Genomic DNA, 212911 nt, shown 5'->3' with positions numbered 1-212911 from the left:
CAGAGCTGCCCTAGTTTTGCCTGCAGGGAGGAGCCCTTTACAAAGACCTCTGTGGGTGCTGATAAAAGTGGCAGCCATTTAAAACAGTTTTGGGTTCTGAGTGGTGGTAGAGTTGTTACCACGGAGATGGAAGTGGAAATAACTCCAGCTCTGTTCTTCAGTCAGTCACTCAATGCCTGTTGCTCGGAGGCGTAGGCTTTGCTGAGCAGCCAGAGGGAAGGTTGTCCTGCAGGTTCCTGCCGTAGGACACTTGATCCTAAGGCCCCTGTGGGAGAAGCCTTAGCCGTCCCTGTAGCGGCTGGGGCTGAGCCAGTGGGCCTTGAGGGGATGGGCTTGCGAGGGTCTCACTGCAGCATCCACTGCCCCAAGGAAGCCTTTGTTTCTGTGGTCGGCATCTATGTCATCAACAGGATGCCTGAAGGAAAGAACGGCCCAGAATGCTGTAGCTGGGAGGGGGGGGGGCCTGCCTAAACATGAAGCCCAGTTTTCTGTGAACCCTGAAACCTTTTCATGGCGGGGCCCATAGGTTGGAAATCTGCGGGGAGGGAGGGGGTCCCGTGATGGAGGCTGCTGTCCACCACTGACCCCTCTCTTTCAGTCCCAGGCTACCCAGGAAGAGGCCAATTCTTGTGGCTGCACTGAGACCTTGGGGCCCTTTAAAATAAATGTTCTTGTGCTCCTTGTTGAAATCTCAGGGGTCTTCCCCAAATGTGATGGAGTTTAATAAAGCCTGAAAACTATTGAGCTTCTTTTGTTTTTCTCTTTGGTCTGGGTCTGAAAAACCCAGTCTCTTCCCTCCCCCTCCCTCAGTAAAATGGGCAGCCACCTATGGAAGTTGGCGAGGGGCTGGTGGGTTCCACCTTAAAGTAATCACCTCTGGGAGTGGGGATGTTCAGGCAGAATTTTACAAGATCTCAGGCAACATCTTAGCCCTTTTGGCTATTATGGGATACTGAGCATGTAGTTTGTGTCCAGCCCTTCCCATGGCTCATGTCCAAAGATGCATTTTCAGATGAGGCCAGCTGTGAAAAGCTATTTTTTTTAAAACCCTCAGAATCCCAAATCTTCCCAAAAATGGGTGTGGTGGAAAGGTGGGGGGTGCCCCCCTTCAGCATAACCTATTCCTTGGGCATTTAGGGCTGCAGCACCAACAGCGCTGCGTAGAGCTGGCCAGTCATGGAGATGCAGCACCCTGAAACCCCCCTGGACGCGTCTGCCTGTCAAGGAGGGCTCTGATGCGGCTTCAAATAATAGATATGACCAGGTACTCCTGAATTCAGCTGGGGGTGGCCCCTAGAAAAGATTTCTCTTAGGATTGGGGCCTTAATATCCAGTGCTGCTATTAGATGGTTCAATTAACTTGATGCTCCATGAAAATGAAAAAAAAAATGAGATGCATTAATGGTATATTAGTTCCTGGTTTTTCTCTAGGACCACTTCACACCAGCAGAGACGGACATAGTAACAGAACTTTATTTTTGATGGTTACAAATGGCATTAACTGCATTTTTAAAATGTAGAAATATATTGCGATCATAAAATAGATGTATGTATATAAAGCAATATTCCTGATACAAAATTCAAAAGAGCTGAAAGATATAATTTCCTTTGAGGCAGCTAAAGAAAAGCAGCCATCAAGAAGAGAGACGTAGACCACACGTGTTCTGAACAATGAGTTATTTCGCCCTAAATAAAAATTTAAGTCAAACACGTGCCTACTAGCTTTTGCTAGAAAGCTACTACTAGCTTTTGGCAGAATATTAACTCTGCAAAGAGATCCGCTAGCAAATTTGCACTAAAGATTCCACATTATTGAGAGGTTCTAGGATCCACTTTTTGTATCTTGCTGCCTCTGGAATTCCTAAACAATGTATACTAAAATTGTGCACGCACATGAATAATGGTATACTTGTTCAAATATGGCGCTTTTAAAACAACCATCAAAATTCACTCTTTATTCTACTATTTCCCTCCTCATTTGGTGACAAAGCAATATGTTTTAGCACTTTAAATCCCAATAATTAAGTGAAGTTAAGTTAAGGCTCCAACTTGCAAAGCAAATGGAATATCAATTTTTGTAGAGCTGCCATGAAAAGAGCACATGGACAGGTGCAAAAACAAATATTCCCCGGGGCCACGACTCCTCTAACATTTCTGAACATCTTTTAAAACTATTCCCTTGTTCAGTGGCCAAATACAAGAATTCGTTCTGCAAAAAACATTGTATTTATTTTAAACTTAATATTCATTTCAGTTGTTCTGCAAAATTCCTTTGTTGCAGTTTTATGTCAACCCACACATATACACACACCGAAAACCAAACTAGAAACGCTTCTAGTCCACTCCTTGGGAAGCTTCTCTGTTCTTCCATGTCAAGCAAGATAAGGCACACAAGGCAGCATCCAAAAATCATTTCAAGTAGGGTCATTATGAGGAAAGGATGTCTTACATTTTTTTTTTAAAAATGTAAAAGCTTCTGTTGAAGGACTTGCTTTAAAGTCCTTCAGCGGCCTCTGTGAAAACAGTTGTCAGCCACATTCTCCAAAGGGAAAGAGAAGTGAATGGCAAAGAGATGGGGAGGGGCTTGTGTGCCCAGAGAGAGCTCCTGCCACCTCTTCTTGATGGTCCAGCTCCTTGGGTCCCCCAGCTGCCAGAACTGCCGCTGATGAAGGCTTGCTGGCTACACGGCAGCATTTCTAATATGTCTGCTGGAAGCACTGCCTGGCAAAAGGACGACCCCCCCCCCCCCCCAAGGCACAGACCATGTAATCAACAGGAGGGAGTGGGGAAGGCCACGGAGAATCTGCAGTCCTTCCTTGGGAGCCCTGCAGCACCCCTGTGGGATGTTCCGGAAGGAAGGTCTTGCTTCCTTGCTTCTTGAGCAGCTTACAAACCCTCTTCTTCTCCGAGCAGAGTGACAGAAACCCCTCCCCCCGCTCTGTCTGGTGCCGAAAAGTCCCAGCTGTCCCTTCTGGGCTACGGAACTTCGCCGTCCCTCTCTGTGACATCTCCGGGCTTCAGAGTTCCCTAAAATGGGCATTTCACAATTAGTCTTCAAACACCTTAATCCCTTTCCCTGCCTTATTGGGCTGATGGAATCTTTCCCCACCCCGTCCCTTCGCAGGCTCCGCTCAAAGCCGGCAGTTTCCCCACAGTGTCCAATTATATGAGCAGGAAATCCCAGATTTCCCAGGTGGACTAGGATGGTAGGCAAAGTACGGCAGAAATCAGCCCAAAGGATTCTTTAAGCAACAGCTCAAGAACAGTCCTAATAAACAGGCTCCGTCAGATGCTGCCTACAGCTGAGAAATGCTCAACTTTGAGAATCAGGTGAGGAAAAGCTGCAGTCAACTGAAGTGGGTGAGATGGGGGGGGGGATGATATTGTTATAGTTTATTTATTAGATTTATTCACAATCATTTAATTGACTGTGTATAAATAAATAAATAAAGATAAAGCATCTGATATCTAATTCCATTTTTCAGACTGCTCTAAACGCATGATGATAGCAACTGAGTTAAAGAAGAGAAGAGAGGAAGGGGCTGAGCGGGGAGGCCAGGTGGAACAGCTCTGCTTTCTAGGCCCTGCGGAACTGAAAAAAACTTTCTGTCTCAACTGAAAGCATGTTTCCCCACCAGGCCAGAGCCAGGGCAATAGAGACCCTCATCCTGATTGACAACAAGCACACCTGCAGCAGTGACTGGTTTCACCTCCCCCCCCCCCCCGTCCCTCCCTCACAATAGCATTTCTGCTGCCCCCCCCCCTGCCCCCAGACCTGCAGCTCCCGGCTACTTACCCCAGCAGAGGTGGGTTGGTTCAGATGTGCATGCAGCATGAGGGCGATGTTGTTCTGCCCCGCTTCCAGAGCAATAGAAAGAGCTGTGCTGCCATCCTGCCAGATACAAGGATAAAAGGTCACAGCGGCAGCCGCAACACCAAGGTGGGGGGCAGGGGGGGAGCCTGCCTGTGCCGGCAGCGCTGGTTCCAGAACCAATGTTCTTGCATCGTGGGCAATGCAGGGGTGTTTGAGCTGCAGCTTTGGGGCAAAAGCTGTTGACATCTGTCTATCTAGCAGGCCAAGAAGCCCCCATTAGTAGGCCCAGCCTAACAAGCCAAGAGGCCCTCGTTAGCAGGCCCAGCTTTGCAGGCCAAGAAGCCCTCTTTAGCAGGCCCAGCCTAGCAGGCCAAGAGGCCCTCGTTAGCAGGCCCTCCACCAGGACCCTTTGCCCTGGGCCATCTCCCCTTACCTACTGCTGGCTCCAGGCACTGAGGTGCGTCTGAGAGCAAAGAGGCTAGAGTCCAGGGATGGAGGGCAGGAGCTGCAGGGGTAGGGCCTGATTGGCCCTATTCCAGCTTGAACCGCCGGACACGTTCCTGATTGGCCCTATTCCAGCTTGAACAGCCGGACACGTTGCTGATTGGCCCTATTCCAGCTTGAACAGCCGGACACGTTCCACCATATACCTTTAAGTCCTGTTTGACTTACATGCTCTTCTTAAGTCCCCAGTACAAGTGCCTAAAGACAGCTAAGGTAATTGGTTCACATTTCTCATTCCCCAGGTCAGCCCAAGAGCAACTCCAGGCAGAACTCACCTGGTCAGCGAGGGTGACATCGCAGCCTGCAGTGGCCAGCAACAGGCGGACAATCTCGGCGTGACCATGCTCACAAGCGCACATGAGTGCTGTGGAGCCATCATCATCTTGCATATTGACATCTGCTCCACTGGCCAGAAGTGAGCGCACCATGTCCTGGCGCCCATGACTGACGGCGAGCATCAAGGCAGTCTGGCCTGCCTGCAAAGGGGAAAATTGGAGCTGAACACGGGGCAGGGAGGGGGGAAGAAGCCTGCTCCAGCCTTGGCCCCCTAGAAACCTTTCATGCCTACAAAGCACAAGATCTTGAAGCGGTCCAGCCTAAGCCTCTGCGGGGGGGGTCTCTATAAATGTAATAAATCAAATAAATAAATCACACTTGACTGACAGGCGCCACAGTCTTGGCACTGCTTTGCTTTGGCTTGGGAAAGTGCAATGGAACCAAAAGTGCTGAGGAAAACAGCCAAGGGGGTCACAGGTGCTGCTGCCACTGGGTGCGTGGGAGATGCACATGTGCATACACAAACACACTCTGTCTCACAGGGGAGGAACGAGAACTAGAGATGGGGAGGGGGGGAGCTTGGCTCAGATTCAGTTGCAACCCCTGATTGTCCTGCCATGCCAACAGGTTTTGGGGTTCACCTGCGTCCCCTTCCGTCTTCCTCATTCAACCATGTGTGTCCAGACAGCAGTTTCTGGGTCTGTGGCAACTGATGGTTGAAGGGGTAGGAAATAATAAACTAAACTCCAGGGAAATGCAGGCAACACGGGGCTGTTCTGGGCGTAGCTCACTTCAGTATCCCATGAATGCTGACTGCCAGAGAGGGGGGCTGAGCCTGTGGATTCCTGAGATGTGGCCACACAGTGACAGACATCCTGAGCCAAGCCCAGAAGAGCACTTGTGTTAAGCACCTGTGTAGGTGACTGTGAGCCTGTCGCCCAAGTGGGAAAGCTGGCAAGTCCAAGCAACAGAACGCCTCCCTCCATGGACTTGTTTGGCCACCCCCCCCCCTCATGAGTGGCCCTGGAGACTGGGTACCTGGCTGGCTTTGGCGTTCACGTCACCCCTTTCCAGTAGCTGCAGGATAGTCTCCATATCGCTCTCCGAGCGAGTGGCAGCCAGCGCCGTGAGCATGATGGCTGTGTAACCGGCTTTGTTCTGTTGGTCCACATGACACACACCTAGGGGAGGGAGGGAGGGGGGTCAGTGGAAGCCGGCTCCTTCCCTCTCCCCAGCCCTCTTGTGGAATGGGAGGCATGGAGCCAGAGGGTCAGGGCAATCCAAGGCCGGGCGGGGAGATTCCTGGCAGGTACTTGTCGGACCCAATCTGAAACAACCTCCCCGATGACCGCCTGCATTTCCTCTCTAGAAGTTCTTGAATGGCTTGTGTCACTCTGAACTCCCCAGAGCTTAACCCAGATCTTTTTCCCGTGACCCTCTGCACAGAGCGACGGCACCTGTCCCCCATGGGTGGGGGTTCTCAAGATCCAGCCCATGTAACTTTTAAAAGCTCGCAGAAGGGGCTACCACAGGTGGGGGCAGACTGCAATGAGCTGCAATGAGCTGATGGAGCAGCAGGTCCATCTAGACAGGAGGGAGGTCCAGAGAGGGCTTCTGAGATTGCCTTCTCGTGGTGATCTGGCCACATGGATTGAGACTTCTGTAGCCTTGAGGCTACTTAACTGCTATAATGCACTTTAAATGGGACTGGCCCTTGTGTGTCCTCCTGGGTCAGACCAGTGAGGGTCCATCCAACCCAGCCTCTTGCCTTAAACAGAGGACAACTATTTCCTCTTGAGGGCCAGCAGCAGGGCAGGGAGGCCAAGGCCTTCATAAGGATGTTAGAAGCGCCCTGCTGGATCAGACCAGCAAGGGTCCACCTAGTCCAGCCTCCCGTCTCACCCAGGGGCCAGTCAGTTCCTCTGCAGGGCCAACAACCGGGCAGAGAGGGCGAGGCCTTCATACGAACATAAGCAAAGCCCTGCAGGACCAGACCAGTGAAGGTTCACTCCCTTCTCACCCTGTGGCCAGCAACAGGGCAGAGACATGCCAAGGCCTTCCCCTGATAAGGACCTCAGAAGAGGCCTGCTGGGCCTGCCCAGGGAGCGTCCGTCCAGAGGCCAGCCAGTTCCTCTGAAGGTCCCACAACAGGGCAGAGAGGCCGAGGCCTCCCCTCCTGCTGTTGCCTCCCGGCACTGAGGGCAAAGGAGCAAGGGCCTGGCTGCTTGAGTCTGGTGGAGAGGAGGCATGCAATAAAGGGAGGGAGGGAGGGAAGGAGGGAAGGGCCTGCCCAGCGCGAAGGAATGCCAGGCAGGTCTACGCACCTGTCCTGAGCAGCTCTGCAACCACAGGGAAGTTGGAATGCGAGACGGTGTAGTGGAGGGCTGTGTTGCCGTTGGCGTCCGCCATGTTGATGATGAACTCCAGCAGCTGAGGGGAGACGGCCTGGAAAGCCTCCAGGTGCAGAGAGACCCACTGCGGACTGGCATCTTTGTGGCAGGAAAGCCTCAGCCAAGAGTGAAGCACGGTCGCATATGCCACTTTCTGCAGCCAGGTGGGGAAGGAAAAGCAATGGTCAAGCAGACAGGCAGGGCATGGGGGAGGCTGTGGGGGGAACAAGTCAGCCAGAGGCAGCAGGAGCAGAAATCGGACATTCACAGTTACTTCATTGGTGGATTTAACTCAGAGTGGACTTTTTTGCCTGGGAGACAGGTCCAGGCCCACGTTCCAGGGTGAGAGTGATATTATCTTGGTGCCGCCCCACTGCAGAGAAGATGTTGCTTCTGAAAAATGGGGCAGGGGCAGGGAAAGGAGGTCTCCTCTCCATGAGAGCCAGTGACAAATTATCTCAAGACTGTCTGCTGGAAGGAGCTCTATATGGATCTCCCCTCAAAGCCTGGAGGCTTCTTCCCAGATGGGAGTCTCCCTGCCAATTAAGTTCTTTCCCACCTCGAAGGATTTCAGAACAAATACCGTGGCCTCCTCCGTGGGAGCATCAGGGCTCTCGAGGTACTTCTGCAGGACTTGACAGGCGGAGAGCAGCTCCTTGCTGACCCCCTTCCTGGAGAGAGAGGAAGAGAACGGATGCAGGAGGGTCACTGCTACAGTGATCCTGCTTGCAGGCTTCCTGGAGGCCACGGTGTGAGGCAGGATGCTGGGCCTTTGGTCTGACCCAGAATATCTCTGATGTCCTTATTCAAACCAGGTATTTCTCCCACACCCTTCCCTTCCTCCCACCAGCCTGCCCTTTTCTGCTCCCTTTCCCCGTTTTCAGCTTTCCCTCTTGACCTTTGCTCCTCACCCTGCAGATTTCTCTGTCCTTTTCCCAGTCTCCCTCCCTCCCCCATGCTGACACTCACTGAGGCTTGCCTAGCAACCTTCCAAATGGCCACCGAGATCCCACATCACAATCTTGGGAGTGATATTCTTTCCGCAAAGAAGCAGATAGTGCTTCTAAGATTTACGGATTTTCAAACTTAGAATGCACCCTGAGTTGAAAAATATGCCCTAACTGTACATGGCACCACTGCACAGATTTTTTGATCTACAGTGCTAAGCCAGTGGTTCTCAACGACTCTGAGTTGGCGGCCCCAACTGCAGTGGTGGGGTTGGCATGTGCACAGGCAGCGGGCGCTTGTGCGCATGAACGTGCAGGCACACAATGGGTGGGTGGCATGGAGGTGGCCATTGCCATGGCTCCTCTGCTGCCAGCCGCTGCCACCTGCTGCCTGATGCTGCCCGCTCGCTCCACTTGCAGCTGCTTGTGACCACTGCCTGCTGCCGTGGCAACCAACCTGGGAACCCCCTAGAAGGGGGCAGGGGACCCCAAATGGGGGCCCGACCCACAGATTGAGAACCACTAATCTAAGCTATTGCTCAGCTGAGGGGGCTGCAAGGAATTGGCAGGGAGAGTTGCCGCCCTCTCCTCCTTTTCAGCTCCACCTTTCACTTGCTGGCTTTCTCTTGCTGGCATGAGGTGTCCCAGCAGGTGGGGAGAAGGAGATATCCCTGCCACCTCCACCTGGCAAGCACTGCTTGCTTACTTCTTTACCTCCTGCATGGGGCCAGGTGCCTGGAGAGATGGAAGAAAGAGAAGCAGCAGGAGGGCTGCCTCCTCCTCTGCCCTCCACCATGTCCACTGCTGCCTGGCTGCCTTCCCTGCTGTCCCTCGCTGGATGGAGGCTGTGGACTGGAGACGGCTGCTACTCTGCCTCCTTGTCCTGGCCACTGCCATGTGTCCATCAGCCACCTTTCTGCCTGGGGGCAGTGATGACAATACCAGCAGCAGCAGCCAGCAGCCAGCAGCAGCAGCAGCCCCGATCCTCCTTGTTTAGTTCCTTCTTTCCCCCCAGGCCAGTGGCCTGTGCTCACTGCCTGGATTGTTCCTCTCTACAATCGGCGTCTGGCATCCGGCATCCCAGCCACTGCAGCATCCTGAGACATTTTATGCCCCAAGTGCATCAAATGCTTCTGTGCTTTTTTATTATTAGTTCTTTCTGTAAATGTGGGCATTTCCCCCATTTTGTGAAAGAAAATGTGGCCCCAATCTTTAGATGCAATAATATGCTAGCTATAACAAGTGGGGGACGCCTAAGGGGCCGTAGGGTGTGCAGTCTGAGAGTCGCACAGTCCTGAACGTGACAGCTGATGGTCAGACCACACTGCAGTGCAGGCCCCTGCAGGGATCCACGGACCAGTTCCAGGAGAAGTTCTTACCCAGCGTTGCCCTCCTGCTCCTCGCTTGCTGTTGTGGGTCTTCCTTCCCCTTCAGCGGAGGCTCCCCCAGGGTGAGTCGTCTCTGGGGGCGGCGTTGGGGGCTCAGCCGCAGAGGCATGCCCCGTGAGGAGGAGAGCTTCGCTTGCCTCATGGTATTCGCTCTCCGTGCTCTCGTTGTCCGAGATATTCTCTGCTGTGCTGGAGTCTTCAGAGGAGGAGGAGGAGGAGGAGGAGCAAGAGGACTCATACCTGCCGGGGAGGAGGAGGGGGAAGCAAGTGAGAAGGCCCAAAAAAGCCCAAGGAGCCAGTCCTAATCCTTCTCCCGGAGCAGAGGAGAGAATCCAATATTAGCCAACAAATCACTTCTCTGGGGAAGGTTGCGTGCCTATTCCAGTTTGGAGCCCCCACAAGGGGAACGGAGAGCGAGGGGTCGGAAAGGCAGCTTCCTGCAGAGCCTAGGAGGGGTAAACCGGATAGTGCTCCAGGGGTAGCCTGGGCCACAACTGCCCTCCAGAAGGCCCGATAGCCTCCCATGGGCTTGGGCTGTGGGAAGGGAGATGTTGCCCTACCTGTTGTTGACTCCCGGCAACTGGAGGTGCTTTGGGCTGCCCCTAAGACCTGTGGGGTCCTCCTCCTCCTCCTCCTTCATGATTGATTGGAGCCCTACTGTGATTGCGGCTATGGGGACGTGGAAGAAAGGGCACTGTGGTCAGAGGAGGCCTCTGTTGAAGATCCTGCAGCCAAATGCCCACTTCCGTCTCCTTACCTGGGTCCTCTGGCGCGCTGGGTGCATCTGGACTAGCCTCCTGGGCGCGGCAGATAGCGGCTGGCTCCATGCAGTGAGGAGCAGGAAGTGAAGGGCCAGGGATCTCTGGAAGAGGACAGTCAGTGGCATCAGCCTGAGCCCCTTCCCCCCTGCAAAGCGGTCCTCACCCTCTATGCACAGACTCCTCAACTAGGGCTTCGTGAAATTCTGGGGTTTCTTGATGGCCCTGGATGCGTATCCTGAATGGGTGGGCGTTAATTTTTAATATATTTTTTGAATTTGCAAAACATGTATTGGGTGATATGACCATATACGGTCATGTGAACTCTTCCTGCCCTCCCAAAATGGCCAATGACGGGCCTGGAGGGTTTGGAAGGGGAGGGGTCTCGGGTGGGCATGCCCACAGCTCTGCTTCGTATTCTTCATGTCATTTCTGGGGTTTCTCAGAGCTTGAAGAACGCCTCAGGGTTTCGCAACAGCAGAAAAGTCAAGAAAGGCTGCTCTATGGGATGCTGCCGTGTCCTGCCCTCGGGTGCGTCCTCCTCAGTAGGGCGGGGTGTGTGTGTGTGTGTGTGCTTGCCACACCCTGACTACAGCCCCCTGTGAACCAAAGGGAGGACTGTGCTGTCCTCTCAGTCAAGGGTCGCTCATCGGGGTGAAAAGCTGCTAGCAGAAGAACAATCCAGAGCTTTTTATGCCCCGCCTTCCACACTGGTCAGAGCATGCTGCAAAAAATCTGGGAAAGAAAGACTGCTTCCAGTTTACCCAGCTCCTGGACACCACCATGCAGAGGATGCTCATCCAGGAGAAGAAACCATTGTCTTTCATGGCTGTAAGGAAAGCCATTTTTAAATTTATTTTATTTATTGACTGCAGCTCCCAGGCTAAGCCAGCTCGTGGTGGATTACATTTTTTTAAAAAACCCATAAAACAATAATAAAAATATAATTAATTTTTTGAAGTGATGCAAGATGTAGAATTTCATTGGTCAACTGAGCGATCAGTTAGTAGCTGATCAGCTCTGTTCAGGAGACCATGCTCCCCGTTCTTAGGGACTCCTACCTAAGGCTCCCTCGGGCTGCTGGAGCCCCAGACACATCAGCAACAGAGAAACGAACAAGATGGCCAGATGGGCTGGACAGTCCCCATGGCCATCTCTTTGTTTCCTGTCTTGTACATGGCTTGCTCAGGCTGCTCCCTTTCCAAAAGGAGGACTTTAAAGGGGGGGGGAACATCTATTGAGGGCCAAGATATTTCACAACTGAAGTTTACATTCTTTGATCTCATCCTGGGAACGAGAGTATTTTAAGAGCCTCTTGTTGTACAGGGCAGGCTATAAGCAGCTGGAAATAATCTGCATCTTAAATACACAAAACCCTTTAAATAGAAGTGTTGCAGGGGATGCAGAGGGAACTTGGGAGAAGAGGCGCCAGTGTTTGTCTCTCGTGGCCCTTCCTAGCCGACCCAGGGAATTGCTAATTGCCACTGTGGGATGGGGGGTGAATTTCCTCCAGGCCAGGCTGGATTCTGGACAGTTTTGGTGGTGGTGGGGGATCACTTGGGCATGAAATTGGGGTCACCGTGGTGGGCAGGGAGTTGTGAGTTGCTGCATTGTGCAAGGGGTAGGACTAGATGACCCTGGAGGTCCCTTCCAACTCTATGATTCTATGATTTTGCTGTATATTTGCAGCTGGCAGAGAGGCACTAAGAACTGTACATGTATGACTGGTGAGCCCAGACAAGGGGAAGACAACAGTGATGACACTGGAGACACTTCAGAGTCAGAACTTTTCCAGACCTTCTGGCCTTGTGGGCCGCTGAGATTAAGACCTTCTTACGGTCTTACTATGTTCAGTCCAGCCCCAGCAGGACAACTCTTCCGCACACAATGAATGCGGGGAGGGGGGGTTGGCGTTGGACGTCCTCCTTCTCTCTCCAGCAGTGCCTTGAAGACCAACTAAAGCTGTGGGAGGGGAGGAGCTCCCTGCTCACCTCTTCAGGTACCCCTAACTTACAAAAACACATCCCTGCCACAAATTGTGTTTGTCTTGAAGGTTACTGGACTCTTGCTCTTTGCTGGTGCTCTGGACAACCCACGAGGTCCGCTACCCATCTTGACCTACCAGTAGTTTGGATGTGTTAGAATAATTATTGGGCTGGACTGGGGGGAAGGGAAACAAGGCTGCTATTTTCTGTAATTTCGCCCTACCTGGCTTTCCCGTCCTGTCCTCCTCTGTGCCGACAATGCTGATCTTTTTCACCGAATGGAACGTGGTTGTGGGGGTCACAGGGCCGGCCTGGATGGGGAACGTGGTCTCCATCACCTCTCTGCTGTGGTACGTGGGACCAGGTGGCAGTGTGGCTTGCGGTGTTCCCAGCTCTTTGCCTGCCAAGGACCTGTGGCTAGTGCCAGGCTCTCTGGGCTCCGTACTTTCGGCCTGCTGTGGCTCATGGCCTAGTCCTCTCGAAGGGGCAGTGACCACCTTGGGCTTGCTTTCCCCCTGGGCAACTTCAGCCATGCTCTTATCGCTGGGGGTGACCTCACGGGAGGACCCTTTGTCCCACGGTTCCGGACCCGCTGGCCCCGCTCCCCCTCCCACCAGGCCATTTCCGTTTCCTGTGGACGTCCACTTGTCCTTCTTCCCCTTGCCCGGATGTTCCATCCTCTGGTGCGCAGTCTGGAGCTCTTGGAGTGCCCTCTTCAGCTGCCCTTCGAGGACGGCAATCTTGGCTGACAAAGCGTGCGCTGATGGGCTCTGCTGCTCCTCCTCCCTGACTCCCAGCTCCTCCTCCCGGACTGCCACCGCCACATCACACTTCCCCCCCTCTGCCTCTTCAGCCGACACCCCCACAGCCACCGACCTCACCACCTTCTTCTCTGGACTGCATCTGGGTTTGGGTCCCACCGTGCCCTCTTCTGGGTTCCCTCCAATCCCTTCCTCTGGGATGTCTATGTAGAGTTCCCCTCGGGACCTGCTCTTGCTGAGCCCCCCCAGGTGGCCCAAGAACTTCTGGCTTTTGAGCTGGACGCTGAGCTGCCGTTTTTCCTCCTGCAGCACAGAAATTTTCACCTGGAGCACTGGCACCATCTTCACCTGCTCTTCCAACAGACGCAGCTTCTTCAAGGCTACTGCCATCTGCTCCCGAACATGCTGCAGGTGTCCTGGAGTCAGACAGACTGGGGTGGACAACCCAGAGCCAACAGGTGTGAATTGTCCAGGAGCACCCAGCTGTGAACCATTGTGGGAAGTCTGGCGGGACAAGCTTTGGCTTCCCACCAAGGAGCTGGTGGATCCAGACATGCTGTTGCTAAGGCTTCTGAGGCCACCAGGCCTAGTCCTCTCCTCCTCGCCTGCACCTGCTTGGTCTTCTAGCTTCTTCCTGGCATCCAGCAAGGTCTTCTCTACGCGGGCATTGAAGCTGCTCGATGTGGCATGGCTATACTGAGGGTAGAAGCTCCGCCCACAATAAGAATAGGCTGAGTGCTGGCTGTCCATGCTGGCGTTGGAGCAGAGCGACTCCGTGGAAGTCCACCAAGAGCCCGTGTACCCATAACCCCGTGGCAATGAGCTGTAACGTGGTCGGCGGTGGACTGGAATGCGCTTGATGGTGTGGCCTTTCTCAATGTCATCCACATATTTGAGAAAGTCCAGGTCCAACCGGTAGCCATATGGGGTCTCCACTGAATAATGCACATCTGGATCCTTCCCATGGAAGGATGTAGCAGAGGTGGGGTTGGTTCTTCCTGCACAATGCAACAGGGAAACAGATCAGCTTAACTATTTTCATTGTTTAAAATCTAGCTCTGCACCCCATGGATGGGTGGATGGGTGGATGGGTGGATGGGTGGATGGGTGGATGGGTGGATGGGTGGATGGGTGGATGGATGGATGGATGGATGGATGGATGGATGGATGGATGGATGGATGGATGGATGGATAGATGGATAGATGGATAGATGGATAGATGGATAGATGGATAGATGGATAGATGGATAGATGGATAGATAGATAGATAGATAGATAGATAGATAGATAGATAGATAGATAGATAGATAGATAGATAGATAGATAGATAGATAGATAGATGCTGCTTTTTGGCAACATATGATAGGACCGGGGGAAATAATGTTGAACTATGAGGAAAGGAGGAATGTAAACTAGTTCTGCATGTAGTGCTTTAAGTCAGGAGCAACTGGAGTGTTTACAGACATTCTTTGGCATTACTGCATTTCCCCCCAACAAACAGAGGACATTTTTGTTCAAGTGAAGCAGACCTCTTTCAGTAACAAGTGGGGGAAGTCCTCAAATTTATCCTTTTAGAAAACAAATACACCACTTTCCAAAAACATGCTTAGAGCAGGTCACTAAGTAAAAGCAGGCTAATAATAAACGCAACAAGCTATAAAATTCCAAATTTCTGCTTTTCTATCAAATCAATATAATCTGAAAATGTACAGAGTTGGAAGAAGAGTTGGTTCTTATATGCTGCTTTTCTCTACCCAAAGGAGTCTCAAAGGGGCTTACAGTCACCTTCCCATTCCTCTCCCCACATCAGACACCCTGTGATGTGGGTGAGGCTGAGAGAGCCCTGAGATTCCTGCTCGGTCAGAACGGCCTTATCAGTGCTGTGTTGAGCCCAAGGTCACCCAGCTGGCTGCATGTGGGGGAGCGCAGAATCGAACCTGGCAAGCCAGATGAGAAGTCCGCACTCCTAAGCAACACATAGATGGGCATTAACTCTCTGGTGACCAATTTCCAGTGATGCCCTTGCCTCAATCAGATGCTAAACCAAACTCCAGGAATCTCCCAGAAGCAGCATGAACTCTTTCTGGTTAGCCTGTTTTGGCTAATCAGCTGCTCATTTTATTATCAATATATTGTTGCCTGATTGGCTATGAGTGCAAGGCAAACGTTGCTTGAGTGCCCCCAGAGTGCTGTTCCTCTTCTGATTTGGTATGGCTCTGAGTTCTGGGTGCCCAGGAAGAGCAGAGTGCGGCTGCTGCCCTTGCGTGCTCAGCGGTTGGACTTCCAAGATGGGACTCGGCTATTGGGCCTTCAGAAACACCAAGACAACGCCAAGCTTAACATTGGACAAGGCAGTCGGGCATTGCACTAACTCAGCGGGACTTTATGAGCCTTGGATGACACTATCCATAAAGAAACTAGGACCCTGCCTCCAGCCCATTTCCCCTACCCACTCCTGCCCCTGCTCCACCTCAGCCCCATGGAGCTTCCCTGCGGTGGAACTCAAAGCCAGGGCAGAGATCTCAAAGCAAGCCCCCACTCTGCTGGTGTATTTGAACACCCACCTGGGAAGCCCGTCTCCATATGCAGAACTTGTGCCATTCTTCAACCCGGGCTCGGATTCAGGGAGAGCATTCAAAACAGCTGGACAATCTTCTTGGTGCAAGGAGGGAGATCACACAGCCTGCAAAAAGGGGCACAGGTTTAGATGTACAGGTACCCAAAGGTGGCCAGGGAGGCCCTTCAATGCACAAGGAGGAAAATTGGCTGCTAGCCTCCATCGTTATTTCCGGTTCACAGGTCAAACCAACACAGGTCAAGCCAGGCATGCGGCTACCCATAAAGCTTTGCATGGCAGAAATAGGCCAAATGGCAAATGCTATATGATGTCAGGATCCTCAGCCAAAGGTCTCCTGACTGTCACAGGAGTAATGCAATCCTTTGCACAGAAGGGCAGGGCAGGGCAGGGCAGGGCATTCATCCTGCCTGAGCACAGCTGGAACGAAGAATGGAATCACATCTGGACCAGTGGCAGGTCTAATTAGCTATTTTGCATTGTTTCACCTTAGTCTCTTCGTGGTGCTTCTAGCAGGTTCCTTCTGTCTTTGGTAACTGGCACATCAATCTCCCATTAACAGAGAGTCCTCCACACATCGACTCCCTATCCCAACGAGAATGCAAAAGAAGTCCCTCGCCTAAATCCCGTCACTGGCCCTGGAAGTACCCCTAAATGGCCCATTACAATTTCTTTATCAGACTAGCTGGCCCATTAACAAATCTCTGGTTCTTTGACATTGCCTTCCTGATTACACCAAGGCTTTGTTTAGGGCTCCCTGCCCGTAGCCCCAAGGTACAAATTTGCTATAGAAAGAGAACAGAGACTCTAATTTGTACAAGACCCAGCTTGCTGAATGGGGTCCTTCTTCTGGAATGGTAAAGCATTGTTTAAACTGATCCAATTCTTCCTCTTTTATACCCAATCATCTCTTTCTTTTCTCTGGTATGTCTGATCAAGATTAAATTGCATGTAGGGTCCCTTTTTATTGGTTTTCAATAAAGCTCCTTTTTATTACAATTGAAAGGGTACAGAGGAGATCGACGAGAATGATCTGGGGCCAAGGGACCAAGCCCTATGAAGATAGGTTGAGGGACTTGGGAATGTTCAGCCTGGAGAAAAGGAGGTTGAAAGGGGACATGATAGCCCTCTTTAAGTATTTGAAAGGTTGCCATTTGGAGGAGGGCAGGATGCTGTTCCCGTTGGGAGAGGACGTGCAGTAATGGGTTTAAACTACAAGTACAACGATATAGGATAGATATCAGAAAAAACATTTTTCACAGTCAGAGTAGTTCAGCAGTGAAATAGGCTGCCTAAGGAGGTGATGAGCTCCCCCTCACTGGCAGGAGGTTGGACTAGATGGCCTGTATGGCCCCTTCCAACTCTATGATTCTATTAATTTCTAGACTTGCCTCTGTCTAAGATCTCTTGCCAGATACTCTCTTCACATACACCGGTGGACTATCATAGAATCATAGAATCTTGTTTGTAAGATCTAGTGTCTAGCTTGTTATTGCCTCTTCCATTGCTTATTAGTCTCCTAGAAAAGCTACTTCCCCTGCCAGTTCGGGAGACGTCAGCTGGGACCGTAGATCTTCCTTTGCGTTGGTTGCAAGGCAAGCAGGGTCCACCAGTCATCATGTGTCACTCTGCCCAGGGGGAGGAAAAAGATAAGGAGACCTTCTGATCAGTGAGCTAAAATCATGCTTGTTATGCTTGCTGTGCATATGTGTGGCGCTGAAATTCTTTGACACTTCAGTAGTCAAACACAGGGTGCAAAGCTATGAAGGCCTCTTTGTGGCAGCATGTTAATCTCCCCCACCCCAACTTCAAGCCCTTCATAAATTAAGCAAGAAATTCCAATTTGTTACATTTTAGGTACATCGGAAGATAGTTTGGTTGCCAATCATATTTAATATTCTCTCTACTGCATGTTTTAGTTGTCTATTTGTCCATGTAGTCATGTATTCAAGCACTTTTCTAGTTGCCAAAACAACTGTAAATATTTCAGCATCTTGACTTAAGAGGGCAGCAGTAGGCCTATCTAATTCCATGGATCTAGCATCTTTTCCTGGTTCTGCAATGACATCAGCTGAGTTTTATGCCATGTGTCTGGATTAACATGGCCTTCTTATATATTATTAAACAACAAAGTGAAATGAGGCATTAAAATATCTGAAAATCATTTCTAAAAATCATTTGAAACCCCGTCAAAACCAAATTCTAAACAATTCATTTTATTACTCTTTCTGTTACTTAATGATCATAGAATCAAGTGACAACCTTTCAAATACTTAAAGAGGGCTATCATGTCCCCTCTCCACCTCCTTTTCTCCAGGCTGAACATTCCCGTCCCTCAACCTATCTTCATAGGGCTTGGTCCTTTGGCCCCAGATCATCCTCTGTACCCTTTCAATTTTAGTGATGCTCTCCTACCAACTGGATTTCAGACCTAGCTGGACAGGAATGTATCTTGTTTATTGAGGAAGGACTCGATCTTTGTAACTGCTCGAAAAAGTCATCAAATTGCTGATTGATACCTTAGTATCATTTTAGACTCCTACTTATTCAAAGTTTCTTTCTTTCTTTCTTTCTTTCTTTCTTTCTTTCTTTCTTTCGCACCTTGCCCATAGTTGAGATTTTTATTACTAAAACTCATAGTAAGTTTGATTAAGATATGCTAATGTTATCAGTCCAGCCTGGACCTTTTACAAGCACCCTATGTGTGTCAACCAGTTCTCGATCCACCTAACAGTAACAGGACCCAGACCGCATTTTACCAACTTGCCAATAAAAATATCATGCTGAACCTTATAAAAAAACCTTACTGAAATCAAGATCAACAACATCCACAGCACCCCCCTGACAAAGCGACTGAGCTGTGCTGAGCTGAGCTGAGCTGTGGGGGGATAGTGCTTATAGGGCTGGTTTACAGGGGAGGGGTCTCTAAGCAGGGAGGCCAGCGGCTGCACGCTCTTACATACAGCTCTCCAGATCATACCCAAAGGTGGGAATGGCTTAGAACAGGCAAGCAGCACATTCCTGCTGACGTACACATAAACCTGCCTAAAATGCTCGCTCTGTATGGACAACAGCTGATTCCCTTCATTTGTGCAACAACGAAAATTGCCTGTAGCTGAAATACGACACTCAGACTGGTCTGGGCTCTCTTTAGAGTAGCTGCATGCTTGCCAGGCTAAGCACAGCACTTTGTTTAGATCTTTCTTTCCCCATTTGCCTCCATTTCAGCCACTGAACAGCCACCCACCACTGTGAGAAGAGAAGAAGACCCAAGCTCATCCCCCAGCAAGCATCCAGGGCAGGGAGAGGATGAGAATCTCCCCAGTCCCCTTTACTGCACACTGCAGCAGAGGAAGGCTGCTCTGGTGGAGAGTAGCAGTGGTTAAGAGCAGCAGCTTCTAATCTGGTGAACGGGATTTGATTCTCCATTGGTTATTTATTTATTTATTTGCTTACAAATGTTTAGGCTGCTGCTCCCAGAACAACCAGCTTGTGGTGGTTTACATAACTCTAAAAACCCCATAAAACAATAAAACATCCAAATCTCTGAACCTCTGTCCATTATTTTTGACACTTCTTGGAGAACAGGTGAGAGACCAGATGATTGGAGGTGGGTGAATGTTGTCCCCATCTTCAAGAAAGGGAAAAAGGAGGTTCCGGGTAACTACCGACCCGTCAGCTTGACCGCTGCAGCTGGCAAAATTTTGGAACAAAACATCAGTCAGTCCTTGAGCAGCTGGAACAAAGAGCTGTTATTTCTAAGAGCATACTAAACTGGGAGGGGCAGCAAACACGACAGAAGACAGAAGCAGGATACAGGATGATCTTTCAGCATTCCACAGGGCCTGCAAAATGGAGCTCTTCCGCCAGGTTTATCGTTGAGGCTGGGGGGCAAGGAAGATCATGCCCCCCCCATTGGAGTGGCAGTAGCGACTGTTATCGGCACCCTCTGTGCACCTTTCCCCACCGGAATTAGTATTCGGAGGTTTTGGAGGCCGGGAGTTTGGTTTTTTTACGCCGCAGTATTTTTGTTTTTATGGGGCTGTTTATTCTATTGTGGATTTTAAATTGGTTTTAAGAGTTTGTATGGGGTTTTTATGAATGTTGTAACCCACCTCGAGCTTTTGGGAGGAGGCGGGTAAGAAATTAAATAATAATAATAATAAATAATAATCTTGATATGCTTGAGAACTGGTCTCAACTGACTCCTGGGGGCCAACATGGCTGCTCTTTGAAAGCCTTCTGAGTTGGCCCTCGTAGACTTCATGGTTCTACAGGAGAAGAGGCAAAGAAAACTCTCAGTCAGAATCGTGAAGTGACTGGCTCACAGTTGCACGGACTCCCAGGCAGGCTTGGTGGACCACTCTCTTCAGAATTTAACAGCTGTTTGTTTGTGGGGGGGAGGCAGCCTCCCCATAGCCTGGATTTCCTCCATCTCTCTGTAACTGCTGGCATGCGGCAGTTCTTCTAGCCCCAGCTCTCAGTTTTGCCAAGTTTCAGGCACAACCATTCACACACACACAGCCTCCTGGCTCTTCTTCGTTGTATTCCCAGAACAGCTGAGTACAAATCATGTCTTCAGTTGCCGGTCCCGGGAAGCCTCTGAGCCAGGGGCACATGCAGGCCAGGGCATGGCTGGCAACGCAGCTGCTGGGAACAAGGCCTGCTGCTGCGCAGGCGGCAGCCTCCATGTTGCTCGCACACTGCTGTGAATGCAGAGGCACCCCCCCCGCCCGCCCGCCCGGAGAGCATCCCCCCTGGAGCCTCCTAGGCATTCTGCTGCCATCCGCTACTTGGGGGCTGCAATCTCCCCCACCCTACTACCAGAGAATATTATTGGAGGCTTTATAAATGACATAGCAAAGGTTGGATACACACTTTTCTTGGCTGCTTTAGGATGCTTAGGGCTGATCCTGCGTTGAGCAGGGGGTTGGACTAGATGGCCTGTATGGCCCCTTCCAATTCTATGATTCTGTGATTCTGTGATTCTGTGAATGCCTACGTTACCAATTTTCTAAAAGCCCTCAAAAATCCCAGCCAGTGGCATTGTAGGGACTGTGGTAACCGTGATGGCATCCTAACTGCACCCATGTGGGCACCGGAGAAAACACGCTCCAACCACCCCTTCTTCCCTCAGGGCTCAGAGTAAAGCGGGTAAAGAGAAGAGCCTCAGGAAGATGGGGGGGAGGGGGACTGGAAAGAGGGAAATTAGATTGGGACATCATGTGGATCCTTCTCCCCCCTCCCCCTCCAAAGGCAGAGGAAAACCTCCACATGGAAGCAGCCCAAATCAGCCATGGGATGGATTTTTCCAGCAGTCCAGCCAGGCGGCTCCTAGCAAAATTCCATGTGGTCCCGTCACGCTCTCTCTCTCCTGGAGAGTCTGAGGCCGGCAGGGGAGTGAGGCTGAGTCACGATTACAGAGTTCATGCTTCCAAACCGTGTTACACATGATCCGCAAGCATCTGATTCCATGCCGGGTGCTTCAGCGCAAGATGTCATTTCCTTCGGACATGAAAGAGAAGATGCGGGATGGGCACAAACCTAACAATTCGGTTTCGGTTTTGGATTCAGGGTGGTTCTCGAATTGAATCTTAAACTGAACCAAGCTGGAATTTCCCTGAACCAAATGAGCCAGTTTGGATCCCACCAACCCTTCCGCGGGAGGAGGGGGCACCCAGGAAGGGGTGGTCTGCTTGGCCTCCAGTGCTGTGCCATGCTGTGCCTCCCCCTGGACCCAGAGGGCCGCCTGCCTAGGAGGAGACCCCTGCCCAGACTCCTGGGCACAGCTGGTGAACTCCCAGTTGAGACTGGGGCAGCTGTGTGCTTAATGGTCCCCTTCAGCAAGAAGTAATGCAGAGTTCTACATCTGGGTCACACAAATGAGAAGCAGGCCTACTGGAGGGGAGAGGCCCTTCTGGGCAGCAGGGGGGGTGTGAACAGGATCTTGGGGGGCTTGTGGACTGTAAGGGCTTGGGCTGTATCAACAGAAGCATCACATCAAAACCACAAGAGGTCATAGTCCCACAACACACCACACTGGTCAGATCCCACCAGGAGTACCGTGTGCAGTTCTGGGGGCTTCACCTCAAAAAGGACGTGGATAAATTGAGAGGGGGCAGAGGAGAGGGACAAGGAGGATCTGGGGGTACCTGAGGACCAAGCCTTAAGAGGAAAGGCTGAGGAGCTGGGCAATGTTCAGCCTGGAGAAAAGGAGGCTGAGAGGGGACAGGAGGGCTCTCTTGAAATATTTGAAAAGTTGTCGCTTCAAAAAGGGCAGGACATGAAGTAATGGGTTTAAACTATGTCTATAATGATATCGACTAGATATCAGGGAAAAAATTCACAGTGAGAGTAGTTCAGCAGTGGAATAGGCTGCCTAAGGAGGTGGTGAGCTCCCCCTCACTGGCAGTCTTCAAGCAGCAGCTGGACAGGTCCTTCACCTGGATGCTTGAGGCCGATCCTACACTGAGCAGGGGGTGGACTAGATGGCCTTCATGGCCCCTTACGACTCTAGGATTCTAAAAGTCTAGTTCAGCAGAGGGATGGACTGCCTAAGGAGGTGGGGAGCTCCCCTCACTGGCAATCTTCAAGCAGCAGCTGGGCAGATCCTTCTCCTGGATGCTGGAGGCTGATCCTGCACTGAGCAGGGGGTGGGACTGGATAGCCTTCATGGCCCCTTCCCACTCTAGAATTCTAAAAGTCTAGTCCAGCAGTGGGATGGGCTGCTTAAGGAGGTGGGGAGCTCCCCCTCACTGGCTGTCTTCAAGCAGCGGCTGGACAGATCCTTCTCCTGGATGCTTGAGGCTGATCCTGCACTGAGCAGGGGGCTGGACTAGATGGCCTTCATGGGCCCTTCCCACTCTAGGATTCTAAAAGTCTAGTTCAGCAGTGGGATGGACTGCCTAAGGAGGTGGGGAGCTCCCCCTCACCTCCTCCCCCTCAGGGGGTGGGACTGGATGACCTGGATGGCCACTTCCCACTCTAGGATCCTATGAGTCTAGTTCAGCAGTGAAACGGGCTGCCTCAGGAGGTGGGGAGCTCCCCCTCACTGGCTGTCTTCAAGCAGTGGCTGGACAGATTTATATCTTTGCAGAAAGGCTTAGTGCCTATTTTACATCTGTTTTTTCCCACAGGTCAAAGTGTTTAGGCACATCTAGAGATGACCGTAGCCAAAGGATAGTGTCTGGGTGGCAGGTTAACATGGATAGAGAGGTTGTTGAGAGGCATTTAGCTGCACTGGATGAGTTCAAATCCCCTGGGCCAGATGAAATGCACCCGAGAGTGCTCAAAGAACTTTCCGGAGAACTTGCACAGCCCTTGTCCATCATCTTCGGGACCTCTTTAAGGACTGGAGATGTCCCGGAGGACTGGAAGAGAACAAACGTTATTCCGATCTTCAAAAAAGGGAGGAAGGATGACCCGGGAAACTACAGACCAGTGAGTCTGACCTCTGTTGTGGGGAAGATAATGGAGCAGATATTAAAGGGAACGATCTGCAAACATCTGGCGCACAATTTGGTGATCCAAGGAAGTCAGCATGGATTTGTCTCCAACAGGTCCTGCCAGACCAACCTGGTTTCCTTTTTTGACCAAGTAACAGGTTTGCTGGATTAGGGAAATTCGGTTGATGTCATTTACTTGGATTTTAGTAAAGCTTTTGACAAGGTTCCCCATGATGTTCTGATGGATACGTTGAAGGACTGCAATCTGGATTTTCAGATAGTTAAGTGGCTAGGGAATTGGTTAGAGAACCACACTCAAAGAGTTGTTGTCAATGGTGTTTCATCAGACTGGAGAGGTGGGTAGCGGGGTACCTCAGGGCTCGGTGCTCGGCCCGGTACTTTTTAACATATTTATTAATGATCTAGATGAGGGGGTGGAGGGACTACTCATCAAGTTTGCAGATGACACCAAATTGGGAGGACTGGCAAATACTCCCGAAGATAGAGACAGAGTTCAACGAGATCTGAACACAATGGAAAAATGGGCAAATGAGAACAAGATGCAATTTAATAAAGATAAGTGTAAAGTTCTGCATCTGGGTCAGAAAAATGAAAAGCATGCCTACTGGATGGGGGATACGCTTCTAGGTAACACTGTGTGTGAACGAGACCTTGGGGTACTTGTGGATCGTAAACTAAACATGAGCAGGCAGTGTGATGTAGCGGTAAAAAAGGCAAATACCATTTTGGGCTGTATCAACAGGGGCATCACATCAAAATCACAAGATGTCATAGTCCCATTGTATACAGCACTGGTCAGACCACACCTGGAGTACTGTGTGCAGTTCTGGAGGCCTCACTTCAAGAAGGACGTAGATAAAATTGAAAGGGTACAGAGGAGAGCAACGAAGATGATCTGGGGCCAAGAGACCAAGCCCTATGAAGATAGGTTGAGGGACTTGGGAATGTTCAGCCTGGAGAAAAGGAGGTTGAGAGGGGACATGATAGCCCTCTTTAAGTATTTGAGAGCCTCTTGTGGCGCAGAGTGGTAAGGCAGTGACATGCAGTCTGAAGCTCTGCCCATGAGGCTGGGAGTTCGATCCCAGCAGCCGGCTCAAGGTTGACTCAGCCTTCCATCCTCCCGAGGTCGGTAAAATGAGTACCCAGCTTGCTGGGGGGTAAACGGTAATGACTGGGGAAGGCACTGGCAAAGCACCCCGTATTGAGTCTGCCATGAAAACGCTAGAGGGCATCACCCCAAGGGTCAGACATGACTCGGTGCTTGCACAGGGGATACCTTTACCTTTAAATATTTGAAAGGTTGTCACTTGGAGGAGGGCAGGATGCTGTTTCTGTTGGCTGCAGAGGAGAGGACACGCAGTAATGGGTTTAAACTTCAAGTACAACGATATAGGCTAGATATCAGGAAAAAAAGTTCAGCAGTGGAATAGGCTGCCTAAGGAGGTGGTGAGCTCCCCCTCCCTGGCAGTCTTCAAGCAAAGGCTGGATACACACTTTTCTTGGATGCTTTAGGATGCTTTGGGCTGATCCTGCGTTGAGCAGGGGGTTGGACTAGGTGGCCTGTATGGCCCCTTCCAACTCTATGATTCTATGATTCTATGATTCTTGAGGCTGATCCTGCCTTGAGTAGGGACCTGCATGGCCCCTTCCCACTCTTAGGATTCTATGAATCCCTTGGGGGCTGGGCAGGAGGGGGCTGGGGTGCAGCTATGAGGAGGGCAAAAATTACATTTGGCTGAGACCAGACGTAATCAACAGCGACCGAAGGGCCCCTGCTCGCCCCCCGCCCCCCCTCAGAATTCCACCAATAAGCCCTGGACCTATTTGTACTGTTACATTGTTGTATTGTTATATGTTACACTGTTATCTGGTTACAACTATTATTATAAGGTTATTCACATGTTTTTACAGACCGTTTTATGTATTGTTCCTTGTTCTTATGTAAACCGCCTTGAGCCTCCGGAGAGGGCGGTATATAAGTATGATAAGTATGATATATAAATAAAAGAAGGCCCCCCCAGTCATTTTCTTTTGGCAACAGGGGTGCTCCCAGGGTCAAATAGGAATGGAGTGGACAGGAGTCAGAGCTCTGAGCGAGTGATTGGTGTGGGCTCGGTCTGGGGGGTACCTCAGAAATGGGGGGTTTCTCAGAAATGTCAACCAATCATGGGACATTGTGAGGCTGGCAACAGAATCGCGACCACATGTTTTCTCTTGAGGCCTCTCTTTGTTGATGGGTAACCTGGTAGCTTCCATTCTCTAGCATTCTTTGCCCATTCAAGTGGGTTGCCGTCTTGGTCGGAATTAGCGCAACAAAAATAGAGTCCAATCAGGCACCTTTAAGACCAACAGATCTATTTGAGGCGTGAGCTTTCGAGAGCATGCACTCTTCCTCAGACTAAATGAACAACCATCAAAACTGTGGAGATAGAAGGCAAAAGCAAATTGTGGCAAATTAGAAAACTGTGTCATAATATCCAAATTAAGCCATATGATGCGATGTGATAATTCTTTGCTAAAACAGCTAATCAGTCCTTTTGAGTTCAGTTGTAGTTCAAAAAAACTTTGGAAAAATAAAACTGTCCACATTAATGGCAGACACTTCCCCAATTGTTAAAAGAGACCCTCTGTCTGCACCCAAGCATGGAAGCAACCCTGCATGTTACAAGCTGTGCTGGCAGGTATCTGGTCCTGAGACCAGAGAGAGCCAGTTTGGTGTAGTGGTTAAGAGTGCAGACTTCTAATCGATTCTGCACTCCCCCACATGCAGCCAGCTGGGTGACCTTGGGCTCGCCATGGCACTGATAAAACTGTTCTGACCAGGCAGGAATATCAGGGCTCTCTCAGCCTCACCCACCTCACAGGGTGTCTGTTGTGGGGAGAGGAAAGGGAAGGAGACTGTAAGCTGCTTTGAGACTCCTTCAGGAAGAGAAAAGCGGCATATAAGAATCACAGAATCATAGAGTTGGAAGGGGAACATACAGGAAGTCGAACCCGGCATGCCAGATTAGAAGTCCGCACTCCTAACCACTACACCAAACTGGAAGCAACCAGAGCTATTCAGAAAGCGACTTTGGCAAGAAAAAAAAAAGCTAGAAAAACTGGCCCCTCCTAGGCCACCACTGAGCAGGCAGCTTTGGCTCCCCACCCCCACACAGGGCCATTAGCAGAGATGGACAGAAGCCACTGCCAGAAAGGGTGGGGGGATATCCTGGCCCCAGGGGCAGGGGGCTTCCTGTGCAGCTCCAAAGCAGAACACACACACAACAAGCGTCCAGTGCAAAAGGAAAACAAATGCTTTCAAAAATAGCAGCAAAGACTGGATGGGCAGAAGCCCTGCGCTTTTGAGACAAAAAACAAAAACAAAACTCAATTAAGTGCCAGCCCCCTGACAATCAGCTGGGAGGCAGCCCTAAGCCACAGAGAGGGGGCAAAGGGACAAGTCACAGTTGGGTAGTGGGGACAGGGGCTCAGATCTGCTGTGACAGTCATGGAAAGCGAGCAGCCAACTCTATTGGAAAGCGAGCAGCCAGTTCCAAGACTTTCCTTGCAAACCCCCCATATTTTCGGACAAGCTTGGTGCACACTATGTTGGGGAAGGCTGGGAGGTTTGAGCCACTTTGATTCTATGAGTCACAGAATCATAGAGCTGGAAGAGAACTCCAGCGTAATCTAGTCCAACCCTTTGCACAATGCAACTACCTGCCTACCCACAGTTACCCCAATTTCACACCCAGGTGATACCCCCAATCAAAAATCTCCAGAATCCAGCCTGTCCTGGAGGAAATTCATCTACCATCCCACAGTGGCAATCAGCAATTCCCTGGGTGTGCAAGGAAGGGCCACAAGAGACAAACACTGGCACATCCCTTCCTGTCCACCCACTCCCCATCTGCCTAAGTTCATAAAACCTTATCAAACACCTTATTGAAATTAAGGTATATAATGTCCACAGCATTCCCCTGATCCAGCAAGATAGTAACTTTCTCGAAAAAAGAGATGTTTCATCTGAGATGGCTTGTTCTTGAGAAAGCCATGCTGACTTTTAGTAATTACAGCCATCTGCTGTAGCTGCTCCATGACCAACTGTTTGATGATTTGTTCTAAAATTCTGCCAGCTATAGACGTCAAACTGAAATGTCGGTAGTTACCTGGATCCTCCTTTTTCTCTCTATGGGCATTGGTTATTTGTTTATATTCTTCCTTGTTTATATTCTTCCTTGGAGACTTGTCTTTGCAGTAGCATGTGCAAAAAGGTTCTAGGAGTCTTAGTAGACCATACATTGAACATGAGTCAGCAGTGTGACTCAGTGGCTAAGAAGGCAAATGGGATACAATGGGACTATGATATCTTGTGATTTTGTTGTGATGCTCCTGTTGATATAGCCCAAAATGGTATTTGTCTTTTTAACCGCTGCATCACACTGCCTGCTCATGTTTAGTTTACAATCCACAAGTACCCCAAGGTCTCGTTCACACACAGTGTTACCTAGAAGCGTATCCCCCATCCAGTAGGCATGCTTTTCATTTTTCTGACCCAGATGCAGAACTTTACACTTTTCTTTATTAAATTGCATCTTGTTCTCATTTGGCCATTTTTCCATTGTGTTCAGATCTCGTTGAACTCTGTCTCTATCTTCTGGAGTATTTGCCAGTCCATGGCTTGTATGGCCCCTTCCAACTCTATGATTCTATGACTTCTATAATGCCTATCAGATTATAGGCTCCTTCCTTTATTGGGACTTCTAGCTCTTCCTGCTTGTTTCCCACAAATTTATTTATAATTACATATATTGACTGCCACTTCCAGTCCCTGCTGGCTCATGGCAGTTTACAAAATTTATAAAACCATATAAAATACAATTACAAGAGAAAAAAAATATACAACCCTATAATTGGCAGTAAAACCCCATCTAAAAACTCCCCACCCTTCCTGCCCACACTAGACTGCAGCACACACAGCCCCACACCATCAATTCAGGGAGGGGGATGTAACTCCTGCCCAATATCCAGAACATAAGGGCCTATGCAGGGCCTATAAGGGAGGGAACCAATCTTCCTAGCCTGGCCTCAACAAAGAGCCCGGTGGAAGAGCTCCATTTTACAGGCCCCGTGGAACTGTGCAGTATCGTTGGTTCCCACGTGAACGAGCAGGAAGGGACATCTGTCTGTGGGCTTTGCTAGTCTTTCCACCCTTTCCGTGACATCCTCGATTCTCGTGCCAGGCAGACAGCGTCCCTCCCGAGAGAACAAGTCTTTGGCTTCTACTCCGCTCAGTAGGGAATGGTGCACGTCGCCCAGTCCTAATGTGCTGAGGAGCAGGAGAGCTCACCCCCTCATCCGCAGGGGCCTGTGGAACATCTTCTGAGCTTCGGGGGAGCTGGGGGAACAGCCCTTGTCCCTGAGGTCCAGAGTCACTATGTATGGGCCGATCCTGGAAACGATTTCTGAGTGCCAGAGGGGCAGACACCTCTAGGTGACGTTCTTCCACCCGCTGCCCTCGGGTATTGGGTTCTCCTCTAACTGATGAGACACCTTTCCCTCCTCTCCCAATTGCCCTCCAAAAATGCTCCTTTGTGAGAATTTCTCGCCCTCCTGTCTAGAGCCTAGCGTGCACAGGGGTTCTTCTAGCTTCTGTGCCTTCTCCTCCAGGAGCTCCACTAACTTGCCCTTGGTGCAAGTGTATTTAAAGTTACCCTGAGGTAAAACTGCAAACATGGCACAGACAGTGCATGTCATGGCCTCAGGTCCATCGCCCGCTATGCTGCCCCGATCCATTGCGGGAAGAACCAGACCGGAACACGGACAGAGTCCCCTGGCTTGATCCACAAACCAAGAGCCTTTAGCTCTTGGCTCCCCTTTCAGGGCTGGGCCCAGAGGAAAGCCCACACCTCTGCTGACTTCGCCTTCCCCACCACCCATCTGGACCAAGCTCCAAGCTGGCTCAATTGGCCCAAGCTCCAAGCTGGCTCACTTGGAGAGGTCTTTGGGAAATCTTGGTCCAAAAGAGGAAGAACCCTTTTAAGAAAATAGAGAAAGCTGCCCTAGAGCTGCACAGATGGACTTGGGGTCAGAGGGAATGCTGGGCAATGCAAGACATCCTCCGCAGCCCTGGGATGCTCCCGCCTTCACCCTCCCGGCACCGCTGGCTCACTGGGGCACTTGGCCCCGGGTGGGTCCCCAGGCAGGTTCCCCCGACCCACACCTGAAACAACCTCTGGGGAGGAGGATGGGGGCTGGAAGAAGAGGGCAGCGGGGGAGGCAAGAAGCACAGCGGAAGGGGAGGGACAGGACTCTGCTGCCGCAGGCGAAAGTCCTCCAAGAGGGGCAGAGGAGGTTGCCTCCCATGGGGCAGAGCGGGCGCACACAACACAGGAGCCAGTGGCAGTCCCTCAAAAGACGACGGGAAGGCCGACTCTGGCCCTCCCCCCCCCCACTCCACCCTGATATGGAAGCAATTATTTCCAAAAATAAACAAGCTTGCAAAGCGCTGCATGAGAATTTCCTCCTGCTGACAGAGAAATGTTTGCAGTGAAGGGGGAGGAAAGCAGAACGGAGTACCAAGTCCGGTGGGACAGCAGGGAATCAGACAGCCAACCCTTTCCCAGCGTAGGAAGTGGGGGGCGGGGCCGGGGGGGGGGGCGGACTGGCGCAGCAGCCACAGGCACCACTGCCCTATCAGGGGTCCTTTCAGCTGTGGGAGGGGACCATCGTGGGAGGGGGGTCAGCATCTGGCTGGAGGGCCAGACAACGGTCACTCCATCTGCCCGAACCTCAGAGGCAGGAATCCACCCCCTCGGCCTCTCTGCTCTGCGTGGGGCTTGAGGAATAAGTGCCACCTTCTCTGTGGGTGGGGGGGGGGGGTGAGCCTCCACTTCACAAAACCTGGTTCCAACTGGCAGGATGCGGAGTGGGGGGGTCTCAGCCCCCCCCTCACAGGGCTTCAGCCACTTCCTGCCATATCTACAGAGAAGGCATTTGCCCTAGGGCAGTGGTCCCCAACCTTTTTATCACCGGGGACCGGTCAATGCTTGACAATTTTACTGAGGCCCAGAGAAGGTAGACTTTTGCCGAGGAACATTGCCGCCACCGCCGCCTGAGCCCCTGCTCCACTTGCTTTCCCGCCGGTGCCCCTGACTTCCCGCCGCCCGCTGGAGGGTGCTACCAGCAGTAGCTGCGCAGTGCCATGCCGAGGGGGAGCCCCAGCCATGGCAGCCGCTGGAGAGCACCAAAGATGAGCTAGTGGCACAGTAGCAGAGGAGCCCCCGAGGCAGCAGCTGGGGAGGAGGACAAGAAGGAGCCGCGGCCTGGTACTGACTGATCTACAGACCAGTACCGGTCCCCGGACCGGGGGTTGGGGACCACTGCCCTAGGGCATCACAATGTTGACTCCCCTCTGCAAACACAGAAGAAACAGAGGCGAGAGGTAGAAGGGGCAGTCGGGGGCTGCAATGCAAAGTCCAACCAAATATTATTGATCAGACTTCATGGAAAAGCTACCAACATAGCCCTCAGTCGAAGCTTGCACCCCAAGCACAACCAAGGAGGAAACAGAAATTAAACCCTTTAGTGCCCCTGTCCCAGATGGAACCGACCAGATGCCCACACAACAAAGCAGAATCCAATTCTGGAGGCAAAAGTGGGCGAGGAGCACAAAATGAAGCAGGAGAACTCTGTGGCGACCCCAATTTGTTCATTGTAAGCACATGTTTCCAGCAACCCAACAGGCAACTGTATATATGGACCTCACCAGATGGCTAACGCAGACATGGCCTATTCGGAAGCAGAAGATGAAGACGCTCTGTTCACTCTGTCGAAACAAGCCCAGGACGGGCCACGAAGAGCGACTAGATTCTAATGCGGGTCAACTGGCCCACTCCATTGATCCTTCATCCTTCGTTCTGCAGTGGAATAGGCTGCCTAAGGAGGTGGTGAGTGCCCGCTCACTGGAAGTCTTCAAGCAAAGGTTGGATACACACTTTTCTTGGATGCTTTAGGATGCTTAGGGCTAATCCTGCGTTGAGCAGGGGGTTGGACTAGATGGCCTGTATGGCCCCTTCCAACTCTATGATTCTATGATTCTATGATTCTATGATTCTAACTATCATGCTCTTTGACATTTGGCACCATTCACATATTTATCCCTAAGTTATGAAATAAACCTAATTTCCCATTTAAATTTAACGGGATCACACCTTACAGAGCTATATTCCAAGTAAATCACTGGTAGGCAAAATCCCCAAACTCCGTCTCACTTCCTTTGTCCATGTCATGTGATCCCACTCAATGGAGAAAACCATTCTGCTAGGGCTGGTCAGAGGAAAAAGGAAACCAGGTTTACAGAAGGCGCGGTGGCTGGACGCGGTCAAGGTGGACAGACACTGGCCAGAACACTGCATGTGCGGGATCAGGGATCAGGGATCATGGTAGTGGCTGAGCCATAGGATCGCCAAGAGTTGGACATGACTGAATGCCTGACAATATTCCAAGTAAGTTATACATATGTGTGCTTGTTTGTGTGTTTGTCTGTCTGCATGTTCATAGAATCACAGAATCATAGAGTTGGAAGGGGCCATACAGGCCATCTAGTCCAACCCCCTGCTCAGTGCAGGGTCAGCCTCCAGCATCCAGGAGAAGGATCTGTCCAGCCACTGCTTGGAGATGGCCAGTGAGGGGGAGCTCCCCACCTCCTTAGGCAGCCCATTCCCCTGCTGAACTAGACTTCTAGAATCCTAGAGTGGGAAGGGGCCATGCAGGCCATCTAGTCCAACCCCCTGCTCAACGGAGGAGCAGCCTGAAGCATCCTAAAGCACGTTCTTCCTCTCCTGTGCAGATATACCCAGGCAGAATCCTGTGTATCATCTCTGAGGCCCCACCCTCTGAGGCGGCTGTGTGAGGGAAGCAGCGAGGTGAAGGAAGACGCCTTGGGGGCATATAAGTGCCAGCTGTGGAGGAAAGGCAGATCCCGCACACAGTGGTCCACTGAACTGAATGGCCTTGTGCACTAAGGAAATAGCTAGCCCTCATCCATTGCCTCTGAGGTGTGGCATCTCAGTTTCCTGATCAATGCAGAATATATTTAGAGCAGTGGTCCCCACCCCCGGTTTGGAGACCGGTACCGGGCCGTGGATCAGTCGGTACTGGGCCGCAGCTCCTCCTCGTCCTCCACCCTTGCTGCTGCCTTGGGGGCTGCCCTGCCACTCTGCTGCCAGCTCACCTTTGGTGCTCTCCAGCGGCTACCATGACTGGGGCTCCTCCTTGACGTGGCACTGTGCAGCTGCTGCTGGCAGCGGGCAGCTGGAAGTCGGGGACCAGTGGGAAAGCAAGTGGAGCAGGGGCTCAGGCAGTGGCAGCAACATCCCTCAGCAAAAGACTACCTCCCCCCCCCCCCGGGCGTCAGTAAAATTTTCAAGTGTTGACTGGTCCCCGGTGATAAAAAGGTTGGGGACCACTGATCCAGAGAACCAATACCATCCTCTAAAGAGGCAGCCCTGGGCACTTAGGGGGGAGCGAGGCTGCAGGGAGAACTCTGAGGCAACCAGCAGATCATCCTGTTAGCGTCTCACACGAGGAAAGGGATGCTCCGAATCTCTTCACAAGGCCTGTTACCATATATGGAGTGAGAAATGCCAGATGTTCAAGCTGCATTCAGAAAAGGAAGGGGCCCTGGAGATCAGATTGCAAACTGGCGTTGGCCACTGGAGCAAACGGGAATTTCAGAAGAACATCAGCTTATGTCTCCTGGAGACCAGCAGGGTGAAGTAGGGAAGGCTGTGGTGGGCTTCAGAGGCAATGGGCATGCCACAACACCGGATGGTTTTGAGGCACCACTGCATGCTGGGCAAGAGGACGGCACAAGCACAGCCAGAATGACTCCCAATTGGCAAAAGGGTCAGGCGGGGATGTATGGGATATCTCTGTCTCTTCAGTTCGTACGCAGAACCTATAATAAGGAAAGCTGGATTAAGAGCCAGCTTGGTGTAGTGGTTCAGAGCAGTGGCTTCTAATCTGGCGAGCCGGGTTTGATTCCTGCTCCTCCCCCACATGCAGCCAGCTGGGTGACCTTGGGCTCACCATAGCAGTGAGGGAGCTGTTCTGACCAAGCAGTAATTTATGGCTCTTTCAGCCTCACCCACCTCAGAAGGTGTCTGTTGTGGGGAGAGAAAAGGGAAGGTGACTGTAAACCACTTTGAGACTACTTCGGGTAGAGAGAACTGGCATATAAAAAACAACTCCCCTTCTTCAGTAATCTCAGGGCTCTCTCAGCCTCCCCTCCCTCACAGGGTGTCTGTTGTGGGGAGAAGAAAGGGAAGGTGATTGGAAGCCTCTTTGGCCCATTATGCACGGAGTGGAAGGTCTGCATTCGGGGTGGAATGGCGGCGGCTAAAATCACCAATTATGCATGCTGCAGGCGGCAACCAGGCGCAGAGTCAACCTATGCTGCCGAAAAAGCCGCGTTAATGAGATGCGGAAGAAAGTGGAGCTTCCTGGGAACAGGGCGCAACCAGAAGCGGCTCCGGAGTATCTGATACTCTGGGTTTTGCTGGTGTTGCGTTCCGTCCCGTACATAAGCGGTTTGCTTCGCTTCCTCCTCCTCCGCATTCTCCATGCATAATCGGCCTCTGAGACTCCTTCAGATAGAGAAAAGCGGCATATAAGAACCAGCTCATATAACAACCAACTCTTCTTGATTTGGATTTTCAGATAGTCAGGTGGATAGGGAATTGGTTAGAGAACCGCACTCAAAGAGTTGTTGTCAATGGTGTTTCATCAGACTGGAGAGAGGTGAGTAGCGGGGTACCTCAGGGCTCGGTGCTCGGCCCGGTACTTTTTAACATATTTATTAATGATCTAGATGAGGGGGTGGAGGGACTACTCATCAGGTTTGCAGATGACACCAAATTGGGAGGACTGGCCAATACTCCGGAAGATAGAGACAGAGTTCAACGAGATCTGAACACAATGCAAAAATGGGCAAATGAGAACAAGATGCAATTTAATAAAGATAAGTGTAAAGTTCTGCATCTGGGTCAGAAAAATGAAAAGCATGCCTACTGGATGGGGGATACACTTCTAGAAATGGTACAGAGGAGAGCGACAAAGATGATCTGGGGTCAAGGGACCAAGCCCTATGAAGATAGGTTGAGGGACTTGGGAAGCGGCAGGGGCCGTCCAGGCCCGTCGAGGCTGGTCAAGGCTGGTTGCGGTGGAGGTGGGAAGGCGGCTCTGGAGGGGTGGTCGGAGTGCGGTCCTTGCAGTGGCAGGGGTGGGTCAGCATCTCGTCCTGGGGGCGCATGGAGTGGTGGGTGCGGGGCTTGGCAACGGCGCAGGCGGAGGCGCAACGGAGGCAGCATCGACAGCGCCGCAAGGCTGGGCGCATGCGTGGATGCATGTGGCTTTGGAGCGCCGGCTGGGCGAGGCTGTTGGTGTGTCCGTGGCCCTGTCCGCGGACATAGGGAAAGGGCGGCAAGGTGCGCGAAGGGTGAAAGGGTAAGTTGGGGCGAGGAGAAGGGTTGGTGGGCGCCGAATGGACGGCTGGGGTGGCGTTCGGTGTGGGAAGGGCGCGGAGAGGTGGGGTGTGAGAGTCGTCTGGGCAGAGTGGGGGGGAAGCGGCAGGTCCCTGGGGCGGGAAGGGCTGTCGTTGTTGGCCGAAAAAGCTGCTTTCCCAGGCTGCAGTGATGTGGGGCGACGGTCATCCCCGTCCTCGGGCAACTCACCGTGTGGCGGGTGCAGCGGCGAGGATGGCCGCTCAGGAGGACTGGAGAGTCGGCGTCGTGCTGTTGGGAAGACAGGCCAAGTAGTCAATGGCCCTGGAGTGCCACTTGGAGGAGCGAATCAGGAGCCACTTCGCGGCTCCTGATTCGCTCCTCCGAGTTTTTATCCCGGACAGCGTCCGCCCACTTTCCTCCCACTTAGCCCTTTGTTGTTGTTAGGTGCGAAGTTGTGTTTGACCCATCATGACCCCATGGACAATGATCCTCCAGGCCTTCCTGTCCTCTACCATTCCCCGGAGTCCATTTAAGTTTGCACCTACTGCTTCAGTGACTCCATCCAGCCACCTCATTTTCTGTCGTCTCCTTCTTCTTTTGCCCTCAATCGCTCCAAGCATTAGGCTCTTCTCCAGGGAGTCCTTCCTTCTCATGAGGTGGCCAAAGTATTTGAGTTTCATCTTCAGGATCTGGCCTTCTAAGGAGCAGTCAGGGCTGATCTCTAGGACTGACCGGTTTGTTCGCCTTGCAGTCCAGGGGACTCGCAAGAGTCTTCTCCAGCACCAGAGTTCAAAAGCCTCAATTCTTTGACGCTCGGCCTTCCTTATGGTCCAACTTTCGCAGCCATACATTGCAACTGGGAAGACCATAGCCTTGACTAAACGCACTTTTGTTGGCAGGGTGATGTCTCTGCTTTTTAGGATGCTGTCTAGATTTGCCATAGCTTTCCTCCCCAGGAGCAGGCATCTTTCAATTTCTTCGCTGCAGTTCCCATCTGCAGTGATCTTGGAGCCCAGGAAAATAAAATCTGTCACTATCTCAATTTCTTCCCCATCTATTTGCCAGGAATTGAGAGGGCCGGATGCCATGATCTTCGTTTTCCTGATGTTGAGTTTCAAGCCAACTTTTGCACTCTCCTCCTTCACCCGCATCAACAGGCTCTTTAATTCCTCTTCACTTTCTGCCATTAGAATGGTATTATCTGCATATCTGAGGTTGTTGATATTTCTCCCTGCAATCTTGATCCCAATTTGTGACTCCTCTAATCCCGCCTTTCTCAGTACGTGCTCCGCATACAAGTTAAATAGGCAAGGCGACAATATACAGCCTTGCCGAACTCCTTTCTCAATTTTGAACCAATCAGTGATTCCATGTTCAGTTCTCACTGTTGCTTCTTGACCTGCATATAAGTTTCTCAAGAGACAAATAAGATGCTCTGGTATTCCCATCTCTTTAAGAACTTGCCACAATTTGTTGTGCTCCACACAATCAAAGGCTTTAGCATAGTCAATGAAGCAGAAGTAGATGTTCTTCTGGAATTCCCTAGCTTTCTCCATGATCCAGCGTATGTTGGCAATTTGATCTCTAGTTCCTCTGCCTCTTCGAAATCCTGCCTGTAGTTCTGGAAGTTCTCGGTCCACATATTGCTGGAGCCTAGCTTGTAGGATTTTGAGCATCACTTTGCTAGCATGAGAAATGAGTGCAATGATGCGGTAGTTTGAACATTCTTTGGCATTGCCTTTCTTTGGGATTGGAATGTAAACTGACCTTTTCCAATCCTGTGGCCATTGTTGAGTTTTCCAAATCTGCTGGCATATTGAGTGTAGCACTTTTACTGCATCGTCCTTTAAGATTTTGAATAGTTCCAACTGGAATGCTGTCACTACCACTAGCTTTATTGTTGCTCAGACTTCCTAAGGCCCATTTGACTTCACATTCCAGGATGTCTGGCTCCAGGTCAGTAACTACCCCATTGTGGTTATCAGGGATGTTAAGCTCACTCTTGTATAGTTCTTCTGTATAATTTTGCCACCTTTTTAAATCTCTTCTGCTTCTGTGAGGTCCCTACCCATCTTTGCATGAAACGTTCTCTTCATATCTCCAATTTTCTTGAAAAGATCTCTGGTCCTCCCCATACTATTGTTTTCTTCTATTTGTTTGCACTGTTCATTTAAGAAGGCATTCTTATCTCTTCTAGCTTTTCTCTGGAATTCTGCATTCAGTTGGGTGTATCTTTCTCTTTCTCCCTTGCCTTTCACTTAGCCCTTACCCTTTAATTTAATACCGCGGAGCGGTTTACAGATTATTCATTCATTCATTCATTCATTCATTCATTCATTCATTCATTCATTCATTCATTCATTCATTCATTCATTCAATTTCTAGCCCGCCACTCCCAAAATGGCTTGTGGCAGGTTACAACATATATAAAAACCCCAATAAAACTACCCCTAAAACACCAAAGCTACTCAATAAAATACACAAAATGAGTACACAAGGTGGAAACTGCATATAAATAAACCTGCCCCACTGTCAACTGTGGGGGCAGACAAAAGGGGTGGGTTGGTGACCGTTAACCCACCATAAGAGTAACCCGGGCAGGGGTCCAGCTCTTCCTTATCGCGCTGGCCTGTAGAAGCCATGCCGGCTTCCATTCGGATATAATTCATCTGGCCCAGAGGACTTAGTTTCGTTTAAAGAAACTAGTTGTTTATGGACGTCCCCTACAGTGATCCAAGGCCACAACTCCCATCCCTGATCACACGAAATGATGTTAGCACATTGAGCACGATTCCCCTCGCAAGAGAAGACTGAGGAGCAGTCGGACTGGAGCACTTCAGTTCTCTCGTCAGCACCGGCTATAACGACACTTTCTTGGACCTGTTCCTCCCTATGGGTGAGAATCTATTTTCAATTAAATTCCGGGTAAGAGAATCCCCTTTCCCAAGCAGGACAGTGCTGGCCTTGTCACACATCTGCAAATGCAGCTTCCCAACCACGGGGCTGATCCGCCCCCAGGCTGAAAGAAGCGTGGCCTCGTCTCACCACGAGGTACAAGGGGTCAGCCACTCATCCTCTGACAGCCCTGGCCCTGGCCCTGGCCTCTCAGCCCAGCCCAGCAGGGAGGAGCCCTCTCCGTACGGCTCCCGGGCAAGGAGACCAGGCACTTCCTTGGCAAACCTGCTAGAGACGAGAACCCAAGCGGACGGTGTGGGCTCAGCCACCCACTTTGTAGCCACAGCATGGATTTGTCCCCCCCCCCCCCGAGGCAGTGAAACAACCTTCAACTTCGGCTGTCCCGGGAGACTCCTCCTCAGTGCCCGCTGCTCACCCGTCAGTCCGTCAGTCCGTGCCAGGCCTCGCTCGCTTGCTCTGCTGCTGCCGGGGAAGGTGAAGGCCCAGGCTGGTGCTGCTGCTGGTGCTGCTGCTGCTGCAGGTCTCTCTCTTGCGCCATCTCTGCTTTTGCTAGCAGCAGTTTCAGTGATCGGTCAATCTGCCAAAGAAAAGAGACAGGTCATTTTGGCTTTCCACGGGTGGTGCAGAGAGGCCGCACGGATGTTCACGCACTCTCAACTGCCCTCCTGCCACGCTGCCCCCGTCTGTCTGCGCCATTCATCATTGGGCAGGTGAGCCACAAGCCCACTGCCCTCCATGCAGGCCCCGGAGAGAGAGGAGAGAGGCAGCGACCCCTCCTCCACAGGCCTGGGGAAACCAAGGGCTGGCGGGGGCAGGGGGCAGGGGGCAGGGGGCGGGGGAAAGAGTCATGGCGCATGGGGAGCCTGTGGAGTTTGCCCTCGCTTGCCTCTGCACAGGCCCAGGCTCCTTCCAAATGTAGCCATGGGCAACCCTGCTTAGCTTCCAAGATCACAGAATCACAGAGTTGGAAGGGGCCATACAGGCCATCTAGTCCAACCCCCTGCTCTACGCAGGATCAGCCCTAAGCATCCTAAAGCATTCAAGAAAAGTGTGTATCCAACCTTTGCTTGAAGACTTCCAGTGAGGGGGAGCTCACCACCTCCTTAGGCAGCTTATTCCACTGCTGAACTACTCTGACTGTGAAAAGTTTTTTCCTGATATCTAGCCTATATCGTTGTACTTGAAGTTTAAACCCATTACTGCATGTCCTCTCCTCTGCAGCCAAGATCTCATGAGACCTCTCCGGCCAGGGCGGCAACTTTCAAGTGGCTCAGAGGAAACAGTCTGCAAGCGAGAGACACTCCCTGCTCTCCGGACAGCATCGCTTACTGGTCCCCCTGCTGGTCTAAAGCCTGCCCCACCTCTGTTATTGTTATTGTTATTGTTATTGTTATTGTTATTGTTATTGTTATTGCTATTGCTATTGCTATTGCTATTGCTATTGCTATTGCTATTATACTGCCGCTCCCATAGCTGGCTTGGGGCAGTTAACAAAATCCATACAGTGAAAAATCCCCGTAACAGTAAAAACAATAAAAACTATTTACAACGTATAACTATGACAATTAGCAAATAGCGAGTAACAAATGGCGGTGACCCAAAATAACCATCTCCCCTATTCTGAGCATCAGTCAGTATAGATGAAAGCATGAGACAGGATGGAAGGTGAATTTGGGCCTCACCGCAGTCTGGCACTGCCGTTCAACAGGGCCTTGAGGGCATCGGAAGAGCCCTGCAGGGTGTGACCCAGGAGGGGCCATCTAGCCCGCCAGCCTGTTTCATGCAGGGCCAACCGGCTGCCCCAGAGGTGCAGAGGCCAAGGCCCCCCCCTGCTGTTGGCCCTCCTGAGGGTTGCTGCCTCTGAATGGGGCCACCTGGCTAATGCCTCTGACACTCCTGCTCGCCACACATCCCTTCTGAAGCCCTTTCTGAAGTGTTTGTGGCAGGCACTGCATTCCCTGGCAGGGAACTCCTGTCCAAAGGGAGAAGCTCCCACTTTAATCCTCCCTGACGCCGCCATTGTCTAGGCATTTCACCGCCTGCCCCGAGCACCAGGAGGAGGGGAAGGTCTCTCTTATCTGGCTTCTCCACCCCATGCCGAGTGCCACAAACCCCCCACCCCCACCCCGGGTCACGTTTTTCTAAGCTTCCACACGCCTGCTCTTTCGCTGGTCCTCACAGGGCAGGTGTGCCAACCCCTTGGCCACCACAGCTACCGTCTCCCGCCCCCAGCCCCAGCTCTCCTGCCGTTTATGTGTGCCGATTCAGACCCACATCCCTCACTCAGAGACATAAGCCTCTGGTGACTCTCAGGCCACATCCGGGCTTTTGCCTTCGGAGCAGGGAGTGAGACAGTGACCAAATGCAGCGACACTCCCCCCCTCCCCCCCCCCGGCACCAAAGCATGACTTAGATCCCCAGCTGTCTATTCAGAACCCCCCGGGATTCAGACCTGCCCCCTCCCCTTCTCGAATGAACTTGCCACAGGATTTCCTCTGCCCCCACTTCCTTCATTCACTGGATTTATTGGCCGCTCCACCTGACCGCCGTCTTGGGGTGGCTTACAACATCAAGAAGCCATACACAAATTTAAAAGCAATGCCAATTAAGTTCCCATTTTGAAAGAAGGCTCCAGCGTAATCCTAGTTTAGTCTTAATGTCCCAAGTTCAGTTGGGAGGGGAGGTCATTCTGATGTCCGAGGAGCTAGGCTGGCGGAGGGAAGAGCACCGTTCTGAAGGCCCTCTGGATCTTCAGTAGCTCTGGTGAGGCTCAGAGGGCTGCTGGCAGCTCCTCCTCTCAGGCTGGAGCCAGAGCCAAGAAGGCTGAGGCCAAGAGCACTTATTGGCCACCCGCAAGAGAGCAGTCCCTCAGAAATGCAGGGCCCGGATGGCGGAAGGCCCTGAAGGATAAAACCAACACCTTTAGATTATTATTATTCATTATTATTATTATTTTTCTATTTATTCCCTGCCACTCCTTGACCGGCTCGTGGCGGGTTACAACGTCTTATCAAATCCCCATTAAAACACCCACTAAAAGACATTAAAAAAACCCAACATGGCAGCAAACCCACTCCCAACCCCCAGTACTAGAGGGGTGGAGAAGGAGGTCTAACGATGTACTACTTAAGCCCCCCCCCGGGGGGGGCGTTGATCTACATCGCCGACCCCAGCCTCAACCATAGACCTGGCGGAAGAGCTCCGTTTTACAGGTCCTGCGAAATGCTGAAAGATCCCACTGGGCCCCTTAGCTCACCCGGGAGCTCATTCCACCATGTAGGGGCAAGGACCTTAAATTGGATCGGGTAACCAGTGCAGCTGCAAGAAGGAAAGTGGAATGTGAGCTCTCCACACTGTCCTCATGAGGCTGCATTGTGGACCAGCTTTAGGTTCTGGATCATGGTCACAGAAGTCTAGCCTGGAAGTGACCGTCACATGGGTCCTTGTGGCCTGGGGCTCTGGGTCCAGATAGGGCACTGGCACTAGCAGCTTTGCCTGGCCATGGAAAAATGCCTGCTGAGCTGGTGATCTGGGCCTCCCTAGGATGGGAGGCATTGGAGATCATCCCCAGATTCCGGACCGTGTGTGCCACTCCCAGCCCAGGCAGGGGAGGCGTACTTTCTCTTCTGGACCCTTCCCTCCCTGTCAAAGGACCTCTCCTCTTCTGGGGGTTGATCTCCAGGAGTCTTTGCTGGAGCAAGTCCAGCACAGTTCCCAAGCACCTGGTTACAATTTGGAGGGAATATTTGGCCAGCCGCTCATAAACAGGTAGAGATGGGTGTCATCTGCATACTGGGGTGACATCTTAGCCCACGTCTCTGGGCAAGCGGGACAGGAGGGCACATAAAGATGTTGAAGCATATTGGGGAGAGAATTGCACCTCCAAGACCCTACATTGGAGACGGCAGCAGCGTCTCACTCTCCCCTCACAGCCCCCCTCAAGGGAGATCCAGAGCTGCACCCACAGCGGCCAAGGAGGGAGGCTGCTGGGGGAGCAGGAAGCCACAGACCGGGGCCTCGGCAACTCCCCTCTCTCTGGCTGCACCCGCCTTCCTTCCCTGCATGGAAGGCCGCCTGGGCCGGGTCTACCCCTCTCGGGCTGGGAAGGCTCAGCGGCTGCCACCGACCCTGATCGAGGCTATTCTGGGGAGCGGAAAGGAGCAGGGATCCGTGGCACAAAGGGCTGCTTGTGCAAGGAGGAAATGAAAAACAGCCTCTGTCCAAGAAGAGCTTGGCGTCCGGGAGGAGGAGATGGGAGAGGTTGGGGCAGGGGTGCGGTGGGGTGAGAGAAAAACAGAAGAAAGTCACCAGGGGAAGGAGAGAGGCAGCAAATGGAGGAGGAGGAGGAGGAAAACAAATCTGGGCCAGGGATGAGGGATGTGGAGCGGCAGCCACACCCTAAAGGGAGCCAGGATCCCAGCAAGGGATCTCTGCCTGTGAGTCACTCCTAGACCACCCCCCACCCCCATAGGTGGGGCTTTCCCACAGGCTGGATGGGAAAGACTGCCAGGGAAGGGGAGGCACTAGGGGGTGGGGCAGGCTGAGCTGGACTCCTGCCTGAAGAAAACACAGGCTTCCCGGGAGATTCAGGCCCATCCCGCCAAGAGAACTCGCAGACGCCCAGAGAACGGCTGACTTCCTCGGACACGCACGTCGCCCCACCAAAATCCTGCTACAAATTCTGCTAATTGTTAAGCAGCTGGTGGTTTCCATTTTTGCTTGGATTCAGATTTTATTTACCCAGATCAAAGATCAGATTTCTTCCCTTCATCCCTCTCCCCCGCCAGCTACATCACAGGTTTGCCCACGCTGGCCGTAATGCAGGACACAAAAGCGCATTCCGGTGCAACAGGGCCTCTTCAGCTCAGTTCTGGTCCATAAAGCCATGTAGTGGACCCCACATTTATGGTTCACGAGCAACGAAGTGAAAGGATGATTTCCCTTTAAGAGGGCGGAGGGGTGCTGCTGGACCCAGCCGAGGCAAGAGTCAAAAAAGTCAAAAAAGTCCGTGGTGTCTCTAGCTCTTAACATATGGCCCCTTCCTTAGAGGCCTAGGCACACCAATCCGTGCTCCTGTAGCTGCCAGACAGGTCAATTGTCACGCTCTCTCCATGGGGCTGCCTTGGAAGATGCCTTGGAAACTGCCATTGGTCCAGAACGCAGCAGCCAGACTCCTGTTTGGGACAGCCGTGCAGAACACAGGACTCCAGAGTTAGGTCCACTGCACGGGTCACTCATTGGCCCATCTTAGGGCTGGTTGTTACCTGGAAAGTCCTAATACTTCACAAACTCCATCTCCTGATGCACAAGTTGTACTCCCATGCACACGTTACGCCCTCCAGGAAAAGAAATAAATCGCCTTAAAGTCCACTGAGTTGGACTCTTCAACCATGTGTCTGGTACGGCAAGAAATCAGAAGGCCCATTGTGGCTGGCACCCTTGCTCAGCCAAAAAAGCTTTAAAACAGGCAGATCACTGGGCATGAAAACGCCGCCTCCAGTGTACTTTTGAATTCCATTATCCAGCTCCTTAGAAAACCCTCCACAGAAAATGCATAACTTAAGCATGACCTTTTATAGTTAAAAAAACTAACCATATCCCACATTCTTTGGCCTACAAAAAGACATTAAATTGAATTCTATAAGAAATGTTGAAACTTTCACAATACCCACATTTGGCCCAAATAATTGCTTCAGTCTTCATTTTAAGCACTAGTTGCATAATTCTTTCCCTGCCTTGCTGGTACTTTGCTGCCTGCCTGGGCCACAAAGCAGTTAAAAACACGGCCAAGCCAGGGAGAGCTCTTACTGTCCCTCAAACCTCCCCCCCCCGCCCAGGGGCATTGCACAGCCAAGGGGGGGGGGGGGAAGGAGCGCTGAGCACCCACTATCTCTGACCAGACCAGACAGCCGGATTGGGGAACCACAGGTCCAGCATCTGAAAAATACCTCCTCTTGGTCACATGCAGCTTTCGATGAAGGAACGGGCGGGTGGGAGTGCGGGGGGAGGTGACACGACCTCCAGGCAAAGCCAGGCTTTGAAGCGGAAGCAGAACCTTCCACACAACACAGGCAGGAGAATCACTCCCACCCGCCCTGGGTCAGTTTGGAAGGAAGGGGCAGGGGGCTAAAAGCTACGAAGGAGGCATGTCATCGGCACGACAGGACGGGCCAGGGAGTGTCCCCCACACCTGGTATTGTGCATGCTCTCCAGCCTCCGGCCATCCATAGTCCAAGTCACCTCGGGCAGGACATCAAGAGTCGCCACATGAGAGCCAAACCCGTGGGTGGGTGCAGCGGCCTGGAAGGCGCCACCCGGACCGTAAGCAGAGGCAGCCTGCAGAGAGGTAGATGCCCACAGAGGGGAAACTCTCCCCTTTCTGGGGTTCTCAGGTTCTGGCTTGACCACAGGTGTTCATCTGCCACTGGGCATGGAAAAGTCCTACCAAATTTGAGCGCAGTCAGAAGGCTACAAAGTTCTCCTGCCACAACAGGCATGGTTGTCTTCCGGGTGTCTTCCCGGCAGGCAGTTTTCAGAAACACAAAACCGTCAAGCCACAGAGGAACAACCAAATATGCACAGACCTCCTTGTCTCCCTTTCCACTTCCTAAAAGAGGCCTGTCCATCTTCAGCCGCCAAAGGCTCCAGTGAGCCTGTCTGAAGTCCTAGTTCCAATTTCCCAAGGCAGAGCTTGCTCAGAGTGTGGCCAGGGTCCACTTCCGCTTGGGTTAGCCCTCCCACAGCCGAGCCAACTCCCGGACAATGTGACGCCCCTTGTGGTCACTCCAGCATCCGGGATTCAGCCTTCTCCTCTCTGGTCATAGGGATAGATTGCAATGAGTAGCCGTGTTGAAGGAGAAGAATAAAATCAGAGTCCAGTCAGGCACCTTTAAGACCAACAAAGATCTATTCAGGGCTTGCTTGCACTCGAAAGCTCACATCTTGAATAAATCTTTGTTGGTCTTAAAGGCGCCCGACTGGACTCTGATTTTATTGGGTCATAGGGGTCAGGGTCCGAGGAACCTGGCCAGAAGCAGCCCACAGTTTTCCAGGTGTTCCACAAACAATCTGCCTTCCATCCTCTGGTAGCAGATCTCTGGGGTCAGCTCCACATGCCAAGGGAGACACGGAGAAGAGGGAAGAGGCGGTACCCGAGGAACAAGCCAGGTCCGAGCCTAGCCCTGGCTTGATGCTGACCCCTGAACGCAGCCATGGCCCTAGTCCATCTGCCTTGGCTCACAGCAGATTCGGAACGGAGGGACCAGAGAGCAGCTACAAGGCAGGCTCTTCAAATGGGTGTGTGTGTGTGTGTGTGTGTGTGTGTACCTGATTCAATCTAAGGCACCAGGTGCCTCTAACAGACGTCTCTGCACTGGTGTCTTAGGTGAAACACACTCCGTGCAGGCATCACACCACTCCGGGCAGGAGGCACAAGCAGGAGGCAGCTCACCCAGCCCCCTCGGACAGCTCCGAATGTGCCTTCGGCGCAGAGCCTCGGAGGTGCCACTGAGGGGCTTTGTTTGCACACATCCCACAAAATGAGGATCAAGAAGCCACCTCTGAGTGACCCTACTGAAGCCCCACTCCTACCAGGCCCTCAGCAAGTTCTTTCCACCCAGCAAGGCAGCCCCCTTTCCCAGCACTCTGGCCCCTTCCACGCCCCGCCCCGCCCCGCCCCGTTGCTACAGCTTCCACCAGCTGCCAGCCACACATGGACCCAATTAGGCCTTGCCGGCAAGACCGAGGTGCTCCGCCATGGGCTGGGTGGGTCTGCTTGGCAGGCGGCCCTCCGGCTAGGCTCTCTCGCCTCCTCCACGGCTGGCCGGCCTCCGCACAGGCAGAGGGGGAGCTGGGCCTAGGCACGGCGCGGGTGGCGGGAGGCAAGGCTCCCCGAGGAAGAGTTCCAGCCACTTCAGAGGCTGACCCACCTGCGGGGTCCTCGGGGGTCTGGGAGCCCCCTCGCCTGGTGAAGGGCCGCTGCATTCCACAGGCATCACACTGCAGGCCCAGGGAAGAAAGGGAGATGCACCCCACTCGGCAGCTGCACAAGAGGGGCCGGGGAGCAAGCAATGCCTTTCCAACTGCAGAGGCAGACAGAGGGCCTGGCCAGGGGCCTCCAGCCCCACCCTGCGAGCAGAGAGGGAAGGGAGTCTGACATTGTCCTCCTCGGATGGCATGAAAGGGCCAATTGTGGGTTCCTGCCAAACCACCCCCAGGACCACGGGAGACAATGAAGCCCTTCAGCAGAGAATGCAGGGCTGGGCAGGCAAAGCCCACTGCCCACCCCACCCTGCAGCATCAGCTGAGGCACGGCCCAGGAAGCGGGTTGCCAGCGGGTGCCTGGAGAGTTAGAATGGCCCCCCCCCGGTTTTCTAGAGAGAAGGGATTCTTTGGTGGGTGGCCTCTGTGGCATTAGGCCCTGCCAAGGTCCACCCCCCCCCTCCAAATCTCCAACTATCTACTTTGTCAGGGTCCCTCCTAGGAGCCATGCGCAGTCCCCCCTCCTTGTTGGTGTCCCAGGAACTCTCCTCCTCTCCACTTCTGGCATCGACAGCCCAATGCTTAAAGAGCACAGACAGCTGAAGAGCACGAAATGGCCTCTTGCACAAAATATCTGGCAGACGGAGTCACTGGGAGGCTGACAACTCCCCCCCCCCTCGACACCCTATAGCAAGGGAGCATCTTGCCTGGGCACAGATGTCCTTTTGGGCTACCCGTCTGTGAGGTCTCCCTCCCTGCCGAGGGCTCACTCTGAGCACAGTCGAAATCTGGCCACTGCCAGCCCAAAACCAAAGCCAGCCTGTCTGCACACAGCACACCAACCTGCGTCCCTCCCAACCACGTTGCTGGCATTTATTTCCCTCCTGTTGAATGTGCAGTTCATGAGCAAAGAGATCTCCATGTTATCAGCCTTGGAGACACGCTTCCACGCTGCAAACAAATTCCCACCAGATGTCCCTCCGGGGCCCAATGGACAACCCACATTTGACCTGTGCTGCTCACCCAACTGCACTGGCTCCAGACTGAAGGCCAAAGCAGGTTCTGAGACAGCCAGACTGAGGGGGTCAACATATAAAGTAAATAAATAAACCCTCAAAGCCCGAACCACCCTTCCCCATGTCGTCCCCCAAAATCTGCTTGAGATCACCTGCCCCATGGAAATTAACTGGCCTCAACCTTTTTTGCCCCAACGCTCTGTCTGGTGAAATCAGGGCCTGCAGAACACTGAACATTTCCACGGTGCTGGTAAGATGGAGCGGTTCCCCCAGGCCTACAGTTGAGACCATGGGGGTGTCCAGAGGCCAGATGACCTCTCTGTCCAGACCCCGGCCCATCAGCCAGCCCTACATGTCCCAACACTGTCCTCACCTCCTGTCCAGTTAAACTGCTGCACTAAGGGGGGGCAAACAACTTTAGATTGGCAATCTGGTATCGGATTTTTAAGACTGTAGTTTAATCATAGAATCATAGAGTTGGAAGGGCCATACAGGCCATCTAGTCCAACCCCCTGCTCTACACAGGATCAGCCCAAAGCATCCTAAAGCATCCAAGAAAAGTGTGTATCCAGCCTTTGCTTGAAGACTGCCAGTGAGGGGGAGTTCACCACCTCCTTAGTCAGCCTATTCCACTGTTGAACTACTCTGACTGTGAAAAATGTTTTCCTGATACCTAGCCTATATCGTTGTACTTGTAGTTTAAACCCATTACTGCGTGTCCTCTCCTCTGCAGCCAGCAGAAACAGCATCCTGCCCTCCTCCAAGTGACAGCCTTTCAAATACTTAAAGAGGGCTATCATGTCCCCTCTCAACCTCCTTTTCTCCAGGCTGAACATTCCCAAGTCCCTCAACCTATCTTCATAGGGCTTGGTCCCTTGGCCCCAGATCATCTTCGTCGCTCTCCTCTGTACCCTTTCAATTTTATCTACGTCCTTCTTGAAGTGAGGCCTCCAGAACTGCACACAGTACTCCAGGTGTGGTCTGACCAGTGCCGTATACAATCCAATCCACAAGTACCCCAAGGTCTCGTTCACACACAGTGTTACCTAGAAGTGTATCCCCCATCCAGTAGGCATGCTTTTCATTTTTCTGACCCAGATGCAGAACTTTACACTTATCTTTATTAAATTGCATCTTGTTCTCATTTGCCCATTTTTCCATTGTGTTCAGATCTCGTTGAACTCTGTCTCTATCTTCTGGAGTATTTGCCAGTCCTCCCAATTTGGTGTCGTCTGCAAACTTGATGAGTAGTCCCTCCACCCCCACATCTAGATCATTAATAAATATGTTAAAAATATGTTAATGGTGGACTATAAGTAGGATTTTATTGTAACGTTATAAACTTGGATTATAACCTGTTCTGTGGTAAACCTGCCTTGAAACTTAGATAAGGGTGGGCTTAAAAGACAAAAACATGCTATGCTCCAACTCAGGGGGAGCAGAAAACTTCTGTGCTGAATAAGAGCCTTTCCTTCATTTGCGTTGCTCCACTGCAACTCCACTGCACCACCCAGTCTGCTTGCCCTGCATTCCAAAAACTGATTTCCCGGACACTGGGACAGGAGCAAAGGCACTGAGACCCTCCAGAGCTTCAGGAAGGGGCTGCTGTCTAGTCGAATGCCCCGAGAATCATAGAATAATGGAGTTGGAAGGGACCTCCTGGGTCATCTAGTCCAACCCACCATGCACTATGCAGGACGTGTTGGTCCCCAAACCCCTCACCATCTTTGTTGCCCTCCTCTGGACACGCTCCAGTTTGTCAACATTCCTCTTCAACTGGGGTGCCCAAAACTGAACCCAGGACTCCAAGTGAGGCCGAACCAGAGCAGAGTAAAGCGGTACCATCACCTCCCGTGACCTGGACACGATACTCCGTTTGATACAGCCCAAAAATCCCATTTGCCTTTTTAGCCACTGAATCACCCTGCTCCTGGGGGGCTCAGCTCAGCACTGTGGCCCATTTTCTGATACCACAAATCTCAGAGCCAGCCCCCCCCCCCCCCCGGCCGACAGTTCTTATACTTTGTCCACAGGCAATCCCACCACCTTGGCCCCCCACATCCTGGAGAAAGAGCTAATTGCCAATCTCTTAACCGGCTCTCCCACACTCCACCACTGGCTATTGTCCCAAAAGACCCCCACGACATTGAGAAATTGGGGCACCAGCCTGAGGATTTCAGAGCCACTGCACCCCCCCCCCCCTGGCATCAGCCCACAACCTCCATAGTCATCCTGACATGTGGCCTTCCTTGCAGGAACGCTCCCTGAAATTCCCTGGGCCCCTTCTGCCCTGAGACCAGCCCAGAGTGCCGAAGCAAAGGCTCTTCCCAGCCAGCAGGCACAAGACCTGAAGCCGGCCTCTGCTTCTGGCTCGGGAGGGACCAGCTTCCACTCCTCGGAGAGCCTGCGTTGGCCGGGCCACACTGGCCAGACTCCCTCTCAGCCCAAGAAAGGCCCGACTCCTGGAAACTCCCAAGAAAGGCATGGGGGCCCAAGACAGACTTGGGGACACAAGGTTTTGTCCAAGCCTCAACCTATTTTGCTGATTTAGCATAAGATACCAGCATTTATAGCTTAGTGCTCAACATGGCACTAATTAGTGGAATTTAGATGTATAAATGGAATTTGGAGGAATTTACAAGTATAAATGCCTTTGTTTCTACTGGCAAAAGTTCAAATATAGGCAATGCTTGAGAGAGCTGCAGACGCTTTATGCCATGTCCCCTAACTGGTCTGAAGACAAAAACGATTATTTAAAAATCATTTTAATAAAGAAAAGGAGTCTATTATCTGAACAGAAACACTCCCATTTAGTTACAATCAGCAGGATTACAAGCACACCGGGGTTCAAAGTAAAAAAGGCTGCAGCGCTAGCCTTGGAGTAGTTACCAAAGACCTTCCGGCCAAAATTATGTGCAGATAAACAATAAATGCTGTCAGCATCACAGCACACACAGGAATTTCCAGTCTAAATAATGCTCTATACAATTTTTAAAAATTCTGTACAATTAATCTGAGGAAAAGGAAACATTTCACAAGTTACAGCACTTTCCCAAACTTCCAGCACAAAAACTTGTGGGAGGAGGAGGCTGTCAAAAAATCCTTGGAAAACCGCCCGAGGCTTTCCCATTTCTAACCAGCTCTGCAACTCCCTGGGATTTAGGGATGGCCATTCTCTGTGCCTCCAGCCTACCCTGCCCGGTTGTTGTGAGGATAAAATAAAGGGGAGCAAAGCCGCGCAAGCGTCCCACAACTGCAGAGGCAACGGAGGGGAGGGCAAGGCAAGGCACCCGCAGCCTAGGCTGGGGGCGGGGGGCGCGCGGGCTGGGCCGCCCCTGCAGGCACCGTCCAGGCCGCACCGGGAGCCACCGAACGCCCCCCCCCCCGCCTGAGGCGGTCCTTTCCGCGGGCTCTGCCCGGCGCCCCTGTCCCCCGACGCCAGCGCCCCGGAGGCGGCCAAGGGCCGGGAAGGAGGAGGAGGAGGAGCGCCGCTGGAGCCGGGGCGGCCGGGCAAGGAGGCGACGGCAGCCCCTGGGGCGGGAAGGGGCTTGGCCGGGCGCCCACGACCCCCGCCCCGTCCAAGCAGCCCGGGCAGCCGGCCAGGCCCCGCCCGGAGAGCCCCCTCCACAGTCGGCCCTTGCGGGGCCCGCACAACACGGGAGCGCCCCCACCCCGGAGCCGCAGCCGCCAGCCCGCCCCGGCTGCTCCTGGCCGCACAACGCACGGGCCGGGCGATGGGGCGAGGGCAGCCCGCGGGACTCTCGGCCACCAGGCAGGCAGGCGCGCCTCCCGCCCGCCCAACGAATCCCCCCACCTGGAACCGCTCGCCCGATCGCTCCCTCCTGGCCGCGCTGCTGCCGCCGCTGCTGGCGACGCCCAGCTGGTCCCTATTAAGGCCGCCCCGCCCGGGAGCTCAGAGGAGCGGGGCCAGCGCAGAGAGCTGCGTCGACGTGGCCGCCCCGCCGCCCGACTCACCGGCTAGCCGCTGAAGAAGCCCGCCCGGCCCCGCCGTCTCGGCCTGGGCCTGCGCCTCTGGACGCGCTGGCTCGCTCGCAGGACTGGGCTGGGGGGGACAAGCCCTTGGACGGCGCGGGCCAAGGGCCGCCCTCCTCCTCCTCCTCCTCCTCCTCCTCCTCTTCTTGGACTGGAGCTCCCTTCGGGGGCGGGCTGGCCGGCAAGCAGGCAGGCAGGCAGGCTTCCCTCCCTCCCTCCCTGGTCCTCCAGCCGCGCGGGGGACACTGGGACCCAGTGGGAGGATGGCACCCTGCAGAACAAGCATCCCCTCCATCAGGAGGGCCACCTCGTCCTTAGCAAGACTGACTTGCTGGATGGACCTGTACCTTGCAGTTCTCCCTCCCTCCCTCCCTCCCTCCCTCCCTGATCCGAACCCGGTGCCCAAGGACAGGGCTGCTCCACGAGGGATCCCCTCCGGGCTGCCCTCCCGCTCCTTGGACTGGGAGGTGCCAGGGCTTGGTGTAGTGGTTAGGAGTGCGGACCTCTAATCTGGTGAGTCAGGTTTAATTCCCTGCTCCTCCCCCACGTGCAACCAGCTGGGTGACCTTGGGCTTCCCACAGCACTGATGGAGCTGTTCTGATCAAGCAGTAATGTCAGGGCTCTCTCAGCCTCACCCACCTCACAGGGTGTCTGTTGTGGGGAGAGGAAAGGGAAGGCAATGGGAAGCCCCTTTGAGACTCCTTCGGGGAGAGAAAAGCGGCACATAAGAACCAACTCTTCTTCTTCAATAATCTCAGGGCTCTCTCAGCCTCCCCTCCCTCACAGGGTGTCTGTTGTGGGGAGAGGAAAGGGAAGGCGACTGGAAGCCCCTTTGAGACTCCTTCGAGTAGAGAAAAGCGGCATATAAGAACCATTTCTTCTTCTTCAGTAATCTCAGGCATCTCCCCGGTCACTCCTAACCACACGGTGGCTCACCTGCTCTAAGAAGGCAGGACTTTCCACTGCAGAACCCAGACCAGGTTCCCTTTATTCTTTGCTATCCTTAATCATTCTCATTTAATGTGTGTTTCTACTACTTTACCTGCAGCAGATGTTAGGCTACCTGGCTGCCCTTCCTGGAAGCCTACCTGCACTTCCAAACTGCCGTGGTTGAATCATAGAATCATAGAATCGGAAGGGGCCATACAGGCCATCTAGTCCAACCCCCTGCTCAACACAAGATCAGCCCAGAGCATCCTAAAGCATCCAAGAAAAGTGTGTATCCAGCCTTTGCTTGAAGACTGCCAGTGAGGGGGAGTTCACCACCTCCTTAGGCAGCCTATTCCACTGCTGAACTACTCTGACTGTGAAATTTTTTTTCCTGATATCTAGCCTTTATCGTTGTAGCTTAAACCCATTACTGCGTGTCCTCTCCTCTGCAGCCAGCAGAAACAGCATCCTGCCCTCCTCCAAGTGACCACCTTTCAAATACTTAAAGAGGGCTATCATGTCCTGGGAAGAGGAGGACATCACACAGAGACACTCACAGTGGGGTGGGGAAGTGTGCAGGTCACCCACAGAGACCACCAGTCTTCATAGGAGGACAAGTAACTTTTTAGCTACAGGATTCTGATGAGGACCCCTTCTTGCCTGTAGCACCCTTAAGCATGAAGATAGGTTGAAGGACTTGGGAATGTTCAGCCTGGAGAAAAGGAGGTTGAGAGGGGACATGATAGCCCTCTTTAAGTATTTGAAAGGTTGTCACTTGGAGGAGGGCAGGATGCTGTTTCCGTTGGCTGCAGAGGAAAGGACACGCAGTAGTGGGTTTAAACTACAAGTACAACGATATAGGCTAGATATCAGGAAAAAGTTTTTCACAGTCAGAGTAGTTCAGCAGTGGAATAGGCTGCCTAAGGAGGTGGTGAGCTCCCCCTCACTGGAAGTCTTCAAGCAAAGGTTGGATACACACTTCTCTTGGATGCTTTAGGATGCTTTGGGCTGATCCTGCATAGAGCAGGGGGTTGGACTAGATGGCCTGTATGGCCCCTTCCAACTCTATGATTCTCACCACTCAGTCCAACACACCTCCTCCTCCTGCATGGCCAGCATGCTTGTCTCCCCTCCCTCCAGGGCTGGGCTCATCCACAGAACCAGGTCTTCCCCCCCCCCCCCCCCCCGCAGACCTCTTGGCTCTGTGGAGCTTCCATGCTCCTGAGACCCTCCGGAAATGGTGACAGCCTGCGACTGCTGCTGGATTCCGCCGCCCCCCCCTCCCCGCTCTGGAATGGAAGGCAAAGAGGCTCAGGCCTGGGGCGTTGGGGCAGAAATTCTGGGACCCTGGCTAGGATTAATGGATTGTGTTTCAGCCCCGTCTGGGTTTCTGGCCCTTCTCCTCCTCTCCCCCAGGGCTGACTGGCTTCTGAAAGGCCAAGCTGGGCCATCCTCCTCTGCACTGAGCCCTGAGGCTGTGAGCTCTGCGAGGCCACACTGGACAGGGCTGCTCGAGAGAAGCCGTAAGTGTCCCACAACCACTGGCCAAAAATGGCTCAGGGCCTCTCACGTGACTCAAAGTTTCAACAAGCCAAAGCTCAGAACCTTTACTTATTGATTTATTCAAAACATTCTTATGCCGCCTTTCCATCCCATTAGCGTTCACCTGGCAGGGAATGTAAAAAGCATCAGAACATTTCAGCCATTAAAATACAGTTAAAATTATAATTCCATCAAAAACACATAAGCAACACTAGGAAGGCCAGGAACCATTTCAGGGGCATCTGCTGGACAAAACAAGAAGTCTTCCTCTGCTGGCAGAAGACACGGAGGGAGATGGATGAATTGGAGGGAGGGCCAAGTTTTGTGCCACGACCAAGAAGGCCCTGTGTCAGGTCTAGCTTCAGAGAGGAGGGGCAGCAAAGCCTGTGCCTGGAGTGCACATGCTAGTTCATTTGCTTACTCATGGCACTGCGGGCTTGGTCCCCCGCCCACACGCACTCTCTTGTTCCTTTTGTTTTAGCAGGAAACTATGTCCGTCCTTGGCAGGTCAAGGTGGCTGGTCAACCCCAGACCTTTGGATGAAATGTTCCACTGGCACAGCCAAGGCTACTCCGAGAGAGAGGCTCCTGCAGCTTCTGCCGCCCCCGTCCCCCCTCGTGTTTGGAAGCAGGGCCCTGACTAGGATCCCCTTCTCACTGCTCCAGAAGGCACTGCTGGGTTGGCAGGTCTGCATGAACACTGGCTCCCCCTTGGGAGGCCTGAACAAGAGGCATGTAAGGCAGAAAAGGGTCTTTGGGTCAGCGCTGCCGTTGGAGAAGCAGTGGGGCTCAGGGTGCAATTAGCAGAAAGCCACTGGCATAGGGCCGGTTGCAAGCTCCATGAAACCAGCACAGGAGACAGGAGTAAGACGAACCGAACTCTCGACTTTTGGCCCAAGGTGAGGGCAGCCAGATCAAGCTCTTTCCTCAAGGGGCCACCCACCCCACGAGGCCAGGAAGAGGACTCGGGTCACATCCTGCATTTTTCAGAAGTCTCAAGGCAGAAATAGGGACCAGAGGATCACCCAGCACCTGCAAGTCCCAGCCAGCCAGCAGCCAATGGGAGAGTCCCCCACAGGAGAGGGGAAAGGACCTGGCCGGTCAGCAGGAGCACCACTCCAGAGCAGGTAGCCCTTCAGTGTCACGGGGAACAGGCCTCCTTGGGAGATTGGGGCAGGGGGGGGCTGTCCTTCCAGGAAGGTTTTGAAGCACAGCCTTGAGGGCCATCAGACAGCAGGGCCGAGTCTATGACCCTGAGGGGGGAGGCCAGAAGGGACTTGGCTCCCGTAGCCCTTTCTTATGCGCCTGGGATAAAGCGGATCACCGCTCTGGGGTCAGTTGAGAAATTTCCTCCAGGCCAGATTGGCCCAGGGAATAGAGCAGGAGGCCTGAGGGAAGCAGTGAACTTCCTGAACTGTGCAGGGGGTTGGACTAGATGACCCTTGGGGATGCCTTCTAGCTCTGTGTTTCTTTGTTTCCAGATTTGGCTGCTCAGGCTTGGGAGTGAAGAAGTCGAAGACCCTTGCATATAAAACAGATCTTTAGTCCAGAAGGCAAGAGGACTAACGGAAGTTATGATGGACTGGGGGGGGGGTTGTGGGCCTGAGGCAGTGTGTAAATGAGCTTTCCGCAGTAGACTCCTGTTCTCAGCCGGCTGATGGTCTTCCACAGATATTTTCCTTCCCCTCCTCTCCTGGAGAAAACCTGGCAGTCCACTCACTGTTGCTCCTGGCTCAGAGCCAGAAGGGGCTCAGCGCAGGAGGGGTCAGTGTCTCCCGCCGGCAAGGGACTCCGGGGGGGGGGGTCGGTCCCTTGGGAGTCCCACTCTAGGCTTCCGTCTTCCGCATACTCAATCTGCTGAAAGAGTTCCTGGAGGAGAAATAAGTAAGACAGAAGGACTTTGAAGCAGGGTAAAGGACATGAACTGAGGACAGAAACAAATGTGACATCTCCCACCCCCGCTTCAAGTCAAATTGACAGAATACCACTCACCCAAACCTGAGACATTGGAGGGACAGGGAGAGACATCAAACAGTTCCAGACATTTAAACCTGCACACAACTTCTCCAAAGGGGCCCAGAGAAACTTTCAGTTAATCCTGTCAAAGACCTTTTCTACATCAACAAAACAGAAGGCTACAGGCTTACTCTGACAGGATTATAACCAGACACCTACTCCTCCCTATCACTTGCTGGCCCTTTATAAATCCCCACTTGATCACATTTTATATAATGACATAGAATCCACCCTGATCACTCAGCCATAATCGCTGCCAACATTTTATGACCTGAACTGAATAATGAGAAAGGGAGATAAGAAGCAGTCTTCTGCCAATCTTTGTTGGGCTTGGCAACTTCCCAACTGCCTGGCTAGACCCTTTAGCTGTCCAAATAATTTCAGCAAGGAACGAGTCTCTCCTTCACAAGCTAAAATTCTGAACAGAACGCGCCAGGCTCACTGGCTTTGCCTATTTTCCTCCTATTGATTCTAATTTTAGCTTCGTCCAAATTAATTTAGGCATTTAACATTTTTTAGTTGCAGCATCATTGTCTTTGTTAGTATGCAGATATTTCTGTCTCTCTTCAATGCAGAAATCCAAATAGATTTAAATTGCTCTGAAATCGCCTTATAAGAATAAATTCCTTTGACTTTGTGATTTCTAATAAGAATGGGCATTTTTGTTTTTGTCTTAAAGCAAGCATTGTCACCAATGATCTCTCGCTCTTACCTCAAACAATACCCACCCAGTGCTCATCTTTAACTTTTCATGGGCTGATGCATATGTCCATTCATCCTCCTAGCTACCTGATGTTTTATGTTGTGGTATATTTCCCAATGCTTAATATTCTCTCACTTTTTGTTTTAAAAATGCTGCCCCTAATATATGCCTTAAATATTCTATTTCTGGAGTTTCATTAATCTCAAATAAATTCCAATTTAATTAGATAAGTATTCAATATCCAGCTCTGTTTGTTCTAAATTTGTTCACAAATTCTTCTTGAGCCGTTCCTGATGCCTGATCAGCATAAACAGTCAGTCCTTCGTCACCCCTGACTAGCTCATTTCCAAGGGTAGCAAACATTAGTTTACAAAATGTCTGCAAAAAGATACCATGTGAATGAGAGGAGGAAGTGAAGTTTTCCACGGAAGAGCAGTTGTATCTGTAAATATCAAACAGGTTTTATGACGTCCAACAAGCGGACTCTTGTGACTCTTGAAAGCTCTTATGCTGAAGTCTTGTTGGTGCTACTTGACGGTAGTGAAGGACGCAAATGCAGCTGTTCTGCTGCAGACCCAAGACAGTTCCCCCTGAAGCAATCTGAGTTAATTGTGGGAAGTGCCAGGCCAGCTATGGGGAGGGGCTCTGGCTCAGTGGCAGAGCCTCTGCTTGGCACGCAGAAGGCCCCAGGTTCAACCCCTGGCATCTCCGCTTAAGTGCAGTAGGCGGAGGGGATGCTGGAGAGCTGCTGCCGGTCTGAGTAGGCCACGTGGCCCTTGATGGCCAAGGGTCCCCTCCAGCAGAAGGCAGCTGTGTGTGTTCTCGTGGTGCAGATGAATGGAAACCTTGCCTAGTTGGCCTGCATGAGTTGGAGGCCTGAGTCTGTCTTCAGCCCACGGGCCACATGACTGCAAGCTCACCTGTGCGCAGAATAGGGGGCGATCAGGTTGTACAGTTGAGGGATTTTGCGGTTCAGAAGCGGGCGCAGCGCTTCCTTCAGGCGCTGGTAATTCCTCTCCAGCTCCCGATGATAGTCCCGTTGGTCTGGCCCAATCAGGGTCTTGTTCTTCCGAAGGGCGTCTTCACATCTAAAAGGAGCAGGAGAAAAGAGGTGGCTTGAAGTGGCACCTGCCCAGGGCAGGCCTCACCTCTTTTCACACCTGGAATTGGGTGGAACTGCTAAAGCCCCCAAAGAAGGCCCAGCCAGGATGCCGTCCCCAAAGAAGGCCCTTTGGATGAAGGGGGCTAGGCCTGCTTACTAGAGTCTCTGGGCCTCCATTTACGTGTGCTGCTATCTTGCCTGGGGGCCGTCCCAGAAGCACGAAGGAGGAGGCCCAGGCAGCGGGTCAGGCAGAAGGAGGAGGCTGCTCTCAGCCAGGAAAGGCCCCACCAGCCCAAGGGTGGGAAGGGGGGAGTCTGGCCCAAAGGCAAAGCCCAGAGGAAAACGGTCAAGCCAGGCACAGACCGATCCGTGACAACCATTCTGGAACCTACCACGTGACAAGAGAGGGGAGGGGAACAGCTGTGGCCCCTGGCAGACAAACAAAGGAGTTCCAGATCAAATCAAGCCTGAACTCTCCCCGGAAGCTGGAATGGCTGAACTGAGGCTACCCGACTTGGGTCACATTCTGACCCAAGACAAGACAGCCATGAAAAAGGAAGACCCAACGGGAATGGACAGACTCCATCAAGGAAGCCACGAGAGCCCTCGGCCGGAGCAGGGCTGTGAATGGGAGGGCCTTTTGGAGGACATAAATTCAGCGGGTGGCCCTGGTTCAGAAGTGATTTGACTGCATTTCACACTTACACGTGGACCTCAAGCTTTAAGGAAAACTGTCCATTTTATTAGGCATTTAAACTTATGAGTCACATTCTCTGCCAAAACTTGGCACCTGAAGCCATGTGCACACGGCTGCCTGAGAGCATCATGCTTGCGCAGGGGAGCTCACTGATAACTTCCCAGCACATGTGTGTGCCAGTACCTCTTGGTGAAGTCCTTGAAGCAGAGCCTCAGCTTGTTGTGGTGCCGATACAGCTTGGGGTCTTCAGGGATCTCAACCAAAAATACTTGCGCCACTTCCAGAGGTCCCTGCAACAAACATTGCGTTAGGATGCTTAGGGCTGATCCTGCGTTGAGCAGGGGGTTGGACTAGATGGCCTGTATGGCCTCTATGATTCTGTGAAACAGGCACTGCAGTCAAGAGAGGGCCCCAACCTGGCTCCGTCATCTAGGCACGCAGAGTCTAGGGAGGTGGGGAGGGGGCTATTACAGAACCCCCCTCCCCATGTGGCTCTGGAGCCATGGGGCAAGAGCATGCCCCCTGCCTCTTGGGCCCCAGAAGCACCAAACAGCCACCTCTGCCCCTGCCCACCCAGATACCGCTTTGGGCTGCTCAACTATTTACCCTCCAGGCTCTGCAAAGGAAAAAAACACGCCCAGTATTTTTCAGAGCAGGCAGATTGAACTTGACAAATACTAGCATTTCCAAATACTCCCAAATCTCAATACTAGTATTGTACTCAGATTTAGTAAGTGCTTGGAAGTGCCAATCCAATGGGACAGACTTCCTTTGGATAGAATGGAGAGATGGGGGCACCCTCTTTCGGGGCCCCTAGACATGGACCCTATGGTCCAATCGTTCTGAAATATGGAGCAAGGTCAGGGAAGAGCCTCCTGGAGCTACCCGGAAATTTTGGAGGCTGTAACTGGAGCAGCCACCCGCCCACCCACCCACCCAAGGCTCCGGGAAAGGCAGGAATGCCAGAGTTCCCATTAAAGTCAATGGCACCATTGACTTTAATGGGCACCGAAGCTGAAATGGTCTGGATCGGGCCCCTGGTGCACAAACCTACCAGTTCCCTTTAATGCCTTTCTCAAGTTGACTATTTACCTGGAAGGCATTTGAAGGGACTGCAATCCCTTCAAATTAATTTTAACTCTGGCTATCCAGCAGTCCCAAAAAATCTTGAATATTTTCTGGCTCAGCCATTTCAGAAGCCGGAAAAAGAGCAAAGTGAATAATTTTTAAAAAAATTCTGGCTGAATTAATACCTGAAAAGTACTTCAGGCTGGCAGCCCTATTTATACCCCACCTTTCTCCTCAGTGTGGACCCAAATGGGCTTACACTGTTCTCCTGTCCTCTGTTTTATCCTCGGGACACACCTGCGAGGGAGGTGCGGATGAGAATATGTGATTGGCCCAAGGCCACCCAGTAGAAAAGAGCCAGAGCCGCTGTTCCCTTCCTCAGGCACCCGGAGAGGCAAGCTGTGACGGGTGACCCCCCCCCTCCCCAGCCACATGCTGCAGGCATTACGGGACTCTGGCTCTTTTTCTGCTGCTATGGACAGACTAGCCCAGCTTTCCACCAAGCCATCACCCCGTGAGCTTCCATGGCAGACCGCAGGCTGACATGTTAGCCAGGACTGGTGGTTTTGCTGGGCGAGGCTCCGGGCTTTGTTGGCCACCACACTCACCAGCACATTTCTCAGGTCTCTCTGAAGTCCTGAGCCTCATGGTCTGGCCAGCCCCACGTCCTCTGCTGTGGGAGTTACAATGCTGTGGCCCCTCTCCTCTTTTATCTGAGCCAGGAGGAGGCCCTGTCCTCCCCCCACCCTGGCTATGCTGACTTAGCCATTCCCACCCGCTGCCCTTGAGCCCCTTCTGTGCCCAGACACGAGCCTTCCATCACTGAAGCACTATGAATGGCTCCCAAATCTTTGATGACTTAGCAGACTAGACCTTTGGGCCCTCCAGTGGACTGGTCTAGTAAGTGGCAACCTGCAGTCTCTGGAGCATCACTGTCCAATTTGAAGCTGGCCATTATCTTGACAGACACTGAATTTCTCAGCTTCTTTCACTTAACTCCTCAGAGAAGCGGTATTTGCACATTAGGAAAGCCACCTGGAAATCAGAGTGGGAGACCTGAATGGACCAAGAAGGCTGAGGAAAATTGGCAGCTGTGCAGCCATATCCTGAACAGATGAATAAAATTTTGGTAGCTTCATGAACAACCTAATGGAATATGGCAGTTTGAAGAGTTGCTACCAGTTCTTCAACGTGGCATTTTTGAAATTAATTTAATGTGTGTCCTAGCACAAAGTTCCTTGCTGGAAAGCAAGGCTTCGGGTGTTCGGGTCCAAGTACATGGAATGCGTCCAATATTCTGCCACCATTACATTTCCCACTTATGAAAGGGTATAGTTTCTTTCCACCCCACAAGTACCTGATTGACGGTGGTGCCCACACACCCCTGCAGCACCATCTGCAACATCTTAGCATCAGCTGGGTCCTGGTGGGTGGCAAAGGCCAGTTCCTGGGTCTTCTTCTGCATGTCCTCAATGGCCACCTCAATGGGGATGAGAATAACCTACGGAAACGACAAGGCCAAAGGTCAGTGGAGCACCCTAATGGCTCCCAGGGCCGGACACTTAGAAAGCAGGCAAACCCACTCCAGGCACAACTCAAATCCTGTATCAGAAACAGCTGGCCGATACACACAGGACACAAAATATGGGAAAACATGGGAAAAGACAGGATTATTACTGTGACCCAAATTAAGAAAGGGGAGGAGTTCATAGACCGGAGCTGTGCAACTCAGAATAAAGAGGATACAACCAGTTACAACAAGTTACAATGGAATCCCGGACACCCATCCCATTATCTGCAGTGAGTGTGACATGATTGCCTTCCTCCCTGAAGACAAGATGGACTACATCTGCCCCAAGTGTAAGCTGGTAAGACTTTTGGAGGAAAGGATTAGGGGCTTAGAAGAGAGGATTATTACCCTGACCCAAATTAAGAAAGGGGAGGAGTTCATAGACCGGAGCTGTGCAACTTGGAATAAAGAGGATGCAACCAGTCTTGAAGAGGATAAGGGGATTGACCTCATTACGGAACGGATAATGGAGGTGAATCAGTGGCTGCGTAGTTGGTGCGGGCAGGAGATATTTGGTTTCTGGGACCATGGGATAGGCTTTCTTGAGGAAGGCCTACTAGCACCTGATGGACTGCACTTATCGAAGTTGGGGAAGAATGTGTTTGGCAGGAACCTGGGGAGATTCATCAGGAGAGCTTTAAACTGAAGCCACAAGGGGAAGGAGACGTTCAGCATAGGGAGTGTAAGGAAGGAGACCGATTGGAGGCAGCCCAACCAGGAAGGCCAGCTCATAGGGAACCAAAAGTAAAAGGATTCAGATGCCTTTATACTAACGGTCGAAGCATGGGCAATAAGAAGGAAGAGCTGGAACTTCTCATGCTGATGGAAAGGTATGATCTAGTAGGCATCACAGAAACTTGGTGGAATGATTCTCATGACTGGAATATAATGGTGGATGGATATGAACTGTTCAGAAAAAACAGAATAGATCGAAGAGGTGGAGGAGTGGCACTGTATGTGAGGAAAGGGCTTACCTGTCAGGAAATTCTAGTGAAGGAGAGTATATCTACAGTGGGAAGCATCTGATGAAAACACTGCAGGAGCTCTAAGAAGCCTATTTGGATTAACAGAGAACTTCAAGAGGAACTAAGAAAGAAAAGGAAAATGTTCAGGAAATGGAGGGAAGGACCGAGCTCTAAAGAAGAGTACCTACAGGTTACTAGGCATTGTAGATCAATCATCAGAAAGGCCAAAGCTGAGAGTGAGCTAAGATTGGCCAGGGAAGCCCACCAGGGAAGCAGGGGGTTGGACTAGATGGCCTGTATGGCCCCTTCCAACTCTATGATTCTAAGATGCAGAGAAAGCAGAAAGGCTTACTGCCTATTTTACATCTGTTTTTTCCCACAGGTCAAAGGGTTTAGGCCTAGAGATGGCAGTAGCCAAAGGATAGTGTCTGGGTGGCAGGTTAACATGGATGGAGAGGTTGTCGAGAGGCATTTAGCTGCCCTGGATGAGTTCAAATCCCCTGGTCCGTATGAAAAATTTTCAGTCAGAGTAGTTCAGCAGTGGAATAGGCTGCCTAAGGAGGTGGTGAGCTCCCCCTCACTGGCAGTCTTCAAGCAAGGGTTGGATACACACTTTTCTTGGATGCTTTGGGCTGATCCTGCGTTGAGCAGGGGGTTGGACTAGATGGCCTGTATGGCCCCTTCCAACTCTATGATTCTATGATTCTATAATGTCATAAATGGAAAAGCTCCCAATAGCTCTCAATAACACTGATGCTTATTTTATAAATTATCCAACTGAATATGTCTGAATGATAACTTATTTTTCAAAATGCGTTCTGAAAAATTAACTGTGCTGCATGGACAATTCTGGTTTGGTCAGTCATGGTGGACACTGTTGCTCCACCCCCAATAACCAAATAGCCAAATTAGGGTTATTTTGCCCACCCCCAATGAGAGAAAAATGTTTTCATATTTTTACTGCAGAAGAAATATAGACACAGGGGAGTTCCCAGATTGTGTTAACTACCCTTCCCTTGGAGGTTGGGTTTGCAGGATGAGCCAATAGCCTGGGGTCTCCAGTTCCCACTCCTCTTCCCTGGAACACCCTACAGCCCCCTGGGTCAGCCTTTCAGGAACTGCTGGCAGTGATCGGGGTCTTTGCCTGGCATCAATCCCAGCCCCCAAGTTTTATGGAGTGTAATTAATTTATTAAATAAATAATATTTATTACTCCTGCCTTCTGGTCTTGGTGCCCAAGATAAGACTGGCTTGACCCTGCTCTAAACATTCCCTCCTCCAGCTCACGAGAAGCTACATTTTGGAGAGGATCCCATATTGCTCTCCTGATAAGAACCAAGGGTCAAAAACTCACATGCCAATATGCAGAACTGGAGTCAATTTCTAATAACTGCATGATCAACCAGAAGGTTGCAATCATTTTCTTTTTACCACTAGGCCATCACTCCCCCCCCCCAATACACACACAGCTTCCCGCTCCACTTCCTGCCCAGAGGGACTTTTATTCAGCCCCCCCCCCCACGGCTTCTGAGTAGCCCCTCTTTCCCACACGGCAGCAGGGTCAGGCACCGCCCTCCCCCCACAGTACCTCCTCCTTGCGGATGACATTGATGCGGGTCCTGATGTAGGGGAAGGCATGAGAGGTGGTGAGCAGCGTCTTGCGCTTGAATTGCTCGTGGAGGTCCCCGTGCGCTCGCCCATCCAGTGTGAAGGGCGTGCAGAACATGAAGGTGCGCAGGTTGTAGTTCTTGTCAAAGTATGTGATGCGGTCCTTCAACTCATAGGTGTCAAAGAAGGGCTCCACGTAAGTTAGCTGGATATACGCCTGGGGGAGGGGTGGTCGGACAATAGGGGGTCAGGCAGGGTCCCCCTCCAGGGGTCTGCCAGTCCAGATGGTCAGGCCAAGAGAGGAGCCAGGTCTGAGCCAGAGCGTGAAGCGGCAGAATACCAGGCAATACGCAGCTGTGGGAAAGGGGACCTCTTGCCCATCCTGTCCTTGGACCCGTCCTGTGGCACAAGGGGAGGCCAGGAAGCAGCGGGAAAGGAGGCCACTTGGTTCTTACAACCCTCCTCAATGCTCGTGGGTGGCACAGGCCTACAGCTTCCTCTCTCATGCCAGCTGCTGAGAGGCGAGAGGGGAGGGGGCCAGATAAGAAACTGCTCCCTTCGGGGGGGGGGGGGGGTCATGGCTCAGGGAGAAAGCCGTGTGGCGATTCAGCTGCCACTCAGAATGCTGTGGGAGGCAAACAGCTCAGCCTCCTCTCCAGCTCCACCCGGCTTCACCTGGTGCCTTGGCAGGGCCTGGCTGGCCAAGGCAATACCCTGTAGAGAGCGAGGGCAAGGTTACCTTGTTGGGGTCTAGTTTGTTCTTGTGCACAGGGTTGGAGTCTTTGATGATCTCTACGACTTCATCCCCAAAACGCTCGGCATAGAACTCCTGCCAGGAAATGACAGACGCAGCTCCTCAGGGCAAGGCAAACAGGCAGGTGGTCTCCCTCCTACTGGAGGCCAAAGGAAATCCTCAGCCCACAAAACGTCAGAGTCAATGGTGGGGACAGTCTGGAGGGCCCAGGGGGCAGAGGGCGGGATTTCTGAAGAGACCACCAAGGCCCATCCAGTCCAGCCTCCCCCCCCACCTTCTCAGGGACTCAAAAATCACACCCTCCTGGCAAATTTGCCAATAAAAATGATGCCAGGGCCTCCTCCTATGCACAAGCGGTTCCCTAACTTTGGGTCAGAACCCAAACTCTCAGAGGACAACTGACATTGCATTCTGGTCCATCCGACTCTGATGCTTGGTCTGTCCTTTGTTGGCCACCGCCTGGCCCCTTTCTTTCCCGCCCAGTAGGCCTCCTACGTACAGTAGGACGTGTCCCCTCTGACCTCAAGCCGGTGAGAGATCTCCGCCAATTTGGTGATGGATGGTTCCTTGTAAACAAACTCCTGTTCATCCAGGTCCCCAAACCTGGAACCGTAGAAGCCAACCCGAAAATATGTTCCAAACATCCTCTAAACCATCTAAGGGGGTGGAAAGAAAACAGCCACGAGAAGATTCAAGCTTGCATTCTGCATTACCTACAGTTAGTGAGGCTGCTGTCTTTATGACACTTCCCTCCTGGGGCTTTCCAAAGGCAGCCATGGCCCTACAATAAGCAGCATTCCTTGAATCCCTAAGGACACAGAACGAGTCATGCTGGGTCAGACCCAGTCCAGTCCAGCATCCTGTTCACACCATGGCCAACCAGGGAGCCTGCCTCTGCCCCCCTCCATGCCCCCCAGCAACTGTCACAAAGAAGCATGCTTCCTCTGCTCCTGGACAAAGGGGATCAGCAGCCTCATGATCAGCAGCCCCCAGCAGTCCCATTCCCCATGAGTGAGTCTGCTTCCAAGTGGGCAGCTGTGACCGGAACCTGTAGCAGCAAGTTCTGCCCCTTAACTATGCACAGTGGGAAGAAGCCCTTGCTTTAGCCCCTCCTGAACCCCCCACCCTTCCGTTTCAGAGGATGGGAATGTACCAGAGCCCTTGTGAGGCCAGAGTGCGAATTTGGACATCCTCCAACTTACCAGACCAGGTCAGGGCCGAGAGGAAGACGAAGAGTTAGGAAAGGTCCAGGGGGAAACAGAACCAGAAAGAGAAGTTAGCAAGAGTCCAACAGCTATCAAGACCCTAAGACTGCTCAGGCTGCCAGGACTGAGGCTCTTGTTTCACAAATCCCTTCATGGTACCCTGCAATCTACAAAATCTATCTAGGGCCAATGCAGTCCTGGAGGCTGGCTGGCTGGCTGGCTGTGGGGAACCATGGGGGTTACTCTGGAGGGACACATGCTGGGGCTTTCCCCCCTCTCCTGCGAGGCTCTGCAGTCAAACTAGTTTTATAAATTTCTATAGGCATCCACCTAGCAGGGCAGAACAGGCCATCCTCCAAATCCCCTATCATAGAATCATAGAGTTGGAAGGGATCTCCAGGGTCATCTAGTCCAACCCCCTGCACAATGCAGTAACTCACAACTACCTGCCTACCCACAAACTAATGAAAGGACTAAAGGATGCTGAACAAAATCTGGTCAGAAGATCACAAATTCTGGAAAGGAATTTAAACCTAGATTTGCATATGTTTATCAGAGCTGTCCAATGGACACCTCTGGCATTTTCCATTGTTATGTTATAGAGATGTGGGTCAAATGCTAATGTCACGACATTATACAATCACCTTTACTTCGAAAACAGAGTGTACATTACAAAACAATGTACACAGAGCGCTGTGATTTTATTTCAAATGACTACATGGATAGTAAAATGAAATAAGAACGCTTTTGCATTGTATAGTCACAGCTTCAGCACATGGAAGGTGAGGGACAATTCTATTATGGCCCTGTAGTTTTGCTACAGCCATACATTTCACTGCAGCGCTCTTCCTTGTTCTTCAGTGCCTGGGAAGTTGTCCAGTCCTGCCTCTGCTCACACAGGCCTGGTGCTCCTCTTGAGCAGGCATCCGGCCCACCTGTACTCCTGGGGAAAGTCCACCCACAGTGCCTCTGGCATTCCTAGCATGCCCTCTTCAAGATGTCCAGCCCAGTAGCCAACCCCCCCCCCCCCAGCTCATGCAGTTCCCTCGACCCCCTCCCTGGAATTACGACTGCCAGAAACACGAGTCAGTTGTCTGGTGCCAGGAACCTTTACGTTGTGAATGGTTGTAAACTACCCTCTTCTAACTCACACCACTCCCTTAATCCAGAATGATTATTGGGTTAGGAGAAAGGCAACTTTTACATGGTGTTTCCGAAGTTCATCATCATTCCGGACCACAGAAACAACATGCATTTGGGAAGAACACATCTGGATCCGCCTCCACAAGCTCACCCCTCGCACCCGTTTGGCAGCACCTGTGAGAGCTCATTCCCCTTTCCAAGTGGGGGCCATCGGAGGCCTGCTTTCAATGGACTATCCTACAGCACGGGGGTCACAAGGTCTGCTGCCTTCAGCCACAGGCTACCTAGCAGGGACACAAGCAGGGGTGATGCAGCCAGAACAGAGCAGCGTGTTGATGACGCCAGGATTGCCACAGAATTCTAAGACCTCCCCGATGGGGGTGAACTCATGGCTGAGTAGTAGAGGGCCCGCTTTGTATCCAGAAGGGCCCAGGTTCAATCCCTGGCACCTCCAGCTAAAAGCTAAGAGGAGGGGGAAGAAAGGGGTAGAGAGCAGTCCTGATTGCTCAAAAGCAGCAGTCATTCTCAAAGCAGCAGTTCTGGGTCTGGAGAGGAGGCGCAGGTTGGAGGACAGCAGCAATTCCAACTGTTTGCAGTGCCTCTGCTTGATCCTCCAAAAGCCCCACTCCCCTGAGGCTGATTTTTGAGCCCCCCCCCCCCACAACAGCTGCCTTCCAAGAAGCAAACGGGGCACTAAAATTCACAGATTGTAGGCAGCGTTTTTCAAAGGTGTAGAAGACGCAAGTGTGCATGCCCTTATGCCCTGTGGACTCTGTGTACACGGGAAAGAGCCGGGAGACACATGAGACACACTGAGCCGTCTACAAGGAAGGCAGGCAACATGCACACAACCATTCAGGAAGAAAAAGCAAGGCATGCTGTGCCTACCTCCCAGCCAGAGGCCTGATTGGCAGCACCGGGGTGGGGCGAGTGGGGACAGAGAAAAGAGAGATTAATTTTTTAACAACTCCTACTCCTTATCTTAAGCTGACCACAGGTCCGAAGCACGATTGGTACATGACATAAACAGTATTCTTTTTCCTCAGCAGGCAGTAACCCCTTCTCCTTCTCCGAGGCTCCTGAGATGCAGGCTGGCAATTCCAGCCACCCCAAAAGAGCACTGAGGGAAGACTCCCTGGGTCAGCTAGGTTTTCTGAGCAGGGGCAACCCGTTGGAGACACGGCAAACTGCCTCCCCATGGGCATGGGCATGGCCAGCCTTGCAGGCTGGACAATGAGGTCTGCCACCCTCCTCCTGAGCCTTCTGCCGTGAGATGCCGCCCCATGGAGACCCCAAGGGAGCCCATTGCGCAAGCAGAGACAGGACCCAGGAGCTCCATCTAGCCCAGTCTGTGTCCCCAGCCTCCTTGTATCTTGTATGGGTGGGAGAGGCAGGGGCCCTTCTCCAGCTGTCGCAGTGGTTGACTTAACGAGTTGCTAACCCGGCCTGTGTGGCAACCCAGGGTCAGCTGCCCACGGAATTAGACTTTCCTGACCATTGCGGTGAAGCTCTGATGACCGCCTGCTGGAGCCATGAACAGGCCTGAGACAGGAGGCCCATGCCAGGGAACACAGGCCCCATTCAGACCTGCTGCTGTGGGAGTTCGAGGGACATGGTCTGGCCACACCTTCCACAGGCTGGAGCACCCCTGTGGAGTTCTCCCTGGGAGTTTCCTAGCACCTGAACTGAAGCATAAGGCCACTTCCTCTGGCTCCCTGCCTAATTTTAGCCACCTCACATTTGCTTCTTCTTCGGGGGCGGGTGATGTTGGGACAAGATTTCCATTGGGACCCTGGTGTGCTTCGGGGCCTGTCACCCTCCCCCTCCTCTGAGCGAGGCCACTGGGGGACGTCCTCCTCACCTGGCTGGTGACCTGGCTGAAGGCCTCTTGCAGCTGGCCATGCAGGGCCGCCAGCTTCTTGAAGTCTCGACTGGCTTCGTGGATGGGGATCAGGATTTTGCAGACCTCATTGACGGCCTCGTACAGCCCACCCTGAGGAATTAGTCGGTCTGTCAGCAACTCAGTTTGTGCCCAAACGCCAAATCCTCAGCCTTGCTCTCAACCTTGAGTCAGCCGCTTGGGAGTGGCAGGACAGAACCCACCACAGAAATGGCAAGGGGGGCGGGATGGGAAGACGGGGCAGAAAAAGCATCCATGCTGCCTTCCCACACCAAAGAGATCCCACCGTCGGCGTGAGGTGGGCAGGCTGGTCCTTCTTTGCTTGGGGACTTTGGCCTCACTGGGTGCAGACAGCAGGATCTGCCCGCCCCCCACCCACCCACACTGCTACCCCATCTGTCATGCCCCCACCACTCAACCCTCGGCAGTTCTGTCCTCAAGCGACTGTGGGGCAGTCCGACCATCTTGCCCTGCCTACTGGGTTTCCTAATTTTACAACCGTCAGCACAAGAATATTGTTATATCAACAATTTTGCCAACAGATGTAAAATATTCTCAAGAGTTCCAAGCTTTCATTTTTTTGCAAGGGAGATGCAAGGGAAAGGACGTCTACGTGAGGGGAAACGCCACGGACAGACTCTCTCTCCCTGTGAGGCACCCATCAGTGTGGGAGGGACGGCACCGCAAGACCAGCCCTTCCCTAAGGACAGAGCGTTAACAGGGCTCAGTCCTGAGCAAGGGATAAACTCTTGCTTGGGAGCAGCTGGTCTGGGGAAGAACAGCTTGACAGCCGTCCCCCAAGACCAACCAGAGGAAGGGAGTGCTGGCTCCCAAAAGCTTCCATTGCCCAAGCCCTCACCAGCCCCTTGGCACGGCTTCCCTGTGGGGGCTCCAGTCTTAACATCTTCTCTCTGGGGGCCTGGGGGGCCCCACCCATGCCTGCGGCTGGAAATGTATTACGCAGCTTTGCCTCAGCCTCCCCAAGTGTTGTGCACAGTGACACCCATCTAGAACGCCGACCAAGGAGGGCAGGGAACCTGCACCCAGGAACAGACGTTTCAGCACCTGTGAAATCGGTGTGGCCAAAATGCCTCTAAGGAAACGGCAGGCAAGGCAACCAGGCAAGCATCCCCATGGGCTCAAAGTGGCCAAAGGCAGAACCCCCAGCCCAAAGACCCTCCTCCCCAGAAGAAAGGTCTGGGGGAGCAAGAGTGCAGCCTGGCTGCAACTGGACAACCGAAGCAACAGATTTCGGCAAGGGCGACAGAGGTCCAGGGTGAGGAAGGAAGGCGACACCAAAGGATGCCGGGGGTGGGGTGTGGTAAGGAGCAGTGTTTCCCCCCAGCCGCGAAGGGCAGCCCCATCCCAATTCGAAGCCATGCCCCGGATTCTATCCCTTGGCGGAAAGGGCCCCCCTGCTGGGGTGTCGCTCTGCCCTCTGCAGGCAAGATGACGGTCTGACCACACAGGCTTCCCTCTCGCCAAGAGCCCACTTAAGCCTCGGGGAATTCCTCACCAGCGTGAAGGAGGCGGCTGCCTGCTCCAGCAGCCCCACCAGTCCCTGCTCTGTGAAGGACTTCCCAGAGCAGATGCCCTCTTCATCGGGGGACAGGAGGTCGTCGGAAACAGCAGACTCTTCCAGCACATTGGAAGAGATGTTCTGAGGGAGGGACAGAAGCACTTCCAGAGGCCGAAATGCTCTTCCGCCGCACCCCCCCCTCCCCTCCCCTCCCCAAGCACACTGGAAGGGCCTCTTTGGCTTTCCCACTGGAGAAGTGGGGGGGGGGTCTAGGACCCAGGGGCTCTACTCACTGCTAACCCCCTCCCCCAGCTCTCTTGCCAGAACACAGGGAGATATTTCAAAGCACATTAAGCACGGGAGGAAGGAGAGCGGCAGAGTTCTTGGGCTCAGCCCTGCCCCTTGGGGAGCGGCTTTCTGGCCTGGTCCCCACTTCTTCTTACCTGGAAGGTGACACAGCCCACAGGCAGGTAGAGGCAGTCCTCCAGCATGCTCAGGTACTCGGCCACCAGCGCAGCAGAGTGCACCAGGCACTGGGCCGCCTCTGCATGGTTCCCGCGCTCAGAATGCTTTGCTGCCATGTTCTTCAGCCACGTCAGCCTCAGGTCTGGGGAGGGCTGGTAGCCCTTGGCTATCCTGAGAGACAAGCCAGGGTCAGGATCAGGGCCGGGCCTCCCAGCTGCTCCAGCCAGCTCTAGCACCAGGGGCAGGGAAGACTTCCCAGGGAAGGGAACCTCCTCCTCCTCCTCCTCCTCCTCCACACGTGGTGGCAGAACAGCTCCCGAGACCAGGGCTAGGAGGGCTACCGTCGGCCCCTGTGCGAGACAGGAGGCTGGAGTACACTGATCCTCATTGGTCCCATCCCGCTGGCCTCTTCTGAGGTTCTGCTGGCCAAGGCCAGTGCTGGAAGGGCTGAAAGGCAGTGGCCTAACCGAACGTCCGTCAAGGGTCTGCCTAGCCACCCTCACTGCCCTCCATTCAGCCTCCCTGCCAAGAACTGAGGCAGGCAGGAAGGCCAGCTCTCTCGGGTTTGGGCCGTTCCTTCACCAGCACTCTTCATACCTCTGCCCCCCCCCACTCCCCCCCCCATGTTCTTTCTGTCTCAGAAGAAGACAGGCTGCTTGTGGCAGACGGAGAGAGCCCTGGCCCTTGAGAGCTGCTCCCCTGGCCCTCTTGCGGCCCTCTTGTTGTCTTGAAGCTGCTACCAGAATCGACTTTAACTGCGTCTCAGTCTTGGTGCCTCCCTGCCCCCCGCCTTCCTCCTGCCCCACCTGTACATGAGGTCAATCAACATATCGGGGTCTTCCTGATGTTCCTTCATCTTCACGGTGTCGCTCAGGATCATGTGCAGGTTGAAGACGAGGTCCTGAACCTGGGCACAGAACGGAGGGAACGGCCTCTGTCGGCCCCTCGGCTCACTGCCCTCAACCCCCACCCAAACCACCAAGGACACCAACCCGCCCAGAAGCAGACCCAGCACTCAGTGCCAGAGATCCCCTTCCACACAAGGACGCCCAGCAGGGGCCTCTAGGCCTGCTCTTCACACAGCCCTTCTGTCCTTTGCCCAGCCTCCTGCTTTCCCAGCAGCACAGACACGGCTTTCTTCTGTGGCCTGGACCACCAAGGACCTCTGCCTGGAGTCTGGCCTCCCCCTTTGCTCCTTGGGAGAATGGTAAGGAGATCCCCTTCCAGTCAGGGGGCAGGAAGCCAGCTCAGGGGCTCCTACCCTCCCCAGGCACAGCATGCCCATGCTAGGGGTCTCCAACCCTGGCTACCGGCAGCATGCAAACACGGGCATGAACCCCCCCCCCTAACTCCTTGAGTTGGGCTGGGAAAGGGAAATCAAGTCTGGTCAAGTCAGATGCTTGCATTTGCACATCACAGGGAACTGGAGTGATGTTCCAACCATTTGCTCCACTGGAGAAGGGAGGGAGGAGCAACGTGCATGCGTGAGCCAAGCCATGTTCAAGCACATTCAGCCTTCCTGCCTACTCCGTGGGGCGACACTGGAAGACAGGCAGACCCTGCAACAGGCCATCCCCTCCAGGCTTCTGAATGTTGTGAACTGACCCCAAGAAGTTCCCTCTGTTCTGAACGCGTTAGGGTGGCTGATAAAATGCCCCTCTTCCCACAAATCTAACAGCGCTTCCTCCAACCACTCTAAGACATTCCATAATCCACGGGGGAGGAGAGGAGAGGAGAGGAGAGGAGAGGAGAGGAGAGGAGAGGAGAGGAGAGGAGAGGAGAGGAGAGGAGAGGAGAGGAGAGGAGAGGAGAGGAGAGGAGAGGAGAGGAGAGGAGAGGAGAGGAGAGGAGAAGAGTCCTACAAGGATCTCATAGAATCATAGAATCATAGAGTTGGAAGGGGCCATGCAGAATCATAGAGTTGGAAGTCTAGTCTAGTCCAACCCCCTGCTCAACGCAGGATTAGCCCTAAGCATCCTAAAGCATCCAAGAAAAGTGTGTATCCAACCTTTGCTTGAAGACTGCCAGTGAGGGGGAGCTCACCACCTCCTTAGGCAGCCTCATGCCCATCCGCATCCTCGTACACCAGAACCAAGGTACATGCACGTGTTCCCACTCAGGGATCTGCCCTCCAGGGCATCAGCTCATGGGGCAGTTGTGAAGAAGCAGAAGGGAAGGGGGGCTGGGGAACATCTCCGCCCTCCTTTGTTCCACTCTGCGCATGGTCAGAGGTCTTTGGGATGAGCCAAAGGCCTCTAGTTCAGGCTGTGTCCCCTTTGGTGGAACAGTGGGTTCCTTTGGACCCAAGTCTGGCCCAAAAGCATTTAAATCGTACAGCAGACTCCATACATCAGCCCGACCAGCGCAAACAGCTGCTCCTCTAACACCAGGGAGCTCCTTCGGGGCTCAGCCACTCAGACGGCTGGCAGAGGCAACTGGAAAACTGGTCTGGTTCCGGCCACCTGTGGACATGCTCTACGGGCCACATCTGTGTGTTCTGACAGCCAGGCGAGGCTCTGCACCCGTTCTGCGGGAGCCCCCAGCTGTGGCCCCAAGCTCCAGCCCCCAGAGGTAGGTGCTGCTGGGACCCCCCCCCTGGTCTAGGCCCTGGGCAGCGGCATACCTGCTCGGCGAAGGTGGTCTGTCGCAGTTCCAGGTCCTCCTCTGTGTAGCTCAGGATCGTCTTCAGTGAGCGGCGCAAGTGGTCCTCACTGAACTGAGGTGCTGTCCCCACGAGCGAGGAGAGAGACATGGTGACCTGCATCTTCACGCGGGCAAAGTTCTGAGCGAGGGCCGGGGGGGGGGGGGGGGAGAAGAACAGTCACCAGGACCGGCCGGGCCAGACGCAGAGCCCACGAGACGGCCCATAGGCGGCCAAGCCCGGCCTGCAAGCGCCCGCTGGGTCCCTGGGCGGGGCGAGGGGCAGGACTCCCACTTGCACTTACATTGCCAATCTCAAAGTTCTGCCGCATGAGCAAGTAGAGGGAGGCGCTGGCGTGGGTGCGAACGGTGCCCACCCTGCTGCTGCAGTGCCGCAGAAGCCGCAGACAGAGGTCGGCACACAGTTCCGTGTCCTCCTCGAAAAGCATTTCGGGGAACTGCAGGTCAGAGACTCAGGTCACTCCTTGGGAAGATGACCCAGCTGCTCCCAGGCAGGTGATTTCACGGGGCACCCCCACTCTCCCAGGAAGAGTCCCACGTGGCAGGTGTGGCCCCCATGCACGAAGAAAGGCAACAAACGCCTCCTTCGATCTGTCTCACTGGGCCTCCACGTGGGACGCTCCCCTCTCAGCCAGTCCTTGGTCCCAACGTCAAAAAGGGCAAAGCCAAGCTCACCACGTGAGCCCCCCCTCCCCCCGGGATCCCGGGCCTCCTTTGCTTTGCTTCATTTATACTCCCGATGGGGACTCAAAGTGGCCTGTCACATTCCCCACTCCTCTGTTTTACCCTCCCCACAACAACCCCCAGGCCGGTTTCGCTCTTTTCCGCTGCTCCAGGCAGACAAAAGCTCTGTCTCCCCCGCAAGGCTGTTGTGTGGATGGTGCCCTCCCCACCCACCCCGGCCAAGCTGCTTGCCCTGCTGCGACCCCTGTGAAAGGGTCATTGGACCCCCAAAGGTTGAGAACCACTGCTCTACATAAAGCCCCCATGAACCCCCTCTTAGCCAGGAGATGCCGTCCCAGTGGGGGTGGAGGTGGGGGGGGGAGGTGGTGTCCCTTTCCGGCAGGCATTAAAGAGGCACAGCTCGTGCCCCCCCCCTTGCCAGCAGCTCCCTCCCAACTGCAAGCCCTCGGCCCATCCCGCTCGCTCCCTTCCTCCCCTGTTCTCAAGCGGGGGTGGGGGGTGGGGGGAGGAGCCCCGTGCCCCTTGGCTCAAGGAGCTGCAGCCTGCTCTGGATCACAATTTCCGGGGACTCACCTTGCTGACCAAGGCTCTCTGAGTGGCAAAGCAGTGCTGCAGAAAGGCGGCACTCGGGGTACACGCCATGCTGTGCAGGAGCACCCTCAGGACCCCGCTCAGCACGCTCTCCTTGGCTTCCGATAAGATCACTGTCTGCGGAAAGAGAGGGAAAGGCATTGAGGGGGGATGTCTATCAGCTGCCATGGGGTGAAGAGCTGCCTCTGAACTGCTCTCTGCTCAGACCTCAAGACCCCCCCACCCCCCCACCCATGCCCAGCTGCACAGAGACTGGCCAGACTGCTGACGCCCCTGAGAGAGTCCTCTGTGGAGGGGGTTGGGTTCCGGCCTCCTGGTTGACTGAGAGAGCCCTGCCCTGCCCTGCCCTGCAATGGGTGGTGAGGCCCGTGTCCGAAAGGACCGCTCTGTGCACCAGTCCCGGCCCGGTTCTTCACCCAGCTGCTGTCCGGCACAGGTTCCAACAAGAGCACTCCCCCACCCTTCAGCTCAGCCAGCTCTCCTCTCCTGGGGCTTCAGTTCTGCTCTGCCTTCTCCTCTGCCCGCCTTCTTTGTGTCCCCCACTTCACACTCAGACCACTTCCCTGACCTTTGACTTTCTTGGCCTGAGAAGGTTTTGCAGAAGAACCACCAAAAAGCAGTCCCCAGAGAAGAGAGAGAGAGAAGCCCAAGGGCTACACTTCTTGCATTCCACGTGCCTCTGGGGTAGACAGAAGTACCTCAGAGCCGCAGGTGACGATGGAACATGCAGCACCTGTGGCAACCCCCTCCGGGCCCTACCTGCACAATGATCTCCAGGGTGTCTAGCACCACCATGTTGGCCTCTGTCGCCAAATTCCCCTCCACCAGAGCCTCATGCTCCATCTCATCTTTGGACCTGAGTACAGACAGAGAAGGGGGTGGGAGATCCAGTGTCAGCGTTGCTGGGCAGCTTCCTGCACAACGTGTCCTTCATCTCTACAAGCAGAAGGGTGCTGCTGTCTTCCTCCTCCTCCTCCTCTCCCCATGAGAGGTCGCAGCCATTCTGGCCTCCCCCTCCCCCTGAGAGCACTTTCCCATGGCCGGCCCCCACCTGCCAGAAGCAGCAAGGGAGACAGCAGCCTCCCTTCCTCCAAGGAAACATTTGATTAATTTTTTAAAAAGGCCGAGGGGAGAAGAGCGAGGACCACAGTAATTATTAACGGAGCAATGTTTGGAGGAGGTGCATCTGAGCTCAGTCTGTGGTGGCTGAGTGTGTCTTCTATGCTGGGATTGTTTTGGAGGGGGATTGTGCCTTGATTCCACGGAGAATCCACATGGGATGAGATAATATGTGTTTTCCCTTTCATACCAGGCGCAGATCTTAATTGTTTCATGGGAAAATTGGCTGGGCATGATTTGTGGAAGAATGGAGGATGGTATTATTTGGAAACACCAACAAGAAAGATGCCAGACAAGAGTTGCTCAAATGGAGAAATGGCCTCTGCCATTTCCTCTATGGGAGGAACCAGGCTAGGCCCTTGCAGCTGTCTTTGATCCAGGTCTCAAGGAACCAAGGGGCATTGAGAGAAGAAGATGGGAGAGGAGAGTTCAGAGCTCTCTCCTTGCCTCGTCCCCCTCTCCCCAAATGCCTTCTGGAGTATTCCCACTGCCATGGATGAGCCAAGCCAGAGGCCGAATGCAATCCCTGGCCTCCCCAGACACTGGGGGCTCCTGCAGGAGAGGCTGGGAAAGACCCTTCTCTGCTGGGGCCCTTGACAGCCATGGCCAGTTTGGCCAGCTGGGCCAGGGTTCTGCCCCTGCATCGAGCAGCATCGTGTGGACACATACGCTCAAGCAAAGGGCCGTGGTGTGGAAAGGAAGTCATGCTGCTCACCTACAGGCACTATTTCCTGTTACAAAGAGGCCCAGCCACGCATCCCCTCTGCCTCCTTCCCATCTCGTTTGACCTTCATCTGACCTTGGAGCTCAGCGGTGCTCAAGGAGGCCAACTCGCCCCCCAGAAGCATTTGGGGAATTCAGTTCCCTTAAGAGGTGTTCCCTTAAGAGCTAAAGGTATTCCCAGAGAACTGGGCCATGAGCTTAAGGAAACTTCCGGGAGCAGAGCAAGCACACTTCAGCAAACCAGCTCTGAAGGAGTGCTGATGGGAGGGGCCCCAGTGGGCTCCCTCCCGGGTCATTATGTAAATGGGAAGACAGGTTCACTTCTCTTTCAGGGCAATTTCCAGATGTCTAGTTAATCCTTCTCTTCTTTTCCCTGTCAAGGAGCAGCTTCTGGTCTGGAGGTTACAGGATTGCTTTCTTCTTAGGGGAATAAACAAAAGGTACCCCCAATTACACAAAACCGCTTTATGCACTGCTGGTCCAGGAGAGCAAAGAAAGGAAGAAGCCACCTGCCCCCCCCCCCCAACCCAATGAATGTCTCTGAAGGCACTCAGAAATAGCCGGTGGGTCTTACTTCTGTGTCCCACCCGCCTGCCCGGCCGCCCCCCCCCCCCCCAGAGCTGCCCTCTGACTCACTTCTCCGCTTTGTCGGAGTTCTGCCTCCAGTGGGCGACATTCTTCCTCCAGCGAACGTTCTCGTGGCGTCCAAAGGGGCTGCACTCTGCGGAAGAAGGAGGCCGGGGGAAACTGGACAAGTGAACCAGTTAACAAATCAAGGGGAGGAGGCCAGAGGCGCCCGGAGCTTTCCCCCAGGGCCAGACGCTCAGCCGCCCGCAAGAATAGAGGACGGGGACGTGGGGATCCTTCCCACAACTCATGGTTCCTGCAAGCAGGCCCGGGCATGCCTTGGGAGGGTCTCAAGGAGAATGCTCCTGACGTCAGTTTAGTTCCTTAATTCTATATCAACTAGAAATAAAGCCCATTTTATATGTAAATAAAATGGGCGCTAGGCCCCCGTCCCCGGGAGGGGGGGGGAACGGGCGGAGATCAGCCCCCCCACCCCGGAGCATGTCCGGGGCTTCTCCAGGCTGCAGGAGCGGCCTCACTCCAGTGGCCGGGAGAAGCCGGAGATCCGCCCCCCCGCCCCCCCGCCCCCCCACCCTGGAGCATAGCCGGGGCTTCTCCCGGCCGCAGGAGCGGGCTCACCACGTCAACGACGCGGCGAGGCTGCTCCTGCGGTCGGGAGAAGCCGGAGAGGCCCCCACCTAAACATCACATGACTCCAGAACAATTTCTTTGGGTCGGGTACAGGACAAAGTTTGTGCAGATGTGTGTGTGTGTGTGTGTGTGGGGGGGGAAGCATATACATTTAAGTGGAAGCAGAAATGCGCACCCAGCATGCCAAAGGATAAGCTGACAGGCCATACAGGAAGGTAGCAAAGAAGAGAGTCCTCCTGCAACGTATTCATCCAAAACTGGCAGCCATTTGTAGAGTACAGGAATCAGGTTAAACCAGAGGAAAATGGAGGGCTACAAGGCCTGGAGCGTTCTGCCGGTCCTGCTGCTGAGGCCACCCACAGCATCCCGCCAGCCACTCCTTTGCGGCTCTCACCTCGACTGCGCCGAACCATCTCCTGGCGAGCACCTATGATGCCCAGAATGGCTTCCTCCAGCCGGGCTTTCATGTCCAGAGACTTCTTGAAAGTCAGGCTGTTGATGCGCTCCAAGGTCTTCTTGCCCTGCAGAGAACAGCCAGAAGCAGAGGTTCAGAGGGAAGGGCAAGGATGGGCTGACGAATGCCCCAGAGGCAGCCGTTCGGGGCAGGATGGGAAGGCCTGTCTGGCTGAAGGTCTCCCACAGGGGCACTCAGCGCCAGGACTCTTGGGACGGCTCAACTCGGCTCATTCTGAACTCTGAGCCGGGGAGAGACTAGGGCTGAAGAAGCCACCTGGATGGTCCCCAACATCATCCTAGAGTGGGAAGGGGCCATGAAGGCCATCTAGTCCACCCCCTGCTCAGGGCAGGATCAGCCTCCAGCATCCAGGAGAAGGATCTGTCCAGCCGCTGCTTGAAGACCGCCAGTGAGGGGGAGCTCCCCACCTCTTTAGGGAGTTGATTCCACTGCTGAACTACTCTGTGAAAAATGTTCTCCTGATATCTAGTTTAAACCAATTACCGTGGGTCCTCTCCTCTGCTGCCAACAGAAGCTGCTCCCTGCCCTTCTCCAAGGGACCACCTTGTGGATACTTAAAGAGAGGCATCCTGTTCCACAGGCCCTCAGGTTCTTCTCCTACCGTGCGCTAATTTAGCTTTCCCCAGGTGTTGTTCTCCCACCCTGATGCCAGCAGGTGAAGGGCAGGAGGGGAACTCAAGGGTCAGGACCTTGTACTCAAAGCAGGAGACGCAGAGGTAGAGGAGGTCCAGGAGGCGAGTCACTTGCAAGGGAGAGAGGTCAGCCAGCCAGTGATGCAGCAGAGCCCCATCAGCATTCTTCAGCACCCAGAGGAGACAGGCCAGCAGGGTGCGGCTCACCTCGGCGGAGAGCATGCTGTGCTGGCGGGGAGGCTGCAAAGGGAAGCAGGGCTCCAGGCTCAGAGCGGGATCAGGAGAGAGACAGCCCCCCCGCCCCCGCCTTGCACTGGCTCTGTCTGCAGGGTTCATGGCAAACGCCTGGCAGGAGCATCCTGCAGCTCCCTATGCCTTTGGGGGAGGACCAGGAAGAAGCATCCTGATCTGGGCTGTGAGAAGAGGTGGGTCTCTCTGTCTTTCCCTCTCTGCATTGGCTTTTAAAATGGTTGACGTGCCTTCACCATAATGCTGCTCTAGGGATTGAGTGTAGCCACCATCACCACCCTGAAGACGAAGTTTTCTAAAATGCGTGGCCATCCTGGGTTGGAGTCCTGCCACTGGGTGGGGTTTGCAAAAGAGCCATTTCCTACTGGATGTACAGACTTCCTTACAGGCAGGATCCCAGTTTATGGAGTGTCCTAATCCTCTGAAAACCCACCTTTGCTAGGGGCAGGTGGCTCTGCTCTCCACACACTCCACCCCCCAGATCCGCAAACACTTACCACCGACGGCATCTGGAACTGGCTGGGCCGGTGAGAGTGAGGCAGCGGAGAGCCAGCAATGGCCATGGCAACAGAGTGGCTGATGGTGCCGCCTTCCCCATCTCCGTCCTCCGCCAGGACAGAGGCCAGCCGCCCCCGCTGGCTGTGGGTCTCTGCAAAGGAGAACTGGTGGCGAGTGCAGGCAAACCCAGCCCCCTCCCCAGCTTCCAGACGCAGGCATGGCCGGGAATACCATAATAAATATCTTACAACAAAACGGTTCCTAAAATGATGCGGAGGCCATTTTCCAGTTGACATTTGGGCCAGGGCTTTTCATGGGCAAGAGACGGATTCCACAGCAGTGGCCTCTGGTGCTGTGAGGCTGCTGTCCAAGGACGCTGGGAGGGTCTATCCCTGTCTATCCCACTGCTCCCCCCCACCCCGCCAAAGGTGCTCCCCTGTGTCCTTACCAGTGCAGTCAGAGAGCCGGGGCAGGGCATCCATCATGATGCCAATCAGCGGCAAGTACAGCTGGGCCACCTGCGCTCGCACAGCGCTGTCTGCATAGCGGGGGTCCAAGTCATGGCTGTTCAAGAGGTTGTGCAGGGCCCCGACAGCCTTTTTGTGCAGGAAGAAAGCCCTGAGATGGAGAAGAGGGCTGCAACGTCAGAAACGGCGGGCTGGCAACATCCCCTTGGGGGCTGAGCCCTCACAGACATGGGCTGCCACATCCAGCCTCACTCCAGCCTCACTCTGCCCTGTTCACTGGCCCTTTCTCTCCACATCCAAGGCCTGGGGGCTGGCAGAAATGCTGGGCGTGGGAATGCCTTTTTTCGTTGCTGTTTCAGACCCTGGCATCAAGGGCAGATTCCCGTCTCCACCTGGGTGCACAGTGACTCCGGAGCCAAACTTACCCCTCAGCATCTGGCTCCAGGATGAGCGCCAACTCCCTCAGCAACAGCCCGGCCAGGAAGTGCTGCTGCCGGAAGGCCACCGAGAGCTCAAACATGTTGGCCACACGTTGGTCCTGAGTGTGGCTGGAGAAGGCTGACCCCTGGGAAATGAGAGGCCACTGAGCAGACACTCGTCTCTAAGGCTGGCCAGGCCTGCCCTCCCCGCCAGACCACAAACAGAAGGCCCTATGCTCTCGACGGATCCAACTGTACCCACTGCTGTTCTGGAAAGGTGGAGAGAGGGTGTGTGAAAAGACACGCAAGATCCCCCCCCTCCAAAAAGCATGAAGGATTGGTCTCGCAAGCCCTTTTCTTTGAAACGTCCTGTGTCTGACCTCTCCCTCTCTTTCTCTCTCTGGCAGGGAAAACTTTCCCCAGATTCCTGGGGACGGCAGCTTCTCTGTAGGGACTAACGGCGACATAGTTACCCACTTGCTCAGTCTGTGGCTACCCTCCTGTTACTCTTCGCAGCCAGCCTTGGCTCCCACCCCTCTGAAGGACTTTGTGTCCTCTGTCAACTTCGCCACTGCCCTCCTCACCCTGAGCCCCCGGTGGCCCATTAATGGACAGGGTATCCTGCCCCATGTCAACTCCCCCAGGTCTGGGCTCCAGGCCTGAATGTTTATTGGGGGACTCCCGGCCTGGAGGTGCATTGCTCCTGGCCACCCCTCCCTTTGGGGGCTCTTTGTACCTTCGCCTGGCCTCCCAGCAGTGGCTTGGCTTTTGGTACGCGAAATGCTTAGCTTAGCCGTTTTCGCACCTGCTACTGAGCCACACCAGCCGGCTCTGCTTCTCACACCCTCTTGGATCAAACAGTCCTTCCTTGGGAACAGGTTCCCCGCACAGCTTTGGGGGCGGGGCCCCGAGTCGACATCTACTCTGGCTCATGTCAATGCAGCCTAACCCGTTTTGCCCCAATGCCTGGGACTCCTGTTTGTTGCTGACAAGGGGAGCTTTTGGAGCCAAGTGTCTTGTTGCTTTTCAAAGGGCTGCACAGGGCTCAGTTGGATGGGGACTGAGGAGACATGCCGCCTTCTTGAGCCAGAATGGCCCTTGGGGTTGGGGGGTGGGTGGAGTTGTTTGCCTCAGCTTGGCAAAAGGGCCTGCAAATGTCCACTGGTGTGGCATGCTGATGGTGGCTTCCTAAGCACCCTTGCAAAGGACCCAGCACCCTTGCTGGAGGCCCAGAACTGCTCCCCTCGTTCTGGCCACTTACCTGAGAAGTTGCTGAGGAGACCGATGGGGAGGGGGAGGCAGGTGGCGAGAGGCCGCTGCAAGGCAGGTTCAGCGTGACGTAATGCTCATGGCTGCAAACAATGCGGATGAAGTCCATCCTCAGGGCCACGAGAGTGTTGGGGTTCTGGCTGGCCAGGAGACGGTTGCTGACCTAGAGCAGAGGGAGGTGGCTGCAGAGCCCCACCAGGGCCACACCACCCCCCTGCAAAGGAGGAGGCATTTTCCCTCCCTTTGGCTGCCTCAACCCACGGTGGTTGCAGCAGAACCCACAAGCTCAGAAGTGGCCGGAGGAGTGTGCTTTGCAGGCTCAGAGCCCTCAAGTCACTAGCAGAGGGTGTCTGTCTCCCCTCCTCTGGCCTTCCCCTTTCTCACAGGTGACAAATGAGGTCCCCAACAGTGGGACCGGAATTGGGGTCCCAGAAGCCCAGCCCAGCCCGCCCAGCACCCAGGCCAGAGACTGCCCAGGCAATTCCTAGTTCTCACTGGTAGTTGTGCAAGCCCACGAGTGTGGCATCCACTGCTGGGAACAATGGCCAGCCTGGGAGAGACAGACAGACAGACAGACAGACAGACCCCCCCTCCTCCATTACCTGCTTGTAATAGGAGCGTAGGAGGAGAAAAACAAAGCCCCGGTCCATGAGTGAGAGCAGGTCATTGAGGAAGAAGGCCAGGTGGCTGTTGAGCTGTTCCATCAGCTCCACGTCCTGGGGCGGGGGAGGGAGGGGGGGGGGAGAATCAGGTGGCTGCCTAAGGAGGTGGTGAGCTCCCCCTCACTGGCAGTCTTCAAGCAAAGGTTGGATGCACACTCTTCTTGGATGCTTTAGGATGCTTAGGGCTGAGCCTGCATTGAGCAGGGGGTTGGACTAGATGGCCTGCATGGCCCCTTCCCACTCTATGATTCTGTGATTCTGACTGCCCCCCCTCCAGCCAGCGAGTGCTGGCTGGGCACGACAGAGGCACCCTCAGCCAACTCAACCAGCAGGGAGTCTGCTGCACAAGGCCACACCCCTCGGGAGGTCTCTTGGCTGGCAGGGCAGTTGGAATCATAGAGTTGGAAGGGACCTCCAGGGTCATCTAGCCCAACCCTCTGCAGGAACTCCCAACTAACTACCCACCCACAGAGACCCCAGTTTCATACCCCCCCCCCCAAATCTCCAGAATCCAGCCCGGTCTGAAGGAAATTCACCACAGGGGCAAGCTTGGAGGGGGTGAGGGGGCAGCAAACAGAGCAGGGGGGCGGAATGGGCCAGGTTCTGATTGACATGGCTCACGCAGTAGAATTGTGCCCACAGGGTGTTTTCCTGTTGGGCTTTCGTGTAGTGATTCTCTTTCCTTTCCTATATCCTTTTATTATATACATTTTTACAGCTAATGGCAATGTGGGCTTTGCTTCCTCTTTCAGATACAAGGGTTTTGCTTCATTGCCTTTAAAGAGGGTTCCAGAGGGAAGTTCTGGAGAAACCAATACCTGGGTTGTCCCCAAAAGGTGACCTCCCTCCCCAGCATTTGGGGGGGGGGGGGGCGGGAGAGAGAAAGCCTGCCCCTCAGAGGAGTGCTCCTGCTTGCTCTGACCCAGCGACTCCTCCCTGGGCCACCAGATGTCTAACAAGCCCTTGTGCCAGGAGGGGGGGGGTGGAGGGGAGGGCAAGCAGCCAAGAGGAGAGTCGCACCCACCTTCTGGCAACGGCTGGCGATCTCTCCACTGAGGGCACACACCAGGGCTGAGATGTCATCCACAAAACGGCTGGAGAAGCGCACCTTGCGAGGAGCTTCTAGCTTGTCACAAAGGGACAGATGGTGAGCCATGCTCTTCACCTGCAAGAAGAGGAAACTAAGGCCAACTGGCTACGGCTTCTGCAAAGGGCTTGGCAGGAGAAGACAGCCGGGGAAGCTTTATGTGTCCTGCAGAAATCGGGGGGGGGGGGGGTTTGACCTGCCCAACCTCACAAAACCTTCTCAAGCCACAAGCGTGAAGATAAAGGAACTTTCTTTCCTTCTGAGCACACCGCCAGAGAATCCACAGCACAGATCAGAAACAGACCGTTTAAAAGCCACTTGCTCACTGGCCTTGGTATTTTAAGACAATTCAGTTTCATAGAGACCTTATCAATGCTACTGACTCACTGGCTGATGGGGAAGACACACTTTTCTGTGTTTGTACCCTGAGAGCTCTCTGCTAACTTCTTTCATTTATGAGACTGACTTTAAAATCGCAGCTTCCTCTTCTGTCGGGCACAACATTTGAAAATGTAAGTGGTACATTTGTAAGTCTGCCTTTCCTTTCCTCCAAGGAGCCCTGGGAGGACTAGATTGGCCTCCCCCCACCTCCCCCAACAATGCAGTTAGGCAGGGATTCGAACCCGGGGCGTCCCTCAGGCCCCAGGCTGGGTTCAAGCTGAGGACCACCAGGCACGGTGTCTTCTGGGTCGGTGTTTCCCCATGCAGAAGGAGAATTGTGGGTGGGGGTGCAGAGGCAGGAGCTGCTCTGGGGTGGAGGGGGGCACATGCCAAGAGGTCAGTGGCTGCACGGCCGCCCCAGAAGGAAGAGTGGGCGCTCCGCCGGCAGGGGCAGTCTGCCCCCCACCAAGCAGCTGCTGTTGCTGAGCCCGGCAGGAGGCTTCCCAGCCAGGGCACCTGCTGGAGGCACAGTGGACCATGGGGATCCCTGGTTAGCCCCACGGAAGCTCAGCAGGCAAGGAAGCGTCCTACCGGCCCCACACCTTTTCTGAAACAGGCAGGAAAGACGGTGGGGAGAGTCACAGGGGACAGCGGGAGAGGAGCATGGCCCGCAGGAGAAGAGCGGAGCATGGCCGGGGGCGGACTAGGAGATGCCTAGGAGGCAGAGGCGGCGGGGATGGGGCAGATGAAGACCAGCTGGCCAGGAAAGGCCCTGAGAAGAGAGGAAGGGGGCCATGGAGGAAGTGGGCCATGGGGGCCTTGCCTAAGGCGAGGCAAGCAGGCCTGCTGGGGCAAACCTGGTGAGCCTGCTCTGCGGCAGAGGCACCCCTCAGCCCCCCGGTGCCCTACAGGAGCAAAGGCGGGCGGTGTGAACAGGTGTGTGTCTTGGCAACCACGTGAACTTGGAGGAGCACCACAAAGTCCCAGTGAGTCCCCACTGCTGGCCACGGAAGGCACTCACGGTGTCCTGCTGCCCCCTAGTGGGGCCACGAGGATCTATTTCTTGTCTGGTTACGTTTGTCATGTTCTGCCTGCTGTAACCGCAGTTATAACAGGATAAACACAGGACGGTCTCAGATAGCTCAGAACAAGAAAGAAAGACCTATCCTTATGGCATCAAACACTAATAAAGAACGTTTTCAAAAAAATGTCCTTTCTTGAGTGCCAAGTCGGATTTCCTGCCTCCCCCTTCCCATCCACGGGGGACGTGACCCAACCAGAAGACGTGCCCTTGTGCAGTCAGGGGACCTCTTCAGAGGCAGCCATGATGGATGCGGGGCTTGGCCAAGGACTAGCACTCTGCCCAGGCAGAGAGCAGCAGCAGCAGCAGCAGCAGCAGCAAGGGACATACCATTAGCTGGAAGAAGAACCACGCTTGCTGGATGGCTGCTTCTCGCACAGCACTGGTGCTCACCACCCACTGCAGGGCCAGCTCTTCGTGAAGCAGCTGGAAGAGAGACAGCACCGGGGGGGGGTTGAATAGGAAGCACATAAAGCCCCTGCTCTCTGGTCAGCCACAGCTGGGCCCCGCTGGAGCTGCCAACCTGTTCATGTCAAGAGAAGGAAGAGGCTCCAGGAGGCAACCCTCCACCCCATGTCATCCCCTCCCGCCCCCCCAGGATCCCTAGAGAAGGCACCCCCACTCTGGGCTGGCCCAGGCAGACACTGCAAGCCCACAGACTGCCCCAAACCGCTGAAGCAGGGCAGGAAACGGGGCCGGATCTCTGGTTTGCAGCACCTGCCATGCTCCCAGAGATTTCTGTGAAGTCACCCGTTCCCTTCTGCAGAGGCGGATCCCTCCTGGGGGCCACTGCGGCCCACCCTTCCCACTCAGCTCAAGCCTGATCCACACCAGGCCCCAAAGAGCCAGAGAGTGCAGAGTGAGTCACACTGTCAGTGTGGGAAGGAGTCCCCCCCTCCCCGGCTTTCTGTACACAGACAGATGGAAGGGGAAAACACAGACAGAGACAGACAGACAGACAGACAGACAGACAGACAGACAGACAGACAGACAGACAGACATTAACTCTGACCACCTGCCACCCTTCTTTCGACTTCTCTAAACATTACAAGAAAGTGTTCTCAGAACAGAACAGTCCATGTTCGCTTACTTTTCTGTAAGAGTTTGGTAAGAGATTTTACCCATGCCCAAATCACTGAAGGAAGGACCAGAGAAATGCCAACTAAAGACCATTTTGGCCTGAGCACAGTTACTAAAAAGTCACCATGGGTCCTAGGCTGCCCTCCCTACAGGGAGTCTGGGGCAGCCACCACCTCTGCTTGGGAAGCCCCCCCACGCCAACTCCCTGCCAATGCTTCTCCAACTGCAGCTCGGGGGGTTGGATGGAGAGGAACAGCCAGCTACGGCAGGCGTTATGACTAGATGCACCAGGCCACCCAAGAAGCAGGGCAGCCTACCTCAGAAGGGGGGCATCGAGTGGGCTTTCAGGAGGCCTGAGGCTCAGCCAGAGCTGCCCCCAGCCAGGACAGCCACGTGGCACATCCTCAGGCAACCAAGTCTTGGCTGCCCCCTGCAGCTTCCAGCTCAGGTGCATTTGGGAAGAGTTCCACAGCATTCAACGGAAGCCCCTTCCTAGCCAGAGTACCACTTAGGCCTGCCTTCTGGGGCAACAATTCTGACCCACCGGCCAGGCCCTCTCTACCTTTTTGGATGATGGCCTCATCGGGGTGACAGGTGCAAGAGTGGAGCTCTCAAGATAGGAGGAGAGACGGTGAGGCATCCGGCCCGCAGCCTGCAAGAGGAGGAGGAGGAGGAGGAGGAGGAGGAGGAGGAGGAGGAGGAAAAGCAAGAGACAGTCGAGAAGATAAGAGGGCAGCGCGGGAGAGAGGGTGAGTTGCTCAGAACGGGAGGGAGGGGGGCACTGGCCGAGACACCCGGCCTGATGTACACACCCCTCCCAGGAGAGAGCTCTGCACCAGAAAGGGAGCAGCCAGGAGGGGAGAAGGCAGAAGAGACGGATGGGGGAGCTCAACAGACAGACAGGCCAGGCTGGTTTCTACACCCCCCCCCTCTCCCCCTTCAGTGGGAGCCACTTGTTCAGTCGATCCCTGCCCACGCTCTTCCAAAGCACCCAAAGGCATTCCCGGAGGAGATCAGGAATTTTAAAAAATCCCCTCCTACCCCATCCTGCTGCCTATCTGCCACATTGCCCAGACATTTGGAAGAAAAGGAACTTGTACCCTGTTTTTTCTCATCCCAGAGCGGCTTCCAATCACCTTCCCTTCCCACAGCAGGCACCCTGTGGGGCTGAGATAGCTCTGAGACAGACCCAGGGTCACCCAGCTGGAAGCATGAGGAGGAGGAGGAGGAGTGGGGGATCAAGCCTGCCTCTCTAGGCAGAGGCTGTAGCTCTTAACCCCCCTGCCCACCCCCCTGCAGCAAACTGGTGTCCAGGGGAAGGAACTGGGGCTGCTTTAAATCATCCCTTGCAAATCAGGCCAAGAAGGGAAGCTGCTATTTCCCAGTGAGTGGCCTTGGATTTTGCAAGACTGAACTCCATCTCCCACCAAAGACAGTCCGAGGCACAAGGAGTTGGGGGGGGGGGGCGACATCCATGAAGTCTTTTGCCCAAACCCTCTAGCACCCCCCCCCACACACACACACAGTATGGAGTCAAATCCACTGCTCAGTCCGTCCCCCCACCTGGCCAGGGAGATCTGTTTCCTTCCCTTCCTCCCAATGGGGGAGCAGCCCCCCACAGTGGGGCCTCATTCTGAAGCTCTGCCCCTCGCCCGGGAATCTCTGAGACCAGCATCCCCTCCTGCCTGTCCCAGACCTTTTGGAAAACCTCCTTTCGAATGGCCACCAGCCAGGAGGAGCAAGTCCATGAGCAAAGCCCAGACCAAGGCCCACGGAGCAGAGAGACCCCCCCTGCCCAACAGAGAGTGGTGTGCAGGGGAGGGAGAGCACCTGTTTTGGGTCTGAACTGGAGTCCGGGAGGTGTCTGCGGAGCACATTCTTTGGACCTCCAGGGGCATAAGCCGAGTTGACCCAGGAGTGCGAGCGGTCAATCCCCTGCACAGAGAGGAAAAGGGGGATGCATTCGTGGGAGGAAAGCCCAGAGGACCAATTCCCCCCACCCACGAAAACCCCAACTCTAGCAGTGGAGGGAGCAGGCATTTCCTCTGGGAGCCGAAGCTACCCTGCGAGCCAGCAGCCCCCAAGCTGAGCCGGTGGCACTGAAGATTTCCCCCTCCAAACGGTCATTCCGGAAGCAGGACACAGAAGCCCGTCCTTTCCATCCCTGGGCCCCTAAGGAGGTGGACCCTGCCGCCTCTGGGAACAGTAGGGGGCTGGAAATGAGGATGTCAGTGGGTCATTTCAGAGGGTCGGCAGAACAGACTCTGTCCCATTCCTGGCTGAAGAACCCTGCGCGTCCCCGCAATGCCCACTGTCCTTTGACCAGACGTCCTGGAGACTTCTCTTCATCCAGCACTGGGTGGTCTCAGTTGGCCAAAGGATGGGGAGAAAGGGAGGCCAGGCCCTCTGCACCAGTTGGCCGGTCACCACCAGCACGGAGGAGGAGAAATCCTTCTCTGTCCAAGACACGTCCTATGCACTGGAGGAGGCCTCTGGGTGCCACTCTTCAGCAAGCAGCTCCACCACACCATTTGGCCTAACCCAGTGCTCAGAGAGCCATTTCTGTGCCGGGCCCTGGAGGGATGCCCAGACCTGCTAGTGCTGCGTACCTTGCTGCTGCCATCTTTAGGGGGTTCCTCAGGGGAGCCGGGGGAGGTGGCCAGGTCTGGGTTGCTGCTGCTGATGCTTTTGGAGCGGGAGAGGTTGAGGCTGGCGGGACGCCCACTTGTGTGGGACAAAGTGGCACATGGAACGGAGACGGTGTGTGGTGGCGGCCCAGTCTCTGCAGGAGGCACACAGGAACAGAGAGAGACTACCACACAGTGTTCCAGGTGTGGTCTGACCAGTGTCGTATACAATGGGACTATGACATCTTGTGATTTTGATGTGATGCCCCTGTTGATACAGCCCAAAACGGCATTCGCCCTTTTTACCGCTGTATCACACTGCCTGCTCATGTTTAGTTTACAATCCACAAGTACTCCAAGGTCTCGTTCACACACAATGTTACCTAGAAGCATATCCCCCATCCAATAGGCATGCTTTTCATTTTTCTGACCCAGATGCAGAACTTTACACTTTATTAAATTGCATCTTGTTCTCATTTGGGGGAGCTTGATCTGTTTAGCCTAGAGAGGAGACGACTGAGAGGGGATCTGAGAACCATCTTCAAATATTTAAAAGGCTGCCATATAGAGGATGGAGCAGAGTTGTTTTCTCTTGCCCTGGAGGGGCGGACCAGAATCAATGGGATGAAATTAGGATGCTTTAGGATGCTTCGGGCTGATTTATTTATCGGGCTGATTTATTTATTTATTGATCCTGCGTTGAGCAGGGGGTTGGGCTAGATGGCCTGTATGGCCCCTTCCAACTCTAAGATTCTATGATTCTATGAAATTAATTCAAAAGAAATTCAGTCTAAACATGAGGAAGAAGTTCCTGACAGTTAGAGCGGTTTCTTAGTGGAACAGGCTTCCTCGGGAGGTGGTGGGTTCTCCATCTTGGGAGATTTTTAAACAGAGGCTGGAGAGCCATCTGACGGAGAGGCTGATTCTTTGAAGGCTCATGGGGGCAGCAGGTTACAGTGGATGAGCGATAGGGCTGTGAGTGTCCTGCACAGTGCAGGGGGTTGGACTAGATGACCCAGGAGGTACCTTCCAACCCCATGATTCTATGATTCTAGGTTTATAAGCTGTGGAAGATACCCCAACTAAGAAAACCAACAGCCAAACAAGACAAACTAGTGGAACCCTGAGCAAAATGGAAGTTAGGTGGGAGGAAAATTTCCAAAGGTCTACTATTAAACATGAAAGACATACTGAAGGTCCTTTTCTGAGGAACCAAGATAGGGATGGAAGTCCTCATCCCCTGGCAAGAAATCACTGGGTGTCATTGACCTGAAACTGCAGTCCATGTTGTGGGCTTTCTGGGCAGGCACAGTTTGGGGACTGTGGCGGGGGGCAGGCAAGCCTCAGAGGAATTTCAAGAACTTTCCAGGAGACAAGGAATGCCCCCCTCCCTCCCTCCCTCCCTCCCTCCCTCCCTCCCTCCCTTTGGTGCCTTCCTGGCAAAATGGACACAACACACAGAGGGCGAGCGCTCACTTCCTAGGTCCTCTCTATGCTGCAGTCAGAGGCCCCGAGAGCTAACAAGAGGGAGGGAATGTACACCTGCACACAAGACCACTCAGGGCACCACAGCTACACTGCCAGCAGCCGTTTTCACTGCTGTGGCTTCTGTGCAGTTCCACACTAGGGGACGGGCAATCTGATTTCCGGGAGGGGACTGTGCAGCACTCAGGAGAAGAGGCTCCGTAGGACTGCCTGGCCAACAGCAGTTCCAGGACTCACGTTGGCATTCCTGGGGGGGGGGGGTAGAAACGATGGGCCAAGGAGCCACCCTGCAGAGGCCTTCCTGTGGCACACCCTGGAGGGAAGTGGCAGAAGATGCCTGTGCTCCAAGGGCATGAGCCAAGGGGGGCACAGCAGCCAGCTCTGAACACAGAGAGGCAGCATGGACCAGGTGACAGAGAGCTGAGGCCCTCTCTTGGAACTCAACGACAAATAAAGATATGTTGACATTTACAACAACCTTGTGTTCTTTGCACACAGACTAGAACAAACTGTGCCTTCCATCTGAAGAACAGAAGTTGTGTTCAGTAGAATGGGCAGAAAACAAACCCATTGTCAGGCTCATGCCCTGGATCACAGGGAACTGGGAGGCTATCCTGGAAGAAATGCCAGACGAGGGTGAAGGGCCAGCCTATCTGACTGGATTTTAAGGAGAGCTGGCTTACAACGCAGCCCTTTGAAATGAACAATTCCGGCCATGACACAAAGTGTGCTGTACGGTCAGCCCCTAGAGCCATTCTTGAGCCACAATCCGCTAACCAACAGGCTGGACGGAGGAACTAAGAGATGCAGAAATGCCTGTCCTGTAAGCCCAAGACAGCCCTGCTCCATCCGAGAGGAGGATGCTGCTGCTTTCACCAACTTTGTATTTCACAGTCTTAGTACAATCCTAATTATACATCTCCTGCTGTTCCTATTGCACTGATACATTTTGTACGGCTGTGCCAAGAGGGGCACTTTTAGAAATCCAGTCAATCGATCAAGTCTCAGTCAGAAAGGTGAAGTACAAATAAAGTAAGTCACCACTAAAGTAATAAAATAAGTGGCTCAAAGGTAGCTCAAAAGCACCAGGACTGGGAGGGTCTTTGGATCTTCCCCCACAGCATCTGTCTCAGTTTTAAGCAGCTAATCCTTAATGAAGGAGAAGGGGAGAATTAACTCCAGCATTCCCAAAATCCCAGCCCGCCAGACAAAGTAGTGCAGCCACCTTCCCACTGGCACAGGTCCCTGGGATACCGACAGACTCAGCCGCAACCCTGGGGGAACGTAACTGAGGGGGACTCAGGCCCCTGGGGGAAAGGCACATCTGCTCTCTCTCTCTCTCTCTCTCTCTCACACACACACACAGCAGGTTACCTGGCAAGCCTGGATCCATCACAGGCAGGTGGAAGACGTAAAAGATGTAGGAGGACAAGAGATGGTTCCGGCCCTGCTGGTCATGGCTGCCCTCCAGGCTCTTGTGGATCTGGTTCACCATCACGGCCATGGCTTCAAAGGCAGCACGGCCCATGTTCACTGCCAGGAGGGGGAGAGAGAGAGGAGCAAACCTCCACGGCTGCACCCAAGGGAAGGCCAGGGTCGGGGGGGGGGTGGAGGGGAAGGGTGGGCTTCTTACCCACCCTGCTTCTTCTCCATGGAAGGAGGGCCTTTTGAATGCGTTGCCCCGCCCACGAAGCAAAATCTTTCAATGGGTGACTCACAGGTACTTGAGTAATGTAAAGAACAAATCTAGCCATTGTCTGAGAACCAATTTCAGGTGCAGAACACAGCAGTCCTGACCCTCCCTGGTTCCCTCCGCTCCCCCCGCTGCAAGGGGGCCAGGGAGCCAAACCCAACAGAAGGGCCGGCTAAGTGGAGCTCCAAGTGGGCAGACGCACTCATGTTGCCCACGGGCAGGAGCTGGGGCAGCAAGAGGGTGAGGGTGGCGGCAGGAGGGTGTGTGTGTGTGTGTGTGTGTGTGTGTGGGTGTGTGTGTAGACTGACCTGTCTGCCCTCCAATGACAGGCGGATGCACCATCAGCTGGATGAGCTTGTTGAGGGTCTGGTGGCTGAAGGCGACGAGGGGCTGAAGGCCGGCCACGCGGAGGTTGCCCACGCTCGCCTTCAGCTCAGACTCCAAGTTGTTCTCTGTCAGGGTCACGTCTTTCAGTCGGAAGGGAAAGGAGTACTCCTCCAGGACGTGGGTCAGGGTGAAGAACCTGTCCAGAAATGGGTCCTGCCCAGACAAAGGACAAACCCATCTGCCTTGGGCCCCGAAATCCCCTCAGCGGTCGGAACCAGCCCTCTGAACTCCCCCGTGAGACGGCAAGAGGCCGCTGAGAAACTGGGGCTGCCACACGCCCTCCGGCCAATGGAGGCCCATGGCCAGCTTGGTGTCACGATTAAAGAGCGGCAGAATCTAATCTGGAGAGCCTGATCCCCCCCCCCCGCGCCTCCCCATGCAAGCCAGTCCCAGTTCTCTCAGAGCTTTCTCAGCCCTGTTGTGGGGGGACGAAGGGAAGGTGGTTGGAAGCAGCTCTGGGGCTCCTCCGGGTCGTGAAAAGCAGGATACAAAAAGCAACTCTTCTTCAGCTCCAGAGGAAGAAAAGGGTCCACAGAAGGTTCCGGACCCCCATTGTTTCAACACAGCAGTTCCCCACCCAGTGCCGACCAACTGTGTTTTACGGAGGTGGGCAGGGAGAGGATTGGCTCTTCAGCAGCAGCAGACACTGCAGCACGGCCAGACTGAATGCCCCAGCTGGGACGCGATTTTAAACAATTTGCTGGTCTTAAAAGGCAGCCTGTTAAGTGGAGCTTCTGCTTGGATTGTTGAAGAGTCCCTATGACTGTTCTGTATGGCCTCTGTGGCCGGCCCCTCCTCCTGTGGCAGCCCTTGGGAACTCGTGCCCTCTGCCCCGGGTTCCAGTTCCACAGACGGCTGGGGACCCCCGAAACAGCAGAACAGAGTGATCAAGAACCCGTTTTTTGTCTTCTTCAGACAGAAGCTCCAATAGAAAAGAACTGGCATTCAATTGGCCAAAGTGTTCAAGGGTACTGCATAAGAAAACGTCAAATGGGTTTTGCACCCTCTTCAGGCCTCAGTGGAGAGGAGAGTAGCCAGTAAAGGAGTAAGACAACCTGCAGGCAACGTGCAAGCACCCTCCACCAGGTGCTCAGGCTCCCCCCTCCCCCGTGCTTAGTGGGACCTCCACAGCCATCGCCCCTCCCCTCTCACCTGGGTGTGGACGGAGGAGACAGCTACCAGCTCCACGCTAAAGACCCCTTTGTGGTTGTCCACCCACTTCATGCCTGGAAGCTGGACCTGCAGAGGAAGAGGGGAGAGCCGGGGGGTCACTGGGACCATCCCCTCCCCCGCCAATGCCAACGTCAAGGGACTCTGTCCTCCGAGGCCAACCCCACAGAGCTGTGCTGCGTCCACATGGTGCAAAATCGGGGCTTCTGCACAGAAAATTGGAGCATGGGTCCGACAGCAGGAATGGAGGGTGACAGCAAAGGCCTGACCAGACCTCAGAATCCGGAGGCCACAAATATCACGCCCAAAGCAGAGGGCTGGGCACTGACCCCTTTTTGTTCCATGGGCGTAGCAGCAAGAGGGCTTCAGGCGGGCAGAGGCAGCCTCCGCAGGCCACCCTCCCTGCGACAACACGCCTTGCGGCTAGCCTTGCCACGCCCTGGCGCTGGACCATCCTGCAGCCTGGCAATCCTCCCCTCCCCCCACAGCTGAGAGGGGACCCAAAGCTCAACGGCCCTCACAGGGGGGAAGCTGGGGGGGGGGGTGGAACGACCATAGTGCCTCCGTTCTGAGGCTCTGCCCTGCCCCCAGGGGCTGTGTCTGCAGCAGGACCCCCATGCCTCTTCCACGGGGGCTGCCCCTCGTAAAGTCCAAGGGAAGGGGGGCCACTTACATCAGGGGTGAGCACGGAGTAGCTGGCTGGGGGCTTGTCCACTGAAACTGGGAGGCAGAAGCGGCCCGTCCGCAGGCGCCCGTGCAGCATGAGGGGGATCCACTGTGCAGACAGGAGAAAGGCTGAGCCGGAGGGCACCTCCTGCCCACCCCCTTCATTCCGTGCCACACCTCACTCTGCCCACTTGCCAGCCTTGCAGGCTCAACTGCACCAAGCAGAAGGTCCAGAGGGTCCAGAGTCCCCCCTGCAGCCCTGGAAGTGAATTCAGGCCGTTGCCCCGCAAGACAGAGGTCTGTTGGGCTCGCTGGAAAGGCTGCCTTCTCTGACCGGCTGCTGCCCTCCCAAGAGAGAGCCTTGTGTGTCCATCCAGGAGACCCAGGATGGAGTCGGGAACATTTGGCTGAACCGGGGGCCCCCAGAGCCCTGCGGTCACTCACCGTGTAGCCGACCGGCGTCTCCAGAGGGGTGTTCTGCTTATGCTGACAGCTCACGTGGTAAAAGGTGAACAGGAGGTGGTGGTTGTCCGTCAGGTTGGCTGGGATCTTCAGTTTGAACTCCTCATAGAACTCTGGGGACCTATTTGGAGGTGGGCAGGTGAGCTCTGATGGAAGCTGCGTTGGACAGCCCCAGGTCTCCTGGCCTGTTAGCAAGAGCTTGGGGGGGGGGGGAGACCACCAGCCACTTCCCTGAGCAACTCAGCCTGGTGGAAGGCCTTGTTGGTCACCAGGGCAGCCACCCTAGATCCCAGCCTACCCACTGACTGCCCCAACACCACAAGAGCTTAAACTCACTTGTTATGGTACACCACTGCAGTGTAGGCTTCTTTTACAAACTCACTGCAACTTGATTTTCCAAAGATTACCTGAAGTGTTGGGAAAGAGAGAGGAAGTATCGGGCAGGGAGAGGGAAAGGGACGAGGGGTCCAGCTGGCTGTAGGGAGGGGGGATGGAGGCTGAGGGAGGACATGGCCATCCAAGGACAGGGGTTTCACAGTGTTTGTATTGCCTGCCATAAATGCCAGGGGGTCTCCTTAACACACCCACTGCCCATTCTTTCCCCACCAACCACACTGAAGTTCTGCAGGCCAGCAGACAGAACTAGACAGCAAGTTTCCTTTCTGCCCCAGGGAGGAGAGGCAGGTCTCACTCTTGGTCCCGCCAGGAGGAGAGGAGGGAGGGGGCGCTGTGAAGCCCCCGAGAGCAAATCAGAGACTGAGCCCTCTGGCCCCCTCCCAGATTTCCACAGGATGCCTGTTAGGAGGCCCCCTGGGCACTTGGCTAGGCCCACTTCTGTCCTAAAGCCCACCCCCACGCCCCAATTTCTGACTTCCTCCAGTTCTGTTCCTTGGTGATGCAGGCCAGGCCAAGAGGCAGCAACTGACCCAAAGACCCCCCTGGGCCTCTTGGCAGACCAAGGCTCTCAAGCCGCCCAGCCCCGAGAGCTCAAGGGCCGGATATCCCGCCTGGGCTTCAGCCTGGGCTTGTCTGCCTCTATTCTCTCCACGGCACAGTGGGGCTCCTGCCTAGTTCTCCTGTGCGGCTGGCTGAGCCGGAAGAGGTGGCTGTCTGAAGCCTGCCCAGCGGGGCCTCCTCAAAACAGTGGCATGGAGACTTCGCCCTGGAACACCGACTCCCTTGGCCCGATGGAGCCCTGAAATGTATCCTCACCGGGAGCTGCCTGGTGCCCAATCAGGGTCCCCCAGGAAGGCCTGCTTAGGCTGGCACCAGGGCCCAGGCGGGGTCTCAGGCGGGGAGAGGGCTTTCCCACCCCCTCCGGCCTGATCTTTCCAGCTGAGGATGGAGCCTGGTCAGGACATTCTGCAGGCTGAGTAGAGACTCTGCCACGCCACGGCCCCTCCCCCAAGGGCTCCGCTGGAAAAGGGGGACGGGGTCACAGGAAGCCAAAAACGGGGGAGGAGAGGATGGCCCCAAACGTGTCTTTTCACAAACAGAGCAGGAAACCACAGTGACAGGAGGGACAGTCCAGCCTCGTCCACGTTCCCCCCAGGGCCCTCGGGGAAGCACCAGAAGCCCACCTGGAGGGGCGGCCCGGAGGGGCCTGCCCCACTCACCGGCAAGGCCTGCCTGGGGTCCTCGCTGGCCATCAACTGCAGCTTCACCGCAATGTTCCTCACGGAGCCCTGGCGGCTGCTGAAGTTCAGGCTTTGGGGATAAACGTAGAGCAGATTCCTGGAAGGGAAGGAAGACCTTGGGCACAGCCACAGCAAGAACACCTGCTCAGGCTCTGGGGCGGATGGTCGTCCCCCCCCCCCAGCAGGGGCAGGGAAACACTCCCTACTCCCTACGCTGCCACGCCAGGGTGCTCCGCTGAGCACACCCGAGGGCGGAGTGGTCCTCAGCCCCAACTAGCTCCTGGAGTCCTGGGCCATGCCACCCTCTTCTGTGCTTCTACGAGCGCTCGCACCCAGCCCCAGGAACGGAACACAGGGACACCCACAGGGGCCCTATTCTGAAGGAGATGAGGGATCATCAAGGTCCGTGCTGCCGATTGGGACTGGCAGCCGCTCCCCTGGGTCTCTCTTTCCCTCCCATCACCCCCTGCCCAGTCCTTTTCGACCAGTGGAGCAACAGAGCCGCTCCCCTGGGTCTGTCTTTCCCTCCCATCACCCCCTGCCCAGTCCTTTTTGACCAGTGGAGCAACAGAGCCGCTCCCCTGGGTCTGTCTTTCCCTCCCATCACCCCCTGCCCAGTCCTTTTCCACCAGGTTGAGCAACAGAGACCCCACCCTCCCTGAGCATGTCAGAATCCAGAGGGAAGCTGCGTCCTCTTGAAGTCTGGTCGTGACACACGTAGGTCTAATTCAAACCGACCCAGAGTCACTTGGCAGCACCACGCCAGGAGGGGCGGGGCGGGGCGGGGCGGGGCTAAGGCCGGCCATGCCGCAAAGCACAGCGCTGGGCTGCAATGCCCTTGCCGGCCCCCAAGGCAGGGACGGGAGGTGCACCCACCGATAGGTCGTGTGCGGCACGTAGACCTCCCTGATGGGGAACTCCAGGATCTCCTTGGTGGGCCGGACCCGGAGGTCAGGGTAGGGCTGGACATGGAGCAGCTCCGGAGAGAGGCAGTAATGTGGGTTCTCGGGCACCGGCGAAATGTCGATCTTGAGCAGGGCTGTAAGGACACAAATCAGAGGTGCCTCTGGCCGACAGCAGGGAACACAGCAGCATCCTCGTGCAAGGGTGAAAGATGAGGCTGAACAGGCAGCGGGGGAGGAGAACGGAGCACTTTCGGCTTCTGCGCCCTCCACCCCTCCTTCCCGACCAACCCCATGGGATGACGTCTTGTCCTAGGCAGCGGAGCGCCAGGGAAACAGCACAGGGTGCTGGGGCCACAAAGGGGCCCCTTCCAGACAGGGCTGTGGCTCTCACTGAGGGCACCCTCCTCCTCTTGGCCCCCCACCCACCCACCCACCCACACTCTGGCTTACTGGGCACATGAAGCCCCCTGATAGGGAATCAGATGCCCCAACCCCACCCCAGACCACCAGAGTCAGAAGGGTCTCTGGCCGACAGCAGCCTTTTCCGTCACGTCTGCCAGAGATGAGGCTGTCTGGGGCCGTAGGTGAGGGTCAGCAGCCTCAGGCCAGAAGGAATCACAGAATCATAGAATCTCCACCTGAAGCAACCGGGTGACAGCGGGCTTCCCGGCCGCGGAAGGAGCGGGAGGTGGGGGTGAAGGGAATAGTGAGCCAGGAGGGACTCGGGGGGGGGGGGGGAGAAACACACACACACACACGCGCGCACACACATACCCCAGTGCCAAGAGGGGGGAGGACAACTTGCTGCCAGGCACTGGGTAGTGGCAGCAGCTGGCCAATGGCTGCCTCAGGCCTCCTAGAGCTCCCCCCCGCCCACCCCCACCCAAAATGCTAGAGAGCAAGGACAAAACACGGTGCCATTTCCAAAAGGCACCTCTCCTTCCTAACGTGACAGTTCAGATTAAGAGCCTCCTATAAGTCAGGGCTGCTGGAGAAGACCCCTTGGGACTCCAGCCCCATGGAGGGAGGGAGGGAGGGAGGGAGGGAGGGAGGGAGGGAGGGGGAGGCATCTGCACAGCCACCTGCCACTCTCCCCCTAAAGCTTCCTGAACAGCTGCTCAGGAAGTGGTCACACCCACCTCTGCCGGTTTGGGCTTGGATCTGGTCACCATGGAGATGTCCCTCTCTAGGCACCGCTGCACCCCGGGAAGCTCCAGCTCTGTGGCCAGAGAACCGGCTACAGAACAGGCTGAAGGGGGTCAGCACTCCCCCCCCTTACCCGTGATTGGCCGGAGCCTCCGCAGGACAGACGAGGGCCGCCTCATATCTGCCAGGAACTTGTACAAGTCCTCGTCGCTGAGACGGTCGGCCTCCTGAAAGGAGGGGAGGAGGAAGAGGGAAACGGGATTTGGAACTACAGTGAGGGGCCGGGAGTCACAGAGGAAGCCGGCTGCGGCTGGAGGAGACCCAGCACGGCCTCTCCACAAGTCCTGACAAGTCTTCCCCTGATGACTTGGCCTGACCGCATTCGAGAGGGGCTACTAAGAACCCCTTGACCTAGCCCAAAGAAGAACCAGCAGATGGGGCAGGAAAGCCGCGACTCTCACCCAAACCAGGAAGGACGAGTGCTTCAGGGAGCAAAGTGCATGAAGATGCACCTTCCCAGTCCCTCTGGTGTGACCAAAGATGCTCACAGCCACCATGCTCTTTTTCTTCTGGGACAGTTGGGCCCAGAGGTGGCACGTTGGCTTCTCCCGCCCCCCCCCCCCATCAGATCCTGGAGGCTTCTCATCTCTGGCCTGGCTGTGTTCACTTCCCCTGTTGCCCCCCACCCCAAAAATGCCTTATGCAAGGAGCCCTCACAGGCTACCCTGCAGCCTGGACTGTCTACAGCACGGTCAGCAGAACAGGTGGCTGTTTGGGCCCCCCCAGCCTCCCACGCCTCCTCCCGTGCGGAGCAGGAAGAGGCCAGCACTCGGCTTCAGACCCCCTCGCCCGCCGGGGAGGGAAAAGCACCCCCTCTTCACGCCAGGAGGCCAGACGGCAGCTCTCCCAGGAGCGCTCCAAAGGTACAGAAGTCCCCAACAATGAGGCTGCCCTTTAGCCCAGGTGGCATGCCCAGAGCCCCCCACCTGCTTGAAGAAATTGGTGACAGTGAGCGTTGCTGGGCGGAAGTTGCTGAAGCTGCGCGTCTCCTCCCCGCTTGTGCTCATGCGCTCATGTGCTTTCCTCTTGCGCTCATTCCAGGTGCCTCTGCGCTCTAGGATGAAGATGTGCCCACCATGAGACATTGGGAGGTGTTCTCACAGCATGCAAACCCGCCAGCCCCACTGGTCCCCCCCGGCACAAACCCCACAGAAGGGGCAAGGCTCGGGGCTCTCCTCAAACCAGGGGCCATGTCAGCCCAGAAAATATTATAGTTTCCTACGGATTTACAGAGGATGTTAACCAAGGTGCTGCCTCCCTCCCTCCCTCCCTGTTTCACACCTGTGGCACAGAGATTTGCTAAGGCACATGGTGGGGAGGTCCAGAGAGGCAACCGAAGCATCATGAACACAAAACCCAGCAGCGGCGCCAGAGAGCTCCCAGCAGGGCAGCAGGGGTGCTCCTCGTGGTGTCCCACTTACCACCCTCTGATTCCGGAGCCTCCCTCTCCAGCAGGCCGGCACTGCTGATGATGTTCAGGAGGTGGATGGCGGTCCAGGCAAAGGGCATGCGGTACTGCCCCAGGCGCAAGCAGAACTGCTCCGCAGCCCCACGCAGCTTCTCCACCTTCTCCTTGTTCTGGCAGCACACAGGAGAGGCACCCCTGTCACTGAGGCAGATCTTGGCCACACAGCACAGACCACATCCACCCCCACCCCAGCAGTAATCCAGGGACAACCAGTGAGATTTCTAAGGGGGAAGAAGGGAGGAAACCACTCAGTGAGGCAGGAGGCTGGACTGGAGGAACCCTCTCTGGTCTGATCTTGGCATGGCTCTTTTGAAACCCTTATCAAGGACAGGCTCAGCCTCTATGCCCTTTTGTTGGCCTTCCAGAGGATCCAAGTGGCTACTGTGTGAGAAGACGGGAGGCTGGAGTAGATAAACCCTCCCTGGCCTGACCCAGCAGGGCTCTTCTGAGGGTCTTCTCAGGGGAAGGCCTCGGCCTCCCTGCCCTGTGGCTGGCCCTGCAGAGGAACTGGCTGGCCCCTGGGTGAGACGGGAGGCTGGACTGGAGGGATCCTCCCTGGCCTACCCAGCAGGGCTCTTCTGAGGGTCTTCTCAGGGGAAGGCCTCAGCCTCTCTGCCCTGTGGCTGGCCCTGCAGAGGAACTGGCTGGCCCCTGGGGGAGAAGGGAGGCTGGACTGGAGGGACCCTCCCTGGCCTGACCCAGCAGGGCTCTCTGAGGGTCTTCTCAGGGGAAGGCCTCGGCCTTTCTGCCCTGTGGCTGGCCCTGCAGAGGAACTGGCTGGCCCCTGGGGGAGAAGGGAGGCTGGACTGGAGGGACCCTCCCTGGCCTGACCCAGCAGGGCTCTTCTGAGGGTCTTCTCAGGGGAAGGCCTCGGCCTCCCTGCCCTGTGGCTGGCCCTGCAGAGGAACTGGCTGGCCCCTGGGGGAGAAGGGAGGCTGGACTGGAGGGACCCTCCCTGGCCTGACCCAGCAGGGCTCTCTGAGGGTCTTCTCAGGGGAAGGCCTCGGCCTCTCTGCCCTGTGGCTGGCCCTGCAGAGGAACTGGCTGGCCCCTGGGTGAGATGGGAGGCTGGACTGGAGGGACCCTCCCTGGCCCGTTCCAGCAGGGCTCTTCTGAGGGTCTTCTCAGGGGAAGGCCTCGGCCTCTCTGCCCTGTGGGTGGCCCTGCAGAGGAACTGGCTGGCCCCTGGGTGAGATGGGAGGCTGGACTGGAGGGACCCTCCCTGGCCTGACCCAGCAGGGCTCTCTGAGGGTCTTCTCAGGGGAAGGCCTCGGCCTCTCTGCCCTGTGGCTGGCCCTGCAGAGGAACTGGCTGGCCCCTGGGTGAGATGGGAGGCTGGACTGGAGGGACCCTCCCTGGCCCGTTCCAGCAGGGCTCTTCTGAGGGTCTTCTCAGGGGAAGGCCTCAGCCTCTCTGCCCTGTGGCTGGCCCTGCAGAGGAACCGGCTGGCCCCTGGGTGAGATGGGAGGCTGGACTGGAGGGACCCTCCCTGGCCCGTTCCAGCAGGGCTCTTCTGAGGGTCTTCTCAGGGGAAGGCCTTGGCATCTCTCTGCCCTGCTGTTGGACCTCCAGAGGAACTGGTTGGCCTCTGTATGAGACGGGAGGCTGGACCAGACAGACCCTCACTGCTTTGATCCAGCAGGGCAGTTTTCATGTTACTGACCTGTTTGCCGGCCGCCCAGAGGAGCTAACTGACTACCATGAGAGACAGGATGCTGGACTAGATGGACCCTCCCTGGTCTGACCCAGCAGGGCTCTTCTGAGGTTCTGATGTAGCCGTGCCCCAGACCTCCCTCAGACAGAACCTCGTGTGATCCGCCCCCTCTGCCCACACTCTGCATGACTCTCCCCCCGTTACCTTTGCGGCCTCCGCCTCCTTCAGGACCATGTATGGCTCACAGCATTCGCTGATGTCGCCCTGTTGCAGAACCTTCTCCAGCTGCACAAGGAGAGGGAAAGCCAGTTACTGGCAAGGAGACGCACCCCCCCCCCACACACACACATCTTTCTTCCCCCACAAGGTTGGCTCCGCGGGTTCAAGGCTGCTCTCCCCCAAGCTCCCTCCCACAGTGAGGAATGATGAGCCCTTAAGGGGATGCTCATCTTCCGCACTCAAGCCAGCCTTCTTTCTTTGGCAGCCCACCCCAAGCCCATCTCCAGGGCCCAAATGAACACCTGTCCAAGCCAACACTCCTCCCCCGTCAGAGGGGAAGAAGTCTTTTCAAGGTGGAGGCAACCTCAGCCCCACCCCATAATTTAACAAGGGCAGCAGCATGGGGGGAGGAGGCGATGTGGGGGGGGGGGCTGGACCTGTGGCTGACCCTCCAGACCTCTCCTGGCCCTGCCCAGCAGAGCTTGAGAACCACCCTGAGCCTCATCTTGCTCCTGGCCACCCCGGGATCTGCACCCCTCAGCCCCTTCTCCTGACACCCCTGCTCTCATTGTTGCCCACGATGCATGCCAACAGGGAACAGCTGCAGATGGCCAGGGTGGAGGACTGCAGAAGAAGTGGGGGACTGCATGGGGCAGAGGACCACCCATGCCCTATCTGGGGTGGCAAATACAGGAGCAAAAAACTGGTCATTTTCTGCACTTGCATGGACACAGAAGCCACAGACAGCGCCTCCTACTCCCCCCCCCCCCACAGAGCCAGGCTGGACCGAGCGGCCTCACGGGCAAGGCAGGTAGACGCCCAAGGGACAGAGTTGGATCGAGCATCTCACCTTGATGACCAAGAATATGTCTGGAGACGGGTGCGAGAGTGAAAAGACAGCGGAACGAGCGAGCGTGGAGATGGCTGAGTGGGCGCCGGGGACTCGCAGAAGGCTCTTCACGTGCTCCGAATTGAGATCGAAATAAAAATTCTCAGAAATCTACAGAAAGGGGTGGAGAGGAGGCGGGTGGGTGGGGAAGGCATGTTTCCACACGGCCTTGTGACCCATGAGCCACCGCAGCAGCCCCCTCCTTGGGTTGGGAGAGAGACCTGAGCCCACCGGACGTGGCCTTCTGGGTGTGTGCCACGTGAGCAGCTCTTGAGCCAGGGCTCCCCACCCCGGCCAAGCCAAGCGGGATCTGGACACCGCACCCGTTTTTCCTGCTTTCCACCGCAAGCACCCTGGCTGCCCACTGCCCCACCTGATTCCAGCGGAAAGGCCCAGCGGCTCTGATCCACGCCAGGGAAGCCCCAAAGTACCTTCTTCTTCTCTTTCACATCATACAGCGCCAGAGACCCAAATATGGGCTCGATCTCGATCTCAAACCTGCTCCAGGAAAGGGGGTGAGAGAGGGGGCGTCTTTCACAGGAGAGCTCGGAGAGGGAAAAGGCCGTTTCTGCTGCAGCAGCTCTGCCACAGCCCCCCCCCCCCCCCGAGTGCAACCCAGCAAAACAGAGCGCTGGACCCTGGGGGCTCCCTTTCCAGCGGTGACTTACTTCAGAGACAAGCATTTCACCAGGACCCGCTGGCCAAAGTGCTCCTTGGGAACCTCTGGGATGCTGCAGCGTTCCACCGCCTCCTCCTAAGGGGCAAAAGGCGAGGGGACCCCCACATCGTCAGAAACTCACTCTAAGCTGCTGGGCAACCACCGGCCCTGGGGGGCGCCCAGTGTGTGTGCCCAAGGCCAAACCCATCAGAAGAAGAGTTTGGTTTTACATATAGCCTGCCTGCTTTTCACTTCCAAAAGGAGTCTCAAAGCGGCTCACAATCACCTTCCCTTCCTCTCCCCGCAACAGATACCCTGTGAGGCAGGTGGAGCTGAGAGAGCTCTGAGAGAACTACACCTTGCCCAAGGTCACCCAACAGTCCTCATGTGAGGTGTGAGGAGTCAAACCCAGCTCTCCAGATTAGAGGCGGCCGCTCTTAACCACAACACCAAGCCACCACACACACCCCTCGCTGCCCAGGCTCAGTTGTGTATCAGCTCTTGGCTGACCCAGGCCGCAGTGCATCGTGGGACTGGGCTTCCGATCAGCGTCCTGCTCTTTGTGTGCACTGCCTGTACCCTCTCACCCTGCGTGCAGGGGCATTGCCAGAGCGCCCCAGAAAGAAAATGGCCCGAACTGGTGTTCAAGGACGAAGAAGACTGGTCAGCCCTACAAAGACTCATGGGTCGAGGGCCCAGGAAAGCTGGTGGCCCCGGCTGCTGCCCAGAGAGGCCCCCTCTTTGCTGGCCCCACTCCCCACCCCAGCTCCCACTTTCCTTCCCTGGTAGAAAGAGTCATGCCTCTGGCAGGACCCTTCCCATCTCCTCATTTCTGACCCCCCTGCAGCCCCAGAGGCACGTCTCCCCACACAGGGCCTCGGAGTCCCGGGGCTTCTGTCACAGCCCCCCTGGCCCCGGACCCCCACGCACCTCATCAGGGGCAGGGTAGAGGGCTAGGATCTCACACTGCCGGCCCTCCTTACGCTGCTCCTCATTCCTGCGGTCCGTTTCCTCGAGGTCCGTGCGCACCAGCAGGGTGGGCAGCAGGGAGTCGGCCGCACAGTTCTTCAGGTCGAAGATGCTGGAAGCCCAGCTGCCTCGTGGGGTGTCGTCCAGGGAGGCTGAGCAGCGCTGCTGGTCATCCTGGAGGAGGGAGGGAGGGAGGGAGGGAGGGAGGGAGGGCCTGCTGCTCACAGCCCTTTGGCAGGCCTCTCCCCAGAGTAGTGAATCCACATCCCCACCCACTGCCTCCCTGGCACCGCACACCTGCTGCAAACGTCCCAGCCCAGGGGCCACTGTGTCCTGGCCTCCACTGACCGGCCCTCTCCGCCCTTGTGGTGGCAAACCCCAACCCAGGGAGGCAAAAGGCAGCGGGGCCCAGGGTCAGGTACGGCTGGGGGGATGGACGGTCTCTATGCTAGGGGACCCCAGCTTTGGGGCTTGAGGCACTTGTGTTCCCCTGCTGCTCCAACAAGCTTTCTTTAACAAGCCCAGCCGGACTTACGGGATCCCCCTGGCTGCCGTGCTCCTTGTCTGCCTCATCGAGTTCAAATTCTTGCCTGGGCAGCTTCTTCTGCCTCTCCCGCTGCCTCTCTGCCACACTGGCGCTGTACATGGTGCTCAGCCTGCGGAACCTGAGACAGGGCAGAAGACAGCGGAGGATCATGGCCCGCTGGGAGGCAGAGGAGACAGAGTGGCAGGCAGGCCCTGCAAGCAGTTTCAGGGACAGCTCCCTTTCAGGGCTTCTGGCCAGCTCCTGCCCCCTCCTTCTCATGGCATATCCTAGAAGCTGTATGGCTTTTGGGATGAACTCACCACCCACACTGCAGCTCCTTAGCAAGGGTTTTGCTGATACGCCTCCAGAGAACAGCCCCCGTCAGAAGACTGACAAAGGGTCAGACACGGGGGCAAGGCCTGTCTGTCTACCGTTGGCCAACCACTGCTTATGCTCAACACTCACGAGTTTTTCTACGCCTGACCAAGACACTTGTTGGCCTACAGACGATACGGACCTCAAGTCCTTTGTGAGAAAGGCAGCAGGACAGGCAAACAAAGGCCGTTCTCAGAGTGGTGGCCTGGCGTGAAGCACACTGATCAAACGGGAGTCACACAATTGGGAAAGTAAATCATCAGCGAAAGGAGACGCCAAGCCTTTGTCCGTGGCCTGGGACACCGCCTCCCAGGAAGAGGCACCTGGAACAGGGTGGGCCTGTGTCCAGCACAAGCGGCAACTCGGCTGTGGGGTGGCCAAGGGGAGCACAGCGGCTACTGCTCTGGGCATCAAGTGGTCAAGGGATTATATGAGCCAACAACGGGGCACTACAAGGACAGCCGGCCAAGGCCAGGGAGCTTTCAAAGAAAGTCCACAAAGAGTTTGCAGCTCTTCCTTCCTCCCACCCTCCCTCCTCCTCCTCCCATTAAAGTCTGGAGCAAGCGTTCTGTTCTGGGGGAAGTGCAAGTGATTGTCAAACCGATTCCACACGGAGGAGCAAACGCACAGTTGCAAGCCCCCTCATGAGAGACCCCTCCCAGGGTTTCTCTCTGCCTCATTGCGGTTTTTGGAAAGCAAGTCTAACTCTCCCCCCCCCCACGCTCCTCGGCTTGTCAATCACAGCAAACCACCAATCATAGCACAGAGGTTCTCTCGGAGGGGGGTGGGGGACTCAAACTTCCATCCCCTCCAGCCCTGAAATTAATAATAATAATAAAGAAATTCTGTGTTGCCATGCGGTAACACCATAACACAAAAGCATTTTTAATAAAATTCAACCCATCCACTTTGCTATGGAGAAACGCCAGAACAATCAAGCATTCCCCCCCCTTTTTTGGGGGGGGGGATTTGTGGTGTTTTGGACTCTATGTTTGGGTAGATTTGTGAAAGGCTAGAAAAGATAACTGGACCCTGAAGAGTGATTGTGTGTAAACAGTATGCTTAAAAACAAAGAACGCGGACGCCTCTGAGCCCCTTTCCTCAGCTGGTGACCAGAAAGGCAAAGGAACATCAGACCTACTTCCTCTGGACGATGACCCAGTTCTCCTTGTAGATCTGCATGGCGTCCCGCTCTCGGGCATTGCTGGAGAAGACAGAAGGCACATCCTGAAGCCAACCGGCTGCCCACTGAAACCCCCCACCAGCTAGCCAGGCTCCTCCCCACACATCTAACAAACCCCCAACACGGATCTAGAGGAAGTCGCTCTCCAGCCTTCTTGGCCTCCCTCAGCCTTGCCGGAAGAGAGTCCTGCTCACTTCCCAAGAGAGGAGCCAAATGCGACACAGAACCCCCCCACACACACACAAACTGGATCTGTGGGGCACTCCCAGGCGGGGACCCCCTTGAGCCACTCGGCCACAGGAAGACCCGAGTCCGGCTTACAAATCTCTGCTCTTACGGGCTGCCCGGTCTCAACATTCAACCCAAAGCCTCTGCTATGAGCCAGGTTCACATGCCATTCTCCCTTCATGGGTTTCGAACTCATGGCATACACTAAAGATGCCTGCAACTGGGAACCTTTGAGAATCTAAGGCCGCTTGCTGAATTATGGGCTCATCAGTACCACAAAAGCCCCCTCCCCCACCTCCCTCACAAAACCTGCAAGTCTTGTGACAAAACGCCCCATTTCTATTTCAAAGGGGCAATTTTTCCTGGGCTAGGGCAAGGGGAGGGGCTGCTGAGCCTCTGTTCACCTTCCCTTTCACATTTTAATTGGCCTGGCCAGGAAGCAGGTACCTGGAATGGGGGGGGGGGGACTTCTTCTTCCCAGAACTCCTAGGTGAGGAACTTCCTGAGAGGGACAGGAAAAATATATAGGATTGAGCCCCCAGAGAGGTCGTTTTGGGCTTTCGGCCTGCTGATCATCAGGGAAGGATGAGGGGATGTGAGCAAGGCAAGGAGACTTTGGCACCTCTCTAGGCAAAGGGGCCTGCCCTGTACGTCACATCGGATGGGGGGTGTTTAGCAGAGGGACAGAAGGGTTGTGTTTTATCCAGTTTCTTTTGTCTCTTTTGTTTAACTCTGTGCTTTTTAAACCTGTTCTCCTAATAAATCTTTTAGAAATGGGGGCCATGGTTCTCTGATCCACGTAGAGCTCCCCCGCTTTGGAAGCACTAAGGAAGTGCAAAGGGAAGACCCGGGGGGGGGGGTGAACCCCGGCAATATTGCATCCCCCACAGTGCTTAGGAGCTGGGGCTGTGGGAGTCCACAAAGGCGAGGCCTCAGAGGTGGACGGGGCAGCTAGGGGTCCTGGCTCTCTCGGCTGCAGCCCTGAAGTACACGGGGCGGTGGCCGTTCCCCAGGGCCACCCACCTGGAACTGGCAACCAGACCGGACAGGACGGACCTGGGCCTGCAAGGAAGAAGCAGGCTGGTTCCAGCAAGTAAGGCCAGCGTAAGGCCAGCGAATGGCCAACTCGTGAGTCCTGGGATCCCTGGCAGAGCTGAAAGGGACAGCAGGCAGCCAAGAGAGCAGCTCCCTCAAGGGACTGCAGCAGGTCCCTGTCACTTCCTGCCTTACCCATCCTCGGGGATCCCCGGCTCCAGGGTCCGACAGTCCCGGGGTTGATGGAGCACCTCCAGATCATTCGCAGGAAACTCCACGAGATCATGGAGGGGGCCGGGCTCCACTTCGGACAGGTGGCGGCTGACGCACTCCTCAAAGTCCACCGGCGGCACCACTTCTGTGAGAGGCACCTGAGGAAAGCCAGGGGGGAGCAGCCAACAGGTCAAGAGGGGCGAAGTGCAACTCCTTCCCTCCATGTATACAGCACCTCTCTGTCCCTGCTGATACAGACCTGTTGTGGCATATGGAGGAGCACTTCCCCAAATATTTAGCCGTGTCCACCGTCTGTTCTTCCCAACAAATCCTCCCAACACAATTGTTCAATTAGAGAGCTGCAAAGAGCAGCAATCTGTTCCACAGCAATCTCTGAAAAGGCTCCAACTCTCTCCCTCACACACCCCAAGCAGGAGGAAGGAACTCCAGGAAGCAGCCAGGAGCACAGGGTGGGTGTGTGTGTGGGGAGGGGCACAAGACGCTGCAAGGGGGGGCTGGATGACTTCTAAGGGCTCTCCACTGCAAGCATTACACCCGAGAGAACAGGGAGATCTTACATATATATTTAAAATAACATCCTCTTCCAGGGCTGTGAATATTGAAGGCTCCCTGTTCCTCCTCCTACCTTGGGAAGATGCTCTGCAGCTCTGGAATGAGGGGCAGCTGACCCATCTCCTGGGTCGCTGCACAGCAGAAATCCATTAGGTCCGCTGGATCCTTCCAACTGTCAGTCGCTCTGGATTACTTGAGTCACAACCGTATTTTATTTGCACTTTTCCATGCAATTTGGAGTTCTGCTACCTTGCTCCTATACAAAATCGGTGTGACCTCCTTTAAAAATCGGTGACCTTGTGACCTTTCTGCTCTCCTCACCCCAAGGAATCCGAGGAGCGCGACAGCCCTGCTGTGTGGGAGCCTCACGCAGAAACAGAAGAGTCAGAAAGCTCACGTTTTCTTTCATCTTTGCTCAGACTGTAGTGTTTTCAGGTGTGGAATGGACTCTGACTCTCTTAGCTTCTTTTCCTGTTTTTAATGCCGTCAGCCTGATTTCCGTGGCCCTCTGTTCAGGCACACAAGCCAGTAGGAGCGACGGGCCCAAGAGCTCTGCCTGGCTGGACGCTTGGGGAACCGGAGCTGGGCCAGGCATCCTGGTGCTCCCAGATGCGCCCTCTCTGCAGGAACTGGGCCAAAAGCTCTGCTTAGCTCGTTTGGAAGGGAGGACAGAGCCCGCTGGGGCAGGCTCCAGGGGCACTGCTGGCATCGGCCTGGCTGGGCCTCGGGGCTTGGTCCCCGGGCAGGCTCTCCCGAAGCCTTTTCATAGAATCATAGAGTCATAGAATCATAGAGTTGGAAGGGGCCATACAGGCCATCTAGTCCGACCCCCTGCTCAACGCAGGATCAGCCCAGAGCATCCTAAAGCATCCAAAGCATTTGGGGCACTCCTTGGCCTGCTCACCTCTGACAGGGCACACGGTGCCTTTGGGCTTCCTCTTTCGATGCCGGTGGTTGTCTTCTCTGCTTCCCTAGAGGACTGCTCTAACTAAGTGTTCGTCCCTGTCTTGTATGAACTTCAACGGGGCGAAAAGAGGATTAACTAAAGCTGAGGGCCGCGGCATGTAAGCAGCAGGGAGGGGGGGGGATAATATTTTTACAGCAGAATCATCTTATAACGCAATTGTGGCTGATTTTCACAACAAAAAAAGGCAACACGATTTCAGACATGGAGGAAGCAGGTGACTGGCTGCTTTCATCAGGATGCACAAGGGGAGGCGGGGGGGGGTAACAAAGGCTTCCAGTCACTCCGGCATGAGGAGAAATACTGGGGTGGGGGCTCAGACTGGGGGCAAGCAGATGGCAAAGGGGATCAAGGGCTCACAATGTGGACTTTGGAAACAGTCGGGGGTCCAAGGCCAAACTTTAAAAACAGAAATGGCTGGGTGGGTCCTCAGGGCGGACATGGTCCAAGAGTGCTCGGATAAGCGTGTGAGCCCCTTCAGTCGCAAGTGCAAAGGAAAACACTAAGCTAAGCCTTTAAGTGGCAGAGGACTGACGTGCAAACCCTCCTGTGGAATTAGCCCCTAAAAATGGTTTACTGGAAGAGCTGGAAGGGGAACCGAAGAAGGGAAGCCACACTCGGCTGGACAGTTTTCCCACCCCCACACCAAGCAAAACCCAGAGCCCCCTTTCCCCACAAGCACCAGGCTCAACCAGGCTTCAATTCTCATGTTTGTTCAGAACTTTTAAGACAAAAAGTTCACATCCAGTATTGTCTGACTACTGAGTACTTGGCCCAACACAAGGGCTCTGGACACGCGGGGCTCAGTGGCAAGGCCTCTGCTTGGCACACGGAAGGTCCCAGGTTTGATTCCTGGCAGCACCTCCAGTTGCAGGACTGAGGAGTAGGAGACACCCTCTGCCTGAGGCCCTGGGGAGATGCTGCCAGTCTGAGCAGACAATGCTGAGAGAGGGGTAAGGCGGCTTCTTGCGCGTTCTCCAACAGGAATCCCATCTTCCAGCCCGCCCCCGGAAGACTGGTCATGTGACTCACCTAAGCAGCGAGCCACTGTTGGGAGGGAGGCTATAGCTGCCTGCTCCAGATGCAGCACATCCTGCTAGGAGCCAAATTTAAACGGAGGGAAGGGTCTCTGTGAGGAAGCGCAATTGCCTACCCTGGATGGTGTGCAGCTCTCAATGGCTCACTCCGCTAGGAACCTGGACATGATCCTGGATGCTTCCCTCACACTGGAAGCCCAGGTCATAAAGGTAGCGCAGATGGCATTTTACCATCTCTGCCAAGCCAAGCTACTAGCACCCTTAGCCTTGATCCAGAATCTACAGCTGGTCCAAAAGACAGCGGCCAGGGTTCTCACAGCAACACCACGGGGGTCCCACACTTGGCCCGTTCTCCAACAACTACAGTGGTTGCCAGTTGAATTAGAATCATAGAATCATAGAGTTGGAAGGGGCCATACTTGTAGTTTAAACCCATTACTGCGTGTCCTCTCCTCTGCAGCCAACAGAAACAGCATCCTGCCCTCCTCCAAGTGACAACCTTTCAAATACTTAAAGAGGACTATCATGTCCCCTCTCAACCTCCTTTTCTCCAGGCTGAACATTCCCAAGTCCCTCAACCTATCTTCATAGGACTTGGTCCCTTGGCCCCAGATCATCTTCGTCGCTCTCCTCTGTACCCTTTCAATTTTATCTACGTCCTTCTTGAAGTGAGGCCTCCAGAACTGCACACAGTACTCCAGGTGTGGTCTGACCAGCGCCGTATACAATGGGACTAGGACATCTTGTGATTTTGATGTGATGCCCCTGTTGATACAGCCCTGTTGATACAGCCCAAAATGTCAGTAGTTAGTTTTTGCACTAAAGGGCTCTAATATGTAAAGGTATCAGCAGACTGACATTAATTAGCAAGGTGGTTTTCAAATTTACTTATTATTCCTGAAAGCTGTACCATTAATAAATAGCATGTTTTTTAGTGCAGTTTTATTCGGTGTCTCTCAAAGACACAGTGTTAATATTTCAGAGACATTGTGCATGTTGAGAAGTAATTAAAATATTCCAAGAATGTTTAAAATACTAAGATTTATCTTAAAAATTAAAAATATAGTAATAAGTTAAACAAAAGACTGTTAATGTTAATTGAAGGGTGCATGTCATCCCTTTTGCAATAGCCTTAACATTAATATCCTTTTTGGACAAAGAAGTATTTGACCAAATGACAGGTTTGCTGGATCGTGGAAATTCGGTTGATGTTGTTTACTTGGATTTTAGTAAAGCTTTTGATAAGGTTCCCCATGATGTTCTGATGGATAAATTGAAGGACTGCAATCTGGATTTTCAAAGAGTTGTTGTCAATGGTGTTTCATCAGACTGGAGGGAGGTGAGTAGCCGAGTACCTCAGGGCTCAGTCCGGTACTTTTTAACATATTTATTAATGATCTAGATGAGGGGGTGGAGGGACTACTCATCAAGTTTGCAGATGATACCAAATTGGGAGGACTGGCAAATACTCCGGAAGATAGAGACAGAGTTCAACGAGATCTGAACACAATGGAAAAATGGGCAAATGAGAACAAGATGCAATTTAATAGATAAGTGTAAAGTTCTGGATCTGGGTCAGAAAAATGAAAAGCATGCCTACTGGATGGGGGATACGTTTCTAGGTAACACTGTGTGTGAACGAGACCTTGGGGTACTTGTGGATTGTAAACAAAACATGAGCAGGCAGTGTGATGGAGCGGTAAAAAAGGCAAATGCCATTTTGGGCTATATCAACAGGGGCATCACATCAAAATCACAAGATGTCATAGTCCCATTGTATACGCCACTGGTCAGACCACACCTGGAGTACTGTGTGCAGTTCTGGAGGCCTCATTTCAAGAAGGATGTAGATAAAATTGAAAGGGTACAGAGGAGAGCGACGAGGATGATCTGGGGCCAAGGGACCAAGCCCTATGAAGATAGGTTGAGGGACTTGGGAATGTTCAGCCTGGAGAAAAGGAGGTTGAGAGGGGACATGATAGCCCTCTTTAAGTATTTGAAAGGTTGTCACTTGGAGGAGGGCATGATGCTGTTCCCATTGTCTGCAGAGGAGAGGACACGCAGTAATGGGTTTAAACTGCATGTACAACAATATAGGCTAGATATCAGGAAAAAAATTTTCACAGTCAGATTAGTTCAGCAGTGGACTAGGCTGCCTAAGGAGGTGGTGAGCTCCCCCTCACTGGCAGTCTTCAAGCAAAGGTTGGATACACACTTTTCTTGGATGCTTTAGGATGCTTTGGGCTGATCCTGCGTTGAGCAGGGGGTTGGACTAGATGGCCTCTATGGCCCCTTCCAACTCTATGATTCTATGAATGAACTCCCGAAGGAGATCAGGGCCCTGACGGAGCTAAAACAGTTCCGCAGGGCCTGCAAAAGGGAGCTCTTCCGCCAGGCATTTGGCTGAGGCTGATCGGAATCAGTAACATCTGCAGGGCCCCTGAACCTCCCTCCCAGGAATCCATACACCCGTTCTGAACCTTGGTCCTGTTGAAATGCTATAGGGTGTTATCCTGTGCTATAGCTACTAATGGTGATGTCACTATTGTTGTAGTTCATTCATATGTTGTAAAAAACTAAGTTCGATGTATTGTTTTTACTTTCCATGTAAACCACCCTGAACCTCAGGGAAGGGCGGTATATAAATGAATAAATGAATAAATGAATGAATGAATGAATCAATCAATCAATAAAAATATAGAGATCAGTCCATGAGATGAGAATCCAGAGTGAAGCAACTATGTGAAGAGCTCGGGTTTCTTGCATAAATGTGAGGGAGACCATGGCATGAGGCAGCCCTTTCCCATGATGGGCAGGCCCCTCTCAGCAGCCCCTCATGACCCTCCTTGCGGGAACCTGAACTGGCATTCCCTCCTGAAACAGCACCCAGAAAAATTTGTATCCTCAGATACCGGCTATTTTTGCAAGTGACTCTTATTCTTGCCCTTGGGAGGCTGTTTCTGGGAAGAGACGCCCCCTCCCCACACACACACACACAAGCCCTGGATAACTCACCGCCTGCGGGGCGCCACCATGCTTCTTGGGGAGCTGGGGGGAGCTGCTGTATTCTCGGGACATCTGCTTCCGCACTTCAGCCGCCACCGTCCTGGAAGAGACAAGTAGCCACGGTCCCTTTTCTGGCTGCACAACTGTCCAGAGGGGCACTTCTCGAAGTGTTCCTCAAGGGCATCGGGCAGAAGCACAGGCAGAGAAAGGGAGCGAAGCCCCCTCAGGGAGCCATCCGGCCACTGTGCTCAACTCTTGCGCCTGCCCACTAAACTGACCGCACGTATCAGGGATGGTATGGCTGAAATTATTCATCTAAAGCATTCATACCCTGCCTTTCTTCCTACTGGGGACCCGCAGCAGTCTCCTTGCCGCCACTTTAATCTCACAACGACCCTGTGAGGTAGGTTAGGCTCAGAAACTGTGAGTGACCCAAGGTCACCCAGCGGATTTCAGGGGCAGAAGTGAAGATTTGAATCTGGGCTTTCCAGAGACTAGGCTGACACTCTTCACCATTCAGCGACCCTGGCTTTCAGTGACTGCTCTTTGAGAGGGCAGGCTCCAACAAAACGTCTGGAAGGCCTGGGGGGCAGGGAAAACTTCCCACACTCCCCCCTTTCAAGGCCTTTTGGGGATCACTAGCGGGGGGGGACCTCCCATGAAATGTTTTCCCTTTTGGAATTCCTCACAGAGCCTGCCCTCCAGCCCTTCCCTTCCCTCTTCCTCCTCCTCAGTCCAAGGAGAGTGTCCATCCCCCCCCCTCAAGACAGAGCTGCCCTTTCCTCACAGAGCTTGGAAGATGCCCACATGGAGCTGAGCAACAGCTCCACCCCCCCCAGCCCCCCCCCCCAGGGAGAGAGAGCTCCCTCTGTGCCACACTGACTTCTTCAATATATTTATTAGCCTCCATCTGTCCTGAGGAATCCGGGCCATGGCAGGCAATGATAGCACAATAATGAATAAATCACATAATTAAAATTAAAGCACCGATCCCCAATGTGATGGTCACTGAGACCTCTCCTGGCACCTCCCAAGTGTTCCTGGAGAGGGAAGAAGAAGAAGAGGTGGTTCTTAGATGCTGCTTTTCTTTCCCCGAAGGAGTCTCAAAGCGGCTTCCAATCGCCTTCCCTTTCCTTTCCCCACAACAGACACCCTGTGAGGGAGGGGAGGCTGAGAGAGCCCTGAGATTACTGAAGAAGAAGAAGAGTTGGTTCTTATATGCCGCTTTTCTTTCCCTGAAGGAGTCTCAAAGCGGCTTCCAATCGCCTTCCCTTTCCTCTTCCCACAACAGACACCCTGTGAGGGAGGGGAGGCTGAGAGAGCCCTGAGATTACTGAAGAAGAAGAATAGTTGGTTCTTATAGGCCGCTTTTCTTTCCCTGAAGGAGTCTCAAAGCGGCTTCCAATCGCCTTCCCTTTCCTCTTCCCACAACAGACTCCCTGTGAGGGAGGGGAGGCTGAGGGAGCCCTGATATTACTGAAGAAGAAGAATAGTTGGTTCTTATAGGCCGCTTTTCTTTCCCTGAAGGAGTCTCAAAGCGGCTTCCAATCGCCTTCCCTTTCCTCTTCCCACAACAGACTCCCTGTGGGGTGGGTGAGGCTGAGAGAGCCCTGATATTCCTGCTCGGTCAGAACAGCTTCATCAGTGCCGTGGGGAACCCAAGGTCACCGAGCTGGCTGCATGTGGGGGAGCGCAGAATCGAACCCGGCATGCCAGATTAGAAGTCCGCACTCCTAACCACTACACCAAACTGGCTCTCAGGGGGAGGGGGGGGGCTTCTGCCCAACCAGGCTTCTGGCTGACCACTGGAGATTTAGTGGGCTGGGCAGGTTTGTAAAAAAAAGGCAACCAAAAAACCTATGGCAGTTCCGATGATCACCACCCAGGAAACGTCCCTGGCCTGAAGGGAGGCCCCCAAAGTGGTTCAGCAGCTGGCCCCGCCTCCTGCAGCAGCCATTTTGGGTGTACAAATTCCCAAGGTGCCTGACAAAGGAGGCAGATCTCCAGATTAAAGGACATCTATCTTCTATAAAATAAATAAAATGCAACCCAACCCCCATGGAGGACTCCTTGTCCATCTCTCTTCTGACCCAGGTCCAGACAGCTTGTACAGCACTGCAGAATTGTTCTGTCTGGCAGCATCACCAGACAGGCGGAGGCCTTCTGGGCTGCTTCAGGCAGGCTGTTCCACAGCAACGGGCCAACCGGGTCTCCTGCAGAGAGTGCCCCAGACAGAGCGGGTGCATCAGGGAAGACTCGCTGGGAAGAGCTAAGCCACTGCACAGAAAGACAACAGCGGATATGGTTCTTCCAGAACGTGGGCCCCAAGGAGGTCCCTCAAGGCAGGCACCAGCACCACAGTTTGGGTCCAGAGGGCGGGCAGGCAGGCAGGCAGACCAGGAAGGGGCTTGTAAACAGGCACCGTGGGGGCCAGAACAGACTGGTCCCCTTGTCTTCTGTACCCCTCTCCTGTACTAGCATTTCTTGCACTAATCTCCCCTCAGTCCTCAGCCTCTCCACCGTCTCCTCCTTCCCTCCGTGCTTATTCCAATCTTCCCTCTCATGCCCCAGGACACTCTGGGAGGCGCAAACAAGGATGGAGAACCACTCTTGATCTGGGACACACAGGGCCCGAGCATCCTGCCACTGCAGTCGGACTCCTAGGCCTGGCATCCACCCCTCTCTCTTCCGAGCATGTCCTCCCCTGCTGGATGGAAAGGCTCTGGAGCTGGCCATGGCCCTTGGCACACTGCTGCTGTCTCGGAGCAAGACCAGTGCTTGCGCCTGCCCACTTGCGCCAGCAGGCACCAAAAGGGTGTGCTCCCGCAGGGGTGCTCCATGGCCCTGCCCACGAAACAAAGGCTCTGCTCAGGCAGCTGGGAGGCATCGGGCTGTACCAGGCACCCACGTGCCTGGAAAGCAAGGAGGCTCCGCTTCACCCTCGGTCCCAGGGGGGCAGGGGGGGGGCCTGTCCACCCTCTCAGAACGCCAGTTGCAGGGCTGAGGTGGCGGCACAGACAGGACATGGAGCTTCTGCAACAAGCTGCAGAGGACAAAGCTGCTCAGAAGGCGGTTTTAGAACAGATGCTCCCCAAGACCTGAGCCGTGGGGGAGGGCAGAAGGTCAAGTGTTTGGTTTTTGAAATTCTGGCACAAGAGGGATGGACCCTGCAGCAATCCAGGGATGCAGTGACGGGGAGCCCTGGAGTCCTGTCCGGCTCCCTTGATGCTGCCAGCCTGCGGAGCAGCGACAGGAGGAGAAGGCTCGAAAGTCACCTCCGAGAGCATTACATGGACAGCGGGCCAGCAGCACACCGTGACTGCCCGGGGTTGACCAGGAGGGCCCCCCACCTTCCACCCCCATGGGAAATACCCAGAAAATCAGTCCCAGCAAGGCTGTGAAGAAACATGGCTGTTAGTGGCTGCTTCTTCCTGGATCAACAGCAGTAACCCCCACCCACCCACCCACCCCCAGTCCAGATCCCCAGCAGGTGGCTCAACAGAAGAGACAACAGATGCCCCCCCCCAAGAGGATGACCAGGCGCTCCCGGGAGGGGGAGGCCAGGAGGCCGGAAGCAAGCGAGGGCTCAGGAGGACCCTCCAGGAAACAGGCCAAGCCTTCGTCTCCATGGGACTGGGTCCAGGAAACTGCCTGGCCCTTTCTGTGAGCTCAGGAAGCTGCTCTCTCCCGGAAGCCAAGGGCAGCAAGGGCAACATCCTCTGCCAGAAGGCGAAGGCGGTGGCAGCGGGGAGGAGCAAAAGAGCTGCAAGACATTCACTAGGCTACGGCAGCTGGAAAAATACTGGAATAGGTTTATTTAAAAAACACCCCCTTCTGCTCATTTAAGAATAATAATGCGGTTTAAAACAATATCTGAGCCAAATGTAAACATATTGTCAATTTACGAGGCTCTCCAGGGTTTATCAAAAGCTTTCTTTGTAAAGAGGGAAGTGTGAGGAGAATATTTCTGTTGGTTGTCACAGAAATTATCTAACATCTGCAATAAAACCATACTATAAATCTATAGATCCAGGTGGGTGTTCTTGTCAGTCTGAAGCAACAGGCCTTTGTTCTCTAAGATGTAATGAGTCACCAAAGTGCTCGCTTTCCCTGCAGGTGCAACACTGACCTGCCCGTGACCAGCCCCCTCCCCCCCAATCTTGCGTCCTCCTCCCTTATTATCCCATGCAAACCCAAATATTGGAGATCCCTCAACAGTGCCCCCTGAAGACCGCTCTGCCCCATACCTCGCTTTCCCTGCAGGTGCAACACTGACCTGCCCGTGACCAGCCCCCTCCCCCCCAATCTTGCGTCCTCCTCCCTTATTATCCCATGCAAACCCAAATATTGGAGATCCCTCAACAGTGCCCCCTGAAGACCGCTCTGCCCCATACCTCGCTTTCCCTGCAGGTGCAACACTGACCTGCCTGTGACCAGCCCCCTCCCCCCCAATCTTGCGTCCTCCTCCCTTATTATCCCATGCAAACCCAAATATTGGAGATCCCTCAACAGTGCCCCCTGAAGACCGCTCTGCCCCATACCATGCATGTCTCATACATCTGTGTGCCTTCCACAAAAAGATGACCTCCCTTGACAGCTCCGCTCACGTCCTGCAAACTGACGCGTGTGCAAAAGTCCATGAAGTCCCCTTCGCCTGGGGGCCCCGAGCACTATCCTCAGGGGGAAGCTTGCACCCCTGTGTCCACACCTGGGCAACTTCTGAATTGGCTCTCTACACTAATCCAATAGCTAACACAACCACCCTTACAAAGGAAATCCTGGCGGGCAGAGAGCAATCCATCTCCTTTCCATTACCAACTGTGGTTTCCTTTTGACATCTCATGTGGGCTGATGCTCTCCCGTGACCTTCATATTTTGACTGCTTTATATTGATGAAGGAGGAAGAGGAGTTGGTTCTTTCATGCCACTTTTCTCTACCCGAAGGAGTCTCAAAGCAGCTTACATTCGCCTTCCCTTCCTCTCCCCACAACAGACACCCTGTGAGGGAGGTGAGGCTGAGAGAGCCCTGAGATTACTGAAGAAGAAGAAGAGTTGGTTCTTAGATGCCGCTTTTCTCTACCCGAAGGAGTCTCAAAGTGGCTTCCAATCGCCTTCCCTTTCCTCTCCCCGCAACAGAGACCTTCTGAGGTGGGTGAGGCGGAGAGAGCCCTGACATTACTGCTCCGTCAGAACAGCTTCATCAGTGCTGTGGTGAGCCCAAGGTCACCCAGCTGGCTGCATGTGGAGGAGCAGTGAGGAATGAAACCTGGCTCTCCAAATTAGGAGTTGCCACTCTTAGCCAGTTCTCATGTTCGAATCATAGAATCAGATTTGGAAGGGGCCGTACAGGCCATCTAGTCCAACCCCCTGCTCAACGCAGGATCCTCCCAAAGCATCTTAAAGCGTTTACCTATGAAAGATAAAACATCTCCCAAAGATGCCTAATCTCCATGAGTTGAAATTTCAAAATTAAAACCAAGAGTGTGTTCTGCAAGCATGAATGACTCACACATGCACACACATCCTGCTGGCCTTTGGGGGATGGGTCACACTGGAGACAGGATTTCCACAAATTCTTTTGCCAGACAGGACTTGAGGGAAATGGTCATTTGAAAACAGTGAAATCAGAGTCCAGGATCACCTTTCAGACCATCAAAGATTTATTCAAGCTTTCGAGTGGAGGAAGGCAAAGGGGCAAGCCCACACTCCCCATGCTTTACAGAGCTTTTGTGGGGCATAGAATTCCGCACAGAAGAATATACAGTGCTTTATTTTTCCCTGTGGAAAATATTCCACTTGTAATGAGTAAATGGGCTAGTCCCCACCTAAGATTTGCAGCTGGATAAGGAGAGATGATTCTTGCTGACCCCCTTAAGCTATTCTGGGGCTGGGGGTTCCCCCATGCAAAGAATTTCAGAGGGCTTCAGAGGCCACATCAGGAGGTAGCAACATTTCTCTTCTATGGATGTGGAAGAGAGACACCTCCCTCTATTGTAGAGCGGATTCAAGCCATTATTTCACAGAATTAACCAAAATGGATGGACTCTGCTGCCAGTTCTACTACTAAACACCGTTTTCCCAATTAGTATCCATAAGAATTGTACTGGAGTCATATAAATGTTGTATTGTTTTATATGTGGGGGGAAAATAAAATTAAGCACACATTCTGCCCAGGAATCCTAGCTTGTCCTATTCAAACTTTGTTGGGGGGGGGGAGTACTGAGTACCAGAAGCAAAACTGACTTGCCTGAGTCGGTGGGGACTGCTGGGACGAGAACTGGCCTGCCACACCACAGAGGGCTTTGGGGGATCCACCCTGCCCAGTCCCTTTCCCAGGCGACACCCCCAAATCTCCAGAAACTGTTAACTGCAGCTTCAAACTAGAATCAAACTGCCTAAGGAGGTGGTGAGCTCCCCCTCACTGGCCGTCTTCAAGCAAAGGTTGGATACACACTTTTCTTGGATGCTTTAGGATGCTCTGGGCTGATCCTGCGCAGAGCAGGGGGTTGGACTAGATGGCCTGTGTGGCCCCTTCCAACTCTATCATTCTATGAGTCTAGTTCAGTAGTGGAATAGGCTGCCTAAGGAGGTGGGGAGCTCCCCCTCACTGGCAGTCTTCAAGCAAAGGCTGGATACACACTTTTCTTGGATGCTTTAGGATGCTTAGGGCTAATCCTGCGTTGGGCAGGGGGTTGGACTAGATGGCCTCTATGGCCCCTTCCAACTCTGTGATTCTATGAGTCTATGATTGAGGCTGATCCTGCGTTGGGCAGGGGGTTGGACTAGATGGCCTGTATGGCCCCTTCCAACTCTGCGATTCTGTGAATCCTTTGGCGCTTCCATCCTATGGCTGAAGAATTCCAACAGGGGAAGGCGGCGGGTTTTTGGGTTGTACATTTGAAGAGCTGCTTTTCCTTCTGCCCGCCCCGTTTGCCTCCTGGACCCCCCAGCTGCAGCCGCTGACTCATGCTGCCGCCTCGCAGGTGCTCCGGGAAAGCCACGTCCAGGGATGGGGGCCCCCAGCGCTCTGCCTGCCGCCCTTGCCCGCCCTTCCTCCCTGGGCGGCCGGGAGACGGATCGCGGGTTTGCCGCCCTCCGGGTGGGGGGGGGGGATCCCTGGCGCGGGGCCGAGGCGCCGCTCGGGGCTCCAGAGGCCAGCCAGGCAGGGAGCCGGGGGGGGGGGCGGTCAGCGCCCCCCCCTCCCTCCCGCCCGCCACCGCCGCTTCCCTTCTTTCTTTCCTTCCTTCTTCCTTCCCGAGCGAGACCTCCGCGACCGGCCCCAGCTGCGGGAAGCCCGGGCAGCTGGAAAGGAGCGGCTGGGAAAGAGGCCGCCCATCTCCCTCGCGGCGCGGAGCTCCATCCCGCCCTGCATCTGCTGCTGCTGCTGCTGCTCCTCCCCGGGCATCCGGCCGGCGAGGGAAGCTGTCCGTCTCCTGCGGCGTCGCGCGGCTGAGCCCTCCGCGGGCCCGGCAGAGGAGCACGTGGAGACCCCCCCCGGCCACAGGGGCGCTCCGGAGGGAGGGAGGGGGGGAGGGAGGGGGCGTGCCCGCCCGCTGTGCTCCCCGGCGGGCCCCGATCCGCCCCGCACGCGGCTGCCTGGCTGGCTCACCGGTTGATGCGGTGCGCAAATGCCCGCCGCTCCGGAGCCGTCACCGCCGCCATCCTTCTGCTCCGCCGCCGCCGCCGCCGCCCTGCAGCCCAGCTGGCCGGAGCCGAGCGAGGCCGGGCGGGGGCGGGGGCGGGGCCTGCCGGGCCCGCCTCTCCGCCGGACTCGCCCTGACGTCAGGGCCCCTCTGAGCATAGGCAGAACGCCGGCGGAGCAGAGGACGGCCAGAGTTGTGCCTGGTCCCTGCCACCGGCACCCCCCCCCCCCGCAGGCCAGAGGAGCCCCCGCGGGAAGGCGCGCTGCAGCCTTTGGGGCCGGATGCCCATCTCCTGCCCCGGCTGCTGCATGCCTCCAGCCGGGACCTTTGCCCCCCTTCTCTGGGGCAATAGTATTCAAGGGCAACCCCCCCCCCCCATCAGGTGAGACGCTTCCTGGGGTGCCGCGAAGCAGCAGAACCCAGTCGGAGCCTGGACAGGCACCGACCACGTTTGATTCTCCGCAGACGCTTCCGTGGGCACAAGAATCCCCTCTTAATGACACCCGAATTAAACTTGGTTGGGTTCCTGCCGCGGGACTCAAACTGTAACTTTCTACCCGAAGGGAAAGTCGCAGAGGAAATGTTGCCGTTTATTTAAACAAGTGACAAAGAGGCAATCTGGCATCATCATCATCATCCTTATGAATGAATTTAGATTTATTGTCCCTCCCTTCCTTGAACTGGCTCAGGGCAGTTATCATCAATAAAACCAGATATACAAACATTCAAAAATAGTTATTAAAAATTCTTAACCTAAAAACCCACTTGAGTGCCCCAGGACTGACCTCTGGGGCAGAATAATTCTGGCACAGATTTAATGTGGTTCTGGCTTCCCATTGGGCTTCTGTTGGCCTTGACCATCAGCCTGGCGGAACAGCGCCACCTTGCAGGCCCTCCTGAACATGGTCAGCTCCCAGAGGCCTGGATCGGATGGCGATGTTCTCTTTCCCTCAGGCGAGGATCTGCAGAGCGTGATGCTCCTCAGAGGATACACTTGGAGAGGCGGTCCCTCGGGCACACTGGTCCCAGACTGGATAAAGCCAGTATCTTAAACCTGATCTGGAATCCCTTCAGTAGCCAGTGCCGCTGCTGGAGAGCAGGTCAAATATGCACTCTCTGGGTGGTCTTCGTAAGGCCGCCTCTAACCTATGGCCACATCGGAACCTGGACTGGAATGAAAAGCTTCATCCAGCTATGCTTTTAATTGGATATTCTACGTTATTTTTGTAGGTTTACAATGTTTTGGATTACTAGTTTATGAGTTTTGTGAGATTAGTTGTCACTCCTTTTTTGTCTCCTTTGTGGACAATAAGCAAACTGCAAATAACTGAAAGATCTGGACATGTTACAGGGAAAATTAGAGTTTAAAAAAGATCCAATTCATAGAATCCTAGAAGGGACCATCTAGTGAGGGGGAGCACCCCACCTCCTTAGGTAGCCCATTTCACTACAGAACTAAACTCATATAATCCTAGAATGGGAAGGGGCCACACAGGCTATCTAGTCCCACCCCCTGTTCAAGGCAGGATCTGTCCAGCTGCTGCTTGAAGACTGCCAGTGTGGTTGCTGACAGAAAGTGGGTCATTTAACATAGGATCCCATTCTGGTTGACTCTTTATTTTGACTTTAATTAAATAGAGAGGATTACTACACATCATTGCCTTGTGTTTTTTCCTTCTGCAGACTCCATCAGGCATCTGGCAACCATGCCTAGGAACCTGATCGTCTTCTTCTCCATGGGCTCTGCCTCCCCCCCCCTAAAGATCAGAGGCATCAAGGTCTGAGAGAGGAAGGCCCCTTGAGAGTGGAGGGGCATTGTTAGCAGTCCTGATCCAGAGGGAAAGGGTGGGATATACACATTTTAATAATCACGTTACTGAAAACCTGTGATCAGGTCCAAGGTCATGGCACAACCCTTGGCTCCTGTGCCTCTTGGGACATGCCTGTAGAATCACAGAGTTGGAAGGGATCTCCAGAGTAATCTAGTCCAACCCCCTGCACAATGCAGGAACTCACAACTACCTACCCACCCACAGTGACCCCAATTTCAAGCCCATAAATCTCCAGGTTTCAGTATGGCCTGGGGGAAATACACATCCCAGAAGTAACCAGCAATCCACTGGGGATACAAGGAAGGGCCACAAAAGACAAACACTGGCACATCCCTTCCTGCCCACCCACGCACAATCGGCCTAAGTTCATAGAATCAGCATTTCTGTCAGATAGCTAGCTATCCTCTGCTTTAAAACTTCCAAAGGAGTACCCACCACCTCCCGAGGAAGCCTGTTCCACTGAGGAACCGCTCTCACTGTCAGGAACTTCTTCCGGAAGTTTAGCTGAAAATTCTTTTGAATTAATTTCAATCCATTGGTTCTGGCCTGACTCTCTGGGGCTACAGAAAACAACTCTGCTCCATCTTCTCTATGACAGCCCTTCACAGACTGGCTGCTCATGGCTGGCATTGGAAACAAGGAGGTTGGACTAGATGACCCTGGAGGTCCCGTCCAACTCTATAATTCTATGAAGACTAGAGGTGGGAGGGGCTGGGCAGGTTGACAATGATAATGCCAGAGACAGGAAGGGGTGGGCAGGCACAGGCAGAGCCCGCAGGAGGAGAAGCTCTGCTGCAGCCCCTTTGATGTCCCGACAGAGAGACACTGAGACATTCCTTCCCAAGGACCCCCCCCCCATGATAATGTAAACCGGGGTTCTCCCTGGAGCTGCAACAAGCACCCTCCACCTCTGCCTCCTCAGGAGGGCTGGGGAGGCCTCGTCCCTTCACCCAAGTCACGAGGAGCAAATCAGAATCCTGGTTGGGAAAGACACCCTCTCAGAAGGACCCACAGCTGGCCAAGGGCCCAACTGATCCCCCCCCCTCCGCAGCACTCTCAGCACCCCAGCAGCCGATGACCGGGTGGGTGTCGTGAGACCAGAGCTCTGCGGCCCTTGGGGAAAGTCCCTCCCCAACCCCCAGCGTGGAGATCCCCGGCAGAGGAGGGCTTGCTTCATTCGGGCCAGGGGAGAAGCAGCCCTAAACAGACCAGGGAGCCATTCTCCAGGTAAGCTGAGGGCGCTGGACAGCATGGCTTCCAGTTCCTTTGATTTCCTTTTCCATCCAGCCCAGGCCTCAGAGAAGTCAGGCTGATAGACAAGCTATTGCATCATGGTCCAAATGCAACAGCCCCCATCTGAGCACAAGGGGGGCGGGGGTCAGGTCAGGGTTAGGCATCATGATGACCAACACGTTCCCTGCAGCTAGACTGCAGCCCAAGGGCAGCAGGGCCTGATTTGGATCGGGACCACCACCTGCCCAAAATGGCCCTGTAGTCTTTGGGGTACTTATCTCCCCGTGTTGGGACTGGACAGGAGAACAGTGGCAGGAGGTACCAGCCCCTTTGGCCCCTGCCTGAACCGGGCCCTACGGCACTTAAGGAAACCAGCTCCCCACAGCCACCCTCTGGCTGCATGAGGGGTGGGGGAAGCCCCCAGCCCACTTGTGGACAGACATTTCATGTTGTTTGGGCCTTTGGCTTGGTCAACTCTCAGACTGGAAGTCCTCCTTGGAAACGAACAGAATGAATTCCCTGCCCCCCAAAGGACCCACTTCAGAAAAGCAGCTCTGGAAGTGGGGTGAGAACAGCCCAGGCCCAGCAGTCTCTCCTCCCCCACCCCTAATCTCCTGTGTGCCTCCCCAGCGGCACTTCGCAGCCCCACCTGTGCCCGGCTGCCTCTCAAGAGCCTGGAGAAGGAAGACACCCGCCCGTCACCAAACAGCCACTGGATTTATTGGTTCAGTCATGGAGAAGCGGGTGCAGGAACATCCCGGCAGGCACTTAGCAGAGCTGCCTGGCCGCACAGCCAGCAGGGTCAACCCACTGCGATTCCACGGGCTCTCGGAGGAGGTCAGGAGGTTTCCCTGACGCTGCATCCACACCTCCTGAGCGGCAGAGTGTGTGCGTGGGTGCAGAAATCATGCTTCCCTGCCCGAATGGGCCCATCATGCTATGCAGGAGAAGACGGGGCCCTGGGCACATGCTGGCAGAGGCCAAGAGGCATTTCCAGGGGCAAAGGAGGCAGAGCTGCCAACTGGTGTCAAACCAGTCGCCCTGCTGTGGCTGGAGGGCGGGAGAGGACACAGTGTCCCGAGGGCAGCCCAGTCCTCTCTAGCAAGAGCAGCTGCTGGACGGGGCCGGAGGGGCCTCGTGGAGGGCCGAGGCCTTGTGGTTGCTGCCCGTTGAGCCGGGGCTGCCGTCGAGGCTCTCGTTCATCTTCTCGCAGATGATGTCCACCAGCCGCTCAAAGACCTGCTTGACATTGATGTTGTCCTTGGCACTGGCCTCAAAGAATTCAAAACCTGGAAGAGACCCAAAAATAAACTCACAAGGAGTTGGAAAGCAAAAGATGCATTGGTGGTGGTGGAGGGGGGGGGGGCTGCTCTGGAGCCATGTGGGGCGGCAGGACCAACCTAGTTCATCGGCCAGCCGTTTGCCCTCCTCTGTGGGCATCACTCGGTCGTCCTCCAGGTCACACTTGTTCCCCACCAAGATCACCTGAGCGTTGTCCCAGGAGTAAGTCTTGATCTGGGTCGCCCTAGGGAGGAACCGGGAAGGAAGCAGGACAGGTGGGCCATGCAGCTCCAGCACAGCACCCAGCCAGAGGGATGTCGCCCCCCCCGCCCCCCCCAAAAAAGATGCTGCCCTTTGCCTCAGCGTCTGCACAGCACACATTGCCCTGTTTTCTGCCCCGGCCCCAGGTCCCCCTCCCCATTGCCCTGGTCTGCCCCAAGCCTGGTCTGCAAGGAAGCTCTGTGGACCAGTAGGGGTGCAGCCCCCCCCCCAAGCTACTCATGCTCCGCTTTCAAGTGCTAAAGAAGGGGAAGCCTGCAACAGCATCAAAAGGCTAGGAACTGAGAAGAAGGAGGAGGAGGAGGGTGGGTTCTTAGATACCACTTTTCTCTACCCGAAGAGACTCAAAGCGGTTTCCAATCCCCTTCCCTTTCCTCTCCCCACAACAGACCCCCTGGGAGGGAGGGGAGGCTGAGAGAGCCCTGAGATTACTGAGAAAGAAGAAGAGCTGGTTCTTATATCCCGCTTTTCTCTCCCCAAAGGAGTCTCAAAGGGGCTTCTAGTCGCCTTCCCTTCCCACAACAGACACCGTGTAAGGGTGGGGAAGCTGAGAGAGCCCTGAGATTACTGAAGAAGAAGAAGAGTTGGTTCTTACATGCCGCTTTTCTCTCCCTGAAGGAGGCTCAAAGCAGCTTACAGTCGCCTTCCCTTTCCTCTCCCCACAACAGACCCCCTGGGAGGGAGGGGAGGCTGAGAGAGCCCTGAGATTACTGAGAAAGAAGAAGAGCTGGTTCTTATATCCCGCTTTTCTCTCCCCAAAGGAGTCTCAAAGGGGCTTCTAGTCGCCTTCCCTTCCCACAACAGACACCGTGTAAGGGTGGGGAAGCTGAGAGAGCCCTGAGATTACTGAAGAAGAAGAAGAGTTGGTTCTTATATGCCACTTTTCTTTCCCTGAAGGAGTCTCAAAGCGGCTTACAGTCGCCTTCCCTTTCCTCTCCCCACAACAGACACCCTGTGAGGGAGGGGAGGCTGAGCGAGCCCTGAGATTACTGAAGAAGAAGAAGAGTTGGTTCTTATGTGCCGCTTTTCTCTCCCCGAAGGAGTCTCAAAGCGGCTTACAGTCGCCTTCCCTTTCCTCTCCCCACAACAGACACCCTGTGAGGGAGGGGAGGCTGAGCGAGCCCTGAGATTACTGAAGAAGAAGAAGAGTTGGTTCTTATATGCCGCTTTTCTCTACTCGAAGGAGTCTCATAGCAGCTTATAGTCACCTTCCCATTCCTCTCCCCACAACAGACCCCCTGTGAGGGAGGGGAGGCTGAGAGAGCCCTGAGGTTACTGAAGAAGAAGAGTTGGTTCTTATATGCCGCTTTTCTCTCCCTGAAGGAGTCTCAAAGCGGCTTCCCGTCGCCTTGCCATTCCTCTCCCCACAACAGGCACCCTGTGAGGTGGGTGAGGCTGAGAGAGCCCTGAGACTACTGCTCGGTCAGAACAGCTTTATCGGTGCTGTGAGTGGCCCAAAGTCTCCCAGCTGGATGCATGCAGGGGAGGAGCAGGAATCAAACCCGTCTCACCAGATTAGAAGTCCTTGCTTACATCTAGCTGGCTCTTAAAAACAAATTAATGCTGGGATTTATTAGTTCGCAACAATTGATTTAACAGTATTTAACAATTACGAACTTAAGGGAAACAGGCCTGGTGGAGAGAGGGAAATGGTGGAGGTGAAGTGCTGACTTGACAGAGGTGCAGGTAGTCCTTCTGTGGATACGGCCCCCATGGCCACGCTGAATGACCCTGGGAGTTGCACGACACTGAGGCCCTTCAGCCAGCCAGGAAAAGGTCAGCGGCATTATTAGGCCCAAACAAATTGTCAGAAAGCAGCCAACAGGCTTTCTTCTTCGAGGTCTGTGGACCAGGCTGAAGGTTTGGCACAAGACAAGGAAGGAAGGAAGGAAGGAAGGAACGGAGGGAGGGAGGGAGGAGGGGAAGGGGAAGGGGAAGGGGAAGGGGAAGGGGAAGGGGAAGGGGAAGGGGAAGGGGAAGGGGAAGGGAAGGGAAGGAGGTTGCTTGGAAGAGAACTCGGCAGACCCAGAGGAGGCCTCTGCACCTGGGGCAGGCACCTGAGCCCACCCACCTTGGCCGTTCTGGGGGGGTGCAAGCGGTCTGCTAGCGGCCTGGTGCCAGAGAGTCTCCATCCCAGCCCCCCCCCCCCCATCCCTCACCAGTCTTGTACAGCGCTGAAGGACTCCTGGTTGGAGATGTCGTACATCAGGAGGAAGCCCATGGCCCCCCGGTAGTAGGCCGTGGTGATCGTCCGGTATCGCTCCTGCCCTGCCGTGTCCTTGAGGGAGGAAGAGAGGGACGTGAGGAGGGGGTCAGAAGAGCCATGCCAATCTCTCCCAGGGCCCAGCTCTATGGGGAGGCAAAACCCCTGGAAAGGAAGGCGGAGAAGACGGCCGCCCACCAGGCCCCTTGCTCAGCTCCATCACAGACCACCCCACGTGCTCGTCACCTCTGGCTTCCAAAGGGGAGGGGGCTCGTGAAGTCACATCCTTGGCCATGTTCGAGGACCCCCCCCCATGGCCGCTTCCACGGGCAGCTTTACTTCCCAGACTGCTCCCCAGCTGGCCACCCACCCACCCACAGTCCACCCACTCAGGATCCAGTCAAGGCCGCCGGCCTGTGCACTTTCCAGACCGGCCTGGGATGGAGAGAGACCCTCCCCTCCCCCCCTTGGCCTGGGGGATTCATACCGCACAGGACACTGGGCATTCAGGACAGGAAACACAACCCACAAAGCATCACAATCCTCCTTGCGGGGCACAGGAAAAACGCATAGCCCCAGCCCACGGAGGCCCTGGGAACCAGAGGCCTCCCCCCCAACCTCCCCTCCCAGCCCAGGAGCTCCCCATTGCCACAGAGCAGACTTGGGGGTTGGGGGGGGGTTCTCTGACCTGCTGTTAGGTTGTGTGTGTGCGTGTGCTTCAGGGAGGGCTGGCAGCCATTTGACAGCCATGCAGAGTGGAGCTTGGTCATGGGGCCACCAAGGGGGGTGGGGGGCTGGCTCTGCTGCATAGCTAATGGCTGATTGTCGGGGCTTTGTCCTGCAAGCATCAGAACACCCGAGGGAGAGGCCACGAGCCCCACATTAGGAGCCCCACACTGGGGCCCGAGGGGAGGCTGCTGTTCCCGCTTCCGCCAACACCCCACAGCAGCAGCAGCAGCAGAGCAGGAAGGAGCCAACCCACCCCTTCAGGGGCGGGCAGAAAACTCAACAGTGGTGTTGCCGGGGGGGGGGGGGGAGCTGGGGTACACTGAACCCTCTAAAGCTCAACGTTTCCCAACATTCTAGACTCCAAGTACTGGTGCGGCATTTGGATGCAGTGAACATTTGGGAAACCCAAATCTTTTCAGCACCATTGTAGCCTATAAAGGTACAAGGGACAATTGGGGGTTGTTTTCTGAGCACAGCTGCTGGTGCCTCTCCTAAAAAAAAAGAAACCCCAAGGTTAAAAAAGATTGGACCAGGGGGTAGAATTCTATGGGCTCCCAAAGAAGGTGCCCCCATCCACCCTTGCTTTCAAAGGCGGGGGGAGCCCAAAGGTATTTCAAAGGACTGCAATCCCTTTAATTGCCTTTGAACTCTGGCTATCCTGTGGTCCCCAAAAAAACCCAAACATTAGCCACTTTGGTACCCCCACCCCCACCCCCCAAAAAATTCAAAAATTGATACCTGGCTGATTTAATACTCTCAAAATTGTGACAAGGGCCTTTTGTGACACAGCCAGGACAGGCACCTTGTGTCCCACCATAGTCTCCCAGCAAGCACTAAGGCAGGGAGGTGTCCTGCAAGCCCACCGCCCCAAACTGGCCCCAGCAAGCACCAAAGGAGAGCACCATCTGTGCGCCACCATCTCCAAAAGCTCATGGCGGCAGACGCCCAGTCCTCAGGCAGCATGGAGAGCATGCCAATGCTGAGAATCATGGTCCCCACCTGAAACATATCTAACATTTATCTCTGGGGCAGGAGTCTCCGCTCTGTCCCACACTGCCCACATGGCCCTCAGGTGTGCACCCACACAGGCCTTGGCTTCTCTTCTCAGTGACTCCCCGCTCTCCTGCCCCTGGGGAAGACGACACACCTGGAGCCCGCTCCTCTCTCCAGCTCCTTTGGTGACCTCTGTGGCCCACGTCAGCACCTACCCCCTGCCAAGCTGCCTTTCCACCTGGTGTTTACACAGGACTGTCACACAGGTTGACAGATAGCTTCCCTCTCCACCTGGCAGGTGCTGCTGGGGAGGGACACATGGTCTTTCAAAGGGCTCCAGTCCTCAGCTGGCTCTCCAGACATTTTGATTTTAAATTAACCACGGATCTGCCTCATGCCTATTTCAGTGTGCACCAAAAACAAAAAAGGCATTCAGGAAAAAACTTTTCACAGAGTAGTTCAGCAGTGGGGAGGTGGTGAGCTCCCCCTCACTGGCAGTCTTCAAGCAAAGGTTGGATGCACACTCTTCTTGGATGCTTTAGGATGCTTAGGGCTGATCCTGTGTAGAGCAGGGGGTTGGACTAGATGGCCTGTATGGCCCCTTCCAACTCTATGATTCTAGGAGTCTAGTTCAGCAGTGGAATAGGCTGCCTAAGGAGGTGGTGAGCTCCCCCTCACTGGCAGTCTTCAAGCAAAGGTTGGATACACACTTTTCTTGGATGTTTTAGGATGCTTTGGGCTGATCCTGCGTTGAGCAGGGGGTTGGACTAGATGGCCTATGTGGCCCCTTCCAACTCTATGATTCTATGATTCTATGATTTCAAAAATAATCCTGCCTGAGACGTTTCTTCTCAATGTGGGGACAGCCCATTCCAGGGACCCGATGAATGCTTGGGGCTTGAAAGGCCCCCTCCTCCTGCCCTGCCCACCCCCTGCAAAGATCTCCCTCACCAGCCTCAGAGGCGAGGCAGGAAGCGGCAGAGATCACACTCTTCCTTTATTTCTGAAAAGGTACTTTCTTGTTACTGCCCAGATATGCTTGGAAGTGTCTTGGCCATACCTGATGAAACCTCAGAGGCCAGGAAGATGGGCTACCATTTCCCCCCCGGGAGGTGGGGTGGGGAGGGGAAGCGACTTCACAATCAATCTCCCACCATCCACCGGGCTGCTGGGGCACAGGTCATTAGCCGGCCGTGCTGCAGACTCCTCACAGCCCCACGGAGGGGGGGGGAAGGGGGTCTGGCCTCAGCCTCGGCCCCTCCCTTGCCAAGACCCCTGCCTCTTACCCAGATCTGCAGCTTGACCCTCTTTTCATTCCGGTACACAGTCTTGACCTTGAAGTCGATGCCCACGGTGCTGACGAAGGCCGAGGTGAACGAGTCGTCCGCGTACCGGAAGAGGAAGGAGGTCTTCCCCACGCTGCTGTTGCCGATGATCAACAGCTTGAACATGTAGTCAAAATTCTGGTCAGCAGCATCTTTCGGCGCCTGCCGAGTATCATTTGCGGAAGCCATCTGTGGGGCAAGAAAGGGGCTTCTCTGTGAGTGGGCCCCAGGTTTCAAAGTCACACCCAGCACTGGCCACCTTGAGGGAGCCCCACCCCTGAGAAAAGAGCTTGCCTGCTGCGTGCAGGGCTCTGGAGAAGATCAGCATCGCGAGACTAATCTGGGTTTTGCACACACACCCCTCTCCCTGGTTGCCGGGCCTTCAAAGCACGGGGGCTGCCCACGCTGCCAAACTCCCACACTGGTGAGTCTTCTAAGTTTTAATCGGAAGGACACTCTTTGTAGACGCAGAAAGAGGGAATCTGGGGTTGCAAAGGGCCAGACATGGACACCGCTAACTCCCAAGCAGCCTGTGGAATAAACCCAGAGAGGTGGTCTCCAGGAGTTCTAGCAGCTCAGGGCTTGGGCCAGCTGAGAAGATTCTGCATCCTCAGTTGCCAAACAAGATGCCTGCAGGGGCCATTTGGCCACAGACGCCATTTCCCGCACGAAACGAGGGGAAAAGCTGACCCACAGGCAAACTTCCCTTGCTCCGGTCTAGATTCTATGGTGCTCCGAGCCATGCAGACGAATATCGCATTAGCCTTCCTAGCTGCCATGTCACTCTACTGGCTCCTGTTCAGCTTATTGTCCACCAGAACTCCCGAGTGTCTTTCCCACGGACCACTCTCAAGCCAGGTAGCCCCATCCTCATATACTGGTGCAGCACATTATTATTCCTCAAATTTAATACTTTACACTTCTCCCTATTAAAATACATTTTGTTCGCTATGGCCGAATTTTCCAATCTACCCAGATCTTCTTGAATAGTAGTGATTTCCTCATTGAACCCACTGCAGAGATCTCTTGGGTGGTCCAAAATCTAAAATTTCTCCTAGGAATTCCTTATCCCCCCCCCCCATGGAAGGCACCAGGAAAAGCACCGGGTTTTTCCTCCAGTGAAGAATGACACATCCAGACACATCCTAGTTAGCAAACACTTGTGTTTGATTTTGAAAATCCACCTCCTGGGAGCTCCACCCAACATGACACTGCCCACGTCTCTGCCCAAGATCTTTGGGAGATACACTGAGCTGGGCTCAGGCATCATCTCAGAGACAGGCCAGTTGCCCTCCCGTTCGCGTCCGCTCTCCTTCCTTCCATGGCCGCTGGCTGACAAACCACTCTGTGGCCTTCTGGACATAAAGTGGTTTCTTTGGGGGAGGGGGCTCCCTTCCGCCCAGGGTCCACTTGCCACTTGGCTGGCCAAACTGTGTGAATTCAGAGGGCCTTTGGGGAGGATCGCAAAATGTCAGGGGTGGGGCTGGCTGCTCAACCTGCTGGAGTCCAGCCAGGCACCCCTAAGGTCAACAAACTTTCATTCTGGGCAGAAGCTTCCCTGGACATGCACATTTCCTCAGGTAAGTGTCCATGCACTGGCAAGCTTCTACCCAGAATGAAACTCTGCTGGCCTTGGAGGTGTCTGACTGGACTCACATCCCATCTTGCAAGGGTTCCTCTGCAGGGCTAGCCACAGGGCAGGGAGGCCAAGGACTTCCCCTGAGAAGACCCTCAGAAGAGCCCTGCTGGGTCAGGCCAGGGAGGGCCCTCCATTCCAGCCTCCCGTCTCACCCAGGGGCCAGCCAGTTCCTCTGCAGGGCCAGCCACAGGGCAGAGAGGCCGAGGCCTTCCCCTGAGAAGACCCTCAGAAGAGCCCTGCTGGGTCAGGCCAGGGAGGGTCCCTCCAGTCCAGCCTCCCGTCTCACCCAGGGGCCAGCCAGTTCCTCTGCAGGGCCAGCCACAGGGCAGAGAGGCCGAGGCCTTCCCCTGAGAAGACCCTCAGAAAAGCCCTGCTGGGTCAGGCCAGGGAGGGTCCCTCCAGTCCAGCCTCCCGTCTCACCCAGGGGCCAGCCAGTTCCTCTGCAGGGCCAGCCACAGGGCAGAGAGGCCGAGGCCTTCCCCTGAGAAGACCCTCAGAAGAGCCCTGCTGGGTCAGGCCAGGGAGGGTCCCTCTAGTCCAGCCTCCTGTCTCACCCAGGGGCCAGCCAGTTCCTCTGCAGGGCCAGCCTCAGGGCAGAGAGGCCGAGGTCTTCCTAAGAACATCAGGAGAGCCCTGCTGGGTCAGACCAGGGAGGGTCCTTCAGTCTCCTGTGTCAGACAGTTTTTTGTTGATGTTTCAATTTATATCCTACCACTTTCCCAAAGTGACTCGTAGGGGGTCACAATCTAAAATCCTCATGCAAAACCCCATAAAAGTCTGAACCCCCCCCCCCATTAAAGCTCAATAATGCCCCACCAGGCAGCAACCAAGCTCCCCCCCCCCCATCCCCTGCTCACAGGCTCATTCACACACCGAACCCTGGAAACTACCTAAGCAGACTGATGACCCAGCTGACTCAGGGAGGGACCGTGATCTTACATGCCCTGACCTCACCCAAAGACCTGGAGGAACAGCTCCGATTTGTAGGTCCTGCGGAACTGAGACCGTTCTGACAGGGCCCACAGCTCACCCGGTAGCTCGTTCCACCCAGTCAGGGCCTGCCGACCACAAAACCAACCTGGGGGCATAAGGAGACAGGTGGTCCCCAAGAAATGTGGGGCCCAGACCACGGACGGCCTTAAGGATTAATACTCCCCCGGCCTTTCCGGCCCCAGGCTGGCAGGAATGCTGTATTTTCTCTGTTTGTAAGTTGGGCTGGTTTTTAATTGCTTTATTTTTAGTCTTTTATTTTGCATGTTGCCTCGGCCTGGCCGGCTCCTGGAGAGGAAGCCGAGGGGGAAACTCTGAAGAGCCCAGCGCTGCTGGCAGTTGCAAGCACTCTTTTCCTGGGGAATTTCAGGCCTCCAGCTCACCGGACCGGTTTGGCTCCCTGCGGCAAGCAGCCAGCCAGCCAGCCAGCCAGCCAACCGAAGTGGGCTTTCCGGTTCTCCAGCCCTGGCCCAGCCTTGGAGAGGCAAGTGGCTTCCAATCCTGGTCTCTCCCCCAACTCTCCTGGGTATTGTTTCCTTGCAAGTCAAACGGATCGGATCGTTTGAGACCCACATTCTGGGTTTCTCCTTGTAAGGCTGATTTGCTTCGAAGTCTCTTCTGGGACTAAAATGACATTTCTGCCAGCCGCTGTGCTCGGGTTGAGCCAAACAGCCCACCCAGGGATCCACTGGGTCTTGGGCCTAAAGGACCACTGATCTCACCCCCTGTTGCACCCCCGCTCTCTCACCCCCTGACTCAGCAGGGGCCCTCAGGAGGCACGTTAAGTAGGGGGCTGACTTATCGCTGCAGTTCTAAAAAGCCCCCTGGAAAACAGCACCCCAGAGCTGTGACGGGTTTGCTTAAGACAGCCTCCCCACAGGCAGCAGCCTTCAGGCTCCCTGAGCCCCCTGCCCAGGCGCCATTTCCACGTTCAGAGATGCCCCCGGGCACAGGGGGCGCGCTCTACCTCCGGAGGGGGGCCTGGGGCATTCTGGTCTCTCAGGCAGCCTTCTGGGCCGGTTGCAGGAGAGGGAGAGCGTTGAGGCCAGAGAGCTGGAGGAGCAAAGGCAGGCCAAACCATGTCCATCCTTGAGGGCCTCACAGCAAGGGGGCAGAACACTGGTGGCCAAGGAGCCGTCCACAAAACCCAGGGCCCACCCGAAGGACCCTCGGCACAGAGCCAGTAGGAGGCACAGGCCCTGGAAGGCACAGCTTGGGCATCGGTTGCCTGGATCCCTGTGGCTGGGGGGCCTTGCCTAGGCCACTCACTCGGAGCCTGGTTATCGGCCTCACCCTTCCTAAAGCAGGGAATCCCAGGAGAAGAGCTTTCCCTTCCAGCCTCTCTCTCTCTCTCTCTCTCACTGCCCCCCCCCCGCAACTGGCTCCCTAGAGAAGGGTGGAGCTGCTCCTCCCGCAGCCCTGGATCAGGAGAGCCAGAGGCCGGGCGAAGAAGCAGCCCTCCTGGGAAGAGCTGGACCTGGAGCTCTGTGGCTGGCAGGAGGCTCTGCCATCAGGGCCAGGCCTGCAGGGCCAAAGGTGCATGCCGTGGGCAGAGCAGGCCCACTTTCTTCAGCTCGGAGCATGGGGAGCCCTGCCTCTCCTCACCAAGAGCCTGCGGCGTTTTTGCTCCTCTGTGCTGCTGCAGGCCACGCACCGAGAGGCACTCTGGGATTGCTGGGCAGGGCTGCAGGGCGCCCCGGGGCACACCTGGCCTCACCGCTGCCCCTCCATGCAGCATCTAAGGCTCCTCGCGGCCCTCGGCCATCCTGATTCCTTCTTCTCCCCCCGCCCCCCAATAGTAGGAGGGAGGGGCTCTCTGTTGGCAGAAGTCCCCAGTCCTCCTGGGTCCTGCTTCAGGCCAGGCAGAGCCTCCCCAGGGGAAGGCCAGCCGCGAGGAGGCCTGGCCCAATGGCTCCAGTGGGGGCTTCTGGGCCGCTTTCAAAGGGACCTGATCTCTACAGGATCAAGGGACGGGGCACCAGGCCAGGCCACGGCTACCCAGGAAAGGTCTCCCACAGAAGGGGGACATTGCCCCAGTTTCTCCAGAGGCCAGCTGGCCAAGAGGGACCACGTCAGTGCAGGAGGAGAGCTTGGCTGAGTCTCTGGCCCCAGCAGCCCAGCTAAGAGTGACTCAGCTCTCAGCACTGCCCGACTTCTGGGGAGGAGAGACCTGCACTGTTTGCTCAGGGCGGACAGCCAAGGGCAGCCCCTTCTACCTTGCAGGAGATGTGGTGGGGCGGGGCGAGGGGGGGACCTGCTCTGTTCTGCTTGCTTCATCCATGAAGAGGGAGGGGAGCATTTCTGAGAGGGGCCCTACTGACAATACTGAGGGGCACATCGGGCAGAGGTGTGGGGCCAGAAGTGTGGAGGGAAACTGGGCCCTGAGCCGCCTCCCCCTGCAGGGCCTTTGTTGACACTGTGCTAACAAAATCCCTGCCCTCTTCCAAGCTGCCCTGCCACAATGACAGCTCTGGCGTTGGAATCACCCCCAGTCTCCACGGGGAAGGCTCTTTTTGACTCAGGTGGGAAAGTGCAGGAGCTGCTGGGGCTGCCCTTCGCGGGGGTCCTTCCTTCCACACCTCCACAAACCAGGCGGGGATTTCGGCTGGCCTCCCTGCTGGAACACACTAGCACCGCCTGCAGGGGACGCCCTCTGCAGGGCCAGAACTCCAGAAGCCCTTCCAGGGCCCCCCTCCCACCCAGCACTCCCCCTCTTGCTGGCTTCTTGCTACTGCATGTTGCAGCCCCAGGCTTCCCCCAGCCCTCCAGAGGCACCCAGAAACTCAAGGGAAGCAAAGGGAAATTCCGCCAGGGAGGGAGGTCCGGAGCTCAATGAGGGAACTGGCACGGCCTTTGAAGGCACATGGTTTAAATGGGGGCCGGGAGGCCTGATGGGTGGGGAGTTGCCAAGAGGACTCTGGTGGAAAACTCTGGCCAGCGGTGGGCCCTGCCAGAGAGGCCTTTGGAAAGCCAAGGAGGGGGTGAGGAGGGAAATGTTATCGGCCACCGCTGAGCAAGCAGGATCTTGTCCGTCCAAGCTGGTTTCAGGTGGTTCTGTTAACATCTAGATCTGAACTCCGGGAAGACGGTCCCGGGGGGGGGGGGGGGCTTTGCCAGCCTCTCAACCAGGCTCAAATGCCAAGCATTTACTTTCCCTGGAGGTCTTGTGAACTGATCCTAGGTCCTCCAGAGGAGCCTGGATCGACATCTGGAGCAGAGGCCCACTGGGGCTAGTGGCCCCCCTCACTCCGGCTGGGGCAGGGAGGCTCTGCATCCCCAGTGCTGGGTGGGGGCCCTGGAGGGGCTTCTGGCCCTGCTGGAGGACCTCCTGAGGGCACCGGAGCTTCGGCTACCCGCCTGATCCAACATGGATTCCCTTATGTTCATGGGAATCTTCTCCCAAAATTGAAAAAAAGCTCTAATGAGGGGGGGAAAGGTGACCCGGCAGAAGATAGGCCAGTTCCCAGATGGGAGCAAAAGCCAAGCGCACAGCGGCTCCAAGAACACCTGCCCGAATGGCACCTCCGCCGGCCACCTGGACTCAGGGGCATCCCTTGGGAGGGGGGGGGATGTTGGACATCTGGCTAGCAGCTGGATGCCCCCGGGAGTCGAGGAAGGCCCAAGGGAGGCCCAGAAGCCAAACGGCAACAATTCGACAAGAAGAGGGAGGGGGACCCCAATTCAAAAGACTCCCACGAGAGCCACGCCCCCTCCCCCCCGCGCGGCTGCAGGGACTGGGTAGAGACCCCCCCCCCCGGCAGACCTTGGACAGAGCGGAGCCGCCGGGGAGGCGCCTCATCTTACCTGGCCCGGGCGGCCGCGGCCCCCGCGCCCTGCAGCTCGCTGGGCAGGACAGAGGCGCCGCCACCGAGCTCAGCGAGCGCCCGGCCGCATCCTCCGCCGCACAGCGCAGCACAGCGCAGCACTGCCGGGCCGGGCGCCACCGGCGGCGGGTGCTGCGGCTCTCCCTTGCCTGCCTGCCTGCTGTTGCTGCGCCGGGAGCCCAGCCGTGCGGCGCGCTGCAGCGTGGCGTGGCGTGGCGGGTGGTGGCTGGTGCGAGCGCCGCGCAGACGCCCCCTGCGCTCTCGAGCCGCGCCCTCCCTGCAGGGAGCCCCGCCCGGTGGGTGGGGAGCAAGCGGCCCGCCGCCGCCTCCTCTCCACGAGCAGCGGGAGATTCCGGGGGAAGCCTGCCGGGCTCACCGGGAGGTAGCAGCCCCGTATGGAGGAGCCCGGGCAGCCCGGCGGTTTGCAAAGGGGCGCTCAGCGACATCCCTCTCTCCGCACTCCCGGCCCGGCGCGGCCTTTGTGGTCCGGAGGCGGGCGTCGTTGATCGGGTTGCCGCCGTTTCCCGGGAGTCAGCCGCCCCCCTCCCCAGGCCAAGGCAGCGGCCTCTCCGGGAGCCCAGACGGGGGGAGCCGCCCCGAGGAGGAGAAGAGCGCCTGGGAAGCTCCGGAAGCGGACGGGTCGCTTGGATGCAAGGCCCTCGGCTGCAAGGGCCGCCCGGAGCTCGACATCACATCCTGTGAAATGAGGCCGTCCTCTGCAGCCAGGTGGCAGCTGGCAGCTGGCACCCAAATCAGAATAGTGGCCCCAAAGCTCCACCGATCTTTGCCCCCTCCCTTGCCCAGAGAATGCCTGGGGTCAGGGCCAGGGTAAACCTCAAGGACGCGCCTCCCCCCTCCCCCTGCTTGGTCCAAAAACTAAGTCCACCAGAGGTCCTTTTTAGAGCTGCACGAGATCTGAACACACTGGAAAAGTGTGCCAATGAGATCAAGATGCCATTCAATACGGAGAAGTGTGGAGCCCTACATCTGGGTCACAAAATGAGAAGCAGCATACTGGAGGGGAGAGGCCCTTCTGGGGAGCAGGGTGTGTGAACAGGATCTGGGGTACTTGTGGAGTATAAGCTAAATGGGAGCAGACAGAGTGATGTGGCATTAAAGAAGGCGAATGCAGTCTTGGGCTGTATCAACAGAGGCATCACCTCAAAATCACAAAAGGTCATAGTCCCGCTGCACACTGCACTGGTCAGACCCCACCTGGATGCCTGTGTGCAGTTCAGGATCCCTCACCTCAGAAAGGACGTGGAAAAAGGAGAGGGTTCAGAGGATGATCTGGGGCCTGGGGACCAAACCTTAGGAGGGAAGAATGAGGGGCTGGGGGATGTTCAGCCTGGAGAAGAGAGGTTGGGAGGGGACATGATACCCCTCTTTAAGTATTTGAAAGGTTGTCCCTTGGAGGAGGGCAGGGAAAGGTTCCTGTTGGCAGCAGAAGAGAGGACCTGCACTAAGGGGTTTAAACTACATGGAGAATGATGTCTGCTAGATATTGGGGGGGGGGGAATCAACAGTATGAGTGCATAAGGAGGTGGGGAGCTTCCCCTCATTGGCAATCTTCAATCTTCTTGTCTTGAGCTGGGGGTGGGACTAGATGGCCTTCATGGTCCCTTCGCACTCTAGGATCCTGAGAGTCTAGTTCAGCTGTAGACTGGGCTGCCTGAGGAGGTGGGGAGCTCCCCCTCACTGGCCATCTTCAGGCAGAGCCTGGACAGATACTGGAGGCTGGTCCTGCATTGAGCAGGGGGTGGGACTAGATGGCCTGCATGTCCCCTTCTCCCTTTAGGATTAGAATCATAGAATCATAGAGTTGGAAGGGGCCATACAGGCCATCTAGTCCAACCCCCTGGTTAAATTGAAGGACTGCAATCTGGATTTTCAGATAGGTGGATAGGGAATTGGTTAGAGAACCGCACTAAAAGAGTCAATGGTGTTTCATCAGACTGGAGGGAGGTGAGTAGCGGGGTACCTCAGGGCACGGTGCTCGGCCCGGTACTTTTTAGCAGATTTATTAATGATCTAAATGAGGGGGTGGAGGGACTACTCATCAAGTTTGCAGATGACACCAAATTGGGAGGACTGGCAAATACTCCGGAAGATAGAGACAGAGTTCAACGAGATCTGAACACAATGGAAAAATGGGCAAATGAGAACAAGATGCAATTTAATAAAGATAAGTGTAAACTTCTGCATCTGGGTCAGAAAAATGAAAAGCATGCCTACTGGATGGGGGGTACGCTTCTAGGTAATACTGTGTGTGAACCTGGGGTACTTATGGATTGTAAACTAAACAGCAGGCAGTGTGATGCAGCGGTAAAAAAGGCAAATGCCATTTTGGGCTGTATCAACAGGGGCATCACATCAAAATCACAAGATGTCACAGTCCCATTGTATACGGCACTGGTCAGACCACACCTGGAGTACTGTGTGCAGTTCTGGAGGCCTCACTTCAAGAAGGACGTAGATAAAATTGAAAGGGTACAGAGGAGAGCGACGAAGATGATCTGGGGCCAAGGGACCAAGCCCTATGAAGATAGGTTGAGGGACTTGGGAATGTTCAGTCTGGAGAAAAGGAGGTTGAGAGGGGACATGATAGCCCTCTTTAAGTATTTGAAAGGTTGTCACTTGGAGGAGGGCAGGATGCTGTTTCTGCTGGCTGCAGAGGAGAGGACACACAGTAATGGGTTTAAACTTCAAGTACAACGATATAGGCTAGATATCAGGAAAAAGTTTTTCACAGTCAGAGTAGTTCAGCAGTGGAATAGGCTGCCTAGGGAGGTGGTGAGCTCCCCCTCACTGGCAGTCTTCAAGCAAAGGTTGGATGCACACTTTTCTTGGATGCTTTAGGATGGTTAGGGCTGATCCTACGTAGAGCAGGGGGTTGGACTAGATGGCCTGCATGGCCCCTTCCAACTCTATGGTTCTATGATTCTATGCTCACAAAGTGCAGCATCCACATCCACCTCCTCTCGTTGGTTCTATGGTTCTTTTCAGCTGGACCCATCACAACCAAGCCAGACCACTGGAGGCCAAAGAACAGGAAGAAGAGCTGGTTCTTATATGCCGCTTTTCTCTTCCTTGAGGAGTCTCATAGTGGCTTACATTTCCCTTCCCTTTCCTCTCACCACAACAGACACCCTGTGAGGTGGGTGAGGCTGAGAGAACCCTGATATCACTGAAGAAGAAGAAGAGTTGGTTCTTAGATGCTGATTTTCTCTACCTGAAGGAGTCTCAAAGTGGCTTCCAACCACCTTCCCTTTCCTCTCACCACAACAGACACCCTGTGAGGTGGGTGAGGCTGAGAGAACCCTGATATCACTGAAGAAGAAGAAGAGTTGGTTCTTAGATGCTGATTTTCTCTACCTGAAGGAGTCTCAAAGTGGCTTCCAACCACCTTCCCTTTCCTCTCACCACAACAGACACCCTGTGAGGTGGGTGAGGCTGAGAGAACCCTGATATCACTGAAGAAGAAGAAGAGTTGGTTCTTAGATGCTGATTTTCTCTACCTGAAGGAGTCTCAAAGTGGCTTCCAACCACCTTCCCTTTCCTCTCCCCACAACAGACATCCTGTGAGGTGGGTGAGGCTGAGAGAGCCCAGATATTCCTGCTCGATCAGAACAGCTTTATCAAAGCTGTGAGCGGCCCAGGGTCACCCAGCTGGCTGCATGTGAGGGAGCGCAGAATCAAACCTGGCTCGCCAGATTAGAAGTCTGTGCTCCTAACCACTACACCAAGCTGGCTGAATAGACCCTGGCCCTGAGGTCATGCGTACTTCCCATGGGCCAGGGACCTCCAGCAGGTTTGCACCCGCGGAGCCCAGGGTCCTGTGGGGAGCGTAAGGAGATAGGCGGTCACTTCACCTTTCAGAAGGATCCCTGAGAGCTGCACTCCTTGCCCCCCTCACAGACCCCTGAAGCAGGAAAGGACCAGGTTTGTTCCTCAGGCTCCCTTCTGGGTCACAGCGCCAACCAACCACATGCCCTCCGCTTTCTCCATCAGAAAGCCACTCAGGCTCTGCCAAGCCAGGGGAATTGCCGGGGAGGGGAGGAATCTGCCCCTAGCCCAAGCTGATTTGGGGAGTGGACAGCCTGCAGGGTCAAAGGCTCGGGAAGCCCCTCCCTCCTGCCTCATGTGGCTCGCCGGAGCTGAGCAAGGCTGAGGAGGAAGGGAAATGCCAAGTCTGGTTTGCTCTGGCATCAGGGAGAGCTGCAGCACGTGGTGATGCTCCTTTGGTACAGGAAGAGGACCTCTGCAGCCCCAGGATGGGGCCTGTCCACACACTCAGGCAGCAAACCAAAGACAGAAGACGGCAGCCAGCCAGCCAGCCAGCCAGCCTTCTGTCCAGCCAGCACAGGAAACAGGAGAGTGGCGAAACAGTCTCGGACTCAGAGCTGGGTTCAAGTCTCACCTCCGCCACTAACTTGAGCGGTCCTGGGGCAACTCCTGATAGACCTGCCCAAAGCGGGCCCACCGGGATTTGTGTACAGATGTGGATTTAATCTCTTGCCAGCATCTGTCAGCTTCCAAGTGAACTTGAGCGTTGAAATGGCTGTCTGTTGAAGATAGAGGCGTGCCACGGGAGGTCACGCTTCTGGGCAACTTTTTGACAGTGCCTGTGGAGGCTGCCTCTTTCTCTCTCTCTGGCTGCCTCTTTCTCTCTCTCATGTGCTCATAGAACTCTCAGCGTTAAGATGAGGATCGAGGCCCACGAGGAACAGCAAAGCTCTGTGCCAAAGGAAATCCAAGCGCTGAGGGTCAGGAAGAGAGCCTGTCTATCTGCCCTCACACCAAACCCGGCAGGCTGGTTCTACAGACCGCAGCCGGGGATGCCTCGAGCCAGAAGAAGCCGCTCTGCCCACTCCCAAGCCACGACACCCTCCCTCCCAGTTCTTTCTGCCCATGTTTGCTACAGGAACCCCCCCTCCCCCTGCCAGCAGTGGGTGCATGTCTTCTGGCCTTGCCACTTTTGAAGCCCACAAGAGGCTGAAGCTGAGCGTTTGCCAGAAGAAGAAAAGTTGGGTCTTATATGCCTCTTTTCTCAACCCGGAATCACAGAATCATAAGAGTTGGAAGGGACCTCATGGGTCATCTAGTCCAACCCCCTGCACTATGCAGGACACTCACATCCCAATTGCTCATCTACTGTAACCTGCCACCCCTTTGCCTTCACAGAATCAGCCTCTCCATCAGATGGCTATCTAGCCTCTGTTTAAATATTTCCAAGGATGGAGAACCCACCACCTCCTGAGGAAGCCTGTTCCACTAAGAAACCGCTCTGTCAGGAATTTCCTCCGGACGTTTAGATGGAATTAGTTTTGAATTAAGACGAATGGCTAATTTATAATGGATGAGACATTTAAAGCTACAGAAAGAGTAAATCTTTACTTTTTCAATGCTGAGATGCAAGAATCAAGAATCTGACAAAGGAGTCTCAAAGCGGTTTACATTTGCCTTCCCTTTCCTCTCCCCACAACAGACACCCTTGTGAGGGAGGGGAGGCCGAGAGAGCCCTGATATTAGTGAAGAAGAAGAGGTGGTTCTTAAATGCCACTTTTCTCTACCCGAAGGAGGCTCAAAGTAGCTTTCTTCTCCCCTCAACAGACACCCTGTGAGGTGGGTGAGGCTGAGAGAGCCCTGATATCACTGCCCGGTCAGAACAGCTTTATCAGTGCCGTGGTGAGCCCAAGGTCACCCAGCTAGATGCATGTGGTGGAGTGCAGAATCTAACCCGGCGTGCCAGATTAGAAGTCCACACTCCTAACCACTACACCAAACCGTTCTCAATCCACAAACAATCAACAGGGTGGGTGGGGGACGGGTGACATTTCAGTCACCCAAGTTTATATTTCATACCCACCAAGTTTAATATGAGCATTTGTGAGCACACCCACTTCCTCAGGGACAATGTCAGACCAACATGGCCACCCCCTGGATTCTATTTCCATGTTTATGTTGGCAGGGTTTACCACTGCAAAAGGAGCCAAGCACCAAGATGCCTAAAGGCGTAAAATAACTGTATTATGAATAGAAACAACCTTGTATAGAAAGAGGGGAGAGAAAGCGATTCTGGTCAGCTCATTCTGGAGACAAGTTGGGAGGAAGTGTTCTCAAAGGCTCAGAGGTGGTGCCTGAGGAGGGCCTCTGGATCCGGAGTTACAGGAGGACCCCTAAGGCCACTCCCCTTCTGGCTCACAGGCCATCCAAGCGCAGGGCCAAGAGGGCCAGATTCACCCCCGTGCAGAGGACGCAAGCCAGGTTGCAGAGGGACGAGAGGCCGTGGAAGGTGAAGAACCTCTGGCGCAGGCCCCGGTACTTCGCGTCCTTCTCCTTCAGGCGCTGGTACTCCTCCCGGTGGGCAGACAGCCCCACTTCCTCCCCAAGCCCGTGCTCCCGCTCGACCTCCTGCATCTGGAACATGGCTTTTGTGGTGATCCGGGAGAGCCAGGAGGCGTTGGTGGCAGGCAGGAGGACACCGAGGAAGAACAGCACAATCTGCAGAGGAAGAGACAGGTACCGGCGGCGGCTGAGATGGGAGGGAGCTTCTCTCTCTCTCTCTCTCTTGCAGCAGCAGCAGCAGCCGCATCCCCCCACCCCACCCCACCCCACCCCCCTGATCTCTGGCGCTCCAGGCCACCGTCTGGCACAGCAGATCCCTGAAGAGGCTGCCGGCGATAGACCCTGAGACCTTCTGAGGCCAAGCAGAGGCTCCACAACGGCCCCTTCCCAAAGAATGGCAAAATAGCGGAAGGACTGCCTAGCATCGCCCCTTGTGAACTTTCCGAGCCTTCCAGGGCAGAGATTGTGGCCAGTCATGACTCACTCCTGGCAGGTCCTCGACAGCTGGCACCCACAGAGGACTTGGGCCAGTGAGGGGGCCCTTGACTGCCCCGGCTGCTTCACCCTTTACCCTTCCCAGGAAAGCTGCGGGACACAAGCAGTTTAAACGTATTCTACGGGGGCTTTGTCCACAAATGCCTCTATAGCTCTTGGACTGGACCGAGGTTACAGCCTCCAGTGCTTATACAGATGGAACCAATAAAGTTTTGCAACATTTCAGAGCCTTTTCTTGCCTAATGATTAATGGAGCCCGCTCTTTCAATTTACCCCCCCCAACCCCCCCCCCCCACATATATTTATGGAACTGCCCATTCTAGGTCCCTTTGATCTCTAGGCCTGTCCCCCAGGCAGAGGCAGGAATCCGTGTGTGAGGAGGGCTGTGGGGCCAGCACCTGAAAACATGCCTTCCTTCCTCTCACCCCCTCCAGAAAGGAAGCGGTGAGCAGTCTGGCCAGACGTGGGCCTGGTGCCCGCCATGGGTGCCCACACAGGGGTGGCATTTGGCACCTATCACCCTTTCTACAGGAGCCTGCCGTTCTCATTTTGAAGAGACCGTGCAGGAGGCCCTCCTAGCTCACCCTGGGATGCCAACGTGGGCCTTTGTGGCTTCAAGTGGTTCTGAAGACCTTAATACTCCTGTGCCCTCACCAGAGACGCCCAGTGGTCTCTCAGTGAGGGGTGGCGGTCAGAGTCTCGGGCCGGGGTCTGGGGAGTTTAGGTTCAACTACCCCCTCAGTCATGAAAGCTTGCTGCGTTCCCTTGGGGCACTCACATAGCCTCTGCATAGCCTACCCCACAGAGTTGTTGTGAGATAAACTATAGGAGAGGAAAATGATCAGGCGCTTTGGGACAAAGCAAGGTACACATGAAGTAAGGGAAATAAATGTCATGGTGCAAAGGAGCTAGCATCTCCTGAACTCAAGCCCACAGGGGAGCAATGCTCAGAGAGGGGTCAAGACAGGGGGGCCTTCCTGCCTTTGGACTGTCCTGAGATGGGCTCTGCAGTGCGCAGCGGAAGTGGCCTCCCTCAGCCTGAGTGGCCTGCCTGAGTTTTGGACCCATCAACAAACGTGGCTGAATTGTTATCAGAGGACTTAGGAGTACCTGGATGGTTTCCCTGGTGCTGAGGGGCCCCCGTGGCCGGTACGTGGCAAAGATGGCCAGGTTCAGCAAACTGCAGCCGAGGAGGGTGTAGAAATAGAAGGGGAAGAGCTTGCTTTGTACCAGGCCAAAGGTGTGTCTGCTCACCCGCCGGAAAAGAACAAACCCTGTGTGGGGAAGGGAAAGGAAGGGAAGAGGCTGGCAAACCTGAGCTCTCAGTCCTTGGAGGGGGCAGAATGTTGGGAGGTGGGGCAGGACTCTTGGGAGGGGCCCAGGCTCAGCTCTGGGAGAGGGGAGGCTCCAGACTGCTGCCTGGAGAGAAACGCGGCCGGAAAAGAGTCTGGGCAGGGCGCCGACCAGGGCTGTCCTCCCGGCCAGGCCCCACCGGCAAGGCAGGGCAGCTCCGAGCCAGCCCACCTGCTATGAAGGTGACCCATAACTGCATCCCCCAGGCAGCGGACAGCAGGAAAAGGTGCGCCGTTTTGACCAGGCCTCCCGCCTCCCCTTCCGTGGCCATCTCTGCACGGCGGGCCCTGCAAACAAGGAGAAAGGAAGCAAGAGTGAGGGTCCCGTCCCCGCCCCGCCCCGCCCCGCCCCGCCCGGAGCCTAGGCCCCCATCCCGGGGCCGGACCCCGCACAGGTGAGGCGCCAGAGGCGGCCCGGGAGAGCGCCCGCCCGCCCCGCAGACCTTTCCCAACGGAGAGCCCAGAAGCCCCTGGCTCGGAACGGGCAGGCTGGGCAGGGGAGGGGCCAAGGGGGCCGCCCCTTCCTTCCTACCTACCTACCTACCTATCTGGCTACCTGGCTACCTACCTTCCTCCCTCTCCCCCCCGGCCCCGGAAGCCGCAGCTAGCCTCTGCCCGCCCCCGCTGCGCTGCGGTGTGCTGCGCTGCGCTGCGCTGCACTGCCCTGCGCGGTGCGCCTGCCTGGGCCGGACCAGGGCGAAGGGCGAAGGGCGGGCGAGGGGAGGGGAGGGGCCGCCCGCCCCCCTGCGCCCCGCCCCCTGCCCGCCTCCCCCCTCCCGCGGGACTGACTCTTCTCCGGCCGGGCGGCTCCGGGGGCGGGACGCTGGCGTCATGAAAGGCGGCCTGGCCACGCCCCCGTTGCCCGTGGCCTCGCCCCCGGCGGGAGGCAGGGCGGGAGGCTGGACGGGAGGGCGATGGACAGGTCGGCGGGAGAGGGGCGGGCCAGCCCGGTGAGGGCGCGCCGGAGGGCGGGGAGGGGGGCGGAGGGGAGGGAGACCCCCACACCCTCGGGCCGCGCCTGGCTTCCTCTCCCGGGTCCTCCTGAGGAGACCAGGAATCGCCTGGCTGGAGCAGCCACTTGAGCAGGGCGGCCAGTCTCTCGGCGGGCATCCCCGGGAATTTCAGCTCAGATCACTTCCCCAGCGGGCAATGCCGCCAGTTCAAGACCCCACCCCTCACCCCACTCTTCAGTTCCCATCCACCCCCCTCCTGCCAGCCTCCAGGCGATTCCGAAACTAGAGTTGGTAACCTGGCTTGAGTCCTCTGCAAGGAGTGGCTCTCCTCCCCCTGCTGTCCTCGCAGTGTCCTCTGTCTTCCTGGGGGGTCCCAGGCATGGACTGCAGGAAGCCCCCCTCTCCCCAGGGGGACCTGTGCCAGAATATGTGCCAGAATATGGGGAGAAGAAAGGGGGAGGGGAGTGCTCAGTAACTAGCACAGGGTCCCCCCCCCCCCCGGAGGAGACGGAGAAGGGCGGTCCCTTCAAGGCAAGGTCAGCTCTGAGCAGATGGCACCCCTGGGCCATTCTCCACTGAAAAGCAGTGGCCTCTACTTGCGGCAGTCCAAAGCGTCCGATAACAACCTCCAATGGCCAATCCCTCCCAGGGGTCGGGGCCTTCCCATGTGCCTCTCTGTCCCTGTTGAGGCTCAATGGACACCCCCAGAGCTAAGTCTTACCTTTCCTGGCCACCTGTGGCTTGCGGCTGCGTTTGGATTTTTGCTGCTGACTTCCGTATCACTCTGCTCCCTTGGAGCTCTTGCTAGAGCAGTGCAGACCATCAAGTCATTCCAGCATGAGTATCCGCAACACGGCAGAGTTAACTTCATAGAACCATAGAATCATAGAGTGGGAAGGGGCCATACAGGCCATCTAGTCCAACCCCCTGCTCAACGCAGGATCAGCCCTAAGCATCCTAAAGCATCCAAAAAAAGTGTGTATCCAGCCTTTGCTTGAAGAATAACTTCATCAGGTACAATAGAAGGAAGGAAAGAAAGCAAGACCTCATTTACCTAATTTTTACAGAAAACAATACGACACATGGCCAGCCCTTCCCAGACTGGCTGCTCTGTTATTCCGGGCCCCTGCCCATTTCCTCCCTCTTTCCCCCTTAAGAAATAAGGAAGAGGAGTTACTTCCCATTGTGCCTGATGAAGCGAGCTCTGCCTCACAGAAGCCAGTCTGACTGGTGGGTCGCTGCTGTGAGTCTTCTGGATGCCTAACGGTTGGCGTTTGTTTCTCTCAGGGAAGCCTGATGATGACCGTGGCCACAGAGAAAAGGAGCCGGGCACTCTCACCCAGCTGGTTCCTGTCTGGGGCAGGCAGCACAGCGTCCTCCGTAAGAGCCTCCAGTCAGTTGTGAGAAGGGGGTCCAGCTTTGGGGCACAACTAGCAGTGGGCGGCGGGGGGGGGGGATTTTCTAAACAGGGAGTGGAGGCCTGAGGGCCTAGGCCTGTGCCAGGGGCACTTTTTGTCCCTGTAGCCAAGGTGGCCAGAGATGCCGGATGCTGCTTGCCCCTTTCCCTTGCTTTAGGGATGGAGTTGGGCAGACGGGCAGGGTGGCATCCCATAAGTGAGAAGGGGAGGCTGGGACCCCCTCTGCCCCTTTGCTGGCAGAACATCTGAGAGAACTCATCTGTTGCTCTCCCCTGCGAACCTGGGGTGCCAGCCCGCTTGCCCCCATGGGCTGGTGGGGATGGGTGTGTGCCCCACAGCTGGTGGGAGCAAGACTGACCGTGTCTTTGTGCTCCTCTGTGCCCCCCAGGGCCAGCTGGTAAGGAGTGCATCCAAGCCGCCAGGTAAGCGCCTTCCTTTCCGAGTCCTGGGGAAGAAATGGGGGTCTGGATGGGTGTGGGGAAGGCAGGGTGCAAGTGGTCCAAAAGGAGGCAGGGAAAGCAGCGGACTGGCCAAGCTCCTCCTGGCTTGGGGGCCGCCTTGGCCCAGCTACAGTCAGGACAAAGAGAGGTTTGGCAGCTTCTCTTCAGCCAGGGCCTCTTTTTCTTCTGGCTTCTGCACATCCACTGGTCCTTTCCTGGCTCCTCTGTGGTGCTTTCGCGGTTCCTGAGTTTGGTTCCCTCCCTTGCTCCCTTTCCACGCTCAGTGGGTGTTCCTGAAGACCTCCAGCCCCCTTCTCTCGGGGGCTCCCTGGTCCATCCCTTCTGGTGCTCTCTGAGCCTGGTGGGCTTCCCCTGAGCCCTCTCCTCCTTCTGGAGGGGAAATGGCCACGGCTCCCTTCACGGTACCTTCCTGCGAGGCCTCATCTGGCCTAGAATGGACTCCCGCTGCTGTTAGAGTGTTCATAGGAAATGCCTGTGGGGAGGGACCGTGTTTTAAAATCACCCCCCCCCCCAGCCGTCCCTTTAAAGGCACAGTGGGGCGTGGGACTTCATCCACCCAGGAGCACACCAACACATGGAGTGGCCTTCCACGGACTCAGACTCTGGTCCACCCAAGCCAGAACTGCCGACTCAGGCCGGCCAGGGTCAGCACTCCGGGCCCTGAGGCCTTTCCCTCCCCCTCCTGCCGGAGTCTTTCAGCTGGAGAAGCTGCCAGGGACTGAATGTGGGACCTCCTGCCTGCCCAGCAGGGGCTCTGCCAGCGAGCCACAGCCCCTCCCCTATTGGCTTGAGGAGCTGGACCTGGGTGACAGACAGGTGAGGGCGTGTCCATTCGGGCTGCACACGGAAGCGCTGCTGGGCGAAGCTCCCTCCAGCCTGCCTGCCTCAACTGGATGAAGCCTGGTCCATTTGGGATGAAGTATTGCACCCTCTGGGTCTGGTGGGGCTTCCCTAGAACGCTGGCAGGGCTGTGGCCCTCACGACTGACTGGGTTTCTTTTGCAGGGATTATTCCCGAATTCCAGCTGATGCTGAAAAATGAACTGGAACTCATCAAAGCTCAGCTCTGTGCCCAAACCAAGGTCAGCCTGACGCCCCAGGTTGGGGTAGGGGGGTAGGGGCATAGGTAGGCCTGCAGGAGACCTCCTTTGGGACACAGAAACCTCCAGCGGGTCTTTGCCGGACTCCCCAAACCCAGAAATGGTTTGCTGGGTCCTCTGTGGAAACAGAGAAGCCACGGGAACAATTGTGGACAAAGCTCCACTTACATTGGAGCAAGTGCATTGAGCTCAGGAGGCTTTCTTCTGGGTCAACGTGTAGGACCCAGCTGCCAGGCCCCTTCCTTATTCTAGATGTCCCCAATATCCGATTTCCGTGGAGCAACATGTCCATGTTCATGTCCAGTGTGAATGAATCCACCCCCATCCAGGCCACGGGCCCAAATGCCCACGGTGTGCTCCCCCTCTGTCTGCCTGTCTGTCTCTCTGCCAGGCCTTTGAGGCTCTGAGCCACTCAGTCACTCTGCTGGAGCAGGAGAGCCGGCATCAGCAGGGCCGGATTGCACAGATGGAAGGTGAGGAGCTGGTGGCGGGGAAGGGGGGGCAGCTCTGGGCAGGTGGTCCAGGAGGCACTCCACGCCCTGGGAAGCCACTGGGGATGGGGCGCTGCTGATGGTGGTGAAGAGTTGGAGGTGAGCTGCCTGACTTTGGGGGTCCCCTCAGTCATCGTTCTGCACAGAGTGTGGCTTCTCCTGTGGAATGCAGACCTTCGTTCTCCCTACAAACAAGCCCCAACGGCCAGCATTGTCCCCCCAAGGCCTCCAGCTGCAAGGGATGGGAAGCCACTCCCGGTCCCCGCTTGACCTGCTCTCTGTGCCGTGGTTGGGGGGCCCTACTGAGCAGTTAGCTGCCCCCTGCAAAGAACTTGGCAGAAAGGTCAGGCCTGGCCCTGGAGCGGCCCTCCTGTGGGAGGAAGCCTCCTTGCCGAGGGTCCCTCTTCAGGACTGCAGATCAGATACTTTGGCTGGTTCAGGAGGGTTGCCCTGTTGGTCTGAAGCAGCAGAACAAAATTTGAGTCCCATCAGGCACCCTTAAGGCCAACTAAGATGCATTCCAGGTGTGAGCTTTTGTGTGCAGGCACCTGAGCCACCTTCGCAGGGGGATGGGCTGATGGAAGGGGGCCGCAGAAGCAGCTGGGATTCCAACCCTGCTGTGACAAGAGCCACGAAGCGCTTTCCTTCCCCAGCCCATATGCCCGGTTCCTACCCTGAGCCATGAATCTCAGCCCGCCATGTTCTGTCCATGTCCAGTTGAGCAGGCCCAGAATGGTGCCCCTGGGCAAGATTTGGTGCTGGCTGTGTTTTGCCTGCAGCCTGCAGCTTTTGGCAAGCTGTCCTTAGCTGGGGGGGGGGTGTGGGGTGCGTACGCGCGCAGCCAAATTGCGGCCGACTTAAGTGACCCCAGGGTCAGTGAGAAGCAGGGGCTGGCCTGCCATGGCCTCCCTCTGTAGAGCCTTCCTGAGTGGTCTCCCTTCCAAGCACTGGCCAGGGCTGACTCTGCTTGGCTCCCCCCCCCACCCTCGGTCCCCATCCGCTTCTCTTCCCCGGTGTAGAGGAGCTGAAGTTTGCCGTCAGCTCATCTCGTGAGACCACCTTGGAAGGCCTGATGCAGCGGCGGCTCCAGGAGGCTTGGAAAGCTCTGGCAGCAGAGGTGAAAGGGCTGCATGGATCCATGAGCCAGAAGGACAGCTCCATGGAGACCTTGTCTCAAGAGGTCCTTGAGAGGTGGGGGCCCAGAGGAGGGAGGGACCCCGGTCAGACCGGCTCTCTGAATCCTTGTCCTTCGTGGGGTTGGGTGGAGGGCCGCAGCGCCTCCTGGTGGCCTCTCTGTGAACTCCCGACAGGCAGACCTCTGCTTGCCCTCCTGGTCTCTTGCTGAGCTGGGGGTTCTCTGGGCTGCAGCCCCTCTTGATCCTGCTCTTCTCCCTCTGGGTAGCAAGAAGTTCCTGTGGGAGGAGCTGGAAGCCGTGCAGGCGGAGCTGCGGCACATCCACCAGAAGCTGAGTACGTGGCCGCTCCCTTTCCCCCCACCCCTCAAAACAGGCTCCGTGGGGTTAGCCTGGGCTACCCTGCTGGGAAAACAGGGGTAACAGAGTATCCCTGCTGGGGTCCCTTTCCTTTGAAGCCCCAGAGGATGGGAGAAGGCAGAGGGAGGACCTTTCTCCAACTGCTCTGGTTTCAGCCTCACCCCCCACCCCCGCCCCCCAGCAGCTGTGTTTCGTAGCAGCAGCAGCAGCAGCAGCCGGACATCCTGGAGGGGGCTTTCCCATCCCTGATTCCCTTTCCAGTCTACAGTTACAGAGACCAAAAGGGGTTTTCTTCCCTCCCCAGGTGAACTTCTCTGGGCTGCTTGGAGTTGTCAGGGCCAATCCCTCAGCCTCCTGCTGGTTTTGTGAAGAACCCAGCCAGCATGTTTCCCTTCTTCCTCTGGGTGGTCAGGGTCCCTCCCCTGCAGTCCATCAGAAACAGAGTCCAATCAGGCACCTTTAAGACCAACAAGGATTTATGCAAGGTGTAATAACTTGCATTTCTGCAATCTCCCTTTCTAGTCTGTTCTTGAAGTTCTTGAAGTACCAGAGCTTGCAACAAACCCAGATGCCAACTTTGCTCCCACATACACTTCAATGATGCAATCCCTGGACCCAAGAACATCACCTACACCATCAAAGGCTTATTCACTTGCTCCCAAGACTGTATATGCCGTCAAAGGCCAACAGTGCCCCTGTTCTCTACCCAGGGCAAACAGGTCAATCCCTCCCCCAAAGAATTACTGGACACCCATCTGGCATCAAAAATCACAGGAATGAAAAACCTGTAGGGGAACACTTCGGGCTCCCAGGACATTCAATAAGGGACCCCACAGTGGCTGCTTTATTGCAAAGGGACTTCAAGAAAGGGAGATTGGAGAAATGCACATTATTACTACACTCAAAACAATGGCCTACCCTGGACATGGGTTATTTATCTCACTGTGCATGCTAACCTCATTCAACTCTTATATCCACATTCCTTACAATCCCCTCGTCTTTTTAATTTATTTTATTTGGGACAATGTGAGTGTAATGTGATGTTAGTAATATATATATGTAATATAATTTCGAATTTAACTCTCTGGTCTCAGGACCAGATACCTGCCAGCACACCTTGTAACATGCAGGGAGGCTTCCACGCTTGGGTGCAGACAGATGGGCTCAGCAACTAGTCCCTTTTAACAACTGGGAAAGTGTCTGCCATTAATGACTAACGTGGACAGTTTTATTTCTCCAGTGTTTTTGTGAACTACAACTGAACTAAAAGGACTGATTAGCTGTTTTAGCAAAGAATTATCATATGGCTTCATATGGGTTAATTTGGATCTTATGACGCAGTTTTCTAATTTGCCACAATTTGCTTCTGCCTTCTATCTGTGCGCTTATGATCCTTGCTCCATTGAGTCTGAGGAAGAGTGCCTGCTCCCGAAAGCTCCCCCCTTGAATAAACCTCGCTTGGTCTTAAAGGTGCCTGTTGTGCTACTTCCGACCGACACGACTGCCTGCCTTCCCTGGCTCACACGAATCTACCCTGCAGTCCATGTTCTTCAAGCAGGAGGGGGGGGGGGGGGTGAGAAGACATCTTCCCTTGGCCCCCTGCAGAAGGGAGGGCTGTGCTCTGACAGATCTGTGCCTACTGGGTTGCGGTGGAAGAGCAGAGCACACATTGGGGGGGGGGTGGCTTGGGTGTAATTTAGCAGAGAACTGGACGGAACAATTGCTTTGACTGGTATATAGCTTGTATGATACAGTTGTTGTAACATACAAATATGTTAATTCTTTTTAAATGGTGAACTGCTTTGCAAATGCAGTTTTGAAGCAGAGAGCAAACAAGGTGGCTTTTGAGTTGGGCATTCTTTCAGGCCAGCCCCCCCTTACTGGAATAGGGCCCTCCTCAGGGGTAGGGGGCTGTCTTTGGGAGTCCAGCCCCTACCTCTCTCCCCTCTCCGTCCAGCCAGCAGCCAGCCGGAGACTTTTTCCGGCTTCCCCAGGGCTGTGTTGTTTGTGCCGCTGCACCAAAGGTGGTCTGGATCCTGACTTCAGCTCTGGGGAGGGAGGGAGGGAGGGAGGGAGGGAGGGAGGGAGGTGGCAGCCAGGGCTGGGAGGAGGGGTTGGGACTGAGTGTTTTGTGGCTTCCTCTCCTAGAGGACCAGGATGTAGACATCACCAGGAACTTGGTCAGCATTAAGAAGATGCGGGAGAACCAAGCGAGGTACACCAAGGTGAGCGGCCGTCCTCAGCCCCATTCTGCCTCATCGCTGGCAGGAGGGGCCCAGCTGATGCGGTCCAGGGCTGAGGCTTGGGCCAGCTTGGAAGCAACCGGCTGCCTAAAGAAGGGGGCCAAGGAGAGAGGGGCACAGGCAAGGAGGCATAAAAGTGATGGTGGACCAAGAACCACCGTTGTGGTTGTCGTTGTGGCTCCACAGGGCCTGGTTGCCCTCAAGCAGGCTGCTGCAGAGGAAGCCCCTGGATCAGGACCAGCGCCGGAGCTTCTCCCTCCCTCCTCCCTGCAGTGGCCTCCAACTGTGTCTCATTCTTGCCTCCAGTTCCTGGCCCAGCTGAAGGGCAGAGTCTCGGGGGACGCCTCAGACACGGCCGACAGTGAGCCGGGGAATGAGGAGGCCTGGTAAGCACAGCGCCTGGAGCACCTCCTTCCTGCGCTCCCCCTGCCCGGAGCGAGGGCAGGGCTGTCCCTTCTAATGGAAAGGGAGACGTAGACCTCGGAGAGGGGGGGCATGGAGGGGGGCCACGGCCCTGCTGGACATCCTGCCTGTCAGCCGCCCCCTGCCCCCAACAGGGGGACACTTGGGGGTCATGGGCCGGGGCTTCCAGGCCAGAGAATTTCACAACCTCCGGCATGTGAGCATCTGTACTCCCTCCTCCTTCTGCTCCTGGGCCAAGGTCAGCGGTCTGCCAGGACCTTCCAGCTTTCTGCCCATTCAGGTAGAGGTCCACTCCCCAGGGGAGGAACCCACACCAAAGGCAGGTGGGTGACTGAACTAATGGTTCATGATCAGAAGCACTGCAGAGGCCTGCATCGCTAGGTCTGTGGCCAGTAGCACTGCGGAGACCAAACGAATGCCCCAGGAGGGGGCTGGGACCCTCGACAGCTTCTGTGGGTCTCTAGGTGTGACTGGCCTCCAGGCGAACGGGCTCTCCTCTGAAACTCAGCCTGCACTCCTCAGTCAGAGGACCTCCGAGGGAAGGAGGGGCCGGCACAAGTACCCCCGCAGCCACTGGGGGGCCCCACTCAGACTCTGCTCCCGTTAGCAAGACCCTTGCCTGCCGATGCCAGCGGTGTGGTGAGGCAGAGGGCCAGCAGGGGGCAGCACAAGCATGGGGTCCCCTTGTGGGGTTTTCAAGGCCAGAGCTGTCCCCTGCCTCCAGGCAGCAACGCGGGACGGCTTGGGGAGTCTCGCGTCTTAAGACTGACCCAGGTAGCCCGGCTTAGTTTCCAGGGCCACGGCAAGAGACGGCCGAGGTGGTCTGCCCTTGCCTGCCTCTCCGTTGCGACCCTGGGCTTCCTGGGGGGCCCCCTTCTGAGTCTTGGGCAGGGGCCACCCCTGCTTAGCTTCTGAGAGCTGGCGATGTCGGGCTAGGCGGGGCCAGCCGGGCCTGGGTCAGAGACAAGCAGAGGCCGTTTGCCATGGCCTGCCCCGGGCCGCAATCCCAGGTCTCCTCAGAGGTCTCCTCTCCAAGTACGGACCCCATTTAGCTGCTGCTGAGATTGGGTCAGCCTGGGCCAACGGAATATGTTCCTAATTCTTTCGCCTCTTTCTGCTCAAGGGTTCCTAAAGGGGTGGGCAGCCTCCCCCCCTTTTATTTCAGCCACAGATGACCCCAAAGGCTCGGGATTCCCTCTAGCTGCTCCTCCTGCTTTCTGCCCACACAGGCCACCCGTCAACAACCCCCTCCCCAGCGGCAGCATCTGGAGCGACAAGAGGGGGCTTCTGAGAGTGAAACGTGAGTGCGGGCGCCAGATCTGGGCCCCTCCTCCCCTCCTGCCCAGGGCCCTGCTGCAGGGGGGTTGGCTGGGGCGGAGCCTTCAGCTGGCGTGAGACCCCCCCCTGGCTGCAGTGAGTGGCTCCGCTTTACCTTTGCCCCCCTCCCTCTGGCGAGTGCCTGGCCCCAGGCCCCCAATTTGGCTGAGGTCTGCAGGAAGAGACTCGGCCACTCTGGAGAAATGGCTTTTTCTCTTGGCTTCTTCACAGTCCGAGGGGGCCATCACTCGCGCAAGGGCGCGCCCTCCGGCTCCTACCTGTCCGACTCGGCCCTCCGGTAGCCAGCCGCCGACCTGGGAGAGGTGAGCCCGGGGCATCCCTGCACCCGGCTGGAATTTCCCCCGAGGCACACAGCCAGCCCCCCACCAGGAAGGAGGGGGGCTGATGCCACCGCTCTCCTCTCCTCAGCTGTTGGACAAGAGACCAGGGAGAAAGAAGAGCCCTTTGTGGGGCAAAGCTTCCTGCAACACAGGCGGAATTAAAGGCCACTCCTCTGGGCATTCGGGACCCTCCTGCTCTCTGTGTTGTGGGAAGGGGCTCCCTAACCGGCTGGAGCCTGTGGACCCCTGTAGAATGCTGATCCAGGGTGGTGGGTGCAATTGCAAAATGGGGGACCCCTCCTTACAGGCATGTCCCTCCGCCTTTCCCCTGGGGCCTGGCCAGTGTTCTGGGAAGGTGTCCATGCTGACTGGAGAGCTGATTGGCATGCAGATCTTTTTGAAAGGTCGCTTTGGCAGCAGCTGGGCCGCCATACAAGGGTGACAGGAGGGATACTGCAGCTGCCCCTGTGGGGGCTGTGCAAACCACACCATCCCAGAAGCTTCCAAGGGCTCCCAGTGGCCAGGGCCCCCTGCTCTACATACCTCAGTGAGGCTGGAGGGACAGTTCAGAAGAGCTTTGCTCTTCTCTGGCTCCTTCCTCACCCAGGTGCCCTAACTGCGCAGTCACATACCTGGAGCGAGGGTCAGGCCCCTTCGGCCGACACAATCCCGACAGCCAGGGAGGTCCCCCAATTTGGCTGAGGTCTGCAGGAAGGGACTTGGCCACTCTGGAGAGGCCGTTGGCGCCACTGCTGCAGAAGACGACCAAATGGGCTTGGCCCTCGTGTTGCTAAGTGACTCTCCAATCCTGTTTGGTCTCCCTGGAAACATCACTTTGGCCATGGCAAAGGTACCCTCCTTGAAACGGCCTCTAAGCGGTCAGGAACAGGATCACTGGTGATGCCACAACAGGCCCAGCTCCCAAGCTCTGTGGCATCCCCACCTCCCCACCTGCCCAGATGAAGTCAGCTTTGGCCACAGCCCACCCCTTTGGGTCAACGTGACCTCAAAGCCTGCAGGCCTCTTCTGGCCTGGCTCAGAGGAACGTGTCCTCTGATCCTGCCCATGAATCCTTTGGTCTAGTGGGGAGGGGCTGGTGCTGTTAGGAGAAGGAGAGGAAGAGGAAGAGGAAGAGGAAGAGGAAGAAGAGTTGGTTCTTATATACCTTTTTTCTCTACCCGAAGGAGTCTCAAAGCAGCTTCCCCTCGCCTTCCCTTTCCTCTCCCCACAACAGACACCCTGTGAGGGAGGGGAGGCTGAGAGAGGCCTGAGATTACTGAAGAAGGAGTTGGTTCTTATATGCTGCTTTTCTCTACCCGAAGGAGTCTAAAAGTGACTTTCCATCTCCTTCCCTTTCCTCTCCCCACAACAGACACCCTGTGAGGGAGGTGGGGCTGAGAGAGCCCTGATATTCCTACTCAGTCAAAATAGCTCCATCAGTGCCATGGCAAGCCCAAGGTCACCCAGCTGGCTGCATGTGGGGGAAGAGCAGGAACCAAACCTGGTGTGCCAGATTAGAAGTCCGCACTCCTAACCACGACACCAAGCTGGGCAGCTCAAAACCTGAACCTTCGGGGAGGGCGGTATATAAATCTAAATAAATAAATAAAATAAATAAATAATAAATAAAAGGAAGTTTGGAGAGGCTCCATGAGGCCTTCAGCAGTTTCCACACCACCGTTAACCCCCCACCAAAAATTTCCAGAATCCAGCCTGGCCTGGAAGAAATTCACCTACCATCCCACTGTGGTGATCAATAGTTTCCTGGGTATGCCACAGCCTTTGGCTCCCATCCCCTTGGGACATGTCTGTAGAATCATAGAGTTGGAAAGGACCTCCAGGGTCATCTAGTCCAAGGGTCATCTAGCTCCCTCAACCTTTCCTCATATGGTTTCCATGCCCTCACCATCTTCATAGCCCTCCTCTGGACATGCTCCAGTTTGTATACATCTTTCTTCTGTTGTGGTGCCCAAAACTGAACACCGTCCTCCAAGTGAGATCTTGCCAGAGTGGAGTAAAGCGGTAATGTCACCTTGCGTGATCTGGACAAAATCCCGTTTGCCTTTTTAGCTATCGAGTCACACGGCTGACTCATGTTCCGCTGGTCTTTGGTGGAGGAGGGTGCTGATGCCAGTGAGTTGCAGGAGAACTGCACACCACTCCCAAGGTGTCTCCTGATGGGCTGGCTTTTCCTGAGGGAAATCCAAGCTGGGATCTCTCCGAGAGCAGGTGTTTGAACCCTTGTCCCTTTCCCTTCCTCAAGCCCAGAGTGGTGCCTCACGTGGTGCCGGGAGGCTGGAGCTAGTCTTTCCCTGAGTTCCTGCACCCTGTCCGAGAGCTGGCACCATCTCTCAGCCTTGCCTTCCAGGTCGTCCACCTCTGTTCTCTCACAGGAGGCACTCCGGATGGGTCCGAGCTGTTCCTGTCCCCAGCCGCCACCGTCAGAGGCAGTGAAAGCCTTCCTCGTGCCCCCAGGTGCCCAGTCGTAGGCCTGCAAGAGCCCCGTTGACGGATTTCCTCACTGAACCTTTCGCTTATGAGTTACGCTTCAGAGAGGGATTTTCTGCTCTACTTAAATCAGCCCACGAGTCTTCTTGCTGGTCCCTTTTCCTGCCTCGCCCTCCCCATTCTGTTTCCAAATGTAGCAGCTGTGAGCAGTATTGTATTGTGGGCTTCCCTTCTGACTCTGGATTCTCACCCTGCCCTCCTGCAACAAAACATTCCTCTATTCCAGGCAGCTGCATCCGGAGCAGGACCACTCCCAAGCAAGTGGGAAACTTAGCAGGCGGTATAAAAATTCCTGCACGTTCAATTCCTTTTCCTTTGAAAACCACTTGAAGTTTTGTAAGAGGTTTAATCAACAATCAGATCAATACATAGTATGTTTAAACAATTTTAACATATTTGATATGCTTAATTTGGCATTTCCCACCATTGCTTTCAATGGCAAAGACATTTCCCAGTGGAATTGCACCTCGCTGCCCATCCGATGCAATCCTAGATAAGGGTGCCTTCCTCCTGGCCTAGAAAGACTCTGGGGGCGGGGGGGGGGTCCAGTTCTCCTTAAGGCAGCAGGAGGGGGTTTCTCTAACAGAGGAAGCAAACCTCCACACCAAGAAGCCAGCAGAAGTCAGCATGGCTGCAGGGAGTTGTAGGCTTGAGTCCCAGGGAAGGGAATCCCCCCCCCCCGGACCCATCTCCCCTGTGCACCCGCCTCCTTCCCCAAAGCTGGTTATTCCTATCGCCCCCTCCTGCCTGCCTGCCTGCCTGCCTGCCCACCCTCCATCGTGTTCCTCAAGCAGCAGGTGGTGTAGGAAGGGGTATCTCTTCACATTCAGAGGAAAACAAGTCATTCATTGCACTAGGGTTAGGGTTAGGGTGGCCCCCTGAAAGGAGCCCTACAGCCCTGCTCAAGGCAGGATCAGCCTCAAGCATCCAGGAGAAGGATCTGTCCAGCTGCTGCTGGAAGATGGCCAGTGAGGGGGAGCTCCCCACCTACTGAGGCAGCCCCTTCCACTGCTGAACTAGACTCCTAGAATCCTAGAGTGGGAAGGGGCCATGCAGGCCATCTAGTCCCACCCCCTGCTCAATGCAGGATCAGCCTCAAGCATCCAGGAGAAGGATCTGTCCAGCTGCTGCTTGAAGATGGCCAGTGAGGGGGAGCTCCCCACCTCCTGAGGCAGCCCATTCCCCTGCTGAACTAGACCCATAGAATCCTAGAGTGGGAAGGGGCCATCCAGGTGATCTAGTCCCAACCCCTGCGCTGTGCAGGATCAGCCTCAAGCACCCAGGAGAAGGATCTGTCTATGACTCAGTGGGTGGAAACGGCATGAGAAGAGCCCTGCTGGGTCAGGCCAGGGAGGGTCCCTCCAGTCCAGCCTCCCGTCTCACCCAGGGGCCAGCCAGTTCCTCTGCAGGGCCAGCCACAGGGCAGAGAGGCTGAGGCCTTCCCCTGAGAAGACCCTCAGAAGAGCCCTGCTGGGTCAGGCCAGGCCTGGTGCTCTCTCTCTCTCTCTCTACTGGTTGTGTGGCTGCCTCCTGGAACGCTGCCTCTGAGGTGTTAAGGGGGGGGGGGATGTCTGGAGATGCTGCTGAATGCCAGCCCAGGGGAGCTGGTCCCCAGGGAGGCGTGCCGGGGGTTCCAGATTTGGCGCACCCGGGGGTGGGGGTGGGGGCGGGGTGGGGGGCGGTGGCCGGGCTCCGGAGCCGGCGGGATTAAGGACACGTGGGTGGGGTGCCGCCCAGTCGCCGTGCGCCGCCGCTGCGGGTCCCTTTGTCTGCCGGGCTGCCGCGGGGCTGGGCTGGGCTGGGCTGGGCGCTGCGCCGAATCCGATTCCGGAACGAGCCACCGGCGAAGGGCGAAGGGCGCGCGGGCGGGGCAAGGCCTCCCCGGCAGGGATGCAGGAATGGATGGACCGCGGGATGGAGGCGGCAGCGGCGGCAGGTGCGCGGCGGGGCGGGGGGGCGGGGGCTGCCCCCCAGGCCCATCTCCGCAGGGGGAGGGCGAGAGGGAGGGGGAGGGCGAGAGGAGGGCGAGGCGAAGGAGGGGGTCCCGGCGCTGCCGCTCAGCCTGGAGGGAAGTCTCTCTCCCCCCCCCGCCCCCTCCGTGCCGGGGCGTGACGGCAGCGCTCTCTGGCTCTCTCGGCAGACGGAGCCCGGGCCTGACCCTGCCCAGATGAGGCCGGTCCCCGGCGCGCGCGGCCGGTGAGGGGGGGCTGCAGCGGCGACCGACCGGGCCCCAGGTAGGTGGCTGCGGCCGCGGGGTGGTGGGGGTCCCCGCTGGCTGGCCTTGGCCCCGGAGCCGGCGCCTTGTCCCTCTTGCTCTTCGGCCGCTCCCCCTTCCGGGGATCCCCAGCTGCCGCCCCCGAGGGCAGCCGGGCCACCCGGAGCCGAGCGGGCGGGGTGGGGGGGGGGTGGGGGAGGGAGTCCCGCGGGGTCCTGAGTCCGCCGCCGGGGTCTTGGCGGAAGGGAGGCCCGCACCTTGTCCAGGGCCCAGGGAGGGGCTGCCTGTCGTTCCCGACCGAAAAGAGTGGCTCTCAAACGGGGAGCAAAAATAGAACAAGACGACACCAGGAAAAGAAAAAGGAAGGCCCAGCCAAACATCTCAAGGGATCGATTGAGTGGAGGAGGCGGCAAGAGATGCCAGCCCCCAGCCCAGGGCTCAGTTGGACAAAACAGATTACATTTAAAAATAAAACCTAAATTTAAAATCAGTGTAGCAATCCTTTAATCAACTGTAGCCTTAAATACAACTCTAAAGAGCAAAAGGTGTGTGTGTGTGGGGGGGGGGGGGGTACATCTCCCTGGGGAGGTTGTTCTGTCACCCAGGGTCTGCCAACAAGAAGGCCCTCAGACCCACAAAGAAAGCTTCTTTGGTTGACAGGACAGTGTGTGTGTGTGTGTGTGACAAAATTTGATTCCAATAGCACCTTTAAGACCAACCAAGATTTATTCGAGGGGGGAGCTTTCGGGAGCACGCACTCTTCCCCAGGCCATGGAACAAGGATCATAAGAGGGTGGATATAAGGCAAAAGTCAATTAGTGGCAAATTAGTAAACGGAGTCATAATATCCAAATTATGCAATATGGTAATTCTTTGCTAAGACAGCTAATCAGTCCTTTTGAGTTCAGCTGTAGTTCACAAAAACACTGAACAGGACTAAAAATGTCAAGGTGAGTAATTAATAGCAGACATTTTCCCAGTTGTGAAAAGAAATAAATGGACTAGTTGCTTGCCCCATCCGTCTCTACCCAAGCAGGGAAGTGTGTGAGCTTCTCCCTGTGATTTCACGCCTCAGGTCTCCTGAGAGGGTCTTGTGTGTGTGGGGAGGGGGGGGGAGAGGAGCTTATGGGAGGAGATGATTCTGAAGCTGCTGCCGTGTTCAGCTTATACTGAATTGTGCCCCAAAAGGACCAGGGGCCCAACAACCCTTTGGGTGTCCAGCAGCCCTTGCAGTCAGTCCAGACCGTCGGGCTTCAACTCTGTGGGCCAGGTTCAGTTTCTGACCGTTCTTCAGAAGTGGCCCCCCTACAGCATCCTGCGCAGACCCATCCAGAAGTCATTCACCAGGGCCTGTGTGCTGGAAGCCTACCAGCCGCAGGGATCCAGTGGGCAGGCCTCTGAGCTGCAAGAGCTGGCCTGGGTGCTCCCTCCCCCCCCCCCTTCAGATGCTCAGTTCCCCATGGCTTCGGGGCCTGGCCTGGCCTGGTCTGGGTGGCCCCTAACTGGGGCTTTCTCTCTCTCTTCTCGGAAGCCTCCAAGTTAAGATGCAGCAGTTGGACGACTTGGAGATCTGGAAGGTTCCCCAGGAGCCCCCATCAGAAGAAACCATGAGAGATGTGGATGAGGGGACTCAGTCCCCGGATAGCCCTGAAAAGGTAGGAGCACATTGCACATTGGCTTGGTGCGGCTGCAGAACTTCCATGCAAATACTGAATTTTGAGCATTTCTGCTGTCATTTTTAAAGTTGCCATTCCCAGCCCTTACGGGCATAGAGAAAAGCAAAACAAAAAACAAAAAACCACGGACAGCGCAAATACGTTATTAGAAGCAGATATTTCTTCGCCCAGCCCACAGACGTGTTATCCGTTTTATCTTCCGTTCTACTTTAGTAATTGGGGTCTTTGGTTTCCCAGACCTGCCTAATCCATGCAAACCTTCCCTTGTTCCATTGCACCAGGATTGCTCAGCATTTCCAAATAAATCAAGAGCCCAGATCAAGGAAAGAAGAAAACTTCTGCTGTAGTTGAGCATTTTGGGCTCATGAGTGAGCAGAAAAGAAACATCCTGAAAAGGGGAGGAGGAGGAGGAGGCAGAATTCAAGAAGCCCTCTTCTCCCAGGGAAAGATGGTCTGAATTGTTAAGCATTATGCCTGCAGAGGGTTCCAGCCGACCTTCTCCAAAGGGCCAGTCCAGGTTGAGAGCTGTTTTGAAGGGTCATTTGGCTTGGCCAGGTTCCTGTCAAAATGGTGCCAATGGGTGATTAACCGTCTGCTGTGAAGACTGGGAAAGGCCTATAGGTTTCCATAACCCTGAACTGTCTGAGTAGTCAGTTTACGGTCAGGTCAGCTGGGGAGATTTCAGCAGAATCCCTTGGGACCTGACACAGCACCTCTGGAAATGGCCACCACACCAAAGAATCATAGAATCCTAGAGTTGGAAGGGGCCATACAGGCCATCTAGTCCAACCCCCTGCTCACCGTTCACCTTCAGCCTGCTTCTCCTCAGGCATACCCTGAAAGACCGTTCAGACCGATGTTCCCAGGCCCATTTCCCAGCAGGTTGCTTGCCCCTGAGAGTTACCTGTCTCTGCAGGTCTCTGGTGTGGAGGTGCCTCCCCCACTTCTCAGGAGGTGGGCTGATGTTAAAAACGCATGCACAACCTGCTCACTTTGTGCTGTCAATCCATGTACCCAAGTGCACACCAATTGCATTGATATGGTGTGCACAACAGACATTTCCCTTCAGGCATGTGGCAAAGGGCTCTGGTGGAGAAACATTCCCCTCTTTCTCTGAGTCACCCTGAGTCAAAGAACTGGCTGGGAGGGACCCATCCTGCTGCTGTCCCTGGCAAAAGGGTGGAGGGGAAGGAAGTGCCATGAGCAGGGGGCAGCAAGACTGTGGTGGCCCTGAAAGCCAGATGCAAAGGAGGTAGCAGGGAGGTGGCATTTCTTCAAATAACAAAAAACATGGAGGGAATGTTTGTGCTACAGAAAAAGAAACCACAAATGATGGGAAGTGGGTGGTGGAGGGGAACGGTTATTTCAAACAGGAGCTCTTGGGTCATGGAGACCTGGACTCAGCTCTCTGCTTGGCCAAAAAGGGAGGCTTGAGCCTGTGACCTGGAAGGCCTGGCCGTAAATCTCCTGTCTCTCGCTTGCAGGTTGACGGGCCGGCCCAGCTGCCTCCAGAAGGTGAGTCATATTGCCTCTTCTTTGCCCTTGAGGCTGACTGCCCAGGGCAGTGGGGCCACAACCCCCTGAAACGCCTCCCCTGCAGACGGAAGGCAGGTGGGCCTCGGCACAGAGGTGCTCTTCCCCCTCGGCCCGCATGTCACTCCAGGGCTGGGCATTTGGGCCGGGCTGCCTGCTGGAGGCGGCGGTGAAGGTGCGGCGCCACAGGAGCGCTCTCCTCGCCAGCCAGGAAGTGTCTGGGGGCAAGGCTGGGCGAGCGCCGCATGGGCGGCTTCTGGAGGCGGGTGTTCCAGGGGCTGGCCCAATCCGGGCGCTCTCGGCTTTGCCAGGCGCACCCGGATTGGCCCGTGCAGGCAGAAGTGCAGGCCGCACACCCAGAGGTGTCCCGGACAGCGCTCCTCCCTTGCAGGCTTTTCACAAATATTTGAGCCAGCTTGTGGTTTAAGATAACTGTGTAACTGTATATTGACCACTGATGAAGACCAGTATGATTGAAGCACGTTAGGCCTGAACCTGTTGGTGTTACTGGCATACACAGTGAGATGGTTAATATGTGCCCAATAGATGTATTCTTTTTTGGTTTTTAAACATTTTTGAGCTCTAAAAATAAATGGTTTCTATTTTTTGATACTGGGTTTTATCCTTAACTTTTGTGGCTCTCATCAGCCAGACTTCTCGCTGGGAGAGGCAGTCGGGGGTAGGGAAAGAGGGCAAGGCGGGGGAAGCTCCCTAGGTGGGGTGGGGGCAAGGTGAGCAGGAAGCCAGCCCCACACCAGCAGCCCCTGTGCAGTGCATCCGGGATTTCCAGGGGGGAGGGGGGGAGGAGGGACAGCAGAGAAAGGTGGGCTGTAAGTGCGGGTTGTGGGGGGCAGAGGCTCCCAGGGAGAGAAGGTTGCCAGGGGAGGCCAAAGGGGAAGCAAGTGGGAGAGGCCGACTGGGGAACTCAGACCTCCCCCCCCCGCCCTGTCCTCACAGGCCCCCCCTCCCTTTCACGGTGTGGCTCTGCCCAGGGGCATCCGCGGACTGCCTCCCGGCTGGCTTCCCTTTCTCACTGCAGAGGCTGCTTCAGAGGGTCCTGTTTGTCTCCTAGATCTGCTGGGCAGTGAACACAGCCCCGAAGAGGCAGAAGCCACGGTGCCTCCTGTGCCTGTGGAGAAGGAGGACCGTCGGCCACCTCAGGGAGCTTCCGAGGCCACTGCTGCTGCCAACCCAGCGGGGCACGGCCTGGATGCCAGCCAAGCCCCTGCCAGCCGCCAGAGGAAGTGGGCCATGGAGGAAATCGTCATCAGAGACCACCTCGGCCAAGAGGTGGGCTGCATGGATGCTGTGGGGCAGACCCAGATCTCCCTTGAGAAGGAAGAGGAGCTGGAGGATCAGACTAACTCAGAGGACAGGTGTGACCGCTGGAGCCAGCCTGGCCCTGCGGACGGGGCCCTCGGACAAGGTCCACTTGATTGTGAGCTGGCCAGCCGTGATGGCCCAGAGGGAGCATCCCCCCCGGCCCAGGATCACCAGAGTCCCTCAGGGATCCTGCCGCCTGAAGACAGCCACTCCACAGGACCAGGAGATGGACCTCCAGAAGGGGGATCCCTGGCCCCGGAAGCAGGTGGGAGGGGCGTGGGGCAGGAGGTGGGGCCAGAGCAGAAGGTCCAGGAGATGGAGCCTGCCCCAGTCCTCACGGCCACTGGGGATGAGGCTGTCCCGGAACCCGGGCAGCAGAGCCAACGAAGACCCATGGAAACCCCCGTGGGCCAGGAGGCGGGGGCAGTGGAGACATGGCCAGTGCCCCAGAGGCCAGGATCTCCACCGGAGCAGCTCACAGCATCTCTCCCACACCCGTTTCCTCCTGGGCAGGAAGTGAAGGATCCATCAGCTCAGGAAGAAGCCAAGATCTCTTGTGGAGATCCGGTCAGGCCATCACCACCAACCCAGAGCCAGGACCCAGAGCCTCCTCTGCAAGGCACGAAAGGATCCCTTCTTGGCCAGATCCCTCCTGAGGACAACAAAGGCTCTCTCCTGGATCCAGAGCTGCCCTTCTTACCAGACCCGAGTCCACCTCCTTCCTTACCAGAAAGTGCAGGGTCCCTTTTCGACCCGGCCACGTCCGCCATGCAGCAGGCCCCCCTTCCGGACGAGGAGCCACCCTCCCAGCAAGACCCCCTAGCCTCTTCTCTGGAAAGAAAGGCATCCCATCCACAGGGGGAGGCCCCTCCCCTGCCAGGTGAGCAAGGCTCCCCAGAGGATCAGGTGCCGCCGGCCGTGTCCTCTCTCCCTGCAGCTGACATGGCCCTTCCCTCCCCCGGGACACAAGAGCAGCCCCTCCCCCCTCTGCCGAAAGACCAGCCCCTGTCCGGGCCAGCCTGCCTGCCTTCCTCGGAGCCCGAGGGGGAAGGACCATTCCGAGACAACCCCCGTCCTTCCACCGACCAGCTTCCTCCTCTGACGGGGCAAAGGGGCTCCCTTCTGGGGACGGAAGGAGAAGCTGCAGAGGAGCCTCCGGGGGGCCTCCTGCAGGGCTCCATGCCAACGCCCACCGAGCACCCCGCAGATCCTCCGCCAAGCCAGACCCCACCTCCAGAGGGGGAAGCAGGGCAGAGCCTCCCGGACCAGACCCCTCCAGTGCTGCAGGACGTGGAGTCAGGCCCTGTCCCAGGCTGGACCCCGGCCTCTTCCCTGCCAGGGGGAGGTGGAGACCTTCCAGGTGAGAGGCAGGGACCCCTGCCCAGCCAGGTCCCGCAGCATCTCCCGGAAGAGGCAGGCTCCTCCCCAGCCCCAGGTGCCCCGCCCACATCCGAGGACCAGGCAATGGCCACTCCGCTGGGAGAGGCGCCGGCGTCTTTGCCGGAGGTGGCCAAGACTCTCCCCGAAGGACAGAACTCCCCAGCGCCTCCCGAAGAAAGGCCTCCCTTGGCGGGCCAACCCTCACCCCCTGGCAGCGCCCCACCCCCAGTGCTGCCGGGCACACCCGTTGGCCCCCATGCTCTGCCTCTGTCCAGCCAAGAGCCCCCCCAGCCCCTCCTGGACAAGCCGTGTGCCAGGGGAAGTGGCGACGCCAGCACAGCCTCAGCAGGAGCAGGAGCAGGAGCAGGAGAGGTGGCGGCGGAAGTCCTGGGAAACCTCCACGCCGAGAAGCAACATCTGCAGAAGGAAGCGGAAGGGTCTGGAGGCACTCCTGCCAAGCCTGGGGTTCTCAAGTCCCCGGGGGCCACCAGCAACCCCACCCCCAATGACAGCAGCCCCAGGAGTTCTGCCAACACTGCCCACCCACCCCAGCTGCAGGCTGCCCCAGCCCGCCAAGGGCACGGCCCCGAGCCAGAGAGAGGCAAGCACAAATCCTGCCAGTGCTGTGCCCTCATGTGAGGCCGGGCCCTGCCCTGCCCTGCCCCCTCCCGGGAGTGTCCTCCTGATCAGAGGTCTCTTTCTAGTCCGTCCCCCAGCGGGCAGCAGTGCAGCCTGCCCCTCACACAGACCTCAAGGGGAGACAAGAGGCCGGCCGGCTGGCAGGGCCGGGCCTGGAGGCAGAGGACACACATTTTGAGAGCGGGTGGGCAGCTCCCCTCCCTGCAGCGGAGGAGGAGAGGGAAAGGGAGAGAGGTCCGTGGTTGGTCCGTTGGGGAGGTTCCCATGTGCCTTCATAGACTCCCACTGATGCCCTGGCATTGGGATGGAAACGACACCCTCGGAGGCTAGACCTCAGCAGGCGGGGAAGGGGGCCCTGTTTTGCTGCCCAGACACATTGACTCCGGCCTGACAAGGACCACATTTCCCCCCCCCAGCCACACACATGAGTATGGGATTCACCCCGATCCCCCCCCCCATGGCATGCTTATACGCGGTACATTCAGAGTATACATGTTCATGCCAGTCATGTTGGCATGCCCTTCGTTCACATCTGTGCCAGTGCAGAAATACGTGCTCTCTCATGTGCTTGTACATAGCATACAGTGGCCCGATCACCGAGATACGTCTATGCATGTGGGCCTCTGACCTCTTCCTGCATGTGCCTAAATCCCTCCAGCATCCTGCCCCTTCTTCCGGAATATTTCTTGGGACGTCACGGACGCTGAACAATGCCTGCTGCTCCTGTGCGAAGGGGTCTGGGGAAGATGTTCATTCCTGCAACACTTTGGGAAGAAGAGGACTCCTGGCCCACAGGAAGTATCCCCAAAGACCCCTTCCTGCCCGGAGCATGGCCTCTGGGGGTGCTGCCTTTCACTCCCCCTCCACGCAACGGATGGACCAAGAGACTTGCCCCCACTCCGTTCCTTCGGCAGCCGTTGGGCCTGTGCCGTGCCGTGCCCCAAAGACCTGCTCCCCATAGACGGTGGATTCTATGCACTCCCTTCCAGTCCTTCTTGTATGCTCTCTGCTCACCACTCCGAGCCTTCTGAATGGTAGTGAATTCCTTCGCTCAGAGAGATTCTTCATTAAAATCGGATGGAATGAGAAGCTGGCCCTTTGATTGAGCAGAAAGTTGGGGCAAGGGGTGGGGTGGGGTGGGTGGGGGCGGCCTGGAAAAAGCAGTGGTGTTGGCTCTGGCTGCCAGCATCTGGCTGAAATCTCAGCTGGTGAGGGGAAGGGGCCTGAGGGGCACATCTCCTCCTCTGGGGCCACATCTACAACCCAGACGGCGTAGCTCCTGAGAAACGGAAGATTGGGTGGGCACTCTGCAGGGCTCAGGAAACAACCTCACAACAGCGCTGCACGGCAGGCCAGCCTGGTGTGGGCGACTCCTGACTCCGCAGTCCATCTGCCCCTCCCAGCCTTGGCACTGCCCTGCCACCCCAGGGGCTGGGAATTCAAAAGCAGATCTCTCTGGCTGGACTCCACACCCAGGGCCCCTGGGGGAAGGAAACTTGGCCCCTTAGGCTGCACACTCCATTAAGGGCCAAGCTGGCACCCAGGGCCCTATCCATGTGCATTCCTTGTGCAAATGCGCTGAGAGGGCAAAGGAAGGGGCCCCTGAGCGTCGCCTTGCTCCCTCTGCATCAAAGTGGACAGTGGGGGGGGGGTCTCTGGTGGTCAAGCAGCCCCACAGGACACACAGCCCTCCCTTTCCCCTCTCCGCTCCAGGGCTTTGCCCCTGCCCACTGTGCCCGGGGGCAGACGTTGCTGTGAGTGGTGGGGGTGGTTCTGACCCCCATCATACAACTCCTTCTTGGGTGGGTTCCTGGGGAGTACAGCCCTTGTGGACACCCTTGTGCTGGGGACCCATGAAAGAGGATCAGGCTAAGCCAGGAGGGAGCTCCTTGGCCAGAAGCCCCCCCCCCACTGGACAAGGAGTGAAACCCGGCCTGAGGGCACATCCCACTGTGTGGAGAGGGGCTCAGAGCACAAGTGGGGGTGGGGGGTGCCAGGCTCCAGGTCAGAGGGGGCTTTGCCTTCTGCTCTGCAGCTCAAGATTCTTCCAGGATCCGCTGCGGGAGGGCAGCCACGGTGGGAGTTGGCCTGGGGTTGGCCTGCATCTCCAGCTGCCTCTGCTGCCCACCCCCTCCCCCGCCGGGAAGGGCCGCTGGACCCCGGCCAGCCCCCACATCCATCCGGCAGTGTGGAGGAGGGCCGCCCCAAGCATCAGGTGTGGGGAGGAGTAGCAGGGTGCCCCTGTGGGCTGCACACGAAGCCTGGCTGGCCAGCCGGCCGAGTCCCCCCAGAGGTTCTTCAGGGCAGGAGTCCTCTTGGGCCCCCCCAGGGAAGCCGAGGAGGGCTGTGATCCCTTCCCACCCTACATCCGGCCGGCCGGGGAGACCTTGAGCCCTCAGGCAAAGGGCGGAGAAGCTGAGGTTTTTGGCAGGAGAGGCCCTGCCGGCAGCAGGTGGGAATGGGGCCGGAGCTCTCTTGCCTCCAAAAGCAGAGGGGGCTCCCCTTCGCCCAACAAGCTGTGGGGTTGCAGGTCATTGCAAGAGGCAGGTGTGCAATTATGCACCCAGATTCTCTTTTGCACAATAATCCCCCCTGGCATGATTGGGGGGCAAGGGGTGATGTTGTGTGTGTGTGTGTGTGCAGAGGTCCCTGGAAGTAGCAAAAAGAGGTGTCCAGGAAGCACAGGGCCCTTGGGGAGGGGGCCCCATGCCCCGGATCCTGCACAGCAAAATAATAAGCATGGTGATGGGTCCTTCATGGGCCCTCTGTGGCCTTCACAAAAGGAGCATCCACCCCCTCCCACAATGCTCTGTGTGACACTGATAAGAGGCAGCTCATTCCCCTGCGCTCCACCCGCCCCCCCCCCCAGGCCCACACATTTGGTTGCTAGTTCTGGGCAGGGCCAGGAGGGAGGCGGGGGGGGGGCACTGGGCATTCATTGTGGGCTCTGGGCATGCCTAGACCGCGGAGCTGGGGGCTCCATTCCTCCCTCTCCACCCTGGCTCTCTGGAACATGACTGGAGCCTTCCTCAAGAAACGGGCTCGTTCCTCATGACCCGCTAGATCAGACGGTGTGCCCCCACCCCACCCCACCCACCCCACCCCTTCGGACCAGGCCCTGGAGAAATGCCTTGTCAGCGGTGGGGCAGGCACGCCCGAGAGCCTGGGGGCGGTGGTCAGCCCTGGGAAGCCCTCGAGCAGGGGGGAGACCCCACCCCCACCCCCACCGGGCTGCCTGCAGCGCGACCCCCTGCCTGTCAGCCCCGCAGCCGGCCGGGGGGAGGCAGGGGAGGGTTCCGGCTCCCCGGGGAGGGGTCTGGGCTACGTCCACGGTGGTAGGCGGAAAGGGGGGCCGGACCCCCCCCCCCCGGCCTGCCGGCCCCCGCCCCGCACCCCTCCGCCTCGGATGCCGTCTCCGGCTTCTCCCTTCGCCCTCGCCCCCTCCCCACCCTCGCTCGCCCCCCGCCCACCCTTGGGCCTGCGCGCGCCTGCGCGTGCAGCTCCCCCCCCCCAAAGGGCTCCAGCGGCAAGCGCGGAAGCGCGCGGGATCCAAGAGGACGCCCCCCCCCCCCGCCTGCGCTTCAGGAGACCCCGGCCTCCCGGCCTCCCTCCCTCCCTCCCGGCGGCGGCGGCCACGGAAAGGCGCGCACTCCCCCCGGAGGTCCTCCTGATGTAGCCCGACCCAAGGTGAGCTCCGGGCGGCGCGGGTGGGGGGTCTCCCGGGGCCCTGCCGTCGCCCCCCTTGGGGCTGCCCGGGCGCCGACCTGCTCTGCAGGGTTGTGGTGCTGGGGAGTCTTCCGCCGCGGAAGGCCGAGCGCTGGGGTGCAGGAGGTGCTTGGGCGCGGGGCAGGGGTGAGCTCCCCCCCACTCCCACGACCTCCGTCTGCGGTCTGGGAAGGAGTCGCCCAGGGGGGAAGAGCCCCCCCCCTGGGACCCTTGCAAAGAGGGAGGGAGGAAGGGAGGAGGAAGGGAGGGAGAGAAGGACGCTTCCCGCGGAGGGGGTGGTGGCGGAGGAGGGGGCCCGGACCAAGGCTGCCCCAAGGAGGCAACCCCCCCCCCCCGTCGCTTGTCCCGGCAAGATCCCCGCCCCGCTGCCCGAAACGCTTCTTGACACAGCCGCAGTGAATTTCCGCGCAGGGGTCGTCTCCAGCAGCCGCCGGGAGATCCCGACGGGACCCTTGAGATGCGCGGGGCGGGGGGGCGGGGGGTGGGGTGTCCCTCGGGAGCCAGAGTCCCTGTGCATATTTGTGTCTGTGTGTGCGAGGGGGGGGCATTATGCAAGAGCCAGGGGGGCATGGCGGGTCTGGGGCCCAGGAATCCCTGGCCACTGGGGGGTGGGGGAGAAGAGCCCTGGGGGGTGGGGGGGGGAAGAAGACTGGGAAAGGAGCCCCTGCCAGACCTTCTTTGGGAAACCCGACCTCTGGCTGGCCCTGAGGTGCTCCTGGACTCCAGTGGAGCAGGCAGGACCCCCCTCTGGGACTCCCCTTCTTCTGCAGGGAAGGCGGCCTGGGGAGGAACCAGAGGCGCTCCTGGGGGGACATGGCTGGGGTGAAGCCAGAGGTCAAGAGAAGCCGCTCCATTCTGCCCTGCTTCCTTCTGGTGGAGGTGAGTAGGCAGGCAGCAGGGTGGGTGTGTGTGTGTGGGGGGGGAGCAGCACCTGCTCTGACCAGCATGCCCCGTGGGCCCCTGTGGTGGTCCTGGATGGGCATTATGTCCTTGGAAGCCCCAAGCAGCCTGGCTGCCCAGAGGGTCTGCAGCAAGGACCCCCCCTCCCAATTCTGGATGGCATGTCAGGCACGGGGGGGGGGGCATTCTTTCTGGAGGAAGGGCAGTGCCTTCTTCAGAAGACGTGGCCAAACCGGGCAGAAACCCTGGGGAATTCCTTGCCACACACCATGAGGCACTTGCCCCGTCTGGCGTGTGTGTGTGTGTGTGTGTGTGTGTGTGTGTGTGTGTGTGTGTGTGTGGAGCAATTAAGAGAAACAGAGGGTGCCAAGAGAAGCCAATCCCTGACTGGGGCAGCCCCTTCATGTTGGATCTCAGAAATTAGGCAAGCCCAGCCCTGGTGCGTATTTGGATGGGAGACCCCAAGGAAGCCCCAGGCCATGCTGCAGAGTGTGTGGTGCAGGCTAGCCGGAGTTCAGCAAGACCCGGAAGCTAAGCAGAGACAGCCCTGGTGAGTCCTTGGCGTGGAAGCTGCTGAGCAAGGCCAGGGTTGCTGCACAGAGGCAGGCCAGGGCAAAGCTCATTTCTTAGCTTCACACCCCCTGCGAAGGCGCCATAAAGGGGCTAGCAGGAAAAGGAGAGAGAGAGAAGCCAGAACATGTTTATTACGACAGAATAAAACTGGGGGGTGTGCGTGTGTGTCATGGTTGGATTTTTAAAGGGGGGGGGCAGAACAGGATACAGAGGCAAGCTACACAAACAGCATGTGGACTGCAGCAAGTTCCCCAGAGCATGTGCAGAGTGGTTTTTTTTTTTAATCTTGTGCCACAAACTGTTGCCTCTGCTGCTGTTCTGAGTCTGCTTTCAAAAAACAGCACCGGCTCAACCAAGGGGAATTAATGAAGTGTCTTTAAAAAAAAAAAGAGTTTTATTTGATTTTCTAGTTAATTACAGAATGGAACAAGCAAGATATAAAATTCACATTTACAACCATGTTAAGATTTTGTCTCAATGTCTTTGGAATTCCTCAGCTGGCCGGTGGTTTCCAGTGGCTGTTAGTTTAGCCCTCCCAGCCAGTTCCCTGATCTCTCTGTGGCGCCCCCTGTCTTTGCTCCCATCCGGCATCAGTGGTAGGTCTTCCCACTGTGGTGGCATGAAAGAGAATTCCGCACTGTCCTTGGATGCACCTGTTGGCAAAATACTTGATATAACATATATTTCGATTCAAATGCAAATTGACAGTTCAGCATAATTTGTAATTTAGTATGTACTTTTATCCAATTTTTTTAACCATCTTACAATTCCACCAGATATGATAAAAGGGTCCCATTGTTTCCTTGCATTTCCAACATTTGCCATCTGTTTCATTAGACATTTTGCATAACACTTCAGGAGTCAGATACCATCTATAAAAGACTTTATACCAATTTACTGGTGAGGCCTTTGTTCTTTGTAACTTTGTTCTGCACCAAGCTCTTCTCACTCTTCCATTGGCATCGATTCCCCAGAATTCTGCATCCACTTTATCATGCAATTTTTCACTTGTTCTGTCTCATTTTTGTAAATATGTAAAAGTCTGTAGATTCTACCCAGAGGATGTGGTTTGTCCTGCATAATCATCTTTTTGAAATCAGCCTGTTCTCTTAAGCTTTGCTTTGAGTCTTTTAGCTCTTCTTTCAGCATCGATGTCCGCTGCCTACAGACAAACCAATTGGTTGTTTTGGCCTCCTGTTGCAATTGCTGCCAACTTCCCATGGGAAGTTAACAAATGAAGCGTCTGATTGCTGTTTTTCTCAAACATTAAAAGTTATGGCTTAATCCTGCTTAGCAGAAGGACCCCTAGAAGTCCACTGAGGCTGGGGACAGCAGGCTACAAACCCAGCGGGTTCTTCCCTTCTGGAGGAAAAAGACCAACCAAGTTTTGAAAATTCTTCACAACATGCTTATAGACGCACAAACATGGATCTTTTGGCCACAGCAGATCCTTAAGAGAAAGTTTTCAGGGCCACTGTAAGTGCATGCTGCCCCATTAAACCAAATATACCCAGTTTCTTTTGGCAGCTCCATCTCCCACAAAAGGCATCACTAACCACATAGGATAGCTATTCGGTCACTTTGTGAGATGCTCAATGAGTTCCTATAAGTCATCATAAAGGAATAAAACAAATGGGCATTTTAATGCTATTTTACTGCCATTGTGCCTTTGTTGTGGCTTCTACACATGGTTGTGTTTTATTATCTTGTGCAAGCAAGTCACTGGAGAGGCTGCATGATTTTTTTTCCCCCAAAAAAGGTAGATAACCTTTCCAGCCCTCTGTCAAAGTCTCCTGGGGAGCAGGGCAGAATCCTAGAATCCCAGAGTGGGAAGGGGCCATCCAGGCCATCTAGTCCCACCCCATGGTCTGTGCAGGATCAGCCTCCAGCATCCAAGAGGATACTGCAGCATTAACAAGCACCCTCTGGGTACGATCTGTCAACCAGTTCTCGATCCACCTGACAGAATTAGGATCCATACCACATTTTACCAACTTCTCAACAAGAATATCCTGTGGAACCTTATCAAAAGCTTTACTGAAATCCAGATAAATTATGCCCATGGCATTCCCCTGATCCAGCAAGGGAGTCACTTTATCGAAGAAAGAGATAAGGTTGGTCTGACATGACCTGTTCTTGCAAAACCCACGCTGAGCCTTAGAAATCTCAGTTCTAGCTGGTTGACCGAGTATTTGATTATCCCAAAATTTTGCCAACTACAGATGTCAAGCTGACGGGTCGGTAGTTACCTGAATCCTCCTTTTTCCCTTTCTTGAAGTTGGGGACAACATTTGCCCGCCTCCAATTGTCTGGCACCTCACCTGTTCTCCAAGAAGTGTCAAAAATAATGGACAGAGGTTCAGAGATGACAGCTGCAAGTTCTTTTAGTACCCTTGGATGCAGTTCATCTGGCCCAGAAGACTATGTTTCATTTAAAGAAACTAGGTGTTTCATTTAAAGAAACCAGAGCCCCTGGTACCCCTCTCTACTTTCTGGGAAATGAAGCTGTCAGCAAGATGGAGTTTGCATTTTTAGCAGAGTTGGTCCTCCAACAGATATCTGGGTAATTGAAGTCACCCATGACCACTGTTTTCTCCCTTTTTGAAAAATGTTATCTAGTCCAACCCCCTGCAAAATGCAGGACATTCACAACTACCTGCCCACCCACCCCAATTCCGTGCCCATATTATGCCTCCCTAAAGAACAGAACAACAACAAAACATAAAACCCGAATCCCTAGTGAGTCTGGCCTAAATTGCCTCCCAACCCCAAAATGGCACTTGGGAAGCGTGGACCCCATCCTTTCTGCCCACCCACTTACACTCTGCCTAAATGCACAGGATCAGTATTTCTGTGAGGCGTCTATCCAGCTTCTGCTCAGACATTTCCAGGGAAGGAGAACTCACCACCTCCCAAGGAAGCCTCTTCCACTGAGTTCAGGAACTTCTTCTGGATGTTTAGCCGAAAATTCTTTTAATTTCATCCCATTGGTTCTGGTCCGGCCCTCTGGGGCAAGAGAGAACAACTCTGCTCCATCCTCTATGTGACAGCCCTTCAAGTATCTGAAGATGGTTATGGTATTACCTCTCAGTCGTCTCCTCTCCAGGCTAAACAGACCGAGCTCCCCCAACCTTTCCTCCTACGTCTTGGTCACCAAACCCCTCACCCTCTTCGTAGCCCTCCTGTGGACACGCTCCAGTTCCTCTACATCTGTTTTCAATTGTGGTGCCCAAAACTGAACCCAGGACTCCAAGTGAGGCCGAACCAGAGCAGAGTTAAGCAGTAACATCACCTCGCACGATTTGGACAGTACACTTCTTTTGATATAGACCCAAATCCCATTTGCCTTTTTAGCCATCGAGTCACACTGCTGACTCCTGTTCAGTGTCGGGTCTACTGACCTCTAGATTAAGGTGACCAGATTGTCCCACTTTTGGAGGGACATCTGGGGGTACCTGGCAAATTGTACTTATGTTGAAATTAAGAAATATATATTGCAATACTATTTTTGCATTCCATGCGTTCTATGAAACCTTTGTTGCTCCATATAGACCAAATTTTTAATCAAGAACCCTACCGATCAATGGTGTCCCGCTTTACCAATGTTAAAATCTGGTCACCTTACTCTAGATCCCAGGAAGAGCCAAACAGGGGAATGGAGAGGGCTTCTCTCTGCTCTCTTGTGACAGTGAATTTTGTGCCCTGGGGGCTGGGGGCAGGGCATGGAAGCGCCAAGACAAAGCCTGATGTGGTCCATGATCAGGCCATGTCAGAGAAAAGAAGGGCTCCTTCCTTAATGGGTGGACCAGACTCTGATAAGGCAGTTCCAATGGGATATGAGAGAACCTCCAGAGCTGGTGAATGTTACCCAAATTGTATGCACACGTGTCTTTGAGCTTGTGGGGAAGTTCGCCCAGTTATAGCGAGAGGAGGGTAACTAGCATTCTAGGACTGTTGCCTATGTATATGAGGGTAATTCCACCCTTGGGACTCAAGGCAGACACAAATGGAACTGGTAAAACAGTACATATAAGCTTTTAAGAGAAATAACAAAAAAGACACACAAATAGCTAACACACCTACACACAGTCCTATAGAGAAAGGGAAGAAGGGTGGAAGGCTTTTCCCAAGAATGGAGAGCCAGAGGAAGCGACACGAATCAACATGGGAGATCCGGAGCTGGAAAGCACTCAGAGGGGCTGTGTGAAGCCGCAGTATATATGGGGTTTTGGGGAGGGGGTTATGTGACAAGACTCAGGTGAGCACCTGATGGGATTTCCCATAGTTCAGGATGTTGGACAATGACCTGGCAATCCAGAGATGGCTGTAGATGGGCTTAAACAAAGGTGTTAATGTGTCTGAGGAAGAGAGCCATCATGTCTCAATGGGTTTGGGGAAGAGATTACCCCTAGCAGAGGGGCCAAGACTAAGAGGTTTGCCTAGGAGCCCCTGGGAAACAGGATGGAGCCGGTCCACTCAATCAGCAATAAGATGGGGTGGGGGGGTGGGGTAAACTGGAGAGCAAGAGCTGAGCCAGGAGACACCTGGATTAGGCAAATGCGGTCATTCTGAACCTAAGGCAGAGAGCAAGATTTCTAAGATGGTGTTTAACCTGGCTTGGTCAGACTTTAGCAGTGGCATGGCTTTGGCTTAAGCCTAGACTAGGGAGGGGGTGCCCTTGGTTGTAGAAGACAGTGTAGGGTGGGGTGTTGATGGGCCAGTGATTAAAGGGCAGGAGGAAGCTGCCAGAAAGATTATTTCCCCAGGAAGAGACATTCAGGCGAAGCAATGCAGGGTCTTCCACCAGGCCTATGGTTGAGGCCGCGGGCTGAGTGGAATATCTGGTGCCCCCCCCCCTTGGTGTTAAAGGCAGCAGTATGCCAGGGGCACCTACTGGCATCGGGTTATGGCTCCCTCTCGCCACTCCCCCCTTTGGAGGTTATTATGGGGGGATGGATATGGTTGATATATGCTGCCATGTTTCTTACTCATATGTGGTCATTTTATGTCCTACTTTTAATTTTAATGATGGTTTTATTGGGGGTTTATTAATGGACTGTTGTAACCCACCATGAGCCGGTTCTGGGAATGGTGGGGAATAAAAATCTATCTAAATAATAATAATAATATTTCTGACTGTGGCTCAGAGCATTATGGGTAGGTTTGTCATGGCCTGGCCTTTCTTGCTTCTGGAGAACCAGAAATAAAGTGGAGTGTCTGAGACGCTTTCCTCTTTGCACAGCGGAGGGCATGCCTGGCGTATATCACCCTTGGGCAGTTGTCCCAGCGGAGGGCATGCCTGGCGTGGATCACCCTTGGGCAGTTGTCAGACGAAGGAGCCCCCCCCCCCGTGTGGCTCTGAGGAGACGCCTCCTTGTGCTCCAGGCTGAGAGGCCCTGAAGGGGGGGGGGATGGGTGAGGAGGCTGCCTGGGCAGGGGCTTCTCCGGCCTGCCATGAACTGGGCGTTTGCATGAAGGGCCACCTTGGGCAGCCCTTTCCTGCCTGCCTGCCCGCCTGCCCAGCCCTTTCCTGCCTTCCAGCTCGTGATCCTGTCGGGCACCGTGTTGCTGGCATACCACTTTGAGTACACGGAGACGTTTCCCATCCACCTCCAGGGCTTCTTCTGCTACGACAGTGCCTACGCTAAGCCCTACCCTGGCCCGGAGGATGCCAGCAGGGCCCCGCCGGTCCTGGTCTACTCTCTGGTCACTGCGGTGCCCACTGCCATGGTAAGAGCTCAGCGGCAGGGGTGGGGAAGGCCGTCCTGCCCTGCCCTGCCCTGCCCTGCCCTGCCCTGCCCTGCCCTGCCCTGCCCTGCCCTGCCCTGCCCTGCCCTGCCCTGCCCTGCCCTGCCCTCTGGGCTCCAGTGCCCTGCCTGTCAGGAGGGTCATTCCAGGCCCCACGCGGAGGGTCACGTGTTGCCCGGATAAGGGCCAAGGGCGCAGGGGATGGGCATGTTCGTGTTTGCATGGAGCTGCTCATTTCCCACGGAGTTGAAAGGCCTGCTGGAAGCAGAGCAGGGGTGTCCTTGGAGGGCCTCTTGAACAGCATCCATGGAGGCTCCCTGAGTCAGTGGTCTTCTGCAGGCCCCTGTCCCCGTTTCTTTCGTTCCAGTGGGGAGGGAGCTCAGCAGCGCTGAAAGGAGACCTCAGGGAGAGTCCCATTTTCTGCCCTTTCGATTAAGCACCCCCCCCCCCCGCCTCAGATGGGCCAGCAGACGGGAATCCAAGAGACCTTTCCTCAGGGGCAAGGGGCTTGTTCAGTGGCCTCACCCCCACCCCTGTCCTCCCCCAGATCCTTGTGGGTGAGCTGGCCGCCTTCTGCCTCCAGCCAGGAGCCCACCAGGAGAAAACGATCCTCTCCGGCCGCTGCTGCTACTTCAGCCCCGTTCTCCGCCGCGTCATCCGCTTCTTGGGTAAGGAGGGGGACGGTCCCCCCCCCAAGCACTCTGCTCCCGCTGGGCCTCCGCCTGCCCCGTCCAGCTTGTGAGCGCCTTCTCCCCTCCCTTTCTGCCGCAGGCGTCTACTCCTTTGGCCTCTTCACCACCACCATCTTCGCCAGCGCAGGCCAGGTGGTGACCGGGAATCAGACGCCACATTTCCTCTCCGTCTGCCGGCCCAACTACACCGCTCTGGGCTGCCGGCCGCCCCCAGGCACCCTCTACGTCACGGGCCACGGGTCCTGCACAGGGAACCCCACCCTGGTCGCTGCAGCCCGCAAGGCCTTCCCCTCCAAGGATGCCGCCCTCAGCGCCTATGCCGCGACCTACACTGTGGTACGGGGAGCGGGGAGCCCGAGAGATGGTGCCCTTCCCCCCCAAAAGGGGGCCCTCCCATGCCAAGCAGGCAGGCAGAAGCGGGGGGGGAGGGGGGTCATCTGCTCTGGGCAGGGGCGTGGCCCATCTATCCCCGGGTGGGTGGGACAGGCCACAGGAGAAGAGCCCCCCCCCCAAGGCTGCTGCGGCAGGATCATGGGCTAGAACTGACCGATGGAGATGGGCGGCCCTGGTGCTCTCAGGGGGCCAGCAGGAGCAAAGAGCCAGAGTCCATCAGGACCCAGAAGATTGAGCCACATTTGGGGCAGGGGAGCAGCCTGTGAGGGTCCCAGCGCTCAGCCAGAGACCTTCAAGCCACTGGTGGGCAGGGGGGCAGGGGGGGTCCTTGGAGCGCTGGGGCCCTGCCACTCTCTCTGCCTGGGCTCCTTGGGGGAAGGGGTTGTGGGCTCTGGATTGGGATACCCTTGGAGATTTGGCAGTGGCATAGGGGCGTGGGGGAGGGGCCTCAGCAGGTGTAAGGCCCAGGAGCCCCCCTGCACTCCCTCCAGGGGAGCTCTGTGGCCTGGAGAGGAGCTGGGATTCTGGGAGCCCCAACCAGCCTGCCTGCTTGGGAAGGGCCAGAGGGAGGGGGTCTCACTCCTGCCCTGCTGAGGACCCCTAATGCCCAGCCAGGAACTGGGGGTGGGGGTGGGGGGTGGCCACTGTGCTCTCTCTGTTCCTGCTGCTGATCTCCCACCCCCATCGCGGGGCCATTGGGTCCGAGCAGAGCCAGGTGGATCCTTGTGCTGCAGAATGGCTCCTCCTTCCTCCTTGGCAAGCACAGCTTGACTCCCCTCCCCCCCTCTGGCCCTTCTAGCCCCCGACCCACATGGTGGTTCCTGGACCCAGGCAGGAGTTGCCGTCAAAGAGAGGGTCCGCGCACCATTTGGGAGGGGGTGGGTGAGGGGCACCGATCCCTGTGCCAGCATGAGGAATGACGGCCATCGTGTGTGTCCCCCCCTCCCCCCCGCCCCTAGATGTACGTGACGCTGGTGCTGCAGCTGAAGGGTTCCCGTTTGGCTAAGCCCTCCCTGTGCTTGGCCCTCCTGTGTCCGGCCTTCCTCGTAGGGGTGGTGCGTGTGGCGGAGTACCGGAACCACTGGTCCGACGTGCTGGCAGGCTTCCTCACAGGTGGGGCCATTGCCGTCTTCTTGGTGAGTACCAGGGAGGGCTAGAACGCCACGTGAGCGGGCCCAGCCCTGGGAGACGCAAGACACCTCTCAGTGCAAGGGGAGGGGCAGGGAAGAGGTTGGGCAGGGCGGGGCAGGGCGAGAGGGACCCCTTTTCCCGTCCTCTTGTAGGACTTGTCCAGTGGCTCTGCGGATCTTGCCCTCTCTGCAGCCTCTTCATGCAGGGGGCCTTGGAGTCCAGCAATCTGCACGGAAGGAGGGCCTGGGCACAGTGCTGAGACGTGACTTGGCCAGAGGAAACGCAGGGCAGAGGAAGGGCAGCCCAGGGGGTGGCAGAGGGACCCTGGGAAGACGAGAGGGCGAGAGGCGGGCAATGGGAAGGAGGAGCTCACAGCCCCTCAGGACAGAAAAAAGCCTCTCCTGCCCTGGGTGACCCCCGGAAAAGTGTGTGTGTGTGGGGAGGGGTGGGGGGTCCTCCTGGGTCTACTCTGAAAGGGGTGAGGGGCAGAGCCCTGTCTAGCAGCCTTGCCAAGAGAATGGGGGGGGGGCTGCACAAGAGAGTGGAGGGTCAGGAGCAGCAGGGCTCTGCTGGGGGTGGGGGCAGGAGAGAGAGGATAGTTTCACCTGCCCCCCCCCCGCTTGTCTCCCCAGGTGACGTGTGTGGTCAACTCTTTCCAGAGGGCTCCCCCTCCAGCCCCGCCTCCCCGCCTCCCAGAGAGCCCGGCCAGTGTCCCAGGGGTGGACTTGCCCTGTGTAGACAGGGCTCTGGATAAACTGAGTGTCGCGCAGGTGAGCCTCCACCTCCCCCCCCGCCCCAGGCCACCCTGCATGCCCCCCCCCTCTGCCTCACAAAGCTCTCTCCACGGAGGAGATGGCAGGACTGACCCAAAGCCGTGATCTGTGGCGGACAGCAGGCAAATCAGTGGGGTGGGGCAAGTGGCACGAGGACAAGGTGGATCCAGACGCCCCCCCCCCCAGACGCCTCCTGGCATTCTGCTCATATTGGGGGCTGGGGGAGATAATTCTTCCAGGGATCCTGGGACCCAGAGACCCCATTGCCCCTGTGCTTTTGGAGCAAACCCCTGAGGGCTGTGGGGGGGGGGGTGGGCAATGTCTGAGTGAGAGGAAGGGGGAGGGTGGGCAAGGACTCACCTTGGGAAGCCAGTTTGGGCAGGGGGGAGGCGTGGGAGAGGGGCAGTTAGCAGATGGCCCTGGTGGGAAGGAGGCAACAGTGAAATGGGGGGAGGGTTATCAGAAAGGGGAGGCGGATCTTCCTGAAGGAGCCAAGCCAGGAGCCCCCAAATGCAGGGCAAGTCGGGGGGGGGGGTGGAGAAAGAGAGAGAGAGAGAGAGAAAAGGAATGGGAGAGATGTGAGCCCTTCTCAGCCACCCTTGTTGTGTGTGTGGGGGGGGGGCGGCGGCAAGAATGCATATGTGGCTTGCCCTCACTTGCCCCCACCCTGAATCCATGAACTGCCTCATATGTCACCTGACCCTTCTGTTCTCCCCACGTTTGCTTCTCTTCCTTCAAGTTTGGCTTTTTTCAGTATTGGCCCTCCCTGTCCTGGTTGTCATTCCACCAATTATCGCTGCACACAGCGGGGAACCCTCCCTGCTCAGGACCAGCAGATGAGGTGATCCCACGGTGTGTGTGTGTGGGGGGGGGGGGCACATTCACACATTCACAGAGTGTCCTAGAGGATCCTGACTGCCCCTGTATGCTAGTGGACAGGAAGAGATTGGGAGCTTTTTAGGCTTCCAAAGATGTCCTCATGGACAGGAATGCAATGCACAGAATCCGGTCCCTGCAGGCTTCTTGGGTTGGGGCATCAGTATGCTCTGTTGGTTGGTCAACGTGCCTGGCAGTGACATCATCTACTGAGGCTGGCTTGAATCCTCGGGGAGGGGGGGTATTCATCAGACAGCAGAGCACCATTTTCTCCCCACCAGCTGCAAACCAAAGTCCCCCCTGGAATCCTGCTGCTGGTGCCTCTGGGGCTGTCCTGCGTGGGGGCATGTCCCACTGACCCCAAGGCCATCCTTCCCCATCCAACTCCAGCTGTCCTTTACACTGAATCCGCCTCAGTCTGGTGCTCAAATACAGAGGGCCAGGGCCTGCCCCGATTGTGCCTGGAGGTCAGTACTTTTGAGGCTGGCATCAGGGACAGGGTGGGCATTTGGAGCAAGTGCCGTTTGTGGCTTGGATGCACATCTCTTTGTCTCGGATTCCCTGCGTGTTAGGATGGGGCTGTTGCAGAGAATGTTTGAGAGAGAGAGAGAGAGAGAGAGAGAGAGAGAGAGAGAGAGAGAGAGAGGTCCCCGCTGTTGGGGTAACGCTCACCGATCTGTCTCTCTTGAGTTCCCAGGCCTTCAGAGGCCTTGACTTGGGTGGTTGTGGAAGCTCAGGTGAGCAACAGGCAGCCCAAAGACACCTGCAGGGAGCTCCTTGGTCAACACACAGGGATCCCTCACGCCTTGGCCCTCAGCCCTCCCACCTTGGCACTGGCCCCAGGACAGCCTGAGGTCTCCTGCCGACAGCTGAAGAACTGCTGTTTCCCCCCCCCCTCTCCAACACTCCCTCCATGCTTTTGTTTTTACGCACAAACACCTGTATTCTCCAGAATCCACCCCTTTCTTTCTCTTTCTGCTGGTAAAACTGGCTCGGGCTTATATATTCCCTTGGGGTGTTTTGTCTTGTGCCTTCTTAAAATGTGTGCATGCTTCTGAAGCCTGCCAAGCCCAGGGCAGGGAGGGCATGGATCACGCCAGGGCCCTCTGGGCTGGCTCCCTGGTCTCTTGGGGAGACCCCCCCCCCGTGGGTCATGGCTTCCCCTTCCCTCCCCCCACATTGTCCCTGGGCTGCCTCTGCTCACTCTGGGGGCAGGGGGGGGGCTTCCCAGGCTGCCCCTCCTTCCTGCCCCCCTTTCCCCACACACACTGGGAGGCCTCTTCTGATTACCATTGGAAGGTAGTTCCCCTCCTGCTCTTCTTTTCGAAATTTAAAAATGGGGTACCTTAGGCTTATCCCAGGAATGTCCCACTGGGGGCTCTTTGGGCACCTGTCCCCCTCCCCCCACACCTCCCCTTCTGCACTAGCAGAGCCCTGGCCGGGAGGAACGACTGACCGAAGGGAAACCCCCCCCCGCCCCTGGCTGGCTGGTTAGGCTGGAATGGTGACCCCCACCCCACCCCCCATGGAGGGATGGAGTTCCCAGCAGCTTCATCTGTTCTACACTGCCCCTCCCTCCCCCCATAGTGTGACTGGGTGAACCTTCTGCCATCTCCTGCCCTACTGTCCTGGAAATTCTCCCCAGGATCACCCCCCGCCCCCCCCCGCTCTGCGCCTTGGCCCCTTCCCCCCTTCCCCCCTTCCGTCGTAATAGTCAAGTGTGGCTAACAGTGTCCCTGTGTGTCATTTCTCATCCGCCCCACCCCCTCTCCTGCCCCGTACTGCTTTCCGTGGGGTGGGGTGGGGGCCCAGCAGGTGAGGGACCACCCAGAAGAGCAGGAGTCCCCCCAGGAGTTTTCCACGCTCCTCTCCCAAGACTTGGAAAGGCAGCTGGCCCGTTCCCTCCGCCTGGCAGCGCCCAGCACCACCGCGCTGGCCCACCCCTATGAGTAAGTGCCTGTTCCGGGGGTGGGGGGCTGCTTCCAGGGGGAGATGGCACGGGCGGGAGGGGCTGTGGAAGGGGTGCTGGAGTGGAATCAGGGGGGGTGCATGGATGCACACTGCAGGGGCAGGCTGGGGGCTAAATCTTCAGGGAAAGCGGGCTACTCATTGCCAGACCCAATGGGTGTCCCCCCCAGGTCTCCCCCAAAGGCAAGCAGGAGAGAGGCAGCCCCGTCCAGGGGCCTGGGTGGTCTTCAGGGCGAGTAGGCTGGTGAGAGGGGACCTGGGGGTCCCCCTCCTCCTCCCTCGGGGATCCAGGAAGCCACAAATGCTGGTTCCAGCTCTGTCTTTTGGGAGGAGTCTGAGTGGGAGGGGGCAGAAAGCGTCCTTGGAGGGGGGTTGTGGCTGCAGATGGCCAGGCATGGGGCCACATTTAGGGACCTGAAGTCCTTGCTCAACTGCAAGGGGGGCCAGAAGAGAAACGCGGGTTTTCCAGGCTGGCCCCCAAGGCCTTTTGAACGGCTGCTCCTAACGGTGGCCAACCGTGGCTTCTGACCAGGGCTGAGCCTCGTGACCAGCGTGGGCATAGCTGGGTGCAGAAAAGACTCTGCCCGGGGCCCAGGGGCCCTGCAGGAGAATCCGGGGTGTTTCCCCCACACCTCCCTTGTGCAGCAGGAGGCCTGGCCATGCGGAGGCAAAGGACACCAGCACAGAGGGGGGGGGGTGCGCAGGTCTTGGGGAGGGAGCCTCTCTGAAGGATCCCTGCTTTGCTGCCTTCTCCCCCAGCTGTTCTCCTTTCAGGGGTCTGAACAGAGATTCCCCGAAATGTTGAGCCTGCAGGCACCTTGGGAATTCTGGCCCAGAGTGGCAAGGGCGGCCACAACACTGGCTTCTGCAGGCAGTGGGGCCTCCCACAACCGGGCAGTGCATGGGGCGAGGGACCCTTAACCCTGAAGGCAGGATCTGTGCTCAGCACAAAGCCTTTGGGTGTGAAGGGCGGGCCCCACAGGATGCTCTTGCAGCCCAGAGCTGGCTGAGTGCTAGCCTTGCAGGGAAGAAGGCCAGCAGCTAACCAAGTAAACTTCCTTCCCAACTGTTGGGCCAAAGTCCCCCTTCCAAGGAAACCGTCCCGGGCGTACCTGGGCTCGGGCATTTCACCTGCTTGCTGGCTGAGGAGGCCTCCTCCTTGGCCTGATGCTGTCGGAGCCCCCTTGCCACCCTCACGGGGAATTCTGCTTTGGCAGCCACGGGGCATTCTGGAGGCTCCTGCGGGGGCATTCGGGCCAGGAAATGAGAGAACGAAGGCTGAGGAAACGGTACCCCAAGGGCTGCTGCAGGAGGTCGCTGTAGCCCCTTGTTCCGCCTGGGCCTGTGCTGCCCCCTGGGCCCAGCCAGGCGGGTGAGCAGAGGGCAGTCTGCAGAGAAGGGCTGGCTGCCCCCCAAAAGCCCTTCCTGCCCCAGCAGCAGCAGCAGCAGCAGCAGGTCTTGCCCCAGAGAGGCAGTCCTCGTGAGGGCGTCTTCCCAGGAATGCCGGTCACAACGGCCTGCGAGCAGGTCTGGGCCTAGGAGGAGCGTTCTGTGTCTGGATTATTCCGGATTCTCCTGGCCAGAGTCGGGGACCAGAGCGCAGTCCAGCAGCCACGCAGAGGGGCCAAGCAGTGCCCTGGGGCCCCACTCCCTGGCCCAGTATTGCTGCAGTATTCATTCTTCACCCAACCCCTCTGCTGCGTGGCAAGGTCTGCCCTCGTTTTCTTCCAGGGCGGCAGTCTTCAGTTCTCACCGTCTATTGAAACAGCTCGTCCATCCACATGTCACAAACTATCAAGACGTCCAGAGATTCGCACGGGGCCCCTGTGCTCGTGGGGCCCCTGGGCAGCTGCCAGCCCTGACAAAAACACTGTTGCCCCCCAAAGGTCAGCAGCCCTGGAGGTGTGCTCTGTGACCCATTGGTGAGACCCCCATGTGCACAGCGGTGGCCTTCCTTGGTGGGCCAAAGAGGCAGCGGAACTGGGCAGGTAGAAGGGCCCTTCTCTCCGCAGGCCACGACCAAGACCAGCGTCAGGCTCTGAGGAGGCCCTGCAACTCGGACAGAGGAGGGCCCCGGGCATCAGGGCTGTTGGAGTGGAAGGCCGTTTTCGCTTAGGATGTCGCTGGGCCAAAGAAATACCTATGTGTGCATAGCCCTGCACAATTCCTCCCGCCTTTTGAATCCAGAGCTAATTTGAATCCAGACAGCCAGCTTGGTGTAGTGCTGAGGAGCCTGACTTGCAATCTGGCACCTGGGGTGTGATTCTTGCTCCTCCTCCACGTGCAGCCTGCTGGGTGACCCTGGGCTCACCACAGCCCTGATAAAGCTGTTCTCACTGAGCAGGAATCTCAGGGCTCTCTCAGCCTCACCCACCTCACAGGGTGTCTGTTGTGGGGAAAGGAAAGGGAAGGCGACTGGAAGCTGCTTTGAGCCTCCTTCGGGTAAGAAAAGCGGCATATAAAGACCAGCTTCTTCTCTCTCAGCCCCACCTCCCTCACAGGGTGTCTGTTGAGGGGAGAGGAAGGGAAGGCGACTGGAAGCCGCTTTGAGACTCCTTTGGGTAGAGAAAAGCGGCATCTAAGAACCAACTCTTCTTCAGTAATCTCAGGGCTCTCTCAGCGTCCCCTCCCTCACAGGGTGTCTGTTGTGGGGAGAGGAAAGGGAAGCCGTTTTGAGACTCCTTTGGGTAGAGAAAAGTGGCATCTAAGAACCAACTCTTCTTCTAATCCTCTTTCCCCTTTTCTGCCCCCTCCCCCTCTTTCTTGCAGGATCGCAGAGCTGTGTCTCCAGGGGTCCCCTGACCCACAGCTGTGTCTCTTCCCCATGCCCACCCCTGATGTCCTGATCCCCTCCCGGTCGGTCACCAGCGAGGTCTGAACCCCCCCCCCAGACACCCTGGTGCCCTTGCAGTGGGACATGGTGCACAGGCGGGTGTATGTGTAGGGCAGGGTTAGACTCCCCATATGCTCTCCACCGGCCCTCTTTTCTGAGCCCCCATCTCCTGATCTCCTCTTGTATGCAGCAGAAGTTTGGGGACATGAAGGGAACTTGCGGGGGTGGGGGGAGGGATGATGGAAGTGGGCCAGCTTTTGGAGGGGGGACGTTCTTGGGTGGGGGAGGGGGGTCAGCTGCATGAGTAGGATCTATCCTACAGACCCCTGGAAATGTTGAGCAGGACTTCTCTCTCTCCTCTGGCCCTGGCCTCCCTGAGGCCACTGGGCCTAGTTCAGGCAAGCCCCCCGCCCCATGGCTGGAGGGTCCTTCCAAGGCCCAGGAGGTGCTGCTGAACCTGAAGGGGGGGAAGGCTTGAGGCAGCTTTGGGGACAGATCAGGGCAGGAGGAGTTTGGGGGGAGGGACCAAAGATGGCACAATGGAAAGTTGACCAACCGGGCCATGGGGCTGAAGTCCGGAGCTTCCCTCCGGGGGGGCATGGCTCTTGACTGGGAGAGTGCCACGAGGGGCCTTTGTGGCCACAGGGCCACCAGGTGGAACAGGCTCTGAGTTCTGACCTCAACTGTGCCCCTGTCAGGAGGAGTGTGGGTGACAGCCCCAGAGGGCAGGGGCCAAAGCTCTGCCCTGGCGTGTGGGGTGCTGGGAGGAAGCCTTCCCCCTGGAAAAGGTAGCTCTAGGCTGGACATGGGAGGGCACGGGCAGCCCTAGCAGAGGGTGGGGCTGCACTCAGGGGCCCTGCAGCAGAAACCTGAGCGAGTACAAGAGCTTTTGGTGTCCTCTGGCTGTGGCTGACCAGTTGGCAGCTGGGGGGGGGCTGGTGGCTCAGGCCTGGTGTGGAGTGGGTGCCTTTCCCAGCATGGACGTCCCGAGGGCCACCTGAAAGTTGCACGTGGGGTGGCTGCCAGCTCCAGTTTGCCACAGCCAGTTTGGGAAATTGCTGGGTCTGCAGGGCTGGAAGCCAGGGGTTAAGGCTGGCAGTGTGGGGGGGGCATCAGCTGGCCCTGGAGGTCAGTCATAGCTCCGGGAAGTCTCCCCACCCCACCGATCTCCCTGCTTCCCACAGACCACCGGGGCTCATTCCTGAACTCCGCTTCCCTGGGGTGCGAAACCTACCAGCAAAGCAGAGCACGTTCACCAGGGTGGAACTTAACTAAGGGAGTAACTGTTGAGTAGAGACCTCAGTTCTGCCTGCTTGGAGGTCAAGAGGAGGTTCCTCTTCTTATCTAACCGGCTGGAGGGAGGGAGGGAGGGAGAGGCTTGGGGCATCTCTGCCCCGTGATGTTGCCGGGTAGAGGAATGGAGAAGGGGAGGGGGGAGGACTCAGGGAACAGTAAGTGACCCTCTCGGGACAGGTCGGTGAGATCAGAAGGTGAGAGGCCAGCGTCCCTGTCCATCACACGACCTCTATGGGGACGAGAGTGCCTGTGGAGTCTCAGGGCGGGAGACAGAGCTGTTTCCCAACACTCCTTGCTTGGGGACTTGCCCATGTGGACACTTCAGGGACTGGCCATTCTGCTGGCAGAGAAATCCCCCGGTGGGACCCTGCCCCAGAGGGCTGCTGGCGGCCAGGAACAAGATGGGCCAAGTTCCAGACGTTCTTCCAACACCTCAGGGACCCTCCTCTGCAAGAGTCGCAAGAGTCTGCCACCAGCTGCCCCACTGAGGGACTTTGGTGAGCTGCTCAGCATGGCTCCCTCCCGGGGCCAGGCCCCTTCTATGGCTACGGCTTCCCACCCTGATGTCTGCCAAGGATTTTAAGCAGCCCCCCTCCCCCAATTCCAGTTCCCAACCGTGGCCAGGCTCTGCTTTCCAGTGAGCCTAATTCTTGAGAGACCTCCATCTCCTCCGGCCTTGCCCCGCCCAGTCCCAGCTGCCCCTCTGCCCTCTCTTCTTGTCCCCAGTGATCCTCTCTCCCCCTCCTCAAACACGGACCAAGGAGGGAAGCAGCATGACTCCCCCCAGGCGAGAGACCCTGGAGACCCCTAGGCCACCATCACCAGCACTGGCAGCCCCCAGAGGCCAGCACAGCACAAGACACGCCTGGGAGAGTCATGGGACACCTCGGGCCTTGCCGCTGGGGGCAGGCGGACCTCTGGGCTGCTGCCGCCACCCCTGGCCCCAGCCAGCCAGCCAGCCAGCCAGCCAGACCTGCCCGCCTCTCTTGACACTGGTTTCAATAAAGTTGTGCTTGAATGCCTTTTGCGACTGAGACGAGCCGTTCCTTTGTGGAGTCAAACGGAAGAGGAAAAGACGACGGGACAGTCATGGCCAGGGATCCGAGCTGATGGCACATCAAGAAAGAGAAAAAGCCAACCAAGCAAAGTGAAGAATCTTGCTGCACACTGCAGCAAGAAGATGCGCCAAGGTTAATCCGGCCAACACTTTCCGCTGCTCCTTAAGCACGAGGCCAAGACCCAGCCCAAATCCTGGCTCACTCCACAGTGGGGGGGGGGGGCAGATGTCCTCCGCTCCCCAGCTGTCAAAGGAAAACACCAACTGGACGTCTTGTCTGAAGGCCCAAGACTGGTCAAGGGTCCTCCTGAGTGCGGGGGAGGGGGGGGTGTTACATTTCCAAATGCCTAGGTAGAAGTTTCACATGGGGAAAGTGGGGAAGAATAAAACTGAAGGTGGCTGTTTCCATGAAGCTCCAGCCCTGCTCTCCTGCAAGGGCAGACAGCTCCTCCTGCAATCGGCTACCACTCAAGTCCCTGGAAAGTCAGGCCAGCTTCTTCCATCCTGAGTAGCCTTCCGCGGAAGCGAGTGGCCATGATCCTTGGCCATGCTAAGGCCACCCCAACCAGGAGGAGGCTACTGGCCAGTTGAGGTGGGAAGGAAAGGACAGCTGAAGTCCAGGGGGGGGGAGGGGATGCGGGCGCCCATCTAAGCCGAGGGAGGGCCAGGGCAGGTAGCCCCTCCCCATGGGGCCTGAAGAGTTGAGATCCTTGTGGTCTGTTTGAATTCAGCCACAGCTAGGGGGCCCTGGGTGGGGGGGGTGGAGAGCACATGGTGCCCCCCAGCTCCATCAGGCACTAGGGCCATCAGCTCCTCAGATGAAGGCACTTCGCCCAAAGTGGCACACGAAGTCCTCCAGCCAGGCTCCAACTGTGGGTGGGCCGGGACCCAGAGAACTCCCCTCGGAGGACCTGGAGGGGCTCCACCGGTCAGCTTAGCTTTAGACATGGTGGGTTCCTGTGGGAAGGCCTCGTCTTCCTGAGGCTGGACTGGAGGGACCCTCCCTGGCCTGACCCAGCAGGGCTCTTCTGAGGGTCTTCTCAGGGGAAGGCCCTGGCCTCTCTGCCCTGTGGCTGGCCCTGCAGGGGAACTGGCTGGCCCCTGGGGGAGACGGGAGGCTGGACTGGAGGGACCCTCCCTGGCCTGACCCAGCAGGGCTCTTCTGAGGGTCTTCTCAGGGGAAGGCCTCGGTCTCTCTGCCCTGTGGCTGGCCCTGCAGAGGAACTGGCTGGCCCCTGGGTGAGATGGGAGGCTGGATTGGAGGGACCCTCCCTGGCCTGACCCAGCAGGGCTCTTCTGAGGGTCTTCTCAGGGGAAGGCCTCAACCTCTCTGCCCTGGGGCTGGCCCTGCAGAGGAACTGGCTGGCCCCTGGGTGAGATGGGAGGCTGGACTGAAGGGACCCTCCCTGGCCTGACCCAGCAGGGCTCTTCTGAGGGTCTTCTCCGGGGAAGGCCTCGGCCTCTCTGCCCTGTGGCTGGCCCTGCAGAGGAACTGGCTGGCCCCTGGGTGAGACGGGAGGCTGGACTGGAGGGACCCTCCCTGGCCAGACCCAGAAGGGCTTTTCTGAGGGTCTTCTCAGGGGAAGGCCTCGGCCTCTCTGCCCTGTGGCTGGCCCTGCAGAGGAACTGGCTGGCCCCTGGGTGAGACGGGAGGCTGGACTGGAGGGACCCACCCTGGCCTGACCCAGCAGGGCTCTTCTGAGGGTCTTCTCCGGGGAAGGCCTCGGCCTCTCTGCCCTGTGGCTGGCCCTGCAGAGGAACTGGCTGGCCCCTGGGTAAGACGGGAGGCTGGACTGAAGGGACCCTCCCTGGCCTGACCCAGCAGGGCTCTTCTGATGTCCTGATGTTCTTTTTATTTATTTATTTATTTAGATTTTATACTGCCCTTCCCTACAGCTCTGGGTGGTTTACATAAAACATAAAGAACATTTACAGAGAACAATATCAATATAACAATAACAATATAACAGATATTAATATAACAAATAATAACATATCAGCTGGAACAACATTTCAACAAGAAACTTTGACAAGCCCTCGGTAGGTTCGACCTCTCAGTGGCGGGGGGGGGGGGACCTGTAGATGTTTTGAGTCAGTCGGCCTCAAGCGAATGCCTGGCGGAAGAGCTCCCTGTTGCAGGCCCTGCGGAATTGTACCATATGGATGTGTGCAGAAGCATCTGGGTTACTCTACCACTGAAGGCTTCTTTGGGGTTGTAGCAGTTGTTGTTGCAGGTGCAAAGTCGTGTTCAACCCATCGCCACCCCATGGACAATGATCCTCCAGGCCTTCCTGTCCGCTACCATTCCTCAAAGTCCATTTAAGTTCACACCCACTGCTTCAGTGACTCCATCCAGCCACCTCATTCTCTGTTGTCCCCTTCTTCTTTTGCCCTCAATCGCTCCCAGCATTAGGCTCTTCTCCAGGGAGTCCTTCCTTCTCATGAGGTGGCCAAAGTATTTGAGTTTCATCTTCAGGATCTGGCCTTCTAAGGAGCAGTCAGGGCTAATCTCCTCTAGGACTGACCGGTTTGTTCACCTTGCAGTCCAAGGGACTCGCAAGAGTCTTCTCCAGCACTAGAGTTCAAAAGCCTCAATTCTTTGACGCTCGGCCTTCCTTATGGTCCAACTTTCGCAGCCATACATTGCAACTTGGAAGACCATAGCCTTGACTAGATGCACTTTGTTGACAGGGTGATGTCTCTGCTTTTTAGGATGCTGTCTAGATTTGCCATAGCTTTCCTCCCCAGGAGCAAGCGTCTTTTAATTTCTTTGCTGCAGTTCCCATCTGCAGTGATCTTGGAGCCCAGGAAAATAAAATCTGTCACTATCTCCATTTCTTCCCCATCTATTTGCCAGGAATCCAGAGGGCCGGATGCCATGATCTTCATTTTCTTGATGTTGAGTTTCAAGCCAACTTTTGCACTCTCCTCCTTCACCCGCATCAACAGGCTCTTTAGTTCCTCTTAACTTTCTGTCATTAGAGTGGTATCATCTGCATATCTGAGGTTGTTGATATTTCTCTCTGCAATCTTGATCCCAATTTGTGACTCATCTAACCCCGCCTTTCTCATGATGTGCTCCGCATACAAGTTAAAGAGGCAAGGCGACAGTATACAGCCTTGCCGAACTCCTTTCTCAATTTTGAACCAATCAGTGATTCCATGCCCGGTTCTCACTGTTGCTTCTTGACCTGCATATAGGTTTCTCAAGAGACAAATAAGATGCTCTGGTATTCCCATCTCTTTAAGAACTTGCCACAATTTGTTGTGCTCCACACAATCAAAGGCTTTAGTATAGTCAATGAAGTAGAAGTAAATGTTCTGCATCTGGGTCAGAAAAATGAAAAGTATGGCTACTGGATGGGGGATACGCTTCTAGGTAACACTGTGTGTGAACGAGACCTTGGGGTACTTGTGGATTGTAAACTAAACATGAGCAGGCAGTGTGATGCAGTGGTAAAAAAGGCAAATGCCATTTTGGGCTGTATCAACAGGGGCATCACATCAAAATCACAAGATGTCATAGTCCCATTGTATACGGCACTGGTCAGACCATACCTGGAGCACTGTGTGCAGTTCTGGAGGTCTCACTTCAAGAAGGACGTAGATAAAATTGAAAGGGTACAGAGGAGAGCGACGAAGATGATCTGGGGCCAAGGGACCAAGCCTTATGAAGATAGGTTGAGGGACTTGGGAATGTTCAGCCTGGAGAAAAGGAGGTTGAGAGGAGAAATGATCTCCCTCTTTAAGTATTTGAAAGGTTGTCACTTGGAGGAGGGCAGGATGCTGTTTCTGTTGGCTGCAGAGGAGAGGACACGCAGTAATGGGTTTAAACTTCAAGTACAACGATATAGGCTAGATATCAGGAAAAAAAATTTCACAGTCAGAGTAGTTCAGCAGTGGAATAGGCTGCCTAAGGAGGTGGTGAGCTCCCCCTCATTGGCAGTCTTCAAGCAAAGGTTGGATACACACTTTTCGTGGATGTTTTAGGATGCTTTGGGCTGATCCTGCGTTGAGCAGGGGGTTGGACTAGATGGCCTGTGTGGCCTCTTCCAACTCTATGTTTCTATGATTCTATAATGCTTTTGAAACTCCCTAGCTCTCTCCATGATCCAGTGTATGTTGGCAATTTGAACTCTAGTTCCTCTGCCTCTTTGAAATCCTGCCTGTACTTCTGGAAGTTCTCGGTCCACATATTGCTGGAGCCTAGCTTGTAGGATTTTGAGCATAACTTTGCTAGCATGAGAAATGAGTGCAATAGTTCAGTAGTTTGAACATTCTTTGGCATTGCCCTTCTTTGGGATTGGAATGTATACTGACCTTTTCCAATCCTGTGGCCATTGTTGAGTTTTCTAAATTTGCTGGCATATTGAGTGATGCACATTTACTGCATCGCCTTTTAAGATTTCGAATAGTTCAACTGGAATTTTGTCACCTCCACTAGCTTTATTGCTGCTCAGACTTCCTAAGACCAATTTGACTTCACATTCCAGGATGTCTGGCTTCAGGTCAGTGACTACTCCAGTTTGGTTATCAGGGATGTTAAGCTCACTCTTGTATAGTTCCTCTGTATAATTTTGCCACCTTTTAAAAATCTGCTTCTGTGAGGTCCCTACCATTTTTGTCCTTTATCATACCCATCTTTGCATGAAACTTTCTCTTCATATCTCCAATTTTCTTGAAAAGATCTCTGGTCTTTCCCACTCTATTGTTTTCTTCTATTTGTTTGCACTGTTCATTTAAGAAGGCATTCTTATCTCTTCTAGCTTTTCTCTGGAATTCTGCATTCAATTGGGTGTATCTTTCTCTTTCTCCCTTGCCTTTTCATTTCCCTTCTCTCCTTAGCTATTTGTAAAGCTTCCTCAGACAGCCATTTTGATTTCTTGCATTTCTTTTTTTTGGGTTGGTTTTAGTTGCCACCTCTTGTACAATGCTGTGAACCTCCGTCCATAGTTCTTCAGGCACTTTGTCTATCAGATCTAATTCCTTAAATCTATTTGTCACCTCTACTGTATATTCGTCAGGGATATGATTTAGTTCATACCTGAGTGGCCTAGTGCTTTTCCCTACTTTCTTCAACTTAAGCCTAAATTTTGCAACAAGAAGCTGATGATCTGAACCACAATTAGCTCCTGGTCTTGTTTTTACTGACTATATAGAAATTCTCCATCTTTGGCTGCAGAGTATATAGTCAAACTGATTTCTGTGTTGACCGTTTGGTGTTGTCCATATATTGAGTTGTCTTGACAAAATTCTACCAGCCTGTGCCCTGCTTCGTTTTGTACTCCAAGGCCAAACTTGCCTGTTATCCCGGTTATCTTTTGGCTTCCTCCTTTAGCATTCCAATCCCCCATGATGATAAGTACATCATTTTTGGTGTTGCTTCTAGAAGGTGTTGTAGGGCTTCATAGAGCTGGTCAACTTCATCCTCTTCAGCAGCAGTGGTTGGGGCATAGACCTGGATCACTGTGATGTTGAATGGTTTGCCTTGGAGTACTGGTTGTAGTACTGGTGAAAAAGGCAAACTCTGTGTTAGAGATTATTAGGAATAAAACAGTAGATGTGTGGTGTGGCCTCACTTGGAAGTCTGAATCCCACTCTGGCCCCCGTCTCTCCCAAAGAACAGTGCAGAGCTTGAAAGTGTAGAGGAGAGAAGCCAAGATAATGTGGGATCTCTTGCCGGAGGCGGAAAGGCTGGGGTTCTTCAGTTTAGAAAAGAGACTACGAAGGTGGGTCATGGTAGACTCTTAGCTCATGGGCAGTAGGTTCAGGACAGACCAAAGGAAAGATTACTTCATGCACGGAGTGATTGACAGGTGGCATTTTCTGCCAGAGAATTTAGTGAGGGCCACAGGAGTAAACCCTTTGGAAAGGGGATTAGAGAGATTGACATTCTTAAGTGATTCTCTGTTCTGTTTCCAGGAGGTGCAGTGAGGTGGGGGGCAGAACCTGCAGGGAGATCCATGCCTGTGGCCTGTTTCATTACCACGATCCTTGGGGAGGGGTCTGGCCAGGTTCCATGAGTCAGTTGTTTGGGGGCTTTCTGTGGCTGCACCCACGGCTAGGCTGGGGCAGAAGGATAGGAGGCACTGGCCAGAATCCAACCCCAAAGAAATGCTACCAAACAGAAGGGGCACTTCCCACCTGGCAGAGCGGTTGGCATGGATGTTGTTCATGTCCACATGGGCAGGCAGATTCTGGGCAATATTGGCAGCAGGAGGAAACACGGGGTGAGCAGCCTGCAGAAACGGGAGGCGCAGTGCGAGTCTGCAAGGGGCAGGTTAACCAAGCGGGAAAGGGCACTGCCTAAGTGGAACCAAGCTGATAACACACGACAGACGCAGGAGGAGAGAGACCGTTTCTGGAGATTTTGAAGACACGGGAAATTCCTCCCCCCCCCCTCCATCTTTTTGCACCCAGAAATCTGCCAGGAAATTTGGTTAGAGAGATATAGAGCTGGGTGTCAACAGCATATCAATGTGAAAAGGATCTAGGAGTCTTAGTAGACCATATATTGAACATGAGTCAGCAGTGTGACTCGGTGGCTAAAGAGGCAAATGGGATTTTGGGCTGTCTCAAACGGAGTATCATGTCCAGATCACGGGAGGTGATGGTACCACTTTACTCTGTTCTGGTTCGGCCTCACTTGGTGTCCTGTGTTCAGTTTTGGGCACCCCAGTTGAAGAGGGATGTGGACAAACTGGAGCGTGTCCAGAGGGGGGCAACAAAGAGGGTGGGGGGTTTGGAGACCAAGACGTAGGAGGAAAGGTTGGGGGAGCTTGGTCTGTTTTGCCTGGAGAGGAGATGACTGAGAGGAGATTTGAAAACCATCTTCAAGTATTTTAAAGGCTGCCATATTGAGAATGGAGCAGAATTGTTCTCTCTTGCCCCAGAGGGACGGACCAGAACCAATGGGATGAAAGTAATTCAAAAGAAATTCCGTCTAAACATCCGGAAGAAGTTCCTGCAAGTCAGAGCGGTTTCTCAGTGGAACAGGCTTCCTCGGGAGGTGGTGGGTTCTCCATCTTTGGAGATTTTTACACAGAGGCTGGATAGCCATCTGACGGAGAGGCTGATTCTGTGAAGGCTCAAGGGGGCGGCAGGTGACAGCGGATGAGCGAGAGGGTTGGGAGTGTCCTGCACAGTGCAGGGGGTTGGACTAGATGACCCAGGAGGCCCCTTCCAACTCTAGGATTCCATGGTTCCATGATTCTAAGACACGCAGCTCCGAAAGGACAAATGATTTCTCCCATGGACTTGGCATTGCTTGGAGAGCATGGGGCCTGCATCCTGGGGATTCCCACAGGACGAAATCCCTGAGAACTGGTGTCCAGTCACTCATGGTCAATGAACACTTGAAATCCATCCAAAGAGAGCCAGCCTGGTGTCTTGGCAAGCTGGGTTTGACTCTCCCCCACCACCACCACCACAGGTGGCCTTGGGCTCACCACCGTCCCCTGGTAGAGCTGTTCTGGCTGAGCAGTTTTCTCAGAGCACTCTGAGCCCTCCCTCCCTCACAGGGTGTTGTGGGGAGAGGGAAGGGAAGGTGATAGGAAGCCGCTTTGAGACTCCTTCTGGCAGAGAAAAGCGGCATCTAAGAACCAACTTCTTCTTATCCCCTCCCTGGATGCCAAGGGAATCAGTAGGGCTAAAGGCAGCCAAGGGCATCAGCTAAAACCAGCGGTCTGGTCTCTACCCCTCGCCTGGCCTGAAACCAGACTGAAGAGAGTCCGGGCAGAGGAGTCCTCTAAGAAGCTGCCCCACCCCGCCTCTCTCTCTCCTTTTATCTCCTGGACTCCCCAAAGTCGCTCCCATCCTCCATTTTGTCCTCACAACAGCCCTGCGAGGGCGGGGGGGGGGGTGGCGTGAGTGATGCGAGGTTCCCAGGCGAGCCTCCGGGTCCGCCAGGCGCCGGGACTGCGCCGGTGCTGCTTGTTCGGGCTCTGTCCCCCCGGCCTCGGCCGGGCTGGATGAATCCCCCCCCACCCGTGCCTCTCTCGGCGGCTGGCTGCCTGCCCACCGGGCGGACCCTCGCCCACTTTCCCGGCAGCGGCCCACGGGGGGGCAGCCTCTCCCCCTCGGGGTCTCCCACCCAGCGCCCCCAGGGGGGGGTCAGAAGCCGAAGGAGGGGGGAGCGGGAGGGGGAGGAGGGCACCGGCCCGGCCCGGCCCGCCTGCCTGTCAAGGCGGAGCCCAGCCCAGCCCAGCCCAGCCCAGGCGAGCGGGCTGCCTGCCTGCCTCCCTCGCCTGCCTGCCTGCCCACCCGCCCGACTGGGTCGCGGCCGGGCTCCCCGACGGGCGGCGGCGGCCTTGGCGAGAGGCTGGCCCGGGAGCGTCCCCCGCCCGCCCGCCCGCCCGCCCGCCACGCCCCAGGCCGGCGCTCCAGGTAGGTCGGTCCGCTCCGGCGGGCGGCGGCGCTCCGGGAAGACGTTCGGCCGGGGCTCGCGGCGGGGCGGGCGCGGCTCGGACCAGGCTCTCCCCACCCAGGGCAGCTTCGCGCGGGGGGAGGGGAGGGGAGAAGCCCCCCCCCCGCCCGCCCGCCCCCGGCGTCTCTCGCCCCTCTGGGGTCTCCGGCAGGGATGGGTGTGTATGTGTGTGTGTGTGTGTGTGTGTGGGTTTGGGGGGGGGGTGTCTCCGAGCATTGTGTGGGGCGGGTGTGTGTGTTCTATTTAAGCCCCCACACACACACACTTTCTCCTCCTGCCTCTGGAGGCCGGCGGGGGTGGGGAGAGATTCCTTCCACCAGCCAGACTCCGGTGGAGGCAGGAGGAGAAGCAGAAGACGGCTCTGTCATTTTGGAGCAGGGGGGGGGAGGGAGACCCTGATCCACCCCCTTCACGTCACATGGGTGCTTCTGATTGGGAAGCGGGGACGGCCCCCCGTCCAATAGCCCCCCGCCCCCGGAAGGTTTAATGGAAGGCCGCCCCCACCGGTCGCCACCGCCGCAGCCGCGAGCATCGCAGACACGACCCCCTCCCCTCCCCTTCCCTTCCCTTGCCCTCCCCTCCCCCCGCCCCGCGCCGAAAAGAGCCGCCGCCCTGGCTGGGGCCCGGAGGGGAACCCAGACTCCGCTGCCCCGGCATCCTCTGGAGGGGTCCGAACCTGACCCGGAGGGGCGCCAACAGGGTCCCTCCTGCTCCTTCTCCGCCTGCCCCCAGCGCCAGACCCGGCTCGCCTTCGCAAACGCGGCGGGGGAAGGGCCCTCCCGGAGGCGCCTGTGCGCGCGCGCAGCCGGACCTCCTCCCCCCCCCCCCGTCAAGCGGCGGCCGGGGGAGGGGGGGTCAGAAGACCTCCGGCCCTGGTTGCTTCTCCCCCTCCCCCCCCGCCCCGATGCCTGGCCGGCCAGAGCCGCGCCTGCCTCTCCCGGGATCCTGCCAGAGCTCCGCGTGTGCCTGGCCGAGGAGAACCCAGCTGGCTCCCCCTGCAACTGAGTGAGGCGTCCGTCCCCAGTAGTATTGCTTGCTCGGGCTGGCAGCTGCCCTCCCAGATGGCAGGCAGATTCCCTCCCACCAGCAGGTCCTTCATCGCTTGGATCGGAGTTGGCCTCCACCTCCCTGCCCAGCAGTTGACAACTCCCCCCTCCCCCCCTCCCTCCCCCAGGGTGAGCCTCGCAGCAACTCTGGGGATGTCGGCTGGGGAGGGGGGCGCTGGCCCAAGGCCGCCCAAGAAGCTTCCGTGCAATCGGGGGGGGGGGGGAGACGAATCCAGCCTTGGCAGGCGAGGGAAGGCGGGGGGGGGGGGGGACGAAGCGGCCTCCGGCCATTCGTGCTGCTGCTGCCGGCCCGAGCGACGGGGAACTGTCCGTGGTGCTGCTGGAAGCAGAGGGCCGTGGCGAGATGCTGGGGGGGGGGGCGGCGGCGAGAGGGGCGGGAGGGGAAAGGGGCGGGGACTGTGGGGGGGGGGGGACGACCAAGCATTCCTGCTGGAAAGTGGCCGGGCCAGGACGGATGGGTGGGTGGGAGGTGATTCCTCTCTCCAGGAAGGTCGGCATCTTGAGCCCCAGCACTGCCCAGAACAAAGTCCCCAGGTGTCCCCCACACACACACACCTCCTCCAGTCCCCTTCCCCTAATAACCCCAGAGACACAGAAGAAGGGGCACCCCTGAGAACGAGGGGCAGCCATGCTTGCCCTGACCAGGACGGCCCAGTCTAGCCCCACTTTCAGAGAAGCTGAGCAGGGAGTCCTGGGATGGGAAACCGCCCTAGAGGGGTGCTGTGCAGGGGCAGGCCAGGCAGACCTCCCCTGTTAGCCCCTGCCTGGATGGCTCCGCTGGCCTGACCCTGCCAGGGGCTGTTCCTGATCAGAATCATAGAGGCAGAAGAGAGGCCCAGGGTCATCTAGCCCAACCCCCTGCACAACGGAGTAGTAGTTGGATGGGATACCAGCAAGGAAGCCCCAAGTGGCAGCGCAGAGGCAGGGTCAAGGCCTCTTGCCTTGAGAAGCCCCTGGGGGCCATCGTAAGCTGGCTGTGACTTTGGAGCATTTTCCACCTGAGCCGGAGGCCCTGGGCCGGCCAGATCGCCTCAGTTCTCAGAAGCTAAGCGGGGAGACCACCCAGGTGGCTCCCTAGAGGCAGGCCAGGGCAAAAGTCACCTCTTCATTCAAAAGGACTAGGCCCTCGGAGGCATTTTGCTGCACCCACTAGGACTCTCCGGCTCTGTCTTCCATGCCAGGCATACCTTGTTGGTTCCAAACAGTTCTCTGCCACCTATCCAGAAAACCTACTTCTAGTGGCACACACAGTGAAACCATAAAAAGACCAAAACCATGCCATAAATGCCTTAAAGATCCAAGATTAAAAATCCAGCATTGAGGGCTTTTAAATCTATATATTTGAACTTTTTCAGATATCACAGAATCACAGGATCATAGAGTTGGAAGGGGCCATACAGGGGCCATACAGGCCATCTAGTCCATCTAGTACACTTATATTTACACTTTAGATAAGTGTAAAGTTCTGCATCTGGGTCAGAAAAATGAAAAGCATGCCTACTGGATGGGGTAACACAGTGTGTGAACGAGACCTAGGGGTACAGGGGGTCGGACTAGATGGCCTGTATGGCCCCTTCCAACTCTATGATTCTATGATTCTAAAAAACCCCCCAAATATCCAGAATCCAGCCAGGCCTGGAAGAAATTCACCCAGCACCTGTTTGCATTGTTATAGTGTTATAGTTCAATGCTATTGTTATTGTGAAAGGCTGAGTTCCATGTTCTGTTTTCTGTGTTTTCTGCAAACTGCGCTGAGCCTCAGGGGAGGGCAGTTTATAAATACAACAAATAATTAAATAAATAGTGGTGACCAGCAATTCCCTGGGCATGCAAGGAAGGGCCACAAGAGACAGACCCTGGCACATCCCTTCCTGCCCACCCACTCGCCACCTGCTACGTCCACAGAATCAGCACTTCTGTTATGTGACTCTCTAGCCTCTGCATGAAAACTTCCCAAGGGGGAAAACTACCACCTCCCGAGGAAGCCTGTTCCACTGCCAGGAACCACTCTCACTGTCAGGAACTTATTTATTTATTTATTGTATTTGTATGCCCCCGTTCATGAATATCTCGAGGCAATAGAAACACAATACAGTCCCCTAACAGTACCATTAAAAAATATAACAGTATAAATATATAGCAATGTAAACAAGATGGCGATCAATAAAAATACATCCACCTTCCCCTCTGTTCAGCCCGTGGGTCAATGACTCCCCCTCCCTCTCTCATTGGGGGCAAGGACCCCAGCTAGTCTCAGTTGGAGCTCCCCAGATGGTGACATCAGGATGCCACCTGGCCTCAACCATATGCCTGGCGGAGGAACTCCATACTGGAGGCCCTGCTGAAAGCTGGCAACTCCATCAGAGCCCTCAGGTCATCCGGGAGCTCATTCCACCAGGTTGGGGCCAGGGCCGAAGAGGGCGGAAAAGGGCCTGGCCTTGGTCGAGGCCAGGCAGACAGCCCCTCAAGTATTTTAAGATGGTGATCATATCACCTCTTAGTCGCCTTGTCTCCAGGCTAAACAGACTCATATGACTTGGTCGCCAAACCCTTCACCATCTTTGTTGCCCTCCTCTGGACACACTCCCATTTCTCTACATCTTTCTTCAGTGGTGGTGCCCAAAACTGAACACAGGACCTCAAGCGAGGTCTAACCAAAGCAGAGTAAAGCGGTAACATCACCTTGCGTGATCTGGACACTCTACTTCTTTTACTACAGCCCCAAATCAGTAACAGTAATAGGATCCAGACCTCATTTTACCGACTTGTCAATAAGAATTTCACGAGGAACCTTATCAGTAAGGAACCTTACTGAAATCAAGGTAAACTATGTCCACAGCATTCCCCTGATCTAGCAAGGTAGTCACTTTCTCAAGAAAAGAGAAGGTTAGTCAGACACGACTTGTTTTTGAGAAAGCCATGCTGATTCTTAGGAATCACAGCCATCTAGCTGCTCAAGGACCAACTGTTTGCCGGCTTCTCAAGGGCATGGGCTGCAATTGGGCCTTCAGTATTTCACTTTTGAGAAACTCCCAACCTTCTTGGACTTCAATCTCCTTAAGTTATTCAGACCATAGGATTCTACCCAACATAATGTGAAGTTTGTAAAAAATTTGCTGTCCAGCTGGTATGACTAGGTACAGTTTTTCTCTTCCTGGCAACTGGATCCCCAGTCACTGGGCATTGAATGTACGTCTTGCTCTCCCATTGGACTTAGTTTAAAGCCCTCCTCACCTGGTCTGCAAGACTCTTTTCAAAGACATTTCCCCCCACCCTCATGAGTTGCAAACTGTCCCGATAGAAGAGCCTTATCAGAGTAGCATAATCCATGGTTTAAAAACCAAACCTTTCCTGATGACGTGGCCAGTCATGGATCTGCATTATTTTTCTTTCCCTTCCTAATCCTCAGCCATTAATAGGAAGAACTGAGGAGGGGGTCATAGAATCACAGAGTTGGAAGGGGCCATACAGGCCATCTAGTCCAACCCCCTGCACAACGCAGGATCAGCCCTAAGCATCCTAAAGCATCCAAGAAAAGTGTGTATCCAACCTTTGCTTGAAGACTGCCAGTAAGGGGGAGCTCACCACCTCCTTAGGCAGCCTATTCCACTGCTGAACTACTCTGTGAACATTTTTTCCTGATATCTAGCCTATATCGTTGTACTTGAAGTTTAAACCAATTACTGCGTGTCCTCTCCTCTGCAGCCAGCAGAAACAGCATCCTGCCCTCCTCCAAGTGACAACCTTTCAAATACTTAAAGAGGGCTGTCATGTCCCCTCTCAACCTCCTTTTCTCCAGGCTGAACATTCCCAAGTCCCTCAACCTATCTTCATAGGGCTTGGTCCCTTGGCCCCAGATCATCTTCGTCGCTCTCCTCTGTACCCTTTCAATTTTATCTACGTCCTTCTTGAAGTGAGGCCTCCAGAACTGCACACAGTACTCCAGGTGTGGTCTGACCAGTGCCGTATACAATGGGACTATGACATCTTGTGATTTTGATGTGATGCCCCTGTTGATACAGCCCAAAATGACATTTGCCTTTTTTACTGCTGCATCACACTGCCTGCTCATGTTTAGTTTACAATCCACAAGTACCCCAAGGTCTCGTTCACATACAGTGTTACTTAGAAGCGTATCCCCCATCCTGTAGGCATGCTTTTCATTTTTCTGACCCAGATGCAGAACTTTACACTTATCTTTATTAAATTGCATCTTGTTCTCATTTGCCCATTTTTGCATTGTGTTCAGATCTCGTTGAACTCTGTCTCTATCTTCCGGAGTATTTGCCAGTCCTCCCAATTTGGTGTCATCTGCAAACTTGATGAGTAGTCCCTCCACCCCCTGATCTAGATCATTAATAAATATGTTTAAAAGTACCGGGCCGAGCAATGAGCCCTGAGGTACCCCGCTACTCACCTCTGATGAAACATCATTGACAACAACTCTTTGAGTGTGGTTCTTTAACCAATTTCCTATCCACCTAAATAAGTTGCAGTCCTTCAACTTATCCAGGAGCAGGAGAGCTCACCCCCTCACCCGCAGGGGCCTGTGGAACATCTTCTGAGCTTCGGGGGAGCTGGGGGAACAGCCCTTGTCCCTGAGGTCCAGAGTCACTATGTATGGGCCGATCCTGGAAACGATCTCTGAGTGCCAGAGGGGCAGACACCTCTGGGTGACGTTCTTGCATCCGCTGCCCTCGGGTATTGGGTTCTCCTCTAACTGATGAGACACCTTTCCCGCCTCTCCCAATTGCCCTCCAAAAATGCTCCTTTGTGAGAATTTCTCACCCTCCTGTCTAGAGCCTAGCATGCACAGGGGTTCTTCTAGCTTCTGTGCCTTCTCCTCTGGGAGCTCCACTAACTTGCCCTTGGTGCAAGGGTATTTAAAGTTACCCCGAGGTAAAACTGCAAACATGGCACAGACAGTGCATGTCATGGCCTCAGGTCCATCGCCCGCTATGCTGCCCCGATCCATTGCGGGAAGAACCAGACCGGAACACGGACAGAGCCCCCCAGCTTAATGCACAAGCCAAGAGCCTTTAGCTCTTCCCCTTTGGTCTGTGTGCCTTTGGCGAACAAGAGCCTTTTATAGCACAAAGGCCCACCCAGCAGGGGGGAGCTAGTAGTCAGACCCAGGCTAAACTGCCTACTAATGCAATTTAGTTATTAGGATTAGCTGTAGTTTCCCACCACCCAGGCAAGGAACAGACAAACACCCCTACTCAAACACCCCCTACTCTCCTGCAACCTATATACCCTCACACAGTGTAAGAAAGAAAGCAGCACTCACTCACCAGTAGCTCCTGAGCTGGCTCTTTCTCCTTCTCCCTGCCCAGCTGCTTGAAAATGATACATTCCCAATTCATCATGCACACACTGTAGGCGGTTTTGTGAGTGATCCTCTTTATTTGGCTAACGGTTGGTGCATTAGAGTGCTGCTCTCCACGGGGGGCAAAGTAGGCCTCTCCAGGAAGCCCCATGGATTCCCCAGGGACTGTGGAGCACTCCCTGAGCTCCTACCCAGTGGATTTTGCACTGGATCCCAGATCAAGTTGCATAGCTGCTCCTGGCACAATGCCAGTTCCCTGGCATCCCTCTCGAGACAATTCTCCTGCCCCTGGCCTCCCTCCATTCACCAAGCCTGGGTCCTGGGTCACTCTACTTGAGATTAAGTCTTGTGGAGATGGGACTTCCTTCTGAGTAAGCATGAATGTCATTAGACTGCAGGACTATAGCGCCACACACAGCCACTGGCTCATTCTGGCTTGACGGATTCTGGGAATTTTAGTGCTGTGAGGGGCAGGTGGGATCCTGAACAGAGAATGCTCCTGATTCAGTGGGAGAGGAAATGATACAAAATGGATCCTGTCTCCAAATGCCACTCTGTCCAAGAGTCCTGGGACAAAAGACTTACCTTGCAGCATTGTCCAGTGGCTCCAGTGGGGGAGCAAGAGGGTTGTGAGTGTCCTGCATAGTGCAGGGGGTTAGACTAGATGACCCAGGAGGTCCCTTCCGACTCTAGGATTCTATGATCCACCCCTTGAGGATGTCCCCTGGGCCAGAGGAGACAGGAGGGTAGTCCAGCATCATAGCTCTTAGCTGTGCCCCAGGGAGCCCTTGGCCTCATCTTGCCCCTGCCATGAGCTCACTGGGGTGTCCCAAAGGAACCCATTCTCATCAGGGACTCCCAGAAGAGAACTTTCTGAAAGCACCCACAGCTCTTAATCCTCTTCTTAAGGTGGGCAAGAGTTGAAAACGTGGGGTCAGCTATGGGGCAGGAAGCTGCTCTAGGGAGGCCTGGGCTAACACTCATTGTAAAGAGATCCTCCAAGCAGCTAGCATAAGAAAGCAAATTCAAATTCAAAATTCAAAAAACCTTTAATGGCATATAAAAAAGCTTTCCCTTGGTTCTTGAGGGATCCAGTAAGTCATCAAACTAGGAGGTCTCAAAGGGGTCTTCGTGTTCCATCGGGGGGGGGGGGGAGGGGGAGGCGGGCAGCAGCAAGGGTTAACCAGCAGCAGTTTGTGGGGCTGCTGGCATGATTGGCCACATTATGGAGCTTGCTTCCAAACGTCCGCAGGGACCCCGAGATGCAAACGGCTCTTAGCTCCATGGAGACACCAGGGTTGATTCTGTGTAGAGATCAAGGCAGAATTTAGATTGTTGCTCAATTGATCTTTCCTACCATGACAAAAAGTACCTGAAGGAATGTTTGAAGACACGTCTCCTTCTCCCCTCCACAGGACAAGAGGCCTCCTTGGCGAGCCCCTGCAACTGGAGGCTCGCTGGAGAAGAACCGGTCGAACGACTAACTCCCTTCGATGACGGGTATTCTTGGGTATATAATACGGATGGCGCTGTTATTGCTTGAGAATACGCGTAGTTGAGGGGAAGTTGACTCTCCTCAGCATTCGTGTGCCTGGGTGTCCTTGCGTGCTCTCTGTCTCTGTCTCTCTCTGTCTCTCTCTCTCTGTCTCCCACCCTCTTTGGATGGGATGAAGAGCCCCACTCAGCTCCTGTTGCTCCTTCAGTCCTTGCCACGCCTTCCCTCCTCCTGGCCAGATCCTTCATGGCTTAAATCGAGCCAGGGAAAAATAAGAAGGAAGTCCTCAGCTTCGGGGACATGACCTGTAACCCTCTCCAGAAAGCATTTTTGAGGGCAGGAGTGGACTGCCCACTCCCTTCACTGGTTGCAACAAAGCTGTCGGGAGAAAAAATCGGCACCCACCTGGTCCTGCACGTTCTCAGCGGTGACTCCGGTTCCTGCATTATGGGCCTGTCTGCTAAAGACTCTTAGGGACCCCCTTCCCGATGTGCCAGACAGAATTATTCAGGAGAGCATGCGTGTAGAGGGAGGGGATTGACTCCTGTTAGGAGCACCATTTTCTGCCCTGGGAGTCCTGTGACCTTAGAAGGCAGGTGTTGTCTCTTTGCGTTGCCCCCCCCCCCAGTTCTTAATCCACTGTTTTGTTTTACTTGGGATCTTTATTGTTAGATTCAAATGTTATCCTATTCTGTAATGCGCTTGCTGATCAACGGAATAGGATTTATCATGCTTGTAATCTGTTTTGAGTCCCTGTGAGAAATGAAACAAAAATAACGTCTCTAGTTCTCAAGTTGGTCCCATCCATGAATACTTAAATCCAGAGATTGCAGCCGTGGTCAGACAGGACAAAAGGCAACCACGACGGCTTGGTGACAGAGCAGTTACTTTGCTTGCAGACGGTTCCAGGCTCTCCGCCCAGCAGTATTTTCATTTAAAAGGACTAGGCCCTGGGAGGAATGCAAGACCTCTCTCTGCTGGAGACCTGTTGCCACTCAGAGCAGCCAGTACTTCCCTGTACAGACCGAAGCTCTCAGTCAGGAAAAAGCAGCTCAGAGAGCCAATAGGCATAGTGGTTAAGAGCGAAGGACTCAAATCTGGAGAACAGGGTTTGACTCCACACTCCTCCACGTGCAGCCAACTAGGTGACCTTGGGCTCCTCACAGTTCTCTTAGGGCTGTTCTCACCTATCAGTTCTATCAGAGCTCTCTCAGCCTTACCTACATCACAGGGTGTCTGTTGTGGAGAGAGGTAGGGAAAGGTGTTTGTAAGCTGCTTTGGAATTCCTTCAGGTAGGGAAAAGTGGGGTATAAATAAACAGCTCGTCTGCAGTTCAAGAAGGTTCTTCCTTAGTTCTTGAGGTACCTACTTGTTGAAGCAAACATTCCAGTCCTTGAGTCTAAGGTTGTTAAGTTCTCTGACCACACCGAGGATATAAAACCAACAGTTTTATGGTAGCTCCAGGACACAACAACGGCCAATGAACAGCAGCGGCTGCTGGCAAGAAGAGGCTGCCCGGGGAACCTGGGCATTCGAAGGGCCACTTCCATCACCTGCCAAGCACAGCAAAGGAACGAGGCCAACCCTCTGCTGACTCTGATCCAGGAGAGTAGGCCGTGATGGGCGGGGGGCATTCAGAACTCTATGCACAGTTCTGGGCACTGGACCTCAAAAAAGACCATCTCGCCTTGGTAAAAATGCAGAAAAGAGTCACTAAAATGCTGGAGGGGGTGAAATGCCTTCCCTATGAAGAAAGGCGGAAGAGCTCTTTAGGGCTTGGAGAAGGGATGGCTGAGGGGCGAGAGAGGTTTACAAAATGATGCATGGGATAGAGAAGGAGTGATCTTGCACCATACAAGAACTGGTGGGTTTAGAACAGATCAAGGGAAGTCCTTCACTTGTCAGGCGCTGAGAGAACTCACAACTAGCTTCTTAATAATCAGAAAGCTTTATTGAGAAGTACTACATGCATCAAGACTGGCGAAGTCAAATCTGACCTGAGTACAGATTTGCTTCTTCTTATCAATACAATTCTCCCGCTCAAAACTTGAAAGTTCCCAAGGGAGGGGAGAAGGAGAGAAGAGACACATGCAATTAAAACAGTGATACATTCTCATGGCCTTGACTGGGTGATAGCGAAACCGGGCCCAGCCAAGAGGCCTCAACAAGTGATAAGAGTTACAACAACATATATTTCACTTTTAATTGTTAGCATGAATACAGGGCCTGTAGCAACCAGGCGCCAAGCAATATAACTGTCATGGAAGAACTCAGGCTAATTTATGACAGAGATTCTACAATCCTGACATCACTTGGAGAGTAATTAACCCGTGGAAATCCCTGCTGCAGGAAGTGATGGCGGCCATAGAGTTGGAAGGGGCCATACAGGCCATCTAGTCCACCCCCTGCTCAACGCAGGATCAGCCCAGAGCATCCTAAAGCCTTCTGGTGTTTTGGCCCTGCTGGTGGATCTCCTGATGGCCCCTGGGCTTTGGCCATTGTGTGACAGTGTGTTGTACTGGGTGGGCCACTGGCCTGACCCAACAGGGCTTCTCTTATGTTCTTGTATGGAACAGATGTCCATTCCTAGTTATTAGCCCCAAGGTATAGATGGATGTCTGGGGCAGGGTCTCTGGGTGGCTCTGCTTTGCTTGGATGGGGCTGTTTGCCACTTGGAAACCTGTTCCTAACACACAGAATCATACCGCGGCTTAGCAGGGAAAGTCAGCAAAGTCCATGCAGGATGAGACCTTCAGCAAGCCACAGAATAGGAGGATTCTTCATATAAGTGCCTCCAAGTCCTAAATGACTTAGGGCCACCCCAGCCAGGGGCTTTCAAGGCAAGGGAGAAGCAGAGGGGGTCTGCCGGCGGCGTCCTCTGCAGAGCCTTCCTTGGTGGTCTCCTGGCCAAGTGCTGATCCTGCTTGGCTTCCAAGATCTGATGAGAAAGGGCTATACCATGCCACCGTCTGTCTGTAATAGGATCAGGACTGCAGCAATCTGAGACAGCGCTGCAGCCCTAAGGATCAACATGACATGTTAAACAATGCTTAGGCTGCACAATGGGGACAAGCACCCGCCAACCCAAAGTGCATGTGACACACGGCGGCAGTGCCCAAACCCGTCTCCCTTCTTTCAGAAAGCATCTTCCTGGATTGTCTTGTTATAGTGACAGGCAGGTTAATAAAGCATTTCTGGGCCAGGGGGCTTTCCGCAAGGGGGAATTAGAAGACATCATTAAAATATACGTGCAACATCATCATTACAATGGATACACGGGGCTTGTGGAGACGTAGTTAAAAAGGATTACTAGACTATGCAACCAGACAAAACCGAAACCAGTGAAAACAATTTGCTGGTGGTCAGAGTCAGAGCACGAGGCTTTCCTTTGGGGCTGCCGTTGGGAAAGGCTTCACATTTCAGAACGATTCTCTTCCCGCCCTGGGTCCAAATGGGCTCGTCAACCCAGGTCTAAAGAAGTCAGGGGTTCTGGCTGACACCTTCAAATGAGCTGCCCATGGCTCTTTTTCTCACAGCACTGAGCCTGAAAGAAGTCTCACCCCACAGATGTAGAGGGCAGAATGAGGCGTGGCATTTAAAAGGCTGGGCCAACCACTTGTCCTTCAGAATTTGACCTGTGGGGGGCTTTGGGCCGCTCAAAGTCCCACCCATGTCCTGCAGCCTTCCTGCCCCCTTTGCACCTGGCTGGCCTCAGGCAGTCAAAGCCCCGCGGACCCCCATGGAGCAGAGGGAGGAGCGGGGAAGGCCTGAGGAGCCCTTCGACAGGAGTCTTCCCCTTCCGGCTGCCAAGTGAGGCTGGGGGGCCTTGGTCTCAGGAGGGGCTGGTCTTGGAGCCCGCCTCCTTCTCGGGAGGGTGGCGGCCCGTGGGAGAGAGGTGCCTCGCTCCGTGTTCAGCCAGCCCTCACCCGTCCATCATTGTCCCGGCTGAGCAGAGCAGAGCAGAGCAGGGCAGAAGGGCTCCAGCGCAAAGCACGTGGGGGGCTCCAGCCGGGACTCCGGGACCTCTGGGGTCACAAGGCTTACATTTATTTTCAAAACGTGCTCTCAATTCTAGCTGCGTTTTGTGGAATTCAGTGCTGGGAATTCACTTTCCCAGCAAGCAGAATTAACTGTAATGGTTTCTCCCCAAAAAGCCTTCAAACGCTATCTGGAGTAGAACAAATCTTTCCCCAAATTTGACATATAACTTGAATGTCCCTTTCCCAGTTTTTAAGGACACATCAATATTTTCCCAACAAGTATAAATCTTATATTTCTATCTCTGCAGTCATTTATTGTCTCGTGGCTTTTGTACCGTAACTTGGGTGGAGGCATGCTTTAGAATGTTATCAGTTTTATCTGTTCCTATGTGATGATGATTGTCCAGGCTAGGCCGCATGGCCAGTTCTGGTCAGTGGGGCGGGCCATGGCAAACCACCTCCAGGGGCCTCTGCCCTGGAAAGCCCCCAAGCCCTACCCCGTGGCCAAGACTCAGCTGCTATTTACATTGATAAACTGCAGAGTGTTTTTTTTTTCTGTCTGCAAGCTCTTCCTCCCATGCGCAGATGTACTCAGGGCCTTGAGCCTACAGCGCATTCCTGCACAGCGTTGGTCCCTCTCAGTTCACCAAGTGAATGGGCTTAGAGGGGAATCCCTTTGTGTAGGATTGCCCACTAAAGGGCCACGTAGAAGGAGGATACGAGTTGCCCCTGCAGCGTGAACGCCAGCCTCTTCTGTCCAATGCACAAAATATGATTTGGAGGCCCAAGATCTGGGCCGGGGGTTGGGGGGGGGGAAGCTCAGGATTCTCAATGATAAAAGTCCGCCCCTGGGAGCCGGAAAGGAGTTTCTGTGTAACCTGGCAACTGGCTCCCCAGTCACTAGGCAACAGGGTTGCCGGGCAGCAGGGAGGCAAGACGGGAGAAAGGCCCTTGAGCCCGGAAAAGGAGGATGGAGGCTGCCCCCCCATACAGTCCATTTATTGCTGCCCATAGAAACAGGCACCCCCAAACTCTCCTAGTGGGACAAGTTCAGAGTCCAGTGGCACCTTTAGTCAAACTGCGGCCCTCCAGATATCCATGGACTACAATTCCCATGAGCCCCTGCCAGCGAATGCTGGCAGAGGCTCATGGGAATTGCAGTCCATGGCCATCTGGAGGGCGGCAGTTTGACTACCCCTATTTAAGACCAGCAAAGATGTATTCAAGGCGTGAGCTTTGGAGTTCAAGCACCCTTCCTCAGACTAGGAACTCTCTTTCCCTCCAGTTCTGGATCACAATTTATAGGAAATCACAATTTCAGCTACATTTGAAATTTGAAATTACGAAGGTGGCAGAGAGATGAGTAGGCGGTGGGAGAAGAGGGGCACTAATTGAGGATGCGGGGGGGGGGGGGAGGGCCAAGGGAAAGGAGAGGGGGACCTTCAAAACGGCCAGCCTCCCCCCCCCCCCATCCCGAAGTCCTGAAAGGGAGCTCGGGGGAAGCGGCTGTCTCCTCGTGCTTCCCACGCGAGTCGGTTTCGGTCTCATTTTAAAATGTTGCGCTTCAGGTGGTTTATCCCCCCCATGATTAGGCTACGTGGAGCCACGGCGGCCGGGGGGCTTGGGAAATGTTTGCTGCACGAAAGCGCCAATGGACCTGCGGGAGCAGAACAGGGAGGGGGGCCCACGGCTGAGCGCCCCCCGCGACGTCTCCGCCCTGGCGAGCCCCGGAGCCCCCGGCCCCGCCCTCCCTCCCTCCCGGAGCATGGGCAGAAGGCCGGGACCAAGAGGAGGCGGAGAGGCGGAGGCGGCGCCTGGACGGACGGGCGGGCGGGCATGGCGGGCACGTCCCTCCCTGCTGGTGCTGCTGGCGCTGCCGGCGCTGCCGGGAGGTCTCCTGCCGCGGGGCGGGCTCTGCTGCTCGTGGGCCCGTCCGCCTCGGGCCGCTCCGCCCTGCTCTTCCGCGCCGCCGCCGCCCAGGCCGCCTCCTCCTCCTCCTCCTCCTCCCCGTCGGCGGGCCGCGTCCTCTTCCTGGCGCCCCGGCCCCTCCAGCGCCTGCCCGGCCGGCCCGCCGCCCCCGCCGCAGCCCTCCAGGTGGCCCGCAGGGCAGGGCAGGGGCAGGGGCAGGGGCGAGGGGAGGGGAGGGCGTGCTCGGGCTCGGCTCCGGGGGGCCCCTCCTGGCATGCCCCTGTGGGGCCCAGGCTGGCCAGGCATCCTGGGTTATCTGAGGGGGGGGGCGTCCTTGTGAATTCCCCGCCTTCTGCAGGGGGTGGACGACAGAACCCGGAGGGGCCCCTCCAAGACCCCAGGGCACCCCCCCCCCCAGCTTCTGGCAGCAAACGGGTGGGGTTGGCCAGAGCTTCCTTTATGGGGGACATGGCTAACCCCCCAATATGTGGTGTGTGCGGGGGGGGGGGAGCTGGTAGGACTGAGAAGCCACTTTAGAGGGTTATGGGTGTCTGTGCAGCAGGATTCGCACTCTGCACAAACCTGGTCTCAGAAGAGAACACCTTTTGCAGCTGTCTTTGGCCTTCCCTGCAAGCTCTGCTTTTTCTAAAAAAGTCAGAGGGTGGGGTGGGGGTCTTTTTCCATCCCCCTTCTGCAGGGAAAGAGGGTGGCCTGGAGCCATCGGGGTTTGAGAGGAGGGGAGACTGACTTCTGGGCCTCAAAAAACCCAACATGGGATTTGTAGGATCAGGCCTCTCCGTCCCCCACAACCCTGAAGTGGTACGTTCTGGTGGGAAATACAACTGCTATCTAGACAGACCCCACAGCTGTCCCTGGGTCAATGCAGCGTGTGGACCCAGGGCTTCATCCCTCCCTCACACTCTTCCTTTCCTCTCCCTAGAGAATCCAGTTCCGGTACCCGGCCTCCCTCCGGGAGCTGCTTCAGCTGCTGGCCTCCTTGCACGAGACCTGGCCCGGCGACCTGTCTCTGTTGCTGCTGGACAGCCTGGAAGAATACCTGGCCGGTGGGCCTGGGCCTCAGGCAGCCGCTCAGCTCGCGGCCTTGCTGCTGGACACGGCGGACCACTTCAGCCGGAAAGGCAGGGCGGAGCCCCGCGGCTGCCGGCTCATGGTTTCCATGAAGCTCCCCGGGGAAGGCGGAGAGGGAGCGGAGCAGCTGTCGGCTGTTCAGCGCTACTTCTTGGCCCAGTGCTGGCTGCTGCCGGAGACACCACCGGGGAGCCCCGGGGGTTCAGGCGGCCAGGGGCTCCCCCAGCGGGTCAGAGCGCGCCTCTCCCAGCCGGGCACCGAGGATCAGGAATGGCTGCTGAGATTTCCGCCCCAGGAGGAGATGAAGATTGCACCACTTCCAGGCCCAGGGCGCAAGAGCCCCCCAGGCACCGAAACCCACCCCGTCCTGGACCTCTGGTGGGCCTGACCCAGAACCTTTGTCAAAACTACGGTCTACCTGGGAACACGTAGGCGTTGACCCCACCACTTCCCTCCGCTGGCAGGAAAGGCTCCTTGGGTCGATGATTCCCCCCCTACCCCCAGACTATGGGCCAGCTTCTGTTTTGGTGGGCTGCCTGTCTTGAGGGGGTGGCCAGTTCTGCTCTCTGGGCTGCAAAGTGCTCGGGTTTCTCAGGAGCGATGCCAGCCCAGGGGAGTGGAAAGGACTGTGAAGGCCAGGGCAGGGCTGCCGGGGGGGGGGGGGGGAACAGGACTTCTTGCAGGGGGGGGGGTCTATCAATGACAGGAAGTGGAAAAAATAAATCCAGCAATGTGATTTGAATCCCAAACTGCGCAAGTCAGTTAGCTGGTAGTAAATGGGACACCCAAGTGGGGGTGGGGTGGGGTGGGGGGTGCCTCTCTGATGCTTCCCTCTCTCTCCCTGGAATAAGGAGGGGGGATCCAGCCTGCCCTGTGTCCTCCCAGTGGCCCTCCCAGGGCTGCTTGGTTCCTTGGCTGCCAGTACTTCTGATACCACTTCTTCAGATACTCAGCTTGGTGTCGTGGTTAGGAGCAGTGGCTCCTAATCTGGAAAACCCCTGCTGGGTGACCTTGGGCCAGTCACAGTTCTCTCAGAGCTCTCTCAGTTGCACCTGCCTCACTGGGGGACTGCTGGGAGAGGAAGGGAAGGTGATTGAGAGTTATTTTGAGACTCCTTCGGGTAGTAAAAAGTGGGATGCAAGATAACCAGCTCGTCCAGGGGCACCTTTTTAAGACCGACCAAGTTTTATTCTGGGTCGAAGCTGTCCTGTGGCACTGGACTCAAGCGCTGTTCTCCTCCTTCAGACCGATGCTGCTGCCCAGGGTTGTATTTGGGCTCCTGGCAGCATCCTAGTCCCTCCTCCCGACCTCCGGCAATCCCTGGGTCTCCCCCAAGCAGCTCCGGTGGTTGGGGAAGTGTCATGCAGTGGTTAGAGAGTGGGACGAAGATCCGGCAGCCCCAGGCTCAGATCCCCCACCCTGCCTTGGTAGCCTGCCAGGAAGACAGGCAGACAGGCAGACAGACAGATCCAGGAGCCTTTATCGGCATCATACATGCCGGGAAGGTGACCTTCAGCTAGTCCCACCCTCTTGGCCTTCCCTGTGTCGCAGAGCTGTTGTCAGAACAAAATGGAGGGAAGGAGAGAAATACAGGCTGCTCAGGGTCCCCTTGTGGGAGAAATGAAGCAGATGAGTAAAACGGGCCTTGTTTGGTCTTGGGCGGGTGCGGACGGCCACTCCACCTTCCCCATGCAGGAGGGGAACGTCTTCTGCGGAGTCAGGGTGCCCCATCTTCTCAGAAGCCCCCCTGAGCCAAAGCCAGCCTGGGCCACGGTGAAATGGGGCTAGCCGGGGAAGCTTCCCCCTGATGATCCGGCCCCAGGAGGTGGGGAGGGGGGGGGCTTCCCTTCCAGAGCTGCATGCTCTGGAATTGGTCCAACTGTTTGCCTCTGGCCGCCTCCCCAAGAGCTGCTGATAAGTGTGCCAGGGGTGCTGCCGGTCTGGTCCGGTCGGCTATGGGGCCGATAAGCACTATCTTGGCCACCAGGCTGGGCCGG

General features: G+C 55.7%; 8 protein-coding genes across 28 annotated transcripts; 4 read left to right on the top strand and 4 right to left on the bottom strand.

Annotated features, from left to right (window-relative positions):
* Nucleotides 1–1455: 1455 nt before the first annotated feature.
* Nucleotides 1456–50406, bottom strand: KANK2 (KN motif and ankyrin repeat domains 2). The gene is made up of 13 exons (XM_077329986.1): nucleotides 50241–50406; nucleotides 37685–37846; nucleotides 15388–15506; nucleotides 12286–13821; nucleotides 10077–10181; nucleotides 9880–9988; nucleotides 9311–9559; nucleotides 7568–7655; nucleotides 6919–7138; nucleotides 5633–5775; nucleotides 4594–4794; nucleotides 3797–3892; nucleotides 1456–3027 (listed from the first exon to the last, which is right to left on the bottom strand). The coding sequence occupies exons 3-13, from the start codon at nucleotides 15422–15424 to the stop codon at nucleotides 2977–2979; spliced, it is 2835 nt and encodes a 944-aa protein (XP_077186101.1). The 5' UTR covers nucleotides 15425–15506; nucleotides 37685–37846; nucleotides 50241–50406; the 3' UTR covers nucleotides 1456–2976.
* Nucleotides 50407–52792: 2386 nt separating this feature from the next.
* On the bottom strand, nucleotides 52793–119702 carry DOCK6 (dedicator of cytokinesis 6). Of its 11 annotated transcripts, XM_077329975.1 has the most exons (50): nucleotides 119586–119702; nucleotides 111986–112076; nucleotides 106379–106554; nucleotides 104879–104941; nucleotides 103372–103501; nucleotides 102798–103010; nucleotides 101878–101963; nucleotides 101641–101707; nucleotides 101171–101320; nucleotides 100306–100386; nucleotides 98401–98557; nucleotides 97906–98033; nucleotides 97053–97146; nucleotides 95745–95907; nucleotides 94848–94965; nucleotides 93568–93638; nucleotides 93214–93352; nucleotides 92777–92878; nucleotides 92086–92172; nucleotides 90855–91086; nucleotides 90228–90386; nucleotides 87351–87523; nucleotides 86572–86676; nucleotides 85304–85393; nucleotides 83992–84087; nucleotides 82137–82277; nucleotides 81053–81166; nucleotides 80443–80613; nucleotides 79188–79327; nucleotides 78744–78913; nucleotides 78295–78446; nucleotides 77606–77788; nucleotides 76836–76962; nucleotides 75860–75944; nucleotides 74141–74237; nucleotides 73364–73498; nucleotides 72391–72543; nucleotides 72069–72227; nucleotides 70252–70352; nucleotides 69424–69616; nucleotides 68978–69121; nucleotides 67423–67554; nucleotides 66450–66464; nucleotides 63735–63860; nucleotides 63199–63288; nucleotides 62440–62676; nucleotides 59674–59817; nucleotides 57432–57538; nucleotides 56370–56537; nucleotides 52793–54599 (listed from the first exon to the last, which is right to left on the bottom strand). In XM_077329975.1, the coding sequence occupies exons 1-50, from the start codon at nucleotides 119636–119638 to the stop codon at nucleotides 54557–54559; spliced, it is 6351 nt and encodes a 2116-aa protein (XP_077186090.1). In that variant the 5' UTR covers nucleotides 119639–119702; the 3' UTR covers nucleotides 52793–54556. The 11 variants fall into 11 exon arrangements, 10 of the variants coding, with proteins under 10 accessions (XP_077186090.1, XP_077186091.1, XP_077186094.1 ...); XM_077329976.1 differs by lacking the exon at nucleotides 66450–66464; XM_077329979.1 differs by lacking the exon at nucleotides 77606–77788.
* Nucleotides 119703–123382: 3680 nt separating this feature from the next.
* RAB3D (RAB3D, member RAS oncogene family) lies at nucleotides 123383–136498 on the bottom strand. Of its 2 annotated transcripts, none has more exons than XM_077329974.1 (5): nucleotides 136324–136498; nucleotides 129456–129683; nucleotides 126404–126522; nucleotides 124085–124209; nucleotides 123383–123973 (listed from the first exon to the last, which is right to left on the bottom strand). In XM_077329974.1, the coding sequence occupies exons 2-5, from the start codon at nucleotides 129681–129683 to the stop codon at nucleotides 123783–123785; spliced, it is 663 nt and encodes a 220-aa protein (XP_077186089.1). In that variant the 5' UTR covers nucleotides 136324–136498; the 3' UTR covers nucleotides 123383–123782. The 2 variants fall into 2 exon arrangements, with proteins under 2 accessions (XP_077186089.1, XP_077186086.1); XM_077329971.1 differs by lacking the exon at nucleotides 136324–136498 and adding an exon at nucleotides 135928–136187.
* Nucleotides 136499–141956: 5458 nt separating this feature from the next.
* Nucleotides 141957–145267, bottom strand: TMEM205 (transmembrane protein 205). 4 transcript variants are annotated; one of them, XM_077329967.1, is made up of 4 exons: nucleotides 144932–145267; nucleotides 144315–144430; nucleotides 143901–143970; nucleotides 141957–142451 (listed from the first exon to the last, which is right to left on the bottom strand). In XM_077329967.1, exons 1-4 carry the CDS (start codon nucleotides 145250–145252, stop codon nucleotides 142149–142151), a joined length of 810 nt encoding a protein of 269 aa, XP_077186082.1. In that variant the 5' UTR covers nucleotides 145253–145267; the 3' UTR covers nucleotides 141957–142148. The 4 variants fall into 4 exon arrangements, with proteins under 4 accessions (XP_077186082.1, XP_077186083.1, XP_077186084.1 ...); XM_077329968.1 differs by having other exon boundaries at nucleotides 143901–144064; nucleotides 144932–144990; XM_077329969.1 differs by lacking the exon at nucleotides 144932–145267 and adding an exon at nucleotides 144711–144870 and having other exon boundaries at nucleotides 143901–144064.
* Nucleotides 144515–154561, top strand: CCDC159 (coiled-coil domain containing 159). Of its 3 annotated transcripts, none has more exons than XM_077329966.1 (11): nucleotides 144515–144537; nucleotides 146383–146475; nucleotides 146902–146935; nucleotides 147979–148055; nucleotides 148465–148546; nucleotides 149584–149755; nucleotides 149967–150034; nucleotides 152206–152282; nucleotides 152607–152686; nucleotides 153953–154023; nucleotides 154272–154561. In XM_077329966.1, exons 2-11 carry the CDS (start codon nucleotides 146392–146394, stop codon nucleotides 154340–154342), a joined length of 816 nt encoding a protein of 271 aa, XP_077186081.1. In that variant the 5' UTR covers nucleotides 144515–144537; nucleotides 146383–146391; the 3' UTR covers nucleotides 154343–154561. The 3 variants fall into 3 exon arrangements, with proteins under 3 accessions (XP_077186081.1, XP_077186079.1, XP_077186080.1); XM_077329964.1 differs by lacking the exon at nucleotides 144515–144537 and adding an exon at nucleotides 144993–145092; XM_077329965.1 differs by lacking the exon at nucleotides 144515–144537 and adding an exon at nucleotides 145002–145064.
* Nucleotides 154562–158624: 4063 nt separating this feature from the next.
* On the top strand, nucleotides 158625–166744 carry LOC143833756 (uncharacterized). Its single transcript, XM_077329963.1, has 5 exons — nucleotides 158625–158825; nucleotides 159030–159123; nucleotides 160636–160759; nucleotides 162265–162295; nucleotides 163386–166744. The coding sequence occupies exons 3-5, from the start codon at nucleotides 160649–160651 to the stop codon at nucleotides 165653–165655; spliced, it is 2412 nt and encodes an 803-aa protein (XP_077186078.1). The 5' UTR covers nucleotides 158625–158825; nucleotides 159030–159123; nucleotides 160636–160648; the 3' UTR covers nucleotides 165656–166744.
* A 2464-nt stretch (nucleotides 166745–169208) lies between these two features.
* Nucleotides 169209–187587, top strand: PLPPR2 (phospholipid phosphatase related 2). Of its 5 annotated transcripts, none has more exons than XM_077329959.1 (10): nucleotides 169209–169342; nucleotides 170152–170260; nucleotides 176396–176584; nucleotides 177150–177270; nucleotides 177374–177630; nucleotides 178647–178823; nucleotides 179451–179588; nucleotides 182283–182416; nucleotides 184167–184321; nucleotides 185205–187587. In XM_077329959.1, exons 2-10 carry the CDS (start codon nucleotides 170195–170197, stop codon nucleotides 185279–185281), a joined length of 1314 nt encoding a protein of 437 aa, XP_077186074.1. In that variant the 5' UTR covers nucleotides 169209–169342; nucleotides 170152–170194; the 3' UTR covers nucleotides 185282–187587. The 5 variants fall into 5 exon arrangements, with proteins under 5 accessions (XP_077186074.1, XP_077186072.1, XP_077186076.1 ...); XM_077329957.1 differs by having other exon boundaries at nucleotides 182280–182416; XM_077329961.1 differs by lacking the exon at nucleotides 184167–184321.
* Nucleotides 187588–209345: 21758 nt separating this feature from the next.
* Nucleotides 209346–211564, top strand: SWSAP1 (SWIM-type zinc finger 7 associated protein 1). Its single transcript, XM_077329956.1, has 2 exons — nucleotides 209346–210011; nucleotides 210766–211564. Exons 1-2 carry the CDS (start codon nucleotides 209472–209474, stop codon nucleotides 211300–211302), a joined length of 1077 nt encoding a protein of 358 aa, XP_077186071.1. The 5' UTR covers nucleotides 209346–209471; the 3' UTR covers nucleotides 211303–211564.
* The last annotated feature ends 1347 nt before the right edge of the window (nucleotides 211565–212911 follow it).

Source organism: Paroedura picta, chromosome 3 (genome assembly GCF_049243985.1).
Source record: "Paroedura picta isolate Pp20150507F chromosome 3, Ppicta_v3.0, whole genome shotgun sequence".
Taxonomy (NCBI): domain Eukaryota; kingdom Metazoa; phylum Chordata; class Lepidosauria; order Squamata; family Gekkonidae; genus Paroedura; species Paroedura picta.
Note: the sequence above shows the minus strand (reverse complement) of the source record. Positions and strands in the feature narration are given on the sequence as shown.

Coding starts and splice junctions, on each gene's coding strand:
- KANK2 (XM_077329986.1), bottom strand. CDS start 15,424: ATGGCACAAGTTCTGCATATGGAGACGGGCTTCCCAG. Junction 9,560..9,879: donor TTGCCGGGAGTCAACAACAG/GTAGGGCAACAT, acceptor CCTCCCCGGCAG/GTATGAGTCCTCTTGCTCCT. Junction 4,795..5,632: donor TGAACGCCAAAGCCAGCCAG/GTACCCAGTCTC, acceptor TCCCCTTTGCAG/GCAGGCCAGACTGCCTTGAT.
- DOCK6 (XM_077329975.1), bottom strand. CDS start 119,638: ATGGCGGCGGTGACGGCTCCGGAGCGGCGGGCATTTGCGCACCGCATC. Junction 106,555..111,985: donor ATGGTGGCGCCCCGCAGGCG/GTGAGTTATCCA, acceptor GGCTTTCCTCAG/GTGCCTCTCACAGAAGTGGT. Junction 93,639..94,847: donor ACCCCAGGCAGGCCTTGCCG/GTGAGTGGGGCA, acceptor CCAACACTTCAG/GTAATCTTTGGAAAATCAAG.
- RAB3D (XM_077329974.1), bottom strand. CDS start 129,683: ATGGCTTCCGCAAATGATACTCGGCAGGCGCCGAAAGATGCTGCTGAC. Junction 124,210..126,403: donor TTCAGCGCTGTACAAGACTG/GTGAGGGATGGG, acceptor GTTCCTCCCTAG/GGCGACCCAGATCAAGACTT. Junction 123,974..124,084: donor ACGGCTGGCCGATGAACTAG/GTTGGTCCTGCC, acceptor GGTCTCTTCCAG/GTTTTGAATTCTTTGAGGCC.
- CCDC159 (XM_077329964.1), top strand. CDS start 145,057: ATGGACAGGTCGGCGGGAGAGGGGCGGGCCAGCCCG. Junction 145,093..146,382: donor GAGAGGGGCGGGCCAGCCCG/GTGAGGGCGCGC, acceptor TGTTTCTCTCAG/GGAAGCCTGATGATGACCGT. Junction 154,024..154,271: donor GGGGCTTCTGAGAGTGAAAC/GTGAGTGCGGGC, acceptor GCTTCTTCACAG/TCCGAGGGGGCCATCACTCG.
- TMEM205 (XM_077329967.1), bottom strand. CDS start 145,252: ATGCCCGCCGAGAGACTGGCCGCCCTGCTCAAGTGGCTGCTCCAGCCA. Junction 143,971..144,314: donor ATGGGTCACCTTCATAGCAG/GTGGGCTGGCTC, acceptor CCTCGGCTGCAG/TTTGCTGAACCTGGCCATCT. Junction 142,452..143,900: donor GCACCAGGGAAACCATCCAG/GTACTCCTAAGT, acceptor CTTCCTCTGCAG/ATTGTGCTGTTCTTCCTCGG.
- LOC143833756 (XM_077329963.1), top strand. CDS start 160,649: ATGCAGCAGTTGGACGACTTGGAGATCTGGAAGGTTCCCCAGGAGCCC. Junction 160,760..162,264: donor CCCCGGATAGCCCTGAAAAG/GTAGGAGCACAT, acceptor TCTCGCTTGCAG/GTTGACGGGCCGGCCCAGCT. Junction 162,296..163,385: donor GGCCCAGCTGCCTCCAGAAG/GTGAGTCATATT, acceptor TTTGTCTCCTAG/ATCTGCTGGGCAGTGAACAC.
- PLPPR2 (XM_077329957.1), top strand. CDS start 170,195: ATGGCTGGGGTGAAGCCAGAGGTCAAGAGAAGCCGCTCCATTCTGCCC. Junction 179,589..182,279: donor ATAAACTGAGTGTCGCGCAG/GTGAGCCTCCAC, acceptor GTGGGGGCCCAG/CAGGTGAGGGACCACCCAGA. Junction 184,322..185,204: donor AACACTGTTGCCCCCCAAAG/GTCAGCAGCCCT, acceptor TCTTTCTTGCAG/GATCGCAGAGCTGTGTCTCC.
- SWSAP1 (XM_077329956.1), top strand. CDS start 209,472: ATGTTGCGCTTCAGGTGGTTTATCCCCCCCATGATTAGGCTACGTGGA. Junction 210,012..210,765: donor CCCCCGCCGCAGCCCTCCAG/GTGGCCCGCAGG, acceptor TCCTCTCCCTAG/AGAATCCAGTTCCGGTACCC.